General features: G+C 41.0%; 24 protein-coding genes and 1 non-coding gene across 62 annotated transcripts in view; 13 read left to right on the forward strand and 12 right to left on the reverse strand.

The window, feature by feature from the left end:
• The first annotated feature begins 8122 nt into the window (after window positions 1–8122).
• Window positions 8123–9015, forward strand: LOC103999986 (uncharacterized). Its single transcript, XM_009421912.3, has one exon. It carries the CDS (start codon window positions 8242–8244, stop codon window positions 8845–8847), a length of 606 nt encoding a protein of 201 aa, XP_009420187.2. The 5' UTR covers window positions 8123–8241; the 3' UTR covers window positions 8848–9015.
• A 166-nt stretch (window positions 9016–9181) lies between these two features.
• LOC135624413 (protein BYPASS1-LIKE-like) lies at window positions 9182–10830 on the forward strand. Its single transcript, XM_065127981.1, has one exon. The coding sequence runs from the start codon at window positions 9327–9329 to the stop codon at window positions 10557–10559; it is 1233 nt and encodes a 410-aa protein (XP_064984053.1). The 5' UTR covers window positions 9182–9326; the 3' UTR covers window positions 10560–10830.
• A 2783-nt stretch (window positions 10831–13613) lies between these two features.
• Window positions 13614–17794, reverse strand: LOC135625892 (auxin response factor 17-like). The gene is made up of 3 exons (XM_065131014.1): window positions 16405–17794; window positions 14750–15382; window positions 13614–13786 (listed from the first exon to the last, which is right to left on the reverse strand). The coding sequence occupies exons 1-2, from the start codon at window positions 17524–17526 to the stop codon at window positions 14834–14836; spliced, it is 1671 nt and encodes a 556-aa protein (XP_064987086.1). The 5' UTR covers window positions 17527–17794; the 3' UTR covers window positions 13614–13786; window positions 14750–14833.
• Window positions 17795–21458: 3664 nt separating this feature from the next.
• LOC103999985 (myb-related protein 308) lies at window positions 21459–22703 on the forward strand. Its single transcript, XM_009421911.3, has 3 exons — window positions 21459–21742; window positions 21814–21943; window positions 22033–22703. Exons 1-3 carry the CDS (start codon window positions 21472–21474, stop codon window positions 22523–22525), a joined length of 894 nt encoding a protein of 297 aa, XP_009420186.2. The 5' UTR covers window positions 21459–21471; the 3' UTR covers window positions 22526–22703.
• A 77382-nt stretch (window positions 22704–100085) lies between these two features.
• Window positions 100086–102118, reverse strand: LOC103999984 (uncharacterized). The gene is made up of 2 exons (XM_009421910.3): window positions 101135–102118; window positions 100086–101042 (listed from the first exon to the last, which is right to left on the reverse strand). Exons 1-2 carry the CDS (start codon window positions 101723–101725, stop codon window positions 100446–100448), a joined length of 1188 nt encoding a protein of 395 aa, XP_009420185.3. The 5' UTR covers window positions 101726–102118; the 3' UTR covers window positions 100086–100445.
• A 2363-nt stretch (window positions 102119–104481) lies between these two features.
• LOC135624414 (NAC domain-containing protein 48-like) lies at window positions 104482–105962 on the forward strand. Its single transcript, XM_065127982.1, has 3 exons — window positions 104482–104730; window positions 104800–105074; window positions 105158–105962. Exons 1-3 carry the CDS (start codon window positions 104568–104570, stop codon window positions 105593–105595), a joined length of 876 nt encoding a protein of 291 aa, XP_064984054.1. The 5' UTR covers window positions 104482–104567; the 3' UTR covers window positions 105596–105962.
• A 2757-nt stretch (window positions 105963–108719) lies between these two features.
• LOC135626034 (uncharacterized) lies at window positions 108720–110331 on the forward strand. The gene is made up of 3 exons (XM_065131224.1): window positions 108720–109192; window positions 109253–109754; window positions 110050–110331. The coding sequence occupies exons 1-3, from the start codon at window positions 108720–108722 to the stop codon at window positions 110329–110331; spliced, it is 1257 nt and encodes a 418-aa protein (XP_064987296.1).
• A 14519-nt stretch (window positions 110332–124850) lies between these two features.
• On the forward strand, window positions 124851–125868 carry LOC103999982 (verprolin). The gene has a single exon (XM_009421908.3). It carries the CDS (start codon window positions 124966–124968, stop codon window positions 125641–125643), a length of 678 nt encoding a protein of 225 aa, XP_009420183.2. The 5' UTR covers window positions 124851–124965; the 3' UTR covers window positions 125644–125868.
• A 2153-nt stretch (window positions 125869–128021) lies between these two features.
• LOC135624415 (BTB/POZ domain-containing protein At2g13690-like) lies at window positions 128022–131082 on the reverse strand. The gene is made up of 2 exons (XM_065127983.1): window positions 130203–131082; window positions 128022–129156 (listed from the first exon to the last, which is right to left on the reverse strand). Exons 1-2 carry the CDS (start codon window positions 130890–130892, stop codon window positions 128230–128232), a joined length of 1617 nt encoding a protein of 538 aa, XP_064984055.1. The 5' UTR covers window positions 130893–131082; the 3' UTR covers window positions 128022–128229.
• A 2589-nt stretch (window positions 131083–133671) lies between these two features.
• On the reverse strand, window positions 133672–136046 carry LOC104000054 (putative clathrin assembly protein At1g03050). The gene is made up of 2 exons (XM_065127984.1): window positions 135059–136046; window positions 133672–134800 (listed from the first exon to the last, which is right to left on the reverse strand). Exons 1-2 carry the CDS (start codon window positions 136044–136046, stop codon window positions 133809–133811), a joined length of 1980 nt encoding a protein of 659 aa, XP_064984056.1. The 3' UTR covers window positions 133672–133808.
• A 2-nt stretch (window positions 136047–136048) lies between these two features.
• LOC135624416 (NAC domain-containing protein 82-like) lies at window positions 136049–140630 on the reverse strand. Of its 5 annotated transcripts, none has more exons than XM_065127987.1 (7): window positions 140473–140630; window positions 138716–138926; window positions 138417–138594; window positions 137920–138197; window positions 136920–137252; window positions 136430–136835; window positions 136049–136330 (listed from the first exon to the last, which is right to left on the reverse strand). In XM_065127987.1, the coding sequence occupies exons 3-6, from the start codon at window positions 138571–138573 to the stop codon at window positions 136464–136466; spliced, it is 1140 nt and encodes a 379-aa protein (XP_064984059.1). In that variant the 5' UTR covers window positions 138574–138594; window positions 138716–138926; window positions 140473–140630; the 3' UTR covers window positions 136049–136330; window positions 136430–136463. The 5 variants fall into 5 exon arrangements, with proteins under 5 accessions (XP_064984059.1, XP_064984060.1, XP_064984058.1 ...); XM_065127988.1 differs by having other exon boundaries at window positions 138417–138599; XM_065127986.1 differs by having other exon boundaries at window positions 138417–138926.
• Window positions 140631–148042: 7412 nt separating this feature from the next.
• LOC104000053 (probable pectinesterase/pectinesterase inhibitor 51) lies at window positions 148043–150407 on the forward strand. Its single transcript, XM_009421991.3, has 2 exons — window positions 148043–149092; window positions 149622–150407. The coding sequence occupies exons 1-2, from the start codon at window positions 148114–148116 to the stop codon at window positions 150311–150313; spliced, it is 1671 nt and encodes a 556-aa protein (XP_009420266.3). The 5' UTR covers window positions 148043–148113; the 3' UTR covers window positions 150314–150407.
• Window positions 150408–150995: 588 nt separating this feature from the next.
• LOC135625922 (putative UDP-glucuronate:xylan alpha-glucuronosyltransferase 3) lies at window positions 150996–153756 on the reverse strand. 2 transcript variants are annotated; one of them, XM_065131072.1, is made up of 5 exons: window positions 153632–153756; window positions 153237–153324; window positions 152939–153142; window positions 152202–152845; window positions 150996–152131 (listed from the first exon to the last, which is right to left on the reverse strand). In XM_065131072.1, exons 2-5 carry the CDS (start codon window positions 153299–153301, stop codon window positions 151113–151115), a joined length of 1932 nt encoding a protein of 643 aa, XP_064987144.1. In that variant the 5' UTR covers window positions 153302–153324; window positions 153632–153756; the 3' UTR covers window positions 150996–151112. The 2 variants fall into 2 exon arrangements, with proteins under 2 accessions (XP_064987144.1, XP_064987143.1); XM_065131071.1 differs by having other exon boundaries at window positions 153501–153720.
• A 2072-nt stretch (window positions 153757–155828) lies between these two features.
• On the forward strand, window positions 155829–159975 carry LOC103999978 (uncharacterized). 18 transcript variants are annotated; one of them, XR_010491671.1, is made up of 11 exons: window positions 155833–156128; window positions 156215–156280; window positions 156945–157025; window positions 157103–157156; window positions 157824–157892; window positions 158581–158643; window positions 159036–159118; window positions 159192–159257; window positions 159364–159462; window positions 159590–159642; window positions 159716–159975. XR_010491671.1 is itself a non-coding variant. In XM_065127991.1 (9 exons), the coding sequence occupies exons 1-9, from the start codon at window positions 155883–155885 to the stop codon at window positions 159401–159403; spliced, it is 768 nt and encodes a 255-aa protein (XP_064984063.1). In that variant the 5' UTR covers window positions 155833–155882; the 3' UTR covers window positions 159404–159975. The 18 variants fall into 18 exon arrangements, 3 of the variants coding, with proteins under 3 accessions (XP_064984065.1, XP_064984064.1, XP_064984063.1); XR_010491673.1 differs by having other exon boundaries at window positions 159595–159642; XR_010491669.1 differs by having other exon boundaries at window positions 159364–159642.
• A 1399-nt stretch (window positions 159976–161374) lies between these two features.
• On the reverse strand, window positions 161375–167829 carry LOC135625841 (snRNA-activating protein complex subunit-like). Its single transcript, XM_065130940.1, has 11 exons — window positions 167538–167829; window positions 167410–167459; window positions 167279–167339; window positions 167146–167198; window positions 166376–166577; window positions 164948–165036; window positions 164640–164730; window positions 163943–164035; window positions 162595–162720; window positions 162247–162507; window positions 161375–161795 (listed from the first exon to the last, which is right to left on the reverse strand). The coding sequence occupies exons 1-11, from the start codon at window positions 167733–167735 to the stop codon at window positions 161514–161516; spliced, it is 1506 nt and encodes a 501-aa protein (XP_064987012.1). The 5' UTR covers window positions 167736–167829; the 3' UTR covers window positions 161375–161513.
• A 642-nt stretch (window positions 167830–168471) lies between these two features.
• Window positions 168472–168553, reverse strand: TRNAS-CGA (transfer RNA serine (anticodon CGA)). Its single transcript has one exon. It is a non-coding gene; the product is annotated as a tRNA-Ser (tRNA).
• A 3522-nt stretch (window positions 168554–172075) lies between these two features.
• Window positions 172076–172411, forward strand: LOC135626035 (protein phosphatase 1 regulatory subunit INH3-like). The gene has a single exon (XM_065131225.1). It carries the CDS (start codon window positions 172076–172078, stop codon window positions 172409–172411), a length of 336 nt encoding a protein of 111 aa, XP_064987297.1.
• Window positions 172412–175098: 2687 nt separating this feature from the next.
• On the forward strand, window positions 175099–207082 carry LOC103999974 (inorganic pyrophosphatase TTM2). 5 transcript variants are annotated; one of them, XM_065127995.1, is made up of 13 exons: window positions 175099–175256; window positions 176951–176998; window positions 179607–179965; window positions 181568–181682; window positions 181777–181972; window positions 182211–182324; window positions 182439–182612; window positions 184507–184701; window positions 199807–199929; window positions 200014–200135; window positions 205453–205570; window positions 205741–206001; window positions 206517–207082. In XM_065127995.1, exons 2-13 carry the CDS (start codon window positions 176952–176954, stop codon window positions 206727–206729), a joined length of 2037 nt encoding a protein of 678 aa, XP_064984067.1. In that variant the 5' UTR covers window positions 175099–175256; window position 176951; the 3' UTR covers window positions 206730–207082. The 5 variants fall into 5 exon arrangements, with proteins under 5 accessions (XP_064984067.1, XP_064984066.1, XP_064984070.1 ...); XM_065127994.1 differs by having other exon boundaries at window positions 175099–176998; XM_065127997.1 differs by lacking the exons at window positions 175099–175256; window positions 176951–176998 and adding an exon at window positions 177715–177869.
• A 1253-nt stretch (window positions 207083–208335) lies between these two features.
• Window positions 208336–209031, forward strand: LOC135624589 (ethylene-responsive transcription factor ERF020-like). The gene has a single exon (XM_065128368.1). It carries the CDS (start codon window positions 208346–208348, stop codon window positions 208832–208834), a length of 489 nt encoding a protein of 162 aa, XP_064984440.1. The 5' UTR covers window positions 208336–208345; the 3' UTR covers window positions 208835–209031.
• A 1291-nt stretch (window positions 209032–210322) lies between these two features.
• Window positions 210323–211508, forward strand: LOC135624252 (glucuronoxylan 4-O-methyltransferase 1-like). Its single transcript, XM_065127678.1, has one exon. The coding sequence runs from the start codon at window positions 210438–210440 to the stop codon at window positions 211266–211268; it is 831 nt and encodes a 276-aa protein (XP_064983750.1). The 5' UTR covers window positions 210323–210437; the 3' UTR covers window positions 211269–211508.
• Window positions 211509–212649: 1141 nt separating this feature from the next.
• On the forward strand, window positions 212650–215257 carry LOC135624590 (succinate dehydrogenase subunit 6, mitochondrial-like). Its single transcript, XM_065128371.1, has 4 exons — window positions 212650–212926; window positions 213658–213760; window positions 214677–214820; window positions 215082–215257. The coding sequence occupies exons 1-4, from the start codon at window positions 212732–212734 to the stop codon at window positions 215087–215089; spliced, it is 450 nt and encodes a 149-aa protein (XP_064984443.1). The 5' UTR covers window positions 212650–212731; the 3' UTR covers window positions 215090–215257.
• A 1270-nt stretch (window positions 215258–216527) lies between these two features.
• Window positions 216528–232124, reverse strand: LOC135581719 (CLP protease regulatory subunit CLPX1, mitochondrial-like). Of its 10 annotated transcripts, none has more exons than XM_065128007.1 (19): window positions 232061–232123; window positions 231892–231967; window positions 231039–231157; window positions 226704–226764; window positions 225234–226559; window positions 225033–225094; window positions 224792–224892; window positions 224607–224686; window positions 223807–223857; window positions 222641–222715; window positions 222483–222560; window positions 220931–220987; window positions 219520–219590; window positions 219315–219414; window positions 219114–219218; window positions 218672–218734; window positions 218470–218592; window positions 217365–217508; window positions 216528–216902 (listed from the first exon to the last, which is right to left on the reverse strand). In XM_065128007.1, exons 5-19 carry the CDS (start codon window positions 226065–226067, stop codon window positions 216831–216833), a joined length of 2016 nt encoding a protein of 671 aa, XP_064984079.1. In that variant the 5' UTR covers window positions 226068–226559; window positions 226704–226764; window positions 231039–231157; window positions 231892–231967; window positions 232061–232123; the 3' UTR covers window positions 216528–216830. The 10 variants fall into 10 exon arrangements, with proteins under 10 accessions (XP_064984079.1, XP_064984076.1, XP_064984078.1 ...); XM_065128004.1 differs by having other exon boundaries at window positions 230989–231157; XM_065128006.1 differs by having other exon boundaries at window positions 230983–231157.
• On the reverse strand, window positions 230763–232315 carry LOC135626036 (uncharacterized). The gene is made up of 4 exons (XM_065131226.1): window positions 232061–232315; window positions 231892–231967; window positions 230989–231119; window positions 230763–230879 (listed from the first exon to the last, which is right to left on the reverse strand). The coding sequence occupies exons 1-4, from the start codon at window positions 232313–232315 to the stop codon at window positions 230763–230765; spliced, it is 579 nt and encodes a 192-aa protein (XP_064987298.1).
• A 481-nt stretch (window positions 232316–232796) lies between these two features.
• Window positions 232797–237071, reverse strand: LOC135624419 (PHD finger protein ALFIN-LIKE 6-like). Its single transcript, XM_065128012.1, has 5 exons — window positions 236809–237071; window positions 236656–236688; window positions 236001–236226; window positions 233311–233428; window positions 232797–233218 (listed from the first exon to the last, which is right to left on the reverse strand). The coding sequence occupies exons 1-5, from the start codon at window positions 236906–236908 to the stop codon at window positions 232940–232942; spliced, it is 756 nt and encodes a 251-aa protein (XP_064984084.1). The 5' UTR covers window positions 236909–237071; the 3' UTR covers window positions 232797–232939.
• A 45180-nt stretch (window positions 237072–282251) lies between these two features.
• LOC135624494 (uncharacterized) overlaps window positions 282252–286488 on the reverse strand; it is a 6366-nt gene continuing 2129 nt past the window's right edge. The window contains exons 5-7 of one of the 3 annotated variants that reach the window (XR_010491703.1): window positions 285764–285845; window positions 282536–282614; window positions 282252–282439 (exon numbers count right to left, since the gene is read on the reverse strand). Coding sequence is in view for 1 of the 3 variants with exons in the window: in XM_065128166.1 (XP_064984238.1) it covers window positions 282594–282614; window positions 285764–285845 (103 nt within the window). In the remaining 2 variants the exon portion in view is untranslated. Of the gene's footprint in view, window positions 282615–285763; window positions 285851–286488 lie in introns of all 3 variants that reach the window. The other 2 variants (XR_010491704.1, XM_065128166.1) reach the window with 2 other exon arrangements.

Consider the following 286488-nt stretch of genomic DNA (forward strand, 5'->3'; position numbering starts at 1 on the left):
AGGCTGAAGGGGTTCATGAAACCCCGCCCGGGAAGCCGGTGACGGAGCGGGGTCTGCCTGCCCTCGAACCCAAACTTCCTCTTTCCCCGAGCCTTCTGCCCTGTGTGCCCCCCTTCCGGTTGTCTTCCCCTTCCCTAACAATCGTTCAACCATTCTGACCTATTCTTTTGACTAAATATTAATGTAAGAACCTATTAGCTCAACAATAATCATTTAGTCTAAATTCTTTGATTCTTAAACAGATACTGATAAAATTAAATATTTCATATAGTGATTAAAGTACTTTTTCGATCATACGAACATCTTTTAAATTCTTACCATTTCATCTTAGTTGATTCACGATGGTAACTCTTGTAAAATAATCCAAAATAATCTTCGGACTCATTCATTTATAATATTTAAATTCAACTCTAAGTGATTGAAGTTAAAATTTTCTCACATTCTTAATTCTTTTAAAAAACTATTTGAAGAATTTTTCAAATATCTTTGGAGGTGTTGCGATCTAAATTTTCTCAAAGTTATTTTCATCTAACTCTTAATAAATGAGGAAGAGCTTTTTTTTTTTTTTTTTTGTCTTTCTTCCTTACGTCCTTCAAGGAATTTCTTTGGCTCGCCATAAAGATAATATCATCTTGAAGCTCCTCATAGTCTCTCTCTATCATCTTCTCTCATGTCTTATGATCCAAATAAGATTTTCATCTGAATACTTTAATTTTCATAGTTATCTTTTATAAGATGAGACACATTAAATGGGCTTAGACAATTTTGACCATAAGCCCAAATCAACTAATTGGAGATTAGAAAGAACGAAATTACGATGTGATTAGAGTAAGATTGTGCAGCGTGCGGCGTGCAGAGAAAAGAGAAGAGAGAAATAGAGAGAGAAAGTAAGGTTTCTGAGTTTTTCTGCTTGACGATCGATGGCCAAACGTTGTCAGTTTCGGCCCAAATTTTATTTGGAGAATCCTTGCAGCAAACTCTACAATTCTAACGGTATTGATCTGCAGTTTACCCTCTCTAAGGTACTTTCCTGCGATATCCACTTTGTGAAACCTAGAATTCTCTTTGGAGGAGGAGATCCACCTATGTGTTGAAGATATGCTATTCTTGAGCCAAGATATATATTCTTGATGTTATTCTGATCCTTTAGTTATTCTAGAGAAGACCTACTGTAAACCTGTTATCATTATTATTGATAGTGGAAGTTTGAGGTGGATTACGGTCCCGTGGTTTTTCCCACATTGGGTTTTTCACGTTAAAAATATTTGGTCTCACTGTGTGATTAATTTATTGCTCTATTGTTTATGCTGTGCTGATTGATATTAGCATTTTGATATCAAGTTGGTATTTTGATGAGGAACCTATTTTGATACACAAAAAGGGAAAAGAATTATTCTGAACAGGTTTCTTCCCAACAAAAATTACATGCTATTAATCATTTTGACTTAGCTAGCATTATGACTTAGCTTGATATCGCTTCGAAGGGGAAAAAAGAAAAAAAAGATACAGAGAGCTAACGAGAAAGAATTAAGGGATGAAACAAGACATAAATTAAAATTTTTATTTCTTATAGATAAATCTCTACAATTTTCTTTTCTCACTTTTTCTCATACTTTATCATGACAAAACTCATCTATTTATGAGGCCATAGATGAAAGTTACAAGACTCAATTGTTAAGATTATATTCATTTATTTTTATTATATGTACTCTATCTAATTTACTAGTAGCTTATTATTTTCATAACTTCCTTCTTTATGGTGATCTTTACTATAATATAATCTCTCTATTCTTACTAAATTTTAGAGATTATAATTATTTTTACCCATGTGATTATGAGAGAGGCTTCAATCCTCTCTTTTAATTAAGTTTAATTCTCTTAACATCTTCACTTAAACTTAATTCATTTTTATCATGCATTCCAAGTGCTTCATCTCGAAGAATATCTTCTAATTGAGGGGCTTCCTAAAAATATCTACAACTTGATCACCAAATTTGATATAATCCAATGAAATTTTTTTCTTCTTCATTTGATCCCAAATGAAATAATAACGAAGTAAATATGCTTATTTTATTTATGAAAGACTAAATTCTTGACGAATATAATCATCGACTTATTATCAATATTTATCTTTGTAGCTTGATTTGTGAATAATCGACTTCATGTAAGAGCTTCCTTATTTATATAGCATGACATACACATACCGTTATATATTTCATTTCATATATAAATAACATCATAATGGATTATTTCTTTGAATACTAAGTAAAAGCAATAATACCCATATAGAAAAATAAAGTTGATTGTACTTTTTTGATATTATAGAGCTCCACCCAATCACTATTAAAATACCCAATCACCTGCACATAGATGGCCAAGGTTACAAGCAGCCTTTGGCTACTTCTATAAGGGTAACAATAATTGCTACCCTTTCTCACCTTTTGCATCAACGATTTTGACATCAAAAGTCTTCCTAAAACACAACACACGTACTTAAAAATCAATCTTTCGTAAAAACAACTAGACTCTAATACCACTATAGGAAAATCTAGGAGTGACATTACATATACAGCAGAAGAATATAAAACAAAATCTCAAATTTTTCAAAATATGTTCATTATCGTGTAAAGATTGGTGCGCAAAAACTTATGAAACTGAAAACCACATGTGAGATAGTTGTGTTACCTAGGGAGATCATATATCCCTGAATTCCTTTAGATCTCTAGGAGAGGATGAAAGAGGTTAAGCCTCAAATCACTGTCCCATCTGCTATCTAAGGAGGAGAAGGGGAGAGGAGAATAGGAGGTGGCAACCAAGGAGCGTTGGCCTATGACCCTTTGGTTCTATCTTATTTATAGAGGCCCCCTATCAACTTAACCCTAACAGATCCTATCCTATTAGGTACTGGATCTTCATCCAACTACCTAAACCTCTTAGATTAATGGATCTGTATCCAATAATCTCTTATTGGCTCTTATTGGATCTCATTCATATGATCCAATAATTCAAAGGCTTATTGAATATCTAATAGGATAGGAGCTCCAGCGAATATATTATATCTGAACCTCTACTTGTCGCAACATCTACCATATGTGTGTGACACTCTAGGCCCAATATCGAGCTAGCCGTGAGTTATACCTGTCAGAACTCTCTTTGGCTCGGTGAATTATTATTCACATAATAATTCACTCGACTCATCTACTACAGACGTACTAGGCCACTACGTCGTAGTCCCCAAACGATATAGGGGAATCCAATCCATTGGACTTATCTATCTTCAGTTACCATGTACCTATAGTCTCTTATCTATCTAATATCTCAAAGATCGTATATCGGGCATAGTGCTATCAGGCCCAAACGATTTCTCCTCGAGTCTCGCTCTAATCGAATTCTCCCAAAAATCTCCTCTCATAATCTGAATGACCTTAGCCAATGATTTATTTGAGTAAGAACACGAGATATTCCTCTCATAATATGGAGAGCAGATGATCCTCTATCGACACTCAATAGCTCGTGTAAGGTTGGTTGCAGCTCCTGATGACCGGATGTACTAAATCTAAAACTTTCAAACTTATAAGTCTGATATCAAAGAATGAAGTATTCATACAGGACATCCTTGGTATCTCAAGTCTTATGATCAGGTATACTACTAAGATAACGAAATTGCTGTCTGACAATAAGGTATCATCAACCGTCCAACATTTCGTGAGTGAATCAATCAATGAACTCATTCTCCAATGAGCGTCTGCACTATAGCCCTAGTGCCCCCACACGAGTAGCTCTAAGACCAATTGCCTCCGTCATATGGATGGGTGTACAACACACTAGTCTATCCGGTTATCTCAATATCCCTCTCAAGTAACATATGACTAGGATTATTTATGGTCTATATTTAAAGATGAATCGATCTCATTATCGTGATCTCATCACGATCTGATTATTATTATTATTATTATTATTATTATTATTATATATATATATATATATATATATATATATATATATATAACAAGTGATATAAAGTGAGAAATGTTATAATAATAATAAGTGAAAAAACTACGTGTCATGTCACATGTGTCATCACTCACGTGATTGGCTTGTAGGGTACTTATGACTAGTAGGATGGACATGTGTACTTAATGAAGTACAAGTCCGAGGCCTTTAAAAAATTCAGGGAATATAAGAATAAGGTAGAAAACCAAACTAGAAAGAGTATCAAGACTTTTTGAATAGATCAAGGAGGTGAGTACTTAAGTACGAAGTTTACCCAATTCCTTAAACACCTTGGGATCCTGTCCCAATGGGCCCTTCCTTATACACCTTAGCTTAATGGTATATCAGAAAAGATGAATTGCACATTGTTAGATATGGTACGATCCATGATAAGTTTTGTCGAGCTACTTGTCTCATTTTGGGAATTTGCCCTAGAGTCCACAACTTACCTTCTGAACTAAATCGGTAATATCTACACCATATGAGATATGTAAAGGTAAGAAGCCTGGTCTTAATATTGTTAATATTTGGGACTGTCCTACCCATGTTAGGAGACACAACCTCGACAAGTTAGAATCTAAGACGGAACAGTAAAAGTTCATATGATACCCCAATGAAACTTGTGAGTATTATTATTGAGAAATCAGGGGTAACATCACACGTGCAGTAAAAGAACAGAAATAAAAATCATATATTTTTCATAGAAAATAAGGTTTCATCATCGTGCAAAAGTTGGTGCACAAAAACTTGCAAAACTAAAAAACTACACGTATATAGGAGATTGTATAATCTAGGGAGATCATATATCCCTAAAAATATATAAATCTGTGAAAAATGGATGAAGGAAGTCAACTGTCCACCTCTCTAGTGGTGATCCACATAGTAGGGGCTGCGAAAACGCTCATCAAATCATTACCCAAATCTCTTTCTCGCTCTCACCACGCAATTAAGAAGGGGTTGCCCCTTCTTGTTGTCTACATACCTCAAATAGGAGCTATAATATGAGGAGGAGAGGGAAAGAGAAGAATAGGAGGTGATAGCTAAAATGCTTAGCCTATGGCCCTTTTGATTCTTTCATATTTATAGAGACCTCATATCAACTTAACCCTAATGGATCCTACTATATTGGGTACTAAATCTTCATCCAACTACCCAAGCCTCTTAGATTAGTGAATCTCTACCCAATAATCTCTAATTAGATTTTATTGGTGCTAGTCATAGGTGCCCTGTAAGCCAATCTTATGGGTGATGACACGTGTGATATGATACGCTTTTTTTTTTCTCATTATCTTATTTGACATTTTATCACTTTATATTAGTTGTTGCATATATGCAAATATATATTGTGATGTCCATGGATCTGTATAATGAGAATCAAATCGTGATGAGATCATAATAATGAGACTGATTCACCTTTAAACATATACACTAAATAATCTCGATCATAGGTTACTCAAGAAGGACATAGAGAAGAAGGGATTGGACAATTTATAATATAGTAAAGTTGAATGGAGTAAAGATATTAAGTAGTAAGAAATGAACACACCAAAATTTATAGTAGTAAAGTTGAATAGAGTAAAGATTTTATTGGTTCGGTCGTTATGACCTACATCCACATCTGATTCCTCCTCCGTCGAGGTCACCGGCATTCACTAATGGTCTTCTTTCAATAGGAGAAGATCAACCACCTCTTTACAGTACTTTCTCCTTTTCACGAGTTTAGGAGATAACCCTTACAAGCCTCACACCTCTTCTTGGATGATTACAAAGCTAAAAAAAGAGAGGAGGAGGACTCTTCTCACTTTTACGATACTTTTAACACCCCAACACTTAAAAGAGTTTTTTTACACTTTGATTGCACTTTTTATTTTTTTCATGCAAAAAAGGGTGGGATATTTATAGGCCTCAATGACATCAGAATTGGAGCCAAAAAGTATCACATCCTCGGATTCTAGCGGTACCACCGCCATTATTGGATGGTACTACCATTTGCGGATTGATATTGGGTGGTACCACCGCTCGATCTGGGCAGTACCATTGCCTGACAGAGCTTAGAGACCGAGCTCTAGCGATACCACCACTTGATAGGGCGATACCATCGCCTGGTAGCATTAACTTTCAACGGTACCATCGGCCAAACCACTTGGGAGACTGAGTCCCAAGCGGTGCTACCGTCGACCGTGACTTCAGGTGTTGAATGAGCTGTTCAACAGGCCTAATTCAACCATGTTAAGGGCCCAGTTGGCCCCTAACTGAGTTAATGGGATTACCTCTCAATCCTAACTCAACTTATGGTCTAACTACGATAATTAAGATATTTAACTAAGCAATCTCTGTCCAGTATGTCAATTGTTCTCTCGGCGAACTTCCGATGAACGTCTCGACGAACTTCCTGCGAACTCCCAACGAACTCTCAACAAACTCTCGATGAGCTCCCGACGAACTCTCGGTGAGCTTCCAGCAAACTTTCGAAACATCGTTCGAATCTTCGACGTATCGTCCGATCTTTGACTCCAACCCAACATCTGCTTTATGCCTTACCACTATCGTAGTTAATCTTGCACGCTTATCTCAACTTATAGATTAGATCAAATAATTTATCAATTGATTTTATCATCAAAATATGATATTCAACATAATACTCATGTCCTTCAAGGAATCTATTTAGCTCATCGTAAGAATGACATCATCTTAAGAGTCTTCATAGTCTCTCTCTATCATCTTCAATATCTTGTGATCAAAACAAGACCTATAATGAATACTTTGATTTTTATAGTTATCTCTCGTAAGACGAAGCACTTAAAGTTTGATGCTATTAAGTATCTTGACTTGACTTTGATATCACTTACAAGAGAAAAGAAAAATAAATTGAGATAGAGAGTTAGAGGAAAAGAATTGAACGATGAAATAAGATGAAAACTAAAATTATTATTAATTATAGGCAAGTCTCTACATTTTTCTTTTCTAACTTTTTGACAAAATTTATCTATTTATAATTTGAGAGTTACAAGACTCAATTGTTAAGATTTTATTCATATATTTTTATTATATGTAACCTAAATAATTTATTAGTGATTTATTATTTTCATAATCTCTTTCTTTATAGCGATCTTTATGGTGATGTAATCTCTCCATTCTTATTAAATTTTAAAATTTATAATTATTTTAACTTATGTGATCATAAGAGAGGTTTCAATTCTCTCTTTTAGTTAAGTTTAATTCTCTTAACAGACTCACTATCGTTGGGGATGATCCCATCACCATCCCACTAGATGAAGAACTGAAGATCCCATTGGTAGTTGAAGGCATCGTCCCCCCTTCTGTCGACGTATAAGGTGGGGGTGTTGGGGTTCTCATGAGAGAGACAATGAAGGCTAAGAGGGGTTGGATGACCTCCTGCATGTCATGGGCTGTGAGAGCAAAGTTGGACAGGAGGTAAAGGTGACGAAGCCACATGGCTGAGGTGCACAAGCATTCGAGTGGATAGTAATGGAGCGATCGAACAAGAGCTTTCCATTCAGATGATAGCTTTTCATACTCCGAAATCGCTGTCCATTCAAAGAGATACAAATCTTAAATAAGTCAATTAGATTATCATGCGAATCTAGAAGACCAATCAATTTGAACCCACATAGGGTTTTGGGGACCTGAGCGTAATGAAAGACTACACGATATCACTGGAAGACAGATTCTGAGCGCGCTCACGTGCTCCTGCTTTTATTGCGCGGCCCTACGTTTCCGAATCTCCAAGTATGAGGTTAGTAGATCTAACCCTTGGAACTTGATCCAACGGACGTCATGACAGAAACCGTAGTGGTTCCCACGTGACAACGAGACACTATATGCATAGGTGCTATACACTATATGCACAGGTGCTCAGCAATTCCAAGTTGGCGGTGAATGGGGGCAGGTTCGGATCGGGCACATGTGGATTTGGATCTGAATCCGATAAATTTATGATCTTTATCTGATTGGATAAAGCTATGGAGCATTAAAATTGGAATTTGCCCCCGAAACTTTCGGATCCGGATCATGTGGCTCCGTCAACCCCCAGCAGCAATCCGAAATTAAAATAATCCCTTGCTGCACATTATACCAAAGCTAACGGCTAGTTGAGTTATTGAATCCCATCACCTCGCTGCCACTTCTACTGAGACCTCTCTCTCTCTCTCTCCGCCTGCCAAACCTTACTGCCCCTCTTATCTGTAAAGCAACGGGAGAAGAGAAGGGAGAACGGATCAGCGAGCTATGGCGGAGGAGACGGGGTTGGGGTACGGCGGTGGTGGGGAGGCGGCGGATGGGTCGGTCGGACTCGACGCGGCGATCCAGGCGCTGAACACCATCATCCAGCTCCACTTCGAGAAGATCCTGGAGAAGAAGCGGGACGTGGACGAGCAGAAGAAGGAGATGTGGCGCCTCTTCCAGCTCTTCTTCCTTTTCCTGGCGGTGGTGCTCGCCGCCCAGCTGGGGTCTCCACCCGAGCGCCTCCAGTGCCGCCACTGCTGGGCCCCCATCGGCCTCCTCTCCCTCGGCCACCTGGCCTTCTACGTCGCCGTCGCCCAGACCCTCCGCTGCATCAACGGCTTCAAGTACCAGCGCCGCTGCCACAAGCTCACCCTCGCCCTCGCCACCGATCGCCTCAAGCTCCTCAAGATGCGCTTCTCCTCCTACTCCGCCGTCGCCGCGGGCGCTGACCCCCCGCCCGTGCTGCCGCGCGACTTCGAGATCCATTACCAGGAGCCGCCGGACAGCTACCTCGGCAAGTTCAAGCGCAGCTGGGCCATGCATTTCGGCTTCCTCATGTGCACCTTCGGCGTTATGGTCTCCGCCTCCGTCGTCCTCCTCTGCTTCTGAAAGCTTCCCAAAGCTTCCGCTGCGGCAGCGCATCCCATCCTTCTCCTGTTGCTGCCAGTGGCCCACAGTAGTTGACCCATGCTACTTAGCATGCTTGGTTGTAGACATGTCAAGTTTTTATGTAGAAATTGTTTGATTTAGCATGGTGCTCTGGTCTAGTAAAGAATGCATTATCCGGTCCGACTCATCGCAGCGCGAGACAATCGAACGAGACCAACCGAGATTAGACCGGTCACCGTCCGGTTTTTTTCCTCTCTCGCTGGAGCACGCATAATAAGCACCGTCTCACTATCGCTCACTCAATTATTTCCATGGAGGAGGGGTCGCCATCATTGCCTTTCCCATCCCTATCGGTTCCCCCTTTCTTAGGGCATCTTGCAGATCCACAAATCCGGCTTGCTCGAAGTTCCATCTGGCTTGCTCCGTTCCTTCTCCGATCCCGAGTTCTGTAAGAAGAATCGTCGTTGGGTCATGTGATCATGCCGGCCACGGACTACCAGGGCTCTTCTATCCCTTTCGCCTCCATCGGCCGGTCCATCCTGAGCATCCGCCGTGACCAGGTCCACGCCGTCGACAGCCAACAACATGACTCTTCCTCCGGTGACCTCGGGGTTGAGGCCTTCCAGAAGCACGTCGCCGACCTCTTCCTCGACCTCGCTTCCGCCTCCTCGTCTTCGACGGCCGATGAGCTTCTCTCCCTCGCTTGGGTCCGCAAGCTGCTCGACAGTTTTCTCATCTGCCAGGAGGAGTTCCGGGGCATCCTCTTCGGCTGCGGCAAGGGCCAGGAGATGATGCTCTCTCGGCGCCCCCTCGACCGTTTCTTGTCCGACTTCTTCGACCGCGCCGTCAAGGCCCTTGACGTCTGTAATGCCGTCCGCGACGGCGTCGACCAGCTGCGCCAGTGGCGCCAGCACCTCGAGATCGCGCTCGCGGCCCTCGGCGGCGGCCGGCCCCTCGGCGAGGGCCATCTGCGTCGCGCCCGCAAGGCCCTCACCGACCTCACCATCCTCATGCTCGACGAGAAGGAGGCCGCCGGAGGGCCCGCCCTCAGCCACCGCAATCGCTCTTTCGGCCGCGCTGGCAAGGAGCCGCCCCACCACCGGCGTGGCGGTAGTGGTGGCGCCGCAGCCTCGTTGGGGAACTTCCGTTCCCTATCCTGGAGCGTCTCCCGGTCATGGTCCGCCGCACGGCAACTCCAGGCAATCGGGAACAACCTCGCTGCGCCACGGGGCAACGAGGTCGCCGCGACCAACGGCCTGGCCGTCCCCGTGTACACTATGGGCTCCGTGCTCTTCTTCGTGATGTGGGCACTCGTGGCAGCGATCCCGTGCCAGGACCGTGGCCTGCAGACCCATTTCTCGGTCCCTCGGACCTTCCTCTGGGCCGCGTCGATCACGTCACTCCAAGAACGTATCTTTGAGGAATCGAAGAAAAAGGACAGGAAGAACTCGTGCGGGCTGCTAAGGGAGATCCACCAGGTCGAGAAGTGCAGCCGCCACTTGTCGGAGTTGTTGGACCTCGTCGAGTTCCCATTGACGGAGGAGAAGGAGTTGGAGCTGAGGCAAGCGGTAGAGGAGTTGGCGGCGGTTTGCAATGTCTTGAAGGAGGGACTGGACCCGTTGGAGCGACAGGTGAGGGAGGTCTTCCTCAGGATCATGAGGAGCAGAACCGAAGGCTTGGAATGCCTGAGCAGGTCACACGACCCCGAGTGAATCATGTCAACCTATGTGCGCCGCAGGTGTGTGGATCTGCATTTGGTTTGGGGCGAGGCTGTCTATGGGAAGAAGGCGATGATGAATCAAACGCCTTCTCGGACTAGTAAGATGAAGCAATTAATGTTGCTCTCGCACTTGGGTTTGATCACGGGTTGTGCAGAGACGCAGGGAGGAAAGCAGCTTCCTTTCCAGTGTTCTTCTCCAACAATTATATATATACTGTACTCGTTTCCTGCAAATTTCATCTTCCTTTGCTTCTTCTTTGGCATGTTTCTTTGGTAGTGGCATGCATGGCTTCATTGTTTTATATTATCTAACATTGCAATTCATTAGGATACCGTCATGATTTTGCTTGGCAAGTTAAGGCGATGCAACGCAAGTAGTTGTCATTCCTAGATAATGATCTTACATGGATTTTGTCTACGATTACTACTGGTCACTACTTAATCGATTAAACTTGAAAACAAGTGCAAGTACTTTGATCGAAAACAAGTACAAGTACCTTTCGAACCATATTCATCTAATTGTGGTGATTTCTTACTGGCTTCAACTTAGATGATAAGTAGGGCATGATGTCTGAACTGAAATCTTCATAAGTAGTTTTTATTGCTTTCAGCTCATTGGAATCTAAGCTTTGTCTATTAAAACATATGCTATGTGAAACGGCAAATCATTGAATTGAGGAAACGGAAGAAAGCCACAGAGGTTGATTTGTTTCGTCCGCGGACCTTTGACCACGTAGCCAGTCTTCTGACTCATTCCCTTGGTTGACCATGGGGACCTGTTGACTTGGCTCCTTCGGTATCATACGATCAATCTTGTCTACGAAGAAAGCGAGTAAACTTTTTGTGAGTCAAATGGTATCCCAACAACAATTCTCAAGCCCTCCTCGACTTAAAATATACCAACTTCGCACCGATACCGACAGGCGTCGACATCTTAGCGGCATTCCAAAGTCGTTCTTCGAAGCAACCCAACGTCACCAGCGGAGAGGAAGAAGTCACTGCGAGTCTTCTCACCGCCTTCCTCGATTCCACTCTACCCATTTCTTTCTCTCTCAAAACGCGCTCCTCCAAGCGAGTCCACCTATATTTATACCGCAAAACCACCGAAAGGAACAAGGCAAGAAGTCGGAGATGGAGAATCGCACCTTCTCTTCCTTATTGTAGCTGTTCTTCTCCTCCTCCTCGAGAAAGTTCACTCCCCCCTCCTTTTCTATTACATACGGATAGGTAGAGTCCAAGATGTGCATGGGAATGAAGAAGGGACTGACGAAGCCGGACATGGAGGCAGCCCAGCAGCTGGTTCAGCTCAGCAGCGGGGAGGACGAAGACAGCGAAGAAGTGGAACACGCAGGCGGAAAGAAGAAGAAGAAGAACAAGAAAGACGAGGGAGGGAGAAGCCAAGTGGTAAGAAAAGAGGAAGAGGATGAAGAGGAACGAAGCCATGAGAGCTGGCCGAGAAAACGGCAGAGGTTCCGGTCGCTGGTGGAGATATATAAGGTGACGAAACCTATGAGTAGTAGTTGTCATGGCGATGCGGATAAGGGACAAGAGTAGGGGAAAGGGATGAGTGAGAAGTTAGGGAGCGGAGGGGATCGGAGGAATGTATACTGCTAGTTATAGTCTCCTCTTTGAAACGCCAAAGAGATGTATACTACAAATATTTTGCATTGCCTGCATAATTAAAAGGGTTCTTTCTCATCGGCACTATGAAGTTTCTCGGTGAATGATTTGGGAATTCTGGTCCTCCGTTGGACTTTGATAGAGAAGCATTCATAGAGTAGCAAGAAAGCTGAGACTTGAATTATCTGAGGAAATTACCTTGGGTATATGCAATGCCGAAGAGGGGCATGAGAACGCCTGCACGCTTCCTTCCGCCCTGAGGAGGAAACTGCACGCACAACAGGACTGGAAAGCTTTTCTCTGAAGCCCTTTCATTGCACTCACAAGAAGGCTTTGAAGAAGAACAGTGGGTGTGTGTGGAGAACACACACACACACACACACAAGAAAACTTTTTTGCAATTGAAAAAGGAATAGTATTTTGGAAATTTAATACCTTCAATTTATTCTAAAATGCTTACTTCCGAGAACAATTTTTTTCAGAACTAGCAAACAAAAATGGTGGATAGATAAGATAATAGTAGGCATATGAAGTGTTCAAACCTATCCATCAGTAGTATGTTGCAAAATTTCTTGGACACAGAAAACCAGTAAAAGAAAATCTTGCAAGGAAAGCTTCTACAATTAAAAACCATTTGAAGGCTCTCCTACAAAAAATAAAAATGATTCTCAAAATTGCAGAATGAAACAAGTGAATGACCCAGAAGAAACAACTATAATAGCTAACTTAACCATGGGCAGATAGCGGGAATCGAACCCACATCTTCTCCTTAGCAAAGAGAAATTTCACCATTAGATATTATCCGCCCACATAACACACATTCTTCATCATATATGCGACTGGATCATATGTAAAGGGCTAATTATTCCAACAATATGCTTGATGCCGAAGATAAATCTGACAATGACATGAGCCCTAGCTACGATGATACTAAATGGAAAAAAAGAAGAAATGCTTACTCATATAAATGTCTTCAGCCGCAAAAATGGAGATGCAATAGAACTGCCCTGACTTAGACGGAAGAAGAACCTCAAAAACTGTGAAACTTATATCTTGCTCGATGGGTTTTGCATTTTCAACTAATTCCAACAGTATATATCACACTGAAATCTGATTTGACAGCACGAAACAACTTGTAACATTATCAAAGATAATTGAAAATAAGAGAATTTAGCTCAGTGCCTAATTAGTAGTTTTGTTGGGTTAAGCTTAAAGTTTCTTCAATGGATAAGTGGTTGTTTTTCTTATTTTCATGCCTGACCTTCCCCTTCTTTTATCTAGCAATACTCATGCTAACAACTAAATTAAAACATAAGGTTGATAAAAAAAATGATTAAAAGGTCTCTAACAACTAAAGCTTCCTATGCTAACTATAAAATTCAAACATGTAAACCATCCCAAAATATTAAATAAAAAAAATACCTGATGCTAATAAGTCTTAAACAGCTTTTACTTGAAAAGAAAATGGTTGGACTGTCAAGGCATAAAGAAGATAAGGAAATTCAGCAGCATCCTAAAGAAGTTGAAGAAGCAGTTAGTACAAGGCAGTACTTCCAGATGACAAAATGTAACCTTCTTGCTATCCTCATGTAAGCGCACCTGTAAAAGGAAGAACAAGCAATGTCAAGCACCAAGGAATGGTGATTGTTTACTTAACTAGTGAACATGACTAGCTTTACCATCACCAAACAATTCAAAACACAAAAAGTTTATCTTACTTTGTTGACACACAATCTTTCAGCTTATTCAGAAGAATCATGGAATTTCAACAACCATACCGTTAGTGATATTACCCACAAGATAGATTACATTTGTTCACATCTGTGCCAAATTGAATCAATTTGTCCAAAAATATTTTTAAAAAAACCTTGAACTAAGAAAATGTATCTTGTACTTATTTTATCTTAGACTTTAAATATTATCTTACCAAGTTATCAAGTAATTCATCAGTGCTATTCCGCACAATTTTTTATTGTGCAATGAGAATCAGATGGTTCATTTTCTTTTTAATTCTATAGTCTATGACTCTATGTTGATATTGTAGCCTCCTGTTATTACTTTGTCCTTCAATTTCTGTAACATTAACTTTCAAATAAAACAAAAACTATTTTGAGATATTAGATTGCTCCTTGGCAACATGAGCGATCAAGGTTCAAACCTTGTTAACCTCCTTGAATATAGAGGTAAGTTGTGTATATTGAACCTCTCTTCAACAACCCCAACTCAATAATGGTGGATGCTTATGTAATGGGAGACACCAGTTTTGTTTTGAGATATTAGATTATGGAGATAATTCTTATATCATATCTAGTTTATATCTATATACCTTATTTAAAATCATAGTTTACAAATACATTTATTTCAATTTTTTGTCACCAACTACATTTTCATTTTGACTTCAACAAATTTTAGATCTGTAATTTGACTTCTTTTTTTCTTTATGGTTGAACCTTATGATCATTTAAATACTTGTGAAATCAGCTATATAGAAAAAAAAACATACATGAGTAACTTAAACATACCAAAGAAGCATCACAGGATTACAAGAACCATTCCTTTTACCTGATAGGCTCTTATGCTGAAACGCACTGCCGGCTTGGAGAAAAAGAATCATTACTCTCATCTTCACCTTTTGTCTCTTCATACTCAGTTGTCCGCATCTTTATCAATGTGATTCCCTACATGTATCACTTGACCAAACAGTTGGATAGAGGCTTTTGTGACTTGATTACTTGCTGGTTCAAAAGTCTCTGTGTCTAAAGCCTGGATGCTACCCTGTCTAGGTGGAGATGAACCTCGTGATTGTGAAGGTATCCGAATACTTGGTTCCACAGGCACATCACTCTTCTCTGGTGCATTAACACCATGTACACTATTGAGAAAAGTTTGATTACCATTGCTTTTTGAGTCAAATAAACCGGCTGTGTGGAAAAAATCATGCCTGGCTCCCTGCATCCCAACAGGAAATAAACTGCTATTGGACACTGAGGGGAATAGACTACCAATGATTCTACTCTTGAATCCTGTCAGTACGCTATCCTCCTTATCATCAGGTAATAAAGAACTTTCTTGCTCGTCGAGTATGTTTCTAATAGAACGTGGAATCTCTCCTTGAGGACCAGCAACAAAGCACTCCACTTGCCAGGGACTAACATCTCTGACCTTCTGCAAAACCTCTGGATCATCCCAGGTAATCTGATAGAAACAAGAGGATTAAGGACAGAAATTAACATAAATCACAAAGAACAACCAATGCTCTTATGCAATAATACTAGCAGAAACAAGAAATCAAAATAACGATTCTTTTTGGATTTCAAGAACAGTAACAGAAGTGACGTCTCAATAACTTTTGGTTGGCTGCATTTATCTTTACACAAAATTCTTCAGTTAAATAATAGCAACAGAATATTTTTCTGCTACATTATGTAAAGTTTTTCTTTTAACTCTCTTTATACCTCTCATCGGATTACTATTTCTATGAACATGTCCGTAATGACTACAAATTGTTTCTTGTAAAGTTTTGTATCAATTGATTCACAAATTAAAGAATCTATCTTTTTATATACTCCTGTACATTCATCTCAATATTTTCATCCTGACTAAACTAAATTTATGTTAAATGCTCTTATAATTGTTAAAGACTCCAGTATATAAAGCATAATTGATCTTGCAACTATTTCATAATATCCTTTTTTTTATATTTTCTTTCATTTGAGGAAACATGACGATCACACAAAACTCTCAATACCATTCTGCATAATATTTTGTAGACAATATCTTTATCAATCTCTTGTTATTACTAACTGATAGATTCAAGATACCCAAAACTTCAATTCATACAATTTTCTTGAATGTCTAAACTACACAAACAGTTATTCTACAAATATCATTATGATTCCATCTCCTACATTCTCTCTTAATCCTACTTAATCTAAAATCTTTAATTCCTTGTATTTGTCTCGATGATCCAAAAAAAAATTAATCCTAACTAAACTCTCAGATCAAAACAATTGCAACAACAGGATACCAGCCACAATCAGCATACTTGATAGAAGCCTTATGGTTTCCATTTATTTAGGAACTAGTAGTGAAATGCAACTAAACTGATCAAAGTAGGAAAGATGGTAATGATAGCAAAGACTCGCAAAAGATTCAAGAACCAGATGACAACAAAGAAAGCAATAACCCGGAAAAGATCTCAAAACCAGGGATAGCACCTGAAGCATGCCCCAAGGCGAGCGCCGCCACAGCCCCGCATCATTGATCGTCACTTTGGTCACCGAGCCATTAAACCAATTCATTCTTGCAGAGTCCCCCGTCTCCACGGACATCCTAACTCGCATCCCAACGGTCCACGACACTCTCGTTGCAGCATCCACTGCTTCCTGCGGCACTACAAACACCGGAGATCTGGCACTCGGATAGTACATTACCTCGAAAGGAAGATTCAACCCAGCCAATCTAACAGCTTCCACCACAGACGCCGGCGGAACTCTTCCTCTAACACTTCTCGAGAATCGTCCGTGTTTTTCCTCCATTTCCACATTTAGTGTTGCTGGGCCGCAGGACCGGCTGGTGCGGCGGATACCGACGAAGACCTTTCCTGACGAATTCATGAAGACCAACGAGTCGCCCGAGATTAGTCTCTTTGAGTTGACGAAATTGCTCCATCCGGAGGTCAGGAGGTGGCGCCGCGGGGTCCCGCGGTAGACGTGCCGGAATGTCCAGGACTTCCCGTGTACGTCGTGGATAGTGACAGTTTGCGCCGGGGTCGGGTCCCCCAAATCGAGAGGAGGAAAGATCGACTCGGCGCAGAACCGCGGCACGGAAAACCCGCCCCCAACGTTGGCATCGCTGCGTGTGAGTACCTTAGCGAAGGATATGAAGTTGCCGTCCCCGTAATCTTGGGCCCCCGGCAGCCATAATGAGGAGGACGAGAAGGGAAACTCCGTCTGCGGCTGAACCGGCACCGCAGCAGGCGGCGCGCGAGGGTCGAGGCTGATGCGGGCGAAGACCTCGTCGGTGTTGCGGTTAGCGTGGAGGCGGACTGAGGAGATCCGACAGCGGACGTAAGCACGGGGGCACGGGACGGCGGAGAAATCAGGCAGCGAGGAAGCCTGGTCCGCGTGCCCCTGGGCGAAATAGTACACGGAGGATCCGACGGCGGCGATGCGGGCGGAGATGCCGGCGCTGGCCTTCCACACCCGCGGATCGACTAATTGTAGCTCTTCCCCGGTCGCCGCCGACTTCTCCATCAGGTTTAGGGTTTCAAAATCCCGGCGAGATGGAGTCGGTAACGGAGGCGCGACGCGCGCAGTGGCGGGGAGCGAAGCGGGCATTTATAGTGACGACAAGGAGGCAGGGGGAAGCGGTACGTGTAATACAGGAGATGGTGAGGGAACGGGAACAGAGCCGCCTTAAAAGGACCTCAGCGAAGTGTAAGATAATTAGACGCGCTTTGGAGGTACTTTATAGTGTCGAACGCAGGTAAGGAAGGGTTGTTTCATTGTCACCGGAGATGCCGGGCTCAGGTTGATGTGGTGCCGACATCCCATCCAAAATAACGAGTTCAAAGTCGAGTCCTGAGTCGTATCTTATCTGTCTGTTGGAACTCCCTTTATCCGCCTCCGCCTCAACAGGTTTTTTTCTACTGTTTGGGATACGTAAAAATATTCGTGACTCTCTCTCTCTCTCTCTCTCTCTCTCATATTCTTCTTTACATCACATTCTTCTTTACATAATTCCGATATCTATCGAGTTATAGCTGTTAGTTATATACATGGTAATCAGTTACACATTGCTGGGCCAACGAACAAGGCAGTATCCGCGTCGCGACCGGCCCAGGGAAGCCATTTTTCTTTTCGGCAAAAGAGCAAACACGTACCGGGCAACGTTGCGATTTATTGTAAGCAGTATAACTTGAAATCATTGGACCTTAATATATCTTCCTCTCTATTTGAATCGAAGTACTTGATGGTGAAGTGTAGTTAGAGAAGAAGAACATAACCTTTGAGGCAGGGAATCAAAATCTCACTCTATAAACTTGCTGTAGCCCCACCAATTGCTCATCATTTGAGACAGGGAAAACTGCAGCAGCTGCATTGAGATTCATATAATGTTTCGGGGGGACCTTGTATAACAAGACCTCTTTACGGTTAGGGTAGCATCCGCCTCTTAATGAAGCATTTATTCTATAACTACCATCGGTGATAGAAGATTAATTACTTTCTTGGGGGAATATTTATTTATATACTATATCGTACCACTTTCATGTGTTGGCTTCCAATTAAATGAAAATAAGCTTATATTATTTGTTTTTATTTTGATTCATTATTATGGAGTGTAAAAAAAAAATCTGGATATTAATTCAATTTTTGAACTAAAAAAATATTTATAGTTTTTTTTTTTTTTGCAATTAAGAATCATACATTTTTATTCATTTTAAATCTTGAGAGAATATGATGTAGAAAATTTAGTATAAATAAAATATGTGACCATATTTATAGGAATAAAAAATGTGTTATAAATATATATATATATATATATATATATATATATATATATATATTTATTTATTTATTTATTCAAGGGAGATAAAAGTGGCTGATTCATATGGACCGAAAAGAGAAGCGGTAATAAACTACTTACCCAGCAGGTCCCAACACATTACCTACCTGTCCTTTTATTGGCAAATGGTGCAAAGGTAGCTTCATCACGAAGTGGGGCCTCATGTGTCTCTCCAGTCACATGGGAGGTATCCTTCAACTCGTTGTTCGGTAAAATCCTGTAGGACCTAGTGCGATTGGCGAAACGAACCCCACGTGCGTACCCTGTTGTTCAAAACTGTGTGACAGTGGGTCCACGCTTGTTTTCCAATCACATGACAGGTAGCGAACGACGTAGGTTTCTTGGCATGCAAAATTGGGCAGGTCGGTGGTGCGGTAGGTGCGCTGGCTCACCGACACTTGGATTGACCGTTTTGACCCTCACGATAAGACAAAATTACAAATATAATCCAATAAAGCCATTTATTTTCGTATTTTATTCATTTAAATTCAAATTTTCCATACATGTCATCACAAAACCTAAAACACTTGCACATATACTTGCAATTAATATTGATATCAAAAATTTTAAGAGCATTTTAAGTATTTTATATTTAATATATTATAATTTATAGGACCAAAAACAATATTTTCGAACATTCCACCATTTATTTTCATAATAATATCATATTGGTCTATGCTAATTAATACAATGAATCTCACTATGATTTCTAAATCAGGAAGAAGACACTCCCTTACTACTATATTGGCTGTTTGCATTCTGCATCTTGAAGTGGGTTTTCATTGTCTTTGTCATTGCATGCACTCGAGTCAATCCTTTAACCTAAAGGAAAGTATGTCTCTCAAATATGAAAAAAATTATTTATGAAGTAAAAAAATCCATGTAAGTTAAAGTTTAATTATTCCACGAATGAATATATTGTGTATTTGAAAGTGTTGGCGAAGGAAAGATAGAGAAAAAACAATATTTTGAGTGTCTTTAAGAGGGTGAGATTTGGATAAATTTAAGAGAAAGTTTTGTTCATTATATTTGATTGATTTTGTACAGTAAAAGAATTTAGAAATGAATTCCAAGATATAGATGTTAATTTGATTTTTTGATTTGTATTTTGTTGTTGATATCTTGATCTTTTTTGCTATAGAAGAAATCATATATCTCGAAATTTGAGTGAACAAGAGTTGGGGTGATTATAGTTTCAGAATCATCCATTTTGATTTATTTAAATTCAAAACTTGAAATTCTAGACGGGTTTTGATAGAAGAGTTGGTTCTGATTTTGGAACCAAAATCAATGGTTTAGTTCTGATTTTAATTTGGACCCCTTGATTTCAATTCTAGAACAATACATTGTAAATCTAAGATATTATAACCATAATATTATATATTCTATTTATGTTTTTATTTTTATTTAGTCAGTTTGAAATTGGAATGGAATAGTTTCGATTTGAATTTCTAGGAATCGGAACCAAACCATATAGCCCGGATTATGATTTGATTTTGATTTGAAACGAATCATGATCATCCCAAAGTAAGAGATGAAATCACATATGTCAAATCATTTCTTTGCCAATAATTTGATGGCAGGACAAAATCAATGCAAACAAACAAGGATGAATGAACTGTCGAAAGATAGCAGAGAGAACACATTTCACAGTGTGGAGGAGTCTGACCCAAAGGAACAATGACCACCACCTTGTTGGAGTTCATGAACAGGGCTGGAGCAATTGCCTTCATGTTGCTTTCGATTTCCTCAACTTGCTGCAGAAGACGCAGTTCTCTTTGCAGCGAATGAGAGCGATGCAACTATCACATACCCCCTACAACTCATCTTCCTACCGATGCATAGAAACAGTGAGCTTGACCACCAACAAATGTGTGCCAGTAATTGTGCTCACCGACTTTTTGAGTTCCATAAATGCCAACAAGAGGATCACTAAACAACCCTACAGAGAAGATGTTTGTATGGTCAAGGATGCTGTGTGGCACAGGGTAGTAGCTTGACTTGGTCGCTGCACCAACGTATAGGGTAAGGATCGATGACAGTTTGACTCCAGATTGACTGTGAAATGTTTAGCATTTACTGTGTCTCCATTGATCAATCAAATGCCAGGTTTTATTTCCGGTCGTATGTATGACATGGTCAAGAACTAATAATAATAATAATAATAATAATAATAATAATACATAACAGGAAGTAGCCTTGAATTATAGCTTGTCCGGTGATCATGGGAATATGATGACGGAAGCTTGAACAGGTCTTGGTGGGATGGAGTGAAGACCAAATGATTAGTCCAAGGCAATTTGCAGAGAGACCATTCCTCGAGCCCTTTGTGCCTCAACCAATAACCTTTCGTAGATCCACCTCGTATCATGTCAGATACAACTCGGAGACAGCGGTCCAGCGTTTGAAGGAGTATTCCTCCTCCACGGGTTGGGATTACTGTCATGATTGTGAGATCCAAATAACACGTTCATGCTTGAGAACGACTCGGCGAATCAATGAAGGGTTGGTCACAAAAGTGCCATCTCTTCCCCAGCTTCCTCTCCTTATCAGTCACAGTAACTGACGGGAGCTGTCGATTCCAGAATCCACAAAAGCGTGTAAAGATGTTTCGGTGTCGTGTAAAAAGTGAAAGAGAGAGAGAGAGAGAGAGAGATCAACCTATCATATCTTCGAGATGGTCTGCAACAACCAGTCACTGGAAGCAACTCAGTCAAATGGAGCAAGTAATGGATGCGGTCAATTGGGAGGGCAGCCACAGCCTCCTGTTCCTCTCATATAAGCTGCCATCCGCTCCTCGCAATCACAACTTCATCCTCAGCCATCGAAGAAGTCTCTCTCCTCTTCCATCGATCATGGGCAGGTCTCCTTGCTGCGAGAAGGCTCACACCAACAAAGGAGCGTGGACGAAGGAAGAAGACCTCCGGCTCATCTCCTACATTAACGCTCACGGCGAAGGATGCTGGAGATCTCTCCCAAAAGCCGCAGGTCTTTGCACCTCCCCTACTGTCACTCGATCTCCTCACCACTACCGTCTTTGCTGATATCGTGGTCTTTAGGCCTTCTACGGTGCGGCAAGAGTTGTCGGCTTCGCTGGATAAACTACCTCCGCCCTGACCTCAAGCGCGGCAACTTCACCGAGGAGGAGGACGAGCTCATCATCAACCTCCATAGCCTGCTCGGGAACAAGTACGCACTCCCTGCTCTTTGCTTCCATGGCGATTCGATAGCCGTCGTCCGGCTCGACTCAGAAGAATTCCTCGGTTTCGTGTTCGCAGATGGTCTGTGATCGCCAGGAGGTTACCGGGGAGGACCGACAACGAGATCAAGAACTACTGGAACACCCACATCCGGCGCAAGCTCCTCGGCCGAGGGCTCGACCCGCAGACCCACCGCCCCATCGGTGGCGACTCGCAGTCCACCGCTTCCTGTGAGCAGCACGCATGCAGCGGAGTGACCATGGTCGAGGGACGACGATGGTGCCCTGACCTCGACCTCACCATGGGCCTTCCCTACGCTTCCCCGAGGTCATCGACCTCGTCGGAGGTCCTGACCACACCCGCAGAAGCAGAAGCAGAAGCAGAAGCAGAAGCCACAACGCCAGCTTCGGTGCTCCCCCACGTTCGAACGATCTGCTTCTGCTATCACCTGGGATTCCGAAGCAGCCAGGTCTGTAGCTGCCAAACCAATTCCACCGGGCCTGTTCTCGGAGGAAGGGCAGCAAACCTCTCATCTCGCGCCTCTTCTTCTGCCAGAGACCAATCTTGTTGACTCCATAGAGGAGATATGGTTCTTTCTCTTCTCTTTTTAGCGGTGTAAGAATGCCAAAAGGCGGCCTTTTGGATCGATGGTAAAGTAATTAGCAAGTGTTTAGGACGATGTGTAGTAGCGAAGAAGAAGATTGAGATCATGTTTTATGAATCATCTAACACATTTTTTTTGTTGATTATTTCTCTCATATGACGTCATATTTTTATTCTAATGATAATTCGATTGTCCTGTTCTTGAATATATGGTATATAATTAAATTAAGGAAAACACCTGGCTGAAGCTTGCAATATCTAACTTAGCTCGACAGTCTCCTGGATTAGCATGCGTCATAAGAATGATGCATGGAAAAAATAAATGTGCTTTCACCTAACACTGTGTTCCAGTTTTGACTATTGCTATCAATCATTCAAGGTCCGAAAGCCATGTCCAGTCCAGTGCAGTGCCCATCCTGCATGCATGGTCATGGTTTGACGAGATGGAACCTTGTGCATCGAGTGCAAGGTAAACCAATTTATGTGCTATTGACACGACGGCACTCGAATTCGTCGAGCATCGAAATCAAGGCAAGTCAAAGTACGATATGTTCTAAATTTCCATTTAATTAAGCATCATCGAAACATTAGATTAAGTTGGATAGATAGATAGATAGATAGAATTGGGTGAGGTTTGAGACGCAAAGCATGCGATCAATAATTGGTGGATTCATGGGTTGGTTTGCCATCTCCTTCTCCCACCTACTAGCTTTGTCCTACGCGGCATGCTCCGAGGGACACATCCACAGAATAATTGAAGGATGCATGTGGTGAAGCTGCCCCCATCTTTCCACATCCAACAGAAAACAATTAGGTGCACCAACGTTGCGATGGAACTACACGACTTCACATGAGTACGTATCAGACATCGAAGGTGGTGAACGATGCAAAACGTACACTAATATTGAACTTGCAGTGGAGGTTAAAATCAAGACAACTTTATAGATCAATACATTAAAAAGAATATAATAAAATATTCAATACTTACGAAAAAAATTAAAATTTTCACTATATATATATATATATATATATATGTATGTATGTATGTATGTATGTATGTATGTATGCATCGTTTAGTTGGAATTACCTTAGCCATGAGACACCCTTATGGTCAAGACGCGAACTTAGCTTGAGATTGCTTAAGTCATGATACGCCCTTATGATATACGTCCGTAAAGGTTAGCCAATTTGCAACCTTACTCAAGTTCCGAAGGACTTGTAAAAAAGAAAGTTGATTAGTTTAAAGAACGAGCGACGGACAAGTCCTGACGTCTCGCGGAAAGAAAAGTTTTACGATAAATTCAACGAGCACCTTGCGTACATAAGAGAAAAGAGGGGAAGAAGGAAAACAAGGACTTTAGAAGGTAGAATGAACAGTTACAAGTCCACAAACAATTGATCACCGGGTGTCGAGCGCGAAGGCAAGTTCTCGTTAAGAAAACGTGTGAACTTATAAAGATTTTTCAATGCCCGATAATATACCGCAGCTCCATCTAACTGTGACACGTGAAAACTGAGCCATTTTGAGGCATTTCGGCCCGACGCGATGAGCGATCGCACTGCAGCAATGTAACCTGTTCTAACATACATTTTTATAAGAAAAAACATATAAAATCAAGATAAAATAGGCTGTCATGTCTCCATAAAGCATATAAAAATGACGAACAATTCGTTGAACGAAGTTGTTATGAATTCGCGACAACCGTTCGTGACATTCATAATGCCCTAATTAGAATTTTGTGACATATTAATACTACTTTTCCTATTTAGTTCCTAATCCTTAATATAATCTTGCAAGTAGATTGAATCTAATTAGAACTTCTAAATTACTTACTAACCTTAACATATCGAAATCAAAACAATACTAAGATCAGTTTATGTAACTAGGTAAGTCTATCATCATTACCTTGAGTTTAAATATATAAATGAATAGTTCAAACATATTAAATAAATAAATTAATTATTTTATCGATCGTAATACAATTAAGTATTTGTATCAATTTGAGGTGCACTTAAATATTGCGGATTAGTATTTCATATATGAAATTCCTATCTGGCTAGATTTCATATACACTATATTAAGATTTAATGGTATTGACCTTAAATATTTTAGCTAATAATGATCCATGTGATGTGATATTATATATATATACATATAAATATACATATAATTCATACGCCTTTGACTGGGATTCTAACACACATGAACTCCACTATGACCACAAAAGAAATAGGCAAAAAGCCAACCATCGAGCAGCTATGATCCATCCTTTGACTTGATGCATTCCAAGCTCTTCTCTCTATCATCTTCCATCACCCATACCTTTCTTTATATCGGCAGTGTCTTAGCTAATAAACGCTTGTTGTCCTTATCAACTTGTTCCTTTTCCATTAGCACCATCATTTATTTTCCTCGGATGACTATAGAAATTATTGCCACTTCTCCTTTGACTTCTTCTCTTCCTCCCGATGATCCATCTCAAATGTCAACTCTTTCGTGTGTTGAACACCTGAATTTTTTTTCTTCTTTTTTTTTTTGGGGGAAAAATGCACCTAAAATAAGATGGATATTATAATAACAGTAAAGAATCAACTATTTAGGATAATAAGGACATGTACGGCTTCCTCAAACTTCACCCTATCGACTAGTGGATCAGAATTCCTCGACCTGAATCCGGCCCATGTAACTAACGGATCAAGTCGAATCAAAACGGATCAGGTTGGGTCGGATCGGATCGGCAAGGTTTAACGGGTCGGATCGTGTTCACCGTATGGGTTTAATCGTCACGACATTGCAATGTGCTTACGGTAGCCGTCAACGTGCACCTCGATTCCTTACCGCAGTTTCCTTCGACGGTAAAGCCATCGTGGAGCCCAACTGTAGGGCCAAATTTTCACCGATAAGAAGGCAGGTATTAAATGGGTCTCCAGATCTAAGACAGATAAACAATTCGTTAAAAAGAAATACTTTGGCTACTTTGATAGTGTACTCGTCAAATACCTGCATTTTGATTGGAGGAAAGGGTGGGACCATTAGTTTTCAGTTAGGCGGGTCAGTCAGGAGCGCAAAGGATAAAAAAAAAAATATATTAAGTTTTCGTTGTTTTTCTGCAAACGAAAGAAATAATTTAAAATTTTAAATAATTATATCAAACGAAAGACATCAATATATACTGCCAAATTAAAGTAATATGCCTAAAATTTTTCAATTTTTCTTGGGTATATTATAAGTTTTCATTCCACCAAACAAAGACTTATTGCCATAGAAATAATGAAATAGATAAAAAAATTTCACTTTGATATTATCTTAAATTCTCGATACATTTTTAGTCAATGAGATATGATTTATATATTAATATTTTTAATTAAATAATTTTTCTAGAAATTACACATTGGGTATTTTACGATTGATAACCCTCATTTTATTTTTTTCCAACTAATATGTCAAATTTAAAAAATCTAAAATATCTAAAAAATTTATTTTATTTACCAATTTTATATTATTATAGTGTTTTTATTTGACTCATTTACAGTGTTTTTATTGAGATATTAAAAATATCATAAATATTATTGAAAAATACTATATGTGATATTATATTATGTATATTTAGTTATCACTATTTATACACTATTAAAATATCATTTTTTAATATTATAGTTAGTCTCGTTGAGGTTAAAAGTGTTAAGATCATAATAACACTAGAGGGTCGGGATTGAATTAGTATTATAGTAAATTTTTATCTGATTTTAAAGTTTAATTAATAAATATATATTAGAAACATGACTAACTAAGTAAGAGTAATAAATAAAATAAATGAGTAAGCAATAAGAAATAAAAAGCAAGAGAAGGAATGCAAACTGATTTATAGTAGTTCGATTTTCTTGACCTACGTCTACTCCCGATTCCTCTTCGCTCGAGGCCATCGGCTTTTACTATAGATATTCTTTCCAATGAACGAAGGTTAACTGTCCTTGTTATAGCTTTTTTCCTTTTAACTGGCTTATGAGAGAACCTCCATAAATTTCTCATATCCTACAACTTAGAATTACTTCTAAACTTAAAGTGGAAGAGATCCAAACAATGCTAAAAAAGGAGAGCTACAACCCTTCACAAACTCAGAATTTGATGCTCTATCAACCAAGCCTTAATGAGGTATTTATAAGCATCAAGAGGCTTTAAAATGGAGCAAAAAATTTTCAATCTCTAAAAATGTTGAGGTACGAGCAGTACTACCGCTAACACATGATGGTACTATTATCGTAACTTTTGATATCGACTGACTCAAGTGGTACCACCACCTGAGCCTAACATATTGTATGTCATTCCGGTATATCATTCGATCTTCCGGCATTTCGTCCAAACCTCCGACATATCGTCCTTTCCTTCAGTATATCATCCGATATATTGGCATATCGACTTTCCCATGATATCTAATCTTTTGGTGTAATATTTGATCTTTTTGACATAATACTTAAACTTATAGCACGAATTTCAATCTTCAACCTATCGACCAATCCTCCGGCTTAATGTCTAATTTTTGACATAATACTTTTTTTGACATAATGTTTGATTCTCCTACTTCGACAATTTACCTTTGATGGTTCGAGTCATTGATCAATGTATTTCCTATATCACTTATCTCAAAAATATATTAACATATAAATTCATCAATTAATTTCATCATCAAAATCCAAGATTTAACGGTCTCCTTTTTTTTAGGATGACAACTAATTGATGATTGATTTTTACTAGGCTCGCCTTGTTGATATGTCATTCTGAAATATAATGAAATTAAATTCAAAAAGTAATAACTTTTTAATGCTAGTTTATGAATTTAAATTGAAATAATTTTAATCATAAATCATAGTGACTTTGAATAGTAATCATTAAAAAATCATATGCATAATTTTAGTTAAAAATATCAGAATAATCATTGCACAAATCATATGCATAATTTCATCATCACCATATGTTAAAGTATCAACTTTTTTTTTGTTTAACATACATAAGCTATTACGTCATTAAAAAATAAGGACTTTTCTCCCCTTTGTTATAAAAAAAAAGAGAAATATAGAAACTACTCGGGTGGTGATAGTCTAAAATATCTAAATAAAGAATAAAAATATACATAAAAATATTAAGACATTGATGAATCTACTACATCTCAATTAAAATTTGGTCTTGATGAAGCTCAAAACGATCTAATCGAGTTGCTATGGAATCAAAATTAAAATTTGGTCTTGATGAAGCTTAAAATGATCTAATCGAGCTGCTATGGAATCAAAAGATGAAAATGGGTGTTGGATCCATTGGAGGTCTTACCTCAAAGGGACTATAGGAGGAATGACTACCCTATGTGTAGGTGTTACTAGTCTAGGCTTAGATGTAGGAGGATTAGTTCTTCTATGTAATATAGTCCAAATTTTATTCATTACAGCACACCTCAATCTTCTTAATAAGTTTCTATTACTGATATTGAATCTATATAGTTTCATAATTTCTTTATCTAATGGGGTGGTTATGTCATGTGTATATAGTAGTCTAGTAATCAGGCTACCATATGAAAGCATCATATCTTTCCCAGATATATTAATAATGTTTTGACATATTAGATATTTAAAGCACCAATCACATCTTGTCATAATTCAATATATTATGTTTATTTCTTGAGTATTAACTTTATCAAGATAGTATTGTTTGGGAAGTAGAATACTAATATGAAGTAATTTTGTATTAAAAGACACTTACAACTCTTTGAAATAATATATAGGTTAGGTTTTTAAAACCGGTGCCAATTACCTTAGAATATATGACCCTAATGTCCCATTTTTCTCTAAAATAACAACATTACTTTTCTTTTAGGCTTATCAAGATTCATCTATTCAGATTTAATATTCCTAATTCTCTTTTAATAAAATCAAATTATTCCTCACTCGGTGGTTTAGTATATTCGTTAGCTAATATTTTGTATCAACAAACTCTAAGGATATATCATGATTGTTTATATGGACTCTAATTAAATTATGTCTAATGTTAATATACTTAGTTTATGAATGTTGAATAGTATTATTTAATAATCAAATTACATTAGTATTATGACACTTTATAGGAATGTCTTTCTTACAAAACTCATAATCTTTTAAGGTGTTTTTTATCCAAACTACTTGCACACAACATATACCTATCGTAACGTATTTAGTTTCGACTATGGATAAAATGATAGAGTTTTGTATCTTGAAAAATTAAAAAACAAGTATATGATATAAGAATTGACAAATTCCAAAAGTAATTTTTCTATCTATTCTACATTCTACAAAGTCAACTTCGATATAAGCAATCAAATCAAAATTTTTAGATTTAGGATACTATAATCTCATACGAGGAGTTCCTTTTAGGTATTTAATACTAAATATTATATCAGGTCTAGTTATAGTAAAATATAATAAACTACTTATCATATATGTACATATCTTTTAATCAAAGCATTCTTCTTCATTATCCATATCTAATTTAATAAAAATACTCATTGGTATATTAATAGCTTCAGTACTATATATGAAACATTTTTAATAGATCTAAAATGTTAGAACCAAAATCGGCACTAAAAGGGGAGGGGAGGGGGTGAATTAGTGCTTTCAATAAAAATGTCGGTTTTGGAAAATCTTCGTTCAATAAAAACGATAATGAAAGCATGCTTGACTTAGAGTAAGTGAACTAAGCAATTATTTCAGAATGTAATAGCAGTGAAATGCAGAAAATGTAAACCAGATTTATAGTGGTTCAATCGTCATAACCTATATCCATTTCCGGTTTCTCTTCCGTTGAGGCCATCATCAATCACTAACGGTCTTCCTTCAATGGGTAAAGACCAACTACCTTCTTATACCTTCTTTTCTCTTTCATGGGTTTAGGAGATAACATTTACAAGTCTCACACCTTTCTTAGAATAATCACAAATTTAAAGGAGAAAGAGGAAACTTAGCACTTTTTCAAGACTTTTATAACTCAAAATCTCAAGACTTTGGTTCACACTTTTAATGTTCTTTCATGTAGAAAGAATGGAGTATTTATAGGCCCCAATGATTTTAAAAATGGAGCCAAAAAGTAACTTATCCTGGGTTTTTAGGGTACTGACAATATCGTCACCGATACTGGGCGGTACTATCGCCCAATCTGGGTGGTACCACCACCTATCGACTGACACTATGTAGTACTATCGTCCAATCTGGGTGGTACCACCACCTGATAGAGCCTTGGAGACTGGGCTCTAGTGGCACCACTACCTAACAAGGTAATACTATTGTATAGCAACATTAACTATCGATGATACCACTGCTCAGTCTGAGCGATACCACTGCCTAGACTGCTTGGGAGGCATAGCCTCAAGCAAATCCACCACTAGCCCTGGCAGTGCCACCACTTGATGTGGCTCTAGGTCATTGAATGAGCCATCTATTTGACCCAATTTAGCCCTAGTTTGAACACAGTTGGCCTCTATTTGAGTTAGTATGATTTTTTTCTAAAACTAACTCAAGTTGAAACCCTAACTATGATAGTTAAGGCTAAACAATTACAATGCAAGCAATCGTAGTCATCTGGTGCGTTAATTGTTCATCCGAACTCCCGATGAAACTTCCGGTGTACTCTCGACGATCTTCCGACAAACTCCCAACGAACTCCCGGCGAGCTTTCGACGCATCGTCCGAACATTCAGCGTATCCCCCGATTCTTACGGCCCGATGCCCAATCTTTAACTCTGACCCAATATTCAATTCTTCTTTAATTATTTTATATTTTTATAATCGTTGTTAGTCTTGCATCACTTTTCTCAACATATGGATTATATTATTAATTTATCAATTGATTTCATCATCAAAATATGTGATTCAACCATCTCCCCCTTTTTTTATAATAACAACCAATTGATAATGGAGTTAACCTTAACTCCCCCTATCTCTATGTCATATTGAGATAAAGCAAACTAATATTCAAAAGGAATCATAACCTTTGAATTCAAGTAAACCAATTTCGATCATAATGATTAAATGCAATATGTTATATCAAAATTGCATACATTGTACATCATTATAGTTTCAAATTATCAAAATGTAACATGCACAATTTTAAAACATTACAATTTATCATCACTTCATGATAACAAAAATAAATCAACATCACTTTGGGCATACATGATACTAAAGCAGTAAAATTTTAACTATTTATCACTTCATGATACCATACATGATACTAAAATATTAAAATTTTAACTATTTATCATTTCATGCATGATATAAAAAATAAATCAATATCACTTTAGGCATGCATGATACTAAAGCATTAAAATTTTAACCATTTATCACTTCATGATACCATACATGATAATAAAGCATTAAAATTTTAATCATTTATTACTTCATGCATGATACTAAAATTAAAATTATTTTGGGCATGATACTATTTATCACTTCATGCATGATACCAAAATTAATATTATTTTGGGCATGATACCATTCATCATTTCATGATACCAAATATTCAACATTTCTCTCCCTTTGTCATCAATAAAAAATGAGAACGTTCAACAAATATTTGGTCCATGTATGTAAGTTTTACTTTAGTTTAGAACATGCAAGGTAGCAAGTGAAATTGAGCAAAATAGCAACTTTTGAGATTTGCAAGATAGTAACTTTTGCTTTTTAAAATGTAAGTTAGCTCTTTAGATGTGCAAGCACTTTTGATTCTCTTGAGATGTGACCTAGCATTTTTGCTTTCTCCCCTTTATCATAAAAATGAAAAGAAGAAGAAGGAGGGAGATTCATTCATCACATAAAGAAAAGAATTAAGTCATAAGTTCCTAAAGTCTATGAATCAAAGTTCTATTTTCATGAATAGAAAGAGGAAGCAATCATAGGAAATAATCATCACATAAAAGATCAAGTATACCAAAAGTCCATGAATAAAATTTTTTACTTTCATAAATAGAAAGAGAAAAGATTTATAAAAAATAATTATCACATAAAAGATCAAATGTACCAAAAGTCTATGAATCAAATCTCTTCTTCTTTTGTACATTGCAAGAAGAAGGAAGGATAGGAAACGATCTTGATTTAAAAAGAAAACTCAAGTTTAAAAATTGAAAAATCCAAAAAATGTATAAGAGGAACTCATGCATTAGGAAGATTTAACATATCTAATTCTTTTCTATTAAAATTAAATTATTCTTCATTTAATAATTTTATAAAAATATCAGCTAATTGATATTTTGTATCAATAAATTCTAAAGATATATCATGGTTATTAATATGATCTCTAATAAAATGATGCATGATGTTAATATGTTTAATTCTAGAGTATTGAATGAGATTTTTTATTAAACATATTACATTAGTATTATCACATTTCATAATAATATTTTTTAAATATAGTCCATAATCTTATAAAATGTTTTTTATCTAAATAACTTATGCACAATATGTACTTGTTGCTACATATTCAGCCTCGGTTGTAGATAATGCAACCGAATTTTGTTTCTTGGTAGACCAAGAAATAAGTGAATAACTTAAGAGTTGACATGTTCTATATGTGTTTTTTCTATCTATTCTACATCCAATAAAATCAGTATCAACATAAGCAATTAATTCAAGATTTTTAGTTTTTGGATACCATAATCCTAGATTAGGTATTCCTTTTAGATATCTAAAAATCCTTTTAACAACTTTTAAGTGAGATTACTTGGGATTAGATTGAAATATAGCATATAGTCCAACACTAAATATAATATTAGGTCTAGTTGTTATGAGGTATAGTAAACTACATATCATTGTTAGGATCGAGAGCACTAAGAGGGGGGGGGTGAATTAGTGCAGCGAAAATCTTTCAGCGATTAAAAATGAAAGCTGCGTTCATTCGATAAAATACGATTTCGATGTAAAAGCCGATTCTAAGACAACTTAAGATTAAGCGCAGTTTACGTCTGCACGCAGTTTGCGTCTGAACGCAGTTTGCGTCTAAACTCAGTTTACATCTAAACTCAGTTTACGTTTAAACGCAGTTTGCGTCTAAACACTATTTGCGCAGTTTACGTCTAAATGCAGTTTTACGTCTAAACGCAATTTTACGTCTAAACGCAGGTTGCGTAGTTTACGTCTAAACGTAGTTTTACGTCTAAACGCAGTTTGCGTCTAAATGTAGTTCTACGTCTAAACACAGTTTGCGCAGTTTACGTCTAAACGCAGTTTTACGTCTAAATGCAATTTTGGAAAGATATGAACTTAGAAACTCGTTCGTAAAAGCACAGAAGACAGTTTGCAGTTATAAATGGAATCAGAACGTAAACGTAAACTGCAATGTAAAGTTTGTACGAAAACACCGATTTACGTCTGAATACAGATTCGGAAAGATCAGAACTTAGAGACTTGTTCGTAAAAGCGCAGAAGACAGTTTGCAGTTATAAATGGAATCAGAACGTAAACGTAAACTACAATGTAAAGTTTGTACGAAAACACCGATTTACGTCTGAATGCAGATTCAGAAAGATTAGAACTTAGAGACTTGTTCGTAAAAGTGCAGAGGGCAGTAGCTATGTAGGAGGTTTGCAGTAATGATAAAGTGCTCAAAGTAAAAGCAAACTAGAGATTTAGAGTGGTTCGGTCAGTCTTGACCTACTCCACTTTTGGCTTCCTCCACCGACGAGGTCACCGACATCAACTAGAGGCCTTCCTTCAATAGGCGAAGGCCAACTGCCCTTTTATAGTTTCACTCCTTTTGACGGGCTCAGGAGACAACCCTTACAGAACCTTTCTCTCATCTCTTTACAACTCAAGACTTGAAGAACAGAAAGAGGAGAACTTTTGGACTTTACACAAATTTGAGCTCTTAGAATCACAGAAAAGATCAAGAATTCGGTGTAGGTCTGTATCTTTTCAGTGCTGAATGGGTGGGGTATTTATAGGCCCCAACCCAGTTCAAATTTGGAGCTCAAAACGATCAAATCCCGGAATTCCGGGATCAGGCGGTTGCACCTCCTGACTAGGGCGGTTGCACCGCCTGGCAGAGCTCGAAGACTGAGCCTCTAGGCGGTGCCACCTCTGTCAGGGGCGGTTGCACCTCTCTGCTAGAGCTCGAAGACCGAGCTCAGGCGGTTGCACCGCTTGACTGGAGAGGTTGCACCGCCTAGCAGAGCTCGAAACTTGAGCTCTAACGGTGCTACCTCCTGACAGAGGAGGTTGCACCGCCCAGTCTCGCTCGGAGACTGAGCCCTGGGCGGTTGCACCGCCCAGTCTCACTGGGAGACATAGCCTGGGCGGTGCTACCTCCCTGCCTGGGCGGTTGCACCTCCCACAGCAACCTGGGTCCGAATGGGTTGAACCATTCGACCCAATTTGAGTTCTTCAGGGGCCCAATTGCCCCAGGATTAAGCTAATGGGATCACCTCCCATTTCTAACTTAATCAAAGTGCTAACTATGATTATTTCTTAAGACATATTTGCTAGTCAGAGGTGCCCAGCAAGCCAATCACGTGAGTGATGGCACGTGTGACTTGATACAGAATCTTTTTGCTTATTATATTTTGGCATATATCACTTTATAACTATTGCATAAATGCATATATATATTGTGATGTCCTTGGATTTGTGCAATGGGAATCGGATCGTGATGAGATCACGATAATGAGATCGATTCACCTTTAAACACATATCATAAGTAATCCCGGTCATAGGTTACTCGAGAGGGACATCGTGATAACCGGATAGACTGGTGTGCTGTATACCCGTCCATATGATGGATGCAGCTGGTCTCATAGCTGCTCGTGTAGGGACACTAGGGATACAGTACAGGTGCTCATTGGAGAATGAGTTCACTGATTGATCCGCTTACGGAATGCTGGATGGTTGATGATGCCTTATTGTCAGACAGCGATTCCGTAGTCCTAGTGGTGTATCTGGTCCTTAGACTTGAGACACCAAGGATGTCCTGTATGAGTGCTCCACTCTTTGATACCAGACTTATAGGTTTGGCTGTCCCAGATCTAGTACAGCTGGTCATTGGGAGTGGTAGTCGACCTTATGAGAGCTATTGAGTGTCGACAGAGGATCATCCACTCTCGGCGTCATGAGAGGAATATTCCATGTGTTCTTGCTCAGACAAATCCCTGGCCAGGGTCATTCGGGTTGAGAGAGAAAGAGTTCTCCGGGAGAATCCGATTAGAGCGAGACTTGAGTATAAACCGTATGGGTCTGACAGCACCATGCTCGATATACGGTCTCTGGGATATTAGATGGATGAGGGACTATAGGTATATGGTAATTGAGGATAGACAGGTCCAATGGATTGGATTCCCCTGTATCGTCTGGGGACTACGGCGTAGTGGCCTAGTACGTCCGTAGTCGATGAGTCGAGTGAATTATTACGGAGATAATAATTCACTGAGTTAAAAGGAGTTCTAACAGGTATGACTCACGGCTAGCTCGATATTGGGCCTAGAGGGTCACACACATATGGTAGGCATTGCGATGAGTAGAGGTTCGGATATGATATATCCGACGGAGCCCTTGTCTTATTGGATGCAGATCCAATACCCACTAGGGAAGGACCCATTAGGGTTTGACACGGGATCTCTATAAATAGGAGGGATTCACAGCCTCATAGGCTAGAGTCTTTGCTTGCCTTTCCTATTCTCCTCTCCCTCTCCACCTCAGAGTAGGCCTGGAGTTTTGAGGAGCGTCGTCGCAACCCTGCTGTGTGGATCACCGCTAGAGAGGAGGACGCTTGACCTCCTTCACCCTCTCCTAAGGATCTGCAAGGAAACAGGGATATACGATCTCCCTAGGTAACACAATCTCTATACGCAGTTTTGTGTTTTGCGGATTTTTGCGCACCAATCTTCGCACGACGACGAACATCTTTTTGGGAATCGGGGATTTTTGTTTTCTTGTTCTTCCGCTGCGCATATGATGTCACCCCCCATGATTTCCCAACAGTGGTATCAGAGCCAGGTTGTTCGTGCGAATGATTGGTTTTGAACTGCGTGTGTTGTGTTTAGGAAGAATATTGACGTCAAAATCGTTGACACAAAAGCGAGGAAGGGCAGCAACAGTTGCTGCCCTTGATCTGCATGCCTGCAGCCACCTGCAGTGGCAGTCGCAGCCGCAACCAGGCAGCACAGCGCCGTCGCATGTGCAAGAGCTGTGCCTGCAGTAGCCGGCCGACGGTCTGCTTGCAGCAGGCTTGCAGCAGGCTTGCTGTTGGCGGGGCTGGCAGCCCACGGGCAGAGGCGCTGCAGGGTAGCGGCGCCTGCTGCCGCTGCTCCCGCGGGTGAAACCCCCCCATAGGGGCGGCCGCCCGGCGGTAGAGCACCGTCTGCGGAGGCAGCGGCGCCCGAAGGGGGCACCCACCCGCAGCGGCATCGCCGCTAGCGGGCGTGCCGCCTGCAGGCGAGGGCAGTGCCCTCGCCCCGCCGCACAGGCCGCCGCCGGCAGGGTGGCGGCGGCGGCAGCAGCGAAAAGGGGAAAGGGTATTAGGATTTTTTGGGCAAAAGATAGTTTTGCCCCTCGGAATTTGAGAAATTCTAGTTTCTGTCTTTTTTCCAAATTACGAAAATACCCTTAGGAATTGAGAAATTCCCTACATGTCCCTGATTTCAGAAAAATATTAATTAATTAAAAGGTTTAGTTGATTATTATTTTTATTATTATCTAGTAGTCCTACATGATGATGATTATTTATACATGTGATGTATGATGTGTGGACGGATGATCATGGACCGTGTGATGTGTGTACTTGTGATTATTATTATTGAGGTCTGCGAACCTCCATTACATTTCTCGTTTATTGTCGGGCCTGTGTGCCTATGATTAAGTTGTAATCACATGAGGAGGCGCAGCGGGAGCGTGGATGCGATAGCGGGACCCACGAGACGGACGATCGTGCTGCATGGAGATGCATCAAGATGTCGACGGAACCGACGAGGACGAGATGGACGATCACAGGGCATGGAGATGCACCGTTGCATACATAGATCTTGATGTGAGTGATTAGGCCTACTGGCTCGGGCCTAATCATATTAGGTTGTGGTCCATAATCATCTGATGTGATTGCTTATACACATACTAGATATGTATATATATATTTGCATGCGATGTAGATATATATTAAATATGTATATGTGTGACATGTCATATTAGGAGACCAAATTATAGAAACATCTCTCGATAATATTAAGTCGGTAAACGTGAGGCAATTAGATTGACCCACGTGGCCTTCCATCGTTATGAGTAGGAACCGATTCCCGGTGTAGGTTGAGTTGGTCGAGTCCCTCGAGACTCACCTATATCGCGATTCGCTATCTTGCTTACGACATAGAGATGTCACCGGTGACCTGAGGGCATGGTATGCTTGGTCGAGTCCCTCGAGGGTATATCATCAAATCAGACTCATCTTGTAACGAAGGTGTTAACTTAACCGAGCATCATGGTTGGTCGAGTCCCTCGAGGCCATGGTGATTCGGAGGCCGAACAGGACGGGAATCATAAGGAGTTGTGATCGGCAAGAGTTGCCTACCTTTTAGGCTTAGTGTGATTGGTCGAGTCCCTCGAGGTTACACTAAGACGCTGATTGGATCCTGATCCCCACTAGAAGTCTGCCGGAGACTTCCGTTTCACGTGCTGAGGGTGTCGCGTGACTCGTTAGTAAAATAGTGGGAGCATATTAAGATAGAAGTCCATATCTTGATAGTTTATTTCTTGCAAAATCTGCATGTTATTCATTTCTGCTACATCTTTATTTTCAGAAAATGTCGCTTTCAAATCCCTTACGTGGCATACTTAATGTCAACTGCCTCACTGGTCCAAATTATACGGATTGACTCCGTAACTTGAGAATTGTTCTCACAGCGGAGAAAATCGTGTACGTCCTTGATACAGTGATGCCTACGCCCGAAGAAGGGGCAAGCGAGGATGAGATCGCTCGCTACGTGAAGTACATTGATGACTCCACTCTTGCTCAGTGCTATATGTTGGGCTCTATGACTCCAGAGTTACAGAGACAACATGAAAAGATGGATGCCAGATCCATTCTCCTACATGTCCGTAAATTGTTTGAGGAACACGGAAGGACTCAACGATATGAGATATCCAAGAGCCTTTTCCACGCTAGGATGACTGACGGGACACCGGTTCAGAACCATGTCCTAAAGATGATTGAGTGGATAGAGAAACTCATAGGTCTAGGAATGGTCCTAGAGGATAACTTGTGTGTGGACATTGTGCTTCAGTCCCTACCAGATTCCTTTTCACAGTTCATAATGAATTTTAATATGAACAAGCTTGAGGTGACTCTCCCAAAGCTCCTCAATATGTTGAGGGAGGCAGAGAGTACTATTAAGAAAGAGAAGCCAGTTCTCTACACTGGTGAGACTAGAAAGAAAAGGAAAGCAGAAAGGTCCCTTAAGAAGGGAAAGGGCAAGGGCAAACAAGGTAAAACAAAGGTTGCTAAGAAAGACCCAGCAAAGGACAAAGGCCAGTGCTTCCACTATGGTAAAGATGGGCATTGGAAGAGAAACTGCAAAGAGTACCTTGCAGAAAGGGCGAAACAAAAGCTTGATGAAGCTTCATGTACATTCATGATCAATCTCCATTTGTCAGACTCTTATGATAACACATAGGTATTGGATACCGGTAGTGCTTATCATATATGCAATTCGTTGTAGATTCTGGCAAGGCCTAGGAGACTAGAGAGAGGCGAGATGGACCTCAAGATGGGTAATGGAGCAAAAGTTACTGTATTAGCTGTTGGCGAGGTCGCCCTACATCTGCCTAGTGGAGCTTTTATTGCATTAGATGCATGTTATTTTGTTCCTTCTATTATCAGAAACATTATCTCCATTTCATGTTTAACAGTTAGTGGATATAAATTTGTTTTTGAGAACAATGGTTGTTCGATATTATTAGATGATAAGATCATCACGAAAGGAACATTGCATAATGGTTTATTTATGTTAGACATCACTCCACATATCATGAATGTAAATGTGTCCAAAAGGAAATGAGATGAGTTGAACAGTGCATACCTGTGGCATTGTAGGCTAGGTCACATCCATGAAAGAAGGATTCAAAAGTTGCTAAATGATGGATATCTAGATCCATTCGACTATGTGTCTTATGCAACTTATGAGCCTTGCATTCGTGGAAAACTGACCAAATCTCCATTTAGTAGAACTGGAGAGAGAGCCAATGAGTTGTTGGAACTCATACATAGTGATGCATGTGGACCCATGTCAACTCATGCCATTGGAGGTTACTCCTACTTCATTACATTTACTGATGATTTCTCAAGGTATGATGTACTTAATGAAGTACAAGTCCGAGGCCTTTGAGAAATTCAGAGAGTATAAGAATGAGGTGGAGAACCAGACTGGAAAGAGTATCAAAACTCTTTGATCAGATCGAGGAGGTGAATACTTAAGTACAGAGTTTACTTAGTTCCTCAAGAACCATGGGATATTATCCCAATGGACACCTCCTTATACACCTCAGCTCAATGGTGTCTCTGAAAGGAGAAATTGTACATTATTAGATATGGTACGGTCCATGATGAGTTTCGCTGACCTACCCATCTCATTCTGGGGATATGCCCTAGAAATCGCAGCTTACCTTCTGAACAGAGTTCCAACTAAGTCGGTAGTGTCTACACCATATGAGATATGGAAAGGGAAGAAGCCTGATCTTAAGGTTGTTAAGATTTGGGGCTGCCCTGCCCATGTTAGAAGACACAACCCCGATAAGTTAGAATCAAGGACAGAGCGATGCAAATTTGTGGGATACCCCAAGGAAACTTGTGGGTATTATTTCTATCATCTCGAGGACCAAAAGGTCTTTGTAGCTAAGAGAGCAGTGTTCCTTGAGAAGGAACACATTCTTGACGGAGACAGTGGGAGAATGATAGAATTGAGCGAGGTTGGAGAACCAAGCTCAAGCACCACTCTACAGCCCGAGTCTGTTCAGGTACCTAATACACAATTATCAACTTTACGCAGGTCTAATAGAGTATCCCATCCTCTTGAGAGATATGTGGGATATATGAGAGCAGAGGATGTAGAGGATATTGATCCTCAGACCTACGAGGAGGCTATTATGAGTATAGACTCCGGGAAGTGGAAAGAAGTCATGAATTCTAAGATGGATTCTATGTACTCCAATAAGGTTTGGAACCTAGTTGATACGCCCGAAGGTATTATACCCATCGGTTGCAAGTGGATCTTTAAGAAAAAGATCGGAGTAGATGGAAAGGTAGAGACCTATAAAGCAAGGCTAGTGGCTATGGGGTATCGTCAAAGGCAAGGTGTTGACTACGACGAAACTTTCTCACCCGTAGCAATGCTAAAATCCATCAGAATTCTATTGGCTATTGCAGCACACTATGATTATGAGATCTGACAGATGGATGTGAAAACCGCATTCCTCAACGGGAACCTCGAGGAGGAGGTGTATATGATGCAACCTGAGGGATTCGTGTCCAAGAACTGCCCAGATAAGGTGTGTAGGTTACTTAGATCCATTTATGGACTAAAGCAAGCTTCCCAAAGTTTGAACTTAAGATTTGATGAGGCAATCAGATCTTATGACTTCGTTAAGAACGAAGATGAGCCTTGTGTATACAGAAAGGTAAGTGGGAGCGCTATCACCTTTTTGGTGTTATATGTGGATGACATCCTCATCATTGAGAATGACATAGGAATGCTATACACAGTAAAGGCTTGGTTATCTAGATACTTCTCCATGAAGGACTTAGGGGAAGCATCTTATATCTTGGGGATTAGAATCTATAGAGATAGATCCAAGAGGATGCTTGGCTTGTCCCAGTCCAGGTACATAGAAACTATTATCAAAAGGTTTGGCATGAAAAATTCTAAGAGAGGTCTCATATCGATGAGACATGGGATATTGCTTTCTACGCGTATGTCCTCAAAGACTCCAGAAGAAAGGGCAAACATGGATATGATACCTTATGCCTCAGCAATAGGGTCTATCATGTATGCCATGCTATGTACTAGGCCTGATATAGCGCATGCTCTGAGTGTCACGAGCATGTATCAGGCGGATCCAGGCTTGGAGCACTGGAAAGCAGTAAAGTGTATCCTTAAGTACTTGAGAAGGACTAAGGATCTTTTACTAGTATATGGAGGTAATAGCCTTAAGGTTGAAGGCTACATTGACTCAAGTTTTCAGTCTGATGTCGATGATAGCAAGTCGAATTCAGGGTATGTGTACACCTTGAATGGAGGAGCAGTGTGCTGGAAGAGTTCCAAGCAAGATACCACTGTTGACTCGACCACAGAGGCGGAGTACATTGCTGCATCAGATGCAGCAAAGGAGGGAGTCTGGGTGAAGATGTTCATCACAGATTTGGGAGTCGTTCCGAATAGCGAGAAGTCGACTTCCTTATATTGCGACAACTATGGGGCGATTACTCAAATAAGGGAACCTGGGTCTCATCAGAAGTGTTCTGAGGAGGTTCCAACTTATTAGAGAGATCGTAACCCGAGGAGATGTAGCAGTGGAAAGAGTTCCATCCGAAGATAACATTGCAGATCCATTAACAAAGCTGTTGTCTCAGATTGTCTTTGAGTGTCATAGGAGTCTGATGGGGATCAGACACATAGGTGATTGGCTTTAGGTCAAGTGGGAGATTGCTAGTCATAGGTGCCCAGCAAGCCAATCACGTGAGTGATGGCACGTGTGACTTGATATAGAATCTTTTTGCTTATTATATTTTGGCGTATATCACTTTATAACTATTGCATAAATGCATATATATATTGTGATGTCCTTGGATTTGTGCAATGGGAATCGGATCATGATGAGATCACGATAATGAGATCGATTCACCTTTAAACACATATCCTAAGTAATCCCGGTCATAGGTTACTCGAGAGGGACATCGTGATAACCGGATAGACTGGTGTGCTGTATACTCATCCATATAATGGATGCAGCTGGTCTCATAGCTGCTCGTGTAGGGACACTAGGGATACAGTACAGGTGCTCATTGGAGAATGAGTTCACTGATTGATCCGCTTACGGAATGCTGGATGGTTAATGATACCTTATTGTCAGACAGCGATTCCGTAGTCCTAGTGGTCTATCTGGTCCTTAGACTTGAGACACCAAGGATGTCCTGTATGAGTGCTCCACTCTTTGATACCAGACTTATAGGTTTGGCTGTCCCAGATCTAGTACAGCTGGTCATTGGGAGTGGTAGTCGACCTTACGAGGGCTATTGAGTGTCGACAGAGGATCATCCACTCTCGGCATCATGAGAGGAATATCCCATGTGTTCTTGCTCAGACAAATCCCTGGCCAGGGTCATTCGGGTTGAGAGAGAAAGAGTTCTCCGGGAGAATCCGATTAGAGCGAGACTTGAGTAGAAACCGTATGGGTCTGACAGCACCATGCTCGATATACGATCTCTGGGATATTAGATGGATAAGGGACTATAGGTACATGGTAACTGAGGACAGACAGGTCCAATGGATTGGATTCCCCTGTATCGTCTAGGGACTACGGCGTAGTGGCCTAGTACGTCCGTAGTCGATGAGTCAAGTGAATTATTATGGAGATAATAATTCACTGAGTTAGAAGGAGTTCTAACAGGTATGACTCACGGCCAGCTCGATATTGGGCCTAGAGGGTCACACACATATGGTAGGCATTGCGATGAGTAGAGGTTCGGATATGAGATATCCGACGGAGCCCTTGTCTTATTGGATGCAGATCCAATACCCACTAGGGAAGGACCCATTAGGGTTTGACACGGGATCTCTATAAATAGGAGGGATTCACAGCCTCATAGGCTAGAGTCTTTGCTTGCCTTTCCTATTCTCCTCTCCCTCTCCACCTTAGAGTAGGCTTGGAGTTTTGAGGAGCGTCGTCACAACCCTGCTGTGTGGATCACCGCTAGAGAGGAGGACGCTTGACCTCCTTCACCCTCTCCTAAGGATCTGCAAGAAAACAGGGATATACGATCTCCCTAGGTAACACAATCTCTATACGCAGTTTTGTGTTTTGCGGATTTTTGTGCACCAATCTTCGCACGACGACGAACATCTTTTTGGGAATCGGGGACTTTTGTTTTCTTGTTCTTCCGCTGCGCATATGATGTCCCCCCCCATGATTTCCCAACAATATTCTGCAGCTTGTTTCGGTGCGTCACTCGCTTCTTCCGGCGAGTTTCCGGCGAACTTCCGTCGATCATCCGATGAACCCTCGGTGATGCTCCTGCAGACTTCTGGCAAACTCCTGGACTGCGACGATCCACTTGGCAAGTTCCAACGAGCTCCTTTGGCAAGCTTCTGGACTTCTCGGATTTGTTCCCACAGAACCTCCGACGACTGTCCGAACTTCCGTCGAGCTCTCGAACTCCCAACGTGATCATTGTCATGACTCCGGCGTAACTCCTACTGCATGTCTTTGTTCCATCGTAGTTAATCCTGCACACTCAAAACAAAAACTTCGATCGAGACAATTAATCCTAAGCAATTAACCAAGTTGTCCAGCATGTCATTGGTCCCTTGACGCTTCGTCCGATTCTTTGGCGCATCGTCCTTTCCTACGGCCTATTGTCCAATCGGTCAATTGGCTCTGCAACTCCGATATCCTTGGCACAATACCCACTCTTCTTGGCCCGATGCCTGAGTCCACGGCCCGAAGCCTTCTGTCGACACGTCGACCGATCCACCGGCCCGACGTCCAATCTCCTGACATGTTCCTCCGGCACAACATTATTTTCCTGCTTTAATTGTCTCATCCTGATCGAGGCATCCTGCGTCACTCAAAACGCAGATTAAATCATAAACATATATCAAGTAGTTTCATCATCAAAATACGAGATTCAACAATCTCCCCCTTTTTGATGATGACAACCACTTGATGACGGAGTTAAACTTAACTCCCGGAGTTTAAACAAACTCCTCCTATCAATATGACATATTGATAGAAACTCTTAGATTAAAAAATCTAAGCAACATGTCATCATAAACGGAGTTAACCTTAACTCCCAGAGTTTAAACAAACTCCCCCTATCAATATGCCATATTGATAGAAACTCTTGGATTCAAAAATCCAAGCAACATGTCATCATAAACTTATGCATAACATGTCATGTCATCAACATACTTCTCCCCCTTTGTCATCAACAAAAAGGAGAAGTACCACAATCAAGTGTTTGTGATATAAGTTTAACTCATTGCATAAAAAACATAATATCTATTGTTATCATCATGCAGTTTTGAAGCCAGAAAATTTAGCAAATGTTACATCATGCTTAGAACATTCAAGCTATCAAGTTTTAGATATGCAAGTTTTACGGCATACAAGATAGCACATGCAAGCTAGCAATGTTACAACATTTAAGCTAGTAGTTTAGAGATATTCAAGAAGGCAACTCTTGCTTCTTGAAATATGCAAGTTGCAAGCTAGCAAATTTTTGGTTCCTTTGTAGTGTTAGCTTTTGATATCGTAACGCAACTATTTCAAGTGTTTATCAATTGTAGCATTTCATCATATGGCATGATATCGACATGTAAAGCTATGAAGCAAGATTTTGATATCATTTCATGATGTACACATTTCGAATATTTTAACAAGTGTAGCATTGCATCACATGGTAAGATATCAGCTCGTACGATGCAAATTTTCGTTTGATATCTTGATACAGGGCATATAGCAATGATAGCAATCATATATTATTTGGTGATGTAAGTATGGCCTAATCGTAGCATCAGTGATAGCAACCATATCAACATTAGTGATAGCAAACATATCAATTCATATATTTCTCCCCCTTTGTCAACAACAACAAGGAGAACGATATAAGCAAATTTTAAATATAAGTGCGATGCTATAAGTTGGTTCATGTCGTTTTCCAACAGTGAGTGATAGGATACCAGTAATGCAAACATCTCGAGGAAAACATGACATGGAGATAGCTTTTATTGCTTCTTCCTTTTTATTTGTTATCTTTTTACATGAAGGAGGAAAGCCATATGTGAAGTTCAAATCGATAAGATATTAAAGCACACTTCATTTTTGCAAGGATTAAGATATGTAAGTGAGTCAAATCCTTGTATGTAAAAATATCTTCCTTTTATAAGAGGGAATCATTAAATATGTTTTTCGAAAAATATTTTTCACATGATAAGTGCATTTGCTAGATGATTCCATATGTCAAAAATCAATGATGTAAATTAAACTTGATATGACATATGCTTGTTAAATTCGGAAGAGGATAATGTATCAAGAAAATCCAATTGTTAGGATCAAGAAAATCCAAAAATAAAATTTGACACATTCATACATTCGGATAGGGTTTTACTAGAGATATTCAATTACAATCATGAAGTTAAAACATGCTTATTATCATGGAAATTTTTGTATTCAAGCACATAATTTCCAACATGGCAAGTAATTGTGTAAAATCATTATGGCAATCAAGTGATTTGATCATTTAATCAAAAAAGTCCGAAAAATAATTTTAACACGTTTAATCATTCGGACATATTTTTGCCATAGTTTTTCAAATATAATCATGAAGATAAGGCATGCTCATCATCATGGTAGTATGATAGCAAGTTTACCATATACAGGCTAGCAAAAATTTTCTACATTTTAGGGCCCGCAAGCTAGCAATTTTGAGATGTTCAAGAAAGCAACTCTTGCTTCTTCAAATATAAGTTTTGCTATATGTGCAAGTTAACTTTTTGCTTCTTGAGATACTCAAGATAGCATTCCTTGGTGATGTTCAATATAGCTAAGTTCTACATCATGGAAGCTAGTGAATTTTATAACATTTTAGAACATGCATAATCACCAAAGCATCATAAATTTTAATGATGTGCAAAATTACAAATTTTGCATGATTGCATTTGTGTGTCTTGAGATTTGCAAGATAGCACTTCTTGGTGATGTTCAAGATAGCAATTTCTTCTCTTTTGAGAAGTGCAATTTTTTCTTTCTTCTTGAATTGTGCAAGCTAGCTATCTCCCCTTTTGTCATTGTCAAAAAGAAGGGAAAAACCCTTTACATCAATTTTTAAATCATGACAAAGGTTAGTATCAATCTCATTTGTGCATCATTATATTTTCAAATTAAAACATGCACATTTTTTAAAACATATAAACTCATTATTATATGCATGATTCCAAATCATCATTCATATTATTTCAAATAATCATGGTATTAATTTGTCACGTTGCATCCTACCATGCATGATCGAAAAAATAAATTCATGAATATCTCATGCATTCATGAATACAAGGAATTGCATAAAAATCATATCATGAATACAAGGAATACAAGTCACAATCATTCAAGAGAAAAATCATTATTCATTTTCAATTCATTCAATTTGATAAATCAAGATCATGATTTTGATAAAACTCATTTCAATTTTAAGTCATCAAAATCATTTCTATGGCTCACAAAACATAAATAGACTCATGATTTCATTGATAATATATTTTCCCCCTTTTTAAGTGTTTCATTTTAAGTGATCGATTTCATGTTAGCATGCCTTTTCATTTATGAAAACATGCATCAAAAAATTTTTTTTTTTTAAAGCCACTGTTATTATCATGAAAATCGATAATCACCATAATTTCAAAAATATATACTCATTAATCATAACTTCAAATTGAACATGATTTCATATACTCAAAATCGAGAAATAACAATGGAAATCAACATGATACACATTATTACTTCTCAACCACATATAGCATGATTTCATAATGTATTTTTAATCAAAATCATTTTGTTTATCATAAACAAGCAATTTTCATGATTATTTTCAAAATTACTATAATGATAAGCATGATTCCTAATTTTTTCTATTTTCATTATAAAATTATTAAACATGCAATTTTTAAGAAAATAAAAAAAGAAAAATGTATTATGAAAAGCATTATGTAATTTCAAAGTAAATTAAAGGCATTTTGATTACCTCAGCGTCGAAAGGCGTAAAGGCGTAGTTTGCCACGTCGCCTTTGTTGATTTTCTCCTCGTCTTCGGAGGAGCTCGATTCATCCCAATTTTTGTTCTTCTTCTTGTGTTCAAAGCAAGTAGTTCCGTTCTTTTTACTTTTTAATTTTTGTTTCATTTGTAGTTTAAGTTCACCATCACTTGAGCTTATGCTCGAGTGGTCTTCAAATGTTCTATGTCCCAAATCCTTCATGTTCTTTGGAAGGTGGTTCTCAAGTTCTTCACGTGCATTGCACGTCATTTCATATGTGATCAATGAACCAATTAGTTCTTCAAGTGGAAATTGGTTCAAGTTTTTCGATTCTTGAATAGCAGTTACTTTTGAATCCCAAGTTTTAGAAAGTGAGCGCAAAACTTTGTTAACGAGTTCAAAATCCGAAAAGTTTTTACTAAGTGATTTTAAACCATTGACAACATCCGTAAAACGGGTGTACATGTCAACAACGGTTTCGCTTGGTTTCATATGAAAAAGCTCAAAATCATGCAGTAAAATATTAACTTTCGAGTCTTTGACTCTACTAGTTCCCTCGTGCATGATTTCAAGAGTGCGCCAAATATCGAAAGTCGTTTCGCACAAAGAAACCCGATTGAACTCATTTTTGTCCAAAGTGCAAAATAAGGCATTCATAGCCTTTGCGTTTAAAGAAAAATACTTCTTCTCTAAATCCGACCATTCGTTCATCGGTTTAGAGGGAAGTTGAAAACCGTTTTCAACGATATTCCATAAATCCAGATTTAGAGAAATCATGAAAACTCTCATTCGAGTTTTCCAATAAGTGTAGTCCAATCCGTTAAAGAACGGTGGACGAAAGACCGAAAAGCCCTCTTGAAGAGCCATTTCTCTCGAGTGTAAATTCGAAATGAGAAATACCCCGCTCTGATACCAATTGTTAGGATCGAGAGCACTAAGAGGGGGGGGGGGGTGAATTAGTGCAGCGGAAATCTTTCAGCGATTAAAAACGAAAGCTGCGTTCGTTCGATGAAAAACGATTTCGATGTAAAAGCCGATTCTAAGATAACTTAAGATTAAGCGCAGTTTACGTCTGCACGCAGTTTGCGTCTGAATGCAGTTTGCGTCTAAACTCAGTTTACGTCTAAACTCAGTTTACGTTTAAACGCAGTTTGCGTCTAAACACTATTTACGCAGTTTACGTCTAAATGCAGTTTTACGTCTAAATGCAATTTTACGTCTAAACGCAGGTTGCGTAGTTTACGTCTAAACGCAGTTTTACGTCTAAACGCAGTTTGCGTCTAAACGCAGTTCTACGTCTAAACACAGTTTGCGCAGTTGACGTCTAAATGCAGTTTTACGTCTAAACACAATTTTGGAAAGATCTGAACTTAGAAACTCATTCGTAAAAGCACAGAAGACAGTTTGCAGTTATAAATGGAATCAGAACGTAAACGTAAACTGTAATGTAAAGTTTGTACGAAAACACCGATTTACGTCTGAATACAGATTCGGAAAGATCAGAACTTAGAGACTTGTTCGTAAAAGCGCAGAAGACAGTTTGCAGTTATAAATGGAATCAGAACGTAAACGTAAACTGCAATGTAAAGTTTGTACGAAAACACCGATTTACGTATGAATGCAGATTCAGAAAGATTTGAACTTAGAGACTTGTTCGTAAAAGTGCAGAGGGCAATAGCTATGTAGGAGGTTTGCAGTAATGATAAAGTGCTCAAAGTAAAAGCAAACTAGAGATTTAGAGTGGTTCGGTCAGTCTTGACCTACTCCACTTTTGGCTTCCTCCACCGACGAGGTCACCGACGTCAACTAGAGGCCTTCCTTCAATAGGCGAAGGCCAACTGCCCTTTTATAGTTTCAATCCTTTTGACGGGCTCAGGAGACAACCCTTACAGAACCTTTCTCTCCTCTCTTTACAACTCAAGACTTGAAGAACAGAAAGAGGAGAACTTTTGGACTTTACACAAATTTGAGCTCTTAGAATCACAGAAAAGATCAAGAATTCGGTGTAGGTCTGTATCTTTTTAGTGCTGAATGGGTGGGGTATTTATAGGCCCCAACCCAGTTCAAATTTGGAGCTCAAAACGATCAAATCCCGAAATTCCGGGATCAGGCGGTTGCACCTCCTGACTGGGGCGGTTGCACCGCCTGGCAGAGCTCGAAGACTGAGCCTCTGGGCAGTGCCACCTCTGTTAGGGGCGGTTGCACCTCTCTGCCAGAGCTCGAAGACCGAGCTCAGGCGGTTGCACCGCCTGACTGGAGAGGTTGCACCGCCTGGCAGAGCTCGAAACTTGAGCTCTGGCGGTGCTACCTCCTGACAGAGGAGGTTGCACCGCCCAGTCTCGCTCGGAGACTGAGCCCTGGGCGGTTGCACCTCTTGGCTGGGGCGGTTGCACCGCCCAATCTCGCTGGGAGACATAGCCTGGGCGGTGCTACCTCCCTGCCTGGGCGGTTGTACCTCCCACAGTAACCTGGGTCCGAATGGGTTGAACCATTCGACCCAATTTGAGTTCTTCAGGGGCCCAATTGCCCCAGGATTAAGCTAATGGGATCACCTCCCATTTCTAACTTAATCAAAGTGCTAACTACGATTATTTCCTAAGACATAATCTGCAGCTTGCTTCGGTGCATCACTCGCTCCTTCCGGCGAGTTTCCGGCGAACTTCCATCGATCATCCGATGAACCCTCGGTGATGCTCCTGCGCACTTCTGGCAAACTCGTGGACTGCGACGATCCACTTGGCAAGTTCCGACGAGCTCCTTTGGCAAGCTTCTGGACTTCTCGGATTTGTTCCCGCAGAACCTCCGACGACTGTCCGAACTTCCGTCGAGCTCTCGAACTCCCAACGTGATCATTGTTGTTAGGGTAAACACCTTTTTCTTAGCCGTGACCCGGGGGGTCGTCTCGGCTCGTTCGGGGGTCCGAATGGCGGGGATCTCCCTAGGGCGTTGCTCGTTTCTGCCAAGGCGGTCGGGTGCGGCCTCGAACTCGGGGCGACACTGCGACTTCCTCCGGGCGGGGATTCTGCGTGTCCGGACGGGGGCCTTGGCTCGGTACCTGCACAAAGGTCGGGTCGGGATGCTCCACCCGACCCCTCCGACGATCAAGTTAGAGAGTGACGTGGAGGTCATTTTCCTTCCAGGAGGTCGCTCCCCCTTTCTCCTTCTGGCTCGGGGGTGTTTATAGGGGGACTCGGCATTACCGGGCGCGCCATCCCGTCAGTCGGGGCCGTACCTCTGATAGCGTCCGACATCGTCGAGGATGTTGCGTAGGGGACCGGGGAATCGCAGGGTATGGGCGAGCTTCAACCGCTACCTACTTCTGTCTCGTCCTACTGTGCTGGGTCAACTGAGGGGGCTGTGGGCTCAGCGAGGCTGACGTCCGGACGCAGACTGTCACCCTCGTTGCTCTTCCTGGGGCGCCGCGCCTGTCCACGTGCGGGGGACGTTGCCAGGAGTGGGGTCCGCCATTTTTTGCCATATCATATCCCCCCCCAAAGGAAGCCATGGCTCGGCATCGGATGGCGGGGATTCGAGGCGTGGCTTTGATCGGTAAGCGACGGTTCTCTTCGCGGTTCACGATTGAGGCACATGTCCGGGGCAAATAGGCCGCGCTGCGTAGGTGCATTCGGCGACATGCGGCCGAGGAGCACGTCTCGGGTGGGTTGGCCGTGCCGAGGATGTGGTCTCGGGGACATGCAGCCGAGGAGCACATCTCGGGCGGGCTGGCCGCGTCGAGGAGCACATCTCGGGCAGGCTGGCCGCGCCGAGGAGGTGGTCTCGGGAACATGCGGTCGAGGAGCAAATCTCGGGCGAGCTGGCCGCGCCGAGGAGCACATCTTGGGCGGGCTGGCCGCGTCGAGGAGGTGGTCCCGGGAACATGAGGCCGAGGAGCACATCTCCGGCGGGCTGGCCACGCCGAGGAGCACATCTCGGGCGGGCTGGCCGCGCCGAGGAGGTGGTCTCGGGGACATGCAGCCGAGGAGCACGTCTCGGGCGGGCTGGCCGCACCGAGGACGTTGTCTCGGGAACATGCGGCCGAGGAGCACGTCTCGGGCGGGCTGGCCGCGCCGAGGAGGTGGTCTCGGGGACATGCGGCCGAGGAGCACGTCTCGGGCGGGCTAGCCGCACCGAGAACGTGGTCTCGGGAACATGCGGCCGAGGAGCACATCTCGGGCGGGCTGGCCGCGCCGAGGAGGTGGTCTCGGGGACATACAGCCAAGGAGCACGTCTCGGGCGGGCTGGCCGCACCGAGGACGTGGTCTCGGGAACATGAGGCCGAGGAGCACGTCTCGGGTGGGCTGGCCGCGCCGAGGAGCACATCTCGGGCGGGCTGGCCGCGCCGAGGAGGTGGTCTCGGGGACATGCGACCGAGGAGCACGTCTCGGGCGGGCTGGCCGCACCGAGGACGTGGTCTCGGGAACATGCGGCCGAGGAGCACATCTCGGGCCGGCTGGCTGCGCCGAGGAGGTGGTCTCGGGGACATGCGGTCGAGGAGCACGTCTCGGGCGGGCTGGCCGCACCGAGGACGTGGTCTCGGGAACATGCGGCCGAGGAGCACGTCTCGGGCGGGCTGGCCGCGCCGAGGAGGTGGTCTTAGGGACATGCGGCCGAGGAGCACATCTCGGGTGGGCTGGCCACGCCGAGGAGTTGGTCTCGGGGACATGCGGCCGAGGAGCACGTCTCGGGCGGGCTGGCCGCACCGAGGACGTGGTCTCGGGAACATGCGGCCGAGGAGCACGTCTCGGGCAGGCTGTCCGCGCTGAGGAGGTGGTCTCGGGGACATGCGGCCGAGGAGCACGTCTCGGGCGGGCTGGCCGCACCGAGGACGTGGTCTCGGGAACATGCGGCCGAGGAGCACGTCTCGGGCGGGCTGGCCGCGCCGAGGAACACATCTCGGGCGGGCTGGCCGCGCCGAGGACCACATCTCGAGCGGGCTGGCCGCGCCGAGGAGGTGGTCTCGGGGACATGCGACCGAGGAGCACGTCTCGGGCGGGCTGGCCGCACTGAGGACGTGGTTTCGGGAACATGTGGCCGAGCAGCACATCTCGGGCGGGCTGGCTGCGCCGACGACGTGGTCTCGGGAACGTGCGAAAAGATCATCGTTCCTCTTAGGCGTCGAGGAGTCGCAGTGGCCGTTCTCCATGCCCTTCCCTGCAGCGACCTTGGGTCCGCATTTATGATGGGGTGTTCGTTGACCTTCCCTGATGCGACGAGTGAGTGTGCGAATGAGCTGTTGGCCGCTATGGGGAGACGAAAGGACGTCTCTCCTGGCGGGATTTTTCCTATATAAACGGCGCACTCGGTCCGTTTCACGATTCTTGTTGCTGAGTCTTGGACCTCATTGTCCTTTCTGTCATCGCGCTTTCTCCTTTCCTACGCCGTCACTCCCCAACCGCTCTCTCGCCATCCCTTTTGTTCGTTCCAAAGCCGGTAAGGATGCCCCTCTCGCCTGTCTCTCCACCTTTGTCCCTCGTTAGAGCCCGGGAGCGCACGCCTCCGCCCTCCCCAGACGAGGAGGCGGCGCAAGCCCTTGAGGCTCTAATGTGGCCGCACGACCTCAACTCGGTGGTGAGCGGGTCGTTGCTGGAAAAGCTCCGGGAGCGTTATCACATCCCGGAGGAGTTTGTTCTGGTCGCACCTGATCCGGGGCAGCGATCGTACGACCCGGTCCCTCGAGGTTTCGCGCTGACTCAAGATGCCCTAGAGGCTAGGTTGCGCCTTCCCCTTCACCCTATCATTGTCTCCTGTCTTTTTCTGTGGCGGATTTCGCCTTCCCAAGTGGCGCCTAACTCATGGCGTTACCTAGTAGCGTTCTTAGGGGAATGTTATTATGCTAACATCACCCCTACCCGAAACCTCTTTCTCTCTTGTTTGCGCCTTCTCAAGGGGCCGGGGGGCTATTTCTGTTGAATCTCGGATTTTGATGATGAAGTCAATTGTCATTTGTTATCTAATCTATGTGTTGAGATAAGTGTGCAGGATTAACTACGATAAGAGTAAGACAAGCAGCAGGTGTTGCGCCGGAGTCAAGATCAGGATCACGTTGGGAGTTCGAGAGTTCGACGGAAGTTCGGACGGTCGTCGGAGGTTCAGAGAGAACAGATCCGAGAAGTCCAGAAGCTTGCCAAGCGAAGCTCGTCGGAACTCGCCAAGTGGATCGTCGCAAAGTCCAGGAGTATGCCGGATGTCCGCAGAAGGATCACCGAGGGTTATCGGTTGATCGACGGAAGTTAGCCGGAAACTCGCCGGAAGAAGCGATTGACGCATCGGAGCAAAGCTGCAGAAGTTGTCTTAGAGTTAATCGTAGTTAGCATGATGATTAAGCATGAAAATGGGAGGTGATCCCATTAGCTTAATCTTGGGGCGATTGGGCCCCTGAAAAGATTCAAAGTGGGCCGAATGGAGTGAACCATTCGGACCCTGATTGCACCAGGAGGTGCAACCGCCCCAGCCAGGAGGTGCAACCGCCTGGGCTGTGGGGTTGGGAGGTGCAACCGCCCCAGCCAGGAGGTGCAACCGCCTGGGCTGTGGGGTTGGGAGGTGCAACCGCCCCAGCCAAGAGGTTGCACCGCCAGAGCTCAAGTTCCGAGCTCTGCCAGGCGATGCAACCACCGAGCTCAGTCTTCGAGCTCTGGCAGAGAGGTGCATCAGCCTGAGCTAAGTCTCGAGCTCTGCCAGGTGATGCATTCACCAAGCTCAGTCTTCGAGCTCTGGCAGAAAGGTGCATCAGCCTGAGCTCAGTTTCGAGCTCTCCCAGGTGATGCAACCACCGAGCTCAGATTTCGAGCTCTGCCAGGTGATGCAACCACCAAGCTCAGTCTTCGAGCTCTGCCAGGTGATGCAACCATCGAGCTCAGTCTTCGAGCTCTGGCAGAGAAGAGCAATCGGCTGAGCTCAGTCTTCGAGCTCTGCCAGGCGGTGCCACCTCTCCAGTTGAGAGGTGCAACCGCCTGATCCCAGAATTCTGGGATTTGATCGATTTGATCGTTTTGAGCTCGAATTTTGAATTGGGTTGGGGCCTATAAATACCCCACCCATTCAGCACTGAAAAGATACAGACCAATACCGAAATCTTGATCTTTTCTGTGATTCTAAGAGCTCAAAAGTGTTGTAAAGCCTTTAAGTCTCCTCCTTCTGTTCTTCAAGTTTTCAATTGTAAAGTGAGGAGAGAAAGGTCTGTAAAGGTTGTCTCCTAAGCCTATCAAAAGGAGAGAAATTGTAAGAGGGAAGTTTGGCCTTCGCCCATTGAAGGAAGGCACCTAGTTGACGTCGGCAACCTCATCGGTGGAGGAAGCCAAAAGTGGAGTAGGTCAAGGCTGACCGAACCACTCTAAATCTCTGGTTTGCGTTTATTTTCGAGCACTTTATCATTACTGCAAACCTCCCTCATCTCTACTGCTCTCTGCGCTTTCACGAACAAATTCTAAGTGCTGTTCTTCCAAATCTGCATTCAGACGTAAATTCGTATTTTCATACATTACAGTTTACGTTTACGTTTGATTCTGCAGAACTGTTTTCCGTGCTTTTACGAACGAGCTTCTTTGCAGTTTACGCTTACATTTTAATCCTATTAATAACTGCAATCTGTCCTCTATGATTTTACGAACGAGTTTCAACATTTAGACGCAAAACTGCATTCAGACGTAAATCGGCTTTTCTCGCTCAATCGTCAGATTTCAGTTCACGTTTACGTCTTGATTTCAACTGCATACTGCCTTCTGCGAGTATACAAACAAGTTTCAAAGTTTAGACGTAAATCTGCATTTAGACGTAAATCTGCGTTTAGACGTAAAACTACGTTTAGACGTAAATCTGCGTTTAGACGTAAAACTGCGTTTAGACGTAAAACTGCGTTTAGACGTAAAACTGCGTTTAGACGTAAAACTGCGTTTAGACGTAAATCTGCGTTTAGACGTAAATCTGCATTTAGACGTAAATCTGAGTTTAGACGCAAAACTGCGCTTAAACGCAATCTGCGCTTAGACGCAAACTGCACTTAGATACAAACTGAGAATTTGCTTTTGCATCATAATAGTTTTTGAACGAACGCAGCTTTTGGTTTTTAAATTAATATAAGATTTCCGCTGCACTAATTCACCCCCCCCCCTCTTAGTGCTCTCGTTCCTAACAATTGGTATCAGAGCAAGGTTAACTCTCTAAAGGATTAAAACCCAAGAGAGATGGCATACGCCGGAAACCAAGAGGGGCATTCGATTACACGTCCACCCATGTTCAGTGGAACGGACTACACTTACTGGAAGACCCGAATGAGGATCTTTCTTATTTCTATGGATTTTGAACTGTGGAACCTTGTTGAAAATGGATTTTCAAAATCTTCTCTTCCAATGATCGATTGGAACGATTTGGAAAAGAAGGCTTTCGCTCTTAATGCAAAGGCTATGAATGCCTTATTTTGCGCACTTGATAAAAACGAGTTTAATCGTGTTTCAACTTGCGAAACTGCTTTTGATATTTGGCACACACTTGAAGTGACCCACGAGGGCACAAGTAGAATGAAAGAGTCAAAAATCAATCTGTTGCTGCATTCTTTTGAACTTTTCCGAATGAAACCGAGTGAAACCATTGGCGACATGTTTACCCGTTTCACGGATGTCGTCAATGGTCTAAAAGGACTCGGAAAGAGCTTTTCGGATTTTGAGCTTGTTAATAAGATACTAAGATCCCTTCCTAAGAGTTGGGATCCTAAAGTCACCGCCATTCAAGAGGCAAAAGATCTGCGAAATTTCTCTCTTGAAGAACTAATCGGGTCATTAATGACCTACGAAATGACTTGCAAAGCTCATGAAGAGCAAGAAGACATCCTTCCAAAGAACAGGAAGGATATGGCACTTAAAACTTCTGAATGCCACTTGAGAGAAAACCCAAGTGATGAGGACTGTGATGATGACTTGGCACTTTTGACAAGAAAGTTTAAAAAATTCTTCAAAAGAAACAAGTTTAAAAACGATGTGAAAAATAAACTTGAACCTAAGAAGGACCAAGTGATCTGCTATGAATGTAAAAAGCCGGGACATTACAAAAGTGATTGTCCCCAAGTCAAGAAAAGAACAACAAAGAAGAAGGCGCTCCAAGCAACATGGGATGACTCGAGCGCATCTGAGGAAGAGGAATCCAACACCGAGCAAGTTGCTCATTACGCCTTTATGGCTATCGAAGAGGAGGTAACGGATTTATTAGATGCTGATTTATCTTTCGATGAATTATTAAATGCCTTCCATGATTTATTTGATGAATGCAAAGTTATAAATAGAAAATACAAGTTGCTAAAAAAGGTACATGATAATCTTACTTGTGAGTTTAATAAATTAAAAGTCGAACATCATGATAGTTTAAAGTCATGTATCAAATGTCATGATTTAGAAACTATACAAAAAGAAAACTTGCTACTTAAGGACACCTTGAAGAAATTCGAGGTTGGTAGCAAGTCATTAAACATGATCCTTACAAACAAGGGTCATGCTCCCAAAAGAAGTGGGATTGGATTTGTGAGGGGTCCTCACCGAAATCCAACTACCTTTGTAAAAGGCCCCATCTTACACGTTCAACACCAAACCAAGTGCAACTTTTGTTGCAAATCTGGACACAAGACACATTGTTGTCCATTCAAGAAAATAAGTCCAAACAAATTAATTTGGGTTCCTAAAGGAACCATGATAAACTCTATGCAACATGATAGAAAATGTAGATCTATTTATGAGGCACCCAAAAGCAAATGGGTTCCTAAAGATCATCCGTTCCTATAAAAACATTAAAAGTCTAGGCCGGAGCAAGAAATAATGTTCTGCTCCTTGACTCTCAATGGTCATAAACCAAGAATCAAAAAGGAACTCGCAACGCTTAAGTAACAAGTGGAAGCTATGAAATCACAAATACGATACAATAACAAACATACGTATGCACGTTAAAAGATCTATCTTACAAAGAGCTTCTTCCTTAAATAAAAACTCATACGAAATCATGTAACAAACATCAATTGCTCTGAAACTCTCCTCAAGGCAAAGGCTCCCTAATCAAATCATCCTAAGTACTCACCTGCTGCAGGCGGTGGCACCTCTCCAGCTGGCGGTTGCACCTCCAGCTATCACGGGTTGCCAGAGGTTGCACCGCTCCAGCCAGAGGTGCAACCGCCAGCAGCTCTGCCCTTTAAAATCACGCTAGGGCCGGCTAAGGAACCGACCCCAACTCACCCCCATTTCCTCCTCTACTCTTCCAAGTCTCCTCCATTCCCATTTCACTCCTCTAAGCCTTCCAAATACCTCCTATTTCGGAGCAAAACATCAAGAATCCTTCCTTCTCTTGAAGATTTCACAAAGGTACTCTCTAAGAAGCTCTTAAATTCTGCTTTGTTCTTCATTTAATTTAGCTCATCATCATCCCTCTAAACAGCAGTAGTAATGGGATCTAGAAGATCCTCAAGGGACAAGGGAAAGAGGAGAGTAGTAGAAGAGTTTGATCTCACTCTTTTTTATTCCAAAAACCATGTTGAAAAATTTCTCTCCTTCGAACTAAGAAGCATCAATAAGGGAAAATACGTAGATCTGAATAAACTAAGAGATGTAGAGACTATCCATTGGTTTGCAAACCTAAATCTACTTCCCATTTTGCAGATCAACGAACCCATTTATCCTAGACTAGTTAGATTGTTTTACAACAACATGCAAAAAGATGATGAAGAAAGGATATCAACCTATCTCTTAGGACAATACATCTCAATCACTGATAGATTCATTTGTGATATGATAGGTATTCCCATGAAAAGCATAGGACTTTACTTCAAAGGATCATGGGATGAAAAAACTATTGAAACATCCTACGTTGAAGCCTTAGGAACAATCCTTGCCAATCCTAACATAGAATCTATTCCTAAAAGTTGTGAACATCTAATGCCCTTTAACACTAAGATACTTCATCATATCATGACTAGTATAATTCTTCCTAAGCAATATCATCATGATGAAGTGAGTCAATTGGAATTAGGAATTATGTACCTAATCATGAAAGAACGTGACATTTGTCTTGGCTATCTGATCCAACAAAACATGTTGGAATTATCTACGAAAGATATGATGCTCCCGTATGGTGGAATTATTACTAGAATAATGAAAGCTTACGACATTCAAATACCACTAGAAGAAGAAGTAATGAAATCAGATAGATTCAGCATAATAAACAAAAATCTACTTCACCGACTAAGATGTCACTATAGAAACGGTAACTGGGTTAGAATGCCTAGAAGAACTGATCCCCCTCAGCCTGAACCTGAACCTGAACCAGAGCCGGAAACCCCAGTCTTTAGAAGTACCCACTCTCCTCCGATCTGTCCCTCTGAGGAAATACATCCGGTTGAGCAAACTCACACATCATCCATCGAAGATATCAGGATTCGGATGGACCGATTTGAACAACGACAAGAACGGTTTGAACTTCGTCAAGATCAAATCCTAACCGAGCTGCAGCAAATCCATCGACAATTTGACTCTTTACTTAGGCACTTTAATCTTCCACCTCATGAATAAGCTTGTATAAACATCTAATGCTTTTGATATGACATGTTGTAAACTCCCTATGTTTTTCATGAAGGACTTTGTCTTTATGGTTACCTGATATGCTGTACATATGTTACCCTGATATGATTATCCTTGTTTGTGTAAGCATACTTGCAAACATCTATTGTTGTTTATCTCGGTTTTTGCACTGACACTAAAAAGGTTTAAAAGCCTATGCCTTGAAAATATGAAGCAACATACCAATGAAAGTTGATAAGTCAGCAGTATGACATTGACATGGTTGCTATTGCTAATATGATTGCTATCATGCCATGCATCAAGATATCAAACAAAAATTTGCTGAAATAAAAATCTTGCTATACAATATGATATAATGCTGCACTTGAAATAATTGTGTTACTACATCAAAAGCTACAACACTCAAGAACAAAACACATTGATATTAGACATCACTTTATACGAGATCATGTCACTAATCATGATGTAACCATAGAGTTTATTGATACCAAACATCAACTAGCTGATATCTTCACAAAACCCCTATGTGAAGAACAATTTGATTACATAAGAAGAGAGTTAGGAATGTTGATGTGTCCGAATACTTAAACTAGTTAAAATTATTTTTCGAATGTTATTACTATTACATGCCTTGACAACGCTTGATCAAATAACATTTTGCAAATTATGTGACAAATATTTTTAACCAAATGCATGTAAGAAGTTCATTTTTCGGGTTGTATGCTAAAAATGGGATGTTCCCGTACACTCTTATGAAAACTCTTTGGAAAATGACTTTCCTCCGTCAAGCAAAAACAATAAAGAGATATATGTGTCATGACTTCCTTTATATGCTTGATAATGCTATCATGCTTTTTATTGATGACAAAGGGGGAGAAACATATGAATTTATAAACATATGAATTGATAAACACTATGTCATAACTGAGTGATGCTATAAACATATGAATTGATAAACACTATGTCATAACTGAACTGCCATAATCATATGTCATAGTTGCAAATACTTGAGTGATGCTATAAACAATGTTATGCCATCCTTGCATCACCAAGAGATATGTGAACATGTGCTATAGTTTGCATCATATCTTGATTTGATATTCTATAGAAAATGCAAACTTGCTAGAAAATCTCAAATGTGAGCATCATGTAAAAAGTCCTTCGTAGCTTTATATGATTACATGGTGAATGGTTACAAACACTATCATACAAACTTTATGATGTATGTCATGCCTTGACATATTTCTTGAAGAGATACATCATGATGGGCATCATGATGGGAGCATTGATAAGTTTAATTGATCTAACTTATCAATACGTCACTTGAATTCTTAGGTCTTGAATTCAAGGTTGACTTATCTCAACTATGGCATATAGATAGGGGGAGTTAAGGACAACTCCTTTATCAATTGATTGTCATCATAAAAAAGGGGGAGATTGTTGAATCTCGGATTTTGATGATGAAGTCAATTGTCATTTGTTATCTAATCTATGTGTTGAGATAAGTGTGCAGGATTAACTACGATAAGAGTAAGACAAGCAGCAGGTGTTGCGCCGGAGTCAAGATCAGGATCACGTTGGGAGTTCGAGAGTTCGACGGAAGTTCGGACGGTCGTCGGAGGTTCAGAGAGAACAGATCCGAGAAGTCCAGAAGCTTGCCAAGCGAAGCTCGTCAGAACTCGCCAAGTGGATCGTCGCAAAGTCCAGGAGTATGCCGGATGTCCGCAGAAGGATCACCGAGGGTTATCGGTTGATCGACGGAAGTTAGCCGGAAACTCGCCGGAAGAAGCGATTGACGCATCGGAGCAAAGCTGCAGAAGTTGTCTTAGAGTTAATCGTAGTTAGCATGATGATTAAGCATGAAAATGGGAGGTGATCCCATTAGCTTAATCTTGGGGCGATTGGGCCCCTGAAAAGATTCAAAGTGGGCCGAATGGAGTGAACCATTCGGACCCTGATTGCACCAGGAGGTGCAACCGCCCCAGCCAGGAGGTGCAACCGCCTGGGCTGTGGGGTTGGGAGGTGCAACCGCCCCAGCCAGGAGGTGCAACCGCCTGGGCTGTGGGGTTGGGAGGTGCAACCGCCCCAGCCAAGAGGTTGCACCGCCAGAGCTCAAGTTCCGAGCTCTGCCAGGCGATGCAACCACCGAGCTCAGTCTTCGAGCTCTGGCAGAGAGGTGCATCAGCCTGAGCTAAGTCTCGAGCTCTGCCAGGTGATGCATTCACCAAGCTCAGTCTTCGAGCTCTGGCAGAAAGGTGCATCAGCCTGAGCTCAGTTTCGAGCTCTCCCAGGTGATGCAACCACCGAGCTCAGATTTCGAGCTCTGCCAGGTGATGCAACCACCAAGCTCAGTCTTCGAGCTCTGCCAGGTGATGCAACCATCGAGCTCAGTCTTCGAGCTCTGGCAGAGAAGAGCAATCGGCTGAGCTCAGTCTTCGAGCTCTGCCAGGCGGTGCCACCTCTCCAGTTGAGAGGTGCAACCGCCTGATCCCAGAATTCTGGGATTTGATCGATTTGATCGTTTTGAGCTCGAATTTTGAATTGGGTTGGGGCCTATAAATACCCCACCCATTCAGCACTGAAAAGATACAGACCAATACCGAAATCTTGATCTTTTCTGTGATTCTAAGAGCTCAAAAGTGTTGTAAAGCCTTTAAGTCTCCTCCTTCTGTTCTTCAAGTTTTCAATTGTAAAGTGAGGAGAGAAAGGTCTGTAAAGGTTGTCTCCTAAGCCTGTCAAAAGGAGAGAAATTGTAAGAGGGAAGTTTGGCCTTCGCCCATTGAAGGAAGGCACCTAGTTGACGTCGGCAACCTCATCGGTGGAGGAAGCCAAAAGTGGAGTAGGTCAAGGCTGACCGAACCACTCTAAATCTCTGGTTTGCGTTTATTTTCGAGCACTTTATCATTACTGCAAACCTCCCTCATCTCTACTGCTCTCTGCGCTTTCACAAACAAATTCTAAGTGCTGTTCTTCCAAATCTGCATTCAGACGTAAATTCGTATTTTCATACATTACAGTTTACGTTTACGTTTGATTCTGCAGAACTGTTTTCCGTGCTTTTACGAACGAGCTTCTTTGCAGTTTACACTTACATTTTAATCCTATTAATAACTGCAATCTGTCCTCTATGATTTTACGAACGAGTTTCAACATTTAGACGCAAAACTGCATTCAGACGTAAATCGGCTTTTCTCGCTCAATCGTCAGATTTCAGTTCACGTTTACGTCTTGATTTCAACTGCATACTGCCTTCTGCGAGTATACAAACAAGTTTCAAAGTTTAGACGTAAATCTGCGTTTAGACGTAAATCTGCGTTTAGACGTAAAACTACGTTTAGACGTAAATCTGCGTTTAGACGTAAAACTGCGTTTAGACGTAAAACTGCGTTTAGACGTAAAACTGCGTTTAGACGTAAAATTGCGTTTAGACGTAAATCTGCGTTTAGACGTAAATCTGCATTTAGACGTAAATCTGAGTTTAGACGCAAAACTGCGCTTAAACGCAATCTGCGCTTAGACGCAAACTGCACTTATATACAAACTGAGAATTTGCTTTTGCATCATAATAGTTTTTGAACGAACGCAGCTTTTGGTTTTTAAATTAATATAAGATTTCCGCTGCACTAATTCACCCCCCCCCTCTTAGTGCTCTTGATCCTAACAATTTCGTGTCAGCCCGGGTCAGCTTTCGCGTCGGGGGGGCCCCTTCAAATAACAAATGGTGGAAGGGGCAGTTTTTTTACGTTAGCTGGTCGAAGGATTGGGGCTTCGGAGTTCGGTGGGCAGTGAGGGTAATAGATAACACAGTCCCGGACTTGAACGACGAGGAGCGTCGGGACCTGAAGAGGTTTCGGGCAATCCTTCCCGGTTCTCAAGCCATCCGAGCTATGATCGAGGAGTGGCTGGCCGAGGCGGGTCTTAGCCCGGCTTTCGGGGGTACGTTTATAGCGGGTGTTCTTCGTGTCTTTCCTGTTCCCACAGTTTGTGATAGTTTGCTTGTTTCCTTTGTAGGAATGAAGCTTCTGTCACTCCACGATGGCCGCTCGTCGTCGGCTTCTTCCCCACGCCCGTCCGCTGCTTTCTCTCCGCGTCCCTCAGCCGACCCGTGGCCCGGCTCGGCGGACGCTCCGTTAGAGATCCTGGAGGGGCGCCCGTCAAAGAAGGCGAAAATAGCCGGTCCCGGGAAAGCCAAGGCGGGGGCCACCCCTTTGACAACCGTTGGCGCAAAGCGGTCCGTTCGGGATGAAGGGCCTTCCCGAGTGGACGGGTCTAGCCAAGGGGCGACCGGGAAGAGGTCGAGCCTGCCCACGGTGGACGACCTGTGCGGGCTACGCACGGGGGTCGACGAGCCTCTATGGTCGTTGGTTATGGGCGAGCTTCCACCGGGGGAGGCTTCCGACCCGCTAGTCGCCCGCTGGAAAGGGCTATCCCGGGGAGACAAGGTATGGGCCGGGGGAGATCCCTCGGCTGCTTTTCTTCGAGGCGTGCTCCACCTCGACTTGGCTCGGGACCTATACACCCTGCCCTCGGAGGCCATGCTCAACAAGGCGGGGAGGTTTCTGACACTGGTAAGTGTTTTGTTAACTCCGAGTGTCTTTGTGACCGTGTGCTGACCCTCTTTCTTCTGTGGCAGGGCCTCCATTACTCGACGGCGCTGATGGACCGAGTGCGTGACGCTGGCCAGATAATCTGGAACCTCGGCGAACGCAACTTCGAGCTGTGCCGTCAGCTAGAGGAAGTTCGGGCCGGGTCGGGGCCAGAGGTGGTGGCTGACTCCGAGGAGGAGGTGGCGCACCTGAAGGCGGAGCTCAAGCAATCGGGCAGTTCGGTCAAGGAGCTCGAAGAGTTTCTCCGTTTGGATCGGGCGGAGCTGCGCCTACTGAGGTCGGAGGCGCTTGGCCTTACCAAAAGGGCGGAAAAGGCCGAGGCTGAAGCCCGCGCAGCTTCGGACGCGCTAGCCGAGGAGGTTCGCCTTCGCCTGTCGAAGGATAAAGAGGCGATCGAAGCTTACAAGAAGTCCGAGAATTTCGAGCTCGGATTGACCCGAATGGGGCGAGTATCCTACGAGTACGGATACAGAATCGCCCTAGGTCGCTTCGGCTCATGCCCCCCTGGCTCCGAGGTGGAAAGGGACCCCTTCGCCTCCCATCCCGTGGATCTGGAGGTGGACATGCCGGAGGACGTGCCATTCGACGACCGCCCGAAGACTCCAGGAGAGTGATGAGTGTTGTTTTTTGTATGTCGGAGTCGAGGTCGAGGGTGTGAGGGGTTTTCTGTATGAGTTTTGGTTTCTGTTCCTCATGGTTATGGTTCTGTATCCCCTCCTTTTTAATAAGATGATCTTTTCTTCTGATTTCTGTGTTTGCGTAGTGCCTACATCTTCAGATGAAGTATTTTCTAAGGTTCTGTATGTTTCAAGTCCGGGGCACGGGGTCGCCATCCATTGTTGCGAGTCGGAACGTCCCCGGTCGGGATACTCCGATGACCCGATAGGGTCCTTCCTGTTGAATCTCGTATTTTGATGATGAAACTACTTGATATATGTTTATGATTTAATCTGCATTTTGAGTGACGCAGGATGCTTCGATCAGGATGAGACAATTAAAGCAGGAAAATCATGTTGTGCCGAAGGAACATGTCAGAAGATTGGACGTCGGGCCAGTGGATCGGTCGACGTATCGACAGAAGGCTTCGGGCCGTGGACTCGGGCATCGGGCCAAGAAGAGCGGGTATTGTGCCAAGGATATCGGAGTTGCGGAGTCAACTGGCCGATTGGGCAATAGGCTGCACGAGAGGACGATGCGCCGAAGAATCGGATGAAGCGTCGAGGGACCAATGACATGTCGGACAACTTGGTTAATTGCTTAGGATTAATTGTCTCGATTGAAGTTTTGTTTTAATTGTGCAGGATTAACTATGATAACGATGAAGACATAAAGCGAAACAAAGTGTCGGAGTCAAGCGCGAAGGATTTGTTGCGAGTTCGAGAGTTCGACGGAAGTCCGAAGATTCGTTGGGAGTTCGCGGAGCTCGCCGAGAAAGATCGGAGCTTGCCGAAGAAGCTCGTTGGAACTCGCTAAGAACAAATCGTGAAGTCTAGGAGCTTGCCGGGAGTCCGCAGAATGGTTTCCGAGAGTTCATCGGAAGACCGCCGAAAGTTTGCCGGAAGCTCGCTAGAAGAAGTCTTGACTTGCGGACTTTGTAATAGCTTAGAAAATGTCTTTAAATTCATAGTTAGCACGTTAATTAGGGTTAGGATTAGGTGTTAATCCTATAACCCAAGTAGGGGCCAATTAGGCCCAAGTTCGGACTGGTTTGGACCAAGTTTGGAGCCAAACCAAGTGAGCTGGAATAGTGAAGAGGTGCCACCTCCCCAGCCAGGAGGTGCAACCGCCTGGGCTGTGGGGTTGAGAGGTGCAACCGCCCCAGCCAGGAGGTGCAACCGCCTGGGCTGTGGGGTTGAGAGGTGCAACCGCCCCAGCCAGGAGGTGCAACCGCCAGGGTTGCAAGGCTGGGAGGTGCAACCGCCCCAGCCAGGAGGTGCAACCGCCAGGGTTGCAAGGCTGGGAGGTGCAACCGCTCCAGCCAAGAGGTTGCACCGCCAGAGCTCAAGTTCCGAGCTCTGCCAGGCGATGCAACCACCGAGCTCAGTCTTCGAGCTCTGGCAGAGTGGTGCATCAGCCTGAGCTCAGTCTCGAGCTTTGCCAGGTGATGCATTCACCAAGCTCAGTCTTCGAGCTCTGGCAGAATGGTGCATCAGCTTGAGCTCAGTTTGGAGCTCTGCCAAGTGATGCAACCACCAAGCTCAGATTTCGAGCTCTGCCAGGTGATGCATCCACCAAGCTCAGTCTTCGAGCTCTGCCAGGTGATGCAACCATCGAGCTCAGTCTTCGAGCTCTGGCAGAGAGAAGCAATCGGCAGAGCTCAGTCTTCGAGCTCTGCCAGGCGGTGCCACCTCTCCAGTCGAGAGGTGCAACCGCCTGATCCCAGAATTCTGGGATTTGATCGATTTGATCGTTTTGAGCTCGAATTTTGAATTGGGTTGGGGCCTATAAATACCCCACCCATTCAGCACTGAAAAGATAACAGACCTATACCAAAATCGTGATCTTTTCTGTGATTCTAAAGAGCTCAAAAGTGTTGTAAAGCCTTTAAGTCTCCTCCTTCTGTTCTTCAAGTTTTCAATTGTAAAGTGAGGAGAGAAAGGTCTGTAAAGGTTGTCTCCTAAGCCTGTCAAAAGGAGAGAAATTGTAAGAGGGAAGTTTGGCCTTCGCCCATTGAAGGAAGGCACCTAGTTGACGTCGGCAACCTCATCGGTGGAGGAAGCCAAAAGTGGAGTAGGTCAAGGCTGACCGAACCACTCTAAATCTCTGGTTTGCGTTTATTTTCGAGCACTTTATCATTACTGCAAACCTCCCTCATCACTACTGCTCTTTGCGCTTTCACAAACAAATTCTAAGTACTGTTCTTCCAAATCTGCACTCAGACGTAAACTCGTATTTTCATACAGTACAGTTTACGTTTACGTTTGATTCTGCAGAACTGTTTTTCGTGCTTTTACGAACGAGCCTTTTTTGCAGTTTACGCTTACATTTTAATCCTATTAATAACTGCAATCTGTCCTCTGTGATTTTACGAACGAGTTTCAAAGTTTAGACGTAAATCTGCGCTTAGACGTAAAACTGCGTTTAGACGTAAAACTGCGTTTAGACGTAAAACTGCGTTTAGACGTAAAACTGCGTTTAGACGTAAAACTGCGTTTAGACGTAAATCTACGTTTAGACGTAAATCTGCGTTTAGACGTAAATCTGCATTTAGACGTAAATCTGAGTTTAGACGCAAAACTGCGCTTAGACGCAAAACTGCGCTTAAACGCAATCTGCGCTTAGACGCAAACTGCACCTAGATACAAACTGCGAATTTGCTTTTGCATCATAATAGTTTTTGAACGAACGCAGCTTTTGGTTTTTAAATTATTATAAGATTTCCGCTGCACTAATTCACCCCCCCCCTCTTAGTGCTCTCGATCCTAACAATTGGTATCAGAGCGGGGTATTTCTCATTTCGGATTTACACCCGAGAGAAATGACTTTTCAAGAGGGCTGTTCGGTCTTTCGTCCACCGTTCTTTAACGGATTGGACTACACTTATTGGAAAACTCGAATGAGAGTTTTCTTAATTTCTCTAAATCTGGATTTATGGAATATCATTGAAAACGGTTTTCAACTTCCCTCCAAACCGATGAACGAATGGTCGGTTTTGGAGAAAAAGAATTTTTCTTTAAACGCAAAGGCTATGAATGCCTTATTTTGCGCATTGGACAAAAATGAGTTCAATCGGATTTCTACGTGTGAAACGGCTTTCGATATTTGGCGCACTCTTGAAATCACGCACGAGGGAACTAGTAGAGTCAAAGACTCGAAAGTTAATATTTTACTGCTTGATTTCGAGCTTTTCCATATGAAACCAAGCGAAACCGTTGTTGACATGTACACCCGTTTTACGGATGTCGTCAATGGTTTAAAATCACTTGGTAAAAGCTTTTCGGATTTTGAACTCGTTAACAAAGTTTTGCGCTCACTTTCTAAAACTTGGGATTCAAAAGTAACTGCTATTCAAGAATCAAAAAACTTGAACCATTTTCCACTTGAAGAACTAATTGGTTCATTAATCACATATGAAATGACGTGCAATGCACGTGAAGAACTTGAGAACCACCTTCCAAAGAACAGGAAGGATTTGGAACTCTGGACAAATGAATGCCACTTGAGCGATGACTCAAGTGATGAGGACAATGATGAACAAACCAACCTTCCAAAGAACAGGAAGGATTTGGGACATAGAACATTTGAAGACCACTCGAGCCTAAGCTCAAGTGATGGTGAACTTAAACTACAAATGAAACGAAAATTAAAAAGCAAAAAGAATCAAACTACTTGCTTTAAACGCAAGAAGAAGAACAAAAATTGGGATGAATCGAGCTCCTCCGAAGAAGAGAAAGTCAACATAAGCAAGGCGGCAAACTACGCCTTAACAGCCTACAATGATGAGGTAATCGAAATCCCCCTAATTTACTTCGAAATTACATGATGCTTTTCATGATGCATTTTTCTTTTTCTTTAAATTTTCTTGAAAATTATATTTTTAATAATTTAACAATGAAAATGCAAAAATATGATCATGCTTGTAATCTTGAAAATGATAATGAAAATTGCATGTCTTATGTTAATGCAAGATAGAAATCTAATGATTTTACACCTAGTGAGATTAATCTTATTTATGTGCTTGAGAAGCAAGAATGTATATTTTGATGATTTTCATATTGCTTTTCAATGACGATACATGGCTTTTGTCTGGAAGGCTTGATATTTTTCATTGTCTTTGTTTATTAAATATAATGTATGGTTTTGACATAAGAATAAAGATTTGAGCATGCTATTATAAAGTCAATCATAAACTAAAGAAGTTTTAGGCATTTATAAGAATCATTCAAAATTATGTTCAATGAAACCTTGCTTAATGTTGCAATGAAAATATTAAAGTTATACTTGATGATTTCAGATTTGACAAATGCTACACTTTAAATATGAATCATTCTTCAATCAGATTAAATGCTTCAATCATTTTCTATCTCTAAGAGTTCTCGATTTTGGTGAAATACAAGTGATAAATTCATTTATGATATCTTGTAAATCACTTGAATTATGAATGAGTTTTTCTTTTTTATGATGTGTTAAAAGAATCACTTAAAAAGAAAATGTTTTTCCCATTTTATCGAGATTAATGATTTCATGATATTATGTGAATCTCGAAACTGATTTTGATGAAATAGTAATAACGTTATTCATGTTATGAATCTTAAAAATGATAATATGCTTCATGTGATAATATGGATACATGAAACACTTATGATATTCTGTGTATTCATAAAATATTTATCTCATCATCCAATAACTCTTCTTGATATTCCTTATGAGATGAAATGAAATAATGCATGAAATACAAATGAGGAGTTAATGATCATGCATAATAGGATGTAATGAATTCTAGATACCATCGTTTGAATATCTATGATCATGCTGCCAAAATGATATATCATGGATGCTTGAATATCATGTTTGATATGCTCACGATGATGATTGATTTTTCGGTATCATGCATAAATTTTTTTTGAAATGTAATGTTAATGAATTTGTGCATTGAAACTATAATGATGCACAAATAAGAATGATTACTTACCTTTGTCATGATTTAGAAATTGATGTAAAGGGTTTTTCCCTTGTTGACAATGACAAAGGGGGAGATAGCTAGCTTGTACAAAAGATGAAAAACTTGATTGCTAGCATGCCTATTTTAAGAAGCAAAGATTGCTAACTTGCTTATTTCAAGAAGAAAAATTGTCTTCTTGAACATCACTATCTTGAATATCTCGAAAAGCAAAACTTGCAATTTGCACATTGCAATAGGAAGCAAGAATCATGAGCTTACACAAGAAAGCTATCTTGCATTTGCTTTCAAAATTTTTGCTAGCTTATATATTGTGAAACTTGTATATCGTAAAAATTGCTAGCTTGTTGGTCTAAAGAGAAGCAAAAAGTTGCTATCTCAAAAGAAGCAAATGTGCTATCTTGCCTATCTCAAGAGGCAAAATGCTAACTTGCACATCTAGCAAAACTTGACAAATTTGCATATATCAAGAAGCAAGAGTTGCTTTCTTGAACATCTCAAAATTGCTAGCTTGCGGGCCTTAAAATGTACAAATTTTTTGCCAGCTTGTATTTGGTAAACCTGCTATCATACTATCATGATGATGAGTATGTCTTATCTTTATGATTGTATTTGAAAAACTATGGCAAAAACACGTCCTAATGATTGAACGTGTTAAAATTATTTTTCGAACCTTCTTGATTGAATGATCGAATCACTTGATTGGCATAATGATTTTACACAATTACTTGTTGAAAATTATGTGCTTGAATACAAAACTTCCATGATAACAAGCATGCTTTACCTTCATGATTGTAATTGAATATCTATAGCAAAACCTTGTCCGAATGGAAGAAAGAGTCAAATTTCATTTTCGGATTCTCTTGAATCTAACATATCAAGTTCACTCTCTTCCAAACTTAACAAGCATATGTCATATCAAGTTTAGTTCATATCATTGATTTTTGACATATGTAATTAACTAGCAAATACATCTCTCATACACACATCATGTGAAAAATATTTTTTGAGAAATGGATTTGATGAATATGGATGAAAGTGTTTTTACTTGCAAGGATTTATTTCACATACATATCTTGGTCCTTGTAAAAATGAAGCATGATTTAATCTCTCATCGATTCTAACTTCACTCACAAATAGCATGTATCACAAATAGTCTTCCTCCTTCATGTAAAAAGATAATAACAAAAAAGGAAGAAGTTTTCAAAGCTATCTCCATGTCATGTTTTCCTTGAGATGTTTGTATAATTGATATCCTATCACTCACTGTTGGAAAATGACATGAACCTAGTTATGACATGAATAATTACAAGCACTTATGCTTAAAATTTGCTTATATCATTCTCCGTTTTGTTGATAACAAAGGGTGAGAAATATATGAATTGATGCTATGAGTGCCAAACTTGCATTATGCCATGTTTGCATCATGCGTTAAGATATCAAGAGCTTGTATCATAATTTTACGCATTGATATCTTACCATGTGATGAAATGCTACAATTGATAAACACTTGAAATGTTTGCGTTATGATATCAAAAGCTTACATCGTAATTTTTCATGTTGATATTAGCAAACTTGCATGATGATAAAACTTGATACTATCTTTTTCATGCAATGAGTTGAACCAATATCACACACACTTGATTGTGATACTTCTCCTTTTTGTTGATGACAAAGGGGGAGAAGTATGTTGATGAAAGTATGTTGATGACATGACATGTGATGCATAAGTTTATGCATATGTTCATGTTGACGTGTTGCAAGTATTCATGATGAATATTGCAATGACTTGAATTCAGTTTGAATTCAAGGTTCTATCAATATGGCATATTGATAGGGGGAGTTTGTTTAAACTCCGCGAGTTAAGTTTAACTCCGTCATCAAGTGGTTGTCATCATCACACACACTTGATTGTGATACTTCTCCTTTTTGTTGATGACAAAGGGGGAGAAGTATGTTGATGAAAGTATGTTGATGACATGACATGTGATGCATAAGTTTATGCATATGTTCATGTTGACGTGTTGCAAGTATTCATGATGAATATTGCAATGACTTGAATTCAGTTTGAATTCAAGGTTCTATCAATATGGCATATTGATAGGGGGAGTTTGTTTAAACTCCGCGAGTTAAGTTTAACTCCGTCATCAAGTGGTTGTCATCATCAAAAAGGGGGAGATTGTTGAATCTCGTATTTTGATGATGAAACTACTTGATATATGTTTATGATTTAATCTGCATTTTGAGTGACGCAGGATGCTTCGATCAGGATGAGACAATTAAAGCAGGAAAATCATGTTGTGCCGAAGGAACATGTCAGAAGATTGGACATCGGGCCAGTGGATCGGTCGACGTATCGACAGAAGGCTTCGGGCCGTGGACTCGGGCATCGGGCCAAGAAGAGCGGGTATTGTGCCAAGGATATCGGAGTTGCGGAGTCAACTGGCCGATTGGGCAATAGGCTGCACGAGAGGACGATGCGCCGAAGAATCGGATGAAGCGTCGAGGGACCAATGACATGTCGGACAACTTGGTTAATTGCTTAGGATTAATTGTCTCGATTGAAGTTTTGTTTTAATTGTGCAGGATTAACTATGATAACGATGAAGACATAAAGCGAAACAAAGTGTCGGAGTCAAGCGCGAAGGATTTGTTGCGAGTTCGAGAGTTCGACGGAAGTCCGAAGATTCGTTGGGAGTTCGCGGAGCTCGCCGAGAAAGATCGGAGCTTGCCGAAGAAGCTCGTTGGAACTCGCTAAGAACAAATCGTGAAGTCTAGGAGCTTGCCGGGAGTCCGCAGAATGGTTTCCGAGAGTTCATCGGAAGACCGCCGAAAGTTTGCCGGAAGCTCGCTAGAAGAAGTCTTGACTTGCGGACTTTGTAATAGCTTAGAAAATGTCTTTAAATTCATAGTTAGCACGTTAATTAGGGTTAGGATTAGGTGTTAATCCTATAACCCAAGTAGGGGCCAATTAGGCCCAAGTTCGGACTGGTTTGGACCAAGTTTGGAGCCAAACCAAGTGAGCTGGAATAGTGAAGAGGTGCCACCTCCCCAGCCAGGAGGTGCAACCGCCTGGGCTGTGGGGTTGAGAGGTGCAACCGCCCCAGCCAGGAGGTGCAACCGCCTGGGCTGTGGGGTTGAGAGGTGCAACCGCCCTAGCCAGGAGGTGCAACCGCCAGGGTTGCAAGGCTGGGAGGTGCAACCGCCCCAGCCAGGAGGTGCAACCGCCAGGGTTGCAAGGCTGGGAGGTGCAACCGCTCCAGCCAAGAGGTTGCACCGCCAGAGCTCAAGTTCCGAGCTCTGCCAGGCGATGCAACCACCGAGCTCAGTCTTCGAGCTCTGGCAGAGTGGTGCATCAGCCTGAGCTCAGTCTCGAGCTTTGCCAGGTGATGCATTCACCAAGCTCAGTCTTCGAGCTCTGGCAGAATGGTGCATCAGCTTGAGCTCAGTTTGGAGCTCTGCCAAGTGATGCAACCACCAAGCTCAGATTTCGAGCTCTGCCAGGTGATGCATCCACCAAGCTCAGTCTTCGAGCTCTGCCAGGTGATGCAACCATCGAGCTCAGTCTTCGAGCTCTGGCAGAGAGAAGCAATCGGCAGAGCTCAGTCTTCGAGCTCTGCCAGGCGGTGCCACCTCTCCAGTCGAGAGGTGCAACCGCCTGATCCCAGAATTCTGGGATTTGATCGATTTGATCGTTTTGAGCTCGAATTTTGAATTGGGTTGGGGCCTATAAATACCCCACCCATTCAGCACTGAAAAGATAACAGACCTATACCAAAATCGTGATCTTTTCTGTGATTCTAAAGAGCTCAAAAGTGTTGTAAAGCCTTTAAGTCTCCTCCTTCTGTTCTTCAAGTTTTCAATTGTAAAGTGAGGAGAGAAAGGTCTGTAAAGGTTGTCTCCTAAGCCTGTCAAAAGGAGAGAAATTGTAAGAGGGAAGTTTGGCCTTCGCCCATTGAAGGAAGGCACCTAGTTGACGTCGGCAACCTCATCGGTGGAGGAAGCCAAAAGTGGAGTAGGTCAAGGCTGACCGAACCACTCTAAATCTCTGGTTTGCGTTTATTTTCGAGCACTTTATCATTACTGCAAACCTCCCTCATCACTACTGCTCTTTGCGCTTTCACAAACAAATTCTAAGTACTGTTCTTCCAAATCTGCACTCAGACGTAAACTCGTATTTTCATACAGTACAGTTTACGTTTACGTTTGATTCTGCAGAACTGTTTTTCGTGCTTTTACGAACGAGCCTTTTTTGCAGTTTACGCTTACATTTTAATCCTATTAATAACTGCAATCTGTCCTCTGTGATTTTACGAACGAGTTTCAAAGTTTAGACGTAAATCTGCGCTTAGACGTAAAACTGCGTTTAGACGTAAAACTGCGTTTAGACGTAAAACTGCGTTTAGACGTAAATCTACGTTTAGACGTAAATCTGCGTTTAGACGTAAATCTGCATTTAGACGTAAATCTGAGTTTAGACGCAAAACTGCGCTTAGACGCAAAACTGCGCTTAAACGCAATCTGCGCTTAGACGCAAACTGCACCTAGATACAAACTGCGAATTTGCTTTTGCATCATAATAGTTTTTGAACGAACGCAGCTTTTGGTTTTTAAATTATTATAAGATTTCCGCTGCACTAATTCACCCCCCCCTCTTAGTGCTCTCGATCCTAACACTTCCCACTTCGGGGCCAGTTTCCCCCTTACTTGGGTTGGGTGGCTGACCTCGATTTTGCGCAGGACCAGATCCTCAATCTTTATCGACCGGGGTCGCACCCTCCGGTTGTAGACCCTTGCTACGGCTCTTTTGTAAGAAAGAGCTTTCTGGTGTGCGCTGGCCCGTCTTTCCTCGAGCAGATCCAGGTTGGATCGGAGTCCTTCACCCGAGGCCTCTTCGCTGTAGCCTGCTGTCCGCGGAGTTGGGACGGCTACTTCGGATGGTAATACAGCCTCGGTCCCGAACGTGAGGCTATAGGGAGACTCCCCGGTCGGGGTCTTCAGGGTAGTGCGCAGCGCCCATAGGACGCTCGGGAGCTCGTCGATCCAAGCCGATCGGGCAGCGGACACCCTCTTCTTGAGACCGTCGACGATAGACCGGTTGGTTACTTCAGCTAGCCCGTTCGCCTGGGGGTAAGCCACCGAGCTGAATCTCAGCTGAATTTTGTGCTCGGCGCAAAACTCTTGGAACCTCCTGCCGGCGAATTGAGGTCCATTGTCGGTGACGATGGACTGGGGCAGGCCAAACCGAGTTATGAGGTTTCTCCACACGAACCTTTCCACTTGTGACTCCGTAATGGTGGCTAGGGGCTCAGCTTCGACCCACTTGATAAAGTAGTCCACTCCTACGATGATGTACTTCCGCTGGCCGGAGGCGGGTGGGAGAGGCCCGAGTATGTCCAGCCCCCACTGCGCGAATGGCCAAGCACAGTCGATGGGGGTGAACAGGACCGCCGACCGTTGGGCGGTGCGGGCGTGCTCCTGGCATGAGCGGCATCGCCGAACGAAAGCTTTCGCGTCCTGGCGCATGGTCGACCAGTAGTATCCCTGTCGGAGCATCTTGTGCGCCAGGGCTCGTTCGCCTATGTGTTCCCCGCAGGCCCCTTCATGCATGTCGGACAGAACTGTCCGAGCTTCGTTCGGCTCTAGGCAGCGTGACAAGGGGCGCGAGAAAGATCGCTTGTACAGCCATCCTCCTTCTTCAGAGTACCATGCCTGCGTCCGACGCAAGCGTCGAGCTGCGGTTTCGTTGTCGGGTAGGGTTCCGTCCCGCTTGAAGCGTAGCATCTCCTGTACCCAAGTGGTCGGCGCGTCGTCCGTGACTGTGGTGACGACCTCTATGGCTCGGTGGGGGAGCTCTTCGGTCTCGGGTCGAGCCCTGGGGGCCGAGCCGGACGCCAGTTTTGCCAGGGTGTCGGCTCGCTGGTTCTCGCTCCTGGGAACATTCGACAATTCAAAATGGACGAACTTGGTGGCAAGGTTTTTTACCTGTGCCAAGTATTCCGCCATGGTCGGGTCCCGGGCTTCGTATTCGCCGTCGAGCTGCCTAGCCACCAGCTGTGAGTCGGTGATTACGCGTATGTCGGTCACCCGCATCTCCAGTGCCAATCGGAGCCCCGCCAGGAGAGCTTCGTATTCTGCTTCGTTGTTGGTGGCCCTGAACCCGAAGCGGAAGGAGCGCTCAATCGAGCGGCTGTCAGGTGTCACCAGCACCAGCCCTACGCCGGCGCCCTTTGCGTTGGCCGACCCGTCTACGTGGAGAGTCCACATGTCACGCGGTGGCTCGAGTTCCTCGCCTGTACTCGGGGTCAACTCCGCGATAAAGTCTGCCACGGACTAGGCTTTAATGGCGATCCGAGGCACGTACTGTATGTCGTGCTCGCCGAGCTCCACTGCCCATTTGAGGAGGCGCCCTGCAACGTCGAATTTAGACAGAATGAGCCGAAGCGGTCGGTCAGTTATTACCTCTATCGGGTGGGTCTAGAAGTAAGGGTGGAGCTTTCACGCCGATAGGACGAGCGCCAACGCCAGCTTTTCGATTGGCGGGTAGCGTCCCTCTGGCCCGCTCAGCATGTGGCTGACATAGTAGACCAGCAGTTGGTCGCCGGAGTTTTCTTTGACTAGAACCGAACTGACCGCGTGCTGGGAGGCGGTGAGGTAGAGACTCAATTTCTCCTCTGGGGAGACTGAGGCGAGTCGGGGGAGGCTGGCCAGGTGTTGCTTCATCTGTTCGAAGGCCCTCTCACATTCCGTCGTCCATCGGAAGTTCTTCGGATCCTTCAGGGCCTTGAAGAAGGGGAGGCAGCGATCTCCCGATCGGGAAAGGAAACGTGATAGGGCGACTAGCCTCCCGTTAAGGCACTGCAGGTCTCTGATCGTCCGAGGGGGCTGCATGTCTATGATAGCCTGGACTTTTTTCGGGTTGGCGTCAATCCCTCTCTCGTGTATGATGAATCCGAGGAATTTTCCCAAGGTTACGCCAAAGGCGCACTTGGCAGGGTTGAGGCGCAGGTCGAACCTTCGCAGGGTGTCGAATGTTTCAGCCAGGTCAGAAGAGTGAGCTTCGGCTGTTCGGCACTTCATGATCATGTCGTCGACATATATCTCCATGTTTCGTCCAATCTGGTGGGCGAACATCCTGTTCACCGTCCTCTGGTAGGTGGCCCCGGCATTTTTCAACCCGAATGGCATGACTTTGTAAAAATATATCCCCTGCTCGGTGAGGAAAGCTGTGTGTTCTTGGTCTTCGGGTGCCATCCTGATTTGGTTGTACCTGGAGAAGGCGTCCATAAACGAGAGACGGGCGTGACCGGTTGTGGCGTCGACTAGCTGGTCGATCTTCGGTAGGGGGTAGCAATCTTTTGGGCAAGCATTGTTGAGACTGGTGTAGTCAATGCACATCCGCCAGCTTCCATTAGGCTTTTTGATAAGGACTACATTGGAGAGCCATTGTGGGTACCTGGTCTCTTCTATGAAATCAGCCGCCAGAAGTCGGCTTACCTCTTCTCGGATGGCAAGTTGCCGATCTGGGGCCTGCCGCCTGGGCCTTTGTTTCACCGGACGGGCATCGGACGAGATGTTTAGGTGGTGTTGCGCGACTTCCGGGTGGACTCCCACCAGGTCAGATGGCGTCCAAGCGAAGATGTCGGCGTTGGCTTGCAGAAGGCCGATGAGCTGCTGTTGCTCCTGGTCGGGCAGTCCTGACCCGATTTTGACTGTTTGGTCGGGCCTGCCTTTGATCAGCGGCAAGTCGATGGTGGATTCCTTCGGCTCGGGGCGGGGGGTCGGTCTTTTTCCCTCCCGGGGGTCCTCCAGCGGGGATTGGACCCTCGCTCTCTTGTTTAGCGACACGACGATTAAGTAGCAACGCCTGGACTCCCAGGAGTTCCCCGCTACTTCTCCGACCCCATCGTGGGTCGAGAACTTGATGGTTTGGTAGTAAGTTGAGATGACGGCTCGGATCTTGTTGAGGGTTGGTCGTCTGATGATGGCGTTGTATGCCGTGGAGAGGTCGACCACTAGAAAGGAGGTCATCACTGTTTTTGTCCTCGGGAAAACTCCCAAAGTTAGGTGATAACCCCTAGTGACGAGATTGAGGCGCCGGTGAACCCCGTGAGCATTGAGCATACCGGCTTCATGTTTTCCTTTACCAGGCCGAGCTTTTGGAAGGCGTCCCAATAAAGTATATCGGCCGAGCTTCCAGTGTCGACCATGATCCTTCTTACTTGCGCGTTGGCGATTCTGGCTGATATCACCAACGCGTCATCATGTTCGGTTGGCTCGGGTCCCCCAGTCGGGAAGGTGACTTCGGGGCCTTTTTCATGTTTGGAAGCTTCGGCTCGGGAGGCCTTGGCGTATGCCTTTCCGCCCGCCATGGAGTTCCCTCCGGACGTTGGCCAGTATATCGGCCGAGCTTCCAGTGTTGACCATGATCCTTCTTACTTGCGCGTTGGCGATTCTGGCTGATATCACCAATGCGTCATCATGTTCGGTTGGCTCGGGTCCCCCAGTCGGGAAGGTGACTTCGGGGCCTTTTTCATGTTTGGAAGCTTCGGCTCGGGAGGCCTTGGCGTATGCCTTTCCGCCCGCCATGGAGTTCCCTCCGGACGTTGGCCAGTATATCGGCTGAGCTTCCAGTGTCGACCATGATCCTTCTTACTTGCGCGTTGGCGATTCTGGCTGATATCACCAACGCGTCATCATGTTCGGTTGGCTCGGGTCCCCCAGTCGGGAAGGTGACTTCGGGGCCTTTTTCATGTTTGGAAGCTTCGGCTCGGGAGGCCTTGGCGTATGCCTTTCCGCCCGCCATGGAGTTCCCTCCGGACGTTGGCCCGCCGGTTATGACATCTATGTGCCGCTCGATGGGTCCCTCCGGGCGTGGCGAGAGCTCCTTATCTGGCCGGAGGTACGAGCCGAGGTGCCCTCGGCGGATGAGCTCCTCAATTTGCCTTTTTAATTCTCGACACTCCTCGGTGTCGTGACCGGGCTGTCGGTGGAAACGACAGTATTTAGAGCGGTCCGCGAGTTCGCGCGGGCTCCTCATCGGGTGGGGGTCTTTGAGAAGGCCTTTCTCCTTAATGTGGAGAAATATTTCGGTCCGAGAGGAGTTCAGGCCCGGGGGAGGGGGCCTAGGCACCGCCTCGTTGAGGCCGCCGGCCCTACGCCGGGAGGTAGCGGGCTGTTGTTGCTAGGACTGCTCTGGCTTGACCCTTTTGCGCTCGTCGCGCCTCCCGACCATCCATGCTTCAGCAGCGATGAACTGGTTCGCGCGCTGCAACATTTAGGGTACCGAAGTGGGGGGTCGCTCCACCAGGGACCAAAAGAATCGGGTAGGGCGCAGGCCCATCATGAATGCCTGCATCATCAAAGAAGGGTGAGCATCAGACAGCCCACAAATTTGTGTGGTGAAGCGGTTCACGAAGAGAGAAAGAGGCTCGTCCTCCCTCTGTTTGAGCCCGAGGAGCATTGCCACCGACGGCTTCGGTTTGGCGTGAGCCAGGAAGTTGAGCTCGAAGTCCCTGGCCAACTGGTCGAAAGAGGCGATGGTCGCGGTCTTCAGATTGTTGTACCATGCTCGGGCTGGGCCTCGCAGGGTTGTCGGGCATGCCCTGCACATCAAGGCATCAGACGTCCCGTATAGCGCCATTTGGGCGCGGAAAGCGGCTACGTGGTCCGCCGGGTCGCTGGCGCCGTCGTAGGGATCCAATGAAGGGAGCCGAAAATGCGGCGGGATTGCTTGCTCTTGAATATCGGGGGTGAAAGGGGACCCCTGGTGTTGCTTGGCCCCCGGGTCTCCCCTGGTCTGGCGAACCTCACGCTGCACCTCGTCCAGTCGGTGGCCTACGAGGCGTAGCTGGGCCCACAGGCCCTCCGCCGAGTCTGAAAGCGGGGCCACGGGCGTCGGGTGCGCCGCTGGATCCTCCGCTCCTCGGCTCCCGGGTTGGGTCGATTGGCCCGGAGGCGAAGCGGGAGACTCGGGAAGCGGTGCGGGGTTCGGGGCGACGGACCATTGCCGTGGTGGAGGTAGGGTTGAGTGTGAAGACGTCGGAGGAGGGACCAGCGGGATGATGGTCTGCATCACTCCCGTAAGAGCCCGGACCTGGTGTGTGAGGTCGTAGAAGGCTTCAGGCGGCACGGGGGACGGGCCACCGGGATTGGCGATGGGCGGCGACAGACCAGGGTCATTGAACAATCGCCAATAGCGCTCCGAGATCGTAGCGGGGCGCTCGTCCCGAACCCCCTCCTGTTGGGGATGTTCTTCCGTTGCGTCGGTCGTGTGCGACCTGACGGCCGGGGGTTCGTCGGAGTGAGCCTGTTGATCGCTTGACATTCGGACCGGCCCTCCTTCTAGCGCCATTATGTTAGGGTAAACACCTTTTTCTTAGCCGTGACCTGGGGGGTCGTCTCGGCTCGTTCGGGGGTCCGAATGGTGGGGATCTCCCTGGGGCGTTGCTCGTTTCTGCCAAGGCGGTCGGGTGTGGCCTCGAACTCGGGGCGACGCTGCGACTTCCTCCGGGCGGGGATTCTGTGTGTCCGGACGGGAGCCTTGGCTCGGTACCTGCACAAAGGTCGGGTCGGGATGCTCCACCCGACCCCTCCGACGATCAAGTCAGAGAGTGACATGGAGGTCGTTTTCCTTCCAGGAGGTCGCCCCCCCTTTCTCCTTCTGGCTCGGGGGTGTTTATAGGGGGACTCGGCATTACCGGGCGCGCCATCCCGTCAGTCGGGGCCGTACCTCTGATAGCGTCCGACATCGCCGAGGATGTTGCGTAGGGGACCGGGGAATCGCAGGGTATGGGCGAGCTTCAACCGCTACCTACTTCTGTCTCGTCCTACTGTGCTGGGTCAACTGAGGGGGCTGTGGGCTCAGCGAGGCCGACGTCCGGACGCAGACTGTCACCCTCGTTGCTCTTCCTGGGGCGCCGCACCTGTCCATGTGCGGGGGACGTTGCCAGGAGTGGGGTCCACCATTTTTTGCCATATCAATTGTTATGACTCCGACGCAACTCCTGTTGCATGTCTTTGTTCCATCATAGTTAATCCTGCACACTCAAAACAAAAACTTCGATCGAGACAATTAATCCTAAGCAATTAACCAAGTTGTCCGGCATGTCATTGGTCCCTCGACGCTTCGTCCGATTCTTTGGCGCATCGTCCTTTCCTGCGGCCTATTGCCCAATCGGCCAATTGGCTCTGCAACTCCGATATCCTTGGCACAATACCCACTCTTCTTGGCCCGATGCCCGAGTCCACGGCCCGAAGCCTTGTGTCGACACGTCGACCGATCCACCGGCCCGACGTCCAATCTTCTGACATGTTCCTCCGGCACAACATGATTTTCCTGCTTTAATTGTCCCATCCTGATCGAGGCTTCCTGCGTCACTCAAAACGCAGATTAAATCATAAACATATATCAAGTAGTTTCATCATCAAAATACGAGATTCAACAATCATACCCCTATAAGTCTTTTAATCAAAACTTTCTCCATTAATGTCCATATTAATAGGCTTAGTACTATCCATATAAAATTATTTTAATAGATCTAACACATACTCAGTTTGACTAACAAAAATTTCATCACTAAGTTGTTTGGTTTGTAAACCTAGAAAAAAGATTAATTCTCTCGTTAAACTCATTTTAAATTCTTAGCTCATACTATTGGCAAAAGTTCACATAAAGACTCATTTGAAGATCCGAAAATGATATCATCAACATAAATTTGAATAAAAAAAAATTATTTTTAAAATATTTAATAAATAATGTAGTATCAACCTTACCTTTCATAAAATTATTTTGAATAAGGAAAGAACTAAACCTCTTATACCAAACCCTAAGGGCTTGTTTTAACCCACAAAGAGCCTTAGATAACTTAAAAACATAGTTAGGAAAGAGAGCAATTTTAAATCTGGGTGATTGTTTAATATAAACTTCTTCAGAAGTAAAGCCATTAAAAAAATATTTTTAATATCCATTTAAAATAACTTAAAATTATTACAACTAGTATAGACAAAGAGAATCCTTATGGCTTCAAGTCTAGTCACAGAAATAAAGGTTTCTTCATAATTGATACATTCTTTTTAGTTGAAACCTTTAGCCACTAATCTAGCCTTGTTTCTAACCATGATGCTAAGTTCATCTTGATTATTTCTAAAGACCCATTTAGTACTAATTACTAAATACTTACTAGGTCTAGAGACAAGCTTCCATATCTCATTTCTCTCAAATTGATTTAACTCCTCTTACATTGTAATAACCCATGAATCATCTTTTTGGGCTTCGTTAATGTATTTTTGTTCAATTTGAGATAAGAAGACCGTATTCACATAAAATATTTTAAAAGAAAAATAATTTATTTAAACACATTTTGATATATTTCCAATGATTAGCTCCTTAGGATGAGTATCTACATACTTTCATTCCTTAGATAATGATTCTTTGAAAAAAGATACATCCAAATTGCTTGGGAGATGAGAGTTTTTATTCAAATTTAAAATATCAAAATCAAAATCATCAACAAAATTATTTTTCTTAAATTTGGAAAGCTCATTAAAAATAACATGAATGGATTTTTCTATAACCAAGGTTTTTTTTAATTAAAAACACGAAAAACTTTAGAAATAGAGGAATAATTAAGAAATATTTCTTCATCAGATTTTATATTAAAATTTTCTAATGCATCTTTTTATTCAAAATAAAACATTTATAATCAAAAACTTTAAAATATTAAATATTAGGTCTTTTATTATTCTATAATTTATAAAGAGTTTTAGAATGTAATGATCTTACGGGAACCCGACATAGCATATCGTGTTAATGGCTTTGGTCTAAAAATACTTTGGTAGGCTATGTTCATTTAAGCTCCTATTTTTTTAGCCAAAAATATTCAGTCATCTCTTGTAAGCTCATATTTTTTTCTTTTAACTACTCTTATTTTTTGTGAATTTCTTGGAGTAGAGAAATTATGGTTATACCGATTTAACTCACAAAAATTTTAAAAATCATGATTTTAAAACTCACCACCATGATCACTATGAATAGATGAAATTATAAAACCCTTTTCATTTTGAACAAGTTTAAAAAAAATTAAAATAATATTTAAAATAATTACTTTTGTATGCCAAGAAATCGAGGCATATCTACTATAATTATCAATTATTACAAATGTATATTTACTACCTCCTAGACTTGTTACATCAATTGGTCTAAATAAATCCATGTAGATCAATTATAGTGGTCTAGAGGTGCTTAATTGAATTTTTTATTTGAAACTATTTTTTATTTATTTTTCTAGTTGACATGCATCATAAACTTTGTCTTTGACGAACTTGATATTAGGCAATCCTCTTACATGTTTTTTAGTTGAAATTTGAGAGATCAGTTTCATGCTAGCATGACCTAATCTCATATACCAAAGTCATACATCATTGTCAAAAGCCAAAAAACTTGTTTCATTGCATGCATCATCGTCTAAAGCCAAAAAACTTGTTTCATTACAAAAATCATCAATATCAATAGTATACATATTATTATTTTTTAAGGCAATCATAGATATATTTTTGTATGATATTTTAATTATATAAGTATTAGATTCAAATTTAATGATATATCTTTTATCACATAATTGACTAATGCTTAGTATATTATGTTTTAAACTATCTACTAATAACACATCTTCAATTAAAAGGTTTGACTTGTTACCTATTGTTCCTTTACTAATAATTTTTCTTTTGTTGTTATCTCCGAATGTGACATATCCTTTATCTTGGCTAATGAGCTTAGAGAAGTGTGTTGAATCTCTAGTCATGTGTCTTAAGCATCCACTATCAAGGTATCATCTTTTGCTCCTAGTTTCTAATTATAAATATATCTACAAGAAAGGGAGTTTTCTTTTAGGTACCTATTTAATTTTGAGTCCCTTATTAATAGATTTACCTATGTTAACTATTTTCGTTGAGTTTATTTAAGGTTCCTTTAGGAATCTAAACTAATTTATGTGGACTACACTTTTTAAAAGAACTTCTATAGGCATAATGCCCATATTTTTCATAAAAATTACATTTATCTCTAGGTGAGACATGTAATGTAGATCTTTTAACGAAGATAGTTGGGTTTTTTTTAGTGTTACTCACAAAGCCAATTCCTTCCTTTCTATGAACATGACCCTTGTTAGCAAGGATCATGTTTAGATATTTATTACCTATTTTAATTTTTTTAAATATTTTTGTAAAAAATATTTTTATTCTTAAGTGAATCTGTCTCTTTATACTTAGTGCACGGAGCTAACATACTATCATTATGCTCATTTTTTAATTTATCAAATCACTGACAAGATAAATATGCTCTTTTTTTAATAATTTATATTTTTTACTAATTAATTTAAAATCATCAAACAAATCACTAAAGGTTTTGAATAATTAATTATAAGATAAAAAAGATTCGTTTGAGTTACATACCTCGTTGCCAAATGTCATTAATGTGTGATTTACAACTTCTTCTTTGTTGGTAGGCTCCTCATCTTCTGATGCACTTGAGTCGTCCTAAGTAGCTTTGAGTGTTTTTTTTTTCCTTTGGTAGCTTTTTCTTCACTTGAGGACATTCATTTTTTAAGTGTCTCGATTTCTTGCATTCATAGCAAATTATTTGATACTTTTTAAGTTCACTTTTGTTCTTAGTGTCTTGTTTTGTTTTGTTCATTTTAAAGAATTTTTTAAACTTTCTTATAAGAAGTGTCAAGTCATCATCATCATCATCACTTAAGTTTTCATCCAAGTGGCCTTCTTTGGTTTTAAGTATCATGTCCTTCCTATTCTTTGGAAGGTTGTACTCAAGTTTATCATGCGCTATACATGTCATTTCATAGGTCATCAAAGACCCGATAAAGTCATTTAGGTCATTTACTTCTTGTATTATCATTAATTTAATATCTTGATTTTTTGAAAGGGATCTTAATATCTTACTAACAAGTTTAAAATTAGAAAAAAATTTACTAAATGCTTTTAAACCATTGACGATATTTGTAAAACAGGTGTACATGTCTCCAATGGTCTCACTTGGTTTCATATAAAACAACTTATAGCTATAAATCGAAAGATTAATTTTTGACTCTTTAACTCTACTTATGCCTTCATGTGTGATTTTGAGTATGTGCCAAATCTCATATGCAGTTTTTCATATAGAAACCCGATTAAATTTGTTTTTATCAAGAGCGCAAAACAAAGCGTTCAACGCTTTAGTATTCAAAAAGAAAGTTTTCCTCTCCAAATCATTCCATTCATTTATTGATTTGGAAGACTTTTTAAAATCACTTTAAATAATATTCTATAAATTGAAATCTATATAAAGTAAAAAAATTCTCATTTTAGTTTTCCAATATGTGTAGTCTGTCCCACTGAACATAGAAGAATGAGTGATAAAAAGACCCTATTGATTGCTGGTAAAAGCCATTTCTTTTAGGTGTTAAACCAAATGAGAAAAACCTTGATTGTTAGGACCAAAATCGGTACTAAGAGGGGGTGAATTAGTATTTTCGATTAAAATATTAATTTAAAAAAATCTTCATTCGACGAAAACAATAATGAAAGCATGCTTGACTTAGAGTAGGTGAACTAAGCAATTAACTTAGAATATAATAACAATGAAACACAGAAAGAAAGTGCAAACTGGATTTATAGTGGTTCGGTTGTCATGACCTACATCCACTTCTGATTCTTCTTCTGTCGAGGCCACCAACGATCACTAACGATCTTTCTTCAATGGACAAAAACCAACTATCCTCTTACAACTCTTTCTCATTTTCATAGATTTAGGAGACAACATTTACAAGCACCTCTTTAAGAATGATCACAAATCTAAAGAAGGAGAGGACACATAGCATTTTTTTAAGATTTTTATAATTCAAAATCTCAAGACTTCGGTTCACACTTTTCATGCTCTTACATACAGGAAAGAGTGGTATATTTATAGGCCCCAATAGCTTAAAAATGGGATAAAAAAATTTCTCATACTGGGTTTTCAGGGTACTAGCGGTACCATCGCCAGTACTGGGTGGTACCACCACTTGACAATGCATCGAAGATTGGGCTCTAGTAGTACCACTGTTTGACAGCACTAACTACCGACGGTACCACCGCCCAGATTGCTTGGGAGGTCGAGCCTCATATGGTTCCACCACTTGACATGGCTCCGGGTCATTGAATGGGCTATCCATCCGGCTCAATTCAACCTTGATTTGGGCCCAATTGGCTCCTATTTGAATTAGTATGATTTTTTCCAAAACTAATTCAAATTGAAACCCTAACTATGATAATTAAGGCTAAACAATTATAATACAAGTAATCCTAATTGTCCGAAATATCAATTGTTCATCTGAACTCCTAGGGAAACTTTCGGCGGACTCCCAACAATCTTCCGGTGAGCTTCCGATACATCGTCCGAACCTTCGACATATCCCCCAATTCTTCCAGCCCAACATTTGATTTCTTCTTTAATTATTTGACCTTTTCGCGATTATAATTAGTCTTGGATCACTTTTCTCAACACATGGATTAGATCATTAGTTTATCAATTGATTTCATAACACAAAGTATACTTAGTTTAACTAATAAAAATTTTATTATTTAGTTGCTTAATTTGTAATCCTAGGAAAAATATTTATTCACCCATCAAACTCATTTCAAATTCTTAGCAAACGATTCACATAGAGATTCAATTGTAGAACCAAAATTAATATCATCAACATAAATTTGAATAATAAAATAATTATTTTTAAAAATTTAATAAATAATATGGTGTCAACCTTATCTTTTGAATAAGAAATGAGCTAAATCTCTCTTACTAAGTCATAAGCCATAGGAGCTTGTTTTAACCCATAGAGAGCCTTAGATAATTTATAAACATGGTTTGAAAAAAGTCCATATTCAAATCTGGGTGGTTACTTAACAAAAACTTTTTCGAAGATAAAGCCATTAAGAAAAAGCACTTTTAACATCTATTTGAAATAATTTAAAATTATTAAAATATGTATAGGCAATAAGTTTTCTTATAACTTCAAATCTAGTCATATGAGCGAATATTTCTTTATAATCTATACCTTCTTTTTAGTTAAAACCTTTGGTCATTAATATAGTCTTGTTTTAAATTACGATACTTTGTTCATTTTGTTTATTCCTAAAGACTCATTTGGTATCAATCATGAAATGATTATTAGGTCTAGGAACAAGCATCTAAATTTTATTTATTTCAAATTGATTTAACTTTTCATGCAGTGTCGAAACACATGAGTCATCTTTGAGAGCATCATCAATACATTTTGGCTCAATTTGAGATAAAAAAGATAGCAATTGTATAATTTTGTTAACGAAGAATGAATTTAAATACCTTTTGATGTATCTCCAATAATTAGCTCCTTAGGATGTGCATCTATACACTTTCATTTTTTAGGTAATGTTTCTTTAGAAGTAGATGTATCCAAGTTGCTTTGAGAAAGAGAATTCTCATTAAAATTTAATTTTTTAAATTTAAAATTATTATCAAATTTATTTTTCTTAACATTGAGATGTTTATTAAAAACAACATGAATATATTCCTTAATAACTAAGGATCTCTTATTTAAAATTCAATAAGTTTAGAGATAGAAGAATATGTAAGAAAAATATCTTAATTGGATTTTGCATAATTTTTTTCTAATACATCCTTTTTATTTAAAATAAAACATTTACATTCAAAATCTCTAAAATTTAAAATATTAGGTCTTTTATTATTTCACAATTTATATGGAATTTTAGATAGCTAAGGTCTTATAAGAACTATGTTCATGACATAGCATGTCATGTTAATGGTTTCGGTCTAAAAATATTTGAGTAGCCTATATTTATTTAATATAGTTATTGCCATCTCTTGTAAGCTTTTATTCTTTCTCTCAACAACTCTATTTTATCTTAGATTTCTTGGAGTGGATAAATTGTTATCATATCCATTCAAATCATAAAATTCTTGAAAACCATGATTGTTAAATTTACCACCATGATTACTATGAATAAAATAAATTATAAAGTTTTTTTCATTTTGAAGCTATTTATAAATTTTGATAAAATATTTAAAATAATTATTTTTATGTGCCAAGAAGTATATTCAAGTATATCTACCATAATCACCAACAATCATAAAAACGTATTTGTTACTTCCTATACTTGTGATATCAATAGGTCCAAATAAATCTATATGAATTAGTTGTAATGATCTAGAGATATTTACTTAGTTTTTAGGTCTGAAGTATCTTTTATTTATTTTCCTAATTGACATGTATCATAAATTTTATTTTTAATAAATTTAATTTTAGGTATACGAAAATCATCCAGATCAATACTATAAACTGGGGGGGGGTTAATTAATACAGCGGTAAAAACATCGATTTCGAAAAATATTTCGTTTTGATTAAACCCATTTTGTAAAGATGCTTAAATTGAAAGCATACGGAAGAGTATAGCAAATAAGGCAGTTTGCAGTAAAGGTAAATTGCTCAAAAGGAAATGTAAACTGATTTTATAGTGGTTCGGTCATCGTGACCTATATTCACTCCCGATTCCTCTTCCGTCGAGGCCACCGACATCCACTAATGGTCTTCCTTCAATGGGTGAAGACCAACTACCCTCTTATAATACTTTCTCATTTTTATAGGTTTAGGAGATAACCTTTACAAGTCACTCTTTTACAAGTATTTCCTCACATACCTCCCTCATGACTAACTCTAAGCACTAGAGGAGGGAACTCAAAGTTTTGGTAGAGTTTACTCAATTTTTTCTTTAGAATTTTTGCTTAATCTTTCTTGCTACTCCATGTAGGAATAACCGGAGTATTTATAGACTCCAAATGGCTTCAAAACTTAGAGCCAAAATTCAAATCATCGAGATTTCGGGGTACGGGTAGTACCACCGCCTACAGCCTGACACTGGGCGATACCACCGCCCAGTCTGGTGGTACTACCACCTGACACACTATCACTGGGCGACACCACCGCTTGACAACATCTGAGAGTTTTTCGAGTTTTTCAACTCACTAATAATTCTATCGCTTGTTCTAGCGGTGCCACCGCTTGGCCCAACATTTGGATCATTGAATGAGCCTCCCAATAAGCCCAAATCACTCCCAATTTAGGTCCAATTGGCCCATAATTGAGTTGGCCTAATTCTAACCCAATTATATGCTAACTATGAATTTTAAAACATTTACTAAGCTAAATAAGTTCGTAAGTCTAGGTTTCTTCTTGCGAGCTTCCAACGATCTTCCGGTGAACTTCAGACGATCTCTCGGCAATGTTCCAACAGACTCTCGACAAGCTCCTGGACTTCACGATGATCTTCTTGGTGAGTTTCGATGAGCTTTTTTGGCAAGCTCCTGGACTTCTCGGTCAATTCCGATAAAACTTCTAACGAACGTCCGGACTTCCGATGAACTCTCGAACTCCCAACAAATCTCGTTCTTGACTTCGGGACTTAATTTTACTTTATACCTTGCTATCATAGTTAATCCTGCACACTTAAAACCCACTTCGATCTAGAAAATTATTACAAAGCTTGAATCAAGTGTTGTCCGTCATGTTATTAGTTTATCGACGCTTCGTCCGATTATTTGACACATCTTCCTCTCTTACGGCTTATTATCCAATCAGCTAGTTGACATCCGTAACTCTAATTTTCTTAGCACAATTTTTGCGCTTCTTGGCCCAATGCCCGAACCCATGGCCTGAAGCCTTTTGCCGATACGTCGACTGATCCTCCGACTCGACATCCAATCTTCTGACATATTTTTCTCCGGCCCAACATGATTCTTCCTTCTTTAATTGTCTCATCCTGATCGAAGCTTCTTGCATCACTCAAAATGTAGATTAAATCATAAATACTATCAATTGGTTCCATCATCAAAATTCGAGATTCAACATAAATATTATACCTTCTTAAAACAATCATAGATTTATTCTTACTTGGTATTTCCATTATGTAAGCATGAGATTCAAATTTAATATTATATCCTTTATCATAAAGTTGACTAATACTTATTAAGTTATATTTCAAACTATCTACAAAAAGTACATTTTCAATTAAGAGATTTGATTTATTACTAATATTTTCAATACCAATGATTTTTCCTTTATTATTATTTATGAAAGTAACATATCCTCTGTCTCGATTAGTGAGTATTAAGTGTTAGGATCGAGAGCACTAAGAGGGGGGGGGTGAATTAGTGCAGCGGAAATCTTACAGTAATTTAAAAACACAAGCTGCGTTCGTCCGATAAAAAAACGATTTCGATATAAAAGCAGAATCACAGTGCAGTTTGCGTCTAAGTGCAGTTTTGCGTCTAAGCGCAGTTTGCGTCTAAGCACAGTTTGTGTCTACGCACAGTTTGCGTCTAAGCGCAGTTTGCGTCTAAGCGCAGTTTGCGTCTAAACTCAGTTTTACGTCCAAACGCAGTTTTATGTCTAAACGCAGTTTTACGTCTAAACGCAGTTTTGCGTCTAAACGCAGTTTTACGTCTAAACGCAATTTTACGTCTAAACGCAGTTTTACGTCTAAACGCAGTTTTACGTCTAAACACAGTTTTGCGTCTAAACGCAGTTTTACGTCTAAACGTAACTTTACGTCTAAATGTAGTTTTGCGTCTAAAAGCAGTTTTGAACCTTGAAAAGCGTTTTACGTAGAAAGCAGTTTGCAGTTATAAATGGAATCCGAATGTAAGCGTAAACTGCAGTGTGAAGATCGTACGAAAACACGATTTACGTTTGAATGCAGATTCTGAAAGATCAGAGCTTAGAAACCCGTTCGTAAAGGCGCAGAGGGCAGTAGCAATGTAGGAGGTTTGCAGTAATGATAAAGTGCTCAAGGTAAAAGCAAACCAGAGATTTAGAGTGGTTCGGTCAGTCTTGACCTACTCCACTTTTGGCTTCCTCCTCCGACGAGGTCACCGACGTCAACTAGCTGCCTTCCTTCAATGGGCGAAGGCTAACTGCCCTTTTACAGTTTCTCTCCTTTTGACAGGCTTAGGAGACAACCTTTACAGATCCTTTCTCTCCTCTCTTTACAACTCAAGACTTAAAGAACAGAAGGAGAACTTTAGGACTTTACACAAATTTGAGCTCTTAGAATCACTGAAAAGATCAAGAATTCGGTGTGGATCTGTATCTTTTCAGTGCTGAATGGGTGGGGTATTTATAGGCCCCAACCCAATTCAAAATTCGAGCTCAAAACCATCAAATCTCGGAATTCCGGGATCAGGCGGTTGCACCTCTTGACTGGAGAGGTTGCACCGCCTGGCAGAGCTCGAAGACTGAGCTCAGGCGGGTGCACCTCTCTGTCAGGGGTGGTTGCACCTTTCTGCCAGAGCTCGAAGACCGAGCTCAGGCGATGCATCACCTGTCCAAGGAGGTTGCATCACCCTGCCAGAGCTCGAAGACCGAGCTCGGTGGTTGCACCTCTCGGCAGAGCTCGGAACTTGAGCTCTGGCGGTGCTACCTCTTGACAGAGGAGGTTGCACCGCCCAGTCTCACTTGGAGACTGAGCCGTGGGCGGTTGCACCTCCTGGCTGGAGCGGTTGCACCGCCCAATCTCGCTGGGAGACTTAGCCTGGGCGGTTGCACCTCCCTGCCTGGGCGGTTGCACCTCCCACAGCTACTTGGGTTCGAATGGGTTGAACCATTCGACCCAACTTGAGTTCTTCAGGGGCCCAATTACCCCAAGATTAAGCTAATGGGATCACCTCCCATTTCTAACTTAATCAACGTGCTAACTACGATTAAATCTAAGACAATTTCTGCAGCTTTGCTTCGGTACGTCAATCGCTTCTTCCGGCGAGTTTCCGGCGAACTTCCGTCGATCAACCGATGAACCCTCGGTGATGCTTCTGCGAAATTCCGGCAAACTCCTGGACTTTGCGACGATCCACTTGGCGAGTTCCGACGAGCTTCGCTTGGCAAGCTTCTGGACTTCTCGGATCTGTTCTCGCTGAACCTCCGACGACCGTCCGAACTTCCGTCGAACTCTAGAACTCCCAACGTGATCATGATCTTGACTCCGGCGCAACACCTGCTGCTTGTCTAACTTTCATCGTAGTTAATCCTGCACAACAAAACAAAAACTTCGATCGAGACAATTAGTTCTAAGCAATCAACCAAGTTGTCCGGCATGTCATTGGTCCCTCGACGCTTCGTCCGATTCTTCGGCGCATCGTCCTCTCGTGTAGCCTATTGCCCAATCGGCCAGTTGACTCCGCAACTCCGATATCCTTGGCACAATACCCGCTCTTCTTGGACCGATGCCCGAGTCCACGACCCGAAGCCTTCTGTCGATACGTCGACCGATCCACCGGCCCGACGTCCAATCTTCTGACATGTTCCTCCGGCACAACATGATGTTCCTGCTTTAATTGTCTCATCCTGATCGAAGCATCCTGCGTCACTCAAAACGCAGATTAAATCATAAACATATATCAAGTAGTTTCATCATCAAAATACAAGATTCAACAATCTCCCCCTTTTTGATGATGACAACCACTTGATGACGGAGTTAAGCTTAACTCCCGGAGTTTAAACAAACTCCCCCTATCAATATGCCATATTGATGGAACCTTGAATTCAAACTGAATTCAAGTCATTGCAATATTCATCATGAATACTTGCAATACGTCAACATGAACATATGCATAAACTTATGCATCACATGTCATGTCATCAACATACTTTCATCAACATACTTCTCCCCCTTTGTCATCAACAAAAAGGAGAAGTATCACAATCAAGTGTTTGTGTGTGATATTGGTTCAACTCTTTGCATGAAAATTATAATATCAAGTTTTATCATCATGCAATCTTGGAGCTAGAAGTTTTAGCAAATGTTACATCATGCTTAGAACATTCATGCTATCAAGTTTTAGATATGCAAGTTTTATAGCATATAAGATAGCACTTTTGGTAATGTTCAAGATAGCAAGTTCTATATTATGCAAGCTAGCAAAAATTTCGAAAGCAAATGCAAGATAAATTTCTTGTGTAAGCTCATGATTCTTGCTTCCTATTACAATGTGCAAATTGCAAGTTTTGCTTCTTGAGATATTCAAGATAGTGATGTTCAAGAAGACAATTTTTCTTCTTGAAATAAGCAAGTTAGCAATCTTTGCTTCTTAAAATAGGCAAGCTCGCAATCAAGTTTTTGCATCTTCTTGACTTGTACAAGCTAGCTATCTCCCCCTTTGTCATTGTAAAAAAGAAAGAGAGAATACAGTTTTGTAGTTCTCTTTTCCTTTTAGAACGATTTCAAAATCATGACAAATGATGGATAATCAAGTTATGAATGTCAAGACAATTTTTCATCATGAATATTTTATCATTGCATGCATCATTATCATAAGTTGAAGTATTACATGCATGATATCATATCACCATTCATAATTACATTAATGTTTCATATCATGATGGTATCAATTTTGTCAAATTATATCCTACCATGCATGATCAAAACTTCTCCCCATTTTATCATTGAAAACAAGAAGAAAGCAGGGGGTAGAGCATAAAAGTGTTAAATATTTCAATCATTTCAAGGCATTTATATCATAGATCAAGTCATGATTCGTAATTCATCATAAAGCAGATTAGTTTTCAATCATCACATAAGGCATTTAAGGAATTTTTGAAACATAGGAGAATGATTAAATTAAGCATACAATGTTTCAATCCAATTCAAGTCGTGAATATCAATGCTTTCATATTGTGAGTATCAATTCATGAATACCTCAAGATATTATTTGTGACTTCAATTTTGCAAGATCAAGATTATGATTTAGATAAAACTTATTCAAATCAAATTATTAATTTGAAATTCATAATCTGGTCATTAAAATTAATTTCGAGATTCACAAAATATCATGAAATCATTAATCTCGATTAGATGGGAAAAGCATTTTTTAAGAGATTCTTTTTCACCTAAGCATGCCTTAGTCTTTATATGCCAAATTAAGATAAGCATTTAAGTTCAAGACATAAGGCAAAGAAATCTTGTATTATGAAATATATGATATCAAGGCTCATGATTCATTCGAAAAGATATAGTACAAAGAGCAACTTGAAACATTCTTATCAAGATCACATTTTAATAATTATTCTCTTTAGCAAAGAATCACAAAAGCACTTTATTTTTGCATAAGAAATCACATTGTGTTATGATTTATAAATTCTTTTTCTGCACACGAATCATAGGAGATATGAATGTGAAACAAATCTAAGCAAAAACACTATCATTCATATTTCAAGATGGAGTTTATAAGCATGAATCATTTCATCAAATCCATTTTAGAAAAATATTTTTCATAAGTGTATGAGAGAATCTGATTATTAAGATACCAATTGTTAAGTGAATCCAAAAATGAAATTAACACTTTCAGATATTCAGACATGATTTTTGCTATAGATCTTGAAATTAAGTCAAGAAGATCAAACAAGCTCATGATCATGGATAACTTAAAATCACATGCATAAAATTGTTAATAACCATTTCATATTACATCTTTATGCATTACTTTAAATCAAACGTGATTTCATTCAACAATGTTAATCAAACATGATACACATTATTACTTCTTAACCATGATCAAAATCATTTTGTTTGTTTATCATAAAATATGCAATATTATTTTCGAAATTATCAGCATGATCATAATTTTTGTATTTTTATTTTTAAACATGTAATTTTCAAGAAAATTAATTCTAAACTAAAAAAGAAAATATATCATGAAAGCATCAAGTAATTTCAAAATAAACCAAAGGCATTTTAATTACCTCAATGTCGTAGGCAAGTAAGGCGTAGTTTGCCGCCTCGCTTTTGTTGACTTTCTCGTCTTCAGATGAGCTCGATTCATCCCAATTTTTGTTCTTCTTCTTGCGTTTAAAGCAAGTAGTTCCATTCTTTTTGCTTTTTAATTTTCGTTTCATTTGTAGTTTAAGTTCACCATCACTTGAGCTTATGCTCGAGTGGTCTTCAAATGTTCTATGTCCCAAATCCTTCCTATTCTTTGGAAGGTTGGTTTGTTCATCATTGTCCTCATCACTTGAGTCATCGCTCAAGTGGCATTCATTTGTCCAGAGTTCCAAATCCTTCCTGTTCTTTGGAAGGTGGTTCTCAAGTTCTTCACGTGCATTGCACGTCATTTCATATATGATCAATGAACCAATTAGTTCTTCAAGTGGAAAATGGTTCAAGTTTTTCGATTCTTGAATAGCAGTTACTTTTGAATCCCAAGTTTTAGAAAGTGAGCGTAAAACTTTGTTAACGAGTTCAAAATCCGAAAAGCTTTTACCAAGTGATTTTAAACCATTGACGACATCCGTAAAACGGGTGTACATGTCAACAACGGTTTCGCTTGGTTTCATATGAAAAAGCTCGAAATCAAGCAGTAAAATATTAACTTTCGAGTCTTTGACTCTACTAGTTCCCTCGTGCGTGATTTCAAGAGTGCGCCAAATATCGAAAGCCGTTTCACACGTAGAAATCCGATTGAACTCATTTTTGTCCAATGCGCAAAATAAGGCATTCATAGCCTTTGCGTTTAAAGACAAATTCTTCTTCTCCAAAACCGACCATTCGTTCATCGGTTTGGAGGGAAATTGAAAACCGTTTTCAACTATATTCCATAAATCTAGATTTAGAGAAATTAAGAAAACTCTCATTCGAGTTTTCCAATAAGTGTAGTCCAATCCGTTAAAGAACGGTGGACGAAAGACCGAACAGCCCTCTTGAAAAGTCATTTCTCTCGGGTGTAAATCCGAAATGAGAAATACCCCGCTCTGATACCAATTGTTAGGATCAAGAGCACTAAGAGGGGGGGGGTGAATTAGTGCAGCGGAAATCTTACAGTAATTTAAAAACACAAGCTGCGTTCGTCCGATAAAAAAACGATTTCGATATAAAAGCAGAATCACAGTGCAGTTTGCGTCTAAGCGCAGTTTTGCGTCTAAGCGCAGTTTGCGTCTAAGCACAGTTTGTGTCTACGCACAGTTTGCGTCTAAGCGCAGTTTGCGTCTAAGCGCAGTTTGCGTCTAAACTCAGTTTTACGTCCAAACGCAGTTTTACGTCTAAACGCAGTTTTACGTCTAAACGCAGTTTTACGTCTAAACGCAGTTTTGCGTCTAAACGCAGTTTTACGTCTAAACGCAATTTTACGTCTAAACGCAGTTTTACGTCTAAACGCAGTTTTACGTCTAAACACAGTTTTGCGTCTAAACGCAGTTTTACGTCTAAACGTAACTTTACGTCTAAATGTAGTTTTGCGTCTAAAAGCAGTTTTGAACCTTGAAAAGCGTTTTACGTAGAAAGCAGTTTGCAGTTATAAATGGAATCCGAATGTAAGCGTAAACTGCAGTGTGAAGATCGTACGAAAACACGATTTACGTTTGAATGCAGATTCTGAAAGATCAGAGCTTAGAAACTCGTTCGTAAAGGCGCAGAGGGCAGTAGCAATGTAGGAGGTTTGCAGTAATGATAAAGTGCTCAAGGTAAAAGGAAACCAGAGATTTAGAGTGGTTCGGTCAGTCTTGACCTACTCCACTTTTGGCTTCCTCCTCCGACGAGGTCACCGACGTCAACTAGCTGCCTTCCTTCAATGGGCGAAGGCTAACTGCCCTTTTACAGTTTCTCTCCTTTTGACAGGCTTAGGAGACAACCTTTACAGATCCTTTCTCTCCTCTCTTTACAACTCAAGACTTAAAGAACAGAAGGAGGAGAACTTTAGGACTTTACACAAATTTGAGCTCTTAGAATCACTGAAAAGATCAAGAATTCGGTGTGGATCTGTATCTTTTCAGTGCTGAATGGGTGGGGTATTTATAGGCCCCAACCCAATTCAAAATTCGAGCTCAAAACCATCAAATCCCGGAATTCCGGGATCAGGCGGTTGCACCTCTTGACTGGAGAGGTTGCACCGCCTGGCAGAGCTCGAAGACTGAGCTCAGGCGGGTGCACCTCTCTGTCAGGGGTGGTTGCACCTTTCTGCCAGAGCTCGAAGACCGAGCTCAGGCGATGCATCACCTGTCCAAGGAGGTTGCATCACCCTGCCAGAGCTCGAAGACCGAGCTCGGTGGTTGCACCTCTCGGCAGAGCTCGGAACTTGAGCTCTGGCGGTGCTACCTCTTGACAGAGGAGGTTGCACCGCCCAGTCTCACTTGGAGACTGAGCCGTGGGCGGTTGCACCTCCTGGCTGGAGCGGTTGCACCGCCCAGTCTCGCTGGGAGACTTAGCCTGGGCGGTTGCACCTCCCTGCCTGGGCGGTTGCACCTCCCACAGCTACTTGGGTTCGAATGGGTTGAACCATTCGACCCAACTTGAGTTCTTCAGGGGCCCAATTGCCCCAAGATTAAGCTAATGGGATCACCTCCCATTTCTAACTTAATCAACGTGCTAACTACGATTAAATCTAAGACAATTTCTGCAGCTTTGCTTCGGTACGACAATCGCTTCTTCCGGCGAGTTTCCGGCGAACTTCCGTCGATCAACCGATGAACCCTCGGTGATGCTTCTGCGGACTTCCGGCAAACTCCTGGACTTTGCGACGATCCACTTGGCGAGTTCCGACGAGCTTCGCTTGGCAAGCTTCTGGACTTCTCGGATCTGTTCTCGCTGAACCTCCGACGACCGTCCGAACTTCCGTCGAACTCTAGAACTCCCAACGTGATCATGATCTTGACTCCGGCGCAACACCTGCTGCTTGTCTAACTTTCATCGTAGTTAATCCTGCACAACAAAACAAAAACTTCGATCGAGACAATTAGTTCTAAGAAATCAACCAAGTTGTCCGGCATGTCATTGGTCCCTCGACGCTTCGTCCGATTCTTCGGCGCATCGTCCTCTCGTGCAGCCTATTGCCCAATCGGCCAGTTGACTCCGCAACTCCGATATCCTTGGCACAATACCCGCTCTTCTTGGCCCGATACCCGAGTCCACGACCCGAAGCCTTCTGTCGATACGTCGACCGATCCACCGGCCCGACGTCCAATCTTCTGACATGTTCCTCCGGCACAACATGATGTTCCTGCTTTAATTGTCTCATCCTGATCGAAGCATCCTGCGTCACTCAAAACGCAGATTAAATCATAAACATATATCAAGTAGTTTCATCATCAAAATACGAGATTCAACATTAAGAAGTATGTTGGATCTTCGGTTATGTGCCTTAAGCATCCATTATTAGAATATCATCTTTTACTCTTGACTCATGTTTGGAGATATACCTATAAGAAAGAAATGTTTAATTTAGGTACCCATTTAACTTTTGGTCCTTCATGGTATTTACCTTTCTTAATTTTTGGTATCAAATCATTTATAGTTCCTTTAGGAACTCAAGCTAATTTAAAATATTATATTTTTTAAGAGAGTAAATTTTTCATAAAAATTATATTTAATTTTAGGAGGAATATATAGTGTGGATCCTTTTACAAATTTTGTTGGCTTGTAATGAGTATTACTACTCACAAAACAAATTCCTTCTTTTCTTGCTACACAACATTAGTTAACAAGAATTATATTTAGTGACTTATTTTTAATTTTTAATTTTTTTAATATTTATCATGATAATATATTTTTTTAAGTGAGATTAACTCTTCACCTTTAGTGCAAGATGTTGACATATAGTTGTCATACTTATTTTATAATTCATCAAATTTATTAGTGAGAAAAATATGATTCTTTTTTAGTAAATTATATATTTAACCAATCTTTTTAAGTTCATTATATAAATTATAAAGTGTACCAAATAATTCATTATATGATAAAGATATTTCGGGAGAGTTAAATACCTCATTATTGAATGTCATTAAGGTATAGTTTGTCATTTCTTCTTTGTTGACTTGCTCTTCGACTTCTGTTTTACTTTATTCATCCCATATTATCTTGAGTATTTTCTTCTTCTTTTAAGTTGATGACTTCTTTTTCAGCTATGAACACTTATTTTTGAAATATCTTAGCTTTTTATACTCGTAGCATATGAATATATTTTTCTTAGGCTCACTTTTGTTCTTATCTTCTCGTCTCGTAGGATTTGTCTTATTTTTTCTCATAAAAATTTTTAATTTTCTTATAAGAAGTGTCATATTATCATCATCACTTTATCTTTTGCTCGAATAGTTTTATATATGGGCAATATCCTTCCTTTTTTTTGGAATATTTTTTTCCTTTTTTATTATGTAGTTTACAAATTATTTTATAGGTCATTAAAGATCTTATAAGTTCTTTAAAATAAAATTTATCCAAGTCTTTAGCTTCTTGGATTACCGTTACTTTCTGATCCCAACATTTATGAAGAGATCTTAAAATCTTACTCACTAATTCAAGATTAGTATAACTTTTATCAAGAGCTTTTTAACCATTGACAACATGTCACTAATAGATTCGCTTGGCTTTATTTTAAATAATTTATAAATATGAATCAAAAAATTAATTTTAGATTAATTTATTTTATTTGTGCCTTCATGAATACCAAATATCATGTGCGGTATCACAAGTAGAATCTTTATTTAGCTTATTTCTATCTAAAGCATAAAATAAAATATTCAAAGCTTTAGTATTTAAAGAAATTTTTAAAAAAAAAATCATTCCATTCATCCATCGATTTAAAAGATTTTTGAAATTCAAATTTAACAACATTCTATAAGTTCAAATCCATAGAAAGCAAAAAAATCTACATTTATGTTTTCTAAAATGTGTAGTTTGTCTCATTGAATAAGAGGATGAATATAATAGAGTGACCCTCTTGATTACTTAAAAAAAATTATTAAATCTATAATGATTGTTAATCTAATTGTTAGAACCATACTCTGATACCAATTGTTAAGATCATAATAGAATTAAGAGAGGGAGGGATGAATTAGTAAAATTTTATCAAAATTTAAAGTTCAATCGATTAATATATTTTAGAAACATGATTAACTAAAAAGTGAATAAAAATTACAAGTAAAATAAATGAATAAGCAACAACAAATAAAAAGTAAGAGAAAGAATGCAAATTGATTTATAGTGATTCCGTTTTCTTGACCTACGTCTACTCTTACTTCCTCTTCCCTCGAGGCCTTCGGTTTTCACTACCAATCTTCTTTCCAATGGGCGAAGATCAACTATCGTTATTATAATTTTCTCGTTTTAATAGGGTTAGGAGAGAACCTCCACACTCACTCTCTTGCAAGATCTCTTGCCTCCTACAACTTATAATCATCTCTAAACTTAGGAAAGAGAAAGAGACTCAAGCAATTATCAAAGAGAGAGCTACAATCCTTCACAAACTCAGAATTTAATGCTCTATCAACCAAGCCTTAATGAGATATTTATAGGCCTCTAAAAATTTTAGGGTATGGGTGGTACTATCGTTAACACATGATGGTCCTATCGTCGAAACTTTTAACATTATAATTTTAAACTTTTGGGTGGTACTATCTTTGTAATTTTTTAATTCTAAGTAGTACCACCACCAACGGTGTTGATAAGCACTGTTTGTGCTTATTGATTGACTCAAGTTATACTACTGCTCAAGACAATTGAAGGCCACTGTTTTGGCCTTCTAACAGGCCCGATTCAACCTAGGTCCAAGCCCATTGGCTTTCTCGATAAGTTAGCATGGTTTCAGCTCAATACCAACTCAATTTGACTCGGAAAGACCTCGAACAATACTTTAACAATCCAACCACATATCTGACATAATTACGAAGCTTTTAACACGTTGTACACCATTCTAACATTTCGTTCGATCTTTCAACACTTCATTCGAACCTCCGGCATATTGTCCTTTCCTTCAGCATATCACCCGATCTATCGGCATGTCGACTTTCTCATGACATTCAATCTTTCGGTGCAATATCTGATTCTTCTAATATAATGCCCGAACTTATAGCATGAAGTCCAATCTTTGGCCCGTCGACTAATCCTCCGACTTAACGTCTAATTTTCGACATGATATTTTTCTCAACACAATATCTACTTTCCTACTTCAATAATTTGTCCTTGATGGTTCGAGTCCTTAATCGATGTATTTCATACATCACTTATATCAAAAACATATTAGTCTATAAATTCATCAATTAATTTAATCATCAAAATTTGAGATTCAATTCATTTGAGTCATTTATAATATATTTAAGTAAGTTTTATAGCATTATTATGATGATCAAAATAACTCTAATAAATTAATTTTTATTTTTATTTGAGTAATATTATTGTTAGACTATTATAAATATTTGTTTGAATAATTGTTACGATATATTTTGATTTTATTTGGTTCATTTATAATATATTTAAATAGACATTATGAAGTTTTCATTATAATAAATAAAAAAAATTAAAAAAAATAATTTAAACGTTTTTAAAATTAAATATACTGTTTAAGAAAAAGAAAGAGATATCGATCGAGAAATATCTAAAATATGATTATTTTAAAGAAAATCGTCGATTTTAATTTATTGTTTATATTGCATGATGAATTGTACGCATGCGACTTCACCTATAGAGCTCCGATCTGACGTCGTCCTCACGTATCCATCTAAAATTGCAGATGCTGAGAGAACGACTCAATGTTTTGCATTCTACCTCAGAGTGCAGGAACACTCGGACGCTGCTGCTGCTGCTGCTGCGGCCGCTGCTTCTGCCGTTCCAGAAGGCATCCTCATCATGCTTTCCGTCTGTTCCGCAGCAATGGAATCAGACAAAAGCTTCCACAGGCACAGTGCCTATTTTGTCCTCTTCAACTTTAAATCTGTACTACAGATGAGGAATCTACAACCCAACCCTTTCCCTGGCAAGCAGGAAGACAGTTCCACACAGGAAAACAAGGGAACAACAACAGGCACAAAGCAAAGAGAAGAAGAAAAAGGTCCCTTTCTTCTGTTGCCTTTTCCTGCAACCCCACAACATGCCTACACTTGCACAGCTAATAGACCTCAGCTTTGTCTTTGTTGCACAGAAACAAATACCTCCTTTCTACGGCAGTCATTTGGCTTCTTGACCTCCTACTGTGGTCTTCTTCCTCCATTGCTTCAACATGTAGAGAAGACAACAGCTACCCGAAGAACAGGAGAAGATGAGAACCTTCTACAGTTTCACCTGTGACTGCACAGATGCAACAGTTTCCTTCTTCCTTCCACGATCTCATCAAAGAAGTCATCCATTTGTCCCACTAGATTCTCGGTTCCCGACCTCAGCATCCCAAACCACCCCTTGAGTTCCTCCACCTTCTCCTTTAGGCTTCCCCCGGCGATCTCCGGTCCACATCTCATGGCTCCAGCTGTCTCCAGCTCGTCTCTTAGCTCTTCGGTCGCCGCCCTGGCTTGCCGGAACTCGAGCATCAGAATTCCCGACCGGCCGTCCAGTCCTTCCACCTCTCCGACCACCCTCTGCTGCAGGCTCGCCATGGAGACCATGAGTTCTGAGCCGAAGAAGAGCGAGCCGTCGGTGACTGCCAGTTCCGGGCAGCAGGAGACGGATCCCCATAGCAGGATGAGCAGCAGCAAGGAGCTGGCGTTCCTCAGTGCGTAAAGCACGCCTCTGAAGCCATTGAACCCGTTGTATCTGGACTCCATCGACAGCCTATCGTCAAACCGGAAAGACATGGGCTCGATCCTCGTCTCCACCAGCACTCTGTTCTCCTCTTCCAGTCCCATGGCTTCTCTCCGGCAAATCGAGACTGCTCGCATCACCTTAACAATGTGGAAGCGACCAAAAATATCAGAGCTTTGAGATATCAGTAGAAGAAAGATGCAGGAATCGAAGCAAGGAAGCCGGTCAAGACCTGCCGGGCAAGGTGGGGATTGGGGTTGTGGCGCCATTCGTCGAGCGAGGAGATCATGTCAGCTGCAGCGGAGCAGTAATTCTCGATGCCCGAGACCCCAAGCTTGATCACGTGGCAGACATCCAACAGTCGCGAGCTCTCGTCCATGTACTCGTCGAGCCACCTCTCGCCGACCGGGAGGTGAAGCTTCTGCACCAGGTTGGTCAGCCGGGAGTGGAGGGACCGGAGGAGCGCCACCGCCCGCTGGAGGAACTGGAGCGACATGAAGGTGTTCGACGTAAGGGATTCATCGAGGTCGTCGATGCCATGGGCGAGGAAGGAGAAGAAGCTGTTGACGGAGTTGGAAGAACGCTTCATGGTGGAGAGAAAGTACCAACGGTGGTGGGTGGGTGGGTGGTTGGGTGGGGGTGGAGGCAGAGTAAGTAGGAGGTGGTGATTTAACGTTGGTGGGAGGGCTTGGAAGCCCAACTTCCTAAGCTTCAAGGGATGATGGTTTGAGGGCAATGATGGGTGTCTCCTGCGGAGGGAGAAGGCTGATGGAGAATTCTGCCATAACACATTGTTTAGTGGCAGAAGGAAGACCGGCCTCATGAGTTCCTTTCATTGCTCCCCTTCTTCTCCCTTAACTGTCTCCAAAGAAAGAGATGAGAAGGCTCTTCTGGTCTTTCCTCTGCCTTTCTAATCTCTGTTTTGACCGTGTGTTGGTTGGAGTTCCTCTCTCTCTCTCTCTCTCTCTCTCTCTCTCTCTCTCTCCTTTAACCAAAAAGGTAATCACTGAGCAAACAGTGCATGATGGATTGTAGGATGTGCTCATCTCACTGTGTCTCAATTCTTTATTTGGGCTGAGGAAGAAATGTTTTCAGCAAAACAAATGAGATGGGAGATTTGGTAGGAGGCTTCCATTTCTTCCGAGGAAGGCAATGATGGCTTCCTCCGTATCTCAGTATCCACTATACAGGTAGTCTTTTCAGGCTTCTCTCTCTCTCTCTCTCCTTATTCTAGTCTCCCAAGAACACCAATCTGCCTAATTGCTGCTATTAATTTGAGGTGGGGAGGAGTTCGTGGGATTTTGGAGACTGTGATTGCATTGGCGGAGTACGAGTAATTTAGAGTAGGTTGGCATGCATCCCTGCAACAACAGCAAAAAGAGGACTTGTCACTGCAACAGCATCTCGACAACTACAAGTACGCAGGGAGAGAAGAGGGAAGGCTGTAAAGGGTAGGGAGGGAGGGGGAGAGAGAAAGCCAAAGCACCTGAGATCCATGCAAAAAGAGGTTGCTATCGAGAGAGATCATTGGATTTCTACTAACGTCCATGCTGTCAAGAGGGACAAGAGTTGTCCTCAGCTCATCATGGCCATGAGTGTGGACAGTGGTGGCTGTCACAGAGGCTCATCACAGCACAACATCTCTCTCTCTCTCTCTCTCTCTCTCTCTCTCTCTCACAGCTTGGAGAGGGGTATGAAGAGGGGGGTGATGAGGCCATGGCTGATGTACATGATTGCAGAGGAAGAAGAATGATGGTGATGTTGTAAGACAGTTTTGGGGCAAAAGGGAAGGCAGGCAGAGACGAGCATCAAACGGGGCACTGCAAAGCTGTGGAAGCGTGTCGTCTTTTTCATCATTCTTGTTGATGATTCTTTGAGCTGGGCATTCCCTCAGGAGCTTTCCCTCCACAACTTGGTTTCTGCTTAGCCAACACGAAGAAGAGGGAGTACAGATCGACATCAGGTCATGCATGCAATGTAGAGAGAGAGAGAGAGAGGAGAGAGAGAGAGAGAGAGAGAGACGAGAGACGAGAGAAACTATCAAAACAAATGTCTTCAACAAAACCTTGCTCTGCTCTGCACTGCACACTGAGACTGTGGCCGGTGCATGGAGATGGACAAGCCAGCACATATCCAGCAGCATTCATGGCAGAGATTTGGATTACCCCAATCTGAATTGATATAATCTGATCTTTATGCTTATCCCGCACAGAGATTGTGCCACATTATTGCAAGCATTTGTGGAAGAACTGATTGATACTCCTCCTACTCTAAGCTGCACAAAGAAGGCCCAGTCCACCACAGGCCTATAGAAGCTCTCTACACGGATTCCAAGTTGAGACTTAGGGTTGAACATAGTAACATAAGATTTAGTTCAAATCATTCATTCGAAAAGCTAATTATAGATCCATCTCTCCATTACGTATGTGAAAGTAACCTAAATAAATGGAAAGGTATGCGGTCGAATCAATTGCATTAGAAAAATGTTTGTTCCTTGTCATCTCATTTATTTCGCTATAAATATGCACACAAGCTAAGCTGTTGTGATGCCAAGTGAGTTGTTGTTGACATCCATCTTGAATGCAGTGGAGATGGCACATGTTGCGCTTGATCTTGTCGTCGTGGAGTAACGTGTATTGCATGGGGGATTCTGATTAAGCCAACACTTGGTCAAACCTTACCACACAATGTCCTCTTTGTTTGACAAAAGTTTACATGAAACCCAACTTAGTCGAAAGATTTTGGCTGTGGCAATGTGTCAAAATTTGGGAACCAATCAATCTTTGGTCCATGTCAGAAGGCTTGAGTTTGATTAAGATTCTCACAAAAGTACATCGACAATAAATCCGACAAAGATCTTCTACTATTAGTATGATATTATTTTTCTTATTTATATATATATATATATATATGTGTTAATAATCCAATCCTTATAATACTTGTATAGATGTCATGCTGACTGGGCTTTAATTTATACTTCTTTAAACATGCACTTTAAATGGTTGAATACATTAAAATATTTTAGATGCAAATAACAGCAGTGAAACGAAGAGTTCAACACTTAGTCAAAAAGCTAATAGTCATCATCATCTCACGTGCCCCAACTTCCCCAAGTTTCCCCCATCTTCTTCTCATTACTTCCGGTCGATGTGTATGCTCATCCACCCCATCGCTCGTCCTTATCCACCCACCCCACAACAGAACCCTCGCCCACCTTCCTCGAAGCTCCCCCGACCGACTACGTGTCGCCCTCCCGATGGCTCTCCTCCATGGTCCCACTCGCGGTCCACGCCGCCCCCGGTCCGCTCAAGCCTTCCCGAGTCTCTCCGTCGGCCGGGCCGACCCGCTTCCCGACGAAACTGGTGACGTAAGCCGTGACAGAATCCCGCCCGCCGCTCTCCTCGCCACGTCGATATTCGACCACTCGATGAGCGCCACGTCGACCAATCTCTTCTCCGGGTCCCCACATGTCCCTTCTCGAAGGTGCCACCCGGGCCCCGCAGCCGCCCGAGCGGTCCACCACCACGTGTCTTTATTCGCCCCACGGTCGTCTATTAAAGCCGCGTCTCGCCGGGTTCCCTAAAGTTTCAGAGCTTGCATCCTCTCAGCGGTAGAAGACCGCGGAGCTGCGGGATCGGACGGCCGTCGATCGAAGAGAGCAAGCGATGAGTGGCGGAGATCTGCAGCTGCCCCCTGGGTTCCGCTTCCACCCCACGGACGAGGAGCTCGTCACGCACTACCTCTGCCGCAAGTGCGCCGACCTCCCCGTCCCCGTCCCCATCATCGCCGAGCTCGACCTCTACAAGTACGACCCCTGGCAGCTCCCAGGTAAGCCGTCTCATCTCATGCCCTGATGCATACGATCGCCGCACGATCTTGATCCCGTGGTGGCGGCAGGGTTGGCGTCGTACGGAGAGAAGGAGTGGTACTTCTTCTCGCCGAGGGACCGGAAGTACCCCAACGGGTCGAGGCCGAACCGGTCGGCGGGGTCCGGGTACTGGAAGGCGACCGGGGCGGACAAGCCGGTGGGGACGCCCAGGCCGCTGGCCATCAAGAAGGCCCTCGTCTTCTACGCCGGCAAGGCCCCTAAGGGGGAGAAGACCAACTGGATCATGCACGAGTACCGCCTCGCCGACGTCGACCGCTCCGCCCGCAAGAACAACTCGCTCCGGGTAAGCAGAGCACCAACTCCTGTGCAAATGTTAGCTCGCCTGGGTGTGGAAGATGACGTGGTGAGACACGTGTTGGGTTGCAGCTGGACGACTGGGTTCTGTGCCGTATCTACAACAAGAAAGGAAACAGCGGCTCGGAGAAGCCGGGGAACCCGGTGAGTCACCCGGCTGGGTCGACGGTGGCCGGCGACATCCCCGAGGACCGGAAGCCAGCGCTCGGCCAGGGCGCGCCGCCGCTGGCGTACAGCTTCGCGCCGTCGGACTCCATACCCAGGCTGCACGCCGACTCGAGCTGCTCGGAGCACGTCCTGTCGCCGGAGTTCGTGTGCGAGAGGGAGGTGCAGAGCCAGCCGCGGTGGCGGGCCACCGACCGGGACAAGGCCGTCGGCCTCGGGAATCCCGTGGCCGCCGACAACGCCAACGCCAATTCGGCCTTCACCCAGTTCGAACCGGGCCTGCTCTCCTCCGGGTTGGGGGACCCGTTCCAGGACATCCTCATGTACCTGGGGAAGCCCTTTTGAGCCACGAGAACACCAGCGGACGGAGTTGACTCAGCGAGCTGCGGTGGAATCGGTGCGCGCGGAGGGGGGTTTCTGGCCGTCGGATTCGGAACCATCCGAATGGCACGGCGGGAGGCGCCACGGCAGCGATGAGACCGACTCGATTCCGGGCGGCCGAGTTATGAACGAGTGGACGTACAGATTGGTTGTTTAGCGGATGATACTGCAGGGGCACACGTTTCTTTCATACATAGAGGCTTCGTGGAATGAATCCAATTAAGGAACAAAAACCATGACCCCAAAATCTTGTGAAGAACACGAATTATACTAAGTTATTGGTGTTCAAAGAAAAATTTTAATCTCAAGGCGAATTATCCATTGATGTTAAGTCACGTTTCATTTGCATTTAAAAAATCAGATCAAAAGTAAGGATGATGAATAAATATCTAATTTCGGTCCTCTTTGGAATCGATAACGTCATCCCACTTGAGATGGCTAACTTTATTAGTAGACTTTTCGTTTTCAAAGAAATCTATAGAAAGTTGGATAATTATTGTCAATAATTTTGTTGAATCGTTAATAATTATGTATTAGACGAAAATATTATTGAGCGGTCATGATCCGTCTGCAATGGGCCATCCTGGATAGAGCATCGGGAGGAACTTTCTGAGTTGGGCCCTCCGATACTTGAGTTTTATTTGTTTTTTCTCTTCTTTAATTTATAATTAAAGATATTTTTTTATACTAACCTCGAAGAGGAGGAATGTTTTGTAAAAGATTCTGTAATCCTGTCTTTGGACTTTTAAATATATTTTTATAAATATTTCATAAGAAAATTGATTCGTAATTAACCCAAGAAGCCGGTTTGTAATCGATCCTTTGTAAGATTTCGAAAATATTTCTATGAATATTTTATAAAAAAATAAATTAATAACTTATTCGAACTATTTTTTTGGTTTTTAGAAATATTCTTACGAATATATAATAAAAGAGTCGATTGATAATGACATGAGCTGTCTTTTTGACTCGTGTACAAAAAGGTGTTGGCTTGATATAGCATTTACATGATGAATAATAAGTAAATGATTTTATATTCTAAAATAAGTCTCTTCTCTGTTTTCTCTCTTCTTAGTGGTTCTTCTTTTTTCCATTATTTAGTTCCTCTCTTTCTAATCTACTCTTTTTATTTTTCCATTTACATCTTTTATTATTAAGATCATTGAATTTTTAAACAGTTTTTATATTTTATAATAATATAGATAGTATTTTATTTATTTATTTTATAAAAAAAATAAATTAAAATATATGATTTGGTCAATTGAACCACTTGTCCAATCAATAATCATGAAAGAACTCGATCAAATCATTTTTTTGATTCGATTAAGATAAATATACCAAGACATCAATTCATAATCAATGATCCAATGACCGATGAAATTATTTGCCGGTTCGACTAAGATTAATATATCAAGACACTAATCATTGTCAATTGATCTAAAATCATATCGTTAAACTTTATCCATGATGCATTGACTCGATAGGATCATCTGTGACATTAGATTATAATCTTCACAAATCCATCAGAAAAATGATTTCACTAATTTTTAATCTCCACTCCAACCTATCTCATTCATCCATTTCCCAATCTTTTTTTTTTTCCAAAAATACGATCCTAATCATCTCAAAAGTAAAAAAACGTCACTCGTTTGCTGATTTTTTTAAAAGACTCCAAATAAGACAATTGGAGCAATTAGATATATCATATAGATCGATCCATAGAATAAATCGATCAAATTCTTAAAATATAATATTTTAAATAAATTTATACTATTTTAATATAGGTAAAACAATCAAGGAAAACATAATGTTTGATTGTTCTAAACATATTTAAGATCCTATGTTTATAGATGAACTAATTTCTATTGAGTTTTAGATCTATTTATCTAAGTTATAGTTGATGAGGGTAATAATGGCGACATGACGCGCCACGACGTCAGCCACGACTAGACGGCACTCTGCCTGGAAGAGGGCAATAATGCCGACACGATGGGCGCTGACGTCACCCGCTCTCAGACGAAGACTATATCGTTGTCTGACCCAACGCACTCGACCGAGGCAGAGGAGAACGACCACCGAGGCACGCCCATACCCTGCGGCAGTTCGATTCCCCACGCAACATCAATGACGATGTCAAACGCCATCAGAGGTACGATCCGACCCCCCGCAGGCAGGCACGTCAGGTAACATTAAATCGCCCTATAAATACCCCCGAGTGCTAAACTGAGAGGGGGGGACACTTCTTCACTAAGAAAAAACTCCTTCCACATCATCTAACTTGATCGTCGGAGGGGTCGGGCCGAGCTTCGGACCCGACCTATGTGCAGGGACAAGGGCGAGGTTGCAGCTTCCCAGCGCCGCGGAAAAGCTTTACTCCCCACGCAACATCCCGCTCGGACCATCGTAACCGGCCACCTTAGTTGTCCCGAGGAACGCCGCGCAAGATCCCCGCGCATTCGGACTCAAACCAAGCTGCGTCGGCCCCGAGGCCATGGCATAAAGTTGTTTGCACTAACATTTTTGGCGCTAGAAGGAGAGCCCCGAATGTCGAGCGATCAGCAGATCCACTCTAGTGAACCCGCAACTATGGGGTTACGTCCGGTCAACACCCCAGAAGAACATCCCCTGCGTGAGGAGCCCCGAGAAGAACGCCCTGCCACGACATCGGTGCACTACTAGCGGCTGTTCAACGACCCGGGTTTGTCGCCACCCAACACCCCCGTCGGCCCATCGCCTGTTTCGCCCGAAGCCTTCCACGACCTCGCTCATCAGGTCCGAGCACTGGCGGGCATGGTGCAGACTATCATCCCGCTCGTCTCCCACCCGACGCCCCCACATGTAACCCAGCCTCTGCAACAGTAGGAGCTCACCTTGCCGACCTGGCCGAGGCATTCGCCACCCTGAGCAAGTTCGGCATGCGACTCAACCCTGCGAAGTGTGCTTTCGGCGTCACCTCGGGAAAGTTCCTTGGGTTCGTCATACACAAAAGAGGAATTGACGCAACCCAGAGAAGGTCCAAGCAATAATCAACATGCAGTCGCCTCGGACGATCAAAGACCTGCAACGCCTTAATGGGAGGCTTGTCGCTATGTCTCGTTTCCTTGCCCGATCAGGTGATCGCTGCCTCCCCTTCTTCAGGGCGCTGAAGAACCCGAAGAATTTTCGATGGACGACCAAATGCGAGGAAGCCTTCAAACAGATGAAGCAACACTTGGCCAGCCTCCCCCGCCTTGCCTCAGTCTCTCCTGGGGAGAGGCTAGGCCTCTACCTGGCTGCCTCCCAGCACGCAGTCAGTTCCGTCCTGGTCAAAGAAAACTCTGGCGAACAACTTCCGGTCTACTATGTCAACCACGTCCTGAGCGGGCCCGAGGAGCGATACCCACCGATTGAAAAATTGTCACTCACGCTCGTCCTGTCCGTCCGGAAACTACGCCCTTACTTCCAAGCTCACCCAGTGGAGGTCATCACTGACCAACCACTTCGGCAGATCTTGTTAAATTTGATGTTGCAAGACGCCTTCTCAAGTGGGCGGTGGAGCTCGGCGAGCATGACATCCAATACGTACCCAGGATCGCCATCAAAGCCCAGTCCGTGACCGACTTCATCGCAGAACTAACCCAGATCGCAGACGGGGATCTCGAGCAACCTCTCGAAGCATGGGTCCTACACGTGGACGGATCAGCCAACTCAAAGGGCGCCGGTGCAGGGACTCAGGTTGGCCCTCGAAATGCAAGTGGCTGCCATACACGTCCTCACCGACTCGCAACTGGTAGCCGAGCAACTCAGCGGCGGATACGAGGCTCGGGACCCAACCATGGCAAAGTACCTAGCACAGGTAAGGAACTTGACCACCAAATTCCCTCATTTTACATTATCTAATGTTCCGAGGGAAGAGAACGAGCGAGCCGAAGCGCTAGCCAAGCTGGCATCAAGGCCAGCCCCCGAAGCCCGGCCCGAGGTCGAGGAGCTCCCTGCCCGTGCCATCGAAATCGCAGTTGCGGCCTCAGGAAGCGCGCCGACCACATGGGTACAGGAGCTGCTACGCTTTAAGCGGGACGGGATCCTTCCTCCCGACGAGGTTGCGGTTCGGCGCCTGCGTCGTACGCATGCGTGGTACTCCGAGGTGAGTGGACGACTCTATAAGCGGTTGGTCCTTCACATACCCCCTCCTACGGTGTTTGGAGCCCGACGAAGCTCAGACAGTTCTGGCCGAGGTCCACGAGGGAGTCTGCGGGGAACACGTCGGCGGGCGAACCCTGGCGCACAAAATACTTCGCCAAGGTTACTACTGGTCGACCATGTGCCGGGACGTGAAGGCTTATGTACAGCGGTGCAGTTCATGCCAAGAACACGCCCGCACGCCCTGACAGCCCGCGGTCCCGCTCACCCCCATCGATTGCGCATGGCCATTCGCGCAGTGGGGTTTGGACCTACTCGGACCCTTCCCGCCAGCCTCGGGACAGCGGAAGTACATCATCGTGGGGGTGGATTATTTCACAAAGTGGGTTGAGGTCGAGCCGTTGGCGACAATCATGGAGCATCAAATTGAAAGATTCGTGTGGAGGAACCTAGTAACTTGGTTCGGTTTGCCCAAAACCATCATTACAGATAACGGGCCTCAGTTCGCAGGTAGAAGGTTCCGGGAGTTCTGTACCAGCCACGGCATCCAGCTAAGGTTTAGCTCGGTGGCTTACCCTTAGACGAACGGGCTAGCGGAGGTAACCAATCGATCCATCCTAGACGGGCTCAGAAGAAGAGTGTTCGCAGCCCGATCGGTCTGGGCGGACGAACTCCCGAGCGTCTTATGGTCACTACGCACCACCCCAAAGACCGCGACTGGAGAGTCCCCCTACAGCCTCGCGTTCGGAACCGAAGCTGTCCTACCGCCCGAGGTAGCCATTGCCACCCTTCAGACTAGAAGCTATGACGAGAAAGTCTTGAACGAAGGACTTCGAGCCAGCCTCGACGTGCTCGAGGAGCGACGCGCCGACGCGCACTTGAAGGCCCTCTCTTATAAGAGAGCCATCGCAAGGGTCTACAACAAGAAGGTGTTGGGAAATCATAGGGGGGGCGACATCATATGCGCAGCGGAAGAACAAGAAAACAAAAATCCCCGATTCCCAAAAAGATGTTCATCGTCGTGCGAAGATTGGTGCGCAAAATCCGCAAAAACACAAAACTGCGTATAGAGATTGTGTTACCTAGGGAGATCGTATATCCCTGTTTCCTTGCAGATCCTTAGGAGAGGGTGAAGGAGGTCAAGCGTCCTCCTCTCTAGCGGTGATCCACACAGCAGGGTTGCGACGACGCTCCTCAAAACTCCAGGCCTACTCTAAGGTGGAGAGGGAGAGGAGAATAGGAAGGGCAAGCAAAGACTCTAGCCTATGAGGCTGTGAATCCCTCCTATTTATAGAGATCCCGTGTCAAAACCCTAATGGGTCCTTTCCCTAGTGGGTATTGGATCTGCATCCAATAAGACAAGGGCTCCGTCGGATATCTCATATCCGAACCTCTACTCATCGCAATGCCTACCATATGTGTGTGACCCTCTAGGCCCAATATCGAGTTGGCCGTGAGTCATACCTGTCAGAACTCCTTCTAACTCAGTGAATTATTATCTCTATAATAATTCACTCGACTCATCGACTACGGAAGTACTAGGCCACTACGCCGTAGTCCCCAGACGATACAGGGGAATCCAATCCATTGGACCTGTCTGTCCTCAGTTACCATGTACCTATAGTCCCTCATCCATCTAATATCCCAGAGACCGTATATCGAGCATGGTGCTGTCAGACCCATACGGTTTCTACTCGAGTCTTGCTCTAATCGGATTCTCCCGGAGAACTCTTTCTCTCTCAACCCGAATGACCCTGGCCAGGGATTTGTCTGAGCAAGAACACATGGGATATTCCTCTCATGATACCGAGAGTGGATGATCTTCTATCGACACTCAATAGCCCTCGTAAGGTCGACTACCACTCCCAATGACCAGCTGTACTAGATCTGGGAACAGCCAAACCTATAAGTCTGGTATCAAAGAGTGGAGCACTCATACAGGACATCCTTGGTGTCTCAAGTCTAAGAACCAGATACACCACTAGGACTACGGAATCGTTGTCTGACAATAAGGCATCATCAACCATCCAGCATTCCGTAAGCGGATCAATCAGTGAACTCATTCTCCAATGAGCACCTATACTGTATCCCTAGTGTCCCTACACGAGCAGCTATGAGACCAGTTGCATCCATCATATGGACGGGTATACAGCACACCAGTCTATTCGGTTATCACGATGTCCCTCTCGAGTAACCTATGACCCGGATTATTTAGGATATGTGTTTAAAGGTGAATCGATCTCATTATCGTGATCTCATCACGATCCGATTCCCATTGCACAAATCCAAGGACATCACAATATATGTATGCATTTATGCAATAGTTATAAAGTGATATATGCCAAAATATAATAAGCAAAAAGATTCTGTATCAAGTCACACGTGCCATCACTCACGTGATTGGCTTGCTGGGCACCTATGACTAGCAATCTCCCACTTGACCTAAAGCCAATCACCTATGTGTCTGATCCCCATCAGACCCCTGTGACGCTCAAAGACAATCTGAGACAACGGTTTTGTCAGTGGATCTACAATGTTATCGTCGGATGGAACTCTTTCCACTGCTACATCTCCTCGGGTTACGATCTCTCTTATAAGCTGGAACCTCCTCAGAACACTTCTGATAAGACTCGGGTTCCCTTATTTGAGTAATCACCCCATAGTTGTCGCAATATAAGGAAGTCGACTTGTCGCTATCTGTATCGACTCCCAAATCTGTGATGAACTTCTTCACCCAGACTCCCTCCTTTGTTGTATCTAATGCAGCAATGTACTCCGCCTTTGTGGTCGAGTCAGCAGTGGTATCTTGCTGGAACTCTTCCAGCACACTGCTCCTCTATTCAAGGTGTACACATACCCTGAATTCGACTTGCTATCATCGACATCAGACTGAAAACTTGAGTCAGTGTAGCCTTCAACCTTAAGGCTATTACCTCCATATACTAGTAAAAGATCCTTAGTCCTTCTCAAGTACTTAAGGATACACTTTACTGCTTTCCAGTGCTCCAAGCCTGGATCCGCCTGATACCTGCTCGTGACACTCAGAGCATGCGCTATATCAGGCCTAGTACATAGCATGACATACATGATAGACCCTATTGCTGAGGCATAAGGTATCATATTCATGTTTGCCCTTTGGAATTTCCATGCCAAACCTTTTGACAATGGTTTTTATGTACCTGGACTGGGACAAGCCAAGCATCCTCTTGGATCTATCTCTATAGATTCTAATCCCCAAGATATAGGATGCTTCCCCTAAGTCCTTAATGGAGAAGTGTCTAGATAACCAAGTCTTTACAGTGGATATCATTCCTATGTCATTCCCAATGATGAGGATGTCATCCACATATAACACCAAAAAGCTAATAGCGCTCCCACTTACCTTTCTGTATACACAAGGCTCATCTTCGTTCTTAACGAAGTCATAAGATCTGATTGCCTCATCAAATCTTATGTTCCAACTTCGTGAAGCTTGCTTTAGTCCATAAATGGATCTAAGCAACCTACACACCTTATCTGGGCAGTTCTTGGACACGAATCCCTCAGGTTGCATCATATACACCTCCTCCTCCAGGTTCCCGTTGAGGAATGCGGTTTTCACATCCATCTGCCAGATCTCATAATCATAGTGTGCTGCAATAGCCAATAGAATTCTGATGGATTTTAGCATTGCTACGGGTGAGAAAGTTTCGTCGTAGTCAACACCTTGCCTTTGACGATACCCCTTAGCCACTAGCCTTGCTTTATAGGTCTCTACCTTTCCATCTACTCCGATCTTTTTCTTAAAGATCCACTTACAACCGATGGGTACAATACCTTCGGGTGCATCAACTAGGTTCCAAACCTTATTGGAGTACATAGAATCCATCTCAGAATTCATGGCTTCTTTCCACTTCCCGGAGTCTATACTCATAATAGCCTCCTCGTAGGTCTGAGGATCAATATCCTCTACATCCTCTGCTCTAATATGTCCCACATATCTCTCAGGAGGATGGGATACTCTATCAGACCTGCGTAAAGTTGAAACTTGTGTATTAGATACCTGAACAGACTCGGGCTGTAGAGTGGTGCTTGAGCTTGGTTCTCCAACCTCGCTCAACTCTATCATTCTCCCACTGTCTCCACCAAGAATGTGTTCCTTCTCAAGGAACACTGCTCTCTTAACTACAAAGACCTTTTTGTCCTCGAGATGATAGAAATAATACCCACAAGTTTCCTTGGGGTGTCCCACAAATTTGCATTGCTCTGTCCTTGATTCTAACTTATCGGGGTTGTGTCTTTTAACGTGGGCTGGGCAGCCCCAAATCTTAACAACCTTAAGATCAGGCTTCTTCCCTTTCCATATCTCATATGGTGTAGACACTACCGACTTAGTTGGAACTCTGTTCAGAAGGTAAGCTGCGGTTTCTAGGGCATATCCCCAGAATGAGATGGGTAGATCAGCGAAACTCATCATGGACCGTACCATATCTAATAATGTACGATTTCTCCTTTCAGAGACACCATTGAGCTGAGGTGTATAAGGAGGTGTCCATTGGGATAATATCCCATGGTCCTTGAGGAAGTGAGTAAACTCTGTACTTAAGTACTCACCTCCTCGATCTGATCGAAGAGTTTTGATACTCTTTCCAGTCTGGTTCTCCACCTCATTCTTATACTCTCTGAATTTCTCAAAGGCCTCGGACTTGTACTTCATTAAGTACATATATCCATACCTTGAGAAATCATCAGTAAATGTAATGAAGTAGGAGTAACCTCCAATGGCATGAGTTGACATGGGTCCACATACATCACTATGTATGAGTTCCAACAACTCAGTGGCTCTCTCTCCAGTTCCACTAAATGGAGAGTTGGTCAGTTTTCCACGAATGCAAGGCTCACAAGTTGCATATGACACATAGTCGAATGGATCTAGATATCCATCATTTAGCAACTTTTGAATCCTTCTTTCATGGATGTGACCTAGCCTACAATGCCACAGGTATGCACTGTTCAACTCATCTCGTTTCCTTTTGGACACATTTATATTCATGATATGTGGAGTGGTGTCTAACATAAATAAACCATTATGCAATGTTCCTTTCGTGATGATCTTATCATCTAATAATATCGAACAACCATTGTTCTCAAAAACAAATTTATATCCACTAACTGTTAAACATGAAATGGAGATAATATTTTTGATAATAGAAGGAACAAAATAACATGCATCTAATGCAATAAAAGCTCCACTAGGCAGATGTAGGGCGACCTCGCCAACAGCTAATACAGCAACTTTTGCTCCATTACCCATCTTGAGGTCCATCTCACCTCTCTCTAGTCTCCTAGGCCTTGCCAGAACCTGCAACGAATTGCATATATGATAAGCACTACCGGTATCTAATACCCATGTGTTATCATAAGAGTTTGACAAATGGAGACTGATCATGAATGTACCTGAAGCTTCATCAAGCTTTTGTTTCGCCCTTTCTGCAAGGTACTCTTTGCAATTTCTCTTCCAGTGCCCATCTTTACCACAGTGGAAGCACTGGCCTTTGTCCTTTGTTGGGTCTTTCTTAGCAACCTTTGCTTTACCTTGTTTGCCCTTGCCCTTTCCCTTCTTAAGGGACCTTTCTGCTTTCCTTTTCTTTCTGGTCTCACCAGTGTAGAGAACTGGCTTCTCTTTCTTAATAGTACTCTCTGCCTCCCTCAACATATTGAGGAGCTCTGGGAGAGTCACTTCAAGCTTGTTCATATTAAAATTCATTATGAACTGTGAAAAGGAATCTGGTAGGGACTGAAGCACAATGTCCACACACAAGTTATCCTCTAGGACCATTCCTAGACCTGTGAGTTTCTCTATCCACTCAATTATCTTTAGGACATGGTTCTGAACCGGTGTCCCCTCAGTCATCCTAGCGCGGAAAAGGCTCTTGGATATCTCATATCGTTGAGTCCTTCCCTGTTCCTCAAACAATTTACGGACATGTAGGAGAATGGATCTGGCATCCATGTTTTCATGTTGTCTCTGTAACTCTGGAGTCATAGAGCCCAACATATAGCACTGAGCAAGAGTGGAGTCATCAATGTACTTCACGTAGCGAGCGATCTCATCCTCGCTTGCCCCTTCTTCGGGCGTAGGCATCACTGTATCAAGGACGTACACGATTTTCTCCGCTGTGAGAACAATTCTCAAGTTACGGAGCCAATCCGTATAATTTGGACCAGTGAGGCGGTTGACATCAAGTATGCCACGTAAGGGATTTGAAAGCGACATTTTCTGAAAATAAAGATGTAGCAAAAATGAATAACATGCAGATTTTGCAAGAAATAAACTATCAAGATATGGACTTCTATCTTAATATGCTCCCACTATTTTACTAACGAGTCACGCGACACCCTCAGCACGTGAAACGGAAGTCTCCGGCAGACTTCTAGTGGGGATCAGGATCCAATCAGCGTCTTAGTGTAACCTCGAGGGACTCGACCAATCACACTAAGCCTAAAAGGTAGGCAACTCTTGCCGATCACAACTCCTTGTGATTCCCGTCCTGTTCGGCCTCCGAATCACCATGGCCTCGAGGGACTCGACTAACCATGATGCTCGGTTAAGTCAACACCTTCGTTACAAGATGAGTCTGATTTGATGATATACCCTCGAGGGACTCGACCAAGCATATCATGCCCTCAGGTCACCGGTGACATCTCTATGTCGTAAGCAAGATAGCGAATCGCGATATAGGTGAGTCTCGAGGGACTCGACCAACTCAACCTACACCGGGATTCGGTTCCTACTCATAACGATGGAAGGCCACGTGGGTCAATCTAATTGCCTCACGTTTACCAACTTAATATTATCGAGAGATGTTTCTATGATTTGGTCTCCTAATATGACATGTCACACATATGCATATTTAATATATATCTACATCGCATGCAAATATATATACATATCTAGTATGTGTATAAGCAATCACACCAGATGATCATGGACCACAACCTAATATGATTAGGCCCGAGCCAGTAGGCCTAATCACTCACATCAAGATCTATGTGTGCAACGGTGCATCTCCATGCCTTGTGATCGTCCATCTCGTCCTCGTCGGTTCCGTCGACATCTTGATGCATCTCCATGCATCACGATCGTCCGTCTCGTGGGTCCCGCTATGGCATCCACGCTCCCGCTGCGCCTCCTCATGTGATTACAACTTAATCATAGGCACGCAGGCCCGACAATAAACGAGAAATATAATGGAGGTTCGCAGACCTCAATAATAATAATCACAAGTACACACATCACACGGTCCATGATCATCCGTCCACTCATCATACATCACATGTATAAATAATCATCATCATGTAGGACTACTAGATAATAATAAAAATAATAATCAACTAAACATTTTAATTAATTAATATTTTCTGAAATCAGGGATATATAGGGAATTTCTCAATTCCTAAGGGTATTTTCGTAATTTGGACAAAAGACAGAAACTGGAATTTCTCAAATTTCGAGGGGCAAAACTGTCTTTTGCCCAGAAAACCCTAATACCCTTTGCCCTTTTTTTGCTGCTGCCGCCGCCGCCACCCTACCGGCGGCGGCCTGTGCGGCGGGGCGAGGGCACTGCCCTCGCCTGCAGGCGGCACGCCCGCTGGGGGCGCTGCCGCTGCAGGTGGGCGCCCCCGCGGGCGCCGCCGCCTCCGCGGGCGGTTCTGCCCGCGAGGCAGCACCCGCAGGCGGTGCTGCCTTGCTGGCGGCCGCCCCTGCGGGGTTTTTGCCAGTGGGAGCAGCGGCCACAGGCGCCGCTGCCCTGCGGTGCCTCAGCCCTCGCTGCTGCCCCGCGGCGCCTCTGCTCGCGGGCTCAGCGGCTGCAGGCGCCTCTACCCGCGGGCTGCCAGCCCCGCCGGCCGCAAGCCTGCTGCAAGCAGACCGCCGGCCGGCTGCTGTAGGCACAGCGCTTGCGGATGCGCCGGCGCTGTGCTGCCTGGCTGTGGCTGCGGCTGCCGCTGCAGGTGGCTGCGGCTGCCGCTGCAGGTGGCTGCAGGCATGCAGATCGAGGGCAGCAACTGTTTACTGCCCTTCCTCGCTTTTGGGTCAACGATTTTGACGTCAAAATTCTTCCTAAACACAACACACGCAGTTCAAAACCAATCATTCGCACGAACAACCTGGCTCTGATACCACTGTTGGGAAATCAATGGGGGGGCGACATCATATGCGCAGCGGAAGAACAAGAAAACAAAAATCCCCGATTCCCAAAAAGATGTTCATCGTCGTGCGAAGATTGGTGCGCAAAATCCGCAAAAACACAAAACTGCGTATAGAGATTGTGTTACCTTGGGAGATCGTATATCCCTGTTTCCTTGCAGATCCTTAGGAGAGGGTGAAGGAGGTCAAGCGTCCTCCTCTCTAGCGGTGATCCACACAGCAGGGTTGCGACGACGCTCCTCAAAACTCCAGGCCTACTCTGAGGTGGAGAGGGAGAGGAGAATAGGAAGGGCAAGCAAAGACTCTAGCCTATGAGGCTGTGAATCCCTCCTATTTATAGAGATCCCGTGTCAAAACCCTAATGGGTCCTTTCCCTAGTGGGTATTGGATCTGCATCCAATAAGACAAGGGCTCCGTCGGATATCTCATATCCGAACCTCTACTCATCGCAATGCCTACCATATGTGTGTGACCCTCTAGGCCCAATATCGAGCTGGCCGTGAGTCATACCTGTCAGAACTCCTTCTAACTCAGTGAATTATTATCTCTGTAATAATTCACTCGACTCATCGACTACGGAAGTACTAGGCCACTACGCCGTAGTCCCCAGACGATACAGGGGAATCCAATCCATTGGACCTGTCTGTCCTCAGTTACCATGTACCTATAGTCCCTCATCTATCTAATATCCCAGAGACCGTATATCGAGCATGGTGCTGTCAGACCCATACGGTTTCTACTCGAGTCTTGCTCTAATCGGATTCTCCCGGAGAACTCTTTCTCTCTCAACCCGAATGACCCTGGCCAGGGATTTGTCTGAGCAAGAACACATGGGATATTCCTCTCATGATACCGAGAGTGGATGATCCTCTATCGACACTCAATAGCCCTCGTAAGGTCGACTACCACTCCCAATGACCAGCTGTACTAGATCTGGGAACAGCCAAACCTATAAGTCTGGTATCAAAGAGTGGAGCACTCATACAGGACATCCTTGGTGTCTCAAGTCTAAGAACCAGATACACCACTAGGACTACGGAATCGTTGTCTGACAATAAGGCATCATCAACCATCCAGCATTCCGTAAGCGGATCAATCAGTGAACTCATTCTCCAATGAGCACCTGTACTGTATCCCTAGTGTCCCTACACGAGCAGCTATGAGACCAGCTGCATCCATCATATGGACGGGTATACAGCACACCAGTCTATCCGGTTATCACGATGTCCCTCTCGAGTAACCTATGACCGGGATTATTTAGGATATGTGTTTAAAGGTGAATCGATCTCATTATCGTGATCTCATCACGATCCGATTCCCATTGCACAAATCCAAGGACATCACAATATATGTATGCATTTATGCAATAGTTATAAAGTGATATATGCCAAAATATAATAAGCAAAAAGATTCTGTATCAAGTCACACGTGCCATCACTCACGTGATTGGCTTGCTGGGCACCTATGACTAGCAGAAGGTACGACCCCGACCAATTAAGTTGAGCGACCTAGTCCTGTGCAAGACCGAGGTCAGCAACCCGACCCGAGCGAGGGGGAAGCTGGCTCCCAAATGGGAGGGACCTTATCAGGTCGTCGAGGTAATCCGATCGGGTACATACCGACTCGCGACAATAGACGGTTCTCCTTTACCGAGAACCTGGAACGTCCAGAACCTTAAGAAATTCTTCGTATGAGAAAGGAGTTTCTTTCTTTGGCATAATGAAAGAAAAAGTTTTTTCGTCTAAGGAAAAAGAAGCTTTTCGTCTAGGAAAGAGGAAGTTTCTCGTCCAAGGAAGAAGAAGCTTTCCGCTCGAGGGAAGAAGAAGTTTTTCGCTTACGCTAAAAAAGAAGCTAAGCAATACATGAGAGGAGAAAAAGTTTTCTTTTATTTCAAGAGGAAACCAACTTACAAGACTTGACCCCACCTTACAGGACTCGACCCCGACTTACAAAATCGACTAACACCTTAGAAAAACAAAAATACAGGACCCTCCTTTATTACAATGGGATGTCCAAGCAGTCGTCAAAGGGGACGTCCTCAGGCATGTCTACCTCCAGATCCTCGGGGTGGGGAGTGAAGGGATCCTCCTCCACCTCGAGGCCGAGGTGACGAGCGCAGAAGCAGGACATGGCGATTCGGTATCCATATTCAAAGGACACCCGCCCCGTTCGCGTCAGCCCAAGTTCGAACCCCTCAGACTTTTTATACGTCTCGAGGAGCTCCTTATCCTTAATGGGTTGGAGACAAACCTCCACCGCCAGCGCTTCCGAGGCCGCTCTCATCTCGGCCTTCGCCTCCTCCAGTTTCTTGCTGAGGGCGCTTGCCTCCGTCTTCGACAGGTGGAGCTCGGTCCGCTCCAACCTTATTGTTTTCTCGAGCTCCTCGTTCGACTTCCTGGAGGCCTCAAGCTCTGACCTGAGGCGAGCCGCCTCCACCTCAAAGTCCACCGCGCGCTTCTCGGCGATCGCTACTGCCTCCGGACCGGCCCCGGCTCGGGCCTCCTCGACCTGGCGACGGAGCTCGACGTTGCGACTGACCAGGCCCCCAATGACCCGACCAACGCCGTGCACTTTATCCATCAGGGCCGTCGCGTAGTGAAGGCCCTACAAGAAGAAAGACGGGTCAGGAAGAACAGCGTCGGGAAAACAACCCCAAACGGGAAGAAGGAGAAGCACTTACCCAGGTAAAGGACTTGGCAGACTTGCCAAGCAAAGCCTCCGAGGGTAGGGTATACAAATCCCGAGCCATGTCGGGATGAAGTGCGCGTCGAAGGAACGACGCGGAGGAGTCCCCTCCGGCCCACACCTTGTCCCCTCGGGATAGGCCTCCCCAGTGGGCGACCAGGGGGTCGCTTGCCTCCCCGGTCGGGATCTCACCCACCAGCCGCGTCAGAAACGGCTCCTCGTCCCCGGCAGGCAGCCGGCACAGGTCGCGCACGGAGGGGGGGCGCGAGCCCTTCCCGGCCGCCCGCCGACTAGGACCGGCCTCGCCCCGTCGAGGGCCCGCTTCAGCCCCCTTTGAAGGTGTTTCCTTCGTCTTTTTCCGAGGATGCTCGGCCTCGACCTCCAGTGGTGCATCCTTCGAGTCGGGTTACGAATCGGCCGGCGGTGCTAGAAGTGGGGCTTGCGACGCCTGACCGCCCAGGAGCGATCGAAGCTTTACCATTTCTACAAGGAATAGGAAAAGCATTAGTACCAGAATTGAGCCATGCAATGTCCGAACCTAGCGTTACTGACGTACCCGGAGGCGTCGGGCTAAGACCCGCCTTGACGAGCCATCGCTCGGTCATATTCCGGAGGGCCTCGGAGTTGGGGAGAACCTCTTTATGTCTCCCCAGATCCCGGCGCTCTGCTTCGCTCAGTCTCGGGACGGTGTTATCGACCCCCCTCGCGGACCATCGGACTCCGAAGCCTCAATCCCTTGCACGGCTGATATAAGAAAACCTCCCCTTCCACCCTTTGTTGTTGGAAGGGGCCCCCCCTACTCGGAAGCCTGCTCGGGCAGATGAAAAATAACCCCCCGGCCCCTTGGAGAGATGGTAACAAGAACGGAACATATTGAGGGTGGGGGTGATGTTGGCATAGTGGCATTCCCCCAGGAACACCACTGGGTAGCGTCAGGAGTTCGGCACCACCTAGGATGGTGAAATCCGCCAAAGGGAGATACAGGACACAATGAGGGGGTGAAGGGGAAAACGCAAACCCGCCTCCAGGGCGTCTAGAGTAAAGGCAAAACCCTTCGGGACCGGGTCATACGCTCGCTGTCCCGATTCGGGCACGCTAAGGATATAATCCTCCGGGATACCATAACGCTCCCGGAGTCCCCCCAGCGATGACCCACTCACGGAGGAGTCTTGGTCATACGGTCACATCAAGGCCTCGAGGGCCCGCGCTGCTTCCCCATCAGAGGATTCAACAGGGGACGGAGGAGGACGTCCCTCCCTGGCTCCGTGGGAAGGGGTAGAAGAGGAGGAAGGAGAGGATGTCATCCTCACTGACCTTGACTTGAGGGTGCTACGGAAAAGGAAGGGCGATGCAGGAGGCGAGGAGGATGAGGAAGACGGCAAGATCCGAAGAAAGAGAACTCGACGGCGAAAGATAAAAGCGAAGCCGGGCGTCCGCTACTTAAAGGGGATATCCCGCCAGAACCAGCGCCCCTTCGTCTCCCAAGAATCGGCGGCAGCCCACCCGCGCACGTGCGTGACCATCACGTCACGTCAGAAACGCCAAAAGACGCCTCGTCTTAATGAAAGCCTGACGTGGCAGCCCCGCTGAAGCGGCAATGCCCTGACGCCTCGATCTCAATGTCCGAAAGCGTGTGGCAAAAGTAACCAGTCCCCTCAGAAAGGAAATCAAATACGACAGCTTTTTCGACTCCTGCTACCGCTAAGTAGGCAAGGAGGGAAAGAAACACAAGTGGCTTCTCGGGCTACCATACTGTGTCGTGCTGCTCGGTCGCATGATGCCCGAGACCACACCTGCGCGGCTTGCCCGCTTGCGTCGTGCTACTCGGCCGCATGACCCTCGCGACCACGCCTGCGCGGTCTGCCCGCCTGCGTCGTGCTCCTCAGTCGCATGATGCCCGAGACCACACCTGCGCGGCCAGCCCGCCTGCGTCGTGCTCCTCGGCCCCATGCACCCCGAGACACACCTACGCGGCCTGTCCGCCTGCATCGTGCTCCTTGGCCCCATGTTCCCGAGACACACCGTAGTCAGCCCGCCTGCGTCGTGCTCCTCGGCTCTATGCTCCCCGAGACACACCTGCGTGGTCAGCCCGCCTGCGTCGTGCTCCTCGGCCCATACTCCCCGGGACACACCTGCGCGGTCAGCCCGCCTGCGTCATGCTCTTCGGCTCTATGCTTCCCGAGACACACCTGCGCGATCAGCCCGCCTGCATCGTGCTCCTCGGCCCATACTTCCCGAGACACACCTGCGCGGTCAGCCCGCCTTCGTCGTGCTCCTCAGCTCTATGCTCCCCGAGACACACCTGCACGGTCAGCCCGCCTGCGTCGTGCTCCTCGGCCCATACTCCCCGGGACACACCTGCGCGGTCAGCCCGCCTACGTCGTGCTCCTCGGCTCTATGCTCCCTGAGACACACCTGCGCGGTCAGTCCGCCTGCGTCGCACTCCTCGGCTCCTTATTCCCCAAGACCACCTCCCTCGCCGCAGCTTGCCCGCCCGAGGCGAGCTCGACCCCACGTCGCCTGAGACTCCTGCGGCACCGAAGGACAAAGTCATGCCTCGGACTCCCCCTATCGCAATGACCGACGCATAGCTTCTTTTGGGGGGGGGGGAATATAATGAGGGTAATAATGGCGACATGACGCGCCACGACGTCAGCCACGACTAGACGGCACTCTGCCTGGAAGAGGGCAATAATGCCGACACGATGGGCACTGACGTCACCCGCTCTTAGACGAAGACTCCATCGTTGTCTAACCCAATGCGCTCGACCAAGGCAGAGGAGAACGACCACCGAGGCATGCCCATACCCTGCGGCAGTTCGGTTCCCCACGCAACGTCAATGACGATGTCAGACGCCATCAGAGGTACAATCCTGCCCCCCGCAAGCAGGCACGTCAGGTAACATTAAATCACCCTATAAATACCCCCGAGTGCTAAACAGAGAGGGGGGGACACTTCTTCACTAAGAAAAAACTCCTTCCACATCATCTAACTTGATCGTCGGAGGGGTCGGGCCGAGCTTCCAACCCGACCTGTGTGCAGGGACAAGGGCGAGGTTGCAGCTTCCCAGCGCCGCGGAAAAGCTTTACTCCCCACGCAACATCCCGCCCGGACCATCGTAACCGGCCACCTCAGTTGTCCCGAGGAACACCGCGCAAGATCCATGCACATTCGGACCCAAACCAAGCCGCGTCGACCCCGAGGCCCCGAGGCTACGGCATAAAAGTGTTAGTGCAAACAACTTTATGCCGTGGCCTCGGGGCCGACTATCGTAGTTAATCCTACACACTTAACTCAATAATATGGATTAGATCAATTAATCTATTTTTTAATCTTTTTTTTTTCCAAAAATACGATCCTAATCATCTCAAAGTAAAAAAACGTCACTCGTTTGCTGAATTTTTTAAAAGACTCCAAATAAGACAATTGGAGCAATTAGATATATCATATAGATCGATCCATAGAATAAATCGATCAAATTCTTAAAATATAATATTTTAAATAAATTTATAATATTTTAATGGAGGTAAAACAATAAGTCTATTAGAAAACATAACGTTTGATTGTTCTAAACATATTTAAGATCCTATGTTTATAGATGAACTAATTTCTATTAAGTTTTAGATCTAATTAGTTTGTCAATTTCGTTCCGTTCAAATCACTTATCAAAATATTAAATAAATATTAATTTTTTACTTTTGATGGGAGACTAATTGAAGTGTTTTATATATATATATATATATATATATATATATATATATATATATATATATGATATTTTGATAGATACATCAAAAATAGTATAAATTTACTAAAAAATTGATAATGTAAATCTTATATATAAAATATTTGATCGAATCGGTTCAATTCAGTAGTCTTCACCGCGAGGACGTTCTAAGGATTAAAGAAAAAAAGGAACACCGATAAAGAGAAACACAGGACGAGGAGATTTAGAGATATTTCTGTAGGAGGTACTGTCTCTGTGTTCAATGCCCCCCACCTCTCATCTCACGAGAGAGAGAGAGAGAGAGAGAGAGAGAGAGAGAGAGAGAGAGAGGAAAAAGGTCCCATTGCTTTAAAGCAGCAGTCGACTGAGCATGTCGTCCACTTCACGTTAAAAGAAGGGCGTCACATGATAAAGGCCACCGCTATAATGAATCCGTAGTGCAACGGGCTTCCTTTGCCACCCCGCCGATCCAATTTAAACCATCAGCCTCAACCCACCTGCACAGGAAAGCAACCAGTAAAAGATGGCCTCTCACCACCTTCCCTTCCACCGCACTCTTCTAGTTTACCCTCCTCTCTCTGCCACCGTCCCTTCCTTCCCCAGCTCAACAAGTCATGGGCTCTTGTGTTAGCAAGTGCTACACCAGTGCTCATCCTCCTCCTCCTCCTCCCCCTGACCTTGATTCTTGCGTTCTGCAAGACAAGCTCGTCATCTCTGAATCCGCTCCTCCTCCCAACTCTCTCTCCTGTGCTCTCTCCAAGGCACAGACTCCCTCCTCCTCTTCCTGTTCCTTGTTGTCTTCTTCTTCTCCTTCCGTTTCCTCCTCCTCCTCCTCCTCCTCGAACTCGTGTAGTAGCACTTCTTCGCTGCTGCAATACTCGAGCGCACACAAGCATGGTGAAGCTGTGAAGCCTAAGCCTGTCAAGTCTGCTGTCCAAACTCTGCAGCCTACACCGAAGAAATCGGTTCCAGCAAAGAGAGCTCGCTCTTCCTCGCCGAATGCGGTCGCTGGGCGTAAGGTTTACAGGACCGAGAACAGCTCGGTGGCGGTGGCGGCTCCTCAGAGACGGAGAAGCACGCAGATCGAGAAGCAAAGACACGATGTTATGGCTCCTCAGATCACCGCAAGGAAGGACAACACCCGACTCCGGCAAAGTTTGAGCTCAGAGAAAGAGATAAGGGTGCACCACATCCACCATGTCCACAACGCACAGGAGGTCTCATCTGGGGTTCCTCTCGCCGACGACCTAGACAATCCTCTCATATCTATGGACTGCTTCATCTTTCTTTGAAGAAGAAGAAGAAGAAGTAATTGCAGCTCGAGCTCGCAATAATGGTTTGTCTGTTTGGTGTCTTCTTTACATTCGTTGTATCCGTAACTCTACCTCTGAGTGAGTGACAGAGAGCACACATACAAGGAAGAGGTCATGTGGATTAAGCGTATGGAGGCTTGTTTGGTTTGTACTCGAATGTAGTATTGGTGAAGTCATGTACAAATATGGAGTGTTGATTTCTTAGCATCCCCTTTGCGATGCACCAATTTATTGAAATATTTTGGCAAGAATGTTGAATGAAACATTGGAATGTAACACCTGATCTTGCCCAACAGTAGCAATAATTTTAGTGGGCCCCATTTTTACATCTTACTATTGATAATTCTTTAAAAAAAAATTATATTTTTTTATTTATTATTTCATTAATATTGATTTTATCTTTTTTTTTTCTTCTCTCACAACCCTTGCGATCACTGCCCTACGCACCTTGTTATGCTTCATCGATGCTTTCTCTCTCATGCTTTAGTGACACTCCCTTTTCTTGTGCTTCATCGACAATCCCTCCTCCCTCTCTCCCCACATATACCATCTTCATCGATCTCCTTTAATGCTGATTGCCACCCTCTCGACGTTGTCCGCTAAACAAGAAAAAAAAAAAAAAGGAGGAAAAGACAAGGGCATTTCCATCTATTTGTAAAGGAATAATTTAAAATATTAAAAAAATTAAAATGAGATTATAAATAATAAAGAGACGTTGTAATCTTCTAATTTTATTCCATAAGGAAAGTTTTCTATTAAAGCTAAAGTAAGTGCGCTCTGATACCACAATAGTAATTTAGAACAAAATACTTATATTAAATTTTTCATCAACTAAGGGACTAATTATATATTAGCCCTTGTAATTAGCTAGCTTTAGCACTCGGATCCCTATATTTTTAAATTTTATATTGGGATCTTCGTACTTATGAAAGTGAAATATTAAGATCCTTATACAGGATTTAAAAAAATTAAAAATCAAGAAAGAAAAAGAGAGAGGGGTTTTGTTGAAGTAAAAAAATTAAATATTTTACTTTCGTAAATACAAAGATCGAAATGCTAAAGATAGCTAACTACATAGGTAATATATAATTAGCCCTCAACTAAGATATCAAATAGATAGAGAAAAAAATTCAATCCCTCCCTTCACAAGAATAATGTATAAAAAGAATAAAAATCTTTCTTTCTTACCTTATATATGTTCTATTTTATATCGATTCTTTAGTCCTGTATTCTATCTCAATTTCACTTAATGTCTATGTTGTCTATCTCAAAGAGCGATGACCACTATAGTCTACTTTGTCATCGTATCTGATATGGAGCTGCTCCTCCTCACGTCCTGCAACTTCAATGGCAAGGCTCGACTTGTCGATGCCGTCGTGGTGGGATGACTCGCACACGAAGTACGCCACCGTCCGTACCGCCAGCTCGGAGATGATCACCAGGCACAGCGGCGGCTGCAGCAGCCCCCGGTCGTGCCACAGGTCATGGCCGCTCTCCCCCACCATCATCTGCCGGAAGGCCTGCTCCATCGCCACGAAACAGAGGTCGAGAGCGACGAAGATGGCCGACGCCGTACATAGCATTCCTTGGATCAGCCGCGTCGCCTCAAGCCCGCGGGCGTCCTCGAGCACCGAGAAGACGCTGGACAGGTGCCAGACGACCCTGGCATTGACGATGGCGGCCAGATAGAGCGGGAGGAGGACGAAGATGGACGAAGGCGGGACCCGCGGAGTCGTCGCCGGCGAGGAGCCCGACGGCGACGGAGTTGAGGCAACGCCAGACGCTGGGGAAGACGGCGAACACCTCCGGTGTGCAATCCATCGCGGTGAAAGAAGGACTATTGGAATTGGGTTTGGCACGTACTTTTACGAACGTTTGGATTACTAATGATATGATATTAAATATATTTATTACCTGTAGGCATCTATCTACATTTTGAATTAACTCATTTTATCAGATTTTTAGAACTTACATATTTTTATCAGTAACTGATATCTAATTCATCCAATTCTTAAAGATTATATCTCGACGCTATTTTTACTCTCGATCAAATTCGATCGTACATAATTAGATTGGTCCAATGCATTAATAATTACATATCTGATCCGAATTAATGGGTTAGATTATAATAATACATGTAACTTTAATATTAAAGAAGCTGATGAGGAAATGTAAATAGTGATCAATTAATTAATTAATATACACGCTTGATTAAGGGACGGGTAAATAATCATCATTTATTGGGGTGCATAAATCGATAGCTCTTGAGAGGACATTTGTTTGAGCTTTTACGACATCACCAGCATCTAACAAGAAAGCAGGATTCCGATTCAATTGTCACAGAGACGAGAGTAGAATAGGATTAAGAATGCTGCTGATTTGGAAGTGCAAAGCATAGCAGTGCAGAGTACACAGATTCTTAACCAAGACGCCTGTGATTCCTTCCATGCATAACTCTCACGATTCATTCACCATTTCTTATCCACAGAAGAAAAGAATGCATGGGGGGCTCATCGGTCAATTGGTTTTTGGAACTCCATAGACCAGTAGTCTGAATCCGAGAACTCAGGTGTTGAAGAACTCATCTGCATGCTTCTGAGATCTCCAGAACAGCCGTCGCCACCATACCTGAAAAGCCTTGCTCAGGTTCGGGCACCCTGTGCCATGCTCCGCAAAGCAGCGAAACCATTCCTCGAAAAAGCTCTGCTGCTGTTTCAATGGAAGGGTGAGCAATGCTTGCCCTAGGCTCTCCTCCAACGTTCTCATATCCAGCCCCTTGGAGCACCGCTGCAACCAGCCAAAGTCCCACAACATCGGTTCAAACCATGCTCTGAGAACGGCGAACCTCTCATCGCCATGGCATTGCAGCTTTCTCCTCCCAAGTCCAATGAATACACTTGCTGAGATGCGGCTGAGCTCGTACCTCATCATCGGCGATGCCCTTCCGTGCATCTTGATCAGTTCCTCTTGGTTTGCCCACATGTGCACAAAATCTTCGGCCATCTCCTTTTCCATCAGGATTTCTAACAGCCAGTTGAGGTTTTCGACTTGCTTTGAGACCCTCTCGATCAGTGGCTTTGTTTCCATTCGACCCACGATGCCACGGTCTGAGGCTTCCTCAAAGAGATGGACAAGGGAATTCAAACATGAATGGCAAGTGTCATACAGCCTCTCCTTGTCGACTCCAGCGGGGTCCTTTTGGTAGACTGAGCTTTTGGATAGGAGACCGCTGACGAGAGACTGCATCTCCTTCCTTGCTTTTGTATTTGTCCCGTTCGTGACGGATTGAATAAGATGAACGGCTAGATCCTCAGGGTTATTCTGGCCTTGTGGACCCAACCTCGCTAGGATATCTTCTGAAATTGCTTCATCAAATTTACACCTCACAAACAAGCTCTTCAGCTTCTCCTCCTCATTCTCACTCCATGGAACAGCCTCAATGTACCTTAAGCAGGATTTCATGCCTCTGTCAAACATAATTGTTGAAGATACCTAAAAAAAGAAACAAGTCATTACAATCCCAAGAAGAAAGGCAGACACAAAATACATTAAAAAAAAAACATGCAATGATGTACACAAGAATAAACAAGTAAAATTGCATTTCCAAGTCACTAGAATAAAGTGCTGATAACAGATGCTTGTAGGTGTTATCTACCGGTTGAAAGGTTTTTCTGAATCTTATAAAAGCTTCCATAGAAAAGAAAACCTAATTCGAACATTAGGATCCAACTTGGCTAAAAAACACTCTAATGCAATTATTCTCTCTTAAAAATACCACAAACTTCTCAAGAAGGCACAGAAGAACCACCATCAGAGTCAATTTCTAGGGAGGTCAGATGGAAGTTATAGTACTTTGACATGTAAATATTTTAGGCATAAGAACATTATAATATTTACATTATAAGAAGAAGAGGCATGTCTCTGATACTAAACTACATTTTCAAGACAATACTACTGACACTCAAATAAGCTCAGTTCCTTAAGAATAATCCTCATTGACCTCTAGAACCAAATTATGAGCACTTCCACACACATCTTCATAAATTCTGTAATTCACGACAGGCTACATATTATGAAACCGACGGAAACTCTGGTGACCAGCAAATTATCATCTAATTATCAGCAAATTACTAGTTTATGATTACAGTTTCATGCAAAACAAAGTTGCATCCCCTTGTTCCTATTCAGTGGTTTGGGTTCTGCAAGGCCAGTCAAAGGGAGTTCATCTTCCAGCATAGTTTGTTTACCTCCTAACTTGAACCCTAATTGCACAGCCTCGCTCACAATGAGACACCACAAATCGAGTTCCTTCGAGTCAAAGACTGATTGATTCAGCATCAAATGGAAATTGTAGCAGTTCTTCTGAAAGTTACCTTAAGATTTGTCCAAACCAAATTTCACATACGGATTGCATTAACATATCAACTCTCGTGCAAAAAAATTTACTTACAGATTGCATCAATATATCACCTCCCGTACCAAACAAAAGATACAGAACGGGATGAAAGAAATGATTGACCAATTGAAAGCATCCTCACCTCAAGTATGTCGATTGCTCGGGAGACGCCTCCCTTGATCAGCCACCTCGCTGCATCCTTAGCATACATCAGCTCGATGGTCTCCTTGAAAACGTCCACATTCTCCAGACCAGAAAACTCTATCTTGCAGGAATCACCGGACGCATCCGGCACCTGCCTTGCAGATTTCGAAAGCATCGCTGCCAAAAGCGCACTGCTTTCGGACAGAATCCCCGGCTCCAGCTCCAGCACCAGGCACCTCCCATCTTTCCCCTTCAAACTAAGCTTCAACTCCGAGCCGCTCTCCCCGAAGCACGCCCTATTCTCCGCATCCGGATTCTCCGACGCCAAAGACCTGTCCTTCGAGACCGGATCTGGCCGCTCCGGCTCCGACTCGGCGACCACGGAGGCGATCGACACGGAGTCGGAGATTTCCGGCAGTGGGCCCAGGGGGGCGTCGGAGTCGATGGGGGAGACCCTACCGGGGGAGAGGATCCGGCGGCGGTCGATGATGCCGAGGCCGAGCCTGCTGGTGGGGGAGGGGGAGCTATGGAGGGAGCCAGGGCAGGGCGTCTTGGGCGGGGGCTTGGAGGGGCGGCGCCGGGGGTGGGGGCAGTCGTGTCTCGGGCGGTCAGGGCTCTGGGTGGAAGCTGCGAATGTGCAGCATAGCGCGCGGCGGAGGCCCGGGGACCGCCGGCGGGCGTCCGCCATGGCTTCGAAGAAAGCTGCTGGGAAGGACTAGGGTTAGGGTTGGGGCGGGGCGGGGCGGGGCTGGGCTTTCTTTGGATTCCTTTGCCTCGCTCTGCCGTGCTTCGTCCTTCCGGGGAAGTAAAAGATGCTTCGCGACACAAGTGGGGGAACGGTACGGATCCACTACAGTGGAAGGTGCAGGGAGCGAAGCCTGCAATGGGAGAGAGGTGAGTACACGTGGACTCTAAGTGGCGGAAAGGACAGGTCACGTGCATGCGGTGGAAGGTGATAAGGCCCGCTGCTGCCTTGCCAGTACAGGTGGCAACATGCATGGGTGTGGGATGGCCATGAAAAAGTAGGACCAGCGCATGGCAACCATAGCATATGGAAATGGTCCCTTCTCTCATCAATAATGTTTCGGGACAAGAGGCATGGTTGATTTCATCCAATAAAATGGGACAACATAATACATCAGAAATATGATTTGAATCGTCGACGACCCAATCTAATGCAACTCATCCACGTCTCAAGTTTATGTTCATAAATGAGCCTCATTTACGTTATTTAATATGACAAATTCTTTTTAATCTTATGTTGATTAACGTATCATGTTGTTAACTTAATGAATAAATATTATTGCAGCTCGAATGGACAACTCTGACCTTCCATCTCGAATTGATAACTAAAGTTTGACTCATCTCATCCGAATGTCAAAGCTAATTTCAAATGGGTATCACAAAAAAAAATTGTAACTACGGGTCAAAATAAAAACGAAAAAAAAAATCATATATCAGGTAAGAAGATGCAATATATGGAAGATCAATTATAACGAAGGTGAGGACCGCAACGACATACGACAAACCTTACGATGATATAGGTGGTGTAGTGCTCGAGTCTTACATACATTGAATTATAATTAGCATGCTAATAGAAACACAAATAATATATACATACCCTCATTTAGTATATGATTTATGATGTCTATATTTCATAAATATGATAAATGATATGTTAATATTTTTATCTTTAAAGTTGAAGTATGTGTTTTCCTAAAAATATTATTTATAGTGTTATATGAAATATAGGTTGTGTATGCAAAAGTATCAACATCTACTTTAAACATATTTTGTAACAAAAAATGTATATTCCTTCGGTGTAATAAGCTTAAGTATGCTAATGGAGTTAGTATAAGATTAAGTTATAGTAATAAATATATATATATAGTGACTAAAAGTGATGATTGAATTATAATAAATCTTAAGTAAATCTCAAAACTCTTTGAATCTTAAGTAAATCTCAAGACTCTTTAAATTATAATAAATTAATATATATATAGTTTTAAGTTTTAAACATCATCGAGGATAATCAACTATTTGAATATGGATGAAATAATAAAAAATTAAATAAAGATAAAAATTAAATAAAAGTATTATACTAAAAATATTAAGATTCATAAGTGAGATTGAAAGATGAATTTTGATCGAAATACTTAATTCTTATTAAGCCAAATTAAGCTCAAATTGAGTTATAACACTAGAATTATGTTAAGAAAAGAAGAAAAAAAATACGAGAGTCCCTGATAGGATTGAACCTATGACCTCTTACTTACCTTTTAAGCAAAAGTTAGCTTCTATTTATTTTAATCTTATCTTCCTCACAAACATGAAATTTCTTAATTTTTACTCTTTATTCTTAGAGTCTCAACGATCTTGATTAAAAATTAAGGTAAGAAAAATATAATTCATCTCTTGTCATACCTAAAATTTCAGTTTTATAAATTAAAGGCTGACATTTTTAGCTGCTTTTGAGTTACTTACGCTTGAAATTAATCATTAATTTTTGGATATGTTTTGTATGAATCTTTTATCGTTGTAAAATCTATGACTTTAATATCAAATTTATACATAGAGTTATGAATATTTTAATATGAGATACTCGAAATCTCTTATTTTCTAAAAAGAGATTCTGTTTAGGGATAAGATTAGGCTCGATTCTTTCGATATTTAAAAAAAAAAAGTTAGGTTTGGTGAAATTTAGAATTGAATGAATATTATTTTATACACCAAAATATGAGGTTTATAAGTTTTTATAGCCTCAACCTAGTTTCAGCAAAACAGAATAAGTGTTTATAGTTGAATTAAAAAAATAGTTTAGTCTCCAAATGATTTCATTTTAAATTAAAATTTGATAGGTATTTAGTTTTATATGTCTCTTAGTTTTTTTTTATAAAATTTGATGATGAGTTAAGATTGTTTAGTCAATTAGAATAGTAAAATAAAATTATTTCATAAAATTATATGATGATTTGATTGATACTAACTAGTTAATTTAAATTATAAAATATATTATTAAAAAATAAAATATTTTTCATTTTTCAATAATTGAACAACGACTAGAGGAGCAAAGGTGATAAGCAGGGTTGACAAGACGAAGGCAACAACTAAAAAGGTAATAAAAGTTATTTTTGAGATTACAAAATAAATACATGGATACTATTTGAAAAAAAAGGGAAAAAAATAAAAAAGTGAGATTTTTTTAAGAAAAACTACCCATCTTTTATTTTCAACAAAATTATATGTATGTACTCCATAAAAGGTTAGCGGTTATCCGTCTAAATTTATATATCATTCTAAAAATTATAAATATGCCATTATAGTTAATCGAAGTTTGCTACTATAAGTTAATTGTTAACTGACTACAATAAAAACTCATCATAATATTATAAGCATTAGGGTTATTTTATATATCACAATTATTAAATCCTTGTAACTCATATAAATTATTTTATGAATTTTCAGCAAAAATAAGTAGAGCATGTGACTTCTATATATTAAATTAATAATGTCATTTTTTGTGAATTTTGTATCATAAAATCCATCATCATCTCAATATGGACAAGTCATGAGCTAATTAATACCCAACTCCACCCCAAATGACTCAATGCAGGCGAGCATATCCACCCATCACACCGTATGCACCGGGAGGAGGATGCTGCAGCTTGGCCATCCCAACCTTGGCATATTGTTGCCACACCTGCTGCTCCTCGAGCAGCCGCTGCTGCTTCTCCATGTCCGACATCTGCACGTAGGACGGCGGCGGCACCATCAACGATGCCGCGAACGGGTCGCCCGCGACACTGCTCGCGCTCCCGCTGACGACGTACCCGTGCCCCACCCCGGCCTGCGCGTACATCCCGTCGAGTAACACCATCTCGAGGCCGCCGCCGAACGACGCTTTCTGGCCCGACAGATTGCTCGCCGTCTGCACCAGCGTCGTCTCCCAGTCGGACGGGTCGTCGTTCACGAACGCCTCCCATTTAGGCGCTGCGTCCGCTGACAGGCCGCCGTCGAACAACGCCAGCGCCAGCTTCTCCCCGTGCTCTTCTCCCGTCATCGCGTCTTCCTTCAAGTTCAAGAAGTCCACCGCCTCCTCCTCTTCCTTATTCTTCTCTAAGGAGTCATCCTTGACCTTGACAACGACCGCAAGCTCCTGCTTCGTGCCCTCGGCGTCGGCCGCCGGCGGGGGCAACGCTTTGATGCCATCCATCTCGCACTGGGACTCGTCCTGAGGCGTCGCAGGGTCCGGCTCCGGGCTGGGCTGCCGCTTGGCGTGGGCGAGGGTGGCCTTGTCGCGGATGAACTCGTCGATTACCTCGAGCTTCTTGGGGGTGATACGCACGACGTCGGGGTACTCGGAGCAGCGACAGATGCCGGCGGACTTCGACCAATCGTAGAAGAGGTCGAGCTCGTCAAGCTGCTTGGCGTGGCGGGAGAAGATCTCATGGACGCTGACGCAGTCGGGGACTTCGAGGTCCGTGAAGCGATCGACGAAGATGTTCATGATCTCGGCGAGGTCGTAGTAGATTTGGAAGCTCTCCTTCACCAGGGGGTAAAGCGCGACGTGCACCACGCGGTTTTGCTTCGCCGCACCTGCGTATCGTATGCATACATGCTTTAACATCCCCCCCCCCCCCTCCTCAAATAATAAAACCATCCCAAAAAACGAACATTTCAGTATTGGAATTTGTATATATTATGCTAAAATACTCGGTAAAAATTAATAATATTACTATTGGAATATAAAATTATTAATATTTTATGGCTCAAACTATTTAATTATGATTATGGTTGATGGTATTGACTAAAGTTTATCACATGAATGTTAAAGGGAAGTAAGGAATGCTCTACCTGTGGGCCGGCATGCGAGGAAGCGCTCCAACATGTGCTGCAGGTGGCGCGTCCTGGCGAAGACGTGGTCGGTCGTCATTTCCTTCAGTGGCGTGCTGGCCTTCGAGGACGCCGCCTCAGCGGCAGCAGCGGTCTCCTCGTCGACCTCCTCCTCGTAGATGTTGCTCCTGCTGCTGCGCCACTTGCGGCGGCCGTGCATCCTGTAGTCCAACCGCTCGTCCAAGTAGAGCGCGAACGTCCTCACGAAGGCCGAGAAGTCCCAGGCGTCGGAGCCGGAGGAGTCCCTGAAGTGGGACATGTTGAGCATCCGGGAGCCGCAACGGGTGGCGAAGAAGATCTCCCGCTCGTAGGCGGGGTCGCCCTCCACGAGCAGACGGTGGATGAGGATGAGTGTCTTGAGGGCCACCGTCCAGTTCCGGGTCTTGCCCAGCCGCCGCGACAGCGACGACACGCACGCCCCCACGTAGGCCCGGGAGTAGCACATCAGGCTCAGGATCTCGAGGATGTGCTTCTCCTTCGCCGGCAGTTCGTTGTGCCGCGTCGCCTTCACGATGGCCACGTCCAAGTCCGACAACGTGGCGCTGCTGCTCACCTTCGCCAACCCGATGCTCGTCTGGTCCTTTACGGCCCCAAGCGCCTTCCGGATCCTGCTGGGCGCCATGGCCGGCTCTTCCCGCTGCTGCAGAGGAAGAGAGGAGAGATGAAGGATTCGTACGAGTTGAGAACCGTGGAAGCCGCTGTTGAAGGAAGGGGTATAGGTGGCTGTTGAAGGAGAACCGTTGGTTGGTAGATCATCGCAACGGATGCTCTTCTTGTTGTCCATCTTTGACGGGTTCCATGTGGTCCGCATCTCCGGCCTGTTCACTGGCATTTGAACAAACACCAGCTGTTCTGCCCTAATTGGATGCCTCGAGCTGCATTCAGCGAATAACACCACACTCATCCGACCAGAATAAGTCAGATCGATTTCAGATACTGTACGGAGCATGCTAAAACATCAACTTTAATGTCCTATATAGATCCGTCTTCAAGAGTTGAAATCTCCCTCATGTGCACAACAGATGCACTGAAATTGTCTGTATTCCTTATCTTACAATATCTCTCGACAACAATAGGCACATAATTATGACAAGCGATGACTTAATGACATAAAACAGATCACTAAAAGGGCCCGTTGAAACGAGCCGAAGGGAACTCTTGCAACAGATGATGGTGCTCGTGTCCAGAAATAAGTGCATTCGGATGAGGCATAGCTCTCAAAAAATCTTCAATCTGATAAGTCAATCGCAAGAATTAGATCCACCACAAAAGCTATATTTATAAAAAAAATAAATTGATAAAAGCAACAAAAAATATAACCTAAATATGCACCTGGATATTCCGTGAAGATCCTTCGCTGATAATATCAGGTACTGCAAGGAGAGGTTTGTACAACATCATTGTCAAAGTAAGAGATAAGATCGGCCATGGGACTTTGGTTCTGAAATGTGGAACAATGAGCTGATGCATGCTGAACAAATGGAACATTTGGCATGATGGATTCAGTGAAGTCGTTATCCCTAGTAAAGCAAAAATCATTCAGCTCCACATATTGTTCACTACCGAGTTCTGATAACATAGGAAGCAAGGCAGTTTCGCAGAGAACATTCTCAGGGTGATTGATATTGCCAGAATTCATTGCATGAGAAGAGAGGTTCCCAAATTCATCATAAATTCCTTCAGGATCCACTGCAGAGGCATCGTTAACATTCATATCAAGAATGGCCAAGTCAGACATCTGCAAGGAAACTAACAAAGATGATCACAAACAACATCAAAAATTCATGAATTTGCATCAACGTATTCAGAAAAGAAATCAAACCATGAATGTGTCACCAGCAGCCTCTATGTGTGGAGAGCTATTAAGAATCTCTGCCACCTCGGCCAGCCATATTCCATCAGCATCAAGAAGATCAGGATCAGAAGGCACCTCAACATGACTGGAGGCCACAGTTTGCTGACTAAGAGGATCCAACAGTATAGTCTGATTGACTAATGGTTCCGGATTTGGGCAAGATACAGAAGGAAGAGGAAAAGAATTCTCAGTGATTGTGTCATCCTCCCAATCCTCTTCATTAAATGGAGCACAATATCGCTCCCCAATTTTAGGACCTGGACCACTTTTTTGAAAAATTTTGGAGAGAACATATGCTTCCTGTAATGTTGAATGAGGAAGTTGAGTTTCATACATGAGAAAATGCATGGTAATCAAGTGTAACATAATATTTTTTTTTTGTTAAACGAATGGTCAAATTGACTGAAACTGACAAGAAAACTTATACGTAATGATATTGCAAACAAGATCAGTACATGGGAGTCCCAAATTCCATGAAGAAAAATATTTTCAGAGATTTAGATTGTCAAGACAATTGTCAATTGCACAAGTTGTTCCTAAACATGCTTGTTCAGTTTTCATAGGGCGAATTAAAATTTTTCATGGAATGCAGCCTCATGAACATGTTGTAAAATAGACCGATTGAACCCAGGAATTGGACTTATCATATATATCAAACAATATCCTAGGTGCCTAGGAATGTCACTTCCAGAAAACTAAAATGTTCCTTAGTTAGCAAACTACAACTTCTTTACCTAAACATGGATGTAAATTATGCATGTTTGCTTCTTTTATGACTTGAACGACCAAGGCTCAAGTCATACAAACAACCCCTTAACTTGCTGGGGTAAGCATACATACATTGACATTCCCTAAATCATTAATGGTGATACACTATTTTTTTAATGTCTTACAATTAACACACACAATGAGAGAGCAAAGGAATTAAGAAATATAACTGATTTGCTAATTAAGAAACACCCAAAACCTGTGAGAATCCAGCCTCAACCAATTGCCGATTTAATAGCCTGTACTCATACATCACCCAGTCAGTCCTTTTGCCTTTTGGAGGCTTCCCTTCATAAAAAACTAGAGTCTTCTTCATCCCAACAGTCTGAGAATTATGAATCACATATCTATCCCTTCCAGTAGCCTTCCAGTAACCAATACCAGTTGCACGATTTGTTCTAGAGCCATTAGGATATTTTTTATCTCGAGGGCAAAAGAAGTACCACTCAAGATCTTTACTACGCAACTGAGATTTGTCTGCACAGATAAAAACTAACCATTTAGAAACAACACTGATCCAAGAGAAAAAAGAGAAGTGCATACAAAAGAAGCATACTGAATCAGGGCTGCTTAGGTGATCATAGTCGATCATTGAGAAATAATAACTATGCAAATCTAGGCATTTTGAAGTTAAACATATTAGAAGTGAGATAATATTTGTATCTAGAAAAAGGATCAGATGTAAATATATAGTACCTGGAAGATCCCAAGGGGCAAATTTGTACAGTTCAACTTCTGCAATAGCTTCAAAATGAAAAGGCTTTCCCATTATTTTTCTTTTCAAGTAGTACCAAACAAGTTCAACATCAGTTGGGTGAAAACGGAAGCCCGGTGGGAGGAAGGCCTTCGCCATCAAAATGAAGATCTTTCCTGTCTATACTAAATGAGATTTGAAATGTGATTAGTCCAACGAGAATAAATACTGCGCTTATCAAGGCTGTCCTCAATTTCATAGCAGTAATAATCTTTATAAACTCAGAACTAAAAATTTATACCTATCAAATCTTTAACCTAAATTTCACAAATTCCTTATCTATTAAGTCCAGTTCCAAGCCAAAACCTCTGACTATCTATCATGTCCAGTGCCGAAATTTTACTCGACGAGAACACCACAACCTACTACGGCATACAAACCAAAAGTCACACCAAAGAAACCGAGGATAGTCCTTTCTGATGTCAAAAGACATTTGATATGCAAGCAGAATCCTGTAAGCAGCAACTTAATGTTACAAGAAATTCAAAAACCACACATTTTATTAAATTAACAACGATTCAATAAGCAATAAGAAGGAATTCAAAAACATTGTAGACGATTGTAAACACGACAGCAACATCATACGGCATGACTGAGAAACAGAAAAATTAACATACTACAGGACGAGATTAAAACACGATTCATACTCATGAGAAACAAGATCTGTAACAGAAATTGAGCCTGAACTTTGTAAAGAACATGAAAATTTAAGGTTTACCATTTTAAAGAACATCCAAAGATAAAAAAAGAACATTGCCTAATCAAGAACATTAACATGGGAGATCTGATGGCAGAAGTAGATTGTATTGCAAACATAACAGATGAAGACCATACTGCTTGGACACAAATACTAAAAATGCAAACACTAAGAAATGTTACAAGACAAATGACAAGGTCATTGCCAATCGATACTGGCAATAATGACATGACACTCTGATGCAACACTTCAAGTATGATATAATTTTTGCAAAGTGTAATAATCATTCAGTATAGGAAGAATGTAGACTCAAAGAAATCTAACGCAATGATGGTAACAAAGACACTATTTAAATCATTGCAGAAAATGAGACAGAATTCAATTTTGAACATAATCATAGGATAGGAATCATTAAGGGCACATATACATCGGAAAGTACTGAACGTCAAGAAGGAAACAAGGGAAGAAAAATAAGATCTTACTAAAATTAGATATTAAATTTCTCTGACAGACAACCATATAAGGATAAAGATCATTAGTGAATTAATAATATGAATCGTATATAATTAGCTCGAGTTCAGAAATACATACATTCCAGATTTGGAAGAGCTGAAATTCAAAAAAGGACAGGAATCAATTTGCACATAATTAAAGGACAAGAATCATCAAGTAACGGCACATATACATTGGAAAGTATTGAACGTCAAGAAGGAAACAAGGGAAGAAATATAAGATCTTACTAAAATTAGATATTGAACTTCTTTGACAGACAACCATATATGGATAAAGATCATTAGCGAACTAATAATTTGAATCATATATATCTAACTCGATTTCGTATCTACTTACATACCAGATTTGGAAGATCTGAATCACAAAAAAGGAATGAAAGTAAACAAAAGATACATGAATATTGTAGTTCTAGCATGTGGGACTAGAGTAGAACAACAGGTCATGACCATTTATGTTCGTGTAGATCTACAAGCGAAGTACCATGCACAACCTAATTCCTAAAACATTACAACTATTAGAAGTTTCAGATTCAATCGACTGGATTAGTAGAATTAATTACTCAACACCATCCATCCACATGGATCAAAAGAGCTACAAAACCCGAAAATCTTACAGGAAAAAAGATATATAATTAAAACAAAAGGAGTGGATCGCTTTAAAGACAGACCAACATCAAAGCCAGACAAAGAAAAAAAAAAACCCTAAATTTCTGCTAAGATAATGAAAGAAACAGCGCAGATCGAAGATCGATCGAAGGATAAAGAGGCAATAAAGAGATCGGAGCTTACGAATCACGAACTTAGCCTGGGGGAACTTGATGGAAGCGTTGATCAGCCCGCCGTCGTCGACCCAATGAGAAATGGAAAGAAGTGACGAAGGGGGCAGTTGAGGTTTTATAAAGGGAGCACACGGCGCCCGCAGATTCGATACTTCGTATGCACTCATTCGACTCCCATTGGGCAATCGGAATGGGGATGGTCGAAGGAGTCGACCGTGCGTGGAATCATGGTGCGCTTCGGATCTATTGATGGGTTGGATCTGATCCAACCCAATTCAACTCGGATCAGATTTGAGCTCACAGTCAAGTTGTGGAATGATTGAGTAATCGAGTCCATTGAATAGTGCGCTTCCGATCTATTGAATAGTGCCGTCCATTGAATAATCGAGTCCACACTATCAACCAACGAACGGCTGAGAAGGTGACTCGGGTGTCCATCCGTGGGTTGATATGCAATAAGATCACCGGGTATTCCCTTGGTATTAAGTAATTTGTTATAAATCGTGTCCGGTGTCCGGCTGTGTCTCAAGCATATAGTCTTATCTAATCCAAGGTGGATACTTTAGGCGTATTATCGTATCTAACTCACGAGAGGTATTTCATGTATATTTTTTATACTTAGCCTGAGGAAAGCATCTCGAGCATTTTTTTTATGCTTAGCCCAAGGTATACATCTTGAACGAGTTTCTTATGCTTAGCTCAACGAAAGCATCTCAAGCATATTTTTCGTACTTAACCTAAGGAATGTTAACTCTCCCCTGGTCAAACCTTCATTCGTGAGAAAATCACTAAGTGTTACGTCGAGCGGGAGTCTTGGGAGTCGAATCAATACTCTGGGAGGTGAAGTGATGCTCCGAGAGTTATAAGATGGCCCCCCTCTTACATGGTAGGCTCACTTTACCCTTTGAGCTCCGCTTTCGTTGATCTTATTGCCCTTTGCCTTTCACTTTTTTTCTCGAATCTTTAAAGCATTAGACAACTTTTTCCTTGAAAGTTAGGAAATTGTTCTCTTCTAATTCATCTAAGTTCCAAACTCTTAGCTAACTGATGGTCGAGAGGATCAAGGACCTGTCCTTGCGTAGCCCGAGAGCAAGAGAGAGAGCATTGTCAGGAGGATCGAGGTCTAATGGATTGGATTTTCCTGTATCGTCTGAGGACTGCGGCGTAGTGGCCTAGTATGTCCGTAATCGATGAGTCGAGTTAATTATTATGAAGATAATAATTGACTGAGCTAGAAGGAGTTCTGATAGGTATGACTCACAACAAGCTCGATATTGGACCTAGAGGGTCACACACATATAGTAGGCACTGCGATGAGTAGAGGTTCGGATATGAGATATCCGTCGGAGCTCCTATCTTATTGGATATCTAATAAGCCTATGAATTATTAGATCCCATGGACGAGATCCAATAAAAGCCCGTGAGAGATTATTGAATAGAGATCCATTAATCTAAGAGGTTTGGGTAGTTGGATAAAGATTCAATACCCAATAGGGAAGGATCCATTAGGGTTAAGTTGACAAGGGACCTCTATAAATAGGAGGGATTCAGTGGTTCATAGGCTAGAGCTTTTGCTTGCCTCTCTTATTCTCCTCCCCCTCTCCACCTCAAAGTAGGTCTGAAGTTTTGAGAAGCGTCGTCGCAGCCCTGCTTTGTGGATCACCACTAGAGAGGAGGGTGCTTGACCTGCTTAATCCTCTCCTAGAGATCTACAAGAAAACAGGAATATACGATCTTCCTAGGTAACACAATCTATTCTATATGTAGTTTTAAGTTTCACAGATTTTTGCGTACCAATCTTTGCATGACAACGAACATCTCTTTGGGAATATGGGATTTTATTTTTTGTTCTTCCATTGCGCATATGATATCACCCCCAAAGATTTTCCAACAAATATATCCTTAAGTACTTGAGAAGGACTAAGTATCTTTTACTAGTATATGGAGGTAGTAGCCTCAGGGTTGAAGGCTACATGGACTCGAGTTTTCAATTCGATGTCGATGATAGCAAGTCGAATTCAGGGTATGTATACAGCTTGAATGGAGGAGCAGTGTGCTGGAAGAGTTCTAAACAATATACTACTACTAACTCAACCACAGAGGCAGAGTAATTGTTGTAATAGAGGCAACAAAAGAGTGAGTGTGGATGAAGAAATTCATCATAGATCTAGGAGTCGTGCCAAGCAGTGAGGAGCATATTCCCTTATATTGCGACAACAACGGGGTAATTGCTCAAGTGAAGGAACCCAAGTCTCATCAGAAGTATTCTAAGGAGGTTCCTCCTAATCCGAGAGACCGTGATCCGAGGAGATATAGGAGTGGAAACAGTTCCATCTGAAGATAACATTGCAGATCCACTGACAACACCGTTATCTTATATTGTCTTTGAGCGTCACAAGGGTCTGATGGAGATCATTCACATAGGTGAGATTGACTTTAGGTCAAGTGGGAGATTGCTAGTCATATGTGCCCTACAAGGCAATCACGTGAGTGATGGCATGTGTGACTTGACATGCAATCTTTTTACTTATTATATTTTGATATTATCACTTCATATTGCTTGTTGCATATATGCATATATATATTGTGATTTCTTTAGATTTGTATAATGAGAATCGAATCGTGATAAGATTATGATAATGAGACCGATTCACCTTTAAACACATATCCTAAATAATCTCAATTATAGGTTACTCGAGAGGGACATCGAAATAATCAGATAGACTGATGTGTTGCATACCCGTCCATATGATGGATGTAGTTAGCCTCATAGCTGCTCGTGTGGGAATACTAGGGATACAATATAGGTGCTCATTGGGGAATAAGTTCACTGATTGATCTGCTTAAGAAATACTGGATGGTTGATGATGTCTTATTGTCAAATAGTGATTCCGTGGTCTTAATGGTGTATCTGGTCCTTAGACTTGAAACACCAAGGATGTCCTATATAAGTGTTCTACTCTTTAATATTGGACTTATAGGTTTGGATATCCCAGATCTAGCACAGTCGGTTTTCAGGAGTGGTAGTCAACCTTTCGAGGGCTATTGAGTGTCGATAGAGAATCATTCACTCTCGATGTCATGAGAGGAATGTCCCATGTGTTTTTGCTCAATCAAATCCTTGACCAAGGTCATTCGGATTGAGAGAGTAAGAGTTTTCCAAGAGAATCCGAACAAATTCCTGACCAAGGTCATTCGGATTGAGAGAGTAAGAGTTTTCCAAGAGAATCCAATTAGAGCAAGACTCGAGTAAAAAACCATATGGGTCTGACAACACCATGCTCGGTATATGGTCTCTAGGATATTAGATGGATGAGGGACTATAGGTACATGATAACTGAGGACAAACAAGTCTAACGGATTGGATTCTCCTGTATTATCTGGGGACTGCGGCGTAGTGGCCTAGTGCGTTCGGAGTCGATGAGTCGAGTGAATTATTATGGAGATAATAATTCACTAAGCCAGAAGGAGTTCTGACAGGTATGACTCATGGTTAGCTTGATATTGGGCCTAGAGAGTCACACACATATAGTAGGCGTTGCGATGAGTAGAGGTTCGGATATGAGATATCCATCGAAGCCCCTATATTATTGGATATCCAATAAGCCCCTGAATTATTGGATCCCATGGATGAGATCAAATAAGAGCTCATGAGAGATTCTTGGATAAAGATACACTAATCTAAGAGGCTTGGGTATTTGGATGGAGATCCAAAACCTAATAGGGGTGGATCTATTATGGTTAAGTTGACAAGGGACCTCTATAAATACAAGGGATTCAGTGGTTCATAAACTAGAGCATTTGATTGCTTCTCCTATTCTCCTCCCCTTCTCCACCTCAGAGCAGGTCTAGAGTTTTGAGGAGTGTCGTTGCAGCCCTATTGTGTGGATCACCACTAGAGAGGAGGGCACTTGACCTCCTTCACCCTCTCCTAGAGATCTGCTTAGATACAAGGATATACGATCTCCCTAGGTAACACAATCTATTATATACACAGTTATAAGTTTCGCGGATTTTACACACCAATTTTCACACAACGACGAATATATCTTTGGGAATTGGAGATTGTTTTTTTGTTCCTCCACTGCGCATGTGATGTCACTCCTAAGATTTCCCAACAAACTTAACCCTAATAGATCTTGCCATATTGGATATTGGATCTTCATCTAATTATCTTAGTATATTGGATACTGGATCTTCATCCAATTATTCATAGTTTAATAGAAATTGAATCCTCATCCAATAACCACTCTAAGCCCTATTAGGTCTCACCCAAAGGATCTAGTAAAACATAGGCTAATTGGACATCATATGTTCAATCCTCTATTCAACGTGTCATCCACTATTCATGTGTGACCCTCTAAGCTCAATACCAAGCTTGTCATGAGTTGCACTTGTCAAAACTCCTTTTTGACTCAGTGAATTATTATCCCCATAATAATTTACATGACTCATCAACTACAAGTGTATTAGGCCACTATGTCATAGTCCCTAGACGATACAAGAAGATCTAATCAATTGGACCTATTTGATCTCAGTTATCATGTTTCTATAATTCCTCATCCATCTAATATCTCAGAAATCATATATCGGGCATGACACTATTAGGCTCATACAAAATCTATTTAAGTCTCACTCTAATCAAATTCTCTCTCAATCTGAATCTTATACTTATCGGCTTTATCATAATCTGATCGACCTTAGCTTGGGATTTGCTTGAATGAGAATATATGGGATATTCCCCTCATGATAGTGGATGATTCTCTATTAACACTCAATTGTCCTCGTAAAGTTGGCTATCACTCTCGATGATCGATTGTGTCAGATCTAGAACCTCCAGACCTATAAATTCGGTATCAAAAAGTGAAGTACTTATACAAGACATCTTTGATATCTCAAGTACAAGGACCAGACACACAATTGAGACTACGAAATTACTGTCTGATGATAAAGCATTATTAACCAACCAGCATTTCGTAAGTGGATCATTTAGTAAACTCATTCTCAAATGAGCACATGCACTATATCCATAATATCCATATGATGGACGAGTATATACTTCGGTTTGTTTGGTTGTCTTGATATCCTTCTCAAGTAACCTATGATCGAAAATATTTAGGATCTGTGTTTATAGGTGAATTATAATCATGATCATGATCTAATCATGATCCAATTCTTATTGCACAGATTCAAAGATATTACAATATATTTATCATCCAATATAAAGTGAGAAAATACTATAATAATAATAATAATAACTAAAAAAACTGTATAGCATGTCACACATGTAATCACTCATATGATTAGTTTGTAGGGCACTTAAAACTAGCAACTTCCAAGTCATGAAGATAACTAACTAGCTTATGGCCAAGGTAGCCCTATAGTTGAAGCGAGAGGTTGAGGTTATTCAAAAATACATATTTTTCATCGGCTGTAAAGGGCTAGTTCACTCGGGTAAATCCTCCTTCGAGTATGGATACCTCCTTGCTCTAGCCTGATTCAAAGCAAGACATCCAAGACTAGAGGTCAAGGAGAATATATTCTGTGACCCTCAAATCACCCGACCTAGTCTTTGGATCTTTCATGAGGTCCATAGGAAGCTGGATAACTCCTCGGCCTAAGTACCCTTTACCCACTTCTTAAGTCTCTAGAATTTCTTAAACTTATGATTATTGAATTGTGTCTCATTATTGGTGATATTGGCTTTTGAGATTTTAAACCAAGTAATAATTTTTGTCTTTCGGAGACGAGTGGTTCGACCTCAATCTACTTTGTGAAGTAGTCTATCATAATTATTATGAATTAGCGTTGCTTTGAGGTTGATGGAAAAGGGCCAAGGAGGTCCATTCTTCACCGAAAAAGGGTCATCCATAATCGATCAGGCTGAGGTATACCATCAGTTGGTGTGAGATCTGTATACCACTAGCACCTATCGCACTTTTGGGTATAAGTCATCTTACCTTTTTTAATATTGGCTAATAGTATTTATGTCGTAGGACTTTGAATACAAGCGTTTGACCTCTAATGTGTTCACCGCACATTCTCCCATACACCTAACTAGAATATATTTAGCCTCTCGAGGGGATAAGCATTTAAGAAGCAATTGATTGAAGAGCCTATGATATAATTAATCATTTACTATGCAATGCCAAGCCTAGTGGTACTTAACTCACCTCATCGAAGCTTGATTAATCAAGAGTATGTCATCTCTCTTATATCATATGATATCATCCATTCAATATGGCATGTCTTAGGCTCGAGAGACCTTGGTCAACACTAGCATATGGGTGGGTGTTGCCATTTGAGAGGAGAAGCTAAGATCATTAAATAATCACTAATATTGTATAGGCATTTGGGTAGCAGTAAAGGTATCGAGTGTTGAAAACATCAACTATTGGTCTCAAGATGATATGGGTTAACAACAAAGCACCCTGCTTAAGCGCTCATTAAGCGGGTCAGTAGTATGGTGTTCTTACAACAGTAACCCTCCTTTTAGAACCAAAATGATATAGTGATTGTTGGTGACGTCTTAGTCAAATCAACTCGGTTTTGGGCCGCATGTAAAAATCCGAAAATGGTTGAAAATGTGACTCAGGTGTCCTTTGGTGGGCTGACCTGCAAGAAGACAAGCATCAAGAAGGGTGCCTAACCTGGTCCCTCTAACATTTAAATTAGGATCGAGGTGAAAAGTGGAGTTACGTGTAAACAATAATGACTTAAATAATAACAAATTAGTAGGCTTTTAGAAGGTTAGGCTCAATGGATTATTCTATAATATGGGCAAAATATTCCCATGATGAGTTTCAATTATGGGTGACTTTTCCCCTTATCACCCATTAAGATGAAACTCTCTTTTTTTCGATAATTTTTATAGAAAATACTCATATTTTGAGTATTTATCAATTAATATTTTTAATTTTAGTTTTTCTAAATATACTCATAATTTAAAATACCTAAAATAGCTCTAAAATTTTTTTTATCAAATCTTTTAACTTTTTTTAACATCATAAATTTAACTTTGGTTGATATTACACGTAAAAAAGATATCATACTTTTAGACTTGTAAATAGTTTGGTTGACATTAGGAGTTCGTTTTGATCATTTATAATATTTTTGATTAGATTTTATATTTTTTATTGTGATGGTCAAAATATTATAATATATTTTTTTTCTATTTGAATGATGTTGTTTCTAAATTAGTATAAATACTTACTATTGTATATCAAATGATTTGTAACGTGTTTTGATTCATTTTATAATATTTTTGTTATGATGATTAAAATATTATAATAGGTCAAAAATATTATAATAGATCAAAATACTATAATAAGTAAAAATTCAGAAAAATTAAGTATTTTTGGAATTAGATGTATTATTTAGAAAAACTGAAAAGACGGGTATTATTAGAAAAGTACTCAAAATATGAGTATTTTATAACGAATTCGCCCTTCTTTTCTTTCTCTGTTTCCATTTTCCAGTTTCTAACAATTTGATCCGCTCTCTGCGGTGGTAAGGCCACGTCGTCCACCCTCCCTATTTCTCCCGTGAGCACGCCCACGTGATACAACCTTAAATCTTCCCCCTGCGTGTGAAAAGATTACACTGGGAATATCCCATTGATTTGGTAGTCCATCCGCCGCTCCGTCGGACCATGGCTTCCTCTCTCGTCCCGCTGCTCCTCCTCCTCCTCCTCCTCCTCTCCACCTCCTCCGACGCCGTCCACGGCCGTCAACACCACAGGCACGCCCCCATCCCCAGCCCCAAGGCGGATGCGGCACCCACCGCCTCACCCGCGATCCGCCAGGCTTGCTGCGCCACCCGCTCCCCGGACCTCTGCCAGTCGACCCTCTCCCATCTCTCCCCATCCCTCCCCGCCAACCCCTCCGCCCTCGACCTCGTCCTTGGCGCCATCTCCGCTGCATCAAACGGCCTCCAGACCGCCCGGGCCAACGCCCAGGCCATCCTCAACGCCTCCGCCTCCAACTTCAACCACACCAACGCTGCGCGCAACTGCCTCGACTTCCTCTCCCTCTCCAACCACCGCCTCGCAGCCGCCTCCTTGGCGGTCCCCGCTGGCGCCCTCGCCGACGCCCGCGCCTTTGCCGGCGCCGCGGAGCTCTACCAGTACGATTGTTGGTCCGCCCTCAAGTACGTCAACGATACCCAGCAGGTGGTGGACGCCATGGCCTTCCTCGCCAACCTCGCGAACGTCACCGGCGGCGCCACCGCCATGGTGGCCGCCCTGCAGCGCTACGGTGCCAACATCTCGCTCTGGGCCCCGCCGCAGACCGAGAGGGACGGGTACTGGCCGGACGCCACCGTGGCGTCACCAAGCGGAGAGGCCGCCCGGAAGGAGTTCCCACGGCCGGGGACACCGCCGGACGCAACGGTCTGCAAGGAGGGCGGATGCCAGTTTGGAGCGGTTCAGGCGGCGGTCGACGCTGCGCCGGAGTACAGCGCCGGTCGGTACGTGATCTACATAAAGGAAGGGGTGTACGAGGAGACGGTCCGGGTGCCGTTCGTGAAGACGAACCTGGTGTTTATCGGGGACGGCATGGGCAAAACGGTCATTACGGGCTCCCTCAACGCCGACACCGTCGGCGTCTCCACCTACAACACGGCCACCGTCGGTGAGTACCACTTATAGTTTCCTTTGTGCAATCAATAAGAACTCGCTACGAATCCGCAGTCCAATCCTGGTAAGAGATTACAGTATGACGATAACTCATGTCAGTGCATGAATCATGCACTGAATGGCGGGACGTAGATCTAATTTATAGAGCTCCACCGGAAGCTTTGCGCATACTAGATCATAAGCCCTAATAACGAAAACGACGTCTTCCTACTGCTATGACTTGCCATGACTTGATGCAGCAGTCATCACCTACTTCTTCCCTGCGAGGAGACCTTGATGACAGCAAAACCTGTCCCACGCGTGCATCTGAAGTCTCTGGGCAGAGACTATGGATGACTGCATTCTCATGGGTGCAAATTCCTTGCAGTTTCGATCAGAGCTTGTCTCTGTCCTTCGTCACGGGTCACGGTATCCTCAATCACAGTCACGAGATGCTTGACCTCATCTGCTTGCAGAGGACAGCATAAAGTGTTCGACTCCTATCGCTTAGTGTAACCGATTCTCATCTGTTTGCTTGTCCACAGGCGTGAGTGGAGATGGCTTCATGGCCCGGAACCTGACCTTCGCCAACACCGCCGGGCCGGACAAGCACCAGGCCGTGGCCTTCCGCTCCGACAGCGACCTCTCCGTGCTCGAGTCGGTGGAGTTCCTCGGCCACCAGGACACCCTCTACGCACACTCCCTCCGCCAGTTCTACAAGTCCTGCCGCATCGCCGGCACCGTCGACTTCATCTTCGGCAACTCCGCCACCGTCTTCCACGACTGCCTCATCTTCGTCCTCCCCCGCCAGCTCAACCCCGAGCACGGCGAGTCCAACACCGTCACCGCGCACGGCCGCACCGACCCCGCCCAGTCGACCGGCTTCGTGTTCGACCACTGCGCCATCAACGGGAGCGACGAGTACCTCGCGCTCTACCGCTCGAAGCCCGACGTCCACCGCGTGTACCTCGGGAGGCCATGGAAGGAGTACTCGAGGACGGTGTTCATCGACTGCAACTTGGCGGAGATCGTGAGGCCGGAGGGCTGGGAGACATGGAACGGTAGCGTTGACTTCGCGCTGCAGACGCTGTTCTACGGAGAGTTCGGAAGCTCTGGTCCCGGAGCTAATGTGACCGCAAGAGTGCCATGGAGCAGCCAGATCCCGGCGGAGCATTTAGGAGCCTACTCCGTGGAGAACTTTATTCAGGGGGATCAATGGATTCCCTTTGATCTATAGAACAACATCTGCTGTCTTGTGATGCGATTTGAGCTGGAATATTATTATAATACACTATGATATGCACAATAAAATCCAGAGGACTGTAGGTTTCCATGGTATGTTCTGAGATGCTACGGAGCTCCACCATTGTTGCTTGCATGAGCTAATCTAAGTGGCAGTAACAGAGACCGACTCATGCACACCATCATAGAAAAGATGCCCTTCTGAAGGGGTCCATTCCTTCACCATCATCTTATCTACTGGTGCGTGGTCCATGCACTTCCTCTGTTGGATGTCCACATCCACCAGCTTCCAACACATAATGATCACTTGCAGCAAAAGTGCGGTCAGTGGATGGAAGAAGAAGACACCACAACCCGCAAGGAGAAAACCAGAAGGAATGATGACATGCCAATTACGTACTCGGAAGAAACAATGAGAATTCATTTAATGCAGGTTGACCTATCAGAATCATATCTCCTTGGAATTTATGGCTTGGGATATTCTTTTAATGGCAGCTTGCTGAAGGATATAGAAAGATATAATAGTGTTGAAGCCTTCCCTTTACTACCAATACTCTGCGTTAATTTCTTCCACCTTGGAGGAATATCTTGAGGTTAACGTATGAAACAATTAAAGTAATCCACCTTTTCTTTAAATCATTTATATAATAGACTTATGAGAAATGGAGACAAGAACATGACTGTCACAATTTACACCTATGAAATTTATTGAGGGCGTGTGCAGGTAGAAATCATCTTCCTGTGTATCAAATATCAGCAACAGTCACACGAGAGAAGGAAGCGAAGGTAGTATTTCATGAGCTAGGCGCAGCTGCAGTGCCACCCACAGTTGCATGGCTGTTGTTGGACGGCATCTTCTCGCCCCAGTGCAACAGCATGCTCTCCCAGTTGCAGAACGCCTCAGAGCATATCTCCGATCTTGGGTCGGTAATGTTCCGCCTCCAATGTCCGTCGGGGTAGTTGGCCTTCTCGGCCTTCCTCCTGTTATACTCCAAGAAAGCCTTCCTCTTGGTCGACAGCAGACACAGGTTCTGCAGGTCTTCCGGCAACGTGTCGTGCACTCTCCACCATGTCGCGTGCGCCGCGTCGCTGGCGAAGCCCCAAAACTTCTGCGAGTTCCAGTTGCAGTCGTAGTCCCGGAAGCACAGCCACGGCTTCAGCCCCAGGTAGTGAATCACGTACAGCACCGGGGGATCAGCTCCGAACGTGCCGTCCTTCTTCTTCTTCCTCTCCTCCGAATCCCCCACCCAGAAGTGCTTCAGGAAGTTGGTGTGCCTCGGGGTGCGGTGCCACCACGTGAAGATCTCGTTCAGGTACCCCTGGTCGCCGCCGTTGTAGGAGGTGATGTCGTCGATGTGATCCATCAGCAACTGGAACGTGCAGTTCGAGGGCTCGATGACCATCACGCCCGAGTTGAACAGGCTCCCGTTGTTCCCTATCGCGCTAATCTCCGGCATGGCGAAGAGGAAATCGATGTTCCTGAGCACGAGCAGGTCGGCGTCGATGAATATAACCTTGTCGTAGTCCGTGAGCTGCCACAGCCGGAACTTGCTGTAGTTCCACTCGTTGTAGGCGTCGCGCTTCGCCTTGGGGTTTCGGATCCTCTCGATCACTCTCACCTTCCACCCGGCCGCCTCGAGGCCGTTTCGATCCTGTTCGCTTACGGCTTCGTCGACGAGTATCACAAGGTCCCTCGCTGATCCCGCTAGACGAATGCTTCTGGCCGCTGCAATGGCGCCACACACGTACTGTTTCGCCGAGTGCAGGATCGTAACGTAAGCTTCTCGTCGTCCGAACTCCGTGTACATCCGTACTGCGCGCAGGAACGCAGCTCATGAATCTTTCCGAGTGTTGCAGCAAAAGAAGAGGCACAAGACACTGACCTTTCGCTTCAAAGGGGATCGCGAGCTCGCATGACCCGATCGGAAGCCGAAGCTTCTCCTCCAATGTCGCCGAATCGGGCTTGTACAGCCAAAGATTTCCTTCGTGCTGGACAAGGTTTTTGCAGGTAAACAGGTTCGGGATCGGCATGCAGTCGGTAACGATGAGCACATGAACCTGCGAGTGTCCTGCTGCAGAAGCTGCAGCGATCTTGGCCGCTGCGAGCTGCAGATGTAACCTGGCGACATCCCTGGACCAGCTGCCGGACCTATCGCAAGGTAGCTTGACGGCGACAAGATCAAATCTTGATCCTTCCTCGATTTCGGGCTCAGGGAGGGATGGGCAAGCGGGCACTTCGTTTTCTTCTTGCTCGTCGATCCACTCGGGATAGAGAACCTTCCAGGTGATGCTTGTTTCAGCATAGTCCAGATGAACTGAGGAAACCTCCGCTTGTGGCAGTGTCTGCCTCCATAATCTAGCTTCGGTGGAGTTGAAATTGAGCAATCCGATCCTGGGACTTCCCCCGTCGGCATTTACATCTTTGAGAAAGCTCGGTATTTGGTCCCAGACAACATCCAAATTTGATACGTATCGAGGATCAGCGAGCATCGTTTGCCACATCCGCGCGACGTCCACGAACAGAGACCTACGCAGCAGCAACAACAAAAAATCCATGAAAGGAGGAGTTCAACATCGAAAACCTCGGCAACCAATTCAAGTAGACCAAAGAGAGTGTTACCTCGAACCAGAACGCGACAAGACTCGCTCTTTGTGGATCATCGGACAGAAAGCAAGCGTTAAGACCGTGCAACACGTAATGATGAACAGGGCAAGTTTCAAGGACTCGAACTTGCAGCTTGAGCTCCTCTCCGAAAACAGGAGCTTGTACTTGTCTTCCCTGAGAACTTTGTACTTTGGAGGCTTTCTTTTGCCTGTGTCATCGCTGGACAAAAGAGACAGGTAATGGAAGGATGAGAAATCATGCAAATCGACACAAAAAGAGGAAGTGAGGGAGTTTACAGGAGAGCAGAGCTTACTCTGCTCCGGCCGATCGATACCGGGTCTCGGTGGAACCATGACATGCAACGATTAGGCCTTTCATGGTGCAGTGCAGGATCGGTTCATCTGGCATTTACCAGGCAGAGAAATCATTCTCATGTGAGTAAATACACAACCATGGAAAACATGAATGCATGAAGCAAACTACATACAAATGGCAACAACAAGACAGGTAGAACTAAATCCACCAAAGAAATGTTCCAAAAATTATGATTCAGCAAATGACAATGAGAATCACATACCAACAATCAGAAGCAAAGAAATATGATTCTAAAAGGGGAAGGAAACCCAGAGAGAGAGAGAGAGAAGCTCAATTGCTGAAGTTGTGGGTAGAAGCCAGTGCTGAAGATAACAAGAGGAAGGAGAACTCTACCAAAGTAGAGAAGAAGAGGAAGAGAAGCAGAATCTGACTGCCAGAATGGGGTGAGTTTGATCACTCTTCTCTCTTTCTGGTGGAATTTGGTCCCCTTTTATTGATGTTCTTCTACCCCGATGGATTCTGAGAGATAAATATGTGTGCGCAAAGGTCCCAGGAAGCCTAACAATGTGTCAGCTTGGCCATAAGACATGGAAGCTGACTTCATTTGGCATAATCCGATACAGTGGACAACATAATCCAAAGAAAAGCTGGTCGCATAAATCTGTTCTTTTACTTCTCATCCAAGGAGGCCACAAGAACTTTTTCTTTTACTTCAAAGTCAACTGAGATGACAGCATGCATCTCGAACTTGAGACCAACGAGTAAGGGTTTCCCATTTGTTGCAGTTCTCGGAAGCATTTACTGCGCAGTATGGATGCAGCCTTCGAAGACCTCAAATTTGCCAGATACCTCAGTACCAAATGAATTCACACCAATATTCCTGTTTTCTAAGGGATGAATCGATCCACTATTACTGGAACTCTTTAGAGAAATTTCTGTGTGGTACCTAATTAATTGATGCTTCGATCAAATTCTATCCACAATTACCGATGAAGAGCTGATCTGAGTACTACACTATGAAGCTACATGATCGAACTTGACTTCATCCTTTCTAATGCATATCTAGCTCAATTTTCTTCCTGAACATGGTCGAAGAAGCCTACGAGAAGCAGAATTGAACATGATTAGGACTGGTGATCCTGAGCAGGAATTCCTCAGCGGTAATGAAGACAACCGTTGACTGTTGACTGTGCTTCTCTCCCGGTCAAATTGATATCTGGTAGTTGATCACTAAATATGACTCTCTCCATTGTTATCATTTGGTTGGTTGGCACTGCCAGATGAGGGATGCAAGAGAAGAACACCAGACAAGACTGGGTTTGTTTCATGGGAATGTAGCGAGTGAGTCTACATTGATTAGGTATTCTTTCGTGACTTTTTTTGCTGTAACAAGACAATTTTTCTTTGACTTTTAATTCTATTCATCAACTCAAGTCATCTGCCAAATTGACAGTGACAGCAATCTTAGCAGGATATGACACAGAAGATTAATCTTAAACATTTTTCTCCATTAAATTTCATTAGTTGTCTTCAGGTTTATGATCGCTCTGCAGATGACAGCAAAGAGTGCGTGGCCTCATTTTGGATCATACTGATGAGAAGAAGAAGAAGAAGAAGAAGAAGAAGCTCTCCATCCTTATCCAATCATTTGTGTGGAAATAGTGCCATCATATTCTATTCCTACAGGCATTGATGCGAACATAAAACATCTAACCTTCATTCGGTAGCGACATATATACAAAACAATGTACTCGAGGAAACGAGTCTGACTCACTTTGTACCTTATGACTCGGCATCCTGAGATGCATCCAAGCCACCGAGTCTGACTCGTTTGTTGTGTATAGATTTACGCAACATGTCAAAGGCCAAATTTTACACGATGTTTCTATTAGATTGTGTTGACCAATTGCTTCAAGTCAAAGTTGTTTCTTTCCATGGCTTCTCTCTCCGCCCTCATTGGTCAAACCAAGTTAGGCAAGGGGATAGATTTAAGGCACAACACATGGCACATGAGATACATACTTTGTATACGATTAATGCCAAACGTTCATCTGATACGAGCCTCTCTCTCCCCTAACTTCGATGACTTCGAACTCTCCAGGACGAAGCTTGGGAGGGGACACGAGGAAGGGTGATGGACACAGACTGGTCAACTTGTATGACCCCAGCAAAGTCAACGACCCAACCGGCAATTGGATTGCCCTCAAGATAGACATTCAAAGCATGCAAGATAGACATTTGGATCGTATGACTTCTCACATCATTGAAGTCACCATATCTACCAGAGAGAGAAAAGAAGAAAGATAAAAAAGATTATATAAGATTTTTATTTTGGTATATATATATATATTATTGATCCGGTTTTATAGCACCAAAATCTTTCTTATTATTTGTTCGGTAGAGTCTTTACATCAATTTTAAATTAGAATTAAGGGGAGAAAAAAAAGACTCTCGATCAATCTATTTTCTGATTCGGTTCCAATTACTGTGCTTGAAATCAAGAGTGGTAATGAACCGGTCCGGTTCGGGTCTGCGGATTTTGATTTGATCGAACCAATTAAATCGGCTCGTGTGCCATATCGCGAAAGGCCAAATAAATCGAGCGGTCGCCCGCGGCTCACCGTCACCGGCTACCGACAACTCCATGGCTTCCGCAACCCGAGCCGGCGTCCTCCCATCGCCATCTCTTCTGCGGTCCGCCTCCGCCGCTCTTTTACTGCCGCCTCCGATGATCGCCTCCTCCCGGCGAACCCTTTCTTCTCCATCTCGGCGCCTGCTCCTCCACCCCGCCGTCAAACCCACTCGGCCGGACCTGCCCACGTTCCGAGTCCGAGCCGCGAGAACCGAGTCCGGCTCTGTCTCTCTCGGCTTCAGAGCTCCCCATTTCGAGGTCCTCTCCCTCCATCCCCTTACCCTTTTCTTTTGGTTTCTTGGTTGTCGGTCTGGACATAGTTGTTGTGTCGGGTCTTCTTGCAGCTGCCGGAGCCCTTGACGGGGAAAGTGTGGACTTTGGATGATTTCGAGTCTTGCCCTGCGCTTCTGGTGAGTCTCCGTTCCTATTGATGCCTCTCTCGAAGCAAAGCAAATGCTGAATTGGTCATTCTGCTCTCCGTTGTGATGATCTTGGCTTGAACTTGGCGTTCTCGGAAGGCAAACTGGTTTTGTCGCTCATCGAGCTTGTAGCACGCCATTTCTTGGCTGAGATTAACGAGACTTCATCGATGAGATTAAACTGGTTTTGTTGCTCATCAAGCATTTAGCATGCAATTTATTGGTTGAGAGTAACAAAACTTCATCAATGTGATATTTGGGATGAGTCGGTACCCATGTCTTGAGAAATAGTTGCAGTGCACCTGTTTGTTCAAATGCGAGTGGGGTCAGAGGGGAAGGACGCTTTGAAGCCTACCTAAGTTGCTTCGGTTTTGGCTAGTCAACATTGCTCGTATGGTATTGTTACATTCACTACACCACCACCATCTTACTCCACCATGTCCCACTTAGTCATCTTAGTTGTCTCAGCATCATGTTTTATCATTGTTCATATGGCTTTTTTTTTTTTTAATTTTATTTCGGATCTCTAGTACTTTTATTGAAATATGCTAACTTTTAATGTGGTATTTTGTACATTCTTTCCGATGAGTTATTTCTAGGAACTGAATCCTGAATCTTGTTCTGTATTTTGAAAGGTGCATGTAATATGTTGCAGGTGATGTTCATTTGCAATCACTGCCCATTTGTTAAGCATTTGAAGAAGGATATTACCAAACTTACAAGTTTCTATATAGAGGTAAATAACTTTAAGAACAGACAATCATGACTCAGTTAGCAAAAGTTTTGGCTACATTTTCTCTCTGTGTGCTGCAGAAGGGGCTGGGTGTTGTTGCCATCTCTTCAAATTCCACCATCACCCATCCACAGGTTATACTTATATTGAAGTTCTATCAACTACTTTGACATGTCTGAACATTTATCCAATATCAATTGACATAAGTATGGATATGCAACGTTATTTAAACAAGAGCTACTGCCGATTTCATGAGTTTTTTTTTTCCTGAATTGTCAGCTTCCACTAACTGAATGAATTCGTTGTAAATGAATTTGGCATCTAATTCCTTTCATATAGATCTGACTGCTGTTTGGCTGCTGATATTTTCCTAAACAGAGCTCAATTGCAGAAAAGATCCATGCAGCCAACCCTAATTAACTGGGATAATATAAGTTGTTTTTGTTGTATTATCTAATTTGCATTCAAGTTGTTGACATGACATCATGTACTTGTGAATTGGCTCTGACAGAACTGATAAAATTTTATGTTAAGATTGGGCTTGTATTTTGGACTTAAATTTAATTTTGTGGTCTCTGTAGTATGTGAAAAATGAATGTGACTTGAACTTGAAGAAAATATTTTTTGTTATTGAAGACAGATGTATTTTCTGTGATGCTTCTGCCGCAAATATATTTATTTTTTAAAATTATTTAATGTCATAAATATTTTTATTGCATTACAAGTTATCTGAATTACATAAAGATGCCAACCCTTACTTTTGTGCTTTTGAAAATTTAATAAGAACTTATGATATTACAGGATGGACCAGAATTTATGGCAGAAGAAGCTAAATTGTTCAATTACCCTTTTCCCTATCTGTTCGATGAGGTACATTTAGACTTCTTTGGATTGAATACTTCCTCACTCCTTGTTTTAGTACTCTTGTTGTTGTCCAAAACTTTCGCGAAGAAACAAGAATGCATATTAATGGGCAATCATGGTAGGATGGCTACCAATGATTGTACAAATAGGAAATTAGTCAAGAATGAAGATGCCTAAGGAAATGAGTGAGTTATTGAGACTTATCAAAGTTCAGGCTGGAAGGCATCACAATGCTTCTGAGCCAAATAACAAAAACAAATTCTTGTCAACAGGAAGTAGGATCTGATTCATGGAAAATACTGACACACTATATTATACAGGACTGGTATCATACTCTTCCGATCATAGACCCTATCAGTAGCAAACCATGATCTTGATCTCTATGTGATGGATGTGACACTTGAAGCATATTTATTGTCTTAATTGGAAGTAAATATGTTGCTGATCTTATAGACTAAAATGAGGAACTTAATTTCCATATTCACTGCTTCTGACCATCACATGATTTTTATTTTCTCAGAGTGTGCATATTACATGAGACCTTAATCTTAAGGTCTCTAACTGCAAAGGATTTTAGCAGGAACAAACATTAAATTGTTGACTACATTTAAATTGCTTATTGTGAGTTTTTAATTGAAATTCTTTTCTCAGTGTTTACTAGCAGCCTTGACTCTTATCAAGTGCCCTTCTTCAGTCACAGGATGTTGCACGGGCTTTTGGAGCTGTATGTACACCAGAGTTTTTCCTCTTCAAGAAGGTGAGTTATGCATTCTGGTTTAGTGAGCACGGCAGGACTTTTTACTAGGGCATGGGTGCTGATCACATGACAACAAGAGTAGAGTTCTATCTCTTCACTGATCATCATGCAGACACATCAAAGGGCCATGATTTCTGCAGTCTCTTGGTTGTCATACCAATCGAATGTTGCAAGAATAAAACTGGAATAGGTTGATCTGTTTTAGTTTTCTTTGACTTTTCGAATTATATTCTTTAACTTCTAGATAGGACTACAATCCACTCTGAATTGAGTAAATAAGAAAAAGGATACTTCCTGTCATCCTTTGTAACACGAGTAGGATTTTAGGATGGACGTAGGCGAACTGAGATATAAGTAACTTACCCTTAAATGAACACTATTTTTTGCGATAGGATGGAAGAAGGCCATTTGAGCTGTTCTATCGTGGGCAGTTTGATGACTCACGACCTAGTAATAATGTGCCCATAACAGGAAGGTAAGATTCATGAGAACATTTCCTTTCTTGAAAGTTTATATTTGAAAATGAGATATGGTAAAAATTATTACAGGGACCTAAGTCGCGCAATAGACTGTGTTCTCAGTGGCCAGCTCCTAACGTCTGCACAAAAACCGAGGTAGAACTTCCAATATCCCGCTAGCTGTTTAGAACTTGCATTTTGCTGTTATATATTACTTTTGCTTCATTACGACATAAAATCATCACTTTGTCTTCCATTCTAGTGTTGGATGTAGCATAAAGTGGCACCCAAAAACGACTTGAGTAGTTCTCCGTCATGGTTCCCTCAGTTCTTCATGAATTCCAGAATACATGCGCTTCCGGTGAGTCACTGTCAAAATCAACTTGGTTTCGCATTCCTCTCCATTACCTGATTATATGTACTTCCTAAATTATGCATAGAAATTCTAAATCATCTTGGGCATTGGTTGTTAATTTTTATACACGGAGGCAAGCGAGGATAAGAGGGGGGAACGATAAAGTACCATTGTGATTGCCTGGAGGTTGACAAACTACAATTGTTTAACCCTTTGTTTATCCGTTCTAGTTCTCTTGCCATTTTCTGTTCTTAAGCAGGAATGAATTGTCTGCACTCTTTCTGTTCTCATGACCGTTATGCCGATGATGTGGACGGTAAATTTGTTCAGATTTTCCTGCGAGCTGCTTGACCGAATGGTTGGATGCCGGGTGACACAAATCTTTCTCCATCAAGAAAGTTGGTACAGCCCTTTGCTATGAGAGAAAGAATGTAATTATTTTGTGACTGTGACATCATATGCCTCTGTAAAATCTTTTCCTTCCATCTTTTATACTTGAAGCTCGGTTTTTTTGGTACAGACTTTTGTGGCCAAGAGAAGAAACACATGGAAAACAAGGAAACTTGTCAATATTTCTCTTTCCATTATCATGATTGTTGAAAAGTGAAAAGAGAATTTGCAGTTGTGAGTTTGGTGTTCTTATCCTTGTCTTCTTGCAACTTCTAGGCAGAGTAGCTAACTTGACCCAATGCTGCTCCAAATAATGATGGTGCCCTTATCGACTGTTTTACCTAACTGCTAAAGCCGCCCATGATTTGGTAATTTTCTTTTTTTTTGTTTTCCTCAGCTTTGCAATCATCCTCTTTAATGAATGAATGAGTAGCTTTCATTGAAAGAAACAGTTGTCATGCTATTATTAAACCAAAACAAAAAGATCTCTATCAAGATAATTTGTGTTTGTCTAGATTTGGAGTGCCTCTCCCTAACAAGTGGGCCATTACAATTTGGACGCCATAAAATGAGTCTCCTCACAAGTTTTAGTTACAAGGTTCTGTTGGACATATTTTTTACGTCTAAGTTCATATCATCTCATTCTCAATTCGCACGCTAAGCAATCAGCAATTCGCACGCTAAGCAATCAGCGATAACGTCTAAATCTTATATACAGAACAAATAGGCATCTCATTCTCAATTCACACGCTAATCAGGAATAATGTCAAAATCATGTATACTGAACAAATATGCATCTCATTCTCACGATAAGCAATCACAACAAATGTCAAAATCTTGTATATAGAACAAATATGCATCTCATTCTCAATTAGCACACTAAGCAATCAGTATTAATGTCAAAAATCTTGTATATAGAACAAATATTCATCTCATTCTCAATAAGCACACTAAGCAATCAGTAATAATATCAAACTCTTGTACACACAACAAATATGCATCTCATTCTCAATTCACACGCTAAGCAATCAGTATCAATGTCAAAATCTTGTATATAGAACAAATATGCATCTCATTCTCAATTAGCACACTAAGCAATCAGTATTAATGTCAAAAATCTTGTATATAGAACAAATATGCATTTCATTCTCAATTAGCACACTAAGCAATCAGTAATAATATCAAACTCTTGTACACAACAAATATGCATCTCATTCTCAATTCACAAGCTAAGCAATCAGTATTAATGTCAAAATCTTGTATATAGAACAAATATGCATCTCATTCTCAATTAGCACACTAAGCAATTAGTAATAATGTCAAAATCTTGTATACAGAACAAATATATGACTGTAGGGCTCCCAAATCCTTCTTGACCTCCTATTTCACTTGTAATACTTCTGCAATATAGTTTGTTTTTATTTTTTTCAAAAAAAAAACATCACCCAGGCAAGATGTGATGACCAAATAGACAAGCCATGTATATGCAGTGGTAAAGTAAAGAAACAACATTGACCGACCAAGCATATGGCAATAACCCAAGAACATGATTTGTCCAAAGCAAGGAGGCTAGTCCACATCCCAAAGAAGCTGAGCTTCCTCCCCAACAACATTTACGAGACAAAATGCATAAATATGAACACAAGTAACTATCATGAAAATGCACACTATTCGTGAAAATAATCGAATACAGTGTGAGGATATAACAACGAGTTGTCCTCCTTGTAGTGAAGAAGGAAATAACATTTGATGCAGAAATAACAAGGGTTCACCGGAGCCCACTTATCATCGACCGTCATCTTTGTTGCGATGTATATGTCACAGACTGAACATTTCCTGTAATGTCGTCGCAGTTGATATGTAAGGAGTGGATAATCCGCCCAATTTTGAACATCCTCGGGGTGGATCAATCTCATGTCTCTTATCACTATGGTATGCTTGCAGTTTCCCTGAAATCAGATTAACAGTTAAGAACACACATGTGAAAGAACATCACCCACCCGTGGAAGTTCTAGTACATGAAAAAAATCATTTTAATTTGTTAATAAAAATTTAAAGAAAGATAAAAATTTAAAAGAAAGGATGTTTCTATCTTTTCTTTGGCATGATATCAGAATTGATTTTAAGCTTTTAAGAATAGTAATATCATTCAGGAGACCAGAAACAGAATAACTCAATATATATACAATTTAAAGCAAAGTAGACTACAAAGTAATAATCTACTAACTATTGTAGATTTATGTTTTATTTTCAAGATATAATGCTTGCTAATATACAACTCTTATAATTTTTTTACAAGAATCATAACAGTTGGAACCAAATAACATGCTTCAAACATGATGCTGTGTTCTCAAGGAAACAATAATTGCGAGTTGTCCAAACAAATTAAAAATTGTGCACCTGATGACAGTATAGATATCCAGAACCCAATCTGAACCGCAGGTCAGAAAATCGAGTCTTATGCATGTCCAAAGCTTTAAACTTTGGTAAGCTTGAGACATTTGCATCACCTAAAAGCTCCTTTTGCTTCTTCTTCAACTCACCAGACATGATGTATTCCCATTTCTCAACGGCCTCATCACTGTTGTCCTTAAGCCAGTCAAACACAGGTTTACTGTAGTCGATAAAAGACGGGTTCCGCAGATCATTGCAAAAAGTATCCTACATGAAGAACAGTCATAAATGCAAAATCATCCTCAAATAATATGCATATAAATCATACAAGTGAGGAACAGAAAAAAGCGATACTTCAATGAGGAAATATCCAGAAGGATCATGTTCCCCTGCCATCTCCATTAGCTTATCTGTCAAGCAGTAGATGCGATCCTTCAGCTCCGTTAGGACTTGGCTACCCAGTACTAAAAATTCTTGGGTCTGCAGTGATATGCAGTGTACATTAGTGGAGATACAGAAGCACCAAAATGAGTGTTAAATAGAAAATTAACCATATAAGCAGCACAAACAGATAACAAAGAGCTCCGCTTAAATAGGTCGAACAAGGTGCAAAAAAAAACACTAAATTCCAAGGTCAAGTCGCATGGAAGTTTTGCAATATCTTGAATTAATTTTCTTGTTAATAAACATGAGGGAGCCTACACAGGTGCTAAATACCATTATAATAACACAAGAAAACAATTAGTCCTACCTAACTTTTGGAGTGGACATCAGTTTACAAGTAGTGAATATCAGTGCAGCTAAAAATGCTTAAACCTAAGCTACCAGTAGTAAGCCACTAAAATACATGTACACAACTTCATCCTTTTTATATAATGCAAAATATTGGATCTTGGTCCACTGTAATGTAGATTCCGAGAGTTTATAGATGTGTCATGTAGCAGTTGCCCAGAATTCGAGTCACAGAATCACCTCCCTAATTGTAGGCTGTCTACAATCCCATGCTAGTGCAAGCCTTGAGCACTGGGCCACCCCTTTTTTTATCATGCAGTTGTCACCATTCTTAAAGATCCCACAGAGTTTGGGTTTGCAAAGATGTAAAATAGATATGACGAGGCCCGGATTCAAATGTTAATACCATCATTGATGAATCAAAATTCACCCAAAAGGCTAGACAGTTATAGGAGTGATGTCTACCATGGCATCAATGATCAGTTTGCCTTCCCAAAAGGGAAGGTTGTGAGTGAGGATAATTGAGAACCCCTGACACCATGGTTCGTAGCCACATGTTCTAGTCCTCTGAACTACAGGGCCTACCCTGTCTTCACTGGATCTATTCTCAGAGTACTCTCAAAAAGAACCTTTCCTCACCTCAGTCATTTCGGGTTAAAAAGATGCGATGATCAACTTGCCTTTCAGGTAAGGCTGTTTATCACAGGAAAAATCGTTGAAGAAGATGAAGAGAACTATTATAGGATCACAGTTTCCTCTCAATGAATTAAGTGAGACAACTTTACCAAATGAACTATATAACAGCATCTCCTTCATCCACTAAAATACATTCAGATTCACTAGAAAACCAAAGAACATTTTGAAAACCATAAAATAATAAACATGAGAATATCTACAACTATAATAAATGACTAGAACAGCATTATCTTTTCTGCAATAGATTTTCCAGTGTATAAGTAGCAAGTTTTACCTTTCTTAAGGTGCTTTTCTTGGCATAAATCTCTACACAAAGAATAAGCTCAGGAAAATATATTGGCACATGCTCTTGTGATAGAGACTTCACCTGTGCAAACAAAAGGAAATTCACCACTGAGCAAAAAGTAGAGAACAACACATTGTCACGGTGACAAACATACTGTGGATATTCAAAACATGACTCACAATGCTCTAAAATAGATTCATGCAACAAATTGTATTACATACTCAAGAAAACATTCAATTTACTGACCACATCTTATCTATAAAAAATTTAGAAATAAAGCACAAAGTTGCAAAAGCGAAAGTCAAGACTTTCTAATGCAAAATAAATTAATAAAAAAATTAATTAAGCATGAAGTTGCCAATAAAATTAAGAGTGAAGCAAGATGACAATGTCAAATATATGTAACCCTGTACCTTTCAATCATGATTTCTTCTGGAAGACACTAGAAGACTGGATATTATAAAAATAAAATGATATGCCAATAAGCAGTTTAATATTTAAAAAATCAACAGTTACACAATTATTTTCAACAAAAAGACTTCAGTCCCTAGAGAACCATATCAACACAGCAGGGATGCCACAATATCAGGGATGTAACATAAATATGTTAAACAAGGGTCTCACATTAACTGCATATCTAGTGCAAAATGAACATGAACTCCAAGACATAGCTCTGGATCCTAACCTTCACAGGAGTAGTTATAAACCTCAGGGATTTCGTCCTCTCAATTTTTTCTGAGGTTGAGGTTGCCCCTTCAACAAGCTTGGAGTTGCCACTGCATAAACATAAAATCACAATTAACAGTACTAAGTAAAAGTAGAACACAAAATATAACTTAGGTGATGAATTATCTCAACTTTTCACTGTCTATCAGATAAAATAATATCTGCATTATTTAATACAGTTTATACTTGAACATTACATACACTTATTTTTGCTAGTATAAATTAATTAGAAGTGGGCACTTAAATTATAGTAACTCATAAGCTTACCTAAATGAATGTAGTCTCGCTGCTAGTTTGTCCTCATCCTGCCTTTTTTTAATCTTTGCAAGTTCTTCCACTTTTGCAAAATAATCACCCTGATCATTGAACACATGCACGAACATTAATTTATACTTGATGCAAGACTTTAAAAAAATATATCAGAGATAAGCTATACTCATCAAAGAATTAAAAGCAATAGCTGTCTTCCATTACAAGATAATCTTTCACAAAAATGGCACAAAAAATTAGAACAACCTCATCATTACACATTTGTAGAGGTATGCCAATATCCACCTCTAACATGAAGAATATAACATGTCTACTGAACAGTAATTTGGTACACAACTGCCTTTCTCACTCCCTAATCTATGCTTCTCCATTTATCCATGGTGACAAATGCTTCTGAAAACTCCGAACCCTTTTGCCATTATGTTGTTTAGAAGGTCTTTGAATGATACCATCTAAATTAGTGTTTACCAATTCATTTTTATGCAACTGTGAGCACATTCTACACCCTCAAAAGTCCACCATCAGCAAATTGGCTAGTTCTACTAAGTAAAAGTGTTGATTATTACCATCATTTACATAGACTAAAATGCTTGTTGACTCCAGATGCTCCAAAGAAAGTGGATCAATGCTCCTCCTACTCATGCCAATGATAATGACACCAAGGTTATCCATAAAGTCTGAACTCCCAGCTCTGTTAAAAAATAGCAGCAAGACTATACATAGTTTGAGTTTTTGACACAAGTGCAATAAAGAAAGAACGTGGAAGATCATGACAGTAACAAACCTGGTCAATATTTATAGAATGTCTAACATAATCCCAAAGTAATCAAAACTAAGATTATATAGTAAGTTACAGAGGGCTTAGGATTGTAATGGATCATGGATCAAGTAAAAACCATAAGATTTTTTGTAGTAATTTTCTAAGTTTCAAAGTCATTCTTAAAAATCAGTCAAAATCATAATATAAATGTATAAATACATATTACATAATAACATATATAAAAATATCATATCAAAAATAAAGATATATATCTATAAGCAAGAAATTTTATTAAGGATAGGCACATAAACAAAATATCAATTGTCCGACCCACCACTTACACGGGTACATATTCTAGCAATGCATTGTCTATAATATAAGCAAGTAGTAACACCTATGACTCTTATCTCCAAAAGACAAAAGCCTGTTACCAATGAGAATAATCCAGTTATCTTGTATGATAAGAGATTTTAGCACAAAATAGAAGAAAGAAAATGTTTGAACTTTGAATTATGCAGTGAATATATCCCATAATAGATGTACAGAAAATTTTCAAAGTCAGAGTGCTACCTTTAGATCTACGAAAGAGAATGAGGGGATCAAAGAGGGGGATAAACTGCAATACTCATATCATACAAAACTAGGTAAAGAATTAGGCAGCATACTTCCAATTCAGCAGCTCGACAGTCTCTATCAAAGCGCCTTCCTCTTTTCCCTCCCTTCTTCACTTTCTTGTTTGAAGCATCAGTTTCACATGTCAATGCATGGGAAACCTTTGAATTTTCAGATGACTCCAAGTTGCTCCTTTCCATTGTTGAGCTTGTCGAGCAAACTATTTCTTTCCCAATGCTGGCATCACCTACAATTCTGCAGTGCAGTTATAATTTAACCATAGCTCCATGAATTATTCTGATGTTATGATATAATTCACCAAATTAAACACAAGAGAAAGCATTTAAGTTCCTTAATCTTATAAGATGTCAAAATATATCCTACAGGTAACCTGTAAATTCTCATATCTCTATGACACATCTAATGTAATGAGAAATAAGAGTCAGAAACCTCAACACATACTAGCATGATAGTCATAATTTATCATCAAGTAAATAGTGTATGATGAAAATTAATGGGCATAAAAGGTTAAAGCAGAAATTAATGCTGCATATTACAATTTCTCACTAAAATTCCTACAGACTGGAATAGTGGATATAAGAAATTTGTGAAATATAAGAAACATTGTCATGAATTGTGCAAACGCCAAACAAAAAGGCTGTTTCTTAGACAAAGCAAGTCGAGATAATATAATGCCGAAAAGAACCCTCAGATAAAATAAGGGTAGTAAAACAATGCCGAAAAGTACGGCACACATACAATTATATACTTCTGTGTCGTTTTTTTTTTTTAAAGTAAAAAGATGTGTTTGTTTTTAGCTTACCCTTCACCTGAACACTCTAGAAGCCTTGATGAATCATGAACGCCTGGAACATCCTGCAACAATGCTTAAAAGCGTCATCTGCTATTACGCCAAAATTATCATCTTAACAATCAGCAAGAAAAGGAAAGCTCACCTCCTCTTTTAGGGCTATCTCCACCAGTTCTTCCTCCGTAAGTACCTTAAGCTCATCGACCCTAATGTGAGACATGTGATTCATCGATCCAAAAAGAGAGTCCATCAAAGACCAAGAAAAGGAGAACTTACGAAAGCTCTTGCTCGAAATCTTCCGTTGAGACCAATTCGGCCTGCAAACTCTGCAAATAGCAGCAAAACATCAGTAAAGCCCGGTGACGATCGCTAGGAGCAACCGGGTCACCGGAGTGGAGGATTACCTGAAGTTCTTCGAGGATGGAGGCTTTGAAATCGCGGACCGAGGTGATGGGCCCGACGAGGCCAGGGTAAAAGATGGGGCCGCCGCGGGCGAAGGGGAGACGGCTGCCGTGATCCGGAAACCGCAACTCCGCCGCCGCCTCTCTCGTTTCCTCCATCGCTTGCTTAACCCTCTCCACTTGCGAGAGGGACTCTGCCATCAATATTTGCCGGACCACAGCAGAGTCCGTCTCCAGAAATACGACTCCGTTCGGCGGCACACTGAGTCGAGTTGGGGAACGAATCGAGTTCGAAAGGTCGTGACTATATAATTGTATCCACAAGTATGATATATATGGCAAAATTGCATAGTAGTCCCTCAAAGTCATTGATCTACGTATATAGCCCTACTTAAATTAAAAACGTTACGTGGCATTCATTTATTGCTAATTCTAATATTAACTTAATACTAATCATAATTGATGTTGATTAATCTGAGTTATTTTGAGAGACATTAGATATTAATATAAGAATTTTACAAGGTTTATGGGTAAATCTTTCAAACCGAACCGAACCGAACCGAATCAACGAAGACAAATTGGATCTAAACCGGTCTATGGGTTTCTTTGTTGCCGTACCCGAGTGTATACTCTGTTAATGTTTAACCCTTTAATTCTAAGTGTAGCATTTAATTCGATGAAAAGGTTACATCCTATCATTTAAAACCTTCATTTGCAAACCGGGCCAAAACCAAAAGGCCGAAAACACATAGATCTAAGGTTCGGCTTTTACTGAACCGGATCGGACCGAGTAAATGACCAAATTGGATTACTTTTCATTCAAAAGCTTCATTAGAAAACCGGACCAAAACTATATTGAAGGTTCGGCTTTTACCGAACCGGATCGAACCGAGAAAATAAACATATTGGATTGAAACAGGACGACGCAAAAGGGTTTCGTCGACAGCAGGATTCGAACCTGCGCAGGCAAAGCCCAACAGATTTCGAGTCTGTCTCCTTAACCACTCGGACATATCGACGGGACGTTGAAGGTTACCATCGTCATTCTATATATATAAGTCTGAAAAGATGCACATTAGCAACAAATTGAATCACATAGTTTGCTTAGTCAAATTACAGTGACAGATTATGATCCTAAATATTCTTCTTCAACCTTTAAAGTGATAGTATCGTTCTGTATATTAATTTTAATTATTTACTAAGAGAGGGAAGAAGGTTGGCGTGTGTATATAAATTAGTCTGAACATGCTTAGTGTCTCTTTGGGGTGGGGGGGTTTCCCAAAAATAATATGCTTATTGTGGTTCTCTAAGTTACAGCTTTGCCAACTTCGTTAGCATCAAAAACATTTTAAGTGTGATTCTTAAACGCATTAGAAATTATTATATATTTAAAGGTGGAAAATTGGTAATAGCTCGGTTTGTTAGAGAACCCATTTAGTAAGTTGAGGTCTTGAATTTGAATATCTGTTTTCTAATATTAATTTATCAAAATAAGGATGGTACACAAAATTATATAAATGATATAAAATAAAATAAAATCATGAATCAAAATTTTGGGAATAAATTATCAAAATAGGATAAGGTTTTGAAACAAATATCTCTGAAAATTAATTTTATTTTATGTTTGGATGATCAATCATAAATTTTTTTATTTTATTAAATTAATTAATAAAAAAATATAAAAAATTTTAAATATGATTTTTATTGACTTGAAATAAGTCTATGATAAGATACCTACAGATTTATCATAGTAGGTATTTAAAAAGAAAGATATATCTACTAATTATATTGATATTATTAAGGATATATATGATAGTGTTAAACTATATGAAGTGTGTCCAATAAGTTTTCTATTAATATAGTATTAAGTTTATACTTTTTTAGATTGATAATAGATGAACTTTATATGATAGATATCCCTTGTGTATGTTATTTGCTATAATATTATTTTAATTGATAACAACTAAATATTTTAGATTAAATATGACTAAAATTGAATATATAAAAAATATAATCTTAGTGATTTTAGAAATAAACAATAGAATAGAGTTGGATTGAATAGATAAAAAGTCTATAAGTAAAAGTTTTAGGTATATTAAATTAATTATTTAACAAGATAGAAAGGTCGACGAAGATATTATTTATAAAGTATAAATAAAATAATTAAAATGACAATGGGTGTAAACAGTTTTGTATGATCATCAAATACCTTTGTTAAGATAGAGGTATATAGTTACTATGAAAGATAAAAAAAATAATTATTTTTTTAATAAATAATTAGATATTGCATCGATAAATAATAAAATAAGTTAATCAAAAATCATTTAAGATAATATTTGTACATGCTTAAGAGATCTATGGATGTGATGGTCAGAAGATTAAAATAATTAATATTAAATGATATGAGAAAAGATAAAAAAATCTAAAACGATCTTAATAAAATTTATAAATAAAAACTTAAGTATTTTAAACATAACTAAATATATGACTTTTTTATATATCTCAATGACAACAAAAGATCTACATAGACGATACCAAATAATTGAGACTTACAGTTTTATTATTATTGCAGTAGTATATAATCTAATACTTAATATTTAATTATTTAAAAAAAAAATATTTTTTTTATTTTTACCATTAGAACTATCATCATAAATCAATTATTTTAATATTTTAAATTTATATAATCTGATGTTTAACATTTAATTTATTTATAAAATTATAATATTTTTTATTTTAATTAATTAAAAATATCATTTATCAAACTTATCATAATTGAGCTGACACAAAGTTATTTTTTTTACTCATATATATATGAGTATTAATTTAAGATCGATAATTGAGGAAGAAAATCGAGCATGATAAAGTATTATTTACTTATCAATATTATGATCAAATAAAATAATATAATATACTAAAAATCCTCAACTCCCTCAAGATATAATTATTTTTAAATTTTACGTAATTTGACATTTATCATTTAATTATTTTAGGAAAGTTATAAACTTCTAGTTTTTTTAGTTGAACTATGATTCATCAAACTTATCATAATTGTGTCCAGGCATATACGTGTCGTAGTTGAAGGGTTGAAGATCGAGTCGGTGGGTGGGAAAGCAAACTGAGGGTGATAAAAGCATTATTTACTTATTAGTATTTATTATGGTTAGAAATCCTCAACTCTCTCATGATATAATTATTATTTAGAAAGTAATTATTTTAAATTTGTATAATATGGCGTTTATCATTTAATTATTTTATGAAAATTATAAAAAAATTATTTTTACTAATTGAACTATTTTATTTATTGAATTTATGAGCCGAGGCATAGTTTTTTATTTTTCTTGTAGAAATCCTCAACTCTCTCATGATACTATACTAAAAGGAAATCATTATTTATAATATCATGATTAACACTTTAAATATTTTTAAATTTTTTTTATAAATAATTTTAATAAAATATTTTTACTTTATATTTATATATATATTTTTTTATCTCTTTTTCTTAATCATTGGAAACGACGTAAAACGATGAAGAAGATGATATAAATGAACAGAAAGATATGAGAAATAATTTTTAATATTTGTTATAATGATTTAATACTTATAAGGTTAATAACGACATCATTCTCTATGTTAATTATATTAATCCAGAAGTTATCATATTTTGTTTCTTTGTAAAATATATCGATACTAGAGAGAGCCAAAGATAATAGGGTGTGAGAAAAATAAAAAAAATAGAGAGATTGTTAACAGTACAGAATGATAGCAGTTATGCAAGCGGAGAAGAAATTAAAAATTAGAAAAATAAAACTAGAGAAATTATGAATGATGAATTATTATTTTATTAATTTTTAAAAAAAGGATTAAGGATTAGGAAGAATAAGAATGAACTTTGAATAATAATCTCTTACCAAAATGAGACTGTGAGCAATGGTAAAAACCTCCACTCCGTCGACGATTGAAACCTAACCCTAATAATCGAAGAACTATCATCTTCTTCTTCGACTCCCGTTGTTTGTCGACGATTATTGTTATCCAAAACTCTAGTTATTCGATTTAAGTAATCTAAGAAGAAGATCTATGGAAGGGACAATTGACTAACCGGTTTCTCGACTCTCTCACGATACTAAAAGTATATCATTATTTATATTTTTTATTATTATTTATAATTTAATAATAAAATTTTTAAATATTTTTAAATTATTTTTATGAATAAACACATATATTCTCTAATTCTAATAATTTTTTTTACTTATAATCTTTTTTCCTTTTCGTTTCCACCTCTTTCTCTTAATCATTAGATTTGACGTAAACTAATAAAAAAAATAGATAATAAGATGAGATAAACTGAAGATCGAAAAAGTGAATGTGAGAATTTTTTTTTGATATTTATTATAATAATTTAATAATTTTAAGATTATGTATATTCTATAACAACTCAATTTTATTATTATTTTTATGGGATTATGAACAGGAAAGGATTAGGAAGAATAAGAATGGGCTTTGAACAATAATCTCTTACCGAAACGAGACGGCGAGCGATGGCGAGAACCTCCGCTCCGTCAACGACCGGAACCCTAACCCTAACGATCGAAGAGCTGTCCCCTTCTTCTTCTTCGGCTCCCACCTCTTCTCAGCGATCGCAGCCGCCCGAAACCCTAGTTCTCCGACTCAAGCGGCCCAAGAAGAAGGTCTCCTGGAAGGAAGGGACGGTCGACAACGAGTTCCTCAACCGCAAGAGTTCCAAGAAGTGCTGCATCTTCCACAAGCAGAAGCCCTTCGACGAGGACGACAGCGACGAGGAGGACCGCGGCGAAAAGCCCGCTGGCGACTCGGCTGGGCCAAGCCGTTGCTGCTCCCACGCCCTTGACCACTGATGGTTTCCGTCCTCTTTGATCGTATGTGTGCTTTTGTCCCTGTTTAACTCGAATTTTTCGAACGTTGAGGATCGCATCATTTATATTCTTTCGGATGGTGTTAAATATCTCCGTTGATCGGTATCATCAATCAGGGCTTTCCAGGTTGGGCTCTTCGTACATGTATAGGAATGAAAAATTGAGCTTGGCGATGAATCCTAACGAAACTGATAACAAGATGCGGACCTTGGTCTTCTGTTATGTTGATGGAATTCAAAGCTTTGGCTTGTGAATTAATCCTCCATCTTTAGTCTTCCTTGTCTCTTTGTAACACGTAGATGTGATTTCGATTGATCAGGAATTAGGTAATCATCTTTTGAACAAAACTATTTAAGTTGAAATATACTTGTGATTGATTTAAAGCATTGCCTTCTGATTTTTGTTTATTTCAGTTTGATATTGTCGTCAAATAATCATCTCCTGGACAAAGGATGATTTGATCTAGTTAATGCATGCCTATGAAATCGTATAGGAGATAAAGATGTGTGATTAATTTACATAAAATATATTGCCTTCTGATTTTTCTTTACTTCGGTTAAATGGCTTAAGTCTGTCATTGCCAAAATCCATCTGCATGGTAAGGCAACCTTGAAAGGAAGGTTCATTTTCAGCCTAGGTCCAGCTGGAGGAGGAGTAGCTTCCTTGTCCAGCCAATTCATTTCTGTTTCTTTATAGGGTCTTGTGGGTGGATGGGGGGATGGTGTTGGTGCTGGAGGCAAATAGAGTTCTATGCGGAAGTAAAATCAACTGGACTAAATAGTGTCTCAAAGAAATAACTTGGTTCAATTATTGCTGCACATTCAAAGATACAATTTCTTTGCAGAAAACGTCAATTGGATTGAAAAAGTTTTATCGTCGAATGTAGGTTATGGTTCTTATTGGCTTTATAATAACATAAGAAAACAAGTAAAAGCTAGAGAATACAAAAACTTGGATTCGTTTCTTGGAATTAAAAACAAATAGATCTGGTTGGCACTTTCAGCTGGTGTTATGTCTATGTCAAATACCATTATGAAACAATGGACATCTGCATTCCTTTGATAAAGTTTAAGTACTCTATTGATAATAACAAGTGTTGTTCTCTAATACTGACAATTTCACCTGACCGTGAATCTTTGCATTTTTAAAATTTGTTGGTTTTATCTGCTTTAGGAACTGTTTCAAATTGATGTGGGAGGAAGCTAATTGGTGCAGATAGAAGTGCTCGACAAAGATTAAAAGACCAACTCGTGAACTGAGAAGTTCCATTGGAGGCTTGGATTCCTCCACTTAATTGCATACAAAGACACATCAAGAATAGTCGATAGATGTATATTCTATTATGGTTACTTCTTTAAAGTCAGATGATACGGATCGCTTCTCACCATTTGACATTTTGAGCATTGTTTCTTCTTTTTTTGGGAGAACTTTATCTTGCGATTTTGTCCCCTAATTAGGTACAACCTCATCTTGGTTAAACCAGAAATCATATCTCATATCATTCTTATTCACTGCACTGCCATGCTTGCTATTTCTTAGGAACCACAGGTATCAACTTCTTGCGCTACTTGTTTGCTTGGTAAATCACAAGTGACTTCCACCTTCGTGTAAGCTTTTAGCTTGTTAAAATGCTTCTCATTATCACTCTCTTGGATTCTGTAATGCTGTCAGTTGTGGCATTGCACATAATAAACTTTCATTCCAGTCATGGTTTAACTGGTTGTCAAAAACAATGTTTTTCAGCTATAGTTTATTGAAGAACAATGTGGAATAAAGCTTACATGGAATTTTATTCATTTCATTTTTCTGGAAAGATGATTGGGCTACCAACTAGCATAATCAAGTTCGATGCTTATACTGGTATGCCTTTTCGGGTCATATCTGTTTACGAGTGCAGATAGGTAGACCTTAGTGCATATCTTGCCTTAGAGAAATGGGTTTTCTTGAATTATTGAGAAGATAAGAAACATTGGTGATATAAACCAGGATGCTTTGCTCTGCTTTCCTTTTCATTCTTGGTAGATTGAATAATTCTGTACTAGTTTTTGATGCTGCAATGATTTTGAGGTTCCTATAGTTGTTTATGCATCAAAATAGTTAACGTTGGGAATAATGTATGTAGTACTTTCTGTTTCTCACATTTATGTTCCAGCAGTGCCATAAATAGCTTACGGCTTGCACATTGTGGTGAAGGTTATTCATGGTGGACACGATGAGCCAGAAACGAATCATTTGCCTCGATTTATAAGTATAGTAACCGTAGCTTGTCACAAACAAAATCAACAGACATATTGATTATCATGTAATGGTTATATTTGCTGGAATATCAAGATGGTTGTTATCATAACCATATAATTTATCATGATACAGCACAATTAAGAATGGTTACACCATCCTAGCAAAGAGTAACAGGTGAGTTACCATGTGTCAAGGAATTAGATGTATGCGTGTGCTCGTAAAGAACCTCACGTTGATTAGTTTTGTGATTCCAATTAAAAGGAATAATAGTGCTATAGGACCTTTCAAAATTGAAGCATGCAGTTCTGATCTCTCTTTGATTGGAATTCTGTTATCTTAGTGCCTTTTGGTAAAGGCATCTAAATTGAATATGCTTGTTATAGTTCATGTCTTACTATCTAACCGGTTAGCCATTGTGAAAAATATTGCAGATGAGCTTTACAAATGGATGACTTTACAACTGCAATGGTGAGACTACTTATTCCAAGCTACAATCTGTTGTTGTTGGTGAAATGTGCTTGTTTGGAAGAAACCAACAGTGTGTTCTGAAATACTTCCAAACCTTGAATTATTTGCTTTGCAGTACATGGTAAGTTGAAATGGCACCATAGTTATCATCATTTAATTTTATAAGTACTGACCTCCTGCTGTCTTGTTTGTTGATTTTAGATTTTCTTTAATAAATAGATTGATGGCATGCATAGATATCGACGCCAAGTTTTATTTATTTATTTATTTTCTTTGTAGAATGTTATATCTTCACCCCTTATTTAATTTTGTTTTCTGAGTGAAGATATTTTGATGCTGGCAGTAAAAAGTCCAATCAAATTTCCCCTTGTAATTAAACCATTTTTACTGCATTTATACTAACCCTCTACATGTATGGAGAGATTCTCTACAGAGTATTCTGCCAAAATTTATGAGTCCCATAATTTACTTAAAACTCGCACTGTCAAACTCTATTAATATTCAGTGAATTTAAGTAATTGCATGAAAAAATTGTTGACAGTGTATTGTAGTTCTACTCCATTGGACAAAACCAATCTGCTAAAATAATAGTATCATTATACATAACGACAAGAGCATAAAAAATGCATTTCTTTTGTCTTTGAGGTAAATAAATCCTTTCATATCTATTCAAACAGAGTCATTGTAGAATGCAGTGTCCGATTTGTGATACTTAAGATCATGTGGAGATTGATATAGCAAAGTTAATTTTATTGGTCTTGCATGCTAGATATAACCAACCACAAGTCAGGGATCAAAGTTTCATACCTTCTTCGTGTTAAGCAAGTAATCATGCAGAGTTGACTCCTCCCATACCACAGCTTTGAACTTGTTTGCAGCAGAGTAGGAATAACCAGGCGATGTACTAGATTGATTGTATCCCATAAAAGGACATTCAGATTCGGTCCCAAGAACAGATAGCATATCATTGATTCAGCATTAGTAGGAATGGTTAAGCACTTATTGCACGTCAATTTAGCACATTTTATGTATCAGGTGGTCACGCTAGAGAGTAGAGATCAAGAAATCTCTACTTTTGGTCACGATCTGATCACAATTGCTTCATCCTTCTTTTGGTTTTCTGGTTCTTTGGTAGTCAAAATTTGAAGATCGTTTTCATTGGATCGCAATAACATCCTCGCTTTTATATTTTTGGCTTTTGGTTATTCGATGATCAAATCTTGGAGATGAACTGGCTAGAATTGCATTTTTTTTTCCTTTTTCGTTGTCTTGATTCCGGTCATTTGGCTGCCAAATCTTTGACGTCGTTTCAATTGGATCACACTTGCTTTCTCGCTTTTGGTGGATAAAATGTTGGAGATGGCATGAATTGTATCGCACTTGCTTCTTTGATTTCTTCGAATAATTTGGTAGTCAGTCAAATCTTGGAGCTAGTTTGGATTAGATCACATTTACATCTTAATTTACTTTCTTGTGATCGTTTGTAAGCGAAGTCTTGGGGATGGTACAAAGCTATAACGTATCCCCAAGACTTCACCGACAAACAACCACAGGAAAGTAAATTAAGAATCATGTACCATCTAATCCAAACCAAAATGATTATAGGTAAGAAATCGAAAATGTCAGTATTTGTCCGTCAAATTACCAATAGAAAAACGATGAAGCAATTGTCGCTCAATGAAAATGATCTTCAAGACTTGACCGCCAAATAAATATGAAACAATTGCAATCAGATTTTTAGGATCGAATGATAAGAAATGGTTTATGTCAGTTTGCATATGCTTACTTTCATTAATATCTTTTCTCATTTTGCAGAATGAATAGTACAAATGTTTGGATGTTGAAGCTGCCTGAGGTTATAAGGTAAAATATTCATAAATCCTCTAAAGATGTCTTGCTGCCGTTCAAAAATTTGTAATAAGATATCGGGTGCATTTGATAACATATTTCATATGTGCATTGAGAATCCAATACATATTTTGAATATGAATTAATTTTTAATAATTTTTTAAATCATATTTGGTCTGATTGCATTGCAAATACTCAATTTCCGATGCTATCTTAGGATAACATTAACATTTAATATATATATATTTTAAAAATTTAAAGTATTCTATGATAGTATCTGAAATCATAAGGTTGACAATATGATTTAGTAAGAAATCAATATATGATTTACATATTCTATAGATTAAAATATTAGAAGAGCAAATTTATCACATATTATAATATTTTAAAAATAAAATATAATTTTATCAAATATCACTTATATAAATATATATTTAAAATATAATTTTTAATTATTATTTACTAAACACTTGTAGCATTTCACAATTGCACATTCAATACACACTAAAAATATACATATATTTTTCATTCATGAAAAGAAATAAAAGGTACTTTGAATATGTATATATATGTATATATATAATTGGACTTGTAATCGTCCCTATACCTAAAAGAACTCCGATGGAAAAGCTGACGAATACGTAGAAAATACGTGTTTAAATACTCGAAGGACGACCGCCCAATCCCGTCAACTCGCCGCCTTAGCCGCTGTCCCGAAACGGGTAGCAAAAGTATTATTAACATTCGGTGGTTCGTGACGTCAGCAGATTGAGAAGCTTCGGATTGCTTCGGTCCGCGCTCTCGAGCGCACTGCCGATCATTCTCCTCCTCCGCCGCCGCCGCCTTAATCTCCTCCTCCTCCACCGCCATCGTTTCCTTAAATCCGGTGCCCGCCTCTCCCCACCGGAGGATTATCTCTCATTTCTTTCTTCGGGTGGTTATTTCATGCTCACGTCGATAAGATCAGTTATTCGGGTTGATTAATCGTTTTATCTTGTGTCGATCGTTTGGACGATAGAGTGAGAGGATTGTTTGTTGCACCCGATCGTCTGTTATATTAGATGGTTAACATTTTTCTTGTTGGGTCAGTAAATTGTTGACGTGCGAAAAGATCACTTGGCCTTTTGCCTTTTTGTGCTTAGGTAGTTGATTTTATTTAGTTCTAATTTGTCGCCCCTGTCCTCGGTTAGAGAGACGTGATTTGCTCCTGTGTGTCAAGTAGTTCTAGGGTTTATGCCATTAGTGAATTCTTTGGGTAACTAGAATTCCTGCGGTGGATGATTCAAGAGAGCTGTATACATAAGTTTTGCAACCAAGATATTTTCATTACCTAGACTGGGGAAAGTAATCGTTTGGCTAATCTTCGATTGATCTATGGAATCGTAGCTTTTATGTGCTCAGATACCTATCTATTAATGGTGTTTATGTCAGATTGGGATCTATTATGATATTTAGGTTATGATGTCGTTGCCATTTTATGTGTAGTGTTTCATACTATGTTTTAAGAAATAATGGTTACTTTAAGACTTTAGAGTTTCTTCTTGTTTTAGTAACTTGTCCTAGGGAGAAAATACTATGTGAATTGGGCAAACAAAGTTGACTTTGATTTTCTTCATTAGCAAATTCATAGAAAGAGTATTCTACATGTATCCCGTGATCACTAAGTCTAGTTCTTATGAAAGATGAGTAGAATAAGGCTCTTAGTTGATGTTAGGAGTGTTGGTCTCCTAATGGGAGCTATTCTTCATCGAGGAGAGTAGTGCCCTGAAAGCTATCAGCTAGAGAAATATGGTACTTGGAAATTTAAGGTCTAAACTACCTTATTGCAGTGGAAAAAGATAAATATCCAACCACCTTACCGGCTCACAAGTATTTCTAGAAATGTTTCATATTTTGGAAATTTCACCACCCATGGAATCCTAGAAAAGAGACACCATGAACTCTCAAATACAAATTCTAATTGCAAATTAACCTGCCTAACCTATAGCATACTCATATTAGAATTCGTAGACATGAATTAGGCTAAAAAAAGGACTCTTGTGGCTATCTAAATATCAACTAAAAAAAGATCGGCAAAAATAAATATGAAAACACTCCAAATTTATAAATGATAACCACATTCCATATAGTATCATAAAGCTTTGCTCAACTCTATTATCAGTACATCCTTGCTTTGTTTAAGTTGTTGAGTACATGTTATCAGTCCTTTAGGAAATAGGTACTTGATGTTAATTATTAGTTCATTTATTGTCCTTTTTTATATCAATCTTTGCTTCCAGAAAGTTTGTTTGATATTCACTTTCTTTACTTGCATCTAGCTTTAGATGTTAGTGTTGAATTGATCAGATTCTATGTGAATATTTCTGGTTGATATTCCCTTTCATTGCTTGCATCTAGCTATAGATGTTAGTGTTGAATTGATCAGGTTGTATGTGAACACTCGAGTGTGGTTATATTCACATTTGCTCTTGAGACTCTTCAAGTCTTCTTTCTACATGCACCTTCTAAATGAGTATGGCAGATTTGCATTTGCTCTCATAATGCTCAATCAAGTTTCTACATGTACCCTCTTGCTGCTTTTGACATTTTACACATATCCATGCTTAATTTATTTTTATTGCAGAGTTCCATATTTTGTTTCATCAATGCCTGAAGATAACACTATAATTGAATCACCCCGACGAAGGCATGGCCTCTTAAGAGACCAAGTTCAACTGGTGAAGAGAAAGGACTCTGATCGTTATGAAATTGTTCCAATTCAAGATCCATTATCTTTTGAAAAAGGTTTCTTTATAGTAATACGTGCATGCCAGTTGTTGGCCCAAAAAAATGATGGAATTATTTTGGTTGGGGTAGCTGGTCCTTCTGGTGCTGGGAAGACTGTATTTACAGAGAAGGTCCTCAATTTCATGCCAAGCATTGCTGTCATATCGATGGACAACTACAATGATTCAAGTCGTATCGTTGATGGAAATTTTGATGGTAACTTGTCCTATGAGGAAATTAATATCTTTGGATCGTTTTGCAATTTTTGTCATCCTCATGCTCATTTTCAATTACCAGTAAAAATCATTGCATTCTCTTGCTTCAACATTACTATGTTTTATATTCTTTTTTGATGCTCTAAATGTGGTGTTGGTTGAATGTTATAAATACTGAGATGCATTTTTTGAGAATTTTGATGCAAATTTGACACTTAGCTAGTTTTTATAGGAACCATCTTGATCAGAAGGCATGGGAGTTGCATAATTTGCATTTCTTAAGCCATTCACTTGCCTTTTACTTTGGTTGTATAATTTTTTTAATTCAGTTTTTTTGACCTACTTTCTTGTGCATACTCCTATTTTGAGAAATTTAGATGAATATTTAGCAGTTTGGATTTATGCTGTACTTTATTCATTTTGACCAGAGAGTTTTGATTATCAAATCTTGTTTATTATATTCTGATACGGACTGGATGCTGCGATTGATAGGTTCTTTTCTATGGAAGCTTGAATCTGCTGCTTCATGGATTTAATAATGCATTTTTCTATGTCACTTGATCATGACATTTAGTTTATTCCGCATAGATAGATATTAAGGAGAGAAATTATAGGGGTTCAAGCTTCAGACAATATGTTCATATCTGTTGATGCATTGAATTTGTCAGATTCAATTGTCAGTTTAGTGGGCAGTTGCATAGCACCTTTTCTTCTAAGATGGCTGATTTAAATTTTGAGAGGAGGAGATGAGATCATCAAAGGTCTTACAAGATAGGGAGCACAAGTGTTTAGCAGAGTGGCCTCCAATGAGGTATTTTTCGATGGTAAAATCAGGCAGCTGAATGGAAAGGTTTAGGTATGAAGCAGCACCTAGTTGACATTAGGATAGAGTTTGCATACCTAAATTACTAGAGAGAACTGCTATTTACCGGTGACTTGGGTGTCAGTTGTGGAGGCAAAGGTTCAAGCTTCCTTGATATTGGGAGGATGCCTAGGCAACCATGATTTGGGCGGTCTAGAGATCATGGGCATCAAGGGTGAAGGTACGCTTGAGCAGGCAGTGGTCTGCATAGTCCTAGAAAATAGCATTATATATGTATTTTATTTTATTTTTTAATTTTAGAATCAGTTAGTCAACAATACAAAAAAGAATGTATTAAAACTTGAGGATTGGAGTTGATCTTAAGTTATTGAACTTCTATTCAACCAAATGTTCCTTAAACATCAGATTTTTCTGGCACAAAGGGTTTGCTTGCACTCATTTTTTGTGGATGATGAGTTTAAGGGGGTTGCAAGTTGCAGAGACAACCATTTGTAACATTTGTCAAAATATGGTTCAGTAAGCAGTTGGGTTATGAGCATGAGTTGAAACCCTGTTTTGATCATGAATCACAACCAACTTGCTTGAGTTGTCAGCTCTGGTTCTTCCTTCAAACTCCCACATGAGTTGTATTATTATTATTGTTTAATAACCTCAAACTTGATCTTATACGATGAGGTTAAATTGCCATATCATTTAAACTGGTATTCACAATGCACCTGCAGAAATTGTAAAATTATTTACAGTTAGATTGGGAAATTCTAACACACAGTTCTTGAGCAGATCCACGGCTAACAGATTATGACACTTTGCTGGAAAACATCCGTGGACTAAGAGAGGGGAAATCTATTCAGGTACCAATATATGATTTCAAGTCAAGCAGTCGCATAGGATACAGGTAGACACTTTTCAGACAGTTGTATGCAACTGAGTTGTGCATCAGACCTGTCAGACATATATCCTTTTGATGTTTTTGGTTGTCTTCCTAGCAGGATTGTTGATGTTCCTAGCTCTCGAATTGTTATTCTTGAAGGTATTTATGCTTTGAGTGAGAAGTTGCGCCCTCTACTTGACCTCCGTGTTTCTGTGACTGGTGGGGTACATTTTGATCTGGTAAAAAGGGTTTTGAGGGACATACAGCGTGCTGGACAAGAACCGGAAGAAATAATTCATCAAATTTCAGAAACGGTTATTTAGTTTTATAGTATTTCCTTTTTATAATTAAGCTAGTAGTTAATCCTTCTGTTTGATGCTTTTTGAAAGACCCATGATATTAAAAAAATTGCCTGTACTTGAATCTCTCATTTGTGCAGCATCTGAATACATTGGAATGTCCTCTTTTCATTTTTAAATCTGGTTTCTTTCTTGTCTTTTTTTTACCAAATAATTCATATATGGTATCTTGAATACTTCATATTTCGTGTAGGTCTATCCAATGTACAAGGCCTTCATTGAACCAGATTTGCAAACAGCACATATAAAAATCTCCAACAAGTTCAACCCGTTCACAGGCTTCCAGAATCCGACTTATGTTCTAAAGGTATATTTGATTTTTTTATAAATTTGATGGCTTGTATAAGAAGGAATTAGCAAACTGTGCCTGTTACGTGTTTCATTATTTTGCTTGTAGCACTAAGTGATTTCTTTATTCTAGTCACCAAGATCTGTATCGGTGGACAAAATCAAGGCTGTTCTTTCGAAGGAACACAAAGAATATAGCGAACAAACTTATGACATATATCTATTGCCGCCAGGGGAAGATCCAGAAGCATGCCAATCTTATTTAAGAATGAGAAACAGGGATGGAAAGTACAATCTTATGTTTGAGGTTTGTCCTTTTCTTGAGTGTCATTTTTTCCTTGAATATCTAGTTTTTAGATCTAACCTCTTGTTGATATTTTAGGATCTTCATAACAGTAAAAAGTTCTGTTGAGTTTGAATCACATAGCTCGAAATTCTGTATTGATGGAAGTAGGTCCAAATTACTTAAGCTAATTGAAATCTTTGTTGTAAAAATTTTGAAGCTTCTAGAACTGTAGGGTAAGCTTTCCTTATTTTTTTGACCATATTTTTGTTACTGATTCTACTCAAGGGTTCAATAATCTTTTGATGACCACAATTTGGTTGACATGTCATGTGCATCTGTAGTAGCTTTGTCATGAAGCTTTGGCCTCCTATTTTATAGGGCTCAGTTGTAGTTTGTAGGTTCCAGTTGACAGCTTGTTACATGAAATGAGATGTGGTCTTTCTACTATTTGTTTACACAACAATTGGCATACTCAAACCTTTGCTGAAAGAGATTGCATATTGTCTTTTTGAAGTTCTCCAGTTTTGAAATGTGAAGTCCCAAAATACTTTGTAGCATTTGAAGCCTCATCCAGGAGTGAGAGTCTTGGGGTCACAGTTAAGTTGCTCCTTTGTGATATTGGTGATCAAGGTTCATGTTATAGGAATCTCTTTGTTTGCAATGGTAACATTATCGCTATGTACATTGATACAGTAGATTATGAATTAACAGGAGCTTTTTGCACTGGGCCGCCATTTTTTATTTGAAACCTCATCCTAAGATGCAGTAAAGGTCTTGGACTTAGAATTTTCAACTGCAATTAAATCCTTTCAGATTTCTGCTAAATGAAGTTCATTAAAATATTGTGGTCACTAATTTACATTAGATTTAAATCATATGAGTTCCATAATTTTGGCCCTTTATCAATGGAATTAACATTCTGGGGTTGCGGCTCATAATTGATTGTGCGATGTTTGACCTTTGATTAATTAGAATCAATTTTGTTAATCATAAGGCAATTAGACACTATCTTCAAGTTTGTGAAACTCGAGCCCGCATACATTTCCACCTTTAAATACTTAAGCCACATTTCTATTAGTTGATTGAACTTAAAGTATCCAATTAATCATTGTTGATTTCACTCTGGTAGCAATTCTTATTAATGTCTCATAATCATGTGATGATCCTCTTATCATTTTGTTGCTTTTGACATGGGAAAATGGTTTGGTAAGGTTTTCCTGTCTGCACCAGAAGTCACATCATTCCTTGCTTAAAGAGTCTGTGAAAAATATGCTGATAGTTCTAGAAGTTCTGCAACGACACCTGCTTCCTAGCAACTTTAGCATGGCACGCATGCTCAAGACTACAGGTTTTCAGTTTTATGTTTCTCTGGATCATGCCATTCTCATATTGATTTATGAAGGGGATCATCTTCAATATTTCCACGAGACATTTTGGTTCACTTTATTTCTTTCATCTTGCTATATATAATGGGTTCACCTTTTTGTCAAATTTTTCATTGGCATAATTTGGTTACATTACTCAGTACAATCTTCCTGGTATTTTGAAGCTTTGCCTGTAGTACTTAGAGATCATCTAAATCCATAACAATCTAGAACTAAAAATATTTCCATCTGTTCCATTATATGTGTGTATTGCATAATATGGTGTCACTTAGTGCTTTCTTGCTTATATTCTTGTAATCTGAATTTTTTTCCCTTCAATCAAATTGTGTGGTGCATTTCCATGGGGTGATGCCTGGTGGGATACCATCTAGATGTTGTCTCGACGATGAATGCTTTTCAGCTTCAACATTATTTTATTTTAAAGAATCTATACAGTACATCTACCTAAATTTATGATTGCTGGACCTATCACATCCATCCATTCTGGTCAAATCAGTTAGTTTGACTTTTGGGCACTTGTGGATGTTCAGGAATGGGTAACCGACAGTCCATTCATCATATCACCAAGAATTACTTTTGAAGTTAGTGTGCGCCTTCTTGGTGGGTTAATGGCACTGGGCTATACCATTGCAGCAATTTTGAAAAGAAGCAGCCATGTGTTCTCTGACGACAGGGTGGTTGTGAAAATTGATTGGTTGGAACAACTTAAACGTACCTATGTACAGGTAACTCGTTCTAACACTTTTGATGGAATTCAATAATCAATATATATTTGGAGCTTCTCAAAACCATGCTGTTGTGTGTCCAGAGGTCCATAGGTTTATATTATGTATTGGCTATGATGTCACTGGGGGATGCATGTATATATTTGTGGTGTTTGGCCTTTCCGTAAACCTACCATTTGCCCTGTCATTAATTATACTATTCAAGTATTGCCTATTGTGATCTTATTATATGAACCTCTGTTTATTTAAGTTTTAATGTAATCTTAAGAATCTTGACACCAGTGCTATGTTAAATGGACTTGGTGAAAGGTAATGGACCAAGTGATTTGGACTTCTTGCTGACCTAATAGCCAACTGTTGTGCCGTGTTGTGGAAGAACTTAATCAATTGTTGTTTTACGAGAATGATATTAAATTATTATGCTGCACTTATTACGTTATTACATGCAGAGGAAACGGATAGGTCCATCATATTGAACTATTTAGGACATTTAGAAATCCCATAAGCTGATGCCTCAAATTCCAGCGCTTAAACCAACATGAAGTGCAACTTCCAGCACTTAAAGAAGAAAATTTTCTTGATAAGTAGCCTATTTTCATCCTTCTAACATGTTTTTCTTTTTTACTTTGGTTGTATTGGTTGGTATGGGACCTATGGGCTGGTATATACTGGCCCAATTGTCAATCCGTACATAAAACATGGGATTTCATGCAGTCCAATTTGAAACTGGATTTACCATCTAGTAAGCGCAATTTATCAGGTTTACAAGAGATTAGTTGATACTGAGTTGTACTGTTAGCCTACAGTTTGTTTCCTACACTGAATCTTTATTTTTTATTTTTTATAAAGATTTGACTATGGACTTTGTTATTCTTTTTTTCCCTTCCCTCTCCTCCCTTGTACTTCCTTTCTCTTCCACCACCTCCTTTTCTCCTCTGCCTCATCCAACTTTTGTATCGTTATAAAAATTGTATCATCTCATCCAATTTTTATAACGATTTATCCTTGTTCATGTTTAAGATTGATTAAAAACATTATTTTTGTTTTATAAGCATAGTTCTTTTAGAAGGTGTTTTGTGGTTTATTAACGGTGCCTGCTGTGCAGTAAGAGTCGACTTGGAACATTTTTAATGGTTATTGGTGCCAAAGTGGATCTCTCTGCTGATGTCATGACTTGCAAAAGAGAAGTCAAATATGTGCCGGAGTTGGCTTTGGTAGGGTTCCCTAATAGTTAAGTTAATGCATGACTGAATAATTAATTTATAATAATTAAACAGTACAGGAGGGTGAGGGCTAAAGAGAAAAGAAGAGGGAGAGCCCTCCAGCAAGATTCCTCCAATGCAATTTATTTTCCCTATTCTTTGTGTAGACGGGGGGTTTGGCAGAGGGGTGAAAGAGGCAGTGTCATCATCATCTAAGCAAAGAGGTGACAAGCGTGGATAAGCATTATGGGTTACATGAATGCCATGTGGGCATTATTCATTTGACTCCTTAATATTTCTCAATGCTTCTCATACCATGATGTCTTTTTTTAACAAAGAAATATCAATAGTTAGCAAAAATATGATAGAAATTAGTGACAGAAGAACATAAATAACATCGATACTTTTCCATTATGACTTGGTCATAATGGATTATAGCTGGGTACATGGTATGCAATTTCGAATAGTATCGTCCTGTCACGGACAAAGTTCTAAATAGGATCTTTCTGTTTGTTCATGCTTTGCACAGCATGTAGAGGAACGGTTGAAGGCTTAACAACCCCATTTTAGTTGGGTTTGGTGGCCTTCTTAGGCTTGTAAATAAATGTTATGTCATGTGGATACTTGTGAGAGATATTCGATTTGTAGTGGACTATTTTGACCCTTTGTTGTGCAACTGTTCAGAGCTTGTAAAGTTTGTTTGTAATTTACATTGTCTATGAAGTGTTTCCTGGAATGTTTGCTTATGGATCCTAAGGGATCATGGGAGGTTTCGGGGAGGTTGACCTTTGCGGATGGACACGCAAGGGTGTCCCACGACTTAGGCAAAACCAATTAAGTCCGTGACAGATGGTATCAGAGCGGGACAAGCACTCATAGAAACACTTGGCATGCAAATGTGGGGGACCTAGCGGGGCTGCGTTGAGGGTAGTTAGCACACGCGCGACCGTTTGGGGAAAAACGAGCATGGAGATGTAGGGAAAAAGAGTCGCTCGGAGGAGCGGACATTTGAGATTGACATTCAGAGGAATGACCAACCCTTCGCGCAAGAGGCACCACGAGAACAAGCAAGCTTGGAAGAATGCGGAGTGCACAAAGGTTGGGATGACTGAGTTTGGGTTACGGCTTAACGCTGACAACTATACTTGATGGTGCTCAAGGCAAGCGAGACACTTGGTAAAGGATGAGACCATGCAAGGTGGAATGAGTTCCTCAGCGACCGAAAGAGTTATGCAAAACTCACAGAAGTGAGGGGAATTGCTAACTCGAAGAATTCGATACTCATGCAAGGGTTTGTATGCGGACGATGGAATGTTCGTGGCCATCCCAAGGCGATCGAAAGTCGGCGCCATGGAGCATTGAAACTTTCTCTTCGGCATGTGAAGGATACGTCCGTAGGAGGCTGAAGTGTGCAGCGAGTTCAGCATGTTGCTAACCCTTGAGTGGTGCAGCGGGGGCTGTATTAACGTGGAGTCGTAATTTAGCAAATGCATTTGTAGGAGGCAGAACAATACGCAGGTTGTTCAACAAATCGGAGTAGTCCAAGGGGATGGTGGTCTCCGAAACGAAGAGAGATGTTGCTCCAACGGGATAGATATCCAAAAGGGATAAGTCCTGGCTCTCCAGAGGGAGAATCATGTGCAACAGACCGCACATGTTGAGTACCTCAAAAACAACAACTCCACAAAGCTCAATGGACCGAGCGAGTGGCGAGGAGTCATCACATGATCTCGCTTGAGAGAATGCATTAGTGGATGCATTGCGAGATCAAGTGGGGGAGCGACCCAAAGCAACACAAATGAAGGCACACTTGGAGTTGATATGAAGATTAGACTCAAGGGAGGGTTGACCCGTGGAATGGTGGCCGCGAGGGCCACCATCAACTCAATGCAAAACGAGAAGCAAAGCAACTTGGGTGTAACTTGGCGAAGTACCCAAGCCTTATGAAGTGAGCCAACATATAAGATGGAACATGGAGCGGAGGCATAGAGCTTTCCTTGGACAGAGGTCAAGGACATGAACTCTTGCAGAGGCAAGAGCAGGATCATGTTGTTCCATGGGTTCTTCATTCTGATGGAGCGGACTCATCTTGCATGGTGCCAAAGACGATGGGAGCTTCTGGGCACATGCACCTTATCTCGGAGAAGCATTTGATAGAGAAACTAAGGCGACTCAACTTGCGGAGGCGAAATTGAGTTCAGAAAGCCTTGGCACGAGGCAAGAGGACGCGGAGGTGAGTACTCTTGAAGAATATGCCACAGTGTTGACATTCAAGTTGCTTGAAGGAATCGGTGCACAACGAAGATTATGCTGGTAGGGGCAGAGGCCCAGGATCCAGACAATGGTGCACCATTTTCAGCGAAGTCGGTAGACTTCGGGAGCTACTAGGCGACGGACTATTCTAGAGCGGTGCTTTATCTAGGTGTGACCCAAAAGCGGGTGGATGAAGGTCGATTGCCAAAGGAGCGAACAAAATCGAAGGTGAAAGAGACCCTGCGATGTATTGGCAGAGGCCACACATGGAGGGATCAGAATGCAATGGAGATACCACCAGGAGGCGACATGGGCAGCGGATCGTGGTGGAAAAGTTTGTGGCAATGCGATACACACGATATAGTCCCGTGAGGGACTAGATCATACGGAGGTATGATTGGGAGCTATTGGAAGCTCCACTTCGGTGAACAACACGACGGCAAGAAGGGCTATGGATTCAAGGAGTGAAGATCATGGTACCACAAAGGCGGGTCTTCCGTGCTTGCATCGAATTTTGCATCAGATGAAAACCTTGGTCATCAGCATATGGGGGCTGTGTTCCACCGAGGGAAAAGTTTGAATGAAAGTACCAATGAGTCCCATGGGAGGGACTTGATCATGCAGAGGTATGATCGAAGCAGTTGGAGAGTTGGACTGCTCCAGAGCCCAGGGAGCTCGGCAAGTCAGAGGACAAGGTCGAGTAAGCGAACGTTGCTACCAAGGAAGCTAAGGAGAACAAAATTGGTGCAAACCCTACAACGTGATGGCAGAGGCAATGCATGGGAGTTGCAGTTTGTCTTTCCATCGACCAAAGGGAGCTGCTTGGAGAACACAGAGGTGTTGAAGTAGGGGGTCGAAAGGGGCGAGGAAGCGACGACGAGTCCAAAGAGACTTAGCTACCCAAAATCAAACATCAGTTAGAATGGAGGTGGATTCGGAGGAGTGCCACAGATACATATCTACTGATCGTGAAGAAAAGGGATGCAGATGCGAGACGATGAATAGTAGGGCCATGGGCATGGCAGCGCCATGGTACCGCAGAGGCGGGACTTCCGTGAAAGTCATTGATCCCTTGCTCTCTTGGAGGGAGAGCGTTTTGTCATGAACGGTCGTCGCGCACCCGCAACAACTCCGTTCAATGAACCGTTCGTCGCTCTCATCTACATGTACAGCTACTTGGCAACCTGTTTTGCCTTGGTTTTGAGTCATTTTGCTTGTAAAAAATTGAAGTTCGAACAAGCTGCAGCATTACAAAGCGACCGCTCACCGAACCGAGCAAAACAGCCCCAAAACAGCTCCGTTTACGTGCGCCGCGGGCTGATTTCTGGAATCCGCCTCCGCTCACCAAAACGTCAGCCATCTCAGCCCCTTGGAACCCCCCGGGTAGCACAGGGCTGGATGGGGCTTCGGTATAGTACCGGGCGTTGAACACTCTTTCACAAGTTCGTACGTTACCTTGACGGGAACTTATTGTCGTGCCCGGGACTCGGTGAGCAGTTGTTTGTGGGCTTGCAGCTGTTCGTTCAACCTTCTAAAGCCCTTGTTTTCCCCCTCTCCCTCTTTTCTCTTGTGCACGCAAGGTGCTCGCTGAATTGCTTGTAAAGCTTCCCCTCTTTTCGCGAGACGTCAGGACTTGTCCGTCGCTCATTCTTTCGAACTAATCAACTTTATCTTTTACAGGTCCTTCGGGACCTGCGAGAGGTTGCAAGTGGGCTGATATTTGCGGAGCAATATCACAAGGGCGAAGCGCGACTTAGGCAACGCAAGCTAAGTTCGCGTCTTGGCCGTAAGGGTGCCTCACGCTAGTGATTTAAAAAGCGCTAGGCGCCAAAAGGTGCCAAGGTCCACAAACGCCCGAGGCGCTAGGCGCTCGCCCGAGCGAAACGAGGCGCTAAAATATAAAAATATATAATATAATTAATAATTTCAAATAAATAAAATTTAACAACATTAAAATCAAAATAATATATTATTAATCTATTAACAGAAAATTAATCATTTCAAAATTCAAATAAACTTAATATTAAGAGTATACTGTATACTGAGCCTGACGGAGAAACGAGGAAGCAGCGGCGAGCGACGGCAACAGTAGCGGGAAGGCTCGCGGGACGGCTCGCAGGAGGCGCAAGCAGCGAGAGGGCTCGCGGGAGGCGCGAGCAACGGGAGGGCTCGAGGGAGGCGCGAGCAACGGGAAGGCTCGCGGGAGGCGCGAGCAGCGAGAGGGCTCGTGGGAGGCGCGAGCAGCGGGAAGGCTCGCGGGAGGCGCGAGCAGCGACAGCGGCAGCGGGAGCAGGAGCGACGAGCAGCGAGATCACGATCGGGATCGGCAGCGGCAGTAGGTTAGGGTTGGGTAAGGGTTAGGGGTGGGGTTATATCGGTTTAGTTGGTTCGATTGAACCAACTAACAACCGAACCAGGACCGAACCAGACCTAAAATTTTGGTTTGGTCGCCTTGGTTTACCCAGGCGCTCGCCCGAAGCGCCCAGTGCCTGGTCTCGGGCGAGCGCCCAGGCGACGCCTATTTGAAGCGCGCCGCCTGGGGCATTAGCGAGGCGCTCGGGCCTCGCCTCGCCTCGCCCGAGCGCCTAGGCGAGCGCCCGAGCGCCTTTTTCAATCACTGCCTCACGCCTTAGGCAATTCCAGCTAAGGCCGTGATATTGTGGTATCAGAGCGGGCAAGCACTTCGAGCGAGCAGCGAACGAACTTCGCAACTTCGCCATGGCAAAGCATCATGGCAAATCAAGCAAGACGGGGCAAGCCGGACCCTTGCCCTAAGCAGCCGCATGTGGGTTGCATGTGCACACTCGCTCTCATGCTGTTGGAGCCGCTCAAGAGGAGCGTAGCAGCGAACATGATGAGCGAGAAGTTGGCTACTCTCCGCGAGCGGAGGAAGCGCAATCTGGAGCGTTAATTGGGAAAAAGAGTCACAAGGAGAGACTCACAACGGCGGAAACCCGCCTAGATATTCTTGAAGCAAGCATGGAGGAGAACTCTACCATGGCCAACAAAGGCTTGTTGGGGTAGAGAGCTCGCAAGAGGAAGCGAAGTCCAGGATCGACAAGGTCGAGGCCCTAGTCGACCGACTGTCTGATGACACCAAAGACTCCGTGCAACACTTACAGGATGTTGTGGCGGAACTCACTTCAAAGGTGGCCATGCTCACAAGAGCACCAAATGCGGGAGGAAGCAACACCCGCGTTGCACCATCACAAAACTTGAGGGCACTCGAGCCTCATGGTTATGGAGGGGCCAGAGATGCCAAAGAGCTCGAGAATTTTCTGTTCGACATGGAACAATACTTTCGAGCTACGAGGCCCGATTCTGAAGATACCAAAGTTTCTATAGCAACGATGTATCTGAACGGAGATTCGAAACTTTGGTGGCGAACCCGTTGGAGGAGATCCAACAAGGTCGGTGTCGGGTTGACACTTGGGAGGACTTGAAGCGGGAGTTGAAAACTCAATTCCTACCGGAGTACTTCCATCCGAGACTACGTGAAACAATTTTCGTCGCGAGAAGGAAGTTGAGACAACTCCGCCAGAGTACTTCCATCCGAGACTACGTGAAGCAATTTTCTGCGCTAATGCTGGACATACAGGACATGTCCGAGAAGGACAAGTTGTTCAGCTTCCTCGATGGTTTGAAGCCATGGGCTCCACAGGAACTAAATCGAAGGAATGTTACCGATGTGGTCGGGGCAATTGCTGCTGCAGAAAGGCTCACCGACTTTGTTTCCTCCGAAGACCCAGGGAGAAGGAAACAATCTTCAGGCAATCGCCCTCCAAAACATTCTCGAGGGAAGGAGCTGGGGGGCGAACAAAAGAAGAAGAGTTCCCACAAAGGGCCAAACCCGAAAGGCAAGGCCTCAAAACCTGGAAGATGCTTCTTGTGCGGAGGACCGCACATGGTGAGGGAGTGCCCACAAAAACAGGCACTCGATGCTTTGACGACTTCCATCCCCCCCCGATCGGACAAGGGCAAAGTTGTTGCTCTTAGTTCGAGCAGTTCTGAATCCAGCAGCGACAACGAGGAGTCGCAAGGACCCCGGATGGGAGCAATGCATTTGTTGAACGCCATGCGGGGTCAAGTGGGGGAGAACATGAAGACAAAGCTACAAAAAGCAAGAAGCAGTGAGCTGATGTATGTGGACATCAAGTTAAATGGCCAAACGACTCGTGCAATGGTGGACACGGGCGCTACCCACGACTTTATAGCCGATCGAGAAGCACAACGACTTGGGTTGATCTTGGAGAAGAGCCCAAGCTGAATGAAGGCGGTGAACTCGGAGGCCAAGCGAATCTTCGGGTTGGCGAAGGGAGTTCCCATCAAAATCGGGACATGGAGCGGGAACACCAACATGATGGCAGTGTCACTGGATTGCTTCCAAGTGATTCTTGGAATGGAGTTTATGCACGCGACGAAGTTGGTGCCAATGCCGTTCTTGAACTCCCTGTGTATGATGGGAGGTGACGACCCCTGCGTGGTTCCTGTCTCTCGGAAAGGAACCAAGGAGCCCCAACACATATCGACATTACAATTGAAGAAGGGGGTACGAAAAGGTGAACTAACATTCGTGGCGGTTATGAAGTTAGAGCCACTCGACAAGGAGGCCAATCATGAACCTGCTGTGGTGGCGAACGTCCTGAAAGAGCTCACTGACGTTATACCACCCGAGTTGCCGAAGACTCTTCCGCCACGCAGGGGTGTGGATCATAAAATTGAGCTGGAGCCAAGAGTGAAGCCTCCAGCGAGACCACCCTACCGCATGGCCCCGCCAGAGTTGGCAGAACTCAGAAAGCAGTTAGGTGAACTGCTAAGCGGTGGTCTCATCCGCAGCTCTAAAGCACCTTTCGGAGCTCCAGTTCTCTTCTAGAAGAAACAAGATGGGAGCCTTCGACTATGCGTCGATTACCGAGCCTTTAACAAAGTGACAGTGAAGAACAAGTATCCCATCCCGCTCATCGCGGACTTGTTCGACCAGTTGGGCAAAGCTAAGTACTTCTCGAAACTCGACCTTCGGTCGGGGTATTGGCAGGTGTGCATAGCTGAAGGCGACGAAGCAAAGACTATATGCGTGACCAGGTATGGAGCGTTTGAGTTCTTGGTGATGCCCTTCGGCTTAACTAACGCTCCGGCCACGTTCTGCACGCTCATGAACCAACTATTCAAGGAGTATTTGGACAAGTTCGTGGTCGTCTACTTAGACGATATCGTCGTATATAGCCAAACGCTCGAGGAGCATGTTCAGGACCTTCGGACAATTTTCAAGGTTCTCAGGGAGAACACTTTGTTCGTAAAAAGGGAGAAATGCTACTTCGCCCAAACGGAGATCTTTTTCTTGGGGCATCGAATCGGTAATGGTTCCATTCGCATGGACAAATCAAAAGGGCAAGCAGTTGCGGAATGACGAACTCCAAAGAAGGTGCCAGAGTTGAGATCCTTCCTTGGTTTCGTTAACTATTATCGACGCTTCATAGCAGGGTACTCGAAGCGTGCAACTCCACTGACGGAGTTACTGAAGAAAGAGCAGCCTTGAAAGTGGTTTGACAAATGTGAAATAGCATTCCAAGATCTGAAGGCTGCTGTTATGGAAGAACTAGTGCTCAAATTGCCAGACTATGGGGAGCCTTTTGAAGTCCATACAGATGCTTCAGACTTCGCTATTGGGGGAGTACTCATGCAGGAGGGTCATCCGGTGGCCTACGAGAGCCGCAAACTCAACGAGACCGAGCGGCGGTATCCAGTGCATGAGAAGGAGATGACAGCGGTGATCCGTTGTCTACGAGTTTGGCGACACTATCTCCTCAGGTCGCGATTTGTGCTGAGGATAGACAACATCGCTCTGAGCTATTTCCAAACTCAGAAGAGGCTCTCCCCAAAGCAAGCGCGATGGCAGGACTTCCTGGCTGAATTTGATATGACAATGGAGTATAAGCCGGGGAAGGCAAATGTCGTGGCCGATGCATTGAGTCGGAAAGTGGAGCGGGTGAATGCCGCATAATTGGAGGGCGGAGGCCAAGCAAGTCAATTGCACTCCAACTTCCTTTCCAGGATCAGAGATGGACTGTATAGTGACCCCCAAGCAGTTATCCTGATGCAACTCATCAAAGAAGGCAAGGCACGACGATTTTGGGTCCAGGAGGGACTCGTTTACACCAAAGGGAATAAGGTTTATGTTCCCCGAGTGGACAATTTGAAGCGTGAACTCTTAAAAGAGTTTCACGATTCCCTTTGGGCTGGACACCCAGGCATTCACAGAACGTTGACTCTTGTGGAGAGGGCCTTCTACTAGCCGAAGAAGGGGACTGATGTGGAGGAATATGTTCGAACATACCTTACTTGCCAACAAGACAAGGTGGAGCAGCGGAAGCCGGTGGGACTTTTGGAGCGTTGCCTGTACCAGAAAGGCCGTAGGAGAGCATTTCCTTGGACTTCATATCAAGCTTGCCACTTGTAGGGAGACTCGGATCGATACTCGTGGTGGTCGATCGGTTTTCAAAGTATGCAACTTTCATTGCTGCTCCCCTACACTGTTCAGCAGAAGAGGCGGCCAAGCTGATGATGAAGGATGTGGTGAAGTATTGGGGAGTCCCGCACAATATCATTAGTGATCGAGACGCTCGGTTCCTGGGACGATTTTGGACCGAGCTATTCAAATTGTTGGGGTCAAAGTTATTCTTCTCTACAAGCCTCCACCCCCAGACGGATGGTCAGACTGAAAGGATAAACTCGCTCCTGGAGCAATATCTTCGGCACTACGTGAGTGCCAACCAACGAGATTGGGTGAAGCTGTTGGACATTGCCCAATTATCCTACAACTTGCAGCAGAGCTCTGCATCCAACAAGAGCCCCTTCAAGATCATTACAGGACAACAACTGTCGACTCCGCACACCATGGCAATTAGGTATACTGGGAGTAGTCCGTCAGCCTACCACTTCGCAAAGGAGTGGCACCGAAATGCAGATATTGCGCGGGCTTACTTGGAGAAGGCGGCAAAAAGGATAAAGAAGTGGGCAGACTTGGGAAGACGACCGCAAGAGTTCAAAGTTGGCGATTTAGTGTTGGTAAAGCTCCAACTAGCATCACTCCAATTCTTTAGGAACAAAGTCCACAAAGGATTGATGCGCAAGTATGAAGGGCCCTTCCCAATTATCAGCAGGGTAGGCAACGTCTCTTACAAGTTACAGCTGCCGGCGTGGTTCAAAATTCACAACATTCTTCACGCCAGCAACCTAAAAGCCTACCACTCGGATCCGCAAGATGCTTCTCGAAGTGTTCCAACTCGGCTACCTCCCATCACAGCCTCCTACGAGAAGCGAGTTGAAACCATTCTGGCGGACTGCAAGATAAACCTACCCAATGGAGCTGAGCAAACAGAATACTTGGTGAAGTGGAGAAAGCTTCCCCAAACTGAAGCCAGTTTGGGAGCTTGAAGACGCCCTACGACATGAAGAAGCAATCATCAACAACTACCGACAAGCGTCGACGAGGGCGTCGACATTTTAAGTGGGGGAGAATGTCACGAACGGTCGTCGCGCACCCGCAACGACTCCGTTCAATGAACCGTTCGTCGCTCTCATCTACATGTACAGCTACTTGGCAGCCTGTTTTGCCTTGGTTTTGAGTCATTTTGCTTGTAAAAATGTAAGTTCGAAAAAGCTGCAACGTTACAAAGCGATCGCTCATCGAACCGAGCAAAACAGCCCCAAAACAGCCCAAAACAGCTTCGTTTTCGTGTGCCGCGGGCTGATTTCTGGAATCCGCCTCCGCTCACCAAAACGTCAGCCATCTCAACCCCTTGGAACCCCCCGGGTGGCACAGGGCTGGATGGGGCTTCGGTATAGTACCGGGCGTTGAACACTCCTTCGCAAGTTCGCACGTTGCCTTCATGGGAACTTGTTGTCGCGCCCGGGACTCGGTGAGCAGTTGTTTGTGGGCTTGCAGCTGTTCGTTCAACCTTCTAAAGTCCTTGTTTTCCCCCTCTCCCTCTTTTCTCTTGTGCACGCAAGGTGCTCGCTGAATTTCTTGTAAAGCTTCCCCTCTTTTCGCGAGATGTTGGGACTTGTCCGTCGCTCGTTCTTTCGAACTAATCAACTTTCTCTTTTACAGGTCCTTCGGGACCTGCGAGAGGTTGCAAGTGGGCTGATCTTTGCGGAGCAATATCGCAAGTGCGAAGCGCGACTTAGGCAACGTAAGCTAAGTTCGTGTCTTGGCCACAAGGGTGCCTTTAGGCAATTCCAGCTAAGGCTGTGACAGTTTGGTCGTGAAAGGGGCCGAGGAGGTGGAGCATGCAGAGGCAAACTCCAAGTACCTAGACAAGGCTGAAGGGCAGAGGCCAAGGAACTTCGTAAGACCGGTGTCAACGAGCTTCTCATCAAGATAGCTGAAAGTGAAGGACTTCGGGTCATGCAAGAGTGCACGACCAAGGAATGAAGCAAGCAGTATGCGGTGCTGTACCTTTGCTACTCAGGGGAGTAGGCGGCAGGGTTGATGGAGAAGACAGTATAATCCCAGAGGCGACCAAATCTATTAAATAATTACTCTGAGTTGGGGTGAAAACTTCTTGCATTCCAGAAGTTCTATGGCATTGAGAAGGTGAATCACAGTAGCTAACTCAACGCAAGGAGTGCAAACACTTCAAGTGCTTTAGAAGTGTGAGCAAAGAGCAGGCGAAGGCCAGTAACCAGCTCGATGTATGGAGTACAACCTCGAGGAGGCGAGCGAAGTCGAGTAACCTTTGCCTTCTCAACTCTTAAGAGAATGGGCGAAACCGAGTACCCCAATTCTCTTATCTATCTAGCAGAGGAGCTCTGCACATGTTCAAAGACCCTTCGAAGATAATGAAAGACAATAGTTGTCAAATCCTCACCAACAGTGATCAGTGCTATTGAGAGTAGATTGTCCGCTTCATTTCCTAATGAACTGCTAATCGAAAGCGGAAGTGATGCGAACCTACTTGGAAGTGACAACTAAGTGAAAGAAGAGTCAATGGGCAAATTTTGTAGAGGAAGGACCTAAAAACTTCAGAAGTTTGCGAGACGATGCTCGTTAAAGCTCCAACAAGCATCCACCCAATTCAAGCAGCATGAGCATTTGAGAGACTAGCGCATAGTAAGGATGGTCTTTTCCTTCATCTGGAGGATCGCAGGAACCAACAGGGATCAACACAACTCAGCCAACCCCACACACACCAATAGGCGAGTTGAAGCAGCATGGCGGATCAAAGGTTCAACTACTCAAAAACAGCAGTGGAGAGCAGTTGGGAGCCAAGAGGCGCATTGCAGCTGGAGCAGAAGATTAAAGACTCAGCAAAGGCAAGGAGTTGCAGTGTCGGCAAAGGCTTCGACGAGGACGTCGAAGGAATAAGTGGGGGAGAATGTCACGGACAAAGTTCTAAACAGGATGTTTGATGTAATACTTGTGTATGTTCGTGCATTTCTGTTTGTTCATGCTTTGCATAGCATGTAGAGGAACGGTTAAAGGCTTAACAGCCTCATTTTAGTTGGGTTTGGTGGCCTTCTTAGGCTTGTAAATAAATGTTGTGTCATGTAGACACTTATGGGAGATATTCGGTCTGTAGTGGACCATTTTGACCCTTTGTTGTGCAACTGTTCAAAGCTTGTAAAGTCTGTTTGTAATTTACATTGTCTATGAAGTGTTTCCTGGAATGTTTGCTTGTAGATCCCGAGTGAGGTGCTTTCTCTAACCCGTTTTCTCTTTTGTAGGTCTTAAGGGACCATGGGAGGTTTCGGGGAGGCTGACCTTTGCGGACGGACACGTAAGGGTGCTGCACGACTTAGGTAAAACCAGCTAAGTTCGTGACAGTCCGGTATGGGCGGTACGTACCGGTCCGACGGCGTACCGGGATGCGGACCGCTCGTTACCGGACAAAACGTGCTACAGTGCTACAATATTACACTGTAGGTCTCCGAGTCTTTATAACCAATCTTATATCTGTTAAACAATTCTTTCTTAAAAGTATCCTGTATATTCGTTTTGTTGATAAACTCTTTGAGGCATCACTTGAAAAGACCAAGGCATAAGCGAGATCTTCAGGATCAACAAGGAAGGATTTCTTTTATTCTTTGGTATGTTTACCAATTTAAACCTTAAAGACAGTCACCTAGAAATAAAGTAAATGATATCTTGCAGGTATTGCCATGTTTGGGCTTGACTTATTTCATGCAATATAGAACATGATTTTGTTGAATCTCGTATTTTGATGATGAAATCAATTGATAGTATTTATGATTTGATCTACGTTTTAAGTGACGCAGGATGCTTCGATCAAGATGAGACAATTAAAGTAGGAAGAATCATGTTGGATCGGAGGAAAACACGTCAGAAGATTGGACGTGAAGTCTAGGAGCTTGCTGGAAGTTCGTTGGAACATCGTCGGGAGATCGTCGGGAGATAGTCGGATGAAACCAAGACTTAGGGACTTCTTTAGCTTAAGTATGCCTTGGATTTCGTAGTTAGCACATAATTGGGATTGGATTTGGGCCAACCCAATTAGGGGCCAGTTGGGCCCATGTAAGGACTGTGTTGGGCCCAATGAGAGGCCCAAACAGTGACCCAAGAGGCAGCACTGTCGTAGCACAGTCTTCAAGACTGTGTCAGGCGGTGGTATCGCCAGTTTGGGCGGTGGTACCACCCCTGGCAGGGTGCTAGGTGGTGGTACCGCCAGTCTGGGCGGTGGTACCGCTCAGTGACCCAGTGGCCCAGTGCCAGGTAGTGGTACCGCCAAACTGGGCGATGGTGCCGCTCGGACCCAGGAAACCCGGGATGAGATGTTTTTAGGCTCCAAGTTTGAATCAACTTGAAGCCTATAAATACCACTCTCATCCCTGGTTATATTACACAAGCACAGAGAGTTTTAAAGTGAGAAAACACTGTAGAAATCACTTGAGAAATCCCTCCTTTAGCTTAAACTTAGAGTTTTGTTTAGAGAGGAGTGTGTGTGCTTGTAAGGCTGTCTCCTAAACCTGTGAAAAGGAGAAAAGGGGTGTAAAGGGTGGTTGGTCTTCGCCTATTGAAGGAAGACCGATAGTGGATGCCGGTGGCCTTGACGGAAGAGGAATCGGCGAAGTGGATGTAGGTCACGATGACCGAACTACTCTAAAATTTGGTTTGCATTTTACTTTGAGCAATTTATCTTTACTGCAAACTTCTTTAATAGTTTACTGCTTTCAATACATTTACGAACGTGTTTCAAGTTAAGTTTTCATAATCGATTTTCAACGTACGAAGAAATTTCCATAACCGACGTAATTTTTACCGCTGCACTAATTCACCCCTTCCTCTTAGTGCCGACTCTTTTCCTAACATTGCTACATTCCAATAAATTTAGCCCAGCTGAACTGGGAATAGATCTTATAATAGTTGTTTGCCACTCGGCTTGTCATTCTCTGTCGTACTATGACAATGGAATTCTACAACCTGCATTGCCTCAGGCAAGGATTTGATGGCCATATAATTTTCAGTTATTAACTCAGTATACTTGTGTACTTTTTCTGTTGTCACGAGCATTGTTTTGAGAAAGCTTGGCCTATGTTGTTTATATCTTGTTATTAATTTTATTTAGACTGTCAGTTTACATATCCTATCCACTAATGTTTTTATTGCAACAACCATTTTGTAATGAGAAAGGTGCAAGGAAAAGAGCGGCCATTTGTTAGGTATATAGCAGAGCAATTGGGCTTGGAAGGTTCTTTCATTCCTCGTACCTACATCGAACAGATTCAACTAGAAAAGCTTGTGAATGAAGTCATGGTATTGTTTCTTTATAACATCCATTCTGGATTCATTTCTTTTTCTATATAATTTTTGTGCACATATTGTTTTTTCAATTGACAGGCATTGCCTGATGATTTGAGGACAAAGCTCAGTATAGATGATGATCTGGTTTCGAGCCCTAGAGAAGCGCTTTCACGAGCATCTGCCGATAGGGTCGCTATGCGAAATAAACATCTTAAAAGGTTCATTTCAGTTTTTGCTGGTAGTGTATTATGAATTTATGAATTCATGACCAAAATAATTCTAGTTTGTTTTGCATAATGAGAAGTAGTATGCCAGTTGCAGTCAATATTAAAAACTTGATCAGAAAACTGCTTAAATTTAGACATGCATAATCAATAATAGTTATGAGTTCTATTAACTTTGAACGCCAATTACATATATCATCTCCCTAGTTAGGATGTAACGTTCCAACTATTGTTACTTGAGTTATCTACTGTCCTGTTAACTTAGATATAAATTCTTAAGTTTAAATTATTAGAATTGGACCGTTTTACCTTTAAAATGCTTTTGAAACACCACTTTGCAAAGCTCTTGGTCAAACACCTAGCTTATTACAACAACAACAATAACAAAGCCATAAGCCTTAAATATTTGGGGTCAACTACATGGATCTTTTGTCGCTATTGAGATTTGTAAAAAGTCATATGCTTAGTTAAGTTTAGAGGACTTCAATTTTTATTTATAATTTCTATTTAAAGTCTTTTTAGGTCTTCTTTTATCTCTCCTCGGATTACTAATATTAATTATTTAACCTCTTTTGATTATCGTATCTGGGGGTTATCTTAGCACATGCTCATACCATCTTAAACGATTTTCTTTCATCTTATCCTCTGTTAAAACGATACCTAATTGTTCATGAATAAAAATATTTCTTTTCTATATTTTCTATTAACTTAACATTCTCATCTCGACAATATAAAGATTTTATATATTTTTTTTCTTAACTGCCCAACACCTAGATCCGTAAAACATTGTTGGTCTCATAATTGTCTTATATATATTGTTTTAATCTCAAAGGTATTCAATGATTACACAATCGTCATTTTAACAATTCTGTTTTTACTCTATAAATAATATCTTTATCGATCTCTCCATCTTGTTGAATAATTGATCTAAGATGCCTAAAGTTTTTACTTAAAGAGACTTCTTGTCCATCCAATTTAACTATATTCTCTTGTCTATTTCTAGAATTACTAAAATTATGTTTTATGTATTTAGTTTTAGTCCTCCTTAATCTAAAACCTGTAGTTTCTAAGACTTGCCTCTATAACTCAAGTTTATAATTAATTCTACCTAGTCTCTCATCAACTAAGATAATATCATCAGCAAATAACATACACTAAGGAGGTCTATCATGTAAGTGACTAGTAAATCCATCCATTATCAATGTAAAAGGTGGGGATTTAATGCGAATCCTTAGTGTAATCTTATGCTAATAGGAAACTCACTAGATACACTTCTTATAGTTCTAACACTAGTAGCTACATTCAAGGATTAAAATTTCATACCGTACCGGAGTTTCGAGATTTGCTCGATACGATACGATACTGTATATTGAACGATATATTTTGGTATACCTCTCGGGGTGTGTGTGTGTGTGTATATATATATATATATATATGTATATATATATATGTATATATATATATGTATATATATATATGTATATATATATATATATGTATGTATATATATAAGTAAAAAAAAAGCTGATTGCCTTGTTGCCTATTTTGGCGCGTGGGGAGAAGACGACGCGGGCAGAAAATCGAGGCGACGTCGTCTCGTTATATATATATATATATATATATATATATATATATATATATATAAAGGGCAATTGCCTCGTCACCCTTTTTGGTGCGTAGGGAGAAGGTTTCTTCTCACCACACGGGCAAAAAAATAAGGCGATGTCGCCTCTCTTCTCCCGTTGACGTCGAGGATGAGGAGAAGTCGCCGACAGACGACGAGGGAGAGTGGCGTCGATCTCCGAGATTCTCCTCTTCTTCTTCCTTTTCTTTCTTCCCTCGGTTAATACCACTGTTCTCCCTCTTCTTTCTTCTCCCTCGGTCACCGCTCTTTCTTCTCCCTCAATTACCGCTCGATTTAGGACGGTAATGGGGGGCAACAACCCCAATTGATGGTACCGTCCAGTAGCAAGCTGTCCATTTACCGATCTGTTGGCGGAGCAGTATGTACCGCCCGGTACGGACTGTATTATTTGAAATTAAAATCTTGCCTACATTATCATATACATTTTTAATAACATTAGTATATTTAGTGGATACATATTTTTTTTCTGACACCCACTATAATAAATCCCTAAAAGCCCTACTATAGGATTTCTCTAAGTGAAAAATCATATGCAAATCTTCTTTTTTCTCCCTATACTTTTTCATTAAATATCTTAATAAATAAATAGTTTTTATAGTTGATTTTTCAAGCATAAAGCTAAATTGATTTTCAAAGATATTTGTTTTAAGCCTTATCCTAAAGTTTTAAAATATGACTCATGATTTTAATTCCTTTATAATTTGAATAATTTTGTATGTCATCCTTATTTTTGTAAATTGGTACTAAAATACTCTTTGTCTATTCATCAGGCATCATTCTAAATCTCATAATTTTATTAAATAAGTTAGTTAACCAAGCTACTTCCTTGTCCCCTAAACTATTTCAGACTTTAATAGGGGTACCATTAGGTTTCACACTCTTAGGTATTTTCATATTCTTTAATACATCTTTTACTTCATTAGCTTTAATTTTATGAGTAAATCTATGATTATTAAAATATCGGTATTATTTATTGTTAAATCTAAGTCCTATGTGGAATATTATTAAATAATTTATAAAATATTTTTTTATCTTTTCTTAATCTCGTTATCAGTAACAAATATTCTTTGATCTTCGTCTTTAATGCATCTAATATTACCTAAATTCTTATATTTTCTTTCCTTAACTCTGGTAATTCAATATGTATCATTGTCACCATCTTCAATATCTAATTTATTATTAAATTATTATAAGTTTTATATCTTTCTATATTAATTGCTTTTCTAGCCTTGTTTTAGAATTTTTTATATATTTTAATTTTTTTATTTTTATAATTTTGCCAATCTTTAAAACATGATCTTTAGTTAAATTGTTTTTTGAACTTCTCATACCACCACCAACTCTCTTTTAAGGTTACACCTCTATCTTTTATTTCACCAAGAATCTCTTTTGTTAAACTTCTAATCTTATTAGCCATCATAGTCCAAATAATATTAATATTATTCTCATCAAAGTTTCAAGTCATTTTCTTTTCCATCTTATTTTTAGAAGAATTTACATTATCATTTTTAAAATTTCACCATTTAGTCATAGTAATTTTTTTATTATCTTTGTCTTCTTCTATTTTCTACATTGAATATCTAATGCCATCAACCTATGTTGATTCGCTAAACTTTCGCTAGGTATAACTTTAAAATTCTTACAAATAACTTTATTCATCTTTCTAGTGAGAAAAAAGTCTATTTGACTCCGGTTGTGACTACCCTTATAAGTAATTAAATATTTATCTCTCTTCTTAAAGTGAGTATTTACAATTATAAAATTATACGAAGTTGCAAAATCGAAAATCATACCACTATATTCATTTTCTCCCCACAAGCAAAGCTGCTCCCTTTTATATTCACCATATGTTTTCCCTTCATAATCATTCAAATCTCCTTCAATTGATTATAAACACTCCTTAAATGATATCATTTAAGCTTTCCCAAAATTCTCTTTTGGTTTGATTATCCAATCTGACTTGAGGGGCGTAAGCACTAATAACATTCAAAACATCTTGTTCTTTCATAAATTTTAGGACTATAATTTTATCTCCAAATCCTTTCACATCTACAATATTGTTCCTAAGATCCTTATTAATAACAATTCCTACATCATTTCTATGTTTATCTTTTCCAACATATCAAATTTTAAACCTAGTACTATCAATCTCTCTAGGTTTTTTTCCTATCCACTTAGTCTCTTGTAAGGAAATAATATTTATTCTTCTTCTGATCATGGTATCTACCAATTCTAATCCCTTCCTTGAAAGTGTTTTTATATTCTAAGTTGTTAACCTAACCCTCGATTCTTAGACTAACTTTTTTACTCCCATTGGTTCAAAACAATGAGAAAACCCTTGCCTACTTGGCACTACATCCAGGCGCTGATGTGATGGGCCGCTTTTGAGCGACTTCTTAGCCCACCGTTTGTAATTCGGGACACATAGGTGGTGAAGGTATTTAGCGTCACTTTCGGATGATGATCTAACTCTAGATTGAAATCGGTTAATATCCATGTTCATGAGATCTGACATAATTTTACGTTGGTTGTCAGTGACCTAATGCAACCCTTCACCTTTTTCATTTGGGCTTGGGACCGACATTGGCGGTGTTAAGCACTCAGTTTATTAATGAGGTTAAATTTCCTTTCCAACAATAATCTCTGTTGTTGTAGACTTGTCGTTAAATTACCAATACACTTACTAATAATTGCTAGAAAGAATATAACATCTTCATGTAAATTCTTTTGATCTGTTGCTTGACAAAAGGGTGTGGCAAGTTTTACTCTTAGCCTTATACACCAGCACAATTTATGATCTAAGTTTGATGTGGGATTAATTGAGATATTACAATCTTCCCTATCTAAAGGCTTGACATTCCCATAAAGGCTCAATAGATTGTCTTGAATCTATTCGTGGAGTCCTAGTGCTAGTCTATCTTGAGAAAACTCATCTCAGTGCGTGCAATGTAATCCCCCATCTTGTCTTGTTAGTTCACTTGAGGAAGGTCAGAATTGTTCTGATACCAATTATCATGAGATAGACTTGTTAACCCAAAATTTTGTAGTCGATACTATTCATAAGACTCACGTAGCTTTATATATCAGTGAAGTAACATTTTGATTAAGATTTGGTACCAGATTAAAGGAAGTTTTTTTAGTTGTATGCATAACTCATTCCACGAAACTAGTTCTGCAATTTGGTGGTTGCCTATTATTTTTTATCATGAGAACAACCCTCTTAAATCTGCCTTCATTCTTTCTCAAGTCCATATGGCTTTGGTTGCAATGGACATAATACAAGGCAATTTACTGATTGAATGACACTACCAGGCACTTGCATGGCACAAAAAGTCTAAACAATGTGAAAACACCATTGTTGTTTTTTGATAATTAATAAGTTATATATAAACGAGCACAAAAAGTCCAAAAGATTTTGTTGCAGGTCTTCTTCTACCTTTTTTCGGTGCTAATCCTAATTGCATCGTCACATTTAACTAATGCATCTATAGGTGATCTATTGTTGTAAGGATCTGGCAATCAAAATTCATGTAGATGATTATCTATATTTGGTGACAATAGCCATGTTGATTTCCACGTAGAAGTATAGGTTTTGTTGTCAGATAATGTGTATCCCAAATTTAAGGTAACGACTTCTTTAAAAATATATCTTGTGTATTTCTTCAGTGGAATGTCCCACTCTTATTCAACACAAAGGGACAAAAATATTGCTAAGCTCACCAGACTTGAAGTCAACAGCAGCAGGTTTGATGGACGAACACCTGAATCACCTGCAGTTAATCGGGTGAGTTTGTCTGCTTTCATGATGCTCATCTAGTAGAGATTGCAAATGATAAATGTTCATAATTTGGTTTTTTTTTTATTGTGTTGTCTGTACTTTGTACTGCACTTGCTGACTATTAACACGAACTAATGATGTATTTTGTTCCTTGTATGCTTATCTATCCTATGTAGGAGGTGGTTAACCAACTATCAGAACAGATATCAACTCTGAATGAAAGGATTGATGAGTTTAGTTCGCGAATCAAAGAACTTAGTTCAAAGTTTAGTTCACAGAAAACTTCCGTGAGCCAACAAAACTTGGCCCTCCAAAATGAAGCTTGTAATGGCTCTGTCCCAACTTCGGTTTTTGTTTCTAACTTGGGCAACGGTACCATTTTGCCCAGTTCATCTTCTTCCACCCAACTGAATAAGGATTCTCCCCTGATGGAAGAGGTATGCCCGATTTGATAAGCTTTACTTTTAGAAATAAACTGTTTTAGCAGCAGGATTGTTTGATGCTATGAAAGCTCATGTTTTATGAAACTCGGCATATTTTCTATAATTCTAAGAATATTTCAAGTTTTACACAGCTTCAAGTTTGTTTCAAGTCTTTCTGCAATTTAACTTCTCTTTCCACTACACAGTGTCAATGAACCCATTTTGATTATCCATAGTTAAATGTGAACTGCTTTATCATAACAACAATAAATATATCCAACATTTTGTTATACTTCCTCTTGAATGGGGGCATTAGCTACTTTCTTTGCCTTCAGTATCATTTCGTTCTGTTTCCAGCTTTAATTTCTCATGTTATCCTCATTGTACAATCACTTTACTGAAAATGCTGCCACAATAATCTGGATTGAATCGGAGAGAGAACTGAGGCAATTATTGAACCAGTAAAATTTTCAGTTGTGTATGCTATGATTATTTGACAACATGACGTTGATATTTCTAATCATTGGCAGCTCATGCTCATCACTCGAGGACAGCGTCAAGTGATGCATCAGTTAGATAACCTCTCTAATTTAGTTCATGAGCAATTGGCTGTATTGACTCAGCAAGACAGAAGGGATAACAGAAGCAGATTTCTTGACTTGGATCTTATTGGGAATCCAGTTCTCATACTCCTGGTGGGTGGCATCAGCTTTTTCCTATTAAAAAATCTTAGTAGGAACTGAATTGAAGGCTCGACTCCATTTTGGATCGCACCAGAATTCTTTTACATGAGCCTTGGGGATTGCCACATCGGTCTTAATTCATGACCTTTAATATTGCAATACTATCGACTCAGCTTGAAGGTCACACATGATGGGGATTTTGTAGGAGGCACGGTGTTATTTTGCTGCCTTTTGTTTTTTTTTTTCCATTTCTTCTGCATGAGCCATAAATTTGTATATTTAAGATGTGGAAGTTCCAGATTCAAAACTAATGCTGTGGCAATCTCTCGAGTATATAGTTGTAATAAATAGTTCTAGCCTCTAATTACCAAGCGCTGGTGTTTAATTTACCAAAGAAGGAAAATGTTCATGTCTGCTTTACTGCTTGCGTGGATGTGTGACCTCAATTTTAAGGAGCTTGAATTCATCGCCCAAATTCGCTGCCCAAAAAATGTCAGCCACCGTCTCTTTCTTCTATAGCAACTTCTGCAATTTAAAGCAGCTTCCTACTGTTGATCGAGCAATTTGTTCTGCAGGTGCATATGACGATGCTTCACAAGCGGACATGGTGGTAAGGAATCCAATTGCTGTCATTCCCATCAACTTGTACATGGTTTTCTAATTTAGTCTCCAATGTTTTCAGCTGCGGTTTCAAGAACTGGTGCAAATTTTTGGTTTGTTTCAGGTACTTTTGACTTCGATTTATCCACACAAAGATGTACAGTGTCTGATTCCTCAGGTGAACATAACTTCTCACCGTACTCTATTCTTTAAAGAAAGAAACAAAATGTTTTAATTGTTGTTTTTCTCAGAACAATAACCTGTTGATTTCGATCAAGCCAAGCTCGATTGGCAGCACTGTGCGTCCGGAATCCAATCGGATCCATCATCTTCTGGTCAGCGAGATTCTTACGCCATTGTCGTTTATCGTACGTCCATTATAGTGCTTCTGGTAGATTCGATTTGGTTCCCACGTGGTCAAAATAACACGTGAGGAATGATTGGTCGGTAAATTTTTGGCGGAGCGGCCTTCGTCAACGGTCAACCCCCAAAACCTTCGACGTGGCCGTCCACCAGCTTATAACACAGTCAAAAACCATTAAACGGAGGAATCTATGATACGCGGCCAACCGTGGGAAATCCGACCGAAGACTCTCCATTATTGTGGTCAAAATCTGTCATAGGAACCCGAAGTCCCATCTCTCTGTTGCAAGGTAAAGGTAGCAGCATCATTTGGTTCCCGGAAGTGGATTGAGGCCTAACAAGCACAACAAAAGTTATAGCTCTTCTTCCCGTGTCCATGTTAAACATGAGAGAAGACCCACGAAAACCGGTCAAAAATAAGTCAATTCTGACTGCAAGGACTATGCCACCTCGGATGCCACTATCTACGATCCAAAATGCTCCTCCACGTAGACCCATTCCGCTTCTCTCCCCCTTGCTCTCCTCTACCCGTTTGGTCTTAACGTTTTGACTTCGCGTCCATATACAATTTTAATCTGCGGTCAAACCCCCCCAAGCTCAAGAAAGTCAACCCTTACTCCGTATGGTTGACCTTCGAGAGTTGTCGTCGAGCATAAATAGCCGCGTTCGTTCCACGACTGGAGCACCACACCGTTCACCAGTTGGTCGGCGAGATGAGCAGAGCCGGAGCGGAGCCGAGCGAGGAGAGAAGGTACAAGGGGGTGCGCCGCCGGCGATGGGGCAAATGGGTGTCGGAGATTCGCGTGCCGGGGTCCAGGGAGCGTCTGTGGCTGGGTTCCTTCTCCACCCCGGAGGCTGCCGCCGTCGCCCACGACACCGCCGTGTTCTTCCTCCGCGGCCCCGACGGTTCCCGCGGCGGCTTCAACTTTCCCGACCGCGTCGCCACCTTCGCCTGGGCCAACTTGTCGCCGCCGTCGGTGCAGAGGGTGGCGTCCGAGTCCGGCATGGACGTTGATGCTCGGTTAGCCGTTCACGCACCGGAGGCACAACCGAGGCCGGAGGTTGTGCTCGTAGACAACACAAGAACTTGGGAAGAAGGAGGAGAACATGGCTTGTACAGGGGAGAGGAAGAGCTCGTTGGAGACTTCTGCTTTGATGCCTTGGAGATGCATATCCCAGCTCAGAATGACTTTAAATATTGAGGGACTGAGATGCTTCTACTCTCAGGATTCGAGGAGGAAATAATCTCACATAAGAAACAGGGTTTACATGTTCCGAGTGTTAGTGAGAGGGAAACGTGCCTGACTGGAACATAGAAAAGCTTTTCATTAGTGTTGATGCAAAAAGGCATTATATTGGCGACCATGTTGAATGAAGGATACATGCTGTGTCTTTTTGGTATGAATTGATTCGTTAGTCCAATCATCACAGGTAAAGAATGATAAGATACAATCGAACTTAGTAGTCATTAACTGCTGCAATCCAAACAAGATTCTGGCATACAAAAGTGACTGCTATTTCTGTGCTTGGTGCTTGGCATCAGTTAATTGCATTCTATCCTGTGGTAAGAATCTTATGACATGAGTGGCCAGTTACACTAAGCAGTTCCAGGGACGCATAAGCTGGAAGAGTACTCCCCACATAGCAGCATCTAACGAGGAACTTTGTTCATGTCAACATGCTCTAGATTCTCATTTAGACACTTAGAAACAAGACCGTACAGTCTTTCCGTAATAATAGAACTACTCCCAAGTCAGCCAATCGTTTGCTGAAATATGTGGTTCCGATAGTTTATCTTGTTTCCCATCCTCCTTGCCATCGTTTTTGTAGCTTAAACAAGAACTCCACTGACTCTGCAGTATACATGTCAGGAACAAGTTTTGATGCAATAAAAACCAGGGATTCCATCATCTGAATCAATTACAAATCATTTTAGATCGCCCAACTTTGATTCCCCTCTTTCACCAGCGCCATTGATATGTTCACGCAAATTGGAAGAGAATCTTTCGGTGGAGGCTGCATCATTCTGAACACAGGTGAGTATGTATGGCCAAGAGAAGAGTTGAACGGCTTGAAAGTGTGAGAGGAATCCATGCAAGAGGCCAATCGATCGACATGGAGTAGCAAACACAGACCATATCTCAGCTCAAGGGATTACATACTTTACGGTCGGTAGCCAAAGTCAAAGGATTTCACACGCGTTATCATCGATGAGCATCGGTAGTGGTACTTGTTCATAGTCAAAAGAACTCACATCATCCGAGAATTTGAGCTGAAAGAGAGACGAATCCATTGGATTGGATATATAATTTTGTTCCTTAGATCAGCCCGCTACATGCTCCACCACTAACCCCACATGAACATCCAAATAAATAAAGAACATAGCTTATGGGACATATAATGTGAATGAATAGGCCTTTTCCATCATTCATTGATTGAACCCATCTAATTCATGGATCAGAGGACCAACTCTTGTTGTTCTCGTGGCTCAATCAAATGTCACCTAATATTTTAAGAAGCTTTGGATCTAACGAAACCACACCCCCCAAGAGCAGGTAGTAGTGCTCTCCACCAAATGGCCTAAGCATGCATGTAGTTGCTCTCCTGTCATCAACCACTCATAATGCCCTTTTGTTTCCTCTTCCACAGCATAAAATGATCACCAGCTCGTTACTCCCCAGAAAGCAAAAGCATCCTTCTCTTCCGACAACCACCGACGATAATACACTGTCACCGAATCCAACATCTCGCCACCTTAAAATCTTTTCTCTTCTCTTCTCCCAACACTGCTTAACGTAACCATTCATGAGGCCCAAGATGCAGAAGATCTTCAGCCTAAAGCTCCTCGTCTCCGTTCTCTTCCTCCTCTTCGTGCTCTACTGGGTGATGTCTCCTTCATCCTTTCGGCTCCAGCAACAAGCTCTATCCGTTCCATCAACACCACCTTCGTGCACCAAGCTTCCGCCCTCCTTGGCGGACGCCATCCTCCACTACGCCACCCTCAACATCACTCCCCAGCAAACCATCGACGAGATCTCCGTCGCAGCTCGAGTCCTGCGGGAGAAGTCCCCGTGCAACTTCCTGGTCTTCGGCCTCGGCCACGACAGCCTCATGTGGAGCGCGCTCAACCACGGCGGCCGCACCGTGTTCCTCGAGGAAGACGAGGCGTGGATCGAGGCCTGGCGGCTGCGGCGGCTCCCGGTGGTAGCGGAGACCTACCACGTCAAGTACGACACGAGGGTGAGCGAGGCGGAGCAGCTGCTGGAGTTGGGCGCCCGGGCGGACTGCACGGCCGTCGGCGACTTGAGGCGGTCCGGGTGCCGGTTGGCGCTGAAGCAACTGCCGCCCGCGTTCTACGAGGTGGAGTGGGACCTGATCATGGTGGACGCGCCCACCGGGTACCACGCCGGCGCTCCGGGGAGGATGGCGGCGATATACACGGCCGGCATGGCGGCGAGGTGGAGGAAGGAGGGGAAGACGGAGGTGTTCGTGCATGATGTGGATCGAGCCGTGGAGGACAGGTTCTCCAAGGCCTTCCTGTGCGAGGGGTACATGAAGCACGAGGAGGGGCGGTTGAGGCATTTCACCATTCCTAGCCACAGGGCCAACACGGAGCTGCCATTTTGCCCTCCATAGCGACCATGAATCGTCGTCTCTCACCTTCACACACAGCCTTGTTTCCTACGCATTTCCCATTCTCCCTCCTCATCACTCTTTTGTTTTAGTTCTTCCTGGTCGATTCCAATGGGCATTTGACACAGAAGATTCTAATTATCGAGCATTGTTGTCTTACGATTCTTTCTTATAAAGATGTTAAAGACATATAATTCAAATTCAGTTGACATGTTTCAGTTGTTACAAGTAATGCATACATCTCAGCATCATATAATATAATAAAATTTTATTTTATTTTATTTTAAATAGAGTGATCTTAAAAAAAAATCGTCTCTTGACTTAAGTTTTTAGATATAATGCTACCGATAAAATAATTAACATTAATAGGCTACATATTAAAAAAATCATTGATCTTGAGAGGAGAAATTTTAAAAAATTATAAATTATTAGTCTATCAAAAAAAAAAAAAAAGGGAAGAAATCTATATTTATCCACTTTAGTAAAAGACTAATTTTATCTTAATTTCACTATCCAATTGAAATATAATTATAGTGATATTCTTAAAACTAATACTATTATTATTGTAATTAGCTATATATACTCTTATAATTTTATAGCATTTTAGAGAGGTTAACTTATAACTTAACTAAAAAATTAATGTAATTATACTCATCGTTCGTCTTATCGATTTGTACTAGTGCATCGATTACCAAATTATATTGAGTTTAATGACATGTGGTACATAGGAGCATCTCGATGTACCATTCATATTAGTCTCGTATTATATGATCGAATGATATGGATGGTACGATGGACCTTAATTATATATGAGTTTAGTACCTTTAATTTATAAAATTTTAAATATATTTTATGCATACATTATATTGAGTGATAGTAAAAAATTGATTGATTATCACAAAATCAAATCACCCTTGAAAAGGGTGATAAAGCATGCCTAAGTAGCTTTTGTTCTTCAAAAATATATTTTAAATTTAATAAAAACGTCGACTAGCTTAGCTGATAAATGTTTCAAAGTTATAGGAGGATCATACTCATTTATTCTTAAAAAAATAAAAAATAAAAAATAAAAAATTTCGAACTCAAATTACCTTTTACCCTCACCTGCCCATCTTGAGGTGGGACCCAGCGGATCCCCCGTCTACCTCCAATGAGAGAGAGGTGCTTATACGTGAGTCGAAGAGGGGGTATTGCCTTTTCTATTGGATTATTCTCACTCTCCTATTATATCGGCATCATAAATGAAACGACGATATAAGCACGACTCGGCCGATATGGTTCTCATATCGATATCGGCGAACGTTCCGACACATAAATCATTTCGTTATGATGTTCCGGCGGAGCATCATAAGTAGCACGCTAACATGTTCCTTGACGTCCTCGCGAGGCGACTCATTTTTGTACTCGTTCTCCAAAACCAGCGGCCCACAGAAACGAGAGAGGCGATCGATCGAGGGACGGCGGCGATGGCGGACAGCTCGGATTCCTCGCCCATGGGGTTCCTGTGGAGGCACTACGAGGAGGTGAAGGAGCACTGGAGGAGCAACTTCTCCTTCTTGGACTACTACAAGAAAACCTTGGGGCGCAAGGAGCCGCTCCCCAAGTGGACCGACGCCGACGTGGAGGAGTTCATCGCTTCCGACCCCGTCTACGGTCCCCAGGTGCTACTGCCATCTCGATCCCCATTTTTCTTCGATTTATTCTCCGGGAGGATCCCGATCGATCTGGTTTTCTGTTCGTCTTTAGGGGTTTGCTCGTCTCCTTTTGATCCGGGCCATGATTTGCTTATGGAAACAGGAAAAGATCCGAATTTTCTCTCGATTAGGTCTTGATTCTTCTTTTTCTTTTGTTATATATGCAAATCTTTGCTGGTGATCGACGATCTCAGCTTTGATAGTAATTGCCAGAGTAGATTGTATATTTTTATGGTGATCGAAGTCTTCTTTTTTCCTCCACAGATGATGATTAGTATTTCTTTGGTGCTTTTTTCCTAGTTCTCTCTTTTGCTTAATCACTGTGCGGCTTTTTTCTCTATGTTATTGCAAACAGATGTGTGTGTGTAAATATATAATAAATAAATAAATATAAATATAAATATAAAATGAGGTAAGAATGTCGTAGGGAGATAGATACTGCATCAGTGTTTCTTATGGATTCTGCGATTAACTGGCTTTCGCATCAATATCACCTTCATTTTTTTTATGAAGCATTTTTTTTTATGAAGAATGTGGCGACTTGAAGCATTTTTTTTATGAAGAATAAATGAACTCGAAGCTAAAATCTAACTTGTTTTAACTCAGATGTGAAATATGTTAATATGAATCCCTTTTTATTTAGATGCAAATGAACCGATTGAATGTTGTATGGATCTTTTTCTTTCGTCTCTTTTCAGTTAAAGGCTATAAGGGAATCGAGGAAGTATGCAATTGGTGGAGCTCTATTGGGTGCGGCTCATTTAGGTGGTGTTTCCTTGGGATACTCAAAGAGTCCACATGGTAATATGATTGCTTCTCTCTCATAACCATTCCTTGTGACAACAATTTATGCATCTAAAATGTTTGCCAATAAACTTTTCTGCCGAACTATAACTTCAATTTTTTGTATGGTTTATATTGCTAATTTGTCCTGTCCCACTGCTATTTTGTATGGTATAAATGCCTGATTTTTGTATTTCATCTATAGTTACTATTATGTTTTACATCATATTTGCTGAAAATTTTGGAAGTTTGGTGTGAAATATGCTATATGGATTTTTGGATATGCCATAAAAATGACCTAATGATACTCATCATTTTACTATCCCAAGTACTTGCTATATTCCAACAGAATGAACTCTTTACTGTGAATAGTAGTATCTACCGATAAGTGGATTGGCATTGAAATCAAGTTGATAGCATTCAAAGAGCTACTATGAAGAAGCTTTTGAAGAGTTATGAAGAACAAGTTTCGGTGAATAGAGAAAATTACCCATTAATACATGTTCATTTTTCACGTGTTCCACGGTGATAGTATGTTCAAAAGTGATCCAAAATATAGGAGGAAAATTCCAGAACCATTTGCAAAGACTGGGATTCTTTGTTAGTCGAATGTAAGTACGAGTTGAGGATTAAACCCATGTCTGAACCAAGGTTGCTAAACCTAGGAAATAGTTACTTGTGCTTTTTTTAAAGTAGTGTTACCTAAGGACATTAGTTTTTGTGGACAATTTTACACTGTGATTGCATTCACAAAGTTATTTTCTTCAAAAGCCGAGAAAAGAAGAAAAGTAAAACCAAACTCTTTTTTTATTTTTTATTTTCAGGGCGACCTTATATTCCTGGGAACAGTCACTTCTTTCCTATTAATATAACAAGTAGATGTCTAGATTATGGGGGATACCATCCATTTCTTTAATACGGTCAACCACTGTAGGTTTTGTCTTGGCTACTGCATTTGGAGCCCTCTGTGGTGGCGTCTTTGGATTAGAAGTTGCTGAACACTGGGGGCAACTCTACAAGATCGATAAGCAGGCAGCAAATCTCAGGTTCCTCTACTGGTGGGAGGACAAAATTTCAGGTCGGTGATCTCTTTTTGGCTAAACATATAATTGTTATGTTCTGTTGTCTTAACTAGAAAAACATTCTCTCTCTTGGTTTATTCTATTGAAAAATGGTTTAGCAGCCTAAGAGCGTTTTTATTTTCTCTGTGAATTTATCGTATGCTTTTGTTGGCTAATCAATGTGCCTCTCTTCATTATTATGTGCCTAATTCTGATTTTATCCATGTCTTCTACTTGTCTATCTCTTCTTATTTTCAAATTGTTATGTTGGTATACAGGAAAGTAAAGCAACTTTCATCTGGATAGGTGTTCCGACCGGTCCTTGGCATTGCCTGCAGAACTCGTAATGGAAAAGATCCCCACTTTTGTTTCTTATCTTTTGGAATAAAATAGCAGCTGTGATGATTAAATCCAGTTAAACAGACATTTTGAGTTTGAACAAAATGTTTCATGATCTTGGAGGTGTCCGGTTTCTTTCGCCGTCGTAGAAAGTTTTCTTTGACACCTTGTGTATCCAAGCTGTCAAAGATAGTAATTTTCATTTTATATGCTATGCCTGTGGGTTTAAGGGTTTTATCTATTCTTAGATCATGTATCTTTTTAATGCTTTTAAGACTGGATGTACTAGTTTCAGGTTTCTTTTATTAGCAGGGAAAGGAAGCTTCTTATGATAAGATTAAATTTGATGCAGGGAAACATGTTTTTAGGTGCTTAATTGTTACCTTAGGAGCAGTATTGGTTGTCATGGTTTTGTTTGAGACTCCTACAGAGGAAGATGAAACAACTGAACCAAACACTTCATGGTTTGATTTGAGACTCCTACGGATGGGAAGATGAAACAATTAAATGAAACACTTCATGGTTTTGTTTGAGACTCCTACACAGGTTAAAATCGTATACTATTATGACATAGGTTGTGTTTGGGAAATGTGATTACGTTTATTTGGTAAGCAACAGATGAAGATGAAAATTGTCTTTCAAAAAGTTCAATGAATTTTTGTAATATTTTAAATATTCATTTAATTTAAATCAAGAAGTAAATAAATAAAACAAATTAATGAATGCATGCAATCTAATCTCATAAATAAATATAAAACAATTCATGTTGATTTTTTATTAAATTAATTTTGATAATCTTATAATTTTAAATAATATCATAGGATATTTTAAAATTTAAAAAAAAAATTTATATTAGGATCTCGTAAATATTAAAATGATAATGCTATCATTTCCGATGCAACATTTATGGTAGATGTGATTCGAATGCAACATTTAGGTTATATGTGATTCGAACGCATCGAAATATGGATTGAGCTTTTACTGCACATCTTAAATGTGTTTTCCAATCCATCCATAAAATAGAAGCAAGAGTTAAATGAGTCACGAGGCACTGCGTATCTATCATTGTTGCATAAAGAAGCAATCTATCTTTCAGATACTACTGTGAGGGGGAAACATCTCTGTTGCATATAGAAGCAAATATTGGTGCATTTGTTACCTCAGCAGGATTCACATACTTCCAACTTTCGGAGGCAAGTAAAATACTTCTTCAAGGATAAACCTGAAGAAGTGGTGGTGTTTTCGAATAGTCAGTTAGCTTCAACTTAGCAATATTACATGCATCGTTTGCTTAGAGTGCAACGATAGCTTGCAATATCAACTCATGGAAGAATGCAACGCTTGCTTGCAGAAAAAAATTGGCGTAGTAAATAATACATGCATCGTAAGGTTAGAAGGAGGCAATTTTCAATGGAAAAAGCGATGCTTGCTTACAACAATGATAAATTACAATACAGATAAGATAGTAAAAAGAATTGAGATACTAACACATCGGTTTGCTAGCTGGGACTCTCCATCTCGTGGCCTTTATGAGTGTGATTATCGTATTATGCCTGCTGACAGCAAAAAAGACTTGGCAGGTTAAGAACTATGATTTCGATTTCTTAGCAAATCTGCTTTAGAAGAATATTTTCAGCTGCAGTGGTGTGTTTGTTTTAACCAATTAGTATTAGCCGGTCAGGAAGAAACTATAAGCTGACAACTACGGATGAAAGCTCAGATTCTCCTTCCACTTCATTCTCCGACTGACCATTGTTTTCCTGCAGATGGAATTCACATGTTAGCGTGTTCCTATGAAATAGGCTCGCAAGTATATTTGGTGCCACCACTATGTGTACTGTCCGTATAATATATCATCTATGTGATCGAGTCACTATTAATATGAACATTGTAACCAGATGCTGCGGATGCTTTATCAACTGTCCTACCCTGACATTTTTAGATAAGACTCACGCTAACATCTAGCAGCCAACAGGTATCATCTGGCTGAAGAAGCTTCATAGCTAGAGCAAGTGACTTTTTAGCTGTATCATGAGCACTGACACTTTGAAAGACATACCACTATAGGTTATGACCAGATTGATGACAAATGAATATCTTAATAAACCACAAATTCTTGGTAAAGGTGGTTTTGTTTTGCAGCTAATTAGTGTGAGGCCCAGCCTAAAACTTCCTTGCTTAAAGCTATCCATTAATGACTTCAAAAGTGATGTATGATTCACCTTGTTTCTGGCGAGGTAGCCCTCCAACGCACCATTTCCTCGAAGAATTTTAGCTCCACACCCTGATTTGTCAAGGGAGCCAATGGCATCTTCATCCACGACAATTGCATCTACTCGATCATTTCCAGTCTTCACATCTGGAATCTGAAACCAAGCACATTAAACAAATAGTTAAAAATAGGAAAAGAGGCCCTGCGAGCTTAAATGTCGGAACCAGATATAACGTATATATGATTATATGGATAATCTCTCTCTCTCTCTCTCTCTCTCTCTCTCTCTCTCTCTCTTTCAACTTGATTTCTGGTTTGCTTTTAAGGGCAGGAGAACGAATGCAAAACCAGAATCATGTGAATAGAATCCCCCACCATTATGTCTACAGAAGATTTAGAAACTTGACCTAGGTCTAGTCTTGGTCCTGTATTTAGATTGACACTCCAAAAGAGTTGACAGAGAAGACAACAGAGCAACAAAATGAATTTGAGAAAGTTTAGATCAGGCCATCATATATAGCCATGCTGGACTCTCATTTTCAATCCAGAAGTAAATCTAATAATCTGATTATGGAACTCTGAATTTGTCCAAATTCCACATCCTTTCAGGCTTGGGTATGGTCCGTTCTTTAGTGATACCCAGGGTAGTACCTGAATTGGACTCACGTAGCTAGCGAACAACTCTATAACATCCAGAAAAAGCAACAAAGTAAATCAAATAACTGGTTCCAGGTTTATGTTGAAGCTGAGCTAGCTTAATAAATGTAGTCATGATGCACTCAGAACCTTTTTGACTCTAGGTTAATCGGGCTCAAAGACACGGACGAATGCAACCACAAGTCTTGACAGATGTAGATGCTGTGTTCTTCAAACAGCTGCAAAATAGGAACTGCTCTACACATTCTTTCAGGCCGTGGTGGCACATGTTTGATTCAAAATTCCAGAATGCAACAATTTCCCTATTGTACATATGTTCTATAATTAAAGATTACATACATTTTTCTCTCTTAGAAGCATATTAGAGGTAATTGGTTGGCTAGAAGATCCACTTGGTGTATTTCACAGGCAACACTTTCATCCTATTTAACAAACATAACAGATAACTGTAATCTTACCTCATACATTGCTTCAGTAAGAGTACTTTCTAGAATAGCTCTTAAACCTCGAGCACCTGTATTTTTAACCATTGCTTTTCTTGCAATCAGCCTAAGAGCAGCGTCAGTAAAATGCAGCTTTACCTGGAAGTTAATATGATGAGAAAGAATACAAGAAGCAACCATGTCTGGAAGAATATAGTATGATAAGCCACTAGCTTACGTCGTTCAGACTAAATGTTTTCTTGTATTGTTTTCCAAGGGCATTCTTTGGCTCTGTTAGGACCTGAAGTTGGCACTGTATATGTTAATTTCCTCAATGATTATCAAGAGACACAAAAATAGAGTACTTCAACCAAAAGCTTTCACATTCAGACGTCAACAAGTATGGGAAAATTGAAAACGTGTTTCTGAAAACTGATTACATACATGATTCAATCAATTTCCAGAAAGAAGAACCCAATTCAGCTGATTCTACTGCTCCAAACACAAATCACATAATAAATTTTTGGTATACTACAAACGATCTTTTATTGGTCACTTAAACAGCAGCTAGAGCAGTGTAAATGAGATATTGAACCAACATGAATGTTTAAAAAAATGAGTTCAGCACATCAGATAAAAGAGAAAAACAATAAGATAGAAAAATAGTTGAATTATGTTACCTGAACAAGTTGATCTTCATTTAGAGATGACAAACTAACCAGAACTGGAAAGCGCCCAATGAATTCTGGGATGAGACCGTATGCTACAAGATCACCACTTTCAACCTTTGAAAGAAGTTATATAAATTCATCTTGTGCATTAACAATTACTAAGCAAATGATGAAAAGATTTCCCAAGATGTAAGTTATCTGAGAGCCCACCGATTCCATCAAGGTAGATGTTACAGCAGAATTGGTGGTCCCACCAGTTCTCAGGTTTGCACGTACAGGTGCACCAAATCCTATTGATGAATCTTGTCGTCTGTTGCATATTGAAAAATCAGGCCATCCTCATACTCCATGATAAGCAAGAGTATTCAGGGAAGACTGCTGCAAGTATTTAAGATCAGGAAATCCATCGCATTACCTTTCTGAAATAGTCTTTTCCAAATCAACAAAAGCACCACCACATATAAAAAGAATATCTTTAGTATTTATCTGCAGGTCATTGCAAACATGTGGTTAAAGCAATGTTAACCAGTAGAAGGCCAAGTATATGTTAAAAAAAATGAATCATCAACCTATTGTGCATAAAAGCTCAGTTGATGGAGTCCCTTATACACCCTTTTTTCTTTAATCTTTCAGGCTGTATTTGTTTATGTTAAGAATGGGTATAATGGTGGTTACAGGTTTATCCTGTTTATCTTAAGTCACAAAGGGTTCAATTGACCCAGTCAAAAGAGGTAAAATCTGAATAACCCCAAATTAAAACAATCCAACTAAAGGGTGCATTTAAATTCCCCTCCCTTTCTAGCTAGTTTAAAAATATTTTATTCTTGTTTTACAAATCTGAAAATTAACTACTTGTCCTGTTTTTCAAAGCAAAACAGAGACAATAGTTGATGAATTTGGTCAACCAAGAGGTAGAGTGTTCATAGAGCTGCCAGGAATCTCTTCGAAAGTATTTGACAAAATTAAACAATTCTTTGGCTGCTTCAAAATTTTTAAATCAGATTGCATATTTCTTTGTTCTTGCAAGTTCTCATGCTGTAGGGAGAAAAATATAATTCTTGTGTGGCAAAAGAAAATCAGTGAGAACTATGACCATGACTATTTAATGGAAAAGGAAAAGATCAGTTACATAAATTACATGTCTATATAAATCAAGAAAGAGCAGTAAAAGAATAGATCACCAACTAAATAAGGATCAGAGAGTTCTACTGCAGTGGATAACAAAAATTACTGAGAAACAAGAGCATGCGTAGAAGAATAGAAGAGTGTGAGAATAGAGGGACGTAGGAAGAAGCAGAATGATTGTGCATGGAAAACAACCAATCTATAAGGAGTTGAATCTGGACTCCAGAACATAATGCATCAGGAACATGCACCCAATCTCAGTTCAATAATAATGTACTTGAAAATTTTAAAAAATTCCAGCAGTAATCCGAAATTGGACTCTTAAACAAATAGTTATTTGTTCAAACAGCTGTCAGATTATTTACTTGGAGACAAGCTAATCTCAAAATGGACTCTTAACAAATAATTATTTGTTCAACTAGTTGTCAGCTTATTTACTTAAAGATGAACTTTTCACTTACCCACGCATCACTAACACCTCTGAAAAATGAAAAGGAGAAACACAAACAAATCTGTATTTTGTCCTCATAATAAATGCACGCATTTAAAAAGGGAAAACATTGCATTATGGATCATGGATTTCTCATCAGTAAAAATAGAATCTTCAACTAAGAAGTATATTTGCAGGCTTCAATTCACAACATTAGACAGTATCTTAAAAAGTAGTGCAAGCTTCTTTCAGAAAAATGTCATCAAATTACCTGTATGGTTTCACCACGAGATTGCTTCCGAGCTCCTTTCTCAGGAACACTGACCATCTGAATGGTGGATTACACTCAATTAAAAAATCAAGAAAAGATTCTCACTTAGTATGAAGTAACTTCATCACTAATAACATGAAAGAAATTGTACTTCTATTGAATTCAAAGCATCCTGAGAAGAGAAGGGCTCATTCAACACGTGAACAACTTATCACATAGAAAGATAAAATGAATAGACCATGTACAGCCCATCAAACTAATAATGGGAGTTTTAAAGTTTTGGTTCTGGAATACATTTTGGTCAAAACTCTCAGCTTCACACATCAATGCTTTAAAAGAATTCATGAAAAGAAAAAAAATCATATAGGAAAATGGAAAAGAAAAAAAGATCATATTGGAAAATGGAAAATCAGATGTCTTAAGTCTTAACATACACAACATGATGTCACCCATTCAAAGGTTAACATCCAAAATTTTATTCTCCTTTTTGTTATAAACAGGTTTATCTGGAAAATTCATGTTTAAGTAACGAGTGAAATGTCAATCATATTTATCCTGTAACTTTATTTTGAATAAGAAAATGATAGTTCTCTGCTTTGATGTGTACTGGCATAACCAGTTGCCATGTGCTATATTAATTGCCATAAACAAAAACAGTTCTAAATCTCTGCTACCAAGTTCTATACTAAAACGAAAATGTTCTAATAGGAAAATTTCATGCAATTATAAAATTTATGATATGGAAAAATGGAATAGATTATGCTCATGAAAGTAGAAATCCTTCCATCTACTTAATGCATTTGACGGCTGGAAAATAAAGTAATACTAGCAACCTGAAAGGAAGGTCATCTCACCCACTAGTTGTCAAAATTAGTCTACAAAGCAAGAACACTCATATTTTGCTCTCAAAATGTTTGGGGTTGACTACATGGATCTATTCCCACCATGAAGCTCTATAATATTTGTAGTCAGAGCCATGAAATTTTTTTTTAAAGTACTTGTAGGTCTTCCTCTGCTTCTCGTTGCACTAGATCCTAATTGACTCACCTGTTTATCTGGTGGGTGAAACGGTCATAGTCTCCTATTTCTGGAAAAGCCGGCTCTTGGGCAGACTAGAGGACAGGATGCCTTTTCATCTTTTGAAGATACCTCAGAGCATACGCCCTTCCTTTAAAGAGCTTTCGATAGGTTCCTACTTGCTAGTCATCGAGCTTTAGATAGGTTCCTACCTGCTAGTCATCATCGTGCTAGATTCCTTGGGATTGGGAAAGTCCTTCTGTAATAAATGAATGATGATTTTCCCTCTCTCTGGACTTCCGTAAGAATCTATGAAGAATAAATGGTACAGATCTGGCTCCGCACAAGATAATGTAAGAGGCCATATTAGCTGGATTTGCATCTGGAAGGGCTCTGTAAGGTTTAGGTTTTCCCTTGCCAACTATGGAATCTGGGGATGGGGATCTATAGTTCTTTTAATATGTCTAGATCACCTTCTTTGGACTGAAAGAAAACAAAGATGGAACTGAAACGATCATGAGTAACTGTGACTTACAGTTCCTTCTAGCATTTTCAGTAATGCCTGCTGAACACCTTCTCCAGATACATCTCTGCTAACATTTAGACTCTCAGCCTGCAATACGATCTTGTTGATAAATATCTATCCTACCAAAATTCACCTATGACTAACTAATAATCTTGATGACAATAAACCTTTTTAGCAATTTTATCAACTTCATCAATGTAGACAATGCCTTGTTGAGCTGCTTGCACATTAAAATCTGCTGCCTAGACATAAGAAAAAAAACGGAAAGATAAACATTTGAGCATAAGCTAATAAAGAAGAGCACAGCATCATAATGAGAATAAGACAGGAAAAAGGCAGTTAAATACTCAAACCACATCTAAAGAATTATTTCAATCTTAAAATTACATAATGACAGTGTGAACATTCAATTCTAGGGGACGATGCATTAGTTATCAAATGCAAGCTCAGGAAGAAGTATACAAGTATCAGTGGCAGGCTTATATGTATCTATGTATGGTGAGAGAAATGAGCAAATGAAAAAAGAACTGAGAGCAATGTTGTGCTTAGAGGGAACTTTTCTTGATATACAAATCTGGTGCTTTTAGCTGTACCATGGAAAGGCAAATATCACTAAAGACATATATATTAACTGTTTCTCTTTAGTGGGAAAACAAACAAAATAAGGCTTCAGAGGGAACTGCAAGACAGAAAACCAGTGGGCTAACAAACCACGCTTCCATCTAATTGGTACTGACTGACACAATCAGGATTTATATAAACTCTTCTATTTTAATTTCCTCCTCTTGTTAGCATGAGGTTTTCATTGTGTCCCATATATATAGGGGCAATCTTCCCTGATCTTCTAGCATCTCCAAGCCCTACCAAAATATCTACTAGTATAATTGAAGAAAGAATTTATTAGCAAATTGTGACGTCTTTCCTACTCATGTTCATTAAACGATCAGGTAAAATCACGATCCTAAACATATAATGTCAGACAAGGAATGTCAAAATATATGAAAAAAAGAAACTAGTATTCACATTATGCAAATTAGAGAGCGGCACAGTAATAACCCTGCAAACCATTCAAAGAGTTGCTGAAAACTTGATAAGGAAAATACTAAATTTGGTTTTTTAATAAAACTTGTGCATATTCTTCTTATCACCACCAGCTACCAATTGCATGATTGTCTAAGTGATACAAATTTGTTCATGCAAGAATGTTAAATGCAAAAAGAAAAACAATAAGCATCATGGATAAATATAACACCGTTAGAGAGAACAGATGACAAAAATGTTAAAATCAGGCAACTTGATAAAATACTTGTGCATAAATAATCCAAAATCATACCGCTAGTAACTTGTACAATATTGATTCAACGTCTTCTCCAACATAACCTGCCTGCAGGACATTTAACCACCTTCAGTTTCTAGTAGAGTATATCCATGTCTTGTGAACAGGGCTGGGTGATTTATGCATGTTTTTATTCAGTAAAGTACAAAGTTATTAAGTATAAAATGAACCTCAAAATTAAAGCCTGCTAGAGCTAGTAAATGAAATTAAACTAATGTCCATATGAATTATAGCCCAACTTCAAAGTTGAAAAAGTAAAGATAAAAAAGACAGCCACTGGCCACAAAGGTAAGCCAGTATTGCACTATTCTTGTGTGATTCGGATTAATTCATCTGAAGCCACTGAGAAGTCGAATTCGGATTAATTCATCTGAAGCCACTGAGAAGTCGAAATAGGTGAACCAAACAGCATAGCAGAAACTTGAATCCAAGATTTTTAGGATATAGTTTCATCAATTTACTTGTTTCGAATATATCTCTGATGTTTGTTAAAAAAAGGTCATTCCAAGCAAAAGATGGCTCATAACTCTTAGGGTGCGACAGGATGGAAGTGTTGCAATTTGCTTACAATATGATGTACAGAAAGAATGACTGCAAGTAAATGTGTAAGAAAACTCGATTTCAGTTTCTTTTTGTACAGTTGCATTTTGCAAGTCAATTAAATTTCATAAGTTGTCAGAACAGAACAAAGATACTGAACTTAAAAAATAGATCCCATTTAAAAATCAGAAACGAATACCAAGTGAGGGAAAAGCTAAATACTCTGCTGTAACAGTAAGTTAAAGCAATGTACCTACCTGTGTTAATGTTGTTGCATCAGCAATAACAAATGGTACATTAACAAACCGGGCCAATGTTTTTGCTAGTAAAGTTTTCCCTGCATTAAGACATTATGAAAATCAGAATTGGGATGTGATAGATGACTTCATATAGTCCCTGCCAAATGCAAACTCTATTAAGACCCAGAAAGATGTTATTTTACCTGAGCCAGTTGGGCCCATCAACAGTACATTGCTTTTTTCTAGCTCAACATCATCATATTCATCTTTTTCTGCCTTAACAGTATCTGAATCAACCCCAGAACTGAAACATGGAAACAATGCATTCAGTTCAGGATATCCACTGAAAGTGTTACATAGTTTTCATGCCAATGAATAGTGCCTACAGAAGAAAAATAAAGAACATACACCATTGTGAAATATTAAGGTTAGATTTTGACTAACCCTTTCTTTGTAGATGAGTGAGAGATTCTTTTATAGTGGTTGTAGACAGCCACAGCTAGCACCTGCATTTGACTTTAAGAGGCTTCAAAATCAAATAAGCTAAAATATATAACCATAAAAAAAATCATCGAATATATAATTTGTAAAACAAAAAAAATGTAAAGTCTCATGATTAGGCTATAAATCAAGAAAAAGGGCTACCTTTTTGGCACGGTCCTGCCCAATTACAAACTTATCGAGTGCCTTACATATCTCCTTGGGAGTCGGCAGATCCTTCCCTAGATTGGACCCGCCCCATGCCTCCTTCTTACTTTCTCCACCACCACCAGCAGATCCTGCACCTCTGCTACTCCTTCCATGCCTCTTTGCTCGTGCTAATTCCAGATGAGCTTGGGACGGCGGTCCTGGTGGTTTGTGGACCGCTAGTTCATTCCCACCCGGAGGCGACGGCGGCACTGGAAGGCCCGGCATTGGTGGCCAATTCTCTGGAGGATCCCCACCGTACATCGACCGCAGCATATCCCAAAACGAGGCTTTAACCCGGTCACTAGTCTGCACCTCTCCGCCAGCAGCATCTCGATCGCGATCGCCCTCCTCCACCCCCGTCACTCTCCCTACCTCGACAAAGCTACCTTGCAGCGGCACGAGCCGATTCGGCAGGAAGTAGAAGGAGGACCGGCAGCTAGGGCAGAGGTTGAGAGCCTGGTACCCGCCGCCGCGTCGGCGCACGTCGCCGCCTCCGGCTGCGGTTGCGGCAGCCGACGGCGAAGGAGGCTGAGTGGCGAAGAGGACCTCCATGTGCTTGGAGCAGCGAGGACAATTAGCCTCGGCCCGGATCCGGCGAAGGTGGGTCGCATCGGTACCTCCGCCGGCGCCCGACCTGCGGCGCACCTGCCGGCGGAGGGAGGGGGAGGCGGCGCCGAGGAGATCGCAGGGAGGCCGGGAGCAGATCTGGCGGCAGAGGCGTTGGTGGTGGTGGCGGGCGGCGGAGGCAGCGACCGCCCTCAGCTTCCCTCGTATGAGAATTCCGGACATCTCGGCGAGAAAGGGATAGATGGCGAGGGACGGAAATCGATTTATTTATAGATGGGATAGAATGTCACTTTTGAGGGACGTTGATGGATTGATGGGGGACGGAGAGCCATCGGATGGGGAACGAGACGAGATGGGAGGGATGGAGACGAGAAGGAACGGTCGTGAAACGGTAAACCGTCAAGTGGAGGAGGGGCGGTCGCGGATGCGGTCGCGCATCAATCTTGCATCGTCGACCATCCGGTTTACCAAATCAGGTACATGCCGATGCGCTTTAAGACTTGAGGTCGAGAGGATTAAGGTAGATGAAGCCATGGATGGAGCCCGTTTAGAACAATAGCCTCGTCTCCTGAGTTCACATGTTCAGCTAATAATAAAGGTAACAGAAGTAATACCACCTCACATGTGGAGTCTGCATCTCACTCCTGGAATAACTTCGAGATCCAACATACTGTTGTTTATTACTTCCTAGAAGAAAATGGCATGTCAATCCTTCTGCAACAAACAAATATGACAATTGGCATTTGGAGTCTTGTAGCACCACCCTCTGTTCGATATCACGATAGGGGAGGCAGAGCAGCCACCAAAAAACCATGGATCAGCAGACAAGATAGAAGGTAGATGAGGGTGATGTAGAACCTGGTGAAATGATGGTTTGTTTGAGGCTGTAGAGACTTCATTACCTGGGGGGCCTCATTCCCTGCAAAAGAGTAATGTGTATCAGTTGCAACTAGGGCAAGAATAGAAACCTGGAGAATGCACCAGGGAAGCATCTTAATTATTTATGCTTGAGTGTTACAATCTCTCACTGTTTTACTTGCGTCACAAACTATATATGCCTAAAATGAAACAGAAAACAGACGACAGTCAATGATCTTTATAAGCAAATCACACTTCACAAAGAAAACCGCCTAATTTAAGAGCTCCCAAAGTGATACAGTCAAGTATTTCTATAAGCAGATCCAATTTCATAAAGAAACCTTTTCATCAGGAAACTGCAAAACAGCATGTCAGCCTCAAACTTTCTTCATGAAGTTAGTTTGAACTGATTTCTCAATTAAGAATGAACTCATTTCTCAATCTAGAGTGAACCAACGCAGTTAAAATAAACATGGTAGAATATTCAACATACAGAAGAAATATGTGAGCCAACATGGTGGTTTATAGAATTCACCGTCAGAAGAAAAATCCAATAATTGGACCTAATCTAATGCAGCATACACAATGCTAAAGCCAAAGCTTCACTTGGGTTAATTTACAACCACTGAAGTTCTACCATTTATGAATTAAAGCTTTTATTTAAATAATAAATGGAAATGGTGTTTAGGTATTCTAAATTACTCCTCAAAAAATAAATGAAAACATTGATTAGGTGGACCAAATCACTCAAAAACATTTCAGGTGTGAAGCGGTAAATCACAGGTCTGATGTATGGGGCGCACATACATAGGCACCCATTCAACAGGTCCAGGAGAAATGACATCAGTATTGACAATTCTAAGGGGAGTCAACCAACTAGTTGGTCCAAGTAATGATAATCCAATAAGCACTTTCGTGTCGCTGGCAGAACAATATAACAGTCTCAAAGATGACAAATAAAATTTTGCATTTATGCTGCAAAGCACATTAATATGCACTTAAGACGCTTGATAGAATCAAACACCCTGAACGATTCCCAGCATATTCAGATTACCTGTTCAAAATCACTGGCATCAAGTTCTCCTAGACATGCTTGTTAGGAAAAGTTATTATGCATCATCCAGGCTCATTAATAAAAGGAAATTCAGATGAATGCTTCGTGTATACACTCCAGAAAAATTCAACTGTCAATCAGATGTTGCAAACAACGAGTGACATGCAAGAAGCCAGTATTTTAGCAGCATAGACCGCACAAATTTGCCAGCCATGTGCTCACCTATGCCCTTAATTTTACATATAAGCACAGTACAGTCATACACCCATGTCATGTCAATTGACTGCATGGTGCAGTATAGCCAGCCAGCACTAAGAATACATCAATTAATTGATCCTATCTCAGCTGACACCTTAAGCTTTTAGATGGACTAGCAAGCATTATAAGTTTAATGCTTGAATGGATTGGTAAACCCTTAAGATTTAATATGATAATAAAGCAATAGTCCCTTTGTCTGGATCTACAAATGCTACAAAATTTAACTTCATCACCAACATGCTAGGCTTTATCAACCATTTTGCCCTACATGTGAGGGGGTATTAATGATATAAATGAAAAAGGCGTCTCATCTATCTTCTTAAGCTTTTGGATGGATTGGCAAGGGTTAAAGTTTTAATAAGCAACAAAAACATTTACAAGAGCAACTTGAAGGATTCTGCTGATTCACAGTCATACATGCCATTTAAATTATATTTATTATGGTCCAAGTCTGTGCGATATAACATAAGCCACAGTCAAGGACTCCAAATATCATGCTCCTTGGTTTCAACTTGTATCCACACTAAGCAAACATTGTGCCTAACCAGTAGACAGAAGACAACTTTAATAATTTAGATCCACTAAACTTAATTAACCATTATCAGGTGCTCCCTTGCGAGTTCCATACTAGTCAGTTAAACAATTCTGCTCTTGTTGAAGACTCGGCAACTTGTTTTATGTATACTATAAAAAAACCATTCTTCTCCATATGCCACTTTAATCTTCTCATCCTATGATCTTTCAAGTTTCAATCACTACTATAATATGTTGCATGGTGAATTTAAAAATGTAAAGCATGCAAATGGTGACATTCTCCTAGGAGGTTAGGAACCCAGGGGAAATAAGATGGCTTTGAAGATAGTTTGAACCAAAGAGTAGCCATGGAAAATCCACATACATAATTTAGTCATTATGCAATCTCATATATTTTCCCCTCTAAAAAACTAAGTCCTAATAACATTTCATGAAACTTCATAATTTGCAGATAAAACAACTAACCCCCTATGCAATTGATGAATATCATTATGAAGGATAATCAATGAATGCTGTCAACAAATAGATAACTGCCATAATCTGCTTCATGCAACATATGTTATCCAGCTCCATCTCTTATATGTGTGCTAGCCTCTCTGAGTCCTTCATTACATACTTAAACTAAAGAAACCACAAGAGTAATCTGGCATAGTGTCATGATGGAAAGTCCTCAATAGAACCTTGAAAGAAAATACATGTTTCTTGGCAAATATTGACATATTATTGTTATTAGTAGCAAAAAATGGAAATCGTTCAACATACATAATACTTACCAAACAACTCTAGATATTATCATATTTTATATTGTGAAGTATTTTCCAACTCAGTCAATAGTCTGGAGATGTTCAACAATGTAATGCAGAAATATTAAAGGTTAACATCATTGTGAAAATCAAATTCCGGCATTCAAAAAATATTTTCTTGTTAGTGCAAGCACATGAATTGTAGGTATGTTGCAATAAGGCATCCCTACAAGAATGTTTATGAAGACATTTATTCATTAATATCTCACAGATGCCACATCTTTTCATGGAAAAAAGTTTTACCCAAACAACCTTGTCTACTTAAACTCACAAAATGGTATTTGGAGTATCAAGAATTTACCTTGGATGTCCTCAGCTCAATTTACTGCCACTCTAAGAGAATCATCTGATAGTATCAACCTTGACAAAGCACCGGTGCTTAGCTTGTACTACATGATTCAGAAGGCACTGAGGCTTTGTACAAGTTTAAGTTTGATGCTCTTAGTGCTATGTTAAAGAACAAATCAATGTTTAGATCATTCAGATAAAGCAAATTTGTGTCACCTAGAGCTACCTGCTAGCCGGCCCAGAAACCTAATGATAATGCCACACGAGTTAAAAAATATGATAAGGATCAAACAGGCTATGGCCTGAATGTTCCTCTGAGTGAAATTTCATTGGACAAACTCAGACATAGGCGGAAGCAAAACGAGAAAATGATTTCAAAATAATTTACCCTACTGGTCATCTCTCATTTGCATTCAAATTATTCTAACAAAGGAAATGGTTTCTGACCACTCAGTACCACAATAGGAGGATGTCACAGAGAAAAGGAAGTGAAGAATTAGTATGGTGGCAGAAATGATGTGATAGAATCCGATTGTTTCATCACTCACAGCTGGCATGCTGATGATTGTTTGAGGTGATGGCGATGAGATTTGAAATAGGTAAACAAATGATCAAGTTCCCCAAATCTCTCGTGTAAAGGGAGAAAGAATATGATCAAAGAGCTATTTTATCTAGTTTTTGTTCAGGAATCCATGTATCATTCCTCCAAAATAACTAAAAATGGAAATAGGTTATTGCTTAATATTGAGTGCAATAAGCAAATTTCAGTTGCAAATGTTTGCCTACGAACAGAGAGATGAAGATCTCTTTATTAAGATAAAACAAAATAGAACAATATCATACTGAACTATATATATCCAGATTCTTTTGCACAATCAACATAAACACATGGCACCAAGCATTTACTATCATATCATTGATATTGATTAATGAACTCTCAGAAAAGAAAGAAGGCCAAAGAAATAAAAATACTTTAGTTAGATAATTATTCATTTTATTAATCCTACAAGAAACAAGAGAAGAAAAGAGGAATCTTGATCAAGTTGAAGTACTAAGGTTTCACATTTGCAGTATGGTCCTTAGCATAATCCATGGTATGTTTCACAAAGTATTAAAAATTCTTTAGGCAGATATACATGGATACAAAAAGGAGCCATAAGCAATGCACCCCAATATTTTTGCTGTTTCTGACACAGAGCCTTCTACAGCAAATATTAGGTCTAACAAAGCCTGCATTCCCTGTCAAAGGAATAGAATTATAAAAAAACAAGGATCCCAAAACTTAAATCATGTCACATATATCCTCATGGGTAACAGATAACATTTGCAAGAAGTGGCTCACATGTACCAGAGCAAATTTAGGATTGTTGGGACCAATCTGAGGACCAACATCTTTACCCCTAATTGTTGACTTGGCAGGTAGCATCTGAAGAAGCTCTGAAGGGGTTGTGTATCCATCCAGGTCTATCACCGTCCTGCCTAGTATGTGTATGTCATAAATCAGATGTGTGCAGTACCTAAAAAAGAAGGGAACATGTCCAAATGAAACAAGATCACTTCAATGGGAAACAATCAAACTGCTGTGAAGCATAATAATTGCAGCATGCAATGTACAAAAAAAAAAAAAAATCAAGGGTGAGATGATGGTGAATGATTACACAGAGATACCATCCATGTTCATTCTAAAGAAGGCAGAGAATTGATAGAAACTTCAACAAAAACAACTTAAGTTGCAGTTTAAACAAAAAACCAAAGCACCGACAGCCAAAGCAGTTAGTGAATCAAAGAATAGAAGGCCTAATGTTCTTAGTCACATATCTATATCCATCAGCAATTTTGGGGGAAAAACTATTCTATCAAATGCACAGAAAGCAACAACTTCTGCATTATTAATGTGACTAATGAAATCAAGGAATCTCATGAAGATATGAAATGTAGCCTAGAATGCTACGTATATGAATAATGAATAACAGGTGACCAGTGTTTTGCTACATGAATCTGGGATAACTCGTGAGACAGCTAGTCTTGAGAATAGTATTGTGTCTTAATAAGATGAAAACAGTCTATTTTTAATAATGATGAGAAGTTTCCAGCTACGGGCTGGTATGCTCCTTGAGCAGCCAACTCCATAATTACAGATACACACACAAACTATTAAACCCCAAAAGGCAGACGAATCCATTCATTCGTAGATCGATGCAACATCAATTTCGGCATAAACAAGTTTAACGGAACAGGTTCGAAACGTAACCTTCGAGAGCCAACAAAGTCCGCAATCGGGTCAGAGTCATCGCCCAATTCTTGTGCTGCGATCGCTCCTCGACAGCCTGCAAGATTCAAACTTTTACATCCCACAACGTTGTGCCTCAGAGAGAGGAATCGAAACAAAAGGTGAGAGCTTTGGAATGGGAGGGCGGGACCTGGGCGACGATGCCGGTGGGACGGAGGCCCTTGAAGGTATCCATGTCGCACTGCGTCATGAGCTGCTCGTCGGAGAGATGGATGTAGTTAGAAGCGGTGGCGGCAGCGGCGGCGTTGGTGGAGGAGGAGAAGGCTAAGCTTGTGGCGCGGGGGTTAAGGGTCCGCGGGAATTGGACGAAAGGAAGAAGAGAGGAAGTCTCGAGGGAAGTGACGGAAGCCCATCTAAGAGCCCTCGAGCCATCGACTGCGATCATAAAGGCAAGAGCAGATACCTAAAAGAGCGCAGCAGAAGTCCGTAGCAGTGGCCACGAAAATTCAACACTAAGGTGCATCGAATTTGCAGATTTGCCCCCCTCGGTTTTAATATTACATCTGGTAAGACGGAGTCCTTAGAAATCTCTTAATTCTAGTATTGCAAACACACCTCAGTATGAGAATCTATAATTAAAAATGTTTCTATATATATATATTGGTAGGCTGTCAACCCTGACAAGAAAAACACATAAGATCCTTGGAAAAGAGAGGACCAAGCATTCCATGACTAGGCAGCAAAAAAAGGATGAACAATTCGGATTCAGATGGAGTTGAATTGACCATGATGATTTCATAGTTCCAAACCACTCAATACTAAAAGTGTAGCTGAAATAATGGTGCCTTCCCTACCTCCCAAAGCACTTGGAGCTGAGAAAATTTTCAGATAACTCTGCTATAGTAGAAGGAATGAATAGCTCACGGTAAAGACTAATTCGAGTAGACTCCATAGAGACTGATGAAACTATGTACTTATAAGATGTGACACAACGAGCATAAAAGAAAAAGGGAAAACAAAATGCATCAGCAGATCATTTTAAGCTATCATCTGAAACAACCAGATAATTTTAGGTCCTCGCTCTCTTTTGAGAGCAGCATCTTGGGCACCTATACTCCTCGAGTTGTTCATACTGTTCAGGTGTAGTCCTCACACACCGTGCATGATACCATGTCACACACATGTTGCATAATATCCAGTATTCACTAAAAGCAAACCTGTTTCCACATGCACCACAGATGATACTGCTAGTGTCGTCTCCCATTGTGTATAGTTCAACATCATCCTCATCGTTCTCTTCCTTTTCTATCAAAGACAAGGGCAACCCCAGATTTTGTCGTCCTGAACCCTGAGAAACGTAAAGCAGGAAAGAGTAAAATTGCAAGATATACGAGGAAGAAGGATACATGGGATGTTCTAGCTAATGGTAATTGTACTCACACTTTTGGAGTTCGATTCACCCTCATTGCTCTTACTAAGGGTTATGGGCATCTTCACAGTTCCAAATATAACCTCATATATAGTAGGATTACTATTTATCATATTGAAAAGCCGTGACCTGTATCAGTTGCACCACAAACTTAATGCATGAATTAACACACATTCAATGGTATGCACTACAAAGCAGTACAGATAGTTTATGATTTATGAGGTATATGATGTCTTGTCACTAAAGTCACTAGATTTACATATGATTTTTATTGACTCGAAGAAGAGAGCCTATGATAAAATTTCTAAAAATTTATTATGATGAGTTTTAAAAACAAAAGATGTATCCATTAATTATATTGATGTTATTAAAGATACGTATGATAATGCAACAACTGATAAAACTATAGAGAATGTGTTTAGTGAATTTTCTATTAGCATATGATTACATCAAGAATGCACATTAAATCCCTACCATTTCACACTGATAATAGATAAACTTATTAATCACTTATATGATAGACCTCCCTGGTATATATTATTTGTTGATGATATTATCTTACTTAATGAGAGTCTAAGTGAAATTAATTATAAACTTGAGTTATAGTAACAATCCTTACAAACTAAAGTTTTTAGATTATAACTAAAACTAGATATATAAAATATAATTTTAATGATTCTAAAAATAGATAAGAGAATATAGTTAAATTAGATGAACAAAAAATTATTTTAAGTAAAAACCTTAAGTATCTTGGATCAATTATTCAACAAGATAGAGAGATCGATGAAGATATTATTCATAGAGTAAAGACATGATGATTAAAATGACGAGGGCCATTAGGAGTCTTAGGTGATCATCGAATACCTTTGAGATTAAAAGGATAATTTTATAAGAGAATTATGAGACCAATAATGCTTTATGAATATGAGCGTTGGGCAGTTAAGAAATAACATATACAAAAAAGTTTATATTGTCAAGATGAGAATGTTGAGACGAATATATAGAGTTACTAAGAAAGATTAAAAAAATACTTTTATTCGCGAACAACTAAGTAACATTTTGATAGAAGATAAGATGAAAAAAAATCATTTAAGAAGATATAAGCATGTGCCTAGAAGATCTTTGGATGCGATAGTACAAAAAGATGAAATGATCAATGTTAGTGGTACGATGAGAGGTAGAGGAAGACATAAAAAGGCTTTAATAGAAACTATAGATATCTCAATGATGATAAAAAATCCATATAATCGGTCCTAAATAGTTAAGCCTTATAATTTTGTTGTTATATGATGTCTCATCACTAGTTAATGAAATCCATTAAGAATCATCACTAGTTAATGAATTACAATAGCCCTGGAAACTTCAATCTATATTATGTATTTTCAGTTTTAGCATAAAATAAGGAAATGGGTACAACCACTCCACACACACACATACATATATATATACATATATATATGCACATATATATGTATATATATATACACATATATATACACACACATATATATATATATATAAATATATATATACACATATATACACACACATATATATATATATATATATATATATATATATACATATATACACACACATATATATATATATACACACGTATACACACACACACACACACATATATATATATATATATATATATATATATATATATATATATATATGTGTGTGTGTAGTCAGAATATCAACAATAAGTTAAGCATTAGATATTAATACAAAGAATTTTAGATATAATAAATTATCTGTAAATAAATAGACATTTGATAATAAATAATAAAAGCATGGCTGAAGTCTTTTGACACACTTAACGACATGTAAAAACAAGACTTTCATCTTAGTCAGGTCCAAGGTTCCCACCACAACAAAAATGACAATCTAATTCATTATTCATTCGATAGAGTTGAAAATCGAAATGTCAATATGCAACTCTATATGGTTGGTTTCATCTCATAGAAGTCTACAATTATTTAATAATTAGCAAAATAGTAAACTATTTATTTACCATTATTTGGAAAAGGAACAAACTTCACAAATAACACCAACAATGCTTAAAATGACATGAAGATATGACAATAGAAAATACCAATATAACTCATATTTCATGACATAAATGGTGGCAATATGTAGACTTAAATTCTAATACATTTAACCAAAAGCTGAATTGTTGAAGTTGTGTCCAAAGTGCACCACAAAGTACATTAATTATTTGGGAAATATCTCTAGACAAAAGCAAACCAGACTTCATTTTACATTAAGCACAGGACATAAACTTTTTAGTATAAAATAAAAATAAAAATAAAAATAATTCTTTATATAAAATAAAAATAAAAATTATTCATGGTAATATTTGTTAACACAGACAGCCACATAGTAATCATAAACGCTATGGGTCGACACAAAGCACAAGCCAATCCATAGCCATAGCAACCACGGACACCAGCCACATCAAACCCACATGAGATATTAAACACCAAAAAATCATATGCATCCCTGAGTTTAAGGGTGAGAAAAGCATCTAAATGATGATCATAATAGATAAAATGATGTGTTAGAACAGAATAAAAAGAATCTGCCTGTGTTTCTCCAATCGAGGAAAACATCTTAGTGATCAATTGATGCACAAATCTTCAGGCTAGGACAACAAGGTGGTGACTCATAAATCAAATCAAATTTACCTTACCTGGTCTCATCATCAAAGCCAGCACGTGCAGCAATATAGAAGGCATAAGAGTAAATCCATATATCGCTATGGATTGCAATATGAGCAATCCAGTCCTTCAATTTCATCTCATCTTTGGCGAAGTTAACCCCTAAGGATGGTTCAGGAAATTCGTGGGGAACAACAGGAGCTTCCTTTACTTCCCAAGTCTCATTAGGATACCCATAAAGACACATGTAGGGTTTTTCTGCAAAATAATCATATTACCAGGAATCATATTCAGTACTGTTTATGATAAATAATAGATGATTTATTTGGAGGTCATAGGACTTCACTTAGTTTTTGACACTGACAAACAAATCCATTTAAAACTGCAAAAGTTAGAAACACAAATCCACTAGAAAGAAGTTAGAACATCCTTAAATCAAATCAAAATGCCAAGCATTTTCTTCTTAATATTAAACAAGTTCAGGTGTTCAGATGCCTCCACGAAGCGCCTACACTGTTGACTTAAAAAGTTACCCATTTCAACTTAACAGTATCGAGTTTGTGACTAACGAACGTCAATCAACAGCCAAAACTCCAAGAACTAATAGAAGATAAGTAGAGGGATATGCACAAGGAGGAAACGTTCTAAGCAAAGAGAAGCAGACATAGAGATGGAGGGCTGACTCACCTGGATCGCACTGCTCATAGAACTTAATAAAATCTGCAACACCACCATCGAGAACAAAACACACGTTAACAGAAAAGCAGCAAGAACTGGGAAAGGGATCAAGAACAACAAGGGCTGCTAAAACTTCCAAGAAAACAGAGAGGAAAGAAAGACCAGTGGTGAGAGCCTTGATTAAGCCTGCTCTTCTGCCCAGGAAGTCCCGGAAAAGCATATCGATTGTCCAAGAAGTGATAGGTCTCCCATTCAGGTCCATCGGCGCGCGCTGCTTTAGACGGTGGGAAGACGATTCAGGGTCCCCAATGGCAGATTCTAGTGGGGAATTCAACTAGAAATGAGGAAGGAGGGTAACTTTCGGCGAGGAAGATTAGGGGTTAAGGATAGGGTTCGACGAGAGAGGAGGAGAAGAAGAGGGAGAAAATGGCGGAGGAATGATCTGAAATGGGTTTTGGTTCCCCGCTCCCGAGTTTGATGAGTTCAGGGTGGGGTTACGTCACCGTGGCGCAACCGTGACATCTACATTTGGACAAATGACGGTTGTGTCCTGGTGAAACTATGACTTCACCAGGTTGATGGGTCGGGCCGCCCAGAAAAGTTTCCCGGGTGGCGGCGGCCATAACCATGGGGCCCCGAGGTCTCGAGTTTGAAGACACGGTTACTATATAATTAAAGATATGACAATCAATTATTTGGGGATCGCTGCAACCTTAATTTACCTCAATTTCTGCATGATAAATTCTGATTAAAAAAATATTATTTTTAATTTAGATTTATATATATATATATATATATATATATATATATATATATATATATAGGATTGTCTAAGATATTTTTAAAGTGAACGTTATATCATTTACACGAAGATCGAGATAAAAAAATTTCTCAATCTAATCCTTCCAATTCAAAATTAGCAAATGGTCTCCAAATATGGTTCCTCTTGTTTGAAAAAAGAGAATCCTCTCTCTGTTCAAAATATATTTCTATATAAGGATGAGAATAAAGTTTGTAATTGATTCTCTCGTTACGATGAAAATGAAGTTGGTAATTATCTTCCTTATCATAGTAAATGATAAGGAAGCTTGTGTTTGCTTCCTTTGAATCTTTGTCCATGTAGGTAGATGAGTAGAGGATGACTTAGAACTCATGTGGCGATCAAGTGTTAGCTAATGGTAGATTTCTTATCAATTATCCCCTCTGAAAGCATGCTTTGGGTCTTTTATGAGAAGGGTGATGGGGATATAAACAGGAATAATCTTTGTATATGAACAAATACTAGAAGACCATAATACGCAACAAAATTAAATGAAACCACAATCAAATAGAACATCAAGATATACGTGAAAAACCCCTTTAATGTGAAGGGTAAAAACCATGGGACAAATTAGAGATAATCCACTATGAGAATAATGAATATACAAATCTCAATCTCTTGCCCTAAACCTTAGCAATAATCACAAGAGAATAACTAGGATACAAGGATCACGTCACTGCCTATAATATCTAAAACCTCCCCAAGTAATCATAGCAAAAGTCTACTATAGATTTGATCTAACCTGAGATGAGAACATTGCTAGATGATTGAGAACAACCTCTCTGCATTGTCCTTATCTTCTTCCCTTTCTTTCTCTTCCTTTTCTGCCTTATTTTTCTCCTTTTCTTTGGAATCTTGTGGCTGTTCTTTTCTCCCAAGTTGCTGCCCTATTTATGCCTTTTTCTACCTCCAAAACGTAACCACCACATCCCCTAATGTTAATTAGGGTTAGGTTAAGAGGGGGTAAGCTGTGGGCTGCCCAAGCCCACTATGGGCTGAATTTGTGGGCTGCCAACCCAACAAAGGGTTCGAAACATGTTGTTTAGTTCATAGGAGCATTTGAGATCTTGTCTTGTAGGTTGGGTTTTTCCAACTCAAGTGTCTCGAGCACACCTTGGCATATACCTCAGTCATGGTGAATTTCATTATACGTGGGTTGGATTTTTCTGATTTACATATCTTGGGCACATTAAGTTTATGTTTTTGTTATAGCAGATTTCTCTTGGTGCATGCCGTATTTCTCAATATACATGTATTATTTCTTAATATACATGTCTTGAGCAAGTTTCGCCTTGTGTCTCCATAGCGAATTTCTCTTGGCACAAGTCAGATTTGTCCTCATACCTCTATTGTAATAAGATATATCTTGGCACGGGTCGGGCTTCTTGACTCACATGCCTCAAGCATATTTGACAACCACACCTCCGCCATGATGGATATACCTTGGTGTGGGTCAGATTTCTTAACTCACATGCCTTAGGCATATTTGGTCATATGCCTTCAGTGTGATGGATGTACCTTGGCATGAGTTGGGTTTCCCAACTCACATGTCTTGGGTACATCTAGCTCTATGCCTTTGTCATAGTGGATTTACCTAGGCGTGGGTGGGGTTTCCCGACTTATACACCTTGGGCACATATGGCTTTATGCTTCTGCTATGACGAATTTTGGGTCTTTCTATCGTGGTGGATTTAAGTCCTCTCTCTATTGTAGTAGATTTTGAATCTTTTTACTGTGACAGGCTTTAAATTCTCTCTATCATGGCAGATTTAAATTACCCTCTCTATCGTGGTAGATTTTGAATCTTCTCACTGTTACGGGCTTCAAATTCTTCTTTTGCCATAGTAGATTTCAAGTTCCCTCTTTGGATCTTCTCACCTTGGTGGGCTTTGAGTTCTTGCTCTATCATGGTAGGTCTTAGACCTTCTCGCCGCGGTAGGCCTCTTAGGAATTGGCCCCGAAGGGACACTTGTCTTGATCACAAGAGGAGAGAGATCGATCTCCTCCCTATAAATCTTCTTCCATCATAGGTGAAATTCATTCCTCCATTTGAGACTTCAAAGTCTAAAGTCTTCAGAGCCTCAGGAGTTCTTAGCCTTGCCCCCAAGGTCTCCTTCAGAGAGTCCCCCCCCCCCCCACCTCAGTTCTCTACAAGGCGAGTCGGTCTTCAAGTCCTTCGTCTTGGCATTAGTTTGCTCTTCTGTCTTATGTCGAGATGTCTCTTCTCTCTTATACAAATACTTCTCGATTCTCTAGCCGTCAGTGGGTTAAGGTTTGTGCTCCATTTTTGAACCATCAAAGGGCAAAGGAGGTCAGGTCCTCTTTATAAGAAACTCTCCCATAGACCCGATGATTCTTCAAGACTTGGAGTCCATGAGGAGTTCTCATAACTACGATTTAGTGATGAGCACATCTCTCTTGGATTGCTTGTGAATTAGGTATTTTGTCTCGGTTGAGTTTTGTTGAATCTCAAATTTTGATGATAAAATCAAATGATTTACGATCTAATCCATGTGTTGAGAAAAGTGATATAGGACTAATTAAGATCATGAAAAGGTAAAACAATTAAAGAATCAGATGTTGGGCCGAAGTAAAAAATCGGGCATTGGGCTGGAAGAATCGGATAATGCATCGAGAACGAATGAATCGAGCATTACACTTAAGGTTCAAACGATGCACCGAAAGCTCGTCGAGAGTTCGTCGGAAGTTTATCGAAAGTTCGAATGAACAATTGACATACCGAATAACTGAGATTGCTTATATTGAATTGTTTTAGCCTTAATTATCATAATTAAGTGTCAATTTGAATTAGTTTGGGGAGTAACCATACTAACTCAATTAGGGGCCAATTGAGCATAGTTAGGGCTATTTTAGGCTAAGTGGAAGGCCCATTCAGTGACCCTTAGCTAGCACAAGTGGTGGCACTGCTTGAGGCTCGACCTCCTAAGCTGTCTAGGCGGTGGTATTATCTAAACTGGCGATAGTACCATATAGATACAATCTCCCAAACTATGTCAGATGGTGGTACCACTAAATTGAGTGGTGGTATCGCCCAGTGTTAGTGTCAAACTGGGTGGTGGTACCGCTTAGTGTCAGACTGATAGGCGATGGTATCGCTAGTTGTCAGTCCAACAGACGATGGTACAACCCAATAATGGCGATGGTACCGTCAGTATCCCGAAAACCAAGGATGCGATACTTTTTTGCTCCATTTTTAAAGTCATTAGGGCCTATAAATACCCTACTCTTCCCTGCATAAAAGAGCACAAAAAGTGAACAAAAGTCTTGAGATTTTGAGTTCTAAAAGTCTTGAAAAAGTGCTAAGTATCCTACCCTTCCTTAAGTTTTGCGATCATTCCAAGAGAGGTGTGAGACTTGTAAATATTATCTCCTAAACCTGTGAATATGAGAAAGAGTTGTAAGAGGGTAGTTGGTTTTGTTAGGATCAAGAGCACTAAGAGGGGGGGGTGTAAGCGCAAACTGAAATACGATGTTCGTACGGTAAAAGCGATTTCAGTAAAAAAGCCGATTCGTAAATCACTTTAACTTGTGATTAGGTAAGAAGCAGTTAAAATGAATATGTTAAGGCAGTTTGTAGTTGTGATGGAAATCAGAATGTAAGCGCAAACTGAAATATGATGTTCGTACGAGAAAAGCGATTTACGTCTAAACACGATTCAGAAAATACTGAGCTTGGAAACACAATCGTAAAAGCGTAGAAGGCAGTAAGCTATGAAGGAGGTTTGCAGTAAGGATAATCAGCTCAAAGTAAATGTAAACCAGAGAAGATGGGAGTTTACAGTGGTTCGGTCAATCGTGACCTACATCCACTCCGATTCCTTTTCCGTCGAGGCCACCGGCATCCACTAATGATCTTCCTTTACTAGGCGAAGATCAACCTCCTTCTTACACCCCTCTTCTCCTTTTACTGGGTTTAGGAGACAACCCTTACAAGTACTCACTCTCCTCTCTTAAACAGAATTTTAACACTTAAGCTATAGGAGGGAAATTCTAGAGATTGCAGTAGTGTTTTCTCTCTTTTAATCTCTCTGTGCTTGTATCTTTTACCCAGGGATTGGAGGGGTATTTATAGGCTCCAAACCAGCTTGAATTTGGAGCTCAAATATGTCATCTCCCGGAATTCCGGGGTCTGGCGGTTGCCCCGCCTGACTGGGGTGGTTGCACCGCTTGATAGGGCTTGAAGACTGAGCCTTTAGGCGATGCCACCGCTTGTCAGGGGCGGTTGCACCGCCCAGCCAGAGCTCGGAGACCAAGCTCAGGCGGTTGCACTGCTGTCAGAGGCGATTGCACCGCCCAGCCAGAACTCGGAGACTGAGCCCTAGGCGGTGCCACCTCTGGGCGAGAGATCTAGGTCCGAATGGGTTGATCCATTTGATCCAATTTGGTTCTTTCAAGGGCCCAATTGCCCCTAGATTAAGTTAATGGGATCACCTCCCAATTCTAACTTAATCATCTTACTAACTACGACAATTCTTAAGACTTTTACTACAGCTTGCTCCGGTGCGTCAATCGCTTCTTCCGGCGAGCTTCCGGGGAACTTCCGGCGAACATCCGACAGTCCTCCGACGATGCTCCTATAGACTTCCGACAAACTCCTGGACTTGCGACGATCCACTTGGTGAGTTCTGACAACCTTCTTTTGGCAAGCTCCTAGACTTCTCGGATTTGTTCCCGCAGAACCTCCGACGACCGTCCGGACTTCTGTCAAGCTCTCGAACTCTAACGTGATCATAGTCCTGACTCTAGCGCAACTTCTACTGCATGTCTTACTTTCATCGTAGTTAATCCTGCACACTTAAAATAAAACTTCGATCGAGATAATTAATCCTAAGAAATTAACCAAGTTGTCCGGCATGTCATTGGTCCCTCGACGCTTCGTCCGATTCTTCGGCGCATCGTCCTCTCCTACGGCCTATTGCCCAATCGGCTAGTTGACTCCGCAACTCCGATATCCTTGGCATAATACCCGCTCTTCTTGGCCCAATGCTCGAGTCCGTGGCCCGAAGCCTTCTGTCGATATGTCGACCGATCCACCGACCCAACGTCTAATCTTCTGACATGTTTCTCCAGCACAACATGATTTTTCCTGCTTTAATTGTCTCATCATGATCGAAGCATCCTGCATTACTTAAAACACAGATTAAAACATAAACACATATTAAGTGGTTTTATCATTAAAATACAAGATTCAACAGGTTTTTGTCTATTGAAAGAAGATCATTAGTGAACGCTGATGGCCTCGACGGAAGAGGAATTTGGAGTGGACGTAGGTCACGACGACCGAACCACTATAAACTCGATTTGCATTTACATTATGCTTTTCATTGCTATTACTCTTTAAGTTAAATAACTTAGTTCACTTCAAGCACATTTCCTATATGATTTTTTTATCAAACGGAAGTTTTCAAAAATCGATGATTTTATCGAAAGTACTAATTTATCTCCTCTTTTAGTGCCGAAACAGTCCTAACAATTGGTATCATAGTCTTATTTCTCTTTATTTGGTGGTTTAACACATAAGAGAGATGACTTTTATCGACAATCTAGATGGTCATATTATCACTCGTCCTCCTATGTTTAATGAGACGAACTACATATATTGGAAAACTTGTATGAGGATTTTTTTTTATTTCTATAGACTTTGATTTATGGAACATTGTCGAATGTGATTATCAAAAATCCTCTAGGCCAATGAGTGAGTGGAATGATCTAGAGAAAAAAAACTATTTTCCTTAAATGCGAAAGCTAAGAATGTTTTATTTTGCGCTTTAGACAAAAATAAATTTAATCATATTTCTATATGTGAAACTGCATATGATATTTGACACATACTCGAAGTTACACACGAAAGCACATGTAGAGTTAAAGAGTCTAAAATCAATCTTTTATTATATAGTTTTGAATTATTTCAAATGAAACCAAGCCAAACCATCATAGACATGTATACCCATTTTATGGATATTGTCAATGGTTTAAAAGATCTCTGTAAAAGTTTTTCTAATATTGAACTTGTTAATAAAATTCTAAGATATCTTTCAAAAAATTAAGATCCAAAAGTAATTGCAAAACAAAAGGTAAAGGACTTGAATTGTTTTCCACTTAAGAAACCCGTAGGGTCATTAATGACCTATGAAAGGACATGCAAGGCACATGATGAATATGAGAACAACATTCCAAAGAACAAGAAGGATATTTCACTTAGAACTAAAAAAGACCACTCGAGCGCAAGCTTAAGTGATGATGAGGACTTGACATGCGTAACAAGAAAATTTAAAAAATTCATAAGAAGAAACAAAATAAATCTTCTAAAATAAGATATCAAAAATAAAAGTGAACTAAAAAAAAATACAGTCATTTGCTACGAATGCAAGAAGCTGGGGTACTTTAAAAGTAAATATCTTTAACCGAAGAAGAGAAGCTACAAAAGAATAAGAAAGCATTCAATGCGACTTAGGATGAATCGAGTGTCTCCGAAGATAAAGAGCAAATCAATCGAATCTCATTTATCATATAATGATTTACTTAATGCTTTTAATGATTTATATGATGAATGTAAGCTAGTTGGTAAAAAATATAAGTTGTTTAAAAATGATTATGCTTGTCTTTTTAGTCGATTTAAAAAATTTAAAAATGAATATGATAATAGTATGTTAACTCCTTGCATTAAGCGTAAAGAGTTAGATTCACTTAAGAAAGAAAATGTAGTATTGCAACAAACTTTAGAAAAAAATAAAATTAAAAATAAATCTTTAAATATGATCCTTACTAATAAAGGTCATGTATATAGAAAAGTTAGAATCGGTTTTGTGAGTTGTTAAAAGACCCACATTACATGTTTCTCGTGTATATATATATATATATATATATATATATATATATATATATATATATATATATATATATATATATATATATATATATTATAAATATGGATATTTTGCTTATAAATGTTTATTTAAAAAATATTGCTCACACAAATTAGTTTGAGTTTCTAAAAGAACCATAAATAACAAAATATCAATAGTCAAGATAGATAGATCTATATATAAGGGACCTAAAGTTAAATAAGTACCTAAAAGAAAACTCCCTTTCTTGTAGATATGTTTACAATCAAAAGCTAGGAGCAAAAGATGGTACCTTAATAGTAGATGCTTAAGACACATGACCGAAGATCCAATATACTTCTCTAAACTCACTAGCTAAGACGAAGGATATGTCACATTTGTAGACAACAATAAGAGAAAAATTATTGACAAAGGAATCATAGGTAACAAGTCAAATATCTTGATTGAAGATGTGTTATTAGTAGATGGTTTAAGACATAATCTATTAAGCATTAGTCAATTATATGATAAAGGATATATTATCAAATTTGAATCTAATGCTTGTATAGTAGAAATATCACACAAAATATATCTATAATTTTTTAAAAAAAATTAATAATGTATATACTATTGATATTAATGATTTCTATAATGAAACATATTTTTCAGTTTTAAACGATGATGCATGACTTTGGTATAGAAGACTAGGTCATGCTAGCATGAAACTAATCTCACAAATTTTAACTAGAGAACTAGTAAGAGGAATGCCTAGCATCAAATTTGTCAATAAAAAAGTTTATGATACATGGCAACTAGGTAAACAAATAAAAAGTAACTTTAAATCTAAAAATTAAATAAGCACATCTAGACCACTATAATTAATTTATATGTATTTATTCGGACTAATTACTATAACAAGTCTAGGAGGTAGTAAATACGCTTTTGTAATAGTTGATAATTATAGTAAATGTACTTGGACATATTTTTTAGCATATAAAAGTGATTGCTTTAAATATTTTTTAAACTAGTTCAAAATGAAAAGGGTTTTATGATTTCTTCTATTCAAAGTGATCATGAAGGTGAATTTCAAAATCATGATTTTCAAAGTTTTTATGATTTAAATGAGTATAACCATAATTTCTATACTTTAAGAAACCCACAACAAAATGGAGTAGTTGAGAGAAAAAATAAGAGCTTATAAGAAATGATAAGAACCATGTTAAACAAACATAGCTTACCTATATATTTTTGGGCTGAAGCCGTTAACACGATATGCTATGTCACGAATAGGGTTTTTATAAGACCATTACTTTCCAAAACTCTCTATGAATTGTGAAATAATAAAAGACCTAATATCTCATATTTTAAAATTTTTGGTTGTAAATGCTTTATTTTAAATGAAAATGATGTTTTAGGAAAATTTGATGCAAAATCTGATGAAGGTATCTTTCTTGGATATTTCTCTATTTCTAAATCTTTTTATGTTTTCATTTAAATAACTTTAGTTATTGAGGAATCCATCCATGTTGTTTTTAATGAGATTTTCAAAATTAAGAAAATAATTTTGATTCTTTAAATTTGAATAAAAACTCTCATTCCTTAAGCAACTTAGATGCATCTTCTTCCAAAGAATCCTTACCTAAGGAATGAAAGTATATGGATGCTCATCCTAAGGAGCTAATCATTAGAGATACATTAAAAGGTATTCAACCTCGTTCTTTAAAAAAAAAAAATTATACAAATGTGACTTTTTTGTCTCAAATTGAATCGAAATGTATTAACGATACTCTAAAAGATGAATCATGGGTTGTTGCAATGCATGAGAAGTTAAATCAGTTTAAGAGAAATGAGGTGTTAAAGCTTATTCACTTAGTGACCATCTTATAATTGGCAATAAATGAGTCTTTAGAAACAAGCAATATAAACTTGGTATCATAGTTCGAAACAAGATTAGATCAGTGGCCAAATGTTTTAACCAAGAAGAAGGTATCGATTATGAAGAAACATTCGTTCCTGTGGCAAGATTAGAAGTCATAAGGATACTACTTACCTATGCTAGTTGTAATAATTTTAAGTTATTTCAAATGGATGTTAAAAGTATTTTTCTTAATGGCTTTATTTCTGAAGAAGTTTATGTTGAACAACCACTTGGATTTGAGAGTACTATTTTTCTAAATCATATTTTTAATTTATCTAAGGCTCTCTATAGATTGAAACAAGCCCTAAGGGCTTGGTATGAGAGACTTAGTTCTTTTCTAACTAAGAATGATTTTTTGAAAGGCAAGATCGATACCATATTGTTTATTAAATATTTTTAAAATAATTTTTTTATTACTCAAATTTACATTGATGATATTATTTTTGTTTCTTCTAATGAATCTTTATGTAAAACTTTTGCCAAAAGCATGAGCCAAGAATTTGAAATGAGTTTAATGGGAGAATTAACTTTTTTTTTTAGGATTACAAATTAAGTTGTACCTTTGTTAGTCAAACTAAGTATGCTTTAGATCTATTAAAATGATTTAATATGGATAGTGCTATGGCTATTAATATACCAATGAGCATTTTTACAAAATTAGATATGGACATTAACGGATAATGTTTTGATCAAAAGACTTATAGGGGTATAATAGGTAGTTTACTATACCTCACAACAACTAGACCTGATATTATGTTTAGTGTTAGACTATGTGCTAGATTTCAATCTAATCCTAAGAAATCTCACTTAAAAGCTATTAAGAGGATTTTTAGATACATAAAGAGAATACTTAATATAGGATTATGGTATGCAAAAACTAAAAATCTTAAACTGATTGCTTATGTCGATGCTGACTTTGCTGGATGTAGAATAGATAGAAAAAACACATCTGGAACATGTCAATTCTTAGGTCATTCACATGTTTTTTGGTCTTTTAAGAAACAAAATTTTGTTGCATTATCTATAGTTGAAGTTGAATATATAGCAGCAAGTGCATATTGTGCACAAGTTATTTGGATGAAAATTACTTTAGAAGATTATGAACTTTACTTGAAAAATATTCCTATAAAGTATGATAATACTAGTGCTATTTATTTAACAAAGAATCTCATTCAATATTTTAGAACTAAACATATTGATATTAGGCATCATTTTATTAAAGATCATGTTAATAATCATGATATAACTTTAGAAATTATTGATATAAAACATCAATTAGCTGATATTTTTATAAAACCATTGAATGAGGAGTAATTTGATTTTATTAGAATAGAAATAGGCATGTTAAATCTTCCAAATGCATGAATGTTTCTTATATATATTTCGGATCATTATCTTAAATTCTCGGTTTTTATGTCTTAAAGTTCTTTTTCGAATCAAAATCATATCCTATAACTCTTCCTTCTGATAAAGAAAAGATTTTCTTTCAAATGAATCATGATCCTTCTCTTGATTTCTCAATGTTCTTGACTTAAGCTTTCTCATGAATCAAGATCGCTTACTATGATTTCTTCCTCTTGCTATTTACAAAAGAAGAGAATTGATTCATGGAGTTTTGGTATTCACAACTTGAACTTTTATTTTTCATGAGATGATCATTTCATATGATTTCTTCCTCATTCTATTTATAAAAGTAGAGCTTTGATTTATGGACTCTCAGATTCATGACTTGATCTTTCTTTCGTTCATGTGATGGTTGAAATATTTGCACTATTGAATCATTTCCTTCTCCTTTCTTGCTTTCTTTAATGACAAAGGGGAGAAAGAAATTAGCTAACATATCAAGAGAAGCAAAGTGCTAACTTGTTCATCTCAAGAAGCAAAACTTACAAACATGCATAACTCAAAAGAGAATTACTAGCATGCACATTTCAAGTAGAAGCAAATATTGTTAACTTTCACATCTCTAAAACTTGCTAGTTTGCATGTTCTAAAGTCAAAAGAGAATTACTAGCATGCACATTTCAAGTAGAAGCAAATATTGTTAACTTTCATATCTGTAAAACTTGCTAGTTTGCATGTTCTAAAGTGATGTTATATGCAATGATGCTTCAAAAACTTGAAATTATGCAATGATTTGCATTATGTTTCAAAAATATGTTAGTTGTACTTTTTTTTTCTTTTTGTTGATGACAAATGGGGAGAAGTAATGATGATTTGATAATTTTATATTTTGGTATCATGCATGCCCAAAGTGATGTTGACTTATTTTTGGTATCATGCATGAAGTGATGAAAAGTTGTAATGTTTTGAAATTATGCATCTTACATTTTGATAATTTAAAACTATAATACACAATGTATGAAATTTTGATACAATGCAAATGATCAAAATTGTTTCACTTGAATTCAAAAGTTACTTTTCCTTTTGAATTCAAGTTTGCCTTATTTTGATATGATATGATATATAGATAGGAGAACATAACGTTAACTCCATCATCAATCGATTATCATTATCAAAAAGGAAAAGATTATTGAATCTTAAATTTTGATAATGAAATCAATTAATTTATGATTTAATCCATGTGTTGAGAAAAGTGATGCAGAACTAACTACGATCATGTTAAGACAATTAAAGAATCGGACGTTGGGTCGGAGTTAAAGATCAAGCATTGGGCCGAAAAAATCTGACAATGCAATGAGAATGGATGAATCGGGCGTTACACCGAAGGTTCGAACGATACACCAAAAGTTCACCAGGAGTTCGTCAGAAGTTCACCGAAATTTCGGATGAACAATTGACATGTCGAACAATTGAGATTACTTATATTGAATTGTTTTAGCCTTAATTATCATAGTTATGTGTCAATTTGAGTTATTTATGGAGTAACTATACTAACTCAATTAGAGGCCAACTAGCCTTAGTTAGAGTTATTTTGGGCCAAGTGGAAGGCCCATTCAATAACCCTTAGTTGGCCTAAGCGGTGGCACCGCTAGGGCTGGTGGAGGCACCACTTGAGGCTTAGCCTCCCAAGCTGTCTAGGCAGTTATACCACCCAAACATTGTCTCCCAGATTGTGTCAAGCGGTGGTACCACCCAGTGTTAGTGTCAGACTAGGCGATGATACCGCTCAGTGTCATACTAACAAACGGTGGTACCACTAGTTGTTAGTTTGGCAAACGATGGTACCGCCCAATAATGATAGTGGTATCGCCAGTACCCCAAAAACTAGGAATGAGATTTTTTTGGCTTTATTTTTGAAGTCATTGGGGTCTATAAATGCCCCACTTTTCCTTGCATGAAAGAGTACAAAAAGTGAACAAAAGTCTTGAGATTTTGAGTTGTAAAAGTCTTGAAAAAGTGCTAGGTGTCCTCCTCTTCCTTAAGTTTTATGATCATTTTAAGAGAGGTTTAAGACTTACAAAGGTTGTCTCCTAAGCCTGTAAAAAAGGAGAAAGAGTTGTAAGAGGGTAGTTGGTCTTCGCCTATTGAAATAAGATCATTAGTGAACACCGGTGGCCTCGACGGAAGAGGAATCAAGAGTGGATGTAGGTCACGATAATCGAACCACTATAAACTCAATTTGCATTTACATTCTACTTTTTCTTGCTATTACTCTCTAAGTTAATTGCTTAGTTCACTTACAACAAGTCAAGCACATTTTTTATATGATTTTTTCATCAAACGAAAGTTTTTCAAAATCAATGATTTTATCGAAAGCACTAATTCACCCCTCATCTTAATGTCGAAATGATCCTAACAAGTTTGACCTAATCAATGCCATTTCAATCCCATCTCAAGGTTTTTCTGCTTGTCTTGCGATGCCCTCGAGGCGGGCTTTCATCTTCCTTTTAACCCAATGATAGTGTTCTACCTTCAATGGTGGGGAATATTGCCTTCCCAAATAGTGTCTAACTCGTGGTGCTATTTGATAGTATTCATTAGGAAATATTTGCTAGTTATAGGTGTCTTGCAAGCTAATCACATAAGTAATGATATGCGTGATATAATACACACTCTTTTTTTTTTTTCTCACTTTATATTATCTGTTGCATATATTATGATGTTCATGGATATGTGCAATACGAATCAAATCATAATGAGATCACAATAATGAGACCGATTTATATTTAAATATAAACGTTAAATAATCCCGATCATAGGTTACTCGAGAGGGATATTGGGATAATCGGATAGGCTGGTGTGCTGTATAACCGATCCATATGATGGAGGCGGTTGGTCTCATAGTTGCTTGTGTGGGGACACTAGCAATATAGTGCAGGTGCTCATTGTAGAATGAGTTCACTAATCGATCCACTCACGGAATACTAGATTATTGATGATAACTCATTATCAAACAATGATTCCATTGTCCCAATGGTATATTTGGTCCTTAGACTTGAGACACTAAGGATGTCTTGTATGAGTACTTTATTCTTTGATACCGAATTTTTAGGCTTAGAAGTTCCAAATCTAGCACAGTTGGTCATCAGGAGTGGCAGCCAAACTTACGAGGGCTATTGAGTATCGAGAGATGATCATCCACTCTCGGTGTCATAAGAGGAATATCCTATGTGTTCTTGCTTAGATAAATCCATGGTCATGGTTATTTAGATTGAGAGAAAAAGAGTTCTTCGGGAGAATCCAATAAGAGTGAGGCTTAAGTAGAAACCGTATGGGCATGATAGCACCATGCCCAAAATACGGTCTCTAGGATATTAGATGGATGAGGTGTTGAAAAATCTAGGGCAGCATCACATACATAGTGGAAGAACAAAAAGTAAAAATTTTAGATTTCCACATAAAATAGTTTATTACCATCAAGCAAAGATTGGTACGTAAAAACCCACAATATTGAAAAACCACACATGTTAAGGGATGTATTTTACCTAGGGAGATCATATATCCCTAAAAACCTATAGATATATGGAAATAAATGAAGAAAGTCAACTGTCCTCCTCTCTAGCGCTGATCTACATGGTAGGGGCTGCGAAGACGCTTTTCAAATCACTGCACAAACCTCGTATTCACGTGCACCATGGGATCAAAGAGGGGCTGGCCTTTCTTGCTATCTACACACCCCAAATAGGGACTGCTAGTTGAGGAGGAGAGAATGAGAGGAGAATTGGAGGTGGAAGCTGAAAAATGTCTAGCCTATGTCCGTTTGGTTCCCTCCTATTTATAGAGGTCCATTGTCAACTTATACCAAATGAATCCTACAATATTGGGTACTAGATCTCAATCTAACTATCCAAGCCTTTTGAATTAGTGGATCTCTACCAAATAATCTCTTATTGGCTCTTATTAGATCTTATCCATAAGATCTAATAATTTAAGGGCTTATTGGATATCCAATAAGATAGGGGCTCCAACAGATATCTCATATCTAAACTTCTACTCGTCGTAACACCTATCATATATGTGTGACTCACTAAGACCAATATTGAGCTAGTTGTGAGTCATACTTATCAAAACTCATTCTAGTTTAGTGAATTATTATCTCCATAATAATTCATTCGACTCATCCACTATGGATATACTAAGCCACTATGCCTTAGTCTCCAGATGATATAGGGGAATCAAATCATTTGGACCTGTCTATCCTATGTTACCATGTATTTGAGGGTCATATCATCTATGGACTATGGCATAGTGGCCTAGTACATCCGTAGTGGATGAGTCAAGTGAATTATTATGGAGATAATAATTCACTAAACCAAAAGGAGTTTTGATAGGTATAACTCACGGCTAGCTTATTATTGGGCCTAGAGAGTCATATATATATGATAGGTGTTGCAACGAGTAGAGATTCAGATATGAGTTATCCACTAGAGCTTATATCTTATTGGATATTCTATAAGTTCATGAATTATTGGATCTTGTGGATAAGATCCAATAAAAGTCAATGAGAGATTATTAGGTAGAGATCCACTAATTCAAGAGGCTTGGGTAGTTAGAGGGAGATCCAATACCCAATATGATAGGATCTATTTGGGTTAAGTTGATAGGGGACATCTATAAATAGGAGGGAACCAAAGGGCCATAGTGTTGGGAAATCTAGGGGGCGATATCACATGCACAGCGAAAGAATATTAAAAACAAAATCCCTAATTTCCCAAAAGTTATGTTCATCGTCGTGCAAAGATTGGTGCGCAAAAACTATGAAACTTAAAACTACATATATGAAAGATTGTGTTACCTAGGGAGATCGTATATCGGGAATGGTGCTATCAGGCTTATATTGTTTCTACTCGAGTCTCGCTCTAATCGGATTCACCTGGGGAACTCTTTCTCTCTCAATTTTAATGACCCTAGCTAAGAATTTATCTAAGCAAGAACATATGAGATATTCCTCTTATGACACCGAGAGTAGATGATCCTTTATCGACACTGAATAGTTCTCGGAAGGTTGGCTACCACTCCCGATGACCGACTATGCTAGATCTGGAACCTCCAAACCTATAAGTTCGATATCAAAGAGTGGAGCACTCATACATGACATCCTTGGTGTCTCAAGTCTAAGGATCATATACACCATTGGGACTACAGAATCGTTGTCTGATAATAAGGCATCATCAACCATCCAGTATTCCGTAAGCGGATTAATCAGTGAACTCATTTCCCAATGAGCACTTGTACTGTATCCCTAGTGTTCCCACGCAAGCAGCTATGAGACTAGCTGCATCCACCATATGGACGGGTATACAATACACTAATCTGTCTGGTTATCTCGGTATCCCTCGAGTAATCTATGACCGGGATTATTTAGGATCTGTGTTTAAAAATGAATCAATCTCATTATTATGATCTTATCACGATCCGATTCCTATTGCACAGACCCATGGACATCATAATATATTCAAGCAACAGTTAATATAAAGTGATAAAATACCAAAATATAATAATAAATAAAAAGATTATGTGTCAAGTCACATGTGCCATCACTAATGTAATCGGCTTGCAGGGCACCTATGACTAGCAATCTCCTACTTGATCGATAGCCAATCACCTATGTGTCTGATCCCTATCAGACTCCTATGACGCTCAAAGATAATATGAGACAACAGCTTTGTCAGTTGATCTACGATGTTATCTTCGGATGGAACTCTTTCTATTAATACATCTCCTCGGATCATGATCTCTCTAATAAGCTAGAACCTCCTCAGAACACTTCTGATGATACCTAGGTTCCTTTGCTTAAGCAATCACCCTATTGTTGTCGCAATATAAGGGAATCAGCTCCTCGCTGCCCAGGACGACTCCCATATCTGTGTTGAACTTCTTCATCCAAACTCCCTCCTTTGCTACCTCTGCTGTAGTAATGTACTCCACCTTTGTCGTCGAGTTAGTAGTAGTATCTTTCTTTGAACTCTTCTAGCACACTACTCCTCTATTCAGGGTGTACACACACCCCAAATTTAAATTACTATCATCGACATCGAACTGGAAACTCGAGTCTGTGTAACCTTCAACCCTAATGCTACTACCTTCATATACCAGTAAAAGATCCTTAGTCTTTTTCAAGTACTTAAGGATATACTTTATTGCTTTCTAGTGCTCCAAGCTAGATGCGCCTGATACCTGCTCATGACACTCAAAGCATGCACTATATCAGGCCTGGTACATAGCATGATATACATGATAGATCCTATTGCTGAGACATATGATATCCTATTCATGTTCGCCCTTTCTTTAGGAGTCTTTAGGGATATACTTCCAGAAAGCGATATCCCATGTCTTATCGGTATGAGACCTCTTTTAGAATTTTCCATGTCAAACATTTTGACAATGGTGTCTATGTACCTGGATTAGGACATGTCAAGCATCCTCTTGAATCTATCTTTATAGATCCGAATCCCCAAGATATATGATGCTTCTCCTAAGTCCTTCATGGAGAAGTGTCTAAATAGCCAAGCCTTCACTGTGGATAGCATTCTTACATCATTCCCAATGATCAGGATGTCATCTACATATAACACCAAGAAGGTGATAACGCTCCCACTTACCTTCCTATACACATAAGACTCATCTTCATTCTTAACAAAGTCATAAGATCTGATTGCCTCATCAAATCTTATATTCCAACTTCGGGAAGCTTACTTTAGTCCATAAATGGACCTAAGCAACCTACACACCTTATTTGGGTAGTCCTTGGACACGAATCTCTTAGGTTGTATCATTTATACCTCCTCCTCGAGGTTGCCATTAAGGAATATGATTTTCACGTCCATATGTCAGATCTCATAATCATAGTGTGCTACAATAGCCAATAGAATTCGGATGGATTTTAGCATGGCTACGAGTGAGAAGGTTTCATTATAGTCAATCCCTTGCCTTTGACGATACCTCTTAGCCACTAGCCTTGTTTTATAGGTGTCTACCTTTCCATCTACTCTTATCTTCTTTTTGAAGATCCACTTGCAACCAATGGGTATAATACCCTCGGGTGCATCAACTAGGTTCTAAACTTTATTGGACTACATAAAATCCATCTCAGAATTCATGGCTTCTTACCACTTCCCGGAGTCTATACTCATAATAGCCTCGTCATAGGTCTGAGGATCAATATCCTTAATATCCTCTCCTCTAATATGTCCCACATATCTCTCGGGAGGATGAGATACTCTACCAGACATACGTAAAGTCGGAACTTATGTACTAGGTACTTGAACAAACTTGGGCTGTGGAGTGATGCTTGAGCTAGGTTCTCCAACCTCGCTCAACTATATCATGCTCCCGCAATCTCCGCCAAGAATGTGTTCCTTCTCAAGGAACACCGCTCTCTTGGCTACAAATACCTTTTGATCATTGGGATGATAGAAATAATACCCATAAGTTTTCTTGGGGTATCTCATAAACTTGCACTGCTCCATCCTTGATTCTAACTTATTAGGGTTATGTCTTTTAACGTGGGTAGGGCAACCCCAAATCTTAACAACCTTAAAATCGAGCTTTTCTCTTTCCATATCTCATATGGTGTAGACACTACTGATTTAGTTAGAATTTTGTTCAAAAGGTAAGTTGCAATCTCTAGGGTGTATCCCTAGAATGAGATGGGTAGGTCAACGAAACTCATCATAGACTGCATCAGGTCTAACAGTGTACGATTCCTCTTTTTAGATACACCATTGAGCTGAGGTATATAAGGAGGTGTCCATTGGGATATAATCCCATGGTCCTTGAGGAACTGGGTGAACTTTGCACTCAAGTACTCACCTCCTTGATTTGATCGAAGAGTCTTAATATTCTTTCCAGTCTGGTTCTCCACTTCATTCTTATACTCTTTGAATTTCTTAAAGGCCTCAAACTTATACTTCATCAGGTACACATGTCCATACTTTGAGAAATCACTAGTAAAAGTAATAAAGTAGGAGTAACCGCCTATAGCATGAGTTGACATAATCTTATATATATCACTATGTATGAGTTCTAGTAACTCAATGGCTCTCTCTCTAGTTTCACTAAAATGAGAGTTAGTTTTTCATGAAGGTAAGACTCATAAGTTACATATGACTCATAGTCGAATGGATCTAGATATCCATTCTTTAGTAACTTTTGGATCCTTCCCTCATGGATGTGACATAGCCTACAATGCCATAAGTATGGACTGTTCACCTCATCTCATTTCCTCTTGGACACACTTACATTCATGATATGTAGAGTAGTGTTTAGCATAAATAAACTATTATACAGTATTCCTCTCACATATCTCCTAGGCTTTGTTAGAATTTGTAACAAATTGCAGATGTGATAAGCACCGTCGATATCCAATACCCATGCACTATCACAAAAATATGACAATTGAGACTAATTATGAATGTACTTGAACCTTCTCCAAGCTTTTATTTTGCCCTCTCTTCAAGGTACTCTTTGCAGTTCCTCTTCCGGTGCCCATCTTTGTCGCAATGGAAGCACTAGCCTTTGTCCTTTCTCGGGTCTTTCTTAGCAACCTTTATTTTACTCGGTCTACCCTTGCCCTTGCCCTTCTAAAGGGACTTTTCTGCTTTCCTTTTCTTTTTGGTCTCACTAGTATAGAGAACTGACTTCTCTTTCTTGATAGTACTCTCTGCCTCCCTCAACATATTGAGGAGCTTAGGGAGAGTCACCTTAAGCTTGTTCACATTAAAATTAATTATGAACCGTGAAAAAGAATATGGTAGGGATTGAAGCACAAGATCCACACATAGGTTATCCTCTATGACCATTTCTAAACCTGTGAGTTTCTCTATCCACTTAATCATTTTTAGGACATGGTTCTGAACTGATGTCTCCTCAGTCATCCTAGCATGGAAGAGGCTCTTGGATATCGCATATCGTTAAGTCCTTCCCTGTACCTCAAACAATTTGCGAACATATAGGAGAATGAATTTGACATCCATCTTTTCATGCTATCTCTGTAACTCAGGAGTCATAGAGCCCAACATGTAACACTAAGCAAGAGTGGAATCATCTATGTACTTCACGTAGCGAGCGATCTCATCATCGCTTGCCCCTTCCTTAGGTGTAGTTATCACTGTATCAAGGACGTATGTAATTTTCTCCGCCGTTAGAACAATTCTCAAGTTGCAGAGCTAATTCGTATAGTTCAGACTAGTGAGGCAGTTGACATCAAGTATACCATGTAAGGGATTTAAAAGTGACATTTTTCTGAAAATAAAGATACATTAGAAATAAATAACATGCAGATTCTGTAAAAATAAACAATCAATATATGAACTTCTATCTTAATATACAGATAGGGAGTCACGCGACACCCTTAGCACATAAAACAAAAGTCACTGACAGACTTCTAATGGGGATCGGGAGTCAATCTGCCTCTTAGTGTAACCTCGAGGGATTCGACCAATTACACTAAGCCCAAAAGGTCGACAACACTTGTCGATCACAATTCCTTGTGATTCTCATCCTGTTCGGCTTCCAAACCACCATGGTCTTGAGGGACTCGACCAACTATGATGTTTAGTTAAGTCAACACCATCTTACAAGATGAGTCTGATTCGATGATATATCCTCGAGTGACTCGATCAAGCATACAATATACTCAGGTTACCGGTGACATCACTATGTCGTAGGCGATAGTGAATCGTAATATAGGTGAGTCTCGAAGGACTCGACCAACTCAACTTACATCGAGAATCAGTCCCTACTTATAACGATGGATGGCCACATGGATCAATCTAATTGCCTCACATTTACCAACTTAATATTATCGAGAGAGGGGATTTTAATTTGGTCTCCTAATATGATATATCACACACATACATATTTAATATATATGTCTATCGTATGCAAATATATATACATATCTAGTAGGTGTATAAACAATCACACCAGATGATCATGGACTACAACCTAATATGATCAGGCCCGAGCTAGTGGGCCTAATCACTTACATCAAGATATATATGTGCAGTAGTGCATCTTCATGCTTTGTGATCGTCCATCTTGTCCTCATCGGTTCCGTTGACATCTCGACACATCTCCATGCATTACAATCTTTCGTCTCGTCGGTCCCGCTATCGCTTCCATGCTCTTGCTGTGCCTCCTCGTGTAATCACAACTTAATCATAGGTACTTAGACCCGACAATAAACGAGAAATAAAATAGAGACTTGTAAGCCTTAACAATAATAATCATAAGTACACACATCACACAATCGATGATCATCCATCCATATATCATACATTATATATTCACATCATCATCATGTAGGACTACTAGATAATAATAATAATAATTAAACTTTTTAATTAATTAATATTTTCTGAAATTAAAGATATATAGGGAATTTTATGAATTATGAGGGGTATTTTCATAATTTAGACCATGGTATGTAGTACCGAATGGTACCGCCCGGTACGGGCGGTACGTATCGGTTCGATGGTATACCGATACGTGGACTGCCCGGTACTGCTACAGTGCTATAGTATTACACTGTAGCAGTGCTACAGTGCTATACTATAGCAGTGCTACATTGCTACAGTAATGAAGAAAAATATATAAAATTATTCAGTACACCAGGGTGTACCGTTAAGTACACTGGTACCGTATCGTACCAAGCCAACCTCGAAACATCGGTATAGTACGGTATTGCATACCTTGATTTGGACAAGGATAGAATTTAAAATTTTTAAAATTTCGAAGGGAAAAACTATCTTTTACCTAGAAATTCCCTAAGCCCTTTCTCCCATGCTTGTTGTGGCTGCCGCCACCTTGTCGGCGGTGGCCTGTGCGGCGAGGGGCGGAGGCGCTGCTCTTGCCCGCAGGCAGCTCACCTACGAGCGGTGGGCCCACTAGCGGGCACTCCTATGAGTAATGCCGCCCCTAGGGGCGCCTCTATTGGGGCTTGCGCGTGGGCCCAGTGGCGGCAGGCTTCGCCTGCGCCTGCAGGCAAGCGACCGCCGCTAGTGAGCCTCGCCCTTGTGGGCGGCTCGCCCGTGAGCCCACCGCCCATGCACAGGCTGCCTACGTGACATCTCTGCCCGTGAGTGCAGCACCTGCATGTGCCACTGCCCTTGTGGGCAGTTTTCCCCTCGGGCGTAGCGCCTGAGGGCAGCACTACTAGCGGCCTACTGTAGGTAGGCCATTGGTAGCAACCTGACGGTCGCCAGCACCTTGCACGCAGATGGCAGCTAAGGCTACCATCTGCGAGGGCAGCAACGAGTGCTGCCTTTTTTTGCTTTTGCGTCAACAATTTTGACGTTATAAACTTCTCCAAAACACAACACATATAGTTCAAAACTAATTTTTCGCATAAACAACCTAGCTCTGATACCACTGTTGGGAAATCTAGGGGGCAACATCATATGCGCAACGAAAGAATATTAAAAACAAAATCCCTAATTTCTCAAAAAATGTGTTCGTTGTCATGCGAAGATTGGTACACAAAAACCGCAAAACTTAAAATTGCGTATATGAAAGATTGTGTTACTTAGGGAGATTATATATCCCTGAATTCTTGTAGATCTCTAGGAGAGGGTAAAGGAGGTCAAGCACCCTCCTCTCTAGCGGTGATTCACATAGCAGGGCTATGACAATGCTCCTCAAAACTCCAAGCCTGCTATTTGAGGAGGAGAAGGGGAGAAGAATATGAGAGGCAACCCAAAAAGCTCTAGCCTATGAATCATTAGTTCCCTCCTATTTATAGAGGTCCCTTGTCAACTTAACCCTAATGAATCCTACCCTATTGGGTATTGGATCTCCATCCAAATACTTAAGCCTCTTAGATTAGTGGATCTTTATCTAATAATCTCTCATTGGCTCTTATTGGATCTCATTCATAGAATCCAATAATTCAGGAGCTTATTAGATATCCAATAATATAGGAGCTTCGGTGGATATCTCATATTTGAACCTCTACTCATTATAATGTCTACCATATGTGTGTGACCCTCTAGACCCAATATCGAGTTGGCCGTGAGTCATATCTATCAGAACTCCTTCTGGCTTAGTAAATTATTATCTCCATAATAATTCACTCGACTCATCGACTATGGACGTATTAGGCCCCTACGCCATAGTACCTAGACTATACAGGAGAATCCAATCCATTGGTCATATTTATCCTTAATTACCATATACATATAGTCCATTATCCATCTAATATCCCAAAGACTATATACCGGGCATGGTGCTAATAGACCCATAGAGTTTCTACTTGAGTCTCGCTCTAATCGGATTCTCCTAGAGAACTCTCTCTCTCAATCCGAATGACCATAGATAGGGATTTGTCTGAGTAAGAACACATGAGATATTTCTCTCATGACACTAAGAGTGGATGATCCTCTATTGACACTCAATAGTCCTCGTAAGGTTAGCTATCACTCCCGATGACCGGTTGTACTAGATCTAGAACCTCAAAACCTATAAGTCCAATATCAAAGAGTGGAGTACTCATACAGGATATCCTTAGTGTATCAAGTCTAAGGATCGAATACACCACTAGGACTACGGAATCGTTGTCTAACAATAAGGCATCATCAACCATCCAACATTTCATAAGTGGATCAATCAGTGAATTTATTCCCTAATGAGCACCTGTACTGTATCCCTAGTGTCCCCACATGAGAAGCTATGAGACCAGCTGCATCCATCATATAATGGGTATACAACACACTAGTATGTCTGGCTATCTCAATGTCCCTCTCGAGTAACCTATGACCGAGATTATTTAGGATCTATATTTAAAGACGAATCTGTCTCATTATCATGATCTCATCATGATCTGATTCCCATTGTACAGACCCATGGACATCACAATATATTCAAGCAATAGTTAATATAAAGTGATAAAATATCAAAATATAATAATAAATAAAAAGACTGCGTGTCAAGTCACACGTGCCATCACTCACGTGATTGGCTTGCAGGTCACCTATGACTAGCACATAGGCTAAACCTTTTTTAGCTACTACCTCCTATACTCCTCTCTCCCTCTCCTCCTCAACTAGTAGCCCCTATTTGGGGCATGTGGATAGCACGAAGGGCCGGCCCATTCTTGATCGCTTGGTGCGCGTGAAAAGGAGGATTGTGTAGCGATTTGAAGAGCGTCTTCACAACCCCTATCATGTGGATCACCATTAGAGAGGAGGATAGTTGACTTCCTTCATCCTCTCTTATAGATATGCAGGTTTTTAGGGATATATGATCTCCCTTGGTAACACATCTTTCTTATATACGTAGTTTTCGATTTTGCGGGTTTTTGCGCACCAATCTTCGCACGATGATGAAACCTTCTTTCTATGCGAGAAATTTTAGGATTTTATTTTCTATTATTCTATTGCACATGTGATGCTGCCCCATATTTCCCAACAAAACAAATATTCTAACATTACTCTGACCCACACCCTCTTTATCGCTTATTTTCGGCTATGCAATGGGAGAAGTAGCTACTACTTAGCCCTTGAGATTCAACCTCACTATAATTTCTCCTAAAACAGGGTTGAATTGGGCCTAGTTGGCCCCTAATTGAGTTAGTAGGATTTCTCCCAAAACTAACTCAAATTAAAGTCTTAACTATAATAGTTAAGGCTAAAACAATTATTATACAAGTAATCTAAGTTGTCTGGGACGTTAATTATTCAAACGAACTCTCGGTGAACTTCCAACGAGCTCCCGTGATCTTCTGGTGAGCTTTCAGCGAACTTTCGATGAGCTTTCACTACATCTTCTGATCCTTCGGTGTAACCCTCGATTCATCCAACCCGATGCTCGATCATTGACTCCGGCCTAACATTTGATTCTTCTTTAATTGTTTTACCTTTTTCACGATCGTAGTTAGTCCTACATCACTTATATCAACACATAGATTAGATCATTAATTCACCAATTGATTTCATCATCAAAATCCAAGATTCAATAAGAAGTCTATATCTTGATTGTTTATTTTTTATAAAATCTATATATTATTCTTTTATGCTACATCTCTTGTTTGTCAAAAACATGTTGCCGTCAGACCCTCTATGTGGCATACTTGATGCTAATCGTCTAAATGGTTCAAACTATACGGATTGACTTCGTAACTTAAGAATAGTTCTCATAGTGAAAAAAAATCATATATGTCCTAGATACAATCATCCCACAGCCTGAGGTCGGTGTTAGGATCAAGTTGGCATTAAGTATTGAATCTCGAATTTTGATGATGAAATCAATTGATGAGTTTATGATCTAATCTACATTTTGAGTGACCAAGGACTAGCTTCGATCAAGGGGAGACAAATTGATTAAAGCAGGAGAAATCAGACATTGGGCTGAAGTGAACATGTTAGAAGATTTGACGTCGAGCCGGATGATTGGTCGACGTATTGGCAGAAGGCTTCATTCCATGAGTTCGGGCATCGGGCCAAGAAGATCAGACATTATGCCAAGGAGATCGGATGTTATGGGAAGATAACATATCGATTGGGCAATATGCCGAAGGAGAGGACAATGCGTCGAAGGATCGAACGAAGTGCTGAACGAACCAATGACATATCAGACAACATAGGATTCATGCTTGTAATAATTTTTTAGATTAAGTTAGTTTAGGTCTAATTGAGTTGATATTTGGGTAAAAATAATGCCAACTCAATTAGGGGCCAATTGAGCCTAAATCAGGGCTGAATTGGGCCTATTGTTTGGCTCATTTAGTGTCCTGTAGCAAGGTCTGATAATGATACTACCCAGACACAGTCTTCAAGATTGTGTCAAGTGGTGATACCGCTAGACTGGGCGGTGGTACTGCCTAGACATAGTCTCCCCGATTGTGTCAAGCGGTAGTACCACCCAAACACAGTCTCCCAGACTGTGTCAAGAGGTAGTATCGCCAGACTGAGCGATAGTATTGCCTAGTATTAGTGCTGCAGGCGGTGGTACCGCTTGGACCCGAAAAATCCGAGATAAGACTTTTTGGCTCTATTTTTTAAGCCAATTGGAGTCTATAAATACCTTAGCTATTCTTGCATGAAAGAGCAAGAAAGTTGAGCAAAACTCTGTGATTCTAAAGTTGTAAACCCTATTAGAAAGTTGAGTTCCCTCTTCCTAAAGCTTAGAGAGAATTCTAAGGTGCTAGTCATAAGTGCCCAACAAGCCAATCACGTGAGTGATGGCACGTGTGACTTGATACATAATCTTTTTGCTTATTATATTTTGGCGTATATCACTTTATAACTATTGCATAAATGCATATATATTGTGATGTCCTTGGATTTGTGCAATGGGAATCGGATCGTGATGAGATCACGATAATGAGATCGATTCACCTTTAAACACATATCCTAAATAATCCCGGTCATAGGTTACTCGAGAGGGACATCGTGATAACCGGATAGACTGGTGTGCTGTATACCCGTCCATATGATGGATGCAGCTGGTCTCATAGCTGCTCGTGTAGGGACACTAGGGATACAGTACAGGTGCTCATTGGAGAATGAGTTCACTGATTGATCCGTTTACGGAATGCTGGATGGTTGATGATGCCTTATTGTCAGACAACGATTCCGTAGTCCTAGTGGTGTATCTGGTTCTTAGACTTGAGACACCAAGGATGTCCTGTATGAGTGCTCCACTCTTTGATACCAGACTTATAGGTTTGGCTGTTCCCAGATCTAGTACAGTTGGTCATTGGGAGTGGTAGTCGACCTTACGAGGGCTATTGAGTGTCGATAGAGGATCATCCACTCTCGGTATCATGAGAGGAATATCCCATGTGTTCTTGCTCAGACAAATCCCTGGCCAGGGTCATTCGGGTTGAGAGAGAAAGAGTTCTCCGGGAGAATCCGATTAGAGCGAGACTCGAGTAGAAACCGTATGGGTCTGACAGCACCATGCTCGATATACGGTCTCTGGGATATTAGATGGATGAGGGACTATAGGTACATGGTAACTGAGGACAGACAGGTCCAATGGATTGGATTCCCCTGTATCGTCTGGGGACTACGGCGTAGTGGCCTAGTACTTCCGTAGTCGATGAGTCAAGTGAATTATTACAGAGATAATAATTCACTGAGTTAGAAGGAGTTCTGACAGGTATGACTCACGGCCAGCTCGATATTGGGCCTAGAGGGTCACACACATATGGTAGGCATTGCGATGAGTAGAGGTTCGGATATGAGATATCCGACGGAGCCCTTGTCTTATTGGATGCAGATCCAATACCCACTAGGGAAAGGACCTATTAGGGTTTTGACACGGGATCTCTATAAATAGGAGGGATTCACAGCCTCATAGGCTAGAGTCTTTGCTTGCCCTTCCTATTCTCCTCTCCCTCTCCACCTCAGAGTAGGCCTGGAGTTTTGAGGAGCGTCGTCGCAACCCTGCTGTGTGGATCACCGCTAGAGAGGAGGACGCTTGACCTCCTTCACCCTCTCCTAAGGATCTGCAAGGAAACAGGGATATACGATCTCCCTAGGTAACACAATCTCTATACGCAGTTTTGTGTTTTTGCGGATTTTGCGCACCAATCTTCGCACGATGATGAACATCTTTTTGGGAATCGGGGATTTTTGTTTTCTTGTTCTTCCGCTGCGCATATGATGTCGCCCCCTATGATTTCCCAACAGTGGTATAAGAGCCAGGTTGTTCGTGCGAATGATTGGTTTTGAACTGCGTGTGTTGTGTTTAGGAAGAATATTGACGTCAAAATCGTTGACGCAAAAGCGAGGAAGGGCAGCAACAGTTGCTGCCCTCGATCTGCATACCTGCAGCCACCTGCAGCGGCAGCCGCTGCTGCAGCCGCAGCCAGGCAGCACAGCGCCGGCGCATGCGCAAGCGCTGTGCCTGCAGGAGCCGGCCGACGGCCTGCTTGCAGCAGGCTTGCGGCCGACGGGGCTGGCAGCGCGGGCTGAGGCACCGCAGGGCAGCGCCGCGGGCAGAGTCACCGCGGGGCAGCAGCGCGGGCTGAGGCACCGCAGGGCAGCGGCGCCTGTGGCCGCTGCTCCCACGGGCAAAAAACCCGCAGGGGCGGCCGCCAGCGAGGCAGCACCGCCTGCGGGCGCTGCCTCGCCGGCAGAACTGCCCGCGGAGGCGGCGACGCCCGCGGGGGCGCCCACCTGCAGCGGCAGCGTTGCCAGCGTGCGTGCCACCCGCAGGCGAGGGTAGCGCCCCGCCCCTCGCCGTACAGGCCGCCGCCGGCAGTGTGGCGACGGCGGCAGCAGTGAAAAGGGGAAAGGGTATTAGGGTTTTCTGCGCAAAAGATAGTTTTGCCCCTCGGAATTTGAGAAATTCCAGTTTCTGTCTTTTGTCCAAATTACGAAAATACCCTTAGGAATTGAGAAATTCCCTATATATCCCTGATTTCAGAAAATATTAATTAATTAAAAGGTTTAGTTGATTATTATTTTTATTATTATCTAGTAGTCCTACATGATGATGATTATTTATACATGTGATGTATGATGAGTGGACGGATGATCATGGACCGTGTGATGTGTGTACTTGTGATTATTATTATTGAGGTCTGCGAACCTCCATTATATTTCTCGTTTATTGTCGGGCCTGCGTGCCTATGATTAAGTTGTAATCACATGAGGAGGCGCAGCGGGAGCGTGGATGCCATAGCGGGACCCACGAGACGGACGATCGTGATGCATGGAGATGCATCAAGATGTCGACGGAACCGACGAGGACGAGATGGACGATCACAAGGCATGGAGATGCACCGTTGCACACATAGATCTTGATGTGAGTGATTAGGCCTACTGGCTCGGGCCTAATCATATTAGGTTGTGGTCCATGATCATCTGGTGTGATTGCTTATACACATACTAGATATGTATATATATTTGCATGCGATGTAGATATATATAAAATATGCATATGTGTGACATGTCATATTAGGAGACCAAATCATAGAAACATCTCTCGATAATATTAAGTCGGTAAACGTGAGGCAATTAGATTGACCCACGTGGCCTTCCATCGTTATGAGTAGGAACCGAATCCCGGTGTAGGTTGAGTTGGTCGAGTCCCTCGAGACTCACCTATATCGCGATTCGCTATCTTGCTTACGACATAGAGATGTCACCGGTGACCTGAGGGCATGATATGCTTGGTCGAGTCCCTCGAGGGTATATCATCAAATCAGACTCATCTTGTAACGAATGTGTTGACTTAACCGAGCATCATGGTTGGTCGAGTCCCTCGAGGCCATGGTGATTCGGAGGCCGAACAGGACGGGAATCACAAGGAGTTGTGATCGGCAAGAGTTGTCTACCTTTTAGGCTTAGTGTGATTGGTCGAGTCCCTCGAGGTTACACTAAGACGCTGATTGGATCCTGATCCCCACTAGAAGTCTGCCGGAGACTTCCGTTTCACGTGCTGAGGGTGTCGCGTGACTCGTTAGTAAAATAGTGGGAGCATATTAAGATAGAAGTCCATATCTTGATAGTTTATTTCTTGCAAAATCTGCATGTTATTCATTTTTGCTACATCTTTATTTTTAGAAAATGTCGCTTTCAAATCCCTTACGTGGCATACTTGATGTCAACCGCCTCACTGGTCCAAATTATACGGATTGGCTCTGTAACTTGAGAATTGTTCTCACAGCGGAGAAAATCGTGTACGTCCTTGATACAGTGATGCCTACGCCCGAAGAAGGGGCAAGCGAGGATGAGATCGCTCGCTACGTGAAGTACATTGATGACTCCACTCTTGCTCAGTGCTATATGTTGGGCTCTATGACTTCAGAGTTACAGAGACAACATGAAAAGATGGATGCCAGATCCATTCTCCTACATGTCCGTAAATTGTTTGAGGAACAGGGAAGGACTCAACGATATGAGATATCCAAGAGCCTTTTCCGCGCTAGGATGACTGAGGGGACACCGGTTCAGAACCATGTCCTAAAGATGATTGAGTGGATAGAGAAACTCACAGGTCTAGGAATGGTCCTAGAGGATAACTTGTGTGTGGACATTGTGCTTCAGTCCCTACCAGATTCCTTTTCACAGTTCATAATGAATTTTAATATGAACAAGCTTGAGGTGACTCTCCCAGAGCTCCTCAATATGTTGAGGGAGGCAGAGAGTACTATTAAGAAAGAGAAGCCAGTTCTCTACACTGGTGAGACCAGAAAGAAAAGGAAAGCAGAAAGGTCCCTTAAGAAGGGAAAGGGCAAGGGCAAACAAGGTAAAGCAAAGGTTGCTAAGAAAGACCCAACAAAGGACAAAGGCCAGTGCTTCCACTGTGGTAAAGATGGGCACTGGAAGAGAAACTGCAAAGAGTACCTTGCAGAAAGGGCGAAACAAAAGCTTGATGAAGCTTCAGGTACATTCATGATCAGTCTCCATTTGTCAGACTCTTATGATAACACATGGGTATTAGATACCGGTAGTGCTTATCATATATGCAATTCGTTGCAGGTTCTGGCAAGGCCTAGGAGACTAGAGAGAGGCGAGATGGACCTCAAGATGGGTAATGGAGCAAAAGTTGCTGTATTAGCTGTTGGCGAGGTCGCCCTACATCTGCCTAGTGGAGCTTTTATTGCATTAGATGCATGTTATTTTGTTCCTTCTATTATCAAAAACATTATCTCCATTTCATGTTTAACAGTTAGTGGATATAAATTTGTTTTTGAGAACAATGGTTGTTCGATATTATTAGATGATAAGATCATCACGAAAGGAACATTACATAATGGTTTATTTATGTTAGACACCACTCCACATATCATGAATATAAATGTGTCCAAAAGGAAACGAGATGAGTTGAACAGTGCATACCTGTGGCATTGTAGGCTAGGTCACATCCATGAAAGAAGGATTCAAAAGTTGCTAAATGATGGATATCTAGATCCATTCGACTATGTGTCATATGCAACTTGTGAACCTTGCATTCGTGGAAAACTGACCAACTCTCCATTTAGTGGAACTGGAGAGAGAGCCACTGAGTTGTTGGAACTCATACATAGTGATGTATGTGGACCCATGTCAACTCATGCCATTGGAGGTTACTCCTACTTCATTACATTTACTGATGATTTCTCAAGGTATGGATATGTGTACTTAATGAAGTACAAGTCCGAGGCCTTTGAGAAATTCAGAGAGTATAAGAATGAGGTGGAGAACCAGACTGGAAAGAGTATCAAAACTCTTCGATCAGATCGAGGAGGTGAGTACTTAAGTACAGAGTTTACTCACTTCCTCAAGGACCATGGGATATTATCCCAATGGACACCTCCTTATACACCTCAGCTCAATGGTGTCTCTGAAAGGAGAAATCGTACATTATTAGATATGGTACGGTCCATGATGAGTTTCGCTGACCTACCCATCTCATTCTGGGGATATGCCCTAGAAACCGCAGCTTACCTTCTGAACAGAGTTCCAACTAAGTCGGTGGTGTCTACACCATATGAGATATGGAAAGGGAAGAAGCCTGATCTTAAGGTTGTTAAGATTTGGGGCTGCTCTGCCCATGTTAAAAGACACAACCCTGATAAGTTAGAATCAAGGACAGGGCGATGTAAATTTGTGGGATACCCCAAGGAAACTTGTGGGTATTACTTCTATCATCTCGAGGACCAAAAGGTCTTTGTAGCTAAGAGAGCAGTGTTCCTTGAGAAGGAACACATTCTTGACGGAGACAGTGGGAGAATGATAGAATTGAGCGAGGTTGGAGAACCAAGCTCAAGCACCACTCTACAGCCCGAGTCTGTTCAGGTATCTAATACACAAGTTTCAACTTTACGCAGGTCTGATAGAGTATCCCATCCTCCTGAGAGATATGTGGGACATATTAGAGCAGAGGATGTAGAGGATATTGATCCTCAGACCTACGAGGAGGCTATTATGAGTATAGACTCCGGGAAGTGGAAAGAAGCCATGAATTCTGAGATAGATTCTATGTACTCCAATAAGGTTTGGAACCTAGTTGATGCACCCAAAGGTATTGTACCCATCGGTTGCAAGTGGATCTTTAAGAAAAAGATCGGAGTAGATGGAAAGGTAGAGACCTATAAAGCAAGGCTAGTGGCTAAGGGGTATCGTCAAAGGCAAGGTGTTGACTACGACGAAACTTTCTCACCCGTAGCAATGCTAAAATCCATCAGAATTCTATTGGCTATTGCAGCACACTATGATTATGAGATCTGGCAGATGGATGTAAAAACCGCATTCCTCAACGGGAACCTCGAGGAGGAGGTGTATATGATGCAACCTGAGGGATTCGTGTCCAAGAACTGTCCAGATAAGGTGTGTAGGTTGCTTAGATCCATTTATGGACTAAAGCAAGCTTCCCGAAGTTGGAACATAAGATTTGATGAGGCAATCAGATCTTATGACTTTGTTAAGAACGAAGATGAGCCTTGTGTATACAGAAAGGTAAGTGGGAGCGCTATCACCTTTTTGGTGTTATATGTGGATGACATCCTCATCATTGGGAATGACATAGGAATGCTATCCACAGTAAAGGCTTGGTTATCTAGACACTTCTCCATAAAGGACTTAGGGGAAGCATCCTATATCTTGGGGATTAGAATCTATAGAGATAGATCTAAGAGGATGCTTGGCTTGTCCCAGTCCAGGTACATAGAAACCATTGTCAAAAGTTTTGGCATGAAAAATTCCAATAAAGGGCGAACATGGATATGATACCTTATGCCTTAACAATAGGGTCTATCATGTATGCCATGCTATGTACTAGGCCTGATATAGCGCATGCTCTGAGTGTCACGAGCAGGTATCAGGCGGATCCATGCTTGGAGCACTGGAAAGCAGTAAAGTGTATCCTTAAGTACTTGAGAAGGACTAAGGATCTTTTACTAGTAAATGGAGGTAATAGCCTTAAGGTTGAAGGCTTCACTGACTCATGTTTTCAGTCTGATGTCGATGATAGCAAGTCGAATTCAGGGTATGTGTACACCTTGAATGGAGGAGCAGTGTGCTGGAAGAGTTCCAAGCAAGATACTACTGCTGACTCGACCATAGAGGCGGAGTACATTACTGCATTAGATGCAGCAAAGGAGGGAGTTTGGGAGTCGATACAGATAGCGACAAGTCGACTTCCTTATATTGCGACCACTATGGGGTGATTACTCAAATAAGGGAACCCGGGTCTTATCAGAAGTGTTCTAAGGAGGTTCCAGCTTATAAGAGAGATCGTAACCCGAGGAGATGTAGCAATGAAAGAGTTCCATCCGAAGATAACATTGCAGATCCACTGACAAAGCCGTTGTCTCATTTTGTCTTTGAGCGTCACAGGAGTCTGATGGGGATCAGACACATAGGTGATTGGCTTTAGGTCAAGTGGGAGATTGCTAGTCATAAGTGCCCAACAAGCCAATCACGTGAGTGATGGCACGTGTGACTTGATACATAATCTTTTTGCTTATTATATTTTGGCGTATATCACTTTATAACTATTGCATAAATGCATATATATTGTGATGTCCTTGGATTTGTGCAATGGGAATCGGATCGTGATGAGATCACGATAATGAGATCGATTCACCTTTAAACACATATCCTAAATAATCCCGGTCATAGGTTACTCGAGAGGGACATCGTGATAACCGGATAGACTGGTGTGCTGTATACCCGTCCATATGATGGATGCAGCTGGTCTCATAGCTGCTCGTGTAGGGACACTAGGGATACAGTACAGGTGCTCATTGGAGAATGAGTTCACTGATTGATCCGTTTACGGAATGCTGGATGGTTGATGATGCCTTATTGTCAGACAACGATTCCGTAGTCCTAGTGGTGTATCTGGTTCTTAGACTTGAGACACCAAGGATGTCCTGTATGAGTGCTCCACTCTTTGATACCAGACTTATAGGTTTGGCTGTTCCCAGATCTAGTACAGTTGGTCATTGGGAGTGGTAGTCGACCTTACGAGGGCTATTGAGTGTCGATAGAGGATCATCCACTCTCGGTATCATGAGAGGAATATCCCATGTGTTCTTGCTCAGACAAATCCCTGGCCAGGGTCATTCGGGTTGAGAGAGAAAGAGTTCTCCGGGAGAATCCGATTAGAGCGAGACTCGAGTAGAAACCGTATGGGTCTGACAGCACCATGCTCGATATACGGTCTCTGGGATAGTAGATGGATGAGGGACTATAGGTACATGGTAACTGAGGACAGACAGGTCCAATGGATTGGATTCCCCTGTATCGTCTGGGGACTACGGCGTAGTGGCCTAGTACTTCCGTAGTCGATGAGTCAAGTGAATTATTACAGAGATAATAATTCACTGAGTTAGAAGGAGTTCTGACAGGTATGACTCACGGCCAGCTCGATATTGGGCCTAGAGGGTCACACACATATGGTAGGCATTGCGATGAGTAGAGGTTCGGATATGAGATATCCGACGGAGCCCTTGTCTTATTGGATGCAGATCCAATACCCACTAGGGAAAGGACCCATTAGGATTTTGACACGGGATCTCTATAAATAGGAGGGATTCACAGCCTCATAGGCTAGAGTCTTTGCTTGCCCTTCCTATTCTCCTCTCCCTCTCCACCTCAGAGTAGGCCTGGAGTTTTGAGGAGCGTCGTCGCAACCCTGCTGTGTGGATCACCGCTAGAGAGGAGGACGCTTGACCTCCTTCACCATCTCCTAAGGATCTGCAAGGAAACAGGGATATACGATCTCCCTAGGTAACACAATCTCTATACGCAGTTTTGTGTTTTTGCGGATTTTGCGCACCAATCTTCGCACGACGATGAACATCTTTTTGGGAATCGGGGATTTTTGTTTTCTTGTTCTTCCGCTGCGCATATGATGTCGCCCCCTATGATTTCCCAACATAAGGGAGGTGTGTGAGGGATACCTTACAAAAGAGGGTTATAAAAGGTTATCTCCTAAACCTATGAAAAAGAGAAGAGGGGTGTAAAAGGGTAGTTGATCTTCGCCCATTGAAGAAAGATCAGTAGTGGAAGCCGATGGTCTCGAGTGAAGAGGAATCGGGAGTGGATGTAGGTCACGACGACCGAACCACTATAAAATTCTGGTTTACATTTCCTTCATGCTTTTTCCTTATATTGCAACCTGAATTCTTACTTTTACTACACTTTCGTGTGCTCTCAAGTTAAGCATCTTTCTGATATGTTTTTATCGTACAAAGATTTCTGACTCAACGTAATTTTACTGCTGTACTAATTCACCCCCCCTCTTGGGTTTTAAACCAAATTTATAGTAACTGTGCTCTGATACCAATTGTTAGGATCAAGTCAGCACTAAGAGGGAGGGTGAATTAGGGCAGTGGAAAAAATCATGGGTTTTGTAAGATGTTTGTTCATTGAAAACCAATCTCGGAAAGTGCTTGACTTTAGAGTAAATGAATTAGCAATTAACTTAAAAAGTAATAATAGTAATAAAAAGCAGAATAGAAATGAGCACACTAAAATTTATAGTGGTTCGGTGGTTGTGGCCTATATCCACTTCTGATTCCTCCTCCGTCGAGGTCACCGACATCCACTAATTGTCTTCCTTCAATGGGCGAAGACCAACTACACTCTTTATAACACTTTCTCCATTTTACGGAGGACTCTTAGCACTTTTATAACACTTAACACCCCAAGACTTTAAGATATTGTACACACTTTCATGTCTTTTCATGCAGAAAAGAGTGATGTATTTATAGGCCCTAATGGTTTCAGAAATTATAGCAAAAAAGTATCACATCCCCGGTTTATGGGGTATTGACGGTACCACCGCTATTATTTGGCGGTACCACTGCCTGTAGATTGACATTGAGCAGTATCATCACTCAGTCTGGGTGATACGACTACTTGATAGAGTTTGGAGATCAAGCTCTAGCGGTACCACCGCTTGACAGGACGGTACTATCGCTTGACAACATTAACTGCCCATGGTACTATCGCCCAGACCACCTAAGAGATTGAGTCCTAGCGATGCCACAGCCGGCCATGACTTCATGTGCTGAATCGGCTATTTAACCGGCCCAATTCAGCCTTATTAAGTGCATAGTTGGCCTCTAACTGATTTAGTAGGATTACCTCCTAATCCTAACTCAACTTAGTCTAACTATGACAATTAAGACATTTAACTAAGCAATCTCTGTCTAGTATGTCAATTGTTCTCTCGGAGAACTTCCAACGAACTTCTCGACGAACTTCCAGCGAACTTTCGGCAAACTCTCGACGAGCTCCAAATGAACTCTCGACGAGCTTCCAGCAAACTTTTAGCACATCGTCCGAATCTTCGACGTATTGTCGGATCTTTGACTCCAGCCCAACATATGCTTTATGCTTTACCACTATCTTAGTTAATCTTGCACACTTATCTCAACATATAGATTAGATCAAATAATTTACCAATTAATTTCATCATAAAAATCTGAGATTTAACAATTGGGTCTTTGATAACCTACAAAATGGCTTGCAATGCTCATGAAGAGCTTGAGAACAACCTTCTAAAGAATATGAAAGATATGACACTAAGAACTCATGAAAACCACTTAAAAGAAAATTCAAGTGTTGAGGACTATGATGATGACTTGGCACTCTTCACAAGAAAGTTCAAAAAATTCATAAAAAGAAATAAATCTAAAAATGACACTAAAAATAAAATTTAACCCAAAAAGGAATAAGTTATATGCTACGAATGCAAGAAGCCTAGACATTTCAAAAGCGAATATTCCTAAATGAAGAAGAAACAACCAAAGAAGAAGAATATGCTCAAAGAAACGTGGGATGACTCAAGCGATTCCAAAGGCGAAGAACAAAGCAATAAGGAGATCGCCAACTATGCACTAATGGCTATAAGAGATGAGGTAAGTAGTTCATTAGATGCAAATTTATCTTTTAATGAGCTTCTAAGTGCTTTTCATAAATTGTTCGATGAATGTAGAGTATAATTCTTTGAAAATGGAGCATGCCTTTTTAAATAATGAACTTGAAAAACTTAAGCATGATAGTCCTTCGTTGTCTCCATGCACTAAGTGTGAACACTTAGAGGCACTTGAGAAGGAAAACTTACCACTCAAAGAAACTTTAGAAAAGTTTCAGGTTGGTAGCAAGTCCTTGAACATGATCCTTGCTAATAAGGGTCACGTTCATAGAAAAGGTGGAATCGGATTTGTGAGTATCTCTCACTAAAATCCAACCACCTTCGTTAAAGGCCCTACCTTGCATGTATCACTCGCATCAAATGCAAGTTTTGTTACAAACTCGGACATGTTGTTTACAAATATCCGTTTAAGAGATATAGTCCACATAAATTGATTTGGGTTCGTAAAGGAACCATAAAGAACTTCATGCAAAATGATAAGTTGAATAGATCGATTTTTGAGGTACCTAAGGTCAAATGGTTATCTAAAAATCACCCTTCTTTGTAGAAATATTTACCATCACAAGCTAGGAGCAAAAATAATATATTGATAGTGGATGCTCAAGGCTTATGATCGGAGTTCTAAAATACCCCATAAAGCTCTCTAGCCAAGACAATAAAGGAAAGATCATTAGAAGTAGAACTATTGGTTGCAAAATGATTGAAGATGCTTTATATTCAATCATGCTTGATGACTTGATGGTATAATGATTATTTGAAATCTTATGTTATAAACATTTGATCTTGATTTATTGATATTTGAAACTTGAGAATTCTTATGTGTGAGTTCCTCTTTTATATTTTCTGGATTTCTTGAGCTTTGAAAATTAAATTTTATTTTTTGAGATTGTTTACTTTTATTCCTTCCCTTTGCAATTCACAAAACAAAAGATCTAATTCATGAATCATCGATATGTTTGAACTAATCATTTCTATAAGTATTCTTACGAAAGTAAAAACTTCGAAATGAGTTGATATGATGTTTATACAAATAAGCGTTTGCATCATACTATGACTATGATCTTGCTTGTCTCAAATGAAAAGGAGGCAAAATTACTTGCTTGCTGTATCTCAAAACAGAAGCAATGATGCAAGATATTAAAAAAAAATACAACTCGAGGAAAAATAGTGCACCGGCGGTGGCACCGCTAGTAAGAACTAGTTGTAGGCGGTGGCATCGCCTAGCTGATGGTAGCACCACCCGCAACCCTACCCTATATAAACCCTTTTAGGGTTGGCGGTAGAACCACCCCCAAGCCTTCCTACACCTCTTCCCCACACCTCTAAATCCTTCTCCACCTCTCATTCTTCTTGCTCTTCCTCTAAAAACCTAAGAAAACCCTTCTCTTCTACAAATCTAAGAATCAATCTCAACTTTTCAAGGGATCACTACAAGGGTAATCCTCAAAACTTTTCTCTCAATTAATTGATAAGATCTTGCTTCTTACTTGTAGTTCTTTTATTGATAACTTGTGTAGTTCCAAAGCATCTAGAAGATCCTCAAAAGACAAAGGAAAAAGGAGAGTAGATGAAACCTATGATTTCATACTCTTTGATTCCCCTTAACATGCCCCTAAATTCCCAACCTTTGAATATAGAAGTGTTCATAAGCGAAAATATGTAGATCTAGGAGAATTGAGTAATTTAGAACTAATTCAATGGTTCGCCAACTTAAATGTCCTTCCAATCCTCCAAATAAGTGAACTCATTTATCCTAGACTTGTTCATTTGTTTTACAACAACTTGCATGTGGATAAAAGCGATAGGGTGTTCACTTATCTCTTAGGGCATCACATATCCATCACAGATAGCGTAATTTGCAACATTGTAGGAATTCTTGAGAAAAGAAGAGGTATTCTTGAGAAAAGAAGAGGTTGTTACTTTAAAGGGCCATGGGATGAAGAATCAGTTGGGGTCACATATTTTGAGGTATTAGAAACTATCTTTGATAACTCAAATATGTCTATCATTTCAAAAAGTTGTGAACATTTACTACCTTTTAGCACAACATTGTTTCGTTACATCATGATAAGTATCCTACTTCTAAAACAATACCATTATGATAAAGTTAGTTAAATGGAATTAGGAACAATGTATTGGATTATGATAGGACACGATAACTATTTTGGATATCTGATAAAACAAAACATGATTGAACTCCTAACAAAAGATATGATGCTTCCATATGGTGGTTTAATCACTAGACTAATGCATGCACATAACATAGTTATTCCATCTGATGAAGAAACCTTCAAACTAGATCGGTTCAATGTCATCAATGGAAAGAAGATTAAGATGAATAATAAGAAATGAAATTTGGACTAGATTATCTAGGAGGATTGAACCTCCCCCATTTGAACCAGAACTAGAACCAGAAACACTGTATATAGGGAAAGTCATTCTCCTCCTACCAATTCCCATGAGGTAGCACCTCCAATAGAGCAAGCACCCTCCTCATCTGCCGATCTAATAGTAACTCAACTGGATCGAATTGAACTACGTCAAGATCAAATCTTAACCGATACATAGCAAATTCATCGGCAATTGAATACTTTGTTTAGGTATTTTGATTTACTATCACCTGAATAGGTTATGTATTTTTTTCTGCTAATAAAAGGAAGTAGGGAACTAAAAAGCACCAAGATGAGTTATACTCTTTGATACTTCTTATATTTCATGACGTACCCTTTGATGTCATGTGCTTTTCAATATTATGATACGCTTCTTGATGATGGTTTAATGCTTGCAACACTCTAAGAATTTGGCATGATAAATCTTTTGAATGCATAAATTCCTTGATACATTCTTCGAATTTCTCGGTTTTCTTTTTAAATCGAGAACGTCTTTCTTTCTCGTGATATTTACAAAAGAAAAGATTCAATTTTGGTCTTATTTCTCATGTGATGATTATTTGCAAAGTTAGGGATGTTAAATTATCCAAATGCATGAGTTTGTTATATATCTTTTCCGGACTTTCTTGATTTTTGTAAATAAGGCTTTCATGAAATCTGGAATATCAATTTACTTGGTATCAAATTTATTTCACATCGTTGCTCCATCACTTAATGATTTTTGATATACTTAGTCCCTTCTCTCATAGATTTCATTCTTGGATTTTTGATCCTTCATTTGATACTCCTTTTCCATAAATTCTTCCTTATTCTTCTCATGAAAGAAGAATTTTTATAGACTTTTAGTATGTGATGATCACTTATAAGGATTTGATTTTGTATGGACATCTTGATCCTTTTTAATTAATCCTTTCTCTTTGTTAAAGTAGAACTATGATTTGATGAAACTCATTTGTTGTTTTGGATTTGACTTGATTCAAATCCTTTCATGAATTTGGTTCTTGATGAATTCCTCCCTTACTCTTCTTCTTTTTCCTCTAATTTTTTTTTATGACAAATGAAGAAAGAAATTTGCACATCTCAAGAAGAACTAAAAAGCTTTTGCATATTTTAAAAACAAAAAGTAGTTATCATGCAAAGCTTTTGCCTTCTTTTTTTGGCTTGGATAAATTGGTGTGGAACTTGCTTAATTTTTTTTAACACACTTGCATTGTTAAATGGTTATCTTTTTTGTTGATGACAAAGGGAGAGAAATGTGGTAAATTGATAACAAATTGATATAATGTGTAAAATATATCTTATCGTAAATGCTTGAATGTTTTACGAATGCTTGAAATATGATTAGAATCATCAAATACATCGCAACACATCGTAAATACTTGAAACATATCAAAATGTATTGCATATGCATCATATGTATCATAGATACTTGAAATATTTCATGAATGCTTGATAAATTATGATAAGGTATTATGAGCTTAATTTTCTACTTACAATTGACATCATGTCTCGGATTGATGAAATTATCATCTTTGAAATTTGAATCTTGCTAAATTTTATATTTGAAATTCATATCATACTTGAAAATGATGATTGCCTATCATCATTCTATATTGAACTTAAAAATGGATGTCATGTCTTGACATCATTTATATTATGATAAATACGTGGTATCATATTTTGAGATGGTAAATCATGATTGGTATCATGATATGCATGTCGATGTAACTTATTGGTTTGATGATTGAATTCAAAGGCCTTGAATTTAAGAGTGTCTTTTCTCAAGTATGACATATAGATAGGGGGAGTTAATGTTAACTCCGTCATCAATTGATTATCATCATAAAAAAAGGGAGATTGTTGAATCTCGAATTTTGATGATGAAATCAATTGGTAAATTATTTGATCAAATCTATATATCGAGAAAAGTGTGTAAGATTAACTACGATAGCGATTAAGGCATAAAGCAAAACAAAGTGTCAGAGTCGAGATCGAGATTTCGTTAAGAGTTCGAGAGTTCATAGGAAGTCTGGATGTTCATCGGAAATGTTGTCATAATTGATCGAGAAGAAGCTCGTTGGAATTCACCAAGAAGATCGTCGTGAAGTCCAGGAGCTTGCCAGAAGTCTACTGGAAGATTGCCAAGAGATCGTCAGAAGTTTGTCGAAAGATCACCAGAAGAAACCTAGACTTATCGTGCTTGTTTTGTTTAGTGTAAGCCTTAAAAATCATAGTTAGCACATAATTAGGGTTATATTTGGGAGGTAATCCCATTAACTTTGTTAAGGGCCAATTGGGCCCGTAATTGAATTGGTTTGGGCTGGATTCATGGCCCAACCAGGTTGCTGGACCTTGTGTGGTGGTGGCACCATTAGATTGGGCCGGTGGAACCGCCTAGGGAACGGTCTCCCAGGTGGTTTGAGCGGTGGTACCGCTGGTAGTTATTACTGCCAAGCAGTGGTACCACCTTATCAAGCGGTGGTACCGCTACAGCTCAATATTCGAGACTTTGTCAGGTGGTAGTACCATTAGACTAGGCAGTGGTACTGCTTAGTGTAAAAGTGTTAGGTAGTGGTACCACCCAATACTGACGGTGGTACTGCCAATACCTTGGAAACTTGGGATGAGACACTTTTTGACTCCAATTTTGAAGTCATTTGAGCTTATAAATATCTCACACTTTTCTGTATGAAAGGGTAACAAAGTGTAATCAAAGTGTGAAAAAATATTTAAGTGTTGGGGTGTAAAAGTGTTGTAAGAGTGTAAAGAGTCCACTTCCTCCCTCTCTTTAGCTTTGTAGTAATCCAAGAAGAGGTGTGAGACTTGTTTATCTCCTAAACTTGTGAAAAAGAGAAAGCGCTATAAAGAGGTGGTTAGTCTTTACCTATTGAAGGAAGACCATTAGTGGACGCTAGTGACCTCGACGGATGAGGAATCAAAAGTGGATGTAGGTCACAACGACCGAACCACTATAAATTCTAGTATGTTCTTTCCTTACTACTTATTCTTTTTACTGCATTTTACTTTACTTCATTGCAAACTGTCCAATCCCCTCTTCTCAACTCACTTGCAAACTTATTCGAGTCTAACGGTTTTCGTCGAACATAGAATTTCATTGAACGAAGTTTTCTGAAATCATTGAAATTTATCGTTTTTATCCGCTGCACTAATTCACCCCCCTCTCTTAGTATCGTTCTTGATTCTAACACCTAAGGGTGAGAGACTTGGATTATTGGACATATGTCAGTACCTCGTTAACATCTACGTTAAAGAGGACGCATCCACAAGTAGAAAGGATGATATTTGCCCTCCTGAATAAAAGTGATATAGGTTGGAGGCAAGGCCTTATTGCTAGAACGTTCGTTGAGAGAATTGGCGGGTAGATGTTCCTACAACATTAGGTCCTCCTAGCGTCAAAATGTTAGGGGAAAAAAAGTTGACGTTTGGATCAAGCCGACATAGTCTAGAATCGTATGCATAGGATTGTCCAAGGTATCTTGAAGATGAAAATATTATGCTCCCAAGTCACCTGAAGATCGAGGTCATGAGAGGTTTCTCGACTCGATCCTCAATTTATTAAATCGAGATTCCCAAACATGAGTTCGGGTCATTCTAAAAGAAAAATTCTGCTCTCTATTCGAAATATATTTTTATACAAAATATAATTTTATACTTGAAGGATGAGAAAAAAACGAGAGATTATTTTTTTATAATAAAAATTGAGAATAAAGTTTCTGATTATTTTTCTTGTAATGAATAAGAATGAAACTTTATGATTATTTATGAATCTTTGTGATCACGTGTCATCACATGAGCTTGTACTTTCGGGATGGACCAAGTCACCGGTCACGATCTTTTTACGATGAGCTTGTACTTTTTGGGACGGACCATGCCACGCCAATTCCGGCATCGAGGTTGTAACAATAGGATAATTTCATTAAGGGAACCGATTTTGAGACGTAATGCAAAGGCAAGCAGAAACCCGCAGCCGGGGTAGTGCCGTCGCCCGATTCTTCGTCTGCGACCGCTTGCAAGATTCCGGTGGGGGCAAGGGCGGAGGAGAACGGCAGGGTGCTGCCTGTCGGGGACGGAGGCCCTCGCGCTACGCCGCCATGAGCTCGTCATCGGAGAGGTTGAGGTAGTCAGCAGCGGCCACTGCGACGACGGTGGAGGAGGAGAACGCCAAGCTTGGGGCGCGGGAGTTGGATGAAGGGAAGAGAAAAGGAAGTCGCGAGGGGAGCAACGAACGCCCAATTTAAAGAGCGCTGGAGCCATCGACTGTGGTCATAGGGGCAAGGAGACGGCAAATGGCTAAAAGCAAGCATCAGGATTCAGGAACCCCTAAGAGTGGCCACGGAATTGAATAGTGATCTGACTGATGAACAAAGAGATATTGCTGACCGATGAATGGTTCTTTCTTGTATTTCTGAAGCTGAATCTACCCACCGTCACAGCGGAGGAGGTTTCAGGTCCTCGCTCTCTTGTGACGGCGGCATCTTGGGCACCTGTAGTGCTCTAGTTGTTTATAACGCTCAGGTGTCACCCTGACACAGTTTTCATGATACCATATCCCTCACACGTCGCATAATTTCCGGTACTCGGTATCATCAGAAAACCATCTTCCACATGTGATGCTACTATGGTTAGCTGCCGCGGCCATCTGTTCAGCTTCGTCCTCGACGTCCTCTTCCTCTTCTATCGAAGGCAGAGGCCACCCCAGAACTCGTACTCTCGAACACTGGGAAGGGAAGCATAAAGCAAGAAAGAGTAACATTGCACGATAGTTGAGGAAGAGGGATACAAGGGATGTTGCTAGCTACTGGTAATCGTACTCACCTTTTAGGAGCTCGATTTATCCTTGTTGCTCTCACTGGAGGTGTCTTCCTTCGCGGGCATCTTCACAGTTTTAGATACGATCTCATATATTGTAGGACTACTATTTATCATATTGAAAAGTTGCTGCCTGTACCAGTTAACACCATAAACCTCCATCAGGAGCGCACCCAAGTTGATACATTATGTGCATATAATAACAACATGAGCATATAATAATAGAAAATACCAATAAAATGATTATTATAATAGAACATATAATAAATAGAAAATACTAATGACATGAGCATACAATAATAGGAGGCACCGAAGGAACAGTTTTTAACTAGGACAGAAACAATGATTAAAAGTTAAAATGACATGAGCATATGATAACAAAACTTATGTTACCAAAAAGCATCTAAACGATGATCATAATAGATAAAATTCTGTGATAGAAGAGAACGAAAAAGATCTGCTAGTACTTGGCCGATCTGGGAAATCATCTTACGATGGATCAGATCAAATCACGCACAAATATTTGAGAGTAGACGATGAAACTAAATAGACCTTACCTGGTCTCGGCATCAAGGCCAGCGCGTATGGCAATATACAAGGCATAAGAATAAAGCCATGCATCGCTGTGGATTGCAATACGACCAAGCCACTCCTTTTCTGGCATCCCGTCTCTGGCGAAGTTAATTCCTATGTTTGGTTCAGGGAGTTCGTGGGGAACATCAGGAGGTTCCTTTAGTTCCCACGTCTCATCAGGACACCCATAAAGACACATGTAGGGTTTTCCTGCAAAACGATCACATTCCCGGGAATCAACAGACAATCCAATGTTCCAACAAATTTCAATATAATTTGCAAACTCAAATCCGATGGAAAGAAGCTAAAATTATCGGTCAACAGCCAAAACTACAAGAACCAATGAAAGACAAGACAAGGGATATGTGCAAGAGACGCAAAAACCTAAGCAAAGAGAAGCAGAGAAAGAGATGGAGGGCTGACTCACGCGGATCGCACTGCTGACGGAACTTTTCATAATCTGCAGCACCACCACCAAGAAGAAATCACGCGGTAACAGTAAAGCAGCAAGAACAGGCAAAACGGATCAAGAACAAGGAGGCCAGCTAAAACTTCCAAGAAAAACGGAGAGGAAAAGAAGGACCAGTAGTGAGAGCCTTGATCAAGCCGGCTCTTTTGCCTAGGAAGTCCCGGAAGATCATATGGATCGTCCAAGAAGTGATAGGTTGCCCTTTCCCTTTCCGGTCCATTGGCGAGCACTGCTTTAAACGAAGGCAGATTCGAGTGGGTAATTCGACGTAGGAAAGAGGAAGGAGGGTTAATTTCTGAGGGGGAAGATTAGGGACTGCGGTAGGGATCGATGATAGGAGAGGAGAAGACTAAGAGGGTTTGGTCACTGCTCCCGCGCCGAGCCGTTTTGATTTCAGGATCACCAACTCAGGAGCTGGTGACGTGGTCTATAATTGTGGCCCCCACATTTCGCGTATGGATTGCATCGTCCAGCACAAAGGCAGGCATTTTGGGCATCGCAGGAACAGAGTTTGAGATCGAGAGGATTAAAGTAGATGAAGCCATGGAGCCTGTTAAGAACAATAGCCTCGTCTCCTGAGTTCTCATGATCAGCTAATAATAAAGGTAACAAAGTAATACCATCTCACATATGGAGTCTGCATCTCACTACTGCGATAACTTCGAGATCCAACACAGTGTTGTTTATTATTTCCTAGAAGAAAATGGCATGTCATTCCTTCTGCAACAAACAAATATGGCGATTAGCATTTGGAGTCTTGTAGCACAACCTCTGTTCGATATCACAATAGGAGAGGCAGTGCAGCCACCAAAAGACCTTCTATCTGGTCGTTTGAGCCTGCTCATGTACTGGTTGTTTGAGGTTGTAGACTTCATTACCTGAGAGGCCTCATTCCCTGCAGAAGAGTAATGTATCAGTTGCAACTTGGGCAAGAACAGAAACCTGGAGAATGCACTAGGGGAGCATCTTAATTATGTATGCTTGAGTGTTACAGTCGCTCACTTTTTTACTTGCTACACAAACTATATATGCCTAAAATGAAACAGAAAAATGAAGCCAGTGGATGATCTTTATAAGCAAATCACATTTCACAAAAGAAAACCGACTAATTAAAGGATACAGTCTCTCACTCTTTTGCTTGTTATGGAAACTATATATATCTAAGACCATACAGAAATTGGAAGCCAGTCAAGTATTTCTATAAGCAGATCCAATTTCATAAGGAAACCTTTTCATCAAGAAACTGCAAAACAGCATGTCAGCCTCAGACATTCTTCATGAAGTTAGTTTGAATGGATTCCTCAATTAAGAATGAACTCATGTCTCAATTTAGAGTGAACTAATGCAGTTAAAATAAACATGATAGAATATTCAACATAAAGAAGAAATATGTGAGCCAACATGGTGGTTTATAGAATTCACCATCAGAAAAAAATCTAATAATTGGACCTAATCTAATGCAGCATACACAATGCTAAAGCCAAAGGTTCACTTGGGTTAATTTACGCCTCCTGAAGTTCTACCGACAACTAGGTACACAACCTTATATTATTACCATCTATGAATTAAAGCTTTTACTTAAATAATAAAGGGAAATGTTGTCTAGGTATTCTAAATTACTCCTCAATAAATAAATGAAAATATTGTTTAGGTGGACCAAATCACTCAAAAAAACATTTCAGGTGTGAAGCAGTAACTCACAGGTCTGATGTATGGGGCGCACATATATAGGCCCCCATTCAACAGGTCCAGGAGAAATGACATCAGGATTGACAGTTCTAAGGGGAGTCAACCAACTAGTCGGTCCAAGAAATGATAATCTAATAAGCACTTTCATGTCGCTGGAAGAACAAGATAACATGGTCTCAAAGATGATATATAAAATTTTGCATTTATGCTGCAAAGCACATTAATATTCACTTAAGATGCTTGATAAAACCAAACAGCCTGAACGATTCCCAGCACATTCAGATTACCTGTTCAAAATCACTTGCATCAAGTTCTCCTAGACATGCTTGTTAGAAAAGTTATTATGCATCATCCGGACTCATTAACAAGAAATTCAGATGAATGCTTCGTGCATACACTCCAGAAAAATTCAACTGTCAATCAGATGTTGCAAACAATGAGTGACATGCAAGATGCCAGCATTTTAGCAGCATAGACTCCACAAATTTGCCAGCCATGTGCTCACCTATGCCCTTAATTTTACATATAAGCACAGTACAGTCATACACCCATGTCATGTCAATTGACTGCACGGTGCAGTATAGCCAGCCAGCACTAAGAATACATCAATTAATTTATCCTATCTCAGCTAACACCTTAAGGTTTTAGATGGACTAGCAAGCATTATAAGTTTAATGCTTTGAATGGATTAGTAAAAACTTAAGATTTAATATGATAATAAAGCAATAGTCCCTTTGTCTGGATCTACAAATGCTAGAAAATTTAACTTCTCACCAACATGCTAGGCTTCATCAGCCATTGTGCCCTACATGTGAGGGGGTATTAAGGATATAAATGAAAAAGGCTTGTCTCGTCTAACTTCTTAAGCTTTTGGATGGATTGGCAAGGGTTAAAGTTTTAATAAGCAACAAAAACATTTACAAGAGCAACTTGAAGGATTCTGCTGACTCACAGTCGTACATGTCATTTAAATTATATTTATTATGGTCCAAGTCTGTGCAATATAACATAAGCCACAATCAAGAACTCCAAATATCATGCTCCTTGGTTTCAACTTGTATCCACACTAAGCAAACATTGTGCCTAACCAGTAGACAGCAGGCAACTTTAATAATTTAGAGCAACTTAACTTAATTAACCATCTTTAGGTGCTCCCTTGCAAGTTCCATACTAGTCAGCAAGGTTTTGAATATTGTACCATACCGATGTACCGAGTATAATGACACATAATACTCTAAGGTGTACCGATGTAACACCTATATCGAGCAGTACAATACAGTATTGCAAACCATGCTAGTCAGTTAAACAATTCTGCTCTTGTTGAAGACTCGGCAACTTGTTTTATGTATACTATCAAAAAACCATTCTCCATATGCCACTTTAATCTTCTCATCCTATGTTCTTTCAATCACAAGTATAATATGTTGCATGGTGAATTTAAAAATGTAAAGCATGCAAATGGTGACATTCTCCTAGGAGGTTAGGAACCTTGGGGAAATAACATGGCTTTGAAGATAGTTTGAACCAAAGAGTAGCCATGGATGAGATAAATACCTTGATCCATATGTGATATGCTTCTATAGAATATCCACACACATAATTTAGTAATTATCCAATGTCATATATTTTCCCCTCTAAAATAACTAATTCCTAATAACATTTCATGAAGCTTCTTAATTTGCAGATAAAACAACTAACCCCACATGCAATTGATGAATATCATTATGAAGGATAACCAATGAATGCTATCAGCAAATAGATAACAGCCATAATCTGCTTCATGTAACATATGTTATCCAGCTCCATCTCTTATATGTGCGCTAGCCTCTTTAAGTCCTTCATTACATACTTAAACAAAAGAAACCACAAGAGCAATCTGGCATAGTCTCATGATGGAAAGTCCTCAATAGAACCTTGCCAGAAAATACATATTTCTTGGCAAATATTGGAGTGCCAATGCACCTCAAACATACTATTGTTATTAGTAGCAAAAAATTGAAATCGTTCAACATACATAATACTTACCAAACAACTCTAGATATTATCATATCTTATTTTGTTAAGTATTTTTCAACACAGTCAATAGCCTGGAGATCGTTCAACAATGAAAATCAGAAACATTAAAGGTTAACATCATTGTGAAAATCAAATTCCAGCATTCAAAAAATATTTTCCTTTTAGTGCAAGCACATGAATTGTAGGCATGTTGCAATAAGGCATCCCTACAAGAATGTTAATGAAGACATTTATTCATTAATAACTCACAGATGCCACATCTTTTCATGCAAAAGTTTTACCCAAACAACCTTGTATACTTAAACTCACAAAATGGTATTTGGAGTATCAAGAATTTACCTTTGATGTCCTCAGCTCATTTACTGTCACTCTAAGAGAATCATCTGACAGTATCAACCTTGACAAAGCACCGGTGCTTAGCCTGCACTATATGATTAAGAAAGCACTGAGGCTGTGTAAAAGTTTAAGTTTGATGCTCTTAGTGCTATGTTAAAGAAAAAATCAATGTTTAGATCATTCAGATAAAGCAAATTTGTGCCACCTAGAGCTACCTACTAGCTGGCCCAGAAACCTAATGATAATGCCACACGAGTTAAAAATATGATAAGGATCAAACAGGCGATGGCCTGAATGTTCCTCTGAGTGAAAGTTCATTGGACAAACTCAGACCTAGGTGGAAGCAAAAAAAGAAAACGATTTCAAAATAATTAACCCTACTGGTCATCTCTCATTTGCGTTCAAATTATTCTAACAAAGGAAATACTTTCTGACCACTCAGTCCCACAATAGGAGGATGTCAAAGAGAAAAGGAAGTGAAGAATTAGTATGGTGGAAGAAATGATGTGATAGAATCCGATTGTTTCATCACTCACCGCTGGCATGCTGATGATTGTTTGAGGTGATGGTGATGAGATTTGAAATAGGTAAACAAATGATCAAGTTCCCCAAATCTGCCGAGTTAAGGGAGAATATGATCAAAGAGCTATTTTATCTAGTTTTTGTTCAGGAATCCATGTATCATTCCTCCAAAAGAACTGAAAATGGAAATAGGTTATTACTTAATA

This window comes from Musa acuminata, chromosome BXJ2-10 (assembly GCF_036884655.1).
Source record: "Musa acuminata AAA Group cultivar baxijiao chromosome BXJ2-10, Cavendish_Baxijiao_AAA, whole genome shotgun sequence".
NCBI lineage: Eukaryota > Viridiplantae > Streptophyta > Magnoliopsida > Zingiberales > Musaceae > Musa > Musa acuminata.

Bases quoted from the DNA above. Each gene is read 5' to 3' on its own strand.
- LOC103999986 (XM_009421912.3), top strand. From the start codon at position 8,242: ATGGCGGAGGAGACGGGGTTGGGGTACGGCGGTGGTGGGGAGGCGGCG.
- LOC135624413 (XM_065127981.1), top strand. From the start codon at position 9,327: ATGCCGGCCACGGACTACCAGGGCTCTTCTATCCCTTTCGCCTCCATC.
- LOC135625892 (XM_065131014.1), bottom strand. From the start codon at position 17,526: ATGCCCGCTTCGCTCCCCGCCACTGCGCGCGTCGCGCCTCCGTTACCG. The intron at 15,383-16,404 runs GTGCTATCCCTG...TGTTTCTATCAG, and splicing joins CGCCTTGGGGCATGCTTCAG to ATTACCTGGGATGATCCAGA.
- LOC103999985 (XM_009421911.3), top strand. From the start codon at position 21,472: ATGGAGCAAGTAATGGATGCGGTCAATTGGGAGGGCAGCCACAGCCTC. The intron at 21,743-21,813 runs GTCTTTGCACCT...CGTGGTCTTTAG, and splicing joins ATCTCTCCCAAAAGCCGCAG to GCCTTCTACGGTGCGGCAAG. The intron at 21,944-22,032 runs GTACGCACTCCC...TCGTGTTCGCAG, and splicing joins CATAGCCTGCTCGGGAACAA to ATGGTCTGTGATCGCCAGGA.
- LOC103999984 (XM_009421910.3), bottom strand. From the start codon at position 101,725: ATGAGGCCGGTCTTCCTTCTGCCACTAAACAATGTGTTATGGCAGAAT. The intron at 101,043-101,134 runs GTCTTGACCGGC...CACATTGTTAAG, and splicing joins ATCCCCACCTTGCCCGGCAG to GTGATGCGAGCAGTCTCGAT.
- LOC135624414 (XM_065127982.1), top strand. From the start codon at position 104,568: ATGAGTGGCGGAGATCTGCAGCTGCCCCCTGGGTTCCGCTTCCACCCC. The intron at 104,731-104,799 runs GTAAGCCGTCTC...TGGTGGCGGCAG, and splicing joins CGACCCCTGGCAGCTCCCAG to GGTTGGCGTCGTACGGAGAG. The intron at 105,075-105,157 runs GTAAGCAGAGCA...GTTGGGTTGCAG, and splicing joins GCAAGAACAACTCGCTCCGG to CTGGACGACTGGGTTCTGTG.
- LOC135626034 (XM_065131224.1), top strand. From the start codon at position 108,720: ATGTCTCGTTTCCTTGCCCGATCAGGTGATCGCTGCCTCCCCTTCTTC. The intron at 109,193-109,252 runs GTACCCAGGATC...GAACTAACCCAG, and splicing joins GCGAGCATGACATCCAATAC to ATCGCAGACGGGGATCTCGA. The intron at 109,755-110,049 runs GTGAGTGGACGA...CCATTCGCGCAG, and splicing joins CGCATGCGTGGTACTCCGAG to TGGGGTTTGGACCTACTCGG.
- LOC103999982 (XM_009421908.3), top strand. From the start codon at position 124,966: ATGGGCTCTTGTGTTAGCAAGTGCTACACCAGTGCTCATCCTCCTCCT.
- LOC135624415 (XM_065127983.1), bottom strand. From the start codon at position 130,892: ATGGCGGACGCCCGCCGGCGGTCCCCGGGCCTCCGCCGCGCGCTATGC. The intron at 129,157-130,202 runs GTGAGGATGCTT...TTCTTTTTTTAG, and splicing joins GAGCAATCGACATACTTGAG to GTATCTTCAACAATTATGTT.
- LOC104000054 (XM_065127984.1), bottom strand. From the start codon at position 136,046: ATGCTCCGTACAGTATCTGAAATCGATCTGACTTATTCTGGTCGGATG. The intron at 134,801-135,058 runs GTAGAGCATTCC...TACGATACGCAG, and splicing joins CCTCGCATGCCGGCCCACAG to GTGCGGCGAAGCAAAACCGC.
- LOC135624416 (XM_065127987.1), bottom strand. From the start codon at position 138,573: ATGGCGAAGGCCTTCCTCCCACCGGGCTTCCGTTTTCACCCAACTGAT. The intron at 137,253-137,919 runs GTTTTGGGTGTT...TCAACATTACAG, and splicing joins TTGAGGCTGGATTCTCACAG to GAAGCATATGTTCTCTCCAA. The intron at 136,836-136,919 runs GTTTGATTTCTT...GTTTCCTTGCAG, and splicing joins CTGCTGGTGACACATTCATG to ATGTCTGACTTGGCCATTCT.
- LOC104000053 (XM_009421991.3), top strand. From the start codon at position 148,114: ATGGCTTCCTCTCTCGTCCCGCTGCTCCTCCTCCTCCTCCTCCTCCTC. The intron at 149,093-149,621 runs GTGAGTACCACT...GCTTGTCCACAG, and splicing joins CTACAACACGGCCACCGTCG to GCGTGAGTGGAGATGGCTTC.
- LOC135625922 (XM_065131072.1), bottom strand. From the start codon at position 153,301: ATGAAAGGCCTAATCGTTGCATGTCATGGTTCCACCGAGACCCGGTAT. The intron at 153,143-153,236 runs GTAAGCTCTGCT...TCTTTTGTCCAG, and splicing joins TATCGATCGGCCGGAGCAGA to CGATGACACAGGCAAAAGAA. The intron at 152,132-152,201 runs GTCAGTGTCTTG...TCCTGCGCGCAG, and splicing joins GATCCCCTTTGAAGCGAAAG to TACGGATGTACACGGAGTTC.
- LOC103999978 (XM_065127991.1), top strand. From the start codon at position 155,883: ATGGCTTCCGCAACCCGAGCCGGCGTCCTCCCATCGCCATCTCTTCTG. The intron at 157,026-157,102 runs GTAAATAACTTT...TGTGTGCTGCAG, and splicing joins TTACAAGTTTCTATATAGAG to AAGGGGCTGGGTGTTGTTGC. The intron at 159,119-159,191 runs GTAAGATTCATG...AAATTATTACAG, and splicing joins AATGTGCCCATAACAGGAAG to GGACCTAAGTCGCGCAATAG.
- LOC135625841 (XM_065130940.1), bottom strand. From the start codon at position 167,735: ATGGCAGAGTCCCTCTCGCAAGTGGAGAGGGTTAAGCAAGCGATGGAG. The intron at 162,721-163,942 runs GTAAAACTTGCT...ATATCACTGCAG, and splicing joins AGAAAAGCACCTTAAGAAAG to ACCCAAGAATTTTTAGTACT. The intron at 161,796-162,246 runs GTGCACAATTTT...ATCTGATTTCAG, and splicing joins GATATCTATACTGTCATCAG to GGAAACTGCAAGCATACCAT.
- LOC135626035 (XM_065131225.1), top strand. From the start codon at position 172,076: ATGGCGAGAACCTCCGCTCCGTCAACGACCGGAACCCTAACCCTAACG.
- LOC103999974 (XM_065127994.1), top strand. From the start codon at position 176,952: ATGAATAGTACAAATGTTTGGATGTTGAAGCTGCCTGAGGTTATAAG. The intron at 181,683-181,776 runs GTAGACACTTTT...TCTTCCTAGCAG, and splicing joins AGCAGTCGCATAGGATACAG to GATTGTTGATGTTCCTAGCT. The intron at 184,702-199,806 runs GTAACTCGTTCT...GTAATGAGAAAG, and splicing joins TTAAACGTACCTATGTACAG to GTGCAAGGAAAAGAGCGGCC.
- LOC135624589 (XM_065128368.1), top strand. From the start codon at position 208,346: ATGAGCAGAGCCGGAGCGGAGCCGAGCGAGGAGAGAAGGTACAAGGGG.
- LOC135624252 (XM_065127678.1), top strand. From the start codon at position 210,438: ATGAGGCCCAAGATGCAGAAGATCTTCAGCCTAAAGCTCCTCGTCTCC.
- LOC135624590 (XM_065128371.1), top strand. From the start codon at position 212,732: ATGGCGGACAGCTCGGATTCCTCGCCCATGGGGTTCCTGTGGAGGCAC. The intron at 212,927-213,657 runs GTGCTACTGCCA...GTCTCTTTTCAG, and splicing joins ACCCCGTCTACGGTCCCCAG to TTAAAGGCTATAAGGGAATC. The intron at 213,761-214,676 runs GTAATATGATTG...CAACCACTGTAG, and splicing joins ATACTCAAAGAGTCCACATG to GTTTTGTCTTGGCTACTGCA.
- LOC135581719 (XM_065128009.1), bottom strand. From the start codon at position 226,067: ATGTCCGGAATTCTCATACGAGGGAAGCTGAGGGCGGTCGCTGCCTCC. The intron at 223,858-224,606 runs GTAGGTACATTG...AATGTCCTGCAG, and splicing joins ATGCAACAACATTAACACAG to GCAGGTTATGTTGGAGAAGA. The intron at 218,593-218,671 runs GTAAGCTAGTGG...ATTAACTTCCAG, and splicing joins AAACATTTAGTCTGAACGAC to GTAAAGCTGCATTTTACTGA.
- LOC135626036 (XM_065131226.1), bottom strand. From the start codon at position 232,315: ATGATCGCAGTCGATGGCTCGAGGGCTCTTAGATGGGCTTCCGTCACT. The intron at 231,968-232,060 runs GTCCCGCCCTCC...TGAATCTTGCAG, and splicing joins CCACCGGCATCGTCGCCCAG to GCTGTCGAGGAGCGATCGCA. The intron at 230,880-230,988 runs GTACATGTGAGC...TTCCTTTGACAG, and splicing joins ACAATCCTAAATTTGCTCTG to GGAATGCAGGCTTTGTTAGA.
- LOC135624419 (XM_065128012.1), bottom strand. From the start codon at position 236,908: ATGGACCTGAATGGGAGACCTATCACTTCTTGGACAATCGATATGCTT. The intron at 236,227-236,655 runs GTGAGTCAGCCC...ATTATTTTGCAG, and splicing joins CTATGAGCAGTGCGATCCAG to AAAAACCCTACATGTGTCTT. The intron at 233,429-236,000 runs GTAAGGTAAATT...CAACTGATACAG, and splicing joins GGCTTTGATGATGAGACCAG to GTCACGGCTTTTCAATATGA.